We start from the raw sequence: 288,358 nt of genomic DNA, 5'->3' as shown, positions 1-288,358 counted from the left end.
AGCTGTACAACTGGTTAAATAACTGCAAGCAGGCTAACACTGCACAATGCTTGGAAAAAAACATAAGCTAAGTGAATTAAGGAACAATAATAATAATGATAAATATGCTGTTTCAGTTGTGGGTGGCATGGTGGCACTACTGCATCACATTGCCTGGGCTGTGTAGCTCTCCTATGATGAACTGAGTTCAATTCTGGAAGCCCCCCCATTGTTAGGCTTTCGAAGAAGTTCTTTTCCGCAATGATCTACTCCTCAAGGTAACGTCATCTATCAACAGGTGCACGCCCCCTTTTCGTCCCTCACAGTCCCATCTGTGGTTGCACAACTATTTTAGATTTCCCACAACTCCTGTTACCTAAAACTATTTACAGTCAATTTCTATTCCTGCTCCAAAGGAGTGCCCTACAGTAGTGTGGCTTGCTAAAATACATACATATGATATATTATGTGATAAGTGCTTATTTATTAATTCAGCCCTTAATGCAGAAAACAAAACAACAGCAAAGACAAAGGTATGAAAACAATGGAAATGAATTTGCACTCACTGAACAAACTGAGAGGGGGATGCGATGGCGCAGTGGGTTGAACCAGGTCCTGCTCTCTGGTGGGTCTGGGGTTTGAATCCCACTTGGGGTGCCTTGCGACAGACTGGCGCCCTGTCCTGGGTGTATCCCCTCCCCCTCCGGCCTTACGCCCTGTGTTGCTGGGTTAAGCTCTGGCTCCCTGTGACCCCTCTATGGAACAAGCGGTTCAGACGATGTGTGTGTGAACAAAATGACAGTGTCTCACAGCACCTGGGTGACTCAACATTAGTTTGATCTGAACTCAGTCTGTGGGGAATTTGTATATTCTCCCCATGTTTTCTCTTAAAGGCATGTCTTGGGTGTACGTGTGTGTGCACGCAACTGAATGTGTGCGCATTTCCAGTTTCTTCATGTTTTTCTATTTTTTGAATCTGGTGTACATGCACTAAAGTGAAAAATAACAGCACAAAGGCAAGAGTAAGAGAAGAGATGCCACACGTGTACTCATTCACACAATACAAGTAATTTAGCATCATCAATTCATCTGAACTACATGTCTTTCCACTGTGGGAGGAAATCATAGTACCTGGAGGAAACCCACCCAGACACCAGGAGAACATTTAACTACAAATTTGTTATGTAAATAGAAAGATTGCATTAAATAGCTTTATTTATAAATGTACAGCAGCATTTATATATTTTTAACAAAATTCTCTTCACTCTTGTATTTTTTAAAAAAAATGCCCCTGTTGTAGAGTGCATCTAGCCTGCATTTCCTCTTGCCGACATCAGATGCCAGCAAAACGCAGTCAGATCGGAGGGGGGTAGGGACGGAGGGGGGGGGGGAGTTGAGAAGCTACAGAGGAGCATGTTCTCTAGCCTGTTTATCATTTGTTATTGCTATACCAGATACTTTTACAGAAATTACCGAGGGAATAAAAGGATATATGTGTTTGTTTGATGTTGTTGTTGTTTTGATGGTTTTGATAAATGTTAGGTAACTAAATGCATGCAAACATGTTCTTCGTTGAACTTTGGATAAACCTTGATGCAGCAACCAAGGGGGGGGCGCAGTGGTGCGGCGGTGCAGAGGCGCAACGAGTTTGGCTGGGCCTCACTCACTGGTGGGTCTGGAGTCCTGCTTGGGGTACCTTGCAACAGACTGGTGTCCCATCCTGGGTGTGTCACCTCCCCCTCCAGCCTTGTACCCTGTGTTGCCGGGTTAGGCTCCGGTTCGCTGTGACCCCGTTTGGGACAAGCAGACAGTGTGTGTGCAGCAACCTGTGTGATGTAAATGTTTGTGTTTAATAATTCTGTGTTTAGAATTGTAAAATATTAAACTTTTATTCAGCTTCTCATCACTGGTTCATATGGTTCATTCAGTATAAACCTCTATAATCTCATTACATCAACAGTTACTTACTATTTCTTTCTTGTTGAGCATTGTTTCCCTATAATAAGACCTGAGGAGGCCGGCCTGCCATGATACCAGCACCCTATGTTGAAACTGATGACTGCCTTCCATGATGGACAAGACGTACCTTTGTGAACTGGAACATCAAGTTAATATTCAGCTACAATGTTATTATTAGTTAAGGGGGTGCGGTGGTGCAGTGGGTTGGACCAGATACCGCTCTCTGGTGGGTCTGGGGTTCGAGTCCTGCTTGGGGTGCCTTGCGGCGGACTGGCATCCTGTCCTGGGTGTGTCCCCTTACGCCCTGTGTTGCTGGGTTAGGCTCCGGTTCACTGGGACAAGCGGTTCAGAAAATGTGTGTGTTATTATTAGTTGTAAATTGACTTAAAATTCTTTTTTAATCTAGAATGTCCAGGTTGGGATGGGTAGTCACTAGCACTTGGACCCCCAGAGGTTTTTTCCCCTTGCCTTCAGGTTGGGAGTATTTTGTTTCTTTCCTCTGTGGCCAGTAGGCATACGTATAGCTTTAATAACTGCTTGGATACTGTAGTAATTCAACATATAGCCAACAATTTACTTGCCTTATCCATTTGTCTGTTTGTCTTATGGCTTTGTTCAGCGCTCTGTGTCACTGTGTGAGAAGAGCGCACTTTAAAAATAAATTGAATTTAACTGAATATGGTAGAATGTGAAAATAAATCATACTTTAAAATCACATGTGTGCATCCAAGTCTTTTCTTCTGTTGATGTAATGCGCTCTCCTTGTATTTTTCTCTGAGATGTATGTCACTTTGGAGAAAAGCATCTACAAAATGAAGAAATGTAGAGTGGTACTTGAAAATTTGTGAACTCTGTAGAATTTTCTCTATTTCTGAATACATATGACCTAAAATTTACATTTGCATTTACATGTATTCATTTAGCAGACACTTTTGTCCAAAGTGGCATACATCTCAACAAAAGTACAATTTATGCATTACATTTAGAGAAAGAGACATAGCTGCAGCAATGAAAATCTCAAGCAAACCTAATTTGTTCCCTACCACTTGCTGCACCAAGGTTCATCGTTCAAGTAGGTGCATAAAACACAGGATAGACAAATCCTGATGCCCTCCTACCAATTTTTTTTTTTTTTTATAATATTATAAGATACACAAGCAAGCAGAAACAATGCCGGAGTACTGGCTGAATAAAGGCTTTTAAAATGTGAACAGATTTTCATTTTGCAAGTCCTAAAACTAGATAAAGAGGACCAAATCAAACAAATGAGACTAAAAAAATTTTCCTTACTCATTTATTTATTGAGTAAAATGATCCAATGATACATATCGGCATGTGGAAAAAGTATGTGAACCTTAGGATTATCAGTTATTTGAAGGTGAAATCAGAGTCGGGAGTTTCAAACTATGAGATGTGAGAAGGGGAGGCCCTGCCTTATTTAAAGAACTGAAATCTGGGGCTTTGCTGTCAAAGTCTTTTCTTTATAGCACAGGTTCATTATGCAGGACCACATTATGTCAGGAATGAATGTACCCAAGAAGTGATCTTTGTCAACTCATTTCAATTCACTTGTTTCAGTGGAGAATGAATACATTCTTAATAAAAACAAATTTGAGAAGTAATTTAATGAAAAATACTAAAATACTACACACACACATTTTCAGAACCGCTCGTCCCATACGGGGTCACGGGGAACCGGAGTCTACCCGGCAACACAGGGCGTAAGGGGAGGGGACACACCCAGGACGGGACGCCAGTCCGCCGCAAGGCACCCCAAGCGGGATTCGAACCCCAGACCCACTGGAGAGCAGGACTGTGGCCCAACCCACTGCGCCACCGCGCCCCCTACTAAAATACTATATTTTACTAAAATAAAAATATTTTCAGTTCACATTTTCCAGTATAAAATGAGATTGAATGATATTTACATGAATTTAGGAGTGTATTATGTGTCATTCCAAATTATGCACCACTAGAAAATTTTAAGCTAAAAATGCTGAACTAAGAGGGAGTGCAGTGGCACAGTGGTGCAGCAGGCTTGGCCTGGTCCTGCTCTCTAATGGGTCTGGGGTTTGAGTCCTGCTTTGGGTGCCTTGCAATGGACTGGCATCCTGTCCTGGGTGTGTCACCTCCTCCTGCAGCCCTGCGCCCTGTGTTGCCGGGTTAGGCTCCGCTTTGCCGTGACCCTGCTTGGAACAAGCGACTTCAGACTGTGTGTGATACTGAATAAACATGATGTATGGAATTTTTTTTTTAAGTAAACGGAAAGAAATGTGAAAGAAGACTGCAAAGGGAGGGCAGAAACTTGAGGCAATTGTTACTACCAGATTTATGTCTGATGGAATGGATGAGATAAGGGAACCAAGAGGTAAAGATGTCTTGGATGGTAGAAGGACCACCAGGAAGATGGAATGTTTCAGTCTTAAGGTGGTTGTTATACATAGGTAGTGACTGGATATACAAACAAATATATGAGATTCATCTAATATATGCTGTATTAAACAATTAATATGTTTATAATCTTTCACCACAATACATATAGCCCTCAACTTATGAACATAGCTGGAACAAAAGGGCTTTTCGTAATGTGATTTTTTTTTTTATGTAACATGAGCTTTAACTTAAAACTCACTTTTACGATTGCTGTCAATAAAAGCTGTATAATATATGTTTTAACAGTTGAGGCTTTGAAAAACTTCAGACAAAACTTTAACAAATATTTGTCTACTATTTTCTGGCAGTTCCATCCATCCATTATCAATAACTGCTTCTCCAGTGCAAGGTCATGATGTCTGCAAACACTCCCAGAAACAGGGCCTGAGCTAGGGTGAACAGGTGCCAACCCCAACATGGTACCACTATATTGTAGTGTAACACTGTTTGTTTGCTAGAGGCTACTGTCAACTTTATCAATCTACACAATAAATCAAAACATAAAGAGATTTGCTTTGATTTATTTACAAGTAAAAATATTGTAAAAAGCTATATAAAACAGAGAATACTTTTAATTTTAACATTTGTATTCACTTCAAGCTAGATTAAAACTAATTTAAAATGACTGAAAATAAAAATACATACTCACCAGAACCCTCAGTTGAATGTCAGCTGTTGATTTATTAATTCTAAAACACGTGGAATATTTTTCATATTCTGACACTATATGTGTTGTAACAACTAGACTGACAATTAATGACGGGAGGCAGAAACACATGTAATTTGCTCAACCGAAATTTATAAATTAAAATATTGAAGAAAAATGTTGACGAAAATGCAGTTTTAAATAAATAATCCAGGAACTGTTACTATCCTCAGAAATTCTTATCTTAAATGTTTGTAGTATCAGATGCCAGTATATTCAAACACATCCTGGCAAGTCTGTAAGTATGTTGCACTAGAAAGGGTAATTTCTAATAAAGCATTGCTAATCAGTTTATGTTAAGGAGAGAGTGTACTTTATTTCCAGAGTCTGACAGTTATGAGTACTGATGTTTTTTCCACATTCCATAGCATATATCTTGCAGATGGTTTGTTTCAATCCAATGGGGTTTGTTGATCCCAAAAATAATATTTTTTATTATCATTTTCAAAGCCAGAATGTTGACCACAGAATACAAAAAGGTATCTCTTGCAATCTGCTTATAGAAGAATTTGAAATTAAAATAATATACATGTACACACACTGGCTGAAACCACTTGTCCCAAGCGGCATTGCGATGAACCGGAGCCTATCCCAGCAATACAGAGCACAGGGCTGGAGGGGGAGGGGACACACCCAGGAAAGGACACCGGTCCACCGCATGGCACCCCAAGCAGGACTGGAACCCCAGACGAAGCCCAATGGACCACCGTGCCGCCACACCCCCCCCCCATTAAAATAATGTTGTGTCATATTATAGAATTATAATTATGACACTGGACCTTGAGATCTTGTTAACTAAGAAGGTAAACTAGGCAGCACAGTGGTGCAGTGGGTAGTGATGCTGCCTTATAGTGTCTGAATGGCATGAGAAAACACAGGTCCCTGCACAGTCTGTATGGAGTTTGTATGTTCTCTTTGCATCTGTGTGGGTTTTCTTTTGCAGTCGAGGTGAACTGATGACACTAAATTGTTTATAGTATATGTCTGGCTGCCTTGTGGTGGACTGTAATCCTTTTCAGGGTGTACCCCCCCTCAGCCTTGTGCCCAATACATCTGGGCTAGGCTCTGGTGCACCGTGACCCTGCTCAGGACAAAATTGGATAGATGGTAACAAGGCAGAGAGAATTCACCTGATGTGTCATAGAATTATGTCATTCAGTTGTTCTCTAATCAGTTTATGTTTAACTGTAGTTTGAGGTTATAGTTTGTTGTAGGTCTGCAATAGGTGTGTGAATGAAATCTAAAAACAGAAATCATTTTTCGGTTTGCTTGGCAATTGGATGGGGATTTTCTGTGTGTTCCAGGCCAGCTCTCTCATCCTGAATCAATTTGTTTTTCATCTGATCCCAGGGGGCACTGAAAACTGGGCCAGCAGAGTCGGTTGGGTTTCCCTTGCTGTCACTCTGAAATACTGTTTCTCCTCTACCTCCCCCTCTCTCTACTCTACTTTAGTATCTCCTATCTCCACCCACATGTTATCTGCTTTCTCTATGCCCCCCAGACAGGTTTTGGAATTTCATTTCCCTGGTACTCAGGGGAAAAAAGGAAGACATGTGTGGCAATCTTGACAGACATTGTCAGACCATGTCCCTTCCAGTTAGACACCAGTTAGGTTTCTCAGTTATCCAGGCAGCTCTTCTCTTCTCCTAGGTGGCATAATAATGAGATGGATGGTATACTGTGGGAACTCCAACCAAACGTGCTTTTTTTGCCCTTGTCTACAGCTCCATTATGTATTTCCTTCATATTTCCCAACCCCCTTTTGCCCTTTACAGCAGATTGTTTACAAATAAAATGTACATGTCACAGCTATGCTATTTTTTTGAATGAACTTCTGGAATGAACTCAGAGTGCACCTGGAACAGCCTTGGTGGATGAAAGACCCCAGCTGGGTATGGCTGTAGGCAGCATGTGTTAAGAAAGTGAACTCACGTGCCTAGTTGTAAGCCCCCTTTTTTACCAGGAAGCCACAGTGGCCAGTTTGCTCACTCTTACTACCTATTGCCAGTTTGTTCCACAGTGTCTCACACACACTGGGGCAATCCCCCTCAGCTCAATTCAAAACAGCCAGAGCCACCATAAGAGTCTGGATTCAAATATGACAGCCCTCCATGGTCCCTGTGGTTCCCACAAAATGTTTAAATATAATGGGGTTGAGTCTGCACTATGAGAGTGTGACTTGCACACCTCAGACACCCCCGGATCTCATCAAAAAAAGCAAGACCAAGATTTCATGTCTCTTTTGACAATCTGCCTCTGCAGCTGTGGGTGTTGGACCAGGAATTCTTGCTTACCATAACTCAGTTAAAGTACCAACCCACAAAAAGGTCACTGAAGCAGCTTGTTGTAAGAAATCCTGCTAATTTGCTGCTAATATTAGCTATGCCTGGAAGGTATACTGTAAATGCAGTCCTCGAAGATTCTTTGCTTCCTCTTCATTGTAGTTTTAATCCCCCTCATCTCAGCTGACTGGGAAGAACATGACAAACCATACATTGATGTTTGCTGAAAGTAGCTGTATGATTGAAGTACCCTAGTTATCTTATATATTTATGTATTGTGCTCTCTCTGCACAAGGACAAATAACTAACACGGCTATTGCATTAAAGAGGGTTAAATAAAAACCAGATGTTCTGGACATCGTTACATTTTTTTCCAGGACACTGCTAATTTATTCAGATGAATTCATCTACAAGTTAATCATTGTCATGTATCTTACATATGAACATATGAGGGTATACTTTGCATAAGATCCTGTAATAAGAACTTAAATATCAACAGTATACAGGTCAAGTAATGTGCACCAAGAAAGAAAAACTAGATTTCCGTTCCGGTGTATGCCTCACATTGTGTGATGGCCACATGTACTGTCATCTGAGCAAGAAAGATGCCTTTAGCTGAAGGAAACAAATGATACATCACCTGTATACTCCTTGGTGCCTTTATGGTTTATAGCTCAGGTTAGTCAGGCATGTCCTGTCAACATTTTTTATCTTTTTAAGCTCTGCATGCCATCTCCCAGATGTACGCCTGGAGCTTGGCCATGATGCTGGGTTAGTCATGCAGCACACCTCCTCCAGGTAATGTGACAAGGTTAGTTAATGTGACTCAGGCAATCATGTTCAAATAATACACACACACAGACTTTCAGAACCGCTTGTCCCATACGGGGTCACGGGGAACCGGAGCCTACCCGGTAACACAGGGCGTAAGGCCGGAGGGGGAGGGGACACACCCAGGATGGGACGCCAGTCCGTCGCAAGGCACCCGAAGCAGGACTCGAACCCCAGACCCACCGGGGTGCAGGACTGTGGTCCAACCCACTGCACCACCGCACCCCCTATCCAAACATTACCTTCTTCTTAAATTTTCTCATATCTTATATTTTCTCATAAAAAAAGATAGATTTGCATTGTACTTTGAGATGATTTGGAAACGCTGTATAGACATGTGGACAGACAGTACAGTACTGAGCTGCAGAGCACAGTAGGATAGTAAATGGGGTTCAGGAGTCACATTGTTACTCTGTAAATTGTACTACTTACTGTTTTATTATTTCCACATTTTGTTTTTGTGTTCTGTCTTGTTTTGTTCACATATAGCTTTTCCATTGGGTTTTTTTCCCAAAAATTGTTGACTCTAGCATGCATAGAGTGTATTGACATTGTAATTTTTCTGTATGTTTTTCATCAATCATTATTAAAGGCAGTAACAGAAGCTGGGAAAATGTAATATTCAAAGGCAGGCACAAATATCTAATTGGATTGTTGGAATTGGATTTAATAAGTGAGGTCATCATTACTGACACCCCAGAGTTTCAATCTGGTTATATCACATCTTACAGTGTTTGTTGCCAGCTATCACAGAGGAACCTGTTACACAAGTGCCTGCAGATGTCTCTGGAACTTTTTTCTGTGTATCAGTGTAGTTAGCCTGTATATTCCTTACAGGTCTTACATGCTAAGTGCCGCTGTTGTTATGGAATGGTGGTTTCCTTCCCGTGCACCATGTGAGTGCAGAACTGTGTGTACGCACTTGTAAGCACACATAAGCACCCATTTGTGTTTGTGCTTTTGTCTCATCACATATTTTCCCAGATCAGTCTGATGATGTGTGGAGCAGAATGTTGCCACTGTAATTAACGGTTTTCATTTGAATGTCACTACAAATGCTGGTCGTTAATGGTTACCTGTTGTTATGGTTACAGTTCTTTCCTATGATTCGTAACATGTCCTGAGGCAGAGAATGACCGGCATCAGAGAGAGGAGAGAGCAGATATTAGTATTCTCAAACAACAGGGGCCACAGCAAAAATGCGTAGGCAGTCACGCTTAAGCCTTTTCCTGTCAGTGCTTCATGGACATCTCTGGAGCTTGAGTGAGCCAACCCATCGCAGAATTACTGAACAAAGCATCCTGTCATAGCCGAAATGGAGGAAAACTGTGACCCATACATGGAAATGCTATTTTTAAAACAGATGGATGGATGGGTGGATGGATGGATGGGTGGATGAATGGATGGATGGATGGTGGACACAAGAAAATCTATCTAGTTTTGTACATTGTAATGAATAGTTGGTGTTAATCTCTCAGAAGAATGGCTTTAATTTTACTGATCATTGTTTCATCATGTCTATAAATGAGAAATAATGAAATATACATAATATTAATGAGATAAATAGAGTGAACACTCAACACAGGCCCTTATGGAAAAAAATTACAGTTTTTCCAAGTGCCAGTTTTGATGGGTTGTGTGAAATTCTTTGTGTAATTTCTGACAACAGCCTTTTAATCCAGATAAATGGAGATACGGCTTTTATCAGTAAAATGCTTGAGTGATTTTAAAAAAATGAATTTAGTTTTTTTGTCTTTAATCCTGAATGGCAACAAATTTACCTTGCAAAATAGGTTATGTCTGTGCTCTTTTTTGAGAGTTTTCCCCAGCTGCCACTCAAGTTGTAAAAGGGGCTTTTGTCAGCTACACCCTTTTCTATTAATGTCAGACGTTAAGCAATTACATGGCTAATTTGCATATTGCAAGGATTTTTCCATAGTAAGGTAAATGGAAAGTTTACACTTCACAAATTTCATCAGCTGTGTCAGATGAAGCAGTTCATGACTGAGTCATGCTAGGCAACACTAACACCCCGGAGGGCTTTGTCCAATCCATTACAAATCTTCCCAAGATAGACAGCTCACAAACATTGGATGCGTTGCATATGTTTATGGACAGTACACAAAGACACCAGATTTGATCAATCTTGTCTGTGTTTCCTTTGAGCATTATTGCTAAGACAGCACAGTACATAAGTAAATGTTAACATATTCTGTGTATTAAGGATAAGCAACAAAATACTCCATTGTCTAAATGTAATATTTTATTTTAATTTAATTAGAAGTAAAAAAACTGGTGGCCAAGCTGTAGACGACCTCATTGTCACAACCTCAGAGGAAAATAGCACAGGCGACGGCCATGTAGCTAATCACAAATACATGCCACACACCTGCTCCTTATTAAACACCCTTTAAAAGTAGCAGCATTCGTGGAATCTCACTAGGACAACTGTCCACACTGCGCATTTGATTCCTTGAGTTGTGACCTCTAGCTGAACCTTCATCCTCAATTTCAGATTAGCATTACAGATGATGTTTGCACGACCGGGTTTGACCTTCACTTGGCTCTTCGACCTGTAATTTGGATTTGCCCTCACAATGAAACTACCACTTCTACTAAAAACTTCACTTGAGTTCTGATAGAGATCTCGGGAGAACTGATGAGATTGCTTCATGTATCAGTTTTGAGCCAGTTAATGAAGCGCTGCCTCTCCATCATCCTCCACCTTCAAGTGAAAGCAGAACCTCTGAGATTGTGCTATTTCTATAATTATGATTGGGTGAACTTCATGTAATGTGTGCAGTAAGAAAAATGGAATCCAAGGGATACATAAATGAGCACCTTGGTCAGGTAGAGGAGATAAGGTGTGGGCAGGGGTGGGCAGTGCCCACTCTGGTCTGTGTCCTGCCCATCCAATGAAAAAATTTTTGGTATCCATCCATCAATCAATTTTCTTTCCCACTTCTCCCAGTAGGGTCATGGTGGCAACAGGGAGAGCAGAGAGGCACAGCTGCCCCATCCCCCCCAACTTGGAGCAGCACAGTGGCAGAGCAAGTAGCGCTGTTGTATCACAATGCCTGGGTGGTGCGAGAGAATGTGGGTTTGATTCCCTGCTCAGTCTGTGTGGAGTTTGCATGTTCTCCCTGTGTCTGCATGGATTTCCTCTGGGTACTGTGGTTTTCTCCCACAGTCCAAAGACATGCTGTTCAGGTTCCCCCATAGTGTGTGAGTGACACAGAGGGTGTGTGTTTCAGTGATGTATGGATGAGTGACCCAGTGTAAGTAGTGTATCTAGCAGTGTAAGTCACCTTGGTGAATAAGGTGTGTGGGCAAGTAACACTACATAGTATCCATTGTAAGCTGCTTTGGAGAAAAGTGTCTGCTAAGTGAATAAATGTAACTTCCTCCAGCTCAGCATGGGCGATCCCCAGCTGTTCCCAGGTCAACTATGTGTGTATATATTTAGGGGATGCAAAAAGAAAAATGAGAAAAAATAAGGAGAAAACAGAAATTTCTGTGACCTTTTTGCTTCAGTTCTTTGTGCTATTTTTGACTTCCTGAACATAAATGTTGATCAAATTTTCTGTTTAAAGAGATTAAAGCAACTCCTGTTCACATTAGCAGCACGTCCTGTGTTTTATGGTACCTACTATACTTGTGTCCTAAAGGATAAAATACTGTGCTTCTAATCCAATGGTTTTGTATCTGAATCCTACTAAGTGTGGAAATAAAACCTGGAAAGCTAACGCTCCAGATTTTTTATTAGCTATATTTTATTTTTCTTTTATTAGTTATAACAGTTTTTTTTAGTTATATTTTATTATTGTTGGGGGCGTGTGGTGGCGCAGTGGGTTGGACCGGGTCCTGCTCTCTGGTGAGTCTGGGGTTCAAGTCCCCTCCCCCTCCAGCCTTATGTCCTGTGTTGCCGGATTAGGCTCTGGCTCCCCGCGACCCCGAATAGGACAAGCAGTTCAGACAGTGTGTGTGTGTTTATTGTAGTTCAGTTTTTGTATTTGTGTTTCAGTAACGTCTTGTTAGCAACTTCTGTTTCTTGCTGTTAGATGCTGAAACACAAAACTAACAGTCGTTTTCATTTCTTGTAAACTCAGTCATCCAGTTTTGTCTCTGTTTGTTTATTCCAGATCTATATTGGAAACTGAATCAATTTATAATACCAAAAAGATCTATCCATCCATCCATCTTCCTCCGCTTTTATCCGGGGCCGGGTCGCGGGGGCAGCAGTCCGAGCAGAGTACTCCAGCCTTCCCTCTCCCCGCACACCTCCTCCAGCTCCTCTGGGGGAACCCCAAGGCGTTCCCAGGCCAGCCGGGAGACATAGTCTCTCCAACGTGTCCTGGGTCTGCCCCGAGGCCTCCTCCCAGTGGGACAAGCCCGGAGCACCTCCCCAGGGAGGCGTCCAGGAGGCATCCGGAACAGATGCCCGAGCCACCTCAACTGGCTCCTCTCGATGCGAAGGAGCAGCGGCTCTACTCCGAGCTCCTCCCGGGTGACTGAGCTCCTCACCCTATCCCTAAGGGTGCGCCCAGCCACTCTGCGGAGGAAACTCATTTCTGCCGCTTGTATCCGCGATCTCATTCTTTCAGTCATGATCCAGAGTTCATGACCATAGGTGAGGGTAGGAACGTAGATTGACCGGTAAATTGAGAGCTTCGCCTTACGACTCAGCTCCCTCTTCACCACAACAGACCGGTACAATGACCGCATTACTGCGGACGCCGCACCGATCCGCCTGTCAACCTGCCGCTCCATTTTCCCCTCACTCGTGAACAAGACCCCAAGATACTTAAACTCCTCCACTTGAGGGAGCAACTCCCCCCTAACCCGGAGGGAGCAATCCACCTTTTTCCGACTGAGAACCATGGCCTCGGATTTGGAGGTGCTGATTCTCATCCCCGCTGCTTCGCACTCGGCTGCAAACCTCCCCAGTGCACGCTGCAGGTCTTGATTTGATGAAGCCAACAGGACCACATCGTCCGCAAAAAGCAGAGACGAGATCCTGCGGCCACCAAAACAGACACCCTCCGTTCCCTGGCTGTGCCTAGAAATTCTGTCCATGAAGATAATGAACAGAATCGGTGACAAAGGGCGGAGTCCAACATGCGCCGGGAACAGGTCTGACTTAAAGCCAGGAATGCGAACCAAGCTCCTGCTCCGGTCATACAGGGAACGAACAGCTCGTAGCAGCAAGCCCCGAACCCCATAATCCCGAAGTACCTCCCACAGGATGCCACAAGGGACATGGTCGAATGCCTTCTCCAGGTCCACAAAACACATATGGACTGGTTGGGCAAACTCCCACGAACCCTCCAACACCCTAGTGAGGGTATAGAGCTGGTCCAGTGTTCCACGGCCAGGGCGAAAACCGCATTGCTCCTCCTGAATCCGAGGTTCGACTATCGGTCGGATTCTCCTTTCCAGTACCCTGGCATAGACTTTCCCAGGGAGGCTAAGGAGTGTGATCCCCCGGTAGTTGGAACACAATCTCCGGTCCCCCTTCTTAAAAAGAGGGACCACCACCCCGGTCTGCCAGTCCAGAGGCACCGTTCCCGAACTCCACGCGATGCTGCAGAGGCGTGTCAGCCAAGACAGCCCCACAACATCCAGAGACTTGAGAAACTCGGGGCGGATCTCATCCACCCCCGGAGCCTTGCCACCGAGGAGTTTTTTGACTACCTCAGCAACTTCAGCCAGGGTAATGGATGAGTCCCCCTCCGAGTCCCCAGCCTCAGCTTCCTCTACGGAAGGCGTGTCGGAGGGATTGAGGAGATCCTCAAAGTACTCCTTCCACCGCCCGAGAACATCCTCAGCTGAGGTCAGCAGCGCACCACTTCCACTGTAAACAGTGTTCGTGGAACACCGCTTCCCCCCTCTGAGTCGCCGGACGGTTTGCCAGAATCTCTTTGAGGCCGACCGAAAGTCTTCCTCCATGGCCTCACCAAACTCCTCCCAAGCCCGAGTTTTTGCCGCGGTGACTGCCAGAGCTGCGCTCCGTCTGGCCCGTCGGTACCTGTCAGCTGCTTCAGGAGTCCCATGAGCCAGCCAGGCCCGATAGAACTCCTTCTTCAGCTTGACAGCATCCCTTACTTCCGGTGTCCACCACCGTGTTCGGGGATTGCCGCCGCGACAGGCACCGGAAACTTTATGGCCGCAGCTCCGAACCGCCGCCCCAACAATGGAGGCGCGGAACATAGTCCATTCAGACTCGATGTCCCCCACCTCCCTCGGGACCTGGTTGAAGCTCTGTCGGAGGTGGGAGTTGAAGACCTCTCTGACAGGGGCCTCCGCCAAACGTTCCCAACAGACCCTCACTATGCGTTTGGGCCTGCCAGGTCTGTCCAGCTTTTTCCCCCGCCATCGAATCCAACTCACCACCAGGTGGTGATCAGTTGACAGCTCAGCCCCTCTCTTCACCCGAGTGTCCAAGACATATGGCCGAAGGTCAGAAGAAACGACTACAAAGTCGATCATCGACCTCCGACCTAGGGTGTCCTGGTGCCAAGTGCACTAGTGGACACCCTTATGCATGAACATGGTGTTCGTTATGGATAAACCGCGACTAGCACAGAAATCCAATAACAACTCACCGCTCGGGTTCAGATCAGGGAGGCCGTTCCTCCCAATCACGCCCCTCCAGGTATCACTGTCGCTGCCCACGTGGGCGTTAAAGTCCCCCAGTAGAACGACAGAGTCCCCAGTGGGAGCGCTTTCCAGCACGCCCCCCAGGGACTCTAAAAAGGCCGGGTACTCTACACTGCCGCTAGGCGCATAAGCACAAACGACAGTGAGAGACCGTTCCCTGACCCGAAGGCGTAGGGAGATGACCCTCTCATTCACCGGGGTAGACTCCAACACATGGCGGCTGAACTGGGGGGCTATTAATAAGCCCACACCAGCCCGCCGCCTCTCACCTTGGGCAACGCCAGAATAGTGGAGAGTCCACCCTCGATCGAGTAGAGTGGTTCCAGAACCCAAGCTGTGAGTGGAAGTGAGCCCGACTATATCTAGACGGTATCTCTCAACTTCCCGCACCAGCTCAGGCTCCTTCCCCGCCAGTGAGGTGAGATTCCAAGTCCCAAAAACCAGAGTTGGCGCCCGAGGTTTGGGTCGGCCGGGCACTCGGCCCCGACCACCGCCCAAATCACAATGCACCGGCCCCTTACGGTTTCTCCAGCAGGTGGTGAGCCCACCGAAGAGCCAAAAAGATGTACATTACATTTATTCATTGAGCAGATTTTTTTCTCCAAAGAGATGTGGTTCTTGGAAAAGTGCACAAAACCAAATTACACTATCAGTCACGCACACCCAACTAATGTTTTAACATGCATGTCCTGCAAGAGCATTCTTGAACCTTGCCTTGGTCCACCTCTGAGAATGGTTCTTAATTGTGCTTTCTCACTTACACTGTATAGTAAACCCTCCTACCGGAGACCCAAAAGCCAAAAGTACGTGCAAGAGCAACCAGTTAAAAGCCATGTCATGTGACAGGCTGTATGTTTCAGTCTGCTATCTTCTGTTGAATGAGTATTGAGACTTTCTAAAATGGCCCCCAACTTGAGTGCTCCTACTCTGCTTTGTCATGGAGATTGTGACGTAATCATCCCAGACATAGTCTTACTTGTTTTGATTATGTAATGATATGAAAACGGTTACAAAGTGCCTAAATTTCAGCTCTGGGAGGCTTTGGTGTCAGCAGCATAACAAATTGTGAAAAGTGGACTTTCGGAGGTGCTCGATCATCGTTTTGCTTTTGTGGTGCGGCACACAGCAACAGCAGTAACAGCAGCCCCAACTGGTTACCAGGACACCAAAGAGCAGTATGCTGCTTGAGAAAAGGGCCTCAGACACACGGTTTTTTGTGCATACATTGACACTGTGTGGGGGCGATACAGGTTTCTGTGGTTCTCACTCTAGAAAGAGTGAGAGTGTCACCTGAGCAATAAAGACACTGGATAGAAGAACACACTGCCATTGGAGGCCCATCTCTGACTGACCAGATTGTGGCAGTTTTGCATACTGGATGATACATGGACTGGAGAGGAGCCTGGAGGTGGAAAAAAGTAGGCTGTGCAGAGGGTTAAACCAGAGTCTTGTCCCCGGCGGTAAGCCTCAGTGCGCGGTGTAGCTATTTCCTAATGAACACAATCAGGAATGCCTGGCTGCACGACTGACAGTTTGCAGCCCCCGGGGAGGTACCGCTGTCTGCCGCTCTGATTCACCAGTGCCATTAGGCCCACGTGGAGCATGGACATGACCCCCTTTGTGTTTTCCCCTTTCACCTCCAGAACACATAAAACCTTCTCAGAGTTACGCACACACACTGCTGCTACATTTCGCTTGATCTATTTTATTTTTTATATATTATATATTATAATACTATATATGTTTTAATATAATTTTATTCTGGGGTTATTCTGTTATCATTTTTATAATTGTTTTAATTTGACCAGCATATTAGACTCCAGTAACATTCAGTTTCTCACCGAAGACTCATGCCTCATAACACAGCCCTGCCTGTGGGATCTGATATTGTCCACATGATTCAGATTAAACCTGACCCCTCCATGACTCTGTCCCCAGACTAAAACAGAACAGTATTTGTCAGATATGTTTATCCTGAGATCTATGTATGGAGATGAGGTCCATTTGGAGCGGTATACTAAAATGATGTAAATTAATGTAGATCTTAGCAGATTATATTAATATGCCAAAATGCTAAGGCAGTGCTGGGAAAGGTTCTAAAATTTTCTAGTACTAATTCACCTAGGCATGATGTAAATTGTGGAATGCAGCTGTCTCTTTCAAATATTCTGCAATTAAATCATACTCATTTTTTAAAAGGTATATGACGCACCCACCACAAGCACCTCCCCAGAGATGAGCCAAGCACACCTGAACAACAAGTAAGACATAGCGTAAATAGGAGGGATCCACAATGGGGAAAAGGGAGATCATGAAGAATCTCGTAAGAGCTCAGATGGTTTATGTTACGTTTCCTAGATAAAGAAATCCTTCTCACACCCAGGTACCGACCCAGTTTTGTCCTTGACCATGACCTTGTTGTCTAAGCGTGCCTTTGCCTGGCTTCAACCCAGTTCTGTATATGACCACAGTTTATCGGACCCAGTGCTTCCTGTTCCAGCTTTGACCCTGCCTGTCTCATGACCACAACTTTCACCTGATCCCGAAGATCCTGGTTTTGATCCAGCATGTACCCAACCACAATCCCGTCTTCACCTACTACGACTTCACTGGTTCCAACCTCGTTTCCGCCCCACGATCTCAGCCCTGCTCTATTCCTGTAAAAATAAAAACTCAGTGATTGGATTCAATTCAGTTTATTGTTATGCAGCGCTCTTCTCACACAGTAACAAAGAGATGTGAGCAAAGGGAAAAGACAAATAGATAGTTGGTTATATATTAGATGACTACAGTATTCATGGGGGTGCATTGGCACAGCAGGTTTGGCTAGGTCCTGTTCTCTGATGGGTCTGGGGTTCGAGTCCCACTTGGGGTGCCCTGTGACAGACTGGTGTCCCATCCTCGGTGTGTCCCTTCTCCCTCCAGCCTTGTGCCCTGGGCTGCCAAGTTAGGGTCCTGTTCACCGCAACCCAGCTTCTGACGAGCGGCTTCAGCTGGGGTGTGTGTGTGTGTGTGTGTGTGTGTGTGTGTGTGTGTGTGTGTGTGTGTGTGTGTGTGTGTGTGTGTGTGCGCGCGCACGTGTACGGTATTCATGCAGTACGTATTCAAGTTGTACGTATGCCTACTGGGCTTGGAGGAAAGGAACAAAAAACTGCCAACTGAAAGGCAATGGAGAAAAAAAACCTCTGGGGGTCCAAGTGCCAGTGGCTGTCCACCCCTTCATGAGATAATAAAACTGAAATAATAATGGTAATGAAAGCAGTGAATGCTCTAGTGTGTGGTATCATGGGGAAAATAAGCCCAAATTCTGCCATGTGAAATCCCAGTGATCTGATCTATGGGCCGATGTGGCTGGGGTGCTTTGTTCAGCTGGGTCTCTATTAATTCGGAGCCAATGCACTGCTTCACTTCTTAAAGGCTTGGAAAAGGCTTTCTCCTAAAAGCTTTCCTAGAAAACACTAGGACAGAGATTACAGGACGAAACGGGAAAAATTTATTTTGAATATAAATCCTGTGCCTCCTCGCGTGTCATCATTTAGGGGGTTTTTGACACGTGACTGAACACAGACGGTGTTTTTAGTAATAGTAGAATCCCCAGTCATGTTCTTAATAAAAAAAAAGATGAGGTTTATAATTCATGATCGAAAAATATACGCCATAAACCCAGGTAAGCATGATTTTCAGTCTGTTCATTTTTACAGTACTCATGTGTTCCCTGTGCACCTATCCCAGGTCTTCAGTACTCAAAAAACAGATCATAATCCCATCAGGACGATGCTATAATTTATGTGAAACCTATTTTCAAATAAAAAAGAAAATGTAACTCACGACCATTTGCTATTTGAAGATTTACTTCCTAGGAAGAGAATTTCACACAACGGATTAATCTTTATGAAAAGAAAAGGAATTTATCTGGAATAAGAATGATGCATCAGTATCAACGATGTGAAAATCGCTATTAAACGCCGTTATTAAACGCTATTAAAAAAGAACCGTTACGGTTTTATTGTAACGTGCAATATTAAAGACTGTTCTGTGTATCATGTCAGATTAGTGATGATTTCGAGGTTCTGATGATACGCGCTCACTTGTCGGAGCGCTGGCTCAGACCGTGAGGCGTAAAGACGCGTGCACGCGCATGATCAACCCTCGCGCGTGTCTCGTTGGTCGCAGCTCGAGCGGTCTTCCTCTCCTGACTTCTGATAGCCGACTGATTGACAGAAATTCATTTGAACAGGATCCCCCTGCCAACGGTGACCGAACAGCGCTTTTGACGTCAGTATTAATCATTACTTTGTCATCTGGTCTCCGTTCCTTTCTGGCATCATTTACTTTCCCGAGACTGAGAAGTGGAGCGTGCGCTGCCTTGCTTTTATACATACATATTTGTATGATTATAACATGGGGACGGCGCCTCGGATTATGTCCACTTTAATCTGAAGAGGATCTGTTCATCTGTCAGAAATAAACTGCTGACGACCACAAACAGTTGTGGTCCAACTAATTGTGGTGGAAATGAATATTTGATGGACCCGGCATGGAGATAGCCTTGGTGAGTTTCGAGAACGGGGGAGCGAAGGGGAACGGAGGCAGCGCGAGCACAGGCGACGCGTGCCCGAACGCGCTGAACATCCCCGGGTCCGGGCTCGCGCAAACGGCGCAGGGGGAGCGCTTCGGCAAGGAACTCAACGCCCTGGGTGGAACGCGGCGGACCTCCTGGAAGATCAACGATATGAACGACACTTTGAGCAGCAGCGAGAACGCCATGGACGCGCTGCTGCGTGCAGACCACAGCCCTCACCTCTTCGACGGGGACGCACTGGAAGTGGATCTGGATAACGAGAGCAGCGAGCGCGTGCTCATCAACATTGCGGGTCTGAAGTTCGAGACACAGCTGGGGACCCTCAACCAGTTCCCTGACACTTTGCTCGGAGACCCAGACAAAAGGATCAAGTACTTCGACCCGCTTCGGAACGAGTACTTCTTTGACCGCAACCGGCCGAGTTTCGACGGAATCCTGTATTTCTACCAGTCTGGCGGGAAAATCCGGAGACCCGTCAACGTGTCCATTGACGTTTTCGCGGATGAGATCCGGTTCTATCAGCTAGGCGAGGAGGCCATGGACAGGTTCAGAGAAGATGAGGGGTTTATTAAAGAGGAGGAGAAGCCTCTGCCCCAAAATGAGTTTCAGAAGCAGGTCTGGCTCATCTTCGAGTACCCGGAGAGCTCGAGCCCCGCTCGAGGAATCGCCATCGTGTCAGTGATTGTCATTACTATTTCCATCATCACCTTCTGCATGGAAACTTTGCCCGAGTTTCGGGACGAAAGAGAGCTGCCACTCACCGTCCGAGCGGACAATGGCACGCAGCCTCGTCCGTCTGTCACATTCTCCGACCCCTTCTTCATCATAGAGACCACCTGTGTCATTTGGTTCACCTTTGAGCTTTTTGTGAGATTCTTTGCCTGCCCGAGCAAGTCCGAGTTCTCTAAGACCATCATGAACATTATCGACATTATGTCTATCATGCCTTACTTCATCACGGTGGGTACGGAGCTCGCAGAGCAGCAGGGACAGGAGCACAACAACGGACAGCAGGCAATGTCGCTGGCCATCCTCAGGGTCATCCGTCTGGTCAGGGTCTTCAGGATATTCAAGCTGTCCAGACACTCCAAGGGACTCCAGATTCTCGGCCAGACCCTGAAGGCCAGCATGCGCGAGCTGGGTTTACTCATCTTTTTCCTCTTCATCGGAGTTATCCTCTTCTCCAGCGCCGTGTATTTCGCAGAGGCAGATGAGCCTGAGTCTCATTTTTCCAGCATCCCCGACGCGTTCTGGTGGGCTGTGGTAACCATGACGACCGTGGGTTACGGAGACATGAGACCGGTGACAGTAGGGGGGAAAATTGTGGGGTCCTTATGCGCTATCGCTGGGGTGTTGACCATTGCCCTACCGGTTCCCGTGATCGTATCCAACTTTAACTACTTCTACCACAGAGAAACCGACCAGGACCAGTCATCCCTTAAGGAGGATCCAGGCGGAGAGCACGCCAGCCCGGGTGGGGACCTCAAGCAAAGCCGCAGCAAGTCCTCTCTGAAGTCCACGGGGGACGCTGAGAAGAACGAGAATCTGAACACGCCCGAAAAGGCAAATATCAAAGCAAACAGCAGCGTGGACATCAAAAGGTCTCTCTACACACTCTGCTTGGATACCCGGGAGACAGACCTGTGATTAAGGGCGAGTACCACATCAGTTTGGCCAAATTTTTTTTTTATACATACATACAATTCTATAGATTATTGTAGAAAACCTAACGTAGGAGCCTCACTGTTGCTGGTGTGCATTTCCCTTTTGTACAATCCGGATATCAAGCAACAGGTTGTCTGAGCAATCACAAGTGCAAAGAAGTTGCAAAATAAAGATACAACAAAAATAAAACACACATTTGAGAATATCATGGTTATCACAAAAGCCGATATATTACTAAGGGAACATGAATCACACCGTTGGACTACACACGTTTTTCTGTGTTTAAGACTTTAAACCGATGTGATGATTTTGGTGGCAAGATGACAGTGATAATGAACAGCTTGGTGGGGAATGATGTCATTTGGGATCAAACGGGTGCCACAGGGATTAAAAAAACTAAGTACAGGGCTCCTGTCCTGCAGGCCTTAACTGAAACACAGCAAAATCGGCTTCTACACATTTTATATAACATACTTCCTTTTTATCAAAAGCCAAGGTGATATTTTTATCTCTTCTAATTGTCACTGTTTAGCATATTTTGGATTTTATCTGATGCACATCGTTTCCTGAGGAATGAAAGGTTTTATCTGTTCAATAAAGGTGTGCTCCTGCCGAGATGCACTTAATTATGTAAAAAGTGCAGTTTTACGGCATTTCTCCCGTGGTTTTGGTGTTTTGTACTTAGCGCAGTTTCCGATGGCATTTTTGAACTCTTGAAGACATTTTACAAACATTTTGAAACGGAATACATTTCGCGGGAACTTTCAGTTTAACACTTTTCTCAGTTTGTGAAATAACTCAGCGAAAAGGAGGGATACTGCTTTTATTTATTTGTTTCTACAACTTGACTTTACGTCACTACAACGCTGCAGTAGCTGACTTTTTCTGATGAAAGCAAGAAAAGGGAAGGAAGGAAGCCGAAGAATGGAATATCATGAAATGTAAGCGCTAAGGAGACATGATGTTTAAAAGCGGAGACACAGGTCCTCTCAGCGTGCAGGGAACACTGAGGTGTGTTCGGCCAAGGTCAGTGACACCACGGTTACAGTCCGCTTCTCGTCGGTGTGTCTGTGCCTGTTTATGTGGCTTTATGTTCTTCACTGTCTGTCTTTGTAAATGGAAAGAAAAACGCAAGTGAGACCAGTGTGTGCAAAATCATCGATCGTGTATTTCGGTTTCCACAAGTAGGCTCCAGGAGCTGTCCATTCAGAACCACCAGGATTGACATCCCATGTTATTGAAAGGCAATTTTCACTATTTGGCTATCAAAGTCCATAGCAACATCATAAGTGCCTTTATTTTTAACTTTTAAATTATTAACCTTTATTTATCTGACATGTTTGTTCTAGACAACATACGATGTTAGGGAAGCATCTTGATTTTACAGTGATTTAATGGTTTCAATATCAGGGTTCTCTTGCTGGACTAATTTAAGATAAGTGGACCCATCTATCTTATAGCGGGGTCCCGTGGGCTTATAAAATCAGTACAAACGATTTTTGTCTTGTTACACAGTTATTCCACGTCTACAGATTTCGTTTGCGCGATCCTGACAAAGACGCAACATTACAACCACATGTATTGTATAAACACCACATGGGTAATTCCGGACAAAACAACGTAACTCCCAGTCTTGGTTATTGGTTCAGTGCAGTCATCACAACAGCAACAAAGTAAACACGGAATAAACACTCCCTGGAATATTTAAAGAAATTACAAAAGACAATAATTTAACTATGTAAATAAAATTCATTATCATTATGTAGCGCAAAACAACAAGGGAGAACAACGTTCTATCACGTCAACAATCTCAAACAACCACAACTATTAAAAAATGTCTATGTAATTTTTTAGCTGAAACAGCAGCTTTATTATTATTATTATTATTGTCGTGACGATTTATGGCGTTAAGGTACTTATGATAATTTGCCCATTAATACAGCTGGGTAATATTTCTACTTCATCAATTCAGGAAAAGTGCTGTGATTAAGGTCACTGGGGGGGGGGGGGGGGGGGGGGCGTGTCACTTGAGTCCCTATATATATTTTCAGAACCGCTTGTCCCAGACAGGGTCGCGGGGAACCGGAGCCTACCCGGTAACACAGGGCGTAAGGCCAGAGGGGGAGGGGACACACCCAGGACGGGACGCCAGTCCGTCGCAAGGCACCCCAAGCGGGACTCGAACCCCAGACCCACTGGAGAGCAGGACCCGGTCCAACCCACTGCGCCCCCCGAGTCCCTATAGTATAGAAACAAATTTTAAACCTATGACTAATCAATTAACTATTCTGTTCTTTCCGGAGGCAGGGCTGAGGACGGAGTCAAGGTGCGTGTGAAACTTGTGTTTTATTCGTATTACGTAAAGAAATGTTGGGTGTCCAGACGGAAGTCCGACACGGACGCGCGTTGCTGTTACTTTCGAACACGGACGAAAAGTCAAAAGACCCCACGTGCAGAGTGTATTTATAAGTGCACAGCGCAAACTGTAAAGTATCGGGTAGAGGTGAAACAATGAACGTGGGACAAGGAGACACACGGTGTATTCACACAAAGGTGAAAAGTGAAACGTGAATGGAGTAGGACTTGAACACAGAGAGGCATAACGAAATACCAGACTGGAACGCTGGACCAGGACTGGGTAACTAATGATCGCTGAGCGCGCATAACAGAAACACTGCTTAAGAATCTGCAATCTGTCCTATGCCGCTTGCTCCTTTTACCTCAGCAACTACCAGATTGTGAACGGGTACATGGGCCTGGGCTAGCCGGCACTGAGTGGTGCCTTCTCTGGCCCGTATGGGTATTGTCCCTGTGGGTCGTGACAAATGGTGACTAGTTACGGGCAACAGCGTAGGACTAGATACGGGGGCGGGGGGGAGGGGTCTGCAACGTGAGTTCTCTATAACAGGGATGTAGATTAACCGGGTCACGCCCTCCTCCTGTGGAGGAATGTTTAAACAAACACTGATGATGGCTACGTGTGCAACAACAGCTTTAATAACATGAATTACTTGAATAGGTGCATACCACATAAAGGCTTAATCTCACAACCAAATGAAGATTACCTGGCGTCAAGTGTTTGTTTGTAATGCTTCCTAGTGCAGGGGGTGCAGTGGTGCAGCAGGTTTGGCCGGAGCCTGCTCTCTGGTGGGTCTGGGGTATGAGTAACGCTTGGGGTGCCTTGTGACGGTCTGGCATCCCTTCCTGGGTGTGTCCCCTCCCCCTCCAGCTTTGCCCCCTGTGTTGCCAGGTTAGGCTCTTGCTCACCGTGACCCCGCTTGGAACAAGTGGTTTCAGACAGTGTGTGTGTTTAAACTGGTGGTGTAAGTCACTTTGGAAGGCATCAACCAAATGGTAAATGAAAGAGGTAACAATTCAAGGCAGCAGGTAGCATGGTGGTTTGAGCTGCCACCTTGCAGTCAAAAGACAAGAGTTTGAATCCCACTTCCTTCATCAGGATACTCAGCCTGAATTGGCATATTAAGGTTACCATGCTATATCAGTTGGGAAAATCATTGTGTGCAGCATGGTATACAACCCTAACACTGTTAGTTAGTATACAACCCTAACATTGTTGGTTGCCTTGGACAAAAGGGTATGTTAAATCATGGTTATTTATTTATTTTTTATTTTTTTTTATTTTTATAGAGCGCTCTTCTCACGCAGTGACACAGTGGTTAATAATAATACCTTGCAGACTGCAGTAGGTCTAACTGACTATGTTATTTGTACAAGAAATTTAATTTATTGAAAAGTTGAGTTAAAAGAGGCCGAGCAGTGGCACTGCAGCTTTGGCTTGTGCCTGCTCTCTGGTGGGTCAGGGCTTGAAGTCCCGCTTGGGGTGTCTTGTGACGGACTGGCGTCCTGTCCTGTGTCCCCTCCCCCTCCAGCCCTACACCCTGTGTTGTCAAGTTAGGCTCCGGCTTGCCGCAACCCTGCTTGGGTCAAGCGGCTTCAGCCAACGTGTGTGTGTGAGTTGAGTTAAAAGTGTATGTTGTAGCTGTTAACGCTAGTGATTCAAAACATTTAAAAGCTTAATTTGAATCAAAGTAACTTCAGCAATAGAGTTCTTTTTTGGCATGATGTTTTCTTTATTTTTACTCAAGTAAATTTTAGGACAAGCACCTCTACTTCAGTAATTATTTTTAAAAGTAATGTCTGGCTGCTCGAACACCCTCTGAATAATTCACATTAGTTTATTTCTGCATCTGTTTCTTTAACACTATGTGATTTATCACCATCATGAACGATGGATGTGATGTCCAAAGTGACATGTACATTCAGTGTACACAGGACAAGATGTTACACCCCATGCATATATTACAACTGACTTCAAGGATCCAGTCCAACTGACTTCACTGTGAAGTCACAGAGAAAAAAATATCATACATCTCCTTGACTCCCCTAGTCAAAGAATTACTCGTTATGGGATGTCTGTGTGTTGAAAGCACAAAATGTAAGAATTAAGTTAGCCAGTATGAGTGCAACACCAGAGACCAGTGGCTGTAGAATGAAATTATATGGGGAAAATGTTTTTGTCAGTTTGGCTTTGAAAGTATGGTTCCATTCCACTCATGCATTTGTCTACTTCATGTCAGTAATGCAGCAGTGATCCATTCCACTGCATGAGTATTAGTTCTGTTGCTTTAGCTTTGAGTCTAGTGCTCCCTCCCACCTCAGCTGTGACAAGCATCCTTTTACAAAAGTGTGACGTAACCATGTCCCCAAGGACTCTTTCATATTAGTGATGCATGACTCCTGATGCAAGACCAGAGCATATGACCTCGGACTTTTACCCTATTTTTATAAAGATTCATCACAGTAACTCAGAAAGAAATAAAATTCGTAGACTCCTCAAAGGACTTTGCGTACATTATTTTATGGTCTTTTCTATGATCCTCATTATTTGTGTTTACATTGCATGGTTTGAAATAGCTTAATAAGTATTAAAATGTCATCCAAAATATGTTTGGAAGCAACGATATAGGTCACAAACTGAATAGACAATCCTAGCATAGATAAGCTAGGGGCAAGAAGAATGACCAGCACAGTCCAAGGTTTTACAGATGACACATCACTATACCTCAATCAGATAACATGTAAATTAGTTTTACTATAATCATGACATTTATGGATTGACAAATTAATTTAAACAAGTGATCTAAACTATTAATTCTATCTTAATTTGCTATGATGACACTTGAAGCAAGCTCTGTTGGATGCATAAACAGTGGTGGCCTTTGGATCCTAAGGAAACAAGGAACACCTGACGCACATCCCGGGGAGAGGCATAAAAGGAGCAGGCGGCCAACACCAGGCACAGAACCTAGTTCAGCAAACCCTTGCTCTTCAGCTTGCAAACGCTAACTTACCTTCCCTTGTTCTCCCATTCTTGTTCCCTTGCTCTTCCCTTCGCACTCCTTTTGATCTCTGCTGCCTCATCTTCGGTTCTGACCACTGCCTGATCAACGGCCACGGTTTCAGACTGTCCTTCGTACCCTGTTTACGCCTCGATAGACCTGGCTTGAATCACGACTACGGCTTTGGATTTCCCTTGAAAATAAAGACCTGTGCTCTGCATCTTGTGTCCGCCATCTTGTTTCAGGCGAAAGCCATGGCAAAATTGGTGAAAACTGACAGTAGAACAGCTGCGATAGCTTCTATCATAATCTTAATGAAGGTTTTATATTACATAAAAACATAAAAGAAAATCAATACTAGTTACATGACCCTACATTAAAACTTAACCTTTATGAGCAATATGACATGCCTTTATGAATGCACATAAGTATTGCTAAATGCTAAAGTCAGGAAGATACACTGATAAGCCATAACATTAAAACCTCTCATAGGTGAAGTGAATAACATTGATTATTTCATTACAATGGGATGTATTAGGCAGCAAGTGAACAGTGAGTTCTTGAATTTGATGTATTGGAAGCAGGAAAAATGGACAAGAGTAAGGATCTGAGTGACTTTGACAAGGGCCAAATTGTGATGGTTAGACGACTTGGTCAGAGCATCTCCAAAACAGTAGGTCTTGTGAGTCTTCTCAGTATGCAGTGGTTAGTACCTACCAAAAGTCTGGAAGGATAACTGGTGAACCGGCAACAGGGTCATGGATGCCCAAGGCTCACTGATGCCTGTGGGGAGCAAAGGCTAGCCTGTCTACGCTAGGTCCAATCCCACAGAAGAGCTATTGTAGCACAAATTGCTGAAAACCTTAATGCTGGCCATGATAGAAAGGTGTCAGAACACACTGTGCATTACAGCTTGCTGTGCATAGGATTGTGTAGCCACAGACTGGTCAGAGTGCCCATCCTGACCCCTGTCCATGACCAAAAGCATCTACAATGGCCATGTGAGCATCAGAATGGGACCATGGAGCAATGGAAGAAGGTTGTGTGGAAGAAATTTTTCCCTTTCCCATTTCAGCCATAGGAGACACTGAAAGAAACACACTCAGACAAACAAAGACTTTCACACCGACATCAGCCGATGGGAGGGCCCCAGATGGGCGTCTCCCCGATCAGTCTTTATTGCATGGTTTTATTTGCCAAGCTCATACATAATTCATTACAGGGTGTTACAGCAGGTGTGTTCAGTGTTTTCCTGCCTTTTTGCCTAGTAACTTTCTGCTTCTTTTGTTCTCAAAACCCTCACCCTAAAGCCAAACCATCCAATCCCCATCATCCAGCTTACCTTAAACTGACCTCGCGGGACCATCAGCCTTTTATGAAATGCTTTTGGGTGTTCACAGTCTGCTTATATCAGATAACCTCTGACCTGGTGCCTGGTACAGCCTGCTTCTCCCACAATGGTCTTACATTCCACAGCGCAGAACACAGCCTTAAACCCAGTACAAAAATATTACCAGTTACCATGCTTAACAATTTCTATGACTACTAAATTTTGACACCACAGTGGCCTGGTCTGATGAATCACGTTTTCTTTTAGATCATGTGGATGGCCGGGTGCATGTGCATCGTTTACCTGGGGAAGCGATAGCAGCATGATGCACTATGGGATGAAGGCAAACCGGCGGAGGCATTGTGATGCTCTGGGCAATATTCTGCTGGGAAACCTTGGGTCCTGGCATTCATGTGAATGTTACTTTGATGTGTACCACCTACCTAAAGATTGTTGCAGACCATGTACACCCCTTCATGGCAACAGTATTCCCTGATGGCAGTGACCCTGCCAAACTGCAAAAATTGTTCAGGAATGGTTTGAGGAGGGGGGTGTGGTGGCACAGTGGTGGCGCAGTTGGTTGGACCAGGTCCTTTTCTCTGATGGGTCTGGGGTTCAAGTCCCGCTTGGGGTGCCTTGTGATGGACTGGCACTCTGTCCTGGGTGTGTCCCCTCTCCCCTCTGGCATTTTGCCCTGTGTTCCTGGGTTAGGCTCTGGCTCCCTGTGACCCGGTATGGGATGAGTGGTTTCAGATTGTGTGTGTGTGTGGTTTGAGGAACATGACAAAGAGTTCAAGGGGTTGACTTGGCCTTCAATTTCCCCAGATCTCAATCCAGTCAAGCATCTGTGGGATGTGCTGGAAAAACAAGTCTGATCCATGGATTGCCCCACCTCACAACTTAAAGGATCTGCTGCTAACATCTTGATGCCAGATACCACAGGACACCTTCAGAGGTCTTTTGGAGTCCATACCTTGACAGGTCAGAGCTGTTTGAGGCACGAGAGGGACCTACACAATATTAAACAGGTGGTTTTGATGTTTTGGCTGATCAGTGTATAGGATGTCATGTTCCACCGGGGCATTATGGGGCAAAAGCAGTTAGAAGGTAGGTGGTAGAAGTAAAAAGAAAAGAAAAGAAAAGAAAAGAAAAAGGAAGAGAAGAGCTGTAAGAACATTGAGGGTGTTATTGGGTAATTGTAATAAAGTGTTGACTTTGAAGATCCTCTCTATGTCTCTTTTGGACTGAGGACAGAACATGACTGGCACCGAGGATGAATGTGGTGACTATCCCATTTCCTTTCATGCGCCTCTCTTACCCTGGCCATACTGCAGGGCCCATTTGTTGTTTCTGAAGATGTTTGAAAATTAGATAATCACCATTAATGCTATGGGGGATGAGCAATCAGATCCCATATAACATGCTATTCTAGTTAAGTGCCGAGCAACTGAATGTCAGAGAATCTTTGGGGGTCTACACAATATAAGGCAGGTGGTTTTAATGTTTTGGCTGAACAACGGATTTAGATAAACTTACATGAAGGGCCCATCATAGCATGTTTTAAGCAATTGGTACTATCTTCAAAAGTAAGCATAGGCATAATAAAACATAGCTTTGTGAAAGTTTTACCTATTTACCTTAATGTTTACCTTAATATATTTTAGACATTCTACTGCTGGAAAAATGACTCCTGAGAACTCAAGAACCTTATAGCAGAAATGGTGAACTCTGTAGAATTTTGTGATTCCTTTCACTTTGAAATTGGTCCACACCTAGCAACCAGTAAGTTCCAAGTAAAGATTTCACTTACAAACAGATTAGATGAAAACTATCACTCTCTGCTGGCAATAATCACTTCAGTCCTGCCCACCATCTTTTGAGAACTTCTCTTTTCCTGTTAGTAGTTAATGTTAAGACTGCCTCCACCTAGAATTTCCTTTTCTTAAAGCAGGATGACATTACTGTTTGAAGAAAATCACTGAATGTGTTAATGTTAGTTAAGAGTTCAACCAGAACATGGTTTTTGGTCTCTCAGATTGGTTTGATCTTATGTGTTCCTTTTCATTCCTTATATTCCTTGAGACTCTGGAGCTGATTCCATATGTGACCCTTTGCTAGTGAAGCTCATATTACACAATGGTGGAAAATGGTGTAAAAGAAATTCATTTTAATCTCTGTCACACACCTCCAACATTTACCTTCAAACGTTTCTTGTTTCTCCTTTCTGAGAAAAAAGCAAGTCCCTCTGCAGGAATTTGGTCTTTGAGAAATTAACCTGTGAATGCTATGGTTTATTTGGACCCTAGCAACTGGATCTGAAGTAATACATTTTGCTTGTCATCCAGGTTTTATGTCAGTTATGCTGACCGAAAACCTGTGGTTAATGGGCCAAAGCAACACAGACAGCACCCCTTTCCAGTTTCAAAACTTTCAAAACTTTGTTTCTGCAGTATAAAATGCTCAGCAGTAGCCCCCATGTTATAAGGCTTACAAAGTTTAAACCGAATGCCACTGTGTATGAGATTAAGTAAAAATTTTCATTAAAACATTTACTTTTTCAGCTAATGAAGTGCTGTGCTCTCTAATTACATCACCCAGTTATACAAAAATTACTGTGGGAATAGTTCAGTTTAGGGTCCATGCTCTGAAAACCCTTTCTTTGAACTTCAATTTCTAAGGTCTCAGTTCTTAGCACTACAACACTCATTGTCAACATAATATTGTCAGGGACCAAAGTGCAGAAGACCAAAGGTAGGACCCACGTGCAGGATTGTTTTAATACTTTTCCGAAGGGCACAGCAATATTTGTGGTCGGGGGGAGGCGTCAATTAATTGATGTATGAATGTCATAGAACAGGATGATCCGAGGTCGTAATTGAAGGACTGGGCCGTGGTCAAGGTCGGGATATCAGGACTTGGGGTGAAGAGACAGGACTGGGGTAACAAGGCAGGAACACAAGGCAAAGGACGAGAGATGCAGGTTGCGAACGCAGAGGGAGCGGTTGTCTCAGGGAGATTCTGCAACCTGGGAGCAGTATCATGGCTTTTTATATTCAATCCAGCTGATTCCTGCCAGGTGCAGTAGACTGCGATATGATCGGGGGCATGACAGTACCACCCCCGATGGGTGGCCTTCGCCGCCCTGCAATCCCTTGAAGTGGGGGCGCCTTCTGGGACGAGGTGCTGGCTGGTCTGTATGGTCCCTGTGAAATTCTGAAATCAGAGGGGAATCAAGGATAAATAAATTCTAAATAAATTAATGTAAATGTAAGTTAAGGGCATATTTGGCCCACAGAAGGTACCTTGACCACGTGTTCTGCTCTTGCCGGCAATAGTTGCGTAAGAAGCATCCCAGGTCCCGGTTCAGATGCTCCACCTGCCCGTTCACATGTGGGTGATACCCTGAGGTCAGGCTGACTGGCACTGCTAGTCTCTGCCAAAACACATGAACGTGTGAATTGGGGCCCTTGATCAGATGTGATGTCCTCTGGCAGACTATACAGCAAAAATACCTCCTGAGCCTGGTGCTGTACTCCGTGTTCACACATGACTGTGTGACCAGGCACAGCTCCAACACCATCATAAAGTTTGCTATTGTGGGTCTGATCACTAACAATGATGAGAAGACCTATAGAGAGGAAGTGAGGCTCCTTGCAGAGTGGTGCAAGGACAACAACCTGTTTCTCAATGTCAGTAAAACTAAGGAGTTGGTGATTGACTTCAGGAAACAGGATACGGTTCATGCACCCATATACATAAGAGGGGACATTGTAGAGAGGGTCAACAGCTTCAGATTCCTAGGAGTCACCCTCACTGCCAAACTCACACGGACTGAGCACACAGCATCAACCATCAAAAAGGCCCATCAACGCCTCCACTTCCTCAGGCATCTGAAGAAAGCCAGGATGTCCACTACAGTCCTCACCACTTTTTACAAGTGTGCTGTGGAGTCCGTTCTCATGGGGTGTATTACATCCTGGGGTGGCAGCTGCTCCATACAGGACAAGAAAGCCCTACAGAGGGTGGTCAAAACAGCTCAGGGAATCATCAGCACACAGCTACCAGCAGTTCAGGACACCTACACCACATGCTGCCTCAGAAAGACGATGTGCATCATGAAAGATCATTGTCACCCCGCACGGGCACTTTTCTCTTCTCTACCATCTGCAAAGCAGCTCAGGTCTATTCAAACCCACACTGCTAGGTACAGGAACAGCTTTTACCCCAGTGCTGTAAGAGTATACAACACTCACCAATGTGTCACCTTTAGTAAATAGAGTTGGACTGCTCCTTCCAAGCACATTGGGAAATTACACTGTCACCTTAAGCATTCGCATTTTCACTCTCACATTCTGAGTTCTCTGGCTGTCTACTGGTATTATTGTTTTTATTATTACCGTTATTTATTGTCATTGCTATTAGCATTACTCATTGTCATTGTTTTGTTTGTTTGTCATTGTTTTGTTTGTTTCATTTCTATTGTCTCTGTCTTTGTCCATAGTCTGTGGAAAAGCATTCAAGAAGAATTTCATGATACTTGTACACGGTACTTGTACCTATGACAATAAACTTGAAACTTGAACTTGAAATAGCAGTTCAGCAGTGTCAAAGGCCGAGAAAAATTAGCCGATTGGAATGAGCCAACATGCTTTTGTGAACCAATCGATGACAACAAGGATAACGGTGTTACCTTCAGACAGGGGAAGGTCTGTAATGAAATCAAAAACCATGTGGGACCATGGCTGGGAAGGCACTGGCAATGGCTCCAGCAACCGCACCAGAACGTACTGTTCCCTTGGGCTGGTTAACGGGACTTAGTTCCTCCTGTTGGGCTGCTCGGAGCTGCTACTGAAACTGCCATTACATGGGCTTAACAAAACAGCAGTCTGTCAAGATGGGTGGTCGCCTCAGGATCTGTCCTGTAACCTGGATAACATGTCTGCTTTTGTGTTCTTGGACCCGGGCTGATAGGAGACAGTTATAAAACAGGAGACGGATATAAAACAAGGTCCAGGATGCTTGTCGGGGATTCAGGCGACAGGCCTTTTTTTTAGGTACTCTAGGTGCTCAATGAGGACCAGGAAAACATGAGTCGCTGGGATAGTACGGCCTCTACCCTGACAACAGAGGCACCAACCTCCACCACGAAAGGGAGATTTGGGTCTGGATGCTGTAGTATTGGGGCAGTGGTGAACCTTTTCTTTAGCTCTCTGACTACACGGGAGGAAACGTGGCAGACATGGAAGTACCCTCTGCTGTTGTAGCCCCTTCTGCAGAAAATGCAGTATCTCTTGCATGGACTTGGACAGGCACTGAATGATTTGATCCTGCAAGCCCAACAAAATCAGTTGGGTGGTGATGGCATATCAAAGTTTCTCAATCTCCGTTGGGTTCATGTTAGCCCAGATGCTGTCAGGGAACTCAGTGCAGGAAATGGGAGGTAGAACCCAAGTGGGGGATTATTTTATTGCTTTTCTGAAGGGCTCGGCAATATTCATGGTCGGGGACAGACATATGTCAATGAATTGATGCATGAGCGTTGTATGAAGGGATGGTTGTGGTTGAGATTGTGGTCGAAAGACGGAGCCATCGTCAAGGTCAGGACGTCAGGGCTTGGTGTGAGGAGACGAGACTGGGGTAATGAGACAGGAAGACAAGGTGAACGATGAGAATTGCAGGTTGCTAAGGCAGAGGAGACGGTTGTCTCAGGGAGATTCCGTAACCTGGGAGCAGTGTCATGGTGTTTTTATATTCAATCCTGCTGATTCATGCCAGGTGTGGTAGACTGGGGTGTGGTTGGGGGCATGACAAATATCTTCTTCAGCATATTATCTTCTTAGCACAGTTTAAAGCATAGTCCTGCACCAATCATGCAGATATTTTTGACACATATTAGAGCAGCCATCTGCACAAATAATGTATCACAGAAGGTATGTCTGAGCCTCTAAATGTCCCACGTTTCCAATATTTTCCTCTGTGTAGTGAAGCAAACACCTCTGAAGTAGTGTTCAGTTTAAAACAGGTAATTTTTGTGTCATGATGCCCGTGAGGTGCATTTCATATTAAGATAAAGATAAATGACCTACAGTAACTGAAGTGTTCTGGCCCGGGGGGGTGGTGGTCTGATGCTTGGCCATCCAACAGAGAACGGGCTGGTTTTTATGGGCCCTGCTGCCTTTCTGGAGGAAATGTAGAGCCCCTGCCATTTTTTTTTCAGAGACTAGACCATTGCGTGAGAACACTGCTTCTTCACCAATGGCCCGGGTCTCCTCTCATCCCCCAAATGTCCTCCTCTCTCCATACTTGCTCAATTTGACTCCTGACATTTATTAGCCCCCGTGTAGTCGTTCCTTATCTGCAAAACACATAAATTAGGGAGAGAGAGATGAGGGACAAAGACATAGAACAATGGCTCAAATTTACACATTTAGCGCTGAAAAATGGGACTGATGCCCACAGGCAGCTGAGAGGCTATGTTTCTGGGAAGGCTGCCATACCCTAAAGAAGAGCGCATGGCTGAGATCAAGGTCTGTCATGTGTTGTGGATGTTTTTATGGGTTTGGGTGCAAGGTTGACCAGGTCTGCTATCTCTACTGATGTAGTGTGTGTAACTCAGTGGCCCTCCACTTGTCTCATTGTACTTAGGAGTATATTCTCTCTAGCTCTGAAAAAAGTCATTCTCAGGAGGCTACCTGAGAATCACAAGCGTTTTCTCAGAACATAATTTCTCAAAAATGTGGATTCTAAGTATGTGATGCGACACCGGAGGTGACATCAGGTTAACTCTGAATGTGTAATTTGCCCAAAGGCCAATGCATCCCAACATTCTCTGAATGTGGAGGTGTGCTTGCTATGAATGAGAGTACCAGTTTGGTACCTCAATACAAGCACATTTGTTAAGCCTTTTGATAGTAAATGTCATCTGCTGGAACAAATGTTTATTTGTGCTAAAATTTGTTTTCTGTTGTTTGCTGAAATGACCACCTTCACCAGTATTCACTCAGGGATTATCATTTCGCAAAAGTTTATATAAACCTGGGGGGTGCGGTGGTGCAGCAGGTTTGGCCGGAACCTGCTCGCTGGCAGGTCTGGGGCTCGAGTCCTGCTTGGGATGCCCTGCGACGGACTGGCGTCCCGTCCTGGGTGCGTCCCCTCCCCCTCCAGCCTTGCGCCGTAGGATTAGGCTCCAGCTCGCCACGACCCTGCTTGGGACGAGCGGCTATAGACAATGTGTGTGTGTTAGGATGACTTAAAACTAGTAATAATTCTGAAAAATTATATTTATATTTTTCAAGTTGATAATTGTGCGTTTTGTTTTCTCTATTAGAAACAGAACAAATGCCCCTACAGTGGATTTGTTTACTTTTTAATTGTGATTCCCTTCAAAACTAGTTCCTCTGCCTTACTAGTGTACTACAGTAAGGTATACAACGTCAAGTCCATTTCAACTCGTGGAACACATTAACATGTTTTCCAAGGTAAAGGAGGGTACGGAAGTGGTTTAGCACTGTCTTCCTCCACACGTCTTTGTAGTGGGGGAGGAAACCCACATAAAAAAGGGGGCAACATGCTAACTCCACACAGACTGAGCAGGGATCAAACCTCGCATCCAAAACTACAGCCCAGATGCTATCAGGCACTAACCACCATGCTGTTGACATGCCATCTGCATATTAATATCCCCTAGGGCATCCTAGACACTTCTGTTTCTAGTTCATTATCAATGCTCACAATGTATTTATGACTTCAGATATTCAGAAGCTGAATGTACCTGAAACTATATTAAAAATTATTTGTTTTTTCCTGTTCTAGCCTAGTCCTTTGGAAAAGTACTGATGAACCATTAGTGAATTTCAGCTTCGTGCAACTGCTCCACAGTCCACAATCCACTCAGCCTGCTGAATGTTCACACTTGAACAGTGTAGCTTTAGCCCAGGCTTAACCAAAGCTATTAGCAAAGCACTATGCCAGGTCTACAACGTTGTAAACCATGCCCACAAAATCCTCTCCAGAAGTGAGTCACCTCAGATTAAAAAGCATGAGGCAGAAAAAAAGCAGCACATGCTACTTGCAGTAAGACCATCTGTTATAGAAATAATAACAACAGATAGGACTTGTGAACTGTTATATGTTTGATTTTCAAGACTGAACCTTTAAGTGAATAGTATGTCTTACCCTGAGTATTCAGATGAGTATTTTATGTGAATGAGTATTTCAGAGTAGTATTCATATGAGTGTCATCTGGAGGTACCTAATATAACGTGCTCAGATGAGAGCATCCATTTTATCATCCCTGCTTGTCTAGTGCAGCGTGGCATTGGTACACAGCCCATCTCGGAAGCACAGGGAATGAGGCAGTGTTCACCCTGAATGAGACATCAGTCCGTAGTGAGGCAATCACAACAAATTCACTTACACAAAAGTGCAATTCAGAGTCAAAGTCAACTTTATTGTCACTTCTACAATATGTTTAGAACATGCATCAGAGTGAAATAGCATTTCTCCTGGACCACTGTGTGAAATAGAGGACAACATACAGTACACAATATATATCATTAACTCCTACAGTACACACACATTTTCTGAACCACTTGTCCCATACGGGGTCATGGGGAACAGGAGCCTAACCCAGCAACTCAGGGCATAAGGCCAGAGGGGGAGGGGACACACCCAGGACAGGACGCCAGTCCATCGCAAGGCACCCCACACGGGACTCGAACCCCAGACCCACCGGAGAGCAGGACCTAGCCCAACCCACTGCACCACTGCACCACTGCACCACCGCACCCCAATTACTACAGTACAATTCACAATAACCACTAAACTAAAAACACTATGGACTAAAGTGCAGTGTTGTGGTTGGTTCAATAAATACAAATGGAAACAGATTTTAAATTGGTAGTGAAAAAAAGTGAGTTTTTTTGTGCAATGGAAAAGAGGGGTAGTGTGACCTAATGTAGGTCGATGTGGAATGCATTAAAGAAATACAGCAACTACATTTGGGGTGGACACCAATTTAAGTGAGGTTTTAGCAGAGACTGTCAGGGACCTGAGAGGACAATCTCTGCAGACTGTATGAAAGTGGCTGATGTCCTTCTGGATTGTGAGGGGTGGGTGGGTTGGTTCCGCTGGTCAGAATTCAGGATTCTGGTATGTAATGGGTGCTTATAGGTAGTACAGAGAGTTCAGGATGCTGACAGCTTGAGGGAAATAGCTGTTGCACAGTCTGGTGGAGCCGGTTCTTATGCTCCTGTATCTCTTCCCAGACTGCAGGAAGCTGAAGAGGCTGTGGGAGGGGTGTGTGGTGTCGCCCACAATTTTGGAGGCTTTGTGGTCACAGCAAGCATGGTAGATGTCCTGTAGGGAGGGGAGTGGGGTACCAATGATCTTCCCAGCTGTAGTCACTATGTGCTGTATGGTTTTGCGGTCTGAGACATTGCACTTTCCATACCATTCAATGATACAGCTGGTCTGGATGTTCTCAGTAGTGCCCCTGTAAAAGGTGTACATGATGTGTGGTGGCACACTCACCCTCTTCAGCCTCCCAGCTTGGCCAGTGAAGCAGTGAAAAGTGAAGAGGTCATCGGTGATGTGCACCCCTAGGAATTTGGTGCTGATGACTCTTTCTGCGGTAGAACCATTGATGGTCAGTGGAGGATGAAAGATATGAGCTCTCCTGAAGTCAGTGAAAATCTGTTGTTTTCCCCACATTTAGGAGGATATTGTTGTTCCTGCATCACACAGCCAGTTGGTCTACCTCCTATCTGTATGATGTTTCATCATTGTGGCTGACAAGACCCACCACAGTTGTGTCGTCAACAAACTTAATGATGTGGATGGAGCTGGATCTTGCCGTACAAGAGTCATGAGTCAGTAGGATGAAGAGCAGGGGACGGAGCACAGACCCCTGGGGGGCCCCTGTGCTCAGTGTGGTGGTGCTTGAAGTCCTGCTGCCAATCCAAACTGATTCAGGTCTTTCAGTGAGGAAATCCAAAATCCAGTTACAGAGGGAGGTGTTCAGGTTCAGCCGGTGTAGTTGGTCCACGAGTTGCTGAAGGACAATGGTATTGAATTCTGAGCTGACATCAGTGAGCAGGATTCTGACACTGTTGTTCTTGTTGTCCAGGTGTGTCAAGCCAAGGTGGAGGGCAGAGGATACAGAATTATCCGTGGACCGGTTGGCCCCAATATACAAATTTAAGTGGGTCAAGAGTGAAAAGGAGGATTGATTTTATGTGTTGCATGACTAACCTTTCAAAGTTCTTTATGATGATGGAGCTCAAAGCAACAGGGCGGTAGTCATTCAGGTAGGATGCAGATGACTTCTTTGGTACCAGCGTTATGGTGGTTGCTTTGAAACATGTGGGAATAACTACCTGACCCAGTGAAATGTTGAAGATGCTTGTGAAGACATCTTTAAGCTCTTCTGGACAGTCCTTCAGAACACAGTCAGGTATGTTGCCCAGCCCAGCAGCCTTGCTGGGGTTGATCCTAGTTAGGGATCCCTTCACGCTGGCTGTGGACACAGGACCTGGTCATCAGCTGTTGGTGGTGTATTTTCTGCCAGTGTATTATTCAGCATTTCAAAGTGTGAGTAGAATTTGTTGAGTTTATCTGGCAGAGAACTGTTACAGGCCTATGGTGGGGGCTTGTAATCCATAATGATCTGCAGAATGCCAGGGAATCTGCCACAGGCTCCATATCTCTATGTTGTTGCTGAAGTGTCCGTTTATCCTGATCGTGTGCCAGCCCTTGGCCTCCCTGATGCTACGGGACAGGCTGGTCCTGGCTGTTCTTAAAGCTACTTGGTCCCCACTCTGAAAGCAGCACCATTGATTCTCAGCAGTGTGCAGACCTCTCCTGTCAGCCAGGCTTTCTGGTTAGCCCAATATGTGATGGTCTTGGTGACAGTGACAGGAGGTCACTGTCATAGCATACTCTTGAATGTCTGTGTGATGATCATAGGACGTGCTGCTTTTCTAAACATAGTCCAGTTGGTGGCCTCAAAGCAGTCTTGTACATTACATTTATTTATTTATTTAGCAGACGCTTTTCTCCAAAGCAACTTCCAATGAACTCTATGTAGTGTTATCAGCCCACACACCTTATTCACCAAGGTGACTTACACTGCTAGATACACTACTTACACTGGGTCACTCATCCATACATCAGTAGAGCACACTCTCTCTGTGTCACTCACACACTATGGGGAAACCTGAACAGCATGTCTTTGGACTGTGGGAGGAAACCAAAGCACCCAGAGGAAACCCACACAGACACAGGGAGAACATGCAAACTCCACGCAGACTGAGTAGGGATCAAACCCACATCCTCTTGCACCACTAAGGCACTGTAAGACAGCAACACTATTCGGTGTGCCACTGTGCCACCCAATCAGGCCCCACTGATTTGCTTTGAAACTGGTCTGGCAGATTTCACCCAAGGTCTGTATGTAGGCAAGAGCAGAACAAAGATGTGGTCAGAGAAGACCAGGTGGGGGAGGAGGGGTGGCCTTGTATGCGCCATTAACGAAAGTATAAACAGAATCCAGTGAATTGTTCCCTATTGTCAGAAAGTTGACGTGTTGGTTAAGTTTAGGCAGCACTGTCTTTAAGTTTGTGTGATTGAAGCCCCCAGTGAAAAAAAAATCCATCAGGTTGACCGTTTGTTGCTTGCTGGTAGCATCATAAAGTTCACTAAGTGCCTCTCTGGCGTTGGTGCTCGGAGGTACAGGCAGTCCCCGCATTACGAACGTCCAACTTACGTACAACCCATAGTTATGAACCACCCCCTTACTGACCAGAAGTTAATTTTTTTGTCACCCTTAAGTAACAATAAAATGAAAACTTCATAATTTTGCCTATTATATTAAAAATTCAAGGTACTGTACATACAATGGTTTGTAACAACAAACGGGTGCTACTTTGCGAGGCACATCAAAACGATCATAATTGAAACTATAGTGGAAATAATAAAGCGAAAGGTGAAATGCCAACGAACATCGGAAAAGCGAATATTAAAGTTTCTTTAACGTTTTGCGCTCTCTCTCTCTCAGAGAGCACTTCATTATAAAAGACACTTCTCAGCCTCCTCCCACTTGCGGGATCTCACTCGAGGCAACCCCCAACCTTGATTTTGGATGCTCGCCTCTGTTCAGTTCACCGATCGACTGACCATACGCCCATTCCCGAGCACAAGAACACATCTAGTCCTTTGATTCTGAATAAACAATCCTGCACTGGGGCCCAGCCTCCTCCATGTCCTCTGTTCATAATGACCATAGTAACATTTATTATTATCTCTTTCAATGTCTCTCTCTATTATAAATACTGTAGTTACATTTATTATTATCATTTATTATCATTACATTGTATTCTTATTATTATTATTACTGTATTGTTATGTTAAAGATGTTTTAATGTATCCAAGCATGGGGGCATGGTGGTGTGGTGGTGCAGCGGGCTTGGCCAGGTTGTGCTCTCTAGTGGGTGTGGGGTTCGAGTCCTGCTTGGGGTGCCTTGTGACGGACTGGCATCCCGTCCTGGGTCTGTTCCCTCCCTCTCCAGCCTTGCGTTCTGCATTGCTGGCTCCGGTTTGCTGCGACCCCGTTTGGGACAAGTGGTTTCAGACTCTGTGTGTGTAGTGTATCTGAAGTGCTTCTTTTATGTTTTTTATGCATAGACAGGTACATGATATACTGTATGCTAACATTTGACAAACTGACATTAGATACTCAACATACCTGACTGTTTCTTACGCCAAAATCCGACAGACAGACTGAGGACACAGGAGTCAGTCGAAACCCGGGGATTGCCTGTATTTATACAGTCACCAGCACGATGGCCGTGAATTCCCTCGGCAGATACTATGGTTGGCACTTAATAAACATAAACTCCCCCAGTGATGAACAGTGTTTATGAACTACTACAGCATTTTGACACCAAGCTTTGTTGATATAAACACATAAGCCACCCCATGAGTCTTACCTGACAGTGCCATGTCTCTATCTACTCTGTAGGAGGTTAGCTGGTCCAGCTGTATGGAGGAGTCTGGGATGGTTTCGTTTAGCCATGTTTCTGTAAAAATAAAAACACAGCAATCCATCACGCTTCGCTGAGTGGTCCTTTGTAGCTGAATTTTGTCAAGTTTGTTATTGAGACAGCGTACGTTGGCGAGCAGGATGATTAGGATAGCCAGTCTATTGGGGCTAGCTTTTAGCCTAGCCTGGATGCCTCAGTGCTTGCCTCTCTTATGTCCCTTCTCACAGTGCTTATGGCGTTTCCACCCGGGTGTTGTACTGATGACTGTACATACATTTAGGTGTACTTTCCAAGAGTGATGAAAGTACATTTATAAAACCAGAATTAGAAAACACCGTTGTTTCTGGACCGGGAGAGGTCGCTGCATCTGTGCATGCCACCATCTTGGTCAGACACCAGTTAATCTGAAATGCAAGTATTTAGGCATGTGCGGTGTAAATGTTCAAGCGCCATAACTTTATGATCATCCCCAGATAAGCCTTTACACAGCTGCTATTCCTGTATTGTATGTAAATGTTTGTGTACCTTTAAAAAAATTGTAGGAAGGTTATCGGGATTAATCTATCCTGAGTTTATGCACCTACTCGAGTGATGAACATCGGTGCATCAAGTGGAAAGAAAGAAACTAGGTTTACTGAAGAATCACATGTCGGCAACTATGTCTCTTTCTCCTAATGTAATGCACAAACTGTATTTTCGCTAAGATGTACGTCGCTTTGGAGAAAAGCGTCTGCTACATGAATAAATGTAAATGTAAATGTAAGATAAAATATTTGGTACCATAGGGGTTAGAGCTCCATGTCAAGCTGTAGTGCCCTTGTTAAGTACCAGCATTATCCACGGCACAGTCTCATGTACAGGTCTGTTATTTAAAGGTAGGTTGCCTCTCACAAGGGGAATACTTCTCCTTCTCAGACCATGGGGATGGCATGAGTTCTTCTGCTGTAGAGAAAAAGACTAGTTGTTCTCCATAAGTTTTTTATAAGGATGTATTTTACAATGGGGTGGCAAAGAGAGTAGTGCTGCTGTCTCATAGCGCTTCAGTGGTGTGAGAGGACATGGGTTCGATCCCTGCTCAGTTTGTGTGGAGTTTGCATGTTCTTCCCGTGTCTGCGTGGGTTTCCTCCCACAGTCCAAAGACATGCTGTTCAGGTCCCCCATAGTGTGTGAGTGACAGAGAGAGTGTGTGTGTCCCACTGATGTATGGATGAGTGACCCATTGTAAGTGTATCTAGCAGTATAAGTCACCTTGGTGAATAAGGTGTGTGGGCTGATAACACTACATAGAGTTCATTGGAAGTCACTTTGGACAAAAGCATCTGCCAAGTAAATAAACATATGATGTAAGAAATGTTTTTTTTTTAGTTTTCTTTTATTTAAAAATGGTAAAACCTATATACTGTACAATACAGATAAAGAATGCACAATACATGACCTTATTTTGTACAAAAACAATCCCCAACCCTTCCAGCCCCTTCCCTACTAAAAAACAAAGTACACACACACACACACACACATTTTCAGAACCGCTCGTCCCTTACGGGGTCACGGGGAACCGGAGCCTACCCGGTAACACAGGGCGTAAGGCCGGAGGGGGAAGGGGACAAGTAATAAAAAATAAAACTAGCAATTAACAACTGAAAACGGGGGGACATAAATAGAAAAGTACCTAGATAAATGTGTCCACATACATGACGTGTTATCTTAAATTCCATCTCTCATTCAATTAGACTTCCTGTTGTGCCAACATTTATAGATTATATTCACATTAATGGGAACTGTTGACTGCCAGATTTTGATGGAAGCCACTGGTGTTGCAGCAGACAAACTCTGAACGCTGTAAATTTAAATCCCAGCAGGATCCTCAATCTGAACCGCTTCAGTAAATACGAAGTTATACATATGAAGCGATCCCATGCACTAAGATTGTTAGGTTTGCCAGAAATTGACAGCAAATGGCAACTTATTAATGATTAATATGTTGAAATTCATTCTTTATTTACTTTTCTGAAATGTGCAAAAACAGGGAATCTACACAGGATTGTCTCCAGCACTCTGGATAAATCTTACCCTCTTATTAAGCAATGAGCATGATGATAAATTACCTGAATTTTAAATTGAAAAAGGTAAGTGACCAAAGAATTTCTGTGCATTAATCATTAATAACTTGCCATTTATATGGACACCAGCTGCTTAGAACAATATATGCATTCATATGGAGTGTGGGATATATTTATTTCTGAGTTACTAAATTCTCTTTCTGTTGTACTCAAGATAAAGGGACACATTGCACTTACTACAGTGGTCTATCCAACTGAATATGAGAAGCTGTGTCAGTCATATAAATTCTGAAGGTCGAAGGAACATCAGGAATCTTACACACAATGTGCCTAATACCTTGCATCACGACTGACTATGGGGATGGTAAACCTTACTTTGATTTGTGCCATTTTAGGCTGTCATGTAGTATTATGATTCACGCCTACTGTACTTATGAACTAAAGCTTACCAGGTCCCAGATGCTAATCCTGAACCACTCTCAGAAGAATATACTATCAAATAATGTTTTTAAAATTGTTATGAAAGTCACTTTAGAGAAGATCTGTAGAATAAGCATATAGCTCATCCACTATTCATTGTGTTGGGGGTTTTTGTCAGTGTCATAAGGAAGGACATTTCAGTTGCTTAGCCCTATGCAGCAAATTATCCATTGCCTGTGGGGGAGACGCGTGCCTTTGTTTTCCACTGCTGCATAATAGCAAAGAGGTATCGTGGCAAGTGGCGAACAGGCTGTAAAGAGGGGAGCAGCAGGATGCAGGCTGCAATCAGGCCAAACCGGTAATCACAGGCAGGAGGAGGACATAATGAGATCTTGGCGGTGGTATATGTGGGGAACATGATGCTGACCTCTCACGGCTTCGGTGTGTCAAAGTGATAGGAACCGGGGCGGGGGGGTTTCAATGAAGGGCTGCTTATGTAACTGTCCTCAGCTCCTCCTACAGCTGCAACAAGAACAGACACTTAACGTGCAAAAAGCCTGCTCGCCTCCCTCATCTTGTTCCCATTTCTTCCAAGTGTTTGTAGACCTTTTTTCTCTTTTGTTTATACTACTCGCAAAATGATTTGATCATTGCCTGTTGAACAGAAGGATTGAATGTGTCTCAAGGAATGCATCCACTGTCAACAACCTCTTGTCTCAAGTGGGGTCATGGTGGGCTGGAGCCTTACCCAATGACACAGGACACAGCGCCAAGTGAGGAGGTGACACCCCAGGACAGGAAGCCAGTCCTTCACTGGGCACCCCAAGCAGGGCTTGAACTCCAGCGCCACCACACAGCGGGTATTGGCTGAACCCACAACACCACTATGTCCCCCTTCAGGGAATGCAGAGTTTGCATGTTCTTCCTGTGTTTGCAATACAAAGAAATGCATTTAAGGTGAAGATGGTAAACCACTTATGTATTCTTACACTTACATTTATTTATTTATTTAGCAGATACTTTTGTCCAAAGCAGCTTCCAATGAACTCTATGTAGTGTTATCAGCCCACACACCTTATTCACCAGGGTGACTTACACTGCTAGATACACTACTTACAATGGGTCACTCATCCATACATCAGTGGAACACACTCTCTCTGTCACTCACACACTATGGGGATCCTGAACTGCATGTCTTTGGACTGTGAGAGGAAGCCAGAGCACCAGGAAGAAACCCATGCAGACACAGGGAGAACATGCAAACACCACACATACTGAGTGGGGGTTGAACCCACATTCTCTCACACCACCCAGGCACTGTGACACAGCAGCACTACTCACTTGCTGCTATATAGTCTTACCATCACATATTCTTACCAAGAATACCACACAACTGGTCACTGTGAGTCAAATTAGGCTCAACAGCACCTACCCCCACCTCCCCAAAGCTTGTGTTAGAGATATGATTAATAGTGGACAGCTTTGTATTAATTATTATATTTGTTACAGTTCTACGTGATTTTCCCACTGGAAAATGGTTAAGAAGTCATCTGAAGTTTCACGTACATGGTCCATACTGTAAATCCCAACCAATAATACACCTATTATAAATATCCCTTTGGCAAAGGAATGTTTCATCTTGGGGAGAAGGACAGGAGGAGGAGCTCGGGTTCTTGAGGGTGTGCTGAGCCTGCATGTTACCCCATGTGTTCGCATCCCCCAGACATGCCTGGAAGAAGGCACCAGTTAAACCACCTCTGTTCCTCCCTTGCCACAGAAAACCATGTAAGTGGTCACAAAGAGTTGCTTTTGACTGACTGTCACTTCCCCGCACATCCATGATAAATACTCATGAAGTAATAACAGTTTGCTGCAACTAAAGAAGTGTAGGCCATGGGTTCAGCTGGGGGTTCAAATCCAATTTAGTCAGGGCAGAGTTTGCATGTTCTCCCCACAGTCCCAAGACATGCCTTTCAGGTGAAGTGCAGACATTGCTGAAATTGTGTGACTGCTGAATAGATGGGTGAGTGACTGCAAGGAGTTTATCTAAGGAGTGTATCTAGGTGTCTAAGCTGACATTTACGTTTACATGTGTTCATTTAGCAGACGCTTTTCTCCAAGGTGATGTACATCTCATAGAAAATAGAATGTGTACTGTGACATATGAAAGCACTGACTAAATACTAATTAATAATTATTGTACCTTGCTTTGGAAAAATGAATAAATATAAATGTATTAGGGGGTGCGGTGGCGCAGTGGGTTGGACCACAGTCCCACTCTCCGGTGGGTCTGGGGTTCGAGTCCTGCTTGGGGTGCCTTGCGACGGACTGGCGTCCCGTCCTGGGTGTGTCCCCTCCCCCTCCGGCCTTACGCCCTGTGTTGCCGGGTAGGCTCCGGTTCCCCGTGACCCCGTATGGGACAAGCGGTTCTGAAAATGTGTGTGTGTGTGTGTATAAATGTATTTGCAGTGTTAAAAGTTCTGCTTGCCCCAGAGATGTGTGAGCACATGCTTGAATAGGACACAGAAACCTGCTTCGGAGCACCATGGTGTCCTGCTGCAGTCTTGAATGTGCACTCTTACTCACTGTAATTCTTAATATGTATGCTGAGGCCTAAGAGATGAAAGGCCTGTATGTGTGTCCCTGGACTACATGACAACTACATGTGATAGCTGACACCAGTCAGTATGAACAGCATCATATGCCTAATAAATATTGGTGGGCAATACCTTCATTCTGTGTTTCCCCTTTCAAAGGGGGGAATTTTCCCCCTTGATATTTCTATTATAGCTGTTTGCCAAAGAGCTGGCAAAGCAGCACATTATTGCCAGCATTACAACAATAAACTTTAATGAATATTACGAATTTCTCCGTGGGGAAAGAGATTAAAAATACATAAATCATACATGCTAGTCACCTCTTAGTTATCCTCAACCGTCTTTTTTTAACACATGATTAATTTGAATTTTAAATTGGGCATATGTTTACAGTGATCTAGCAAAATCCTCAAAAGGGGGATAAATTTGGCTTATGCAGCAAAAAATATTGGCACATGCTGAATTTACTTCCATCTACATCTCTTTTAAACCACCACTGTCACACTTAGTTATTAATACAAACATTTGTACAGATTTTGTTTCCCCCCAAATATTAATAATAGCTCTTTGGGTTTCTCTTCTGTACAAATGAATTATGGGATTTCAGGCTGAGCCAGGCAGCTGGCTTGAGGACTGTGTCATGTTAATTCAAGATACTCTTGGATGTGCTTACATAACCAAATTGTTTTGCCTTGAAGAAGAAGAGTGGTCTTGGAAATGGCAAATACCATGAGCGCTTAAATTAATCAACTAAATACAAACTCTTCCGAGTGCGTTAATTAATCCTCTCTCAGACTTTTTATCTTCTTCCGTGTATATGCATGTAGATTAGTATTTTGTTTATTGCCCGGTAGTGTTGAGGATTTTTTGAGTGATGTCTTTGTAAGAGAAGGAAGTACAAAATGATATCATCCTCTGCTGCTGACAGTACTGCAACTGGCAATGACTTTAAAAAAAGCCTGCAGACTGTTTTGCACAGATCTTAACTCTTGATTCATCTTAGCACAGAACTGAAACAGTGATTTAATGAAACACGGATGAATTCTTGGGCCAACTTTACATTTACGATAACCACTATAGTGCTCTTGTCTGCTTCTATGTGGTTTACAATATGATGGGTATTGACCTATATGGTAATGACCTACGAGATGGAAAAAAAAACACTTGTTGCCTCCATTACAAATAACTAAAGTGATATAACAAGCATGAAAAATGAGTGTTAGGCTTGGTCAGTTTGAAGAAGAGTTCTCGAATGAATCAGTATTAACCTGTAGGCGTTGACGGACAGCTTGTGATTATAAGCTATTAGTCATAAATCACAGACCTCCAAATGCTGTAAAACTAAGGAATGAAGGAAAAGGGAGTTTAGATAAAGCTCATGTGCTAAGTACACTACATGTAAAAGACTAGTGGTAAGAATTGTATTTCAAACCTCCATTCGAACTGTACTAACACTAACAGCATACATCTTGGTGATGTGTCTGGAGTATATAATAATATTTCATGCAAACAGTATCTAGAAGGCTGTAAATATCTACTGAAATATTAAACAGGTTATGCACTAAAGATAGTGCCATGGATCAAAATGATATGAAAAACCTTGATATTACATATTTTGATTAGAAGCAATCAACTTAAATTACTGATCAAAAATACTGATCCATTGTGATATGTTAAATGATACAACTGAACAGTGTGAAAAGCAAAAAATATTTTTTTCAAGCTGAGAGACTCAGGTTTGAATCCCACTTCTTACTATATTACCCTTGAGCAAGGTGTTCACTCTGAATTGCTCCATTTAACACTTCCCAGTTGTGTAAAAGATTGTAATGATGTTAAAACTGAAAGTTTATTTTAAGGAAAGTGTCAGCTAAATAAATAACTAAGCTAGATTACTAAACAGTAACAGTCATGGGAGAGTTCATTTTCACAGCTATGTCCCTAGCAGCCTGTGCTCTTAGTGGAGGCTTTACATGACAGGCAGTTTCTAGATGGTTCTACAAAAAATGCTGGAGTGAAAAACACTGGAAAAGGCAATGATCCAAAGCTCAAAGTCAAATTTATACCAAAGAAGAGTAATATAATATGTGAAAGTCCATTGAAGGTCAATTAATTGTCTATTCTAATCTGGGAAAAAAAGACTTTTGTATGTAAGTGATAACCTGAGAGAGAGACCTTGGGCAGTGGTGTTATGATAAATATGGTTTGATCATGCTAATAAGCAAACGACTTCTGTTTTGTGTTTTTAATTTTACCTTTAAGTGTAAACCACACAAGTACCAAAAAGTAGAGCAAAAGTAATTTAAAATAATAAAAATACATTAAAAATTGCTAAAATAACTAATAGTAGAAGTCTAATTTGCTGGATTGGTGCCAGAATTCCCTGTGTGTGGGTTTGCACATAATATAGTTTGACACCATTTCTCATACCTCCTTTAACAGTTGTTGTCAATGAGGGTGGAAATGAAGCAGACAAAAGGTGATCAAGCTGTAGAGGACCATATGCCTTCTACATCTACCAGTTCTGAGCCACCTCTGTCACCCTCCACCTCTATGTAATAGCTCTGGCTCCGAGGTGCATCACAGCTGTTGGGTGCCCCTCAAGGTAAACATACAACTTACATTCTTTTTTTTTTTTTTTTAAATTCTAATAATTATGCTCCATCCTACAATAGCACAGTGGCACAAGTAAGTTGCACTGCCACCTCACAGCATCTGGGTGGTGGGAGAGAACATAGGTTCAATGCCTGCTCAGTCTATGTGGAGTTTGCAAGTTGCTCCCCTGTTTGCCTGGGTCTTCTCCTACAGTCCATAGGTATCCAGTTCAGATAAGCTGGTGTCTCTATATTGATCTGAGTGTGTGAATGCTTGTCACTGAGTGTCTGTGTGTGGCTACCCTGCAATGGACTGGCAGACAGTCCAGGCTGTACTGTGAGCTGTTTTGCGCCCAATGCTTTCGGGAGAGGCTCGGAATCCGCATGACCCTTCTCAGGACAAAATGGTTCTCAAAACTGGATGATACAGAGCTATCCAGGCTTACACTTATTTTTTTAGCAGATGTCCAAAGTGACTTGCAACTTAGAGTAAAAAAAAGTGCATTTCACCAACAGATACACAGATGCAGACATGCAATTCTCAAAGTACATTCATTTCATCTAATATTTTTTGTTTTTTTCCAGATTACATTACAAGAATAATCATATAGGACCAATAACAAACCCCTTGTCTGCTTCAGGTCACATTCGACTCATGAGCTGTATGAATAAGAAACCAACTCTTTGTCCAAATTAGTTTGTAAGATGGGGAACAACTGTAACTGAGCTATGCATTTCAATGTATTTATTTATAATTCCATTTTCTTCCTTTATTTTCCAAATTTTCAGAATTTTAAAAAGGTGACTGATGTTTATAGCTTCAGCTGACAGGTGTCAGTACACAGCACCGAGACAGAACTGAAGTGTGCGACTGCCTTAATTCAACTAACTTTCATTGTTTACAGATTGTCAGTAACAATGATGACAGTGTGCAATGTCTACACTATGAACTGGTCAATAATCAGAACTAAGTAACATTTTGTAGAGAAAACATTTTTTGTTTTCTGTCATTTGACACAATCATTTTAATTCTAATTAGAATTAAAATAATTACTGATATCATTTAGTTAACAGCCAGAACTAACTGACCTTTGAATTTGAGGTGGATTGTGTCCTTCTCCAGAATACTTACATCTAGAGAGTGCTCAATACCACACCGATGTGCAAATTCCCTGCCTCTAGCGGGTGTAGTTCATTTACATGCAAAGATGCTCATATAAAAAATTTGTGCTGGTCATGCCAGTCTTGCTGACCAACTGAAATTAAAATTTACTTTCTTTAATATTCGCAAAACACCAGAAACTATGTTGCTGTATGTAACTATTCATCAGCAAGCTACTCATCAATGAAAATGTTCCTGCACTGGAACATACCATACCATACCATCTTCCTCCGCTATCCAGGGCCGGGTCGCGGGGGCAGCAGTCCAAACTGAGTCCTCCAGACTTCCCTCTTCCCGCACACCTCCTCCAGTTCCCCTGAAGAAACCACAAGGCGTTCCCAGGCCAGCCGGGAGACATAGTCTCTCCAACGTGTCCTGGGTCTGCCCCAAGGCCTCCTCCCAGTGGGACATGCCTGGAACACCTCCCCAGGGAGGCGTCAGGAGGCATCCGGAACAGATGCCCGAGCCACCTCAACTGGCTCCTCTCCATGCGGAGGAGCAGCGGCTCTACTCCGAGCTCATCCCGGGTGACTGAGCTCCTCACCCTGTCCCTAAGGGTGCGCCCAGCCACTCTGCGGAGAAAACTGATTTCTGCCGCTTGTATCCGCGATCTCATTCTTTCGGTCATGATCCAGAGCTCATGACCATAGGTGAGGGTAGGAACGTAGATTGACCGGTAAATTGAGAGCTTCGCCTTACGGCTCAGCTCCCTCTTCACCACAACAGACCGGTGCAATGACCGCATTACTGCGGACGCCGCACCGATCCGTCCGTCAACCTGCCGCTCCATTTTTCCCTCACTCGTGAACAAGACCCCGAGATACTTAAACTCCTCCACTTGAGGGAGCAACTCCCCCCTAACCCGGAGGGGGCAATCCACCTTTTTCCGACTGAGAACCATGGCCTCGGATTTGGAGGTGCTGATTCTCATCCCCGCTGCTTCGCACTCGGCTGCAAACCTCCCCAGTGCACGCTGCAGGTCTTGATTTGATGAAGCCAACAGGACCACATCGTCCGCAAAAAGCAGAGACGAGATCCTGCGGCCACCAAAACAGACACCCTCCGTTCCCTGGCTGTGCCTAGAAATTCTGTCCATGAAGATAATGAACAGAATCGGTGACAAAGGGCGGAGTCCAACATGCGCCGGGAACAGGTCTGACTTAAAGCCAGCAATGCGAACCAAGCTCCTGCTCCGGTCATACAGGGAACGAACAGCTCGTAGCAGCGAGCCCCGAACCCCATAATCCCGAAGTACCTCCCACAGGATGCCACAAGGGACATGGTCGAATGCCTTCTCCAGGTCCACAAAACACATATGGACTGGTTGGGCAAACTCCCACGAACCCTCCAGCACCCTAGTGAGGGTATAGAGCTGGTCCAGTGTTCCACGGCCAGGGCGAAAACCGCATTGCTCCTCCTGAATCCGAGGTTCGACTATCGGTCGGATTCTCCTTTCCAGTACCCTGGCATAGACTTTCCCAGGGAGGCTAAGGAGTGTGATCCCTCTATAGTTGGAACACAATCTCCGGTCCCCCTTCTTAAAAAGAGGGACCACCACCCCGGTCTGCCAGTCCAGAGGTACCGTTCCCGAGCTCCACGCAATGCTGCAGAGGCGTGTCAGCCAAGACAGCCCCACAACATCCAGAGACTTGAGAAACTCGGGGTGGATCTCATCCACCCCTGGAGCCTTGCCATCGAGGAGTTTTTTGACTACCTCAGCAACTTCAGCCAGGGTAATGGACAAGTCCCCCTCCAAGTCCCCAGCCTCAGCTTCCTCTACGGAAGGCGAATCGGAGGGATTGAGGAGATCCTCAAAGTCCTCCTTCCACCGCCCGAGGACATCCTCAGCTGAGGTCAGCAATGCACCACTTCCACTGTAAACAGTGTTTGTGGAACACCGCTTTCCCCCTCTGAGTCGCCGGACGGTTTGCCAGAATCTCTTTGAGGCTGACCGAAAGTCTTCCTCCATGGCCTCACAGAACTCCTCCCAAGCCCGAGTTTTTGCCGCGGCGACTGCCAGAGCCGCGTTCCGTTTAGCCTGTCGGTACCCGTCAGCTGCTTCAGGGGTCCCATGAGCCAGCCAGGCCCGATAGAACTCCTTCTTCAGCTTGACGGCATCCCTTACCTCCAGTGTCCACCACCGTGTTCGGGGATTGCCGCCGCGACAGGCGCCGGAGACCTTATGGCCGCAGCTCCGAACCGCCGCCCCGACAATGGAGGCGTGGAACATAGTCCATTCAGACTCAATGTCCCCCATCTCCCTCGGGACCTGGTTGAAGCTCTGTCGGAGGTGGGAGTTGAAGACCTCTCTGACAGGGGCTTCCGCCAAATGTTCCCAAGAGACCCTCACTATGCGTTTGGGCCTGCCAGGTCTGTCCAGCTTTTTCCCCCGCCATCGAATCCAACTCACCACCAGGTGGTGATCAGTTGACAGCTCAGCCCCTCTCTTCACCCGAGTGTCCAAGACATATGGCCGAAGATCAGAAGAAACGACTACAAAGTCGATCATCGACCTCCGACCTAGGGTGTCCTGGTGCCAAGTGCACTGATGGACACCCTTATACATGAACATGGTGTTTGTTATGGATAAACCGTGACTAGCACAGAAATCCAATAACAACTCACCGCTCGGGTTCAGATCAGGGAGGCCGTTCCTCCCAATCACGCCCCTCCAGGTGTCACTGTCACTGCCCACGTGGGCGTTAAAGTCCCCCAATAGAACGACAGAGTCCCCAGTAGGAGCGCTTTCCAGCACACCCTCCAGGGACTCCAAAAAGGCCGGGTACTCTACACTGCCGCTAGGCGCATAAGCACAAACGACAGTGAGAGACCGTTCCCTGACCCGAAGGCGCAGGGAGATGACCCTCTCATTCACCGGGGTAGACTCCAACACATGGCGGCTAAACTGGGGGGCTATTAATAAGCCCACACCTGCCCGCCGCCTCTCACCCTGGGCAACACCAGAGTAGTGGAGAGTCCACCCTTGGTCAAGAAGAGTGGTTCCAGAACCCAAGCTGTGAGTGGAAGTGAGCCCGACTATATCTAGACGGTATCTCTCAACCTCCTGCACCAGCTCAGGCTCCTTCCCCGCCAGTGAGGTGACATTCCAAGTCCCAAAAACCAGAGTTGGCACCCGAGGTTTGGGTCGGCCAGGCACTCGGCCCCGACCACCGCCAAAATCACAATGCACCGGCCCCTTACGGTCTCTCAGGTGGCATAGACCTGGCCACCAGGCGCTCGCATGCAAGCACCCCCCCCCCGAGGCCTGGCTCCAGGGTGGGGCCCCGGTGACCCCATACCAGGCGGGGTAAACGAAAGCCTTGGTGTTAGTTTCTTCATAAGCGGCTTTTGAACCGCACTTTGTCTCGTCTGTCATCCAGGACCTGTTTGCCATGGGAGACCCTACCAGGGGCATATTGCCCCAGGCAACATAGCTCCTGGAGTCATTCAGGCACTCAAACCCCTCCACCACGGTAAGGTGGCGGTTCACGGAGGGGGAAACAAATCATACGTTTACTATTATTAACAGAAATGCAAAGAGATTTCTCACTAGTACAGCATGTAAGCAACTGGAAGCCTGCCCAGTGACATTTTTTGCACACTTTAAGAACCTTGGAAATGGGGAAAAAACAAAACATGCTCCTGTTTCAACTTGAGCTTCTGTGCAGCAGTGCTGAAGCAGTTTGATATAACTCTTGCAGAGCTCGTGGAGCATCCAGCCCCTCCCCCAGATGGACACAGACACCACAAAATTCTTTCTTCAGGCAGCATCACTTCAAAAATGCACCAACCAAAAGTGACAGGGAGGAAGTAGACAAACAAAGGCTGTGCTTATCTAACCAGAGCCGGTGGCAGTGATCCACGTGCCTGCAACCTGGGCTCCTTGGTCCTGGGCCAATTGAGGGCGATGGCCATTGCTATGCTACATCTGTGAATGTCTCCTCTGGGTTAATTTGCCTTGCCGTTCTGCTTATTGGATATCCAATCCAGTGAGACTAACAGAGCTGCCGTATCCAAACTCAAACAAGTGACATATTTGGAAACCTTGAGTGCTCATTTATACACAACATATAAATAGCTCGTTAAATGTTCTGTCATTGCAGTTTAGTATTTTTAGAGTTACAGTGACGATATAACTTTGATATCTGGTACTCATGAATAGTCAGGAACAGTAGAATGGGTCTGAACATCATTCTTATCAGTCAGAGCCTATCCGTAATAAGCAATTGTACAGTTGCGAGAAAATGTTTCTGAACCCTTTTGGAAATATCTGGATTTCAATTCAATTAATTTTTAAAGCGCTCTTCTCGCACAGTGACACAGAGCTCCAAACAAAGGCATACGACAAATACACAGACAGCTGGCTATATATTAAATTACTACAATATTCATGCAGTTAGTAAAGCTGTAGGTATGCCTACCACAGAGGAAAGGCACAAAAAACTTAAGATCCAATCAATAGGGATGGTCCCCCATTTACGAAGGAGATGTTCTGTGAAACCCATCATAAGTCAAAAATATCGTAAGTTGAAAATGCATTTAATACACACCTCTTGTGACAGACTGGGAGGTGCGGATTGCTGCCCCTGCCCAGCATTGCAAGGAAGTATTGCTCCGCATATCACTTGCCCAGGAAAAAATAAAAAATCAGAAGTACGGTTTCTACTGAAAGTCTATCGCCAACTCACCATCATAAAGTTGAAAAAAATCATACGTCGAACCACCGTAAATTGGGAACCACCTGTACATCAATATATAAACATGACATGAGTTACCTCCTCTGAATAAGTTGCTTAGCTGTTCTAAATAATTCAGTAAGTTTTGATAAGCTGTGACATGTAATCGTACATTTGCAGTGAAACCACTGCATTACTCAGGCACATATAAATTTATTCATTTAACAGACGCTTTTCTTCAAAGCGACGTACATCTCATAGAAAATACAATGTGTATGTAACAAGACGCCAGAAACCAGGTGTGTGCTCTTGTGTTCTTTTATTGCTCCCGGGAGACAGACCAACGGTGCACTGAATCACAAGGAAGGAAGGGGAGGAAAGGAGTAACTGGGAACTGGTATGACGGAGGGGGTCTTCGGGTTTGGTTGGGGATGGGCGAGGTTGTCATTGTCTCGTGCTCAATGTACGTGCTCTCAGCCTCCTTCCCGTCTCCTTTCTTCACTGTCAGGCACAGTAGTAGAACTAGGGTTCGTTATTAGGCCCAGGTGTGGCGAATCCTTCCCTCTCCCTCCTCCCCTCTCCCCTCGGCCCGCCACTCCCACGCCCCCAGCTGGTGGGGAAAGTGTGGTCCCCGCACCACACACACACCCCTCTCCCCTCGCCACCATGAGAGAAAGTCGGGGACCACTAGGTCCCGTCCCAGCCGATGGACAATCTGAAAGTGAAAGTGCTACAAGGCCAAGTACCACCGGGTGATGTGTGGATTTGAGTCCTTCATCGACTGCAGCTATTGCAGAGGGGTGTGGTCTGTGCACAGTTGGAACTCCCATCCCAGGAGGTAAAACCAGAGTGAGTGGACGGCCCATTTTATTGCGAGGCACTCTTTCTCTATCGTGCTGTACTCGTGCTCCTGGGGAGCCAATCTGGGGCTAATGTACAGCATACCTGGCAGGGGGCTTGAGGACCTGGTCCATGAGTCTCTGGAAGGTGGCTGGAGCCCCATGCAAACCAAACGGGAATGAAACAAATTGGTATGAACCAAAAGGAGTGGAGAAAGCAGAGATTTCCTTAGACTCTGCAGACAAGGGAATCTGCCAATAGCCCTTAGTAAAATCCAGTATCAAATAAAAACAAGTACAGCCCAGTCAGTCCAGCAACTCATCCACCATGGCCATGGGGTATGCATGAAACTTTGTGACCGCATTGACCTTTCGGTTATCCACACAAAAGCAAACGGAGCCATTCAGCTTCAGTACCAGGACAACCGGACTACTCCATTCACTGTGGGATTCCTCAATGATTACCAATCGCAGCATTTTCTCGAGTTCTTCCTGTATCACCTTGCGTTTGTGCCCCAGAACGCAATATGGCCGTCTACAAACAGGCCTTCCCGTCAGGGGCTGAATGTGGTGCTGTACGAGGGACATCCAGCCCGGCAGTGGAGAGAACACGTCAGCAAACTCCTCCTGCACCTGCATCGCCTCCCTGTGCTGTGCTCCAAGGGGTCCCCGCCTAAGTCAGGGAGTTCCAGGCCTAACTCATCCTGCACAGGGTTTCAGGTGGCTAGTGAGGCGACCGGCGCATTTTGCCAGTGTTTAAGGAGGTTAACACTGGTGTGAGCAGGCTGAACCCCAGGAGTTTTTACAGGTTAGCGAGCACGCGTGACATAAATGTCGTGCCCTGATCCGTGAGGATCTCCTTTGGGACACCCAGCCTTCTGAATATTTTCAACAGCTCCTCTACCACCATGCGAGCCGACATATTCTGCAGGGGAACCCCCTTTGGGTACCATGTGGCATAATCGACAATCATTAACACAAAGCGGAATCCATGCACACTACACTCCAAGGGACCAATGAGGTCTATCCCCACCCAGTCAAACGGGACCTCTATGAGGGGAAGTGGACGCAGCAGTGTGCGAGGGATGGCAGGCAGGTTAAACCGCTGTCATTCTGGACTCGTGGCATGCCATCAGCAGACGTCCCCGGGAATACCCAGCCAATAAAACTGTGTCTGTAACAGCCACAGTGTTTAATCCTGCCCGAGGTGTCCTGTCATAGGGTTTGAATGGGCTATATGGAGTAACAACTCCTGGTGGCCCTGTGGCACTAACAATTGGAGTGTTTCTTCCATAATAGATAGATAGATAGATAGATAGATATACTTTATTGATCCCACAAGGGAAATTATGTTACAGCTGCAGAACACAAGTCAGATAAATACTTGCAATATATCTTAAAAAAAAAAAAAAAAAACATATAAAACAAGTGGAAAAATACAAGATAAAAATACAAGATTAAAAATATAAGTATGTACAATTATATATACAGTTGGAAGAATAAAAGAATAAAAAGTATATTACATAAATAAATTTAAACAGTATGTAGTGCAACAGTAAAGTGCAAGTTGTACAAAACGGTAATATAATCATTATGAAGTAGTGACAAAATGAACTAACAATAGTGCTGAATAGTTCATCTGTCACACAGAGGTGAGCTGTTGTACAAAGTTATTGCAAACGGTAGGAATGATTTCCTGAACCGTTCTTTACGGCAGCGGAGCTGAATGAGTCTTTTAGAAAATGAGCTTTGCTGTCTCTGCAGTGTGCTGTGAAATGGGTGGGAAGGAGTGTCCATGATGGAGAGCAGTTTGTCAATGACCTCCTATTCCTCACCGACTCAAACGTCTCCATGTTCTGTCCAATGATGATTACCGGCCTTACGGATGAGCTTGTTCACCCTGCCTGCATCTCTGGCATTGATGCTGCTCCCCCAGCAGACCACGGCAAAGTAGATGGCGCTCGCAACAACAGACTGGTAGAAGATCTCCAGCATCTTGCTGCACACATTGAAAGATCTGAGCTTTCTCAGAAAATAGAGTCTGCTCATTCCCTTCTTGTACACAGCATCAGTATGGTCCCTCCAGTCCAGACTGCTGTTCAAGTGGGCACCTAAGTACTTGTATTTCTGAACAGTCTCAACCTCCTCCCCCAGAATCTTTATGGGTCTGACTGCAGTTCTTGTCCTTCTAAAGTCAACGACCATCTCCTTGGTCTTCCTGACATTTAGGAGCAGATGATTCCTGCTGCACCACTCCATAAAGTTATCCACCAGGTGCCTATACTCCAACTCCTGTCCATCTCTAATACACCCCACCACTGCAGAGTCATCAGAGAACTTCTGCAAGTGGCATGATTCAGTATCATACTGAAAATCAGAGGTGTACAGAGTGAACAGGAATGGTGAGAGGACAGTTCCCTGTGGCGCTCCTGTGTTGCTAACCAAAACATCAGACAGGAAGCTCCCCAGCCGTACAAACTGAGGCCTGTCTGACAGATAGTCAGAGATCCAGGAGACCGTAGATGCACCGACACCCATCCCCAGCAGCTTCTCACTCAACAAAAGAGGGGTCACAGTGCGCTTTGTAATATCGATCATTCACAACGCAAAAGTCCAGGTTGGTGATTAGCTGGCCAGGTCACGCAGGCACCCCATCAATCTTAGTCACCTGCTCGCGCACATGCTGAAGAGTATCATCTCACTGCTCAAGCGGAAAGTCACTCACCTCCTCGAACCTCATAATGTGAGGCGTGGAATCCGATGCGCCGACATCTGGGCTGCTGATTCCTGCCATTGCCGGGAGACACCGGACCTCCGCTCCTGTGTGGTTCCTTTCTGCAATCAGCCTGCGCGAGACTCCCGTCGAAGCCCTCTCAGTCGGTACCGAAAATTAGCAGAAAGGGAGGCCACGGAGTGACCACGGCCAGCACACTATGTTTCGGACCCCCTATACGGAATGAAATCGTCGCGGTTGGATACCTGTGCACATTCCCATGAACACACTGAACCTTCATTGTGCAGTGTCTAGGCTTTGGTGGATAATCGTTTGCTGGCACCCGGAGTCCAATAAAGCCCAGCAGATACCCACTCGGAACCTTACCGGAACCTGGTATCATGGTGCTGAACCGAGAGCGGTCATGCCAATGGCATCCTCCGCAGGCCCCACAGCCCTGACATACATGATGAAGCACTCCCATTGGAGGTGGCCCTGTTCCCCACATTGCTAACAGCCTGGCCGCTGCACTCTGGCCACCGGGGTGGGGGGGGCACCGTGGGGAAGAGAAGGAAGAAGCTCAAGGGAAAGGGAGGGGACTTCCAGGGCAAAGAGGTAGAGACAGAGGAGGGACAGGCTTGGCAGGTCACGTGCCGGGTCTGGGGCACTGGAGCCAGTTACCGGCCACCATAAACTCCTCCAGGGTCACCTGCTCCACGATCCTCTCCGGGTCTTGGCAATCTGGCAGCAGCCACCTCCAGGCGGAGTCAAGGACCCGCTGAACAAAAAGGAAGGGCCGGGCCATCTACCCCCATCGGAGACTGTGCAGGTGTTGATGGTGCTCCTCTGGCGTAAGCCCCACCCATTCTACGATGGCTTCCCAGAGAGCCCCGTAGTCAGCCGCCGCTGCAGGCAGAATCTGTTGGGCTGCCGTCAGGGCCTCGCTTATAAGGAGAGGGGTGAGCCGCAAAGCCCACTCTTCAGGGGTCCACTGGCAAGCCCAAGCAGTGCGCTTAAAGACTTCGGGAAAGGTCTCCGTGTCGTCATCGTCCTCCAGGGCCATTTTCAGCAAATGGATGGAGGCGGTTGCCAGCGGAGCGGGTTGGTCCACGAGCAACACCAGGGCTTCCACCAGTGTGTGGCACTGTGCCATTTGGGCCGTCATCAGGGAATCTAGCGATTCCTGCTGTCCTGCTGCTAGAGTTGCATGCGCTGCAGGACGCGTTCCAGGTGGTCGCCGTCCATCAGTGCGAGAGTTCCCTGGTTTCGTCACCACTGTAACACAAGATTCCAGAGACCAGGTGCATGCTCTTGTGTTCTTTTATTGGTCCCGTGAGACAGACCAACAGTGCACTGAATCGCAGGGAAGGAAGGGGAGGAAAGAAGGGAACTAGTATGACAAGAGGGGGGTCTTCGTGTTTGGTGGGAGATGGGCAAGGTTGTTGTCTTGTGTTCGGTGTACATGCTCTCGTCCTCCTTCTCCATCTCCTCTCTTCACTGTCGGCCACAGTAGTAGAAGTATGGTTCGTTATTAGGACCAGGTGTGGCGAATCCTCCCCTCCCCTCCATCTGCCCCGGTGTGCCACAGCATACATTACATTAGCAGACAAAGAGACCATGATGCACATGTGTGATTCTTATGTGCAGTTAGATTAAAGCCTCCTTTTGATTCCCTTAGGAAGGACTGAACGACTTCCAGCAATAAAGAGGTTTAGGTGATAAATGAAAACAGAAATGTACTGATGTCTAGTTACAATGAATACAATTTTTCCTTACATTGTCCTTTGTCCTTTTCATAAAACACAATGACAAACTTCCATAGTAATTAGCTTTTCCATTTTCCTGGGCATGGGCCACCCCAAAAACAGGCAGTATTTAAGGTCAGCTATAACTTTACTTTGGTCTTTTTCCAGGTCCAAAACAATAATGTTTGGCAAGTTATGTAGTGATATAAACATAACATGCATAACAGACACCAGGGACAGTTAAGTCTATGTGTTGTGTGTTTTTACAGGTGGAATGTTTGCATACGGTATGATGAATATAACCAACTCGGTGTGTGCACCCACTAAGTTAGTTTAACTGTACAATGAAGGAGTGATTTTTTTTTTTTTTTTCCCTTACCCCAAACTGAGACAGACTTGCTCTGTCACAGTGGTCATACTTTCTAGTTCTTGTAACAATTCTCACAGCAGCATTCTGTACCAAATGTAGCCTGGTTACAGTCTGGTATGGACAGATGGATAATACAGCATTACAATGGTCAAGCCTACTTAAAACAAAAACAATTTCTCAGCATCCTGCCTACATGAAAATCACCTTAATTTAGCTATATTTCACAGCTGAAGGAAGCACAACCCAGTCAATGTAGCAACCTGAGACACAAATGACAGGTTTCCATTCAACAAAACTCCCAAGTCCTTAACACATTCTGTATGCTTGAAGCTTATACCATTAGTGGTAAAGATTGATGTGATTGTGTCAAGAGTTTCAGCACCACCACAAGTATCTCGGCTTTAATGGTATTCAGAGATTAAAAAACTGATTCATAATTTTATATTGCTAAAACAGTTTGCTATAGACACAGCATGTGACGAGTCTTCAGGCTTAAACAAAATGTATATCTGTGTATCATCAGCATTTGAGTGGAAACTTACATTATGCTTGCAAATAACACCACCCAATGGTAACATATAGAGTGAGCACGATAATGTACCCAACACGGAGCCCTGTGGCACACCATATTGAACAAGAGATGAGAATGAAGGGACGCAGTCACACACACACACACTTTCTGAACCACTTGTCCCATACGGGGTCACGGGGAACCGGAGCCTAATCCGGCAACTCAGGGCGCAAGGCTGGAGGGGGAGGGGACACACCCAGGACGGGACGCCAGTCCGTCGCAAGGCACCCCAAGCGGGACTCGAACCCCAGACCCACCGAAGAGCAAGACCGTGGTCCAACCCACTGGGACGCAGTCATCAGATTGCAATACCAACTGCTTACAGTTAGCTAAATGCAAACGGAACCACTTCAGAACAGTGCCCCTTAGTCCAACCAGGGTTTTAAGTTTGAGTAGGGTACTCAGTGTGGTGAACAGTATCAATACAGCACTCAAGTCTAGTAACACAACAACAGAGATATGACCAGCATCAGAGGAGATAAGAATATCATTAACACAGGTGAGGCTGTTTCACTGCTGTGACCAGAGTGGGTCATGCACGAATGGGTCCTAAAATGTGGTCTGATCTTCAACTACACATAAGTTTTTACATACCCTTATCTTTAGTGAACAAATGTTAAACAATCAAGGTAACAGAAAAAATGTGTGATCTTACAACATAAAGACATCCTGAAAGGAGGGTAAGTGGAGTAAAACCTGCCTAATTCTAGTCAGTGAGTGAGGTGTTTATATTCAGGTGGAGGTTTGTTTGAGGAGGAAGGGTTCACAAACATTATTCTCAAAGCTTTCGGCTTGTTGGATGTGGTGCAAACGAGTTGCAGCCTAATCTGTGCCAGAGACAAGGTAAGAGTGACAGAGCAAAATTGAAAACCAAACCTGGTTGAGTACCATGAAAAACTGGTACAGCTTTTGAAAATACATACTGTTTTGTCAACAGGCTAATAATTTAGTAGGAACAGCAGCATATTTACTGCTTACATTTTCATTCCATATACATTTTTTCATGATACTAGCAAAAAGATACAACAGTACAGCCATGGGTGTATACAATCAGCCCCACATTGTTGTGTCCTGACAGCTAAACTCCTGTCCCTATTTATTGGTTCAGTGCAACCATTCAGCACAAAAACAACAAAGTAAATATCTAATAAATACTAAAGGGGAAGCTTTAAGACAATTACATAACACAATCAATTCATTTAACTATGTACAGGAGAACATCCTATGTCACAGAGTCTCAAACAGTCAAACCCCAGCAATTACACACACACACACACATTTTCAGAACTGCTTGTCCCATACAGGGTCACGGGGAACCGGAGCCTACCCGGTAACACAGGGCATAAGGCCAGAGGGGGAGGGGACACACCCAGAACGGGACGCCAGTCCGTCACAAGGCACCCCAAGCAGGACTTGAACCCCAGACCCACCGGAGAGCAGGACCGTGGTCCAACCCACTGCACCACCGCACCCCCTCTACCCAGCAACTAATGTCAATCCAATGCCATAAATGAAACAGCTGATTTAGTACTTTTTATTAATTAGTTTAGCTGACATTTTTCTCCAACATGGATATTAAGTCACTTAGTGCATTTTACCCATCTATACAGCAGGTTAGTTTTTACTGGAGCAGTTGAACTGTACTGCAGCAGGAGGTGAGATCTGAACTTGTGTTAAGTCCTCATAGAAATAAACTCAAAACGTGTCTAATACATGCAGAGATCTTTCAGGGAGCAGGACTGAGGACAGACTCAAGGAGCATATAAAACCTGTACTTTTATGCACTGAATGTACAAAAACAGTGACTGGTGAGGGATGGAAAAACTTGACTGGGTCTGGGAAGAGTCTCTCTGGTAGGAATGTTCTCTGGATTCATTCATTCAGGGTTGTACACCTACCTACTGCTGGAAAATATTTAAATAAATGGTGATAACAACATTGTCCCTCCTCCTTCTGTCTTACCATGGCCACAAGTATGTATGTTACTATCATACTGTATAAATAGCTTTAATAACACAAATACCTTCAGCACTAGTGTAAACAAAGCTTTAATCTCATGACCAAAGGAAGATCATCTAGAGTCAAATAAATGTTTCTAATGCTATACTGCACCTTATCAAATACCTGTCGGGATTTTTACATGACACATTTTTGCCCGGGAACCTTTTTTTCATAATAAATAATGTTAATTAGGTCCTGTCAAAATGGGAATTTGCCTAAGTGATTTCACAAAATGAATTAACCCTGTTAAGTGAAGAACGGGTTTATGTTAAACAGGAATTAAACAACATAATGCATAGCTGTATCAGTGATTAGTAAAGTCTCCAGTGCTTGTTTTGTCCAGGTAGCCTCAGAGTGAGATCAGTCAGCATACCCATAGCATGTTTCTGACACACGTGGAGCTGTGCCAAAGGATGAGAAATCAAATAAGCCTCCAGTAAACTTCAGCACACACACACTGCCATTTCTGCAGTTAGTCATAAAAAGGCCTGCCACCTGCATCCAGAGAATTCTTTTCTCGTAAGGTCACTCTGCAGAGCTTCTCCAGATTCAACCTGCTCAAAAGAGGTCTGCCACCTCTGCCCAATAGAGATGATTTACTGTATTTATAACAACCCAGGGAGAACTGATGAAAAATAAAGACAGTAGCTTCCATTTGAAAACACATGATATGATAAATATTTTACATTTTTGCAGTGGGCTGCTATGCTTGTTTTATAAAGTGGATTGTTTTTCCATTATAAATACCTTCAAATCAAAGACAGTAATCACAAGACATTTGAAGCAGAATTCGAAAAGTAAACATGTACAGTAATTATGACTATGAAAGCATGAATAAACTAGCATGCTTCTTAAAACAGCACATCTGTTGGTGCACCCAATACCTCACACCGAATGCTAAGGCACATCAACAGTCGAGCACAGATCAGTGTTCCTTTTCTTTTTTTTGAAGTGGTCTGGCTGAGCTCTTTCAGAAAATAGGATTGTTGGCCTACTTTCTGTGACGTGGGGTCACTGTGAGGCACCTGGAGTGGAGGTGCTCTTAGGGCTTGAAGGGAAAATCCTGTTTGGAGTTCACGGTTGAACAGGCATCACTGCGTCACAGCCCCCCCCCCCCCCCCCCCCCCCCCCGGCAAACATCCCATGACCAACACATTTGTCTTTGTGTGACACGTTAGTCCTGCATGAGCGGGCTGATTTAATTATGGTGCTGCACGCCTTGGCCTTGCAGTGCTTTATGTAACAGCATGTTTTCATGTGAAAACTCGTGACTCAAGTTGGGAGCAATGGGCATCGCGCAGCACCCATTTGGATGACCTCAGTTCCTGCCTCATGTATAATGTGAGCAAATGAGGCTAAAATTCTTTGGTGTGTTTGGTGGTGCCCTGTGAATTTTGTCAGTTTGTACTAACTGAATTTTCCATCAAAAATTCATGAGGCTTTTTAAACGGTCCTGGCTTCCAGTCAGACCAAATCTAACTGCTTCCTGCTGAAAGCATCATTTTCCTCGATGCACATCCAGGTGGGCTGCACATTCCCCTGCTGTCACCCAATAATGCTGACAGATAGGATGCCAGAACCGTGTAGGAGGGCGGACTGCAGTTTGTAATCCCTAATTGCACATTGACATTGTCCCTGAAAATTGCACATAAATCCCTCCAGTGAATAAAACCATTTGTACAGAAAATGTGATTGAATACAAAACATGTAGAGCCAGTCACAATGACTTAAAGTTTCAACTTAGCAAATAATTACTGTACTGCAGAGTCCACTGATCTGTGGGTCATTTTTCTGGGTCATAGGCTCCAGCAGGGTCACTGTGGTACTCCACATTTTCCTACTTTCTGTATGTTGGACTGTTTGCATAAAACACTTTAAGAGGCTCATCAGTCTGGCAAGGGCTTTTAGTGACGGTATTGTTTTGGGATAAGGCTGAGCTCCACAAAACCCATTTCTGCTTTTGCACTCAGGCTGAATTGGCCCACAGTAGAGTTTGGTGAGACAGCAGCCATCATTTTGAAGACAAATTGCCCAGTTTGATAGGACTTCAAAGTCTCGGTGCCTAGTTCAAGGATTTGTTGGAAAAATCATCTTATTACTCATATTTTTAGATTGAAAAAGCCTTTAGGATGAAATTCACAGCCTTGCCAGTCTGAAGATATTTTCCTTATTAGCTGGGTATGAAAAGGAAAATGTGCTGAAAAGAAAGGACTAAAAACTCTAAAATAAGATGACGAGATCATCATCCTACCAACCGACAAATGACAAATGACTGTGGTCATGGACAAGGCCAATTATATTGAGAAGGCTGAACAATTGCTCAGCAATACAAGTATGTACCAGCCAATCGATAACGGACCCAACTTCCAAACTGATGAATAAAATCAACACCACACTAAAAAGGCTCCAGGTTGTGCAGGAGATAACCCAACAAGAATGCTGGAGAATGAAAGCTGACGACTTGAACATTGCAAAATTTTAAGGATTACTGAAGGTACACAAAGAAGAAGCCTGCTAAGACCAATAGTCTCATTGCCTGGAACACCAACATACAATCTCGCAAAAGATTTATGGAGACAACTCAAACTGCTTATCGCTGGGTCAGAATACTCCATTAACAATGTTCAACAATTTTTGGACAAATTGAAAAATATAAGAATGGAAGACGAAGTCATGGTGTCCTTTGATGTCGCAGCACTCTTCACATCCATCGACCTGGATTTAGTCGAAGAAATATTAAAGGAGCTTCTAGAACAAAACGGACAAATTCAAAGCTTACAATCTAAGAGTGTTTCTAAACTAGTCAGCTTATGTTTCAAAACATATTTCAAATTCAATGGGCAAATCTATGTACATTTGAAAGGAACTCCAATGGGCTCACCCATATCAGGATTCATCGCCGAAGCAGTCATGCAGAAACTGGAGAACATTGCCATACCGCAAATCAAGCTGAAACTGTGGGTACACTATGTCAACGATATATTTGTGATTTTGAAACAATCCAAAATAGAAAAGGCCTACAGCACTATCAAAACACCTTCAGCTATATCAAGTTTACAATGGAGATTGAAAACAACAGTGAATTGATCTTTTTGGATATACTGGTCAACGAACAACCACAGGAATCCTCGAAACATCAGTCTATCGGAAACAGACACACATAGACCAAATCCTCAACTTCAACAGCAATCATTCCAACTGTCACAAGAAGAGCTGTGTACGAACTTTATTTAGAAGGGCACAAACACACTGCAGCACAACAGCCCTCAAAGCAAAGGAAGAAAACTACCTCTTCAGGATGTCTGCACACAATGCAATACCCAAGAAATCTCAGATGCTGTCTAATCCACCAAAACGAGCAAACAAGTGCAAACAAGCAACCAAACCAAAAGGATCATTCTACATTAAGAACATATCAGAAATAACAGCCAGGTTGCTCCAACTATACGGCTTCACAATACCTCACAAGCCAACAGCCACTTTACAAAGAATTACTTCAAGACAGCTGGTAGTGTAGTGGTTAGAGCTACTGCCTTTGGACCTGAAGGTTGTAGGTTTGATTCCCCCCTCTGGCTGTAGTACCCTTGAGCAAGGTATTTACCCTAAAATTACCCAGTGGTATAAATGGGTAAATGATTGTAAGCCTGTAATAATTGTGTAACCTTAACATTGTAAGTTGCTTTGGAGAAAAGTGTCAGCTAAATAAGTAAATGAAAGACCAAAGACTACATTGGCCAAACAGGGTGGAAATTATCAACATGACTTTAACACAAATTGGCCACAGAAAGATACATTTCAATCTCTATGATCTCTGTGTACCAGAAATGCCATACTTTCAACCAAGATAATCCAGAAATCCTGTCCCAAGCAGATACAAAGCAATTGAAAGAGTTCCTTGAGGCCAGGTACTCATCAATAAATAAGCATGTTCATCTGAACCCCATCTATGAGCAGGTGGTATGGGTGTTCTATTGTGGTAGGGGTTGGTCTGGGTGGCAATATCTAAGTTCTTATGCTGGCCTTTTGTGCAGATCAATTCCTTCATTCTTGCCCTACTTTTCTACAACATTTCTGCACTGCTTCTTCTTTTGCTTAACCACCTTCTTTTTTCTCTGTTGCTTCCAAACTACAGGGTAGCCACTGAAAAATGCATCCATGTAGAGCAAAGGAGAATGACATGGGTACTCAACATGCTAATGTAATGCACGGAGAAAAACTGCACTTTGAAGTCATTGTCATCTGTGTGCATCATCACACAAGAGTGGTACAAAAGAGGAAAAGTGAAAACATGTTGTAGCATTAAATGGATGTTATATTACAGGAAAAACATAGTCCCCTAGGAGAGAGCCTGAAAAAAAAGAAAGCCTGTAACCTCTGATTTAATTGTAAAATATACTATTGTTAGCATGAAAGGACATAGGCCAGCCTAGTTAAATGGTAAGCAGTAGGGCCTGGTTCACATCCTTGTTCAATTACAGGCTCTGGCTAGAATACCACAAGGTACTGTATTTCTTTTGGTTAGCCTGCAAATTTGGACATCTTCAACCTGACCTTAGGAATCCAGTCATTTTGAAGTTTGTCAACATCTTGGAGAAGCCTGCAGAGCCTCCATCTGTCTATTATTATTCAACCCAGAGTTTGTGGTTTCAAAACAGTCAGTGCTGAAGAAATCTGCCAGCACACAAAGGCTTATAACCACTGTTTTCACATACAGATGTTCTCATTCTCCATTGCAAGATATTACAGTAAAAAATTACCTTTAATGTTACACCAAATAGGAAGTCTTTTATTAATTTTTTCATTCAGTTGTTACCGACCACTGATTATCAAATCTTACTATTGTATTTATGGCACAACAATCAAGGATTTTCAATGATTCGGAATATCAGTCTGAAACCCAGAAATTTTTCTGCCTGACCAAAATGGCAAGTTTTTTTTTTTATCTCAAAATAAATAAAAACAACAGAGTCCACATATAATAATCACATTTCAAGTTAATACCCCGAAGTCAAAATGTGTAATTATGGTGACTGAAAAAAATGTTGTTTTGCAGTGCCATGATAAACCAAGAAGGAAATAAATCTGAAATAATTTCTGTAGGTATGTTGAATCATATTGAGGACATTCACTATTCTGAGTTTTTGCCAATTCAGATGTTCCTACTGCATGTTACACTCCAATATTTTCTTTTAGTTTCATAATGATTTTACAAGGCAGAAGACAGCACAGTAGTAAACAACAACTGCAAGTATTTGTTCTGTACTTTTGATTAATCTAAACATGCAGTTTACACATACTGTCAAGGTGTTGCTGATCCTGAAAAAAATCAAACCCTAACATGTTCTGGGCCTCTTTTTCTAGCAGATGTCATAGTGGAGCAATACTGCCATCTGATGGAACATTCCTATTGTTTGTATGTTGAGTACAAGGGAAATAGGACCTTCTGTCAGCACTTTAATATGGTATAAACAAAATCATGATGTACAAATACATCACAATGAGCTTTGGTCTGGATGAAAAATAAAGGCAGTATGAGAAGTTTCTCTGCAATATTAAACATAATTGTCCCTTATATGTATTATATTGTTTCCTTGCTATGCTCACATGATCTTCTGTATAATGTGTATCTCAGATGCCTACAGAACTCATTAGACAGGCATGTTTAGAAATGTATTCTCCCTATTATTCTCATAATCTTTTCCCACCATAAAAAAGGCAATTCTTTCCTGAAAAACCCTTTGTGATCAGACAAAATCACCATTAGATTCAATGGTTAAAAAATTCTGAGCACCAAACTGAACAGTTGACACTAAAATATCACCGATCCCCACTAAAATGGATGCAATTGCTTCAGTAATTGACATTAGTTATCATAACACAATATAACAAGGCAGTTTCCCTTCATCCATTACTGTGTAATACAACATAGCAGACTACCTGCACTCATTCAGCTGTTTTGTAGATACTACATACCACAGTTAAACAGAAATTAACCATAAAAGAAATGTAATACAAAATGTTTACATATCAATTCAAACTTCAATGTGGAGAAAACAAGACAGGATGGTGAAGACAAAAGAAATCATTGAAAACTATGCAAATTAATTCACACTCACCAAAACTGACAACTGCATAATCTAAACAAGGGTCATCATTACCAAGATTATAATGGATGAAACAAGCAAAAAAAAGCGAATGGATGTTTACAACAATGCAGCATGAGCAGAACTGTTAAGACCACATGGTGGCACTGGTCAGGGTGGCATAGAGGTGCAGACAGTAGTGTTGGTGTGACACCATGTGCAGGGTCTCAAAGTGTCTGGCCTGTTTTATTGGACCTGGGTTCAAACTGCACTCAGTGGAGTTTGCATGTTCTTCCTGTGTTTTCTCTGTGGGTTTCCTTAGTGTGTTTAAGGTTCGGATAGATTTTATTCCACTATCCAAAGACAAGTGCTTAAGTTTGTGACTGTGAATTACCTGCAGCGTGTACCTACACATCTATTACATTACTCTGGTGTAAGGATGGGTGACTGACTGTAGGCAATTTACCATAGGGTATCCAGAACTGTAAATCACCTTGGATGAATGTGTCAGCTGACTGGTACCAGTAAGTGGGGTCTCTTCCAGAGTACCAAAAAAAAAAACTATTTACTAATTTGATTATATCAGATTTTAAACGGACTATCAGAAAGTATAAGCAAAATTCATCAACAATGCCCTTTTCAAATGCCAAAGGGATTTTCTGCAAGACAATGTGACTATAACTGAAAGTAGAAAAATTAGAAAATACAATACTAAAGCCATGAAGCTGAATGCACTGTGCATCTGTTTCACCCAATATGTGAGCAGGGATTCTTTCTCCTTCAAAATTTCTCTAATGACCTTTCCATCCCTAACAGGGATGCTTCATTCCACTCTGACACCATTGTGGCAGAGGAGAGTGGACCATGTAGAGGAAAAAAGCAGTTCAGTTTCTGTACTTTTTTGGATTGTTTACTATGTCCTGTATAGTATTTTTGAATACTGCCCTTCACAACAGATATTGTCAGAGTGCTAAATTAAAATATTAAAATAGCCCAGTGCAATTCATAATTATATCAAAATGATGGCCAAATTTAATATTAAAAATACATTTAAAAAAAAAAAAATCAGTAGTGACATGTCAAGGTGGTAGAAAGGACTCAGGGAAACTGACACACCTGGGACAACCCTCTACTTGCCCCGGGTAGCAAGCAGCAGATGGAACGTCAACATGGAAACAGCACTGCTCATCAAAGCCAACTAACACATGGTCAGCAAGATTTCAGGTGGGAGAAAAAATGAAGGCAAACATGAATATGATATGGCACTATTGGTATTACTTGCAATATTCTGAGCAGAATGCATAGTTACACATTTAATTACCTGTATCTCAGTCCATGCCAGATTTTTTAATGTCAGCTACATTGTAACATTTGCTTTTTATGAGACACAACACATACAGAACCATGTTGTAGAGCGCAAGCACTGAAAAGTATTCTGTGTCTGCCAATATGAAGAAACTGATTTAAATTCTGCTTGCTAAGTGTATATTCATTGTGCAAGGTTTTCCTTCATACTTCCTAATTTCTGATTTGTAGCATTACCTGGGAGGTTACCGAACATCTTACAACTTCTGCAAGTGTCTTTAAAAGCATAACTTCAGCAAGACTGTTGCAGACATCATTCTGCATACCCATATGAATCTCTGATGTCAGTATACCAAATTGATTAATCACTCCCAATACCAGTAAAAACAATTTACAGTCTTGTGATCATTCAATGTACTTTGTAGAGAGTATTTTCAGCAGTATGGCAAAAAAAACATAAAGCATCATATTTAACAAAAAAAAATACAAAAAATCCATATAAGTATTATGAATACTATAAAAATCTGAACCAGGCTGAAACAATTCAATTCAATTTATTGTTCTAGAGCATGCTTTTCACAGTGACACAGCAGTAAACAAAAAGACAAAGCAGAAACAGGTACAGCAGATAATCGGATGCCTTCATCAGTCATCACCCACATTCATCTAGAATCATTCACGCGTACTGCTGTTAACTTCAGATACAGATGTCGATCTGGGATATACAAAGTTCTCAGGGCCATTGGGTGTGGTTATCCGCTGAGGTGGATCCCTTTAGTCAGCCTCTAACCCTGCTACCCTGATTTAATGGGTCATAATACAGGAAATAATGGATGGGTGGTCTTGGGTGGTTGCATATGTTGAACTGGATTAAGTTGATCGAACATCATTGCCAAAAACACTGCAGCAGTTCAGAACTACCGGACATCCCACTGGTAGCCATCTGCTCCACAGCTTGGATTAATTCCTGGGAAGGTGACAGTGATCTGTGGCCCTGGCATGCCAGGAAAAAATCATACCCATAACCTTTTTACACACAAAAGCCTTTTCTTTAAAACACTCATGATTTACTGGTTAATTTTTCCAATGTTGTTAGAATTCCCATCCCAGTGCCACCTTGTAGCATAGGGCATGCCTCTCTCTGGGAAGCGCTCTCATCTTTGCATGTCACAAGTTGCAGTCTGATGACACATCCTGGGTTCTGAGGCCAGGGATTAAACTTATCATAGGCATCAGTAAGTGTAAATTGCAATGTTTCAGAGACTGTTTAAAAAAAGACACACATTTTCTTCACAAATCCATTGTCTAAAACGGATGTGTTATGGAGCCAAAGCAACTTACTTTCACAATGTTCCCAGCTCAAAGGACACCTTTTTATGTAGCTCACTTGAGTGACTCATTGGTAAAATTGACACTGGGTTTACAAACAAACTGTTGCAAACAGACTTGCATTCAAGGTAGGTTTGTAAAGGGAAGAGAGAGTGTACTTAGAATTCAATTAAACTTAAAGTTTATCTCAGTATAATTATAATATCTACAGTATATTATAGACTGCAATGGACTGGCAAAGCATCCAGGATGTGCTTTGACAAGTATTAAAACCCTTTATGTCTAAGATAGGGCTGTGATGGTTCGGAGCCTAATTTGGACAAGGGGTTACCAAAAGTGTGAGTGAGTCAGTGAGTAACATCTATAATATATTTAAATATTTAAGCAATGATTACCTATATTTTGTAGTTTAGTTGATGTTTTCAGAATATATTCTAAATAAAACATACGGCATTTACAATATATCCTGCCAACATTCTAAACGAAAAAGCCTGAGGTAACTCACTGAGGCAGAGTGAAGAAATACAAGGCTGTTATTCCAAACTGTTTGCAGAAGTTGTTCGATAATCTGTTTAGCAATAAATCTCACATTCTACATCAAACAAATTGCTGTCAAAGTCATGTGCAACTCCAGTCTCCGACAGCTATCATGCAGAAATGCAACTTGCTCCAAAAGGATATGACAACATTGTGCAACCTGGCCATTTACCCAAACAACCAACGTCAATAATCACTTGTCCCAAGCGGGGTCACAGTGAGCCGAAGCCTATCCTGGAAACACAGGGTGCCAGGCTTGGTGGGGGAGGTACACCCTGGAGGGGACGCCAGTCCATCGTAATGGCCATTTATCCAAATTTTGTAAGTCCAGACAAATCAAAGCGTAACAATCAGAGTCTCAATAAACAAAAACTGCAAAGAATACAGATTTTATCAGCATCTGAATTACAAACCAGCATCAGATTTGATAAGATTCCTTGAATATTCTCATTATATTGTGTACTGTAGAAGGTGAAATGCCGAAAATCCAATCTGTCTTTGGGTAACGTTGTTCTCAAAGTGCTGGATTATTCACTGACTCATCTACTGGGAAATTTGCAAGCTTATTGTAATTTCAACTTGTCACATCGACATTAGTCCTAAACTATCCTATCCTAACTTTTTTGGAATGTGTTTCAGGTATCAATTTAAGAACAAACATGTATCTTCAAAGAACAATGCAGTTGTTCAGGTAAAACATGAAATATCTTGTTTTTTATACTGTTTTTGTTTGAATACAAACCAAAGTAAATTTACAAATCACTCCTTTTTGCATTTTCCATACAGTCCCAACTTCTTCGGAATTGGATTTGTAAATATTTAAACTAGAACACTGCTGTAATAATGGTAAAACCCAAACCACTGTAATTACTGAACTCCCTGAAAAGGTGCCAATAGGATGAGGAGGCAAATGCTATAATGGTATATAACATTCCTGAAGAAGACCTACTATTGATTGGGGCAGTGCAGCCCTTTTAAGGCCACTATCTGTGCAGCTCAGCACATCCATCAGTCAGGAAGCAGCACCGAAACTGTTCTGGGAAATTGTTTGTCTGGCATCACCTTTGGTTCCAACTACCCAGCTCTTTCCTCCAAAACCCCATCTAAACTGGGTGACTGACAGGTCTGATCCTGCATGAATTACAGTATACACTGTAAGAATGCTACATATGATCCTCCAGCAATACTTGTTGTTTGGTGTTTAACTGCGGGCAGCACAGTGAGTAGTGCTGCTGTCTCACAAAGCCTGGGTGGTGCAAGAGGATGTGGGTTTGAGCCACACTCAGGCTGTATTGGGTTTGTATGTTCTTGCTATGTTTATGTGGGTTTCCTTTGGGTGCTCCAGTTTCCTTCCTCTGTTCTGACGCTTCAAATAAATAAATAAATAAATAAACAAATCAATCAATCACGTGTACACACACACTGACTGAAACTGCTTGCCTCGAGCAGGGTCGCAGCAAGCCGGAGCCTAACCCGGCAACACAGGGTGCAAGGCTGGAGAGGGAGGGGACACACCCAGGACGGTACGCCAGTCTGTCACAAGGCTCCCCAAGTGGGACTCAAACCCCAGACCCACCAGAGAGCAGGACCCAGCCAAACCTGCTGCACGACCGCACCCCCATTAATCACGTGTAGCATGTGACAATTTTTTTTTTTTTTTTTAATATTTTTTTATAGAGCGCTCTTCTCACGCAGTGACACAGAATGCTTTAACACAGACATAAGGCAAGAAAAACAGATACAAACAAAGAAGCCGGTCAACTAATGGCTACCATAATGAAGAACTTATTATAGAGCTATAAGTATACCTACTGGCCACCGGGGAAAGGAACAAAAACTCCCAATTGAAAGCTGAGGGAGAAAAAACCTCTGGGGGTCCACGGGCCAGTGGTAGCCCACACCTCCTGGGCATTCTAGAAAATAACAATTTGTAAGCCAGTGTTTAACAAGTAATTATAATGTTGGTAAATGGCATCTTGGATCCCCGACTCGGCATGGAACATCTCGATCGTCACGGCAGATGGATATCATCCTCTGTCAGCATGGGATTCGTCTGTCACCACTGGCCAGCCTCCTCAGGTCTTATGTAGCGAGGTAGTGCTCAACGAGAAGATAGGACAGAGTTAGTAATTTGTTACTTCAGTAAATTTAAAATGCATTTTTGTAAAGGTGATAAAATAAATAACCAAGGCAGGTTGAATTACATTATGAGGTGGAATGCCTGAATGAACATGTAAGTCTTAAGTCGGGATTTGAAAACAGAAACAGACGGGGCATTTCTGACAGTAACTGGTAGACTATTCCACAGCTTAGGTGCTCTATAACTGAAGGCGCGACCTCCTACTGAGGTCTTATTGATCACAGGCACTTTAAGGTAACCTGCATCTAATGAACGGAGATATTGTCCTGGGATATAAAGATTAATGATCTCACAAAGGTAAGCCAGAGCAATGCCATGTATTGCCTTATAGGTCAAAAGTAGGATTTTATAATCAACTCTATAAGAGACCGGGAGCCAATGCAAGGATTTAAGTACCGGTGTTATATGGTCGTACTTCCTAGTTCTAGTAACAATTTTCGCAGCAGCATTTTGTACCAACTGTAGCCTGGATACAGTCTGGTACGGACAACCCGACAATAAAGCATTACAGTAATCCAGCCTGCTGGAAATAAAAGCATGAACCAGTTTCTCAGAATCCCGTCTACAAAGGAATCGCCGCATTTTAGCTATGCTTCTTAATTGAAGGAAGGAAGACTTAGTCAAAGCATTTACATGTGATACAAATGACAGCTTTCCATCCAGTAGGACACCCAAATCCTTGACACAATCGGTACGCTTGAAGGTAAAACCATTTGTTGTAAAGATTGACGTGATTGAGTCGAGAGTTTTAGCATCACCACCCACCACAAGTACTTCTGTTTTACTGGCATTTAGAGAAATCATCACTCATCCATAATTTTATACTGGTAAAAAAAGTGTAAAATATAAAATATAAAAGTGTTTCACTGGTATATAGATTAGTGACTCACTGTAAGTAGTGTATCTAGCGCTATAACGCACGGACTTAAAACACTAGTGTTCACTGGAAGTTGCGTTGCAGAAAAGATTCCACTAAAACATAACTGTAGATAGGAGAGTAACAATGGAGTTATGTGAATACAGACAGAAATAGTGTTCTCACTGTAAGTAGTGTATCTAGTGTTGTAAGGCATGGACTTAAACACTAGTGTTCACTGGAAGTTGCATTGCAGAAAAGAGTCTGCTAAATACACATAACTGTAGATAGAGTACCAATGGAGTTATGTGAATGTAAATACAGACAGAAATAGTGTTCTCAGGAACTCGGGTAACATCCAAAGAAAAAACAAAATCAATTTAAGAGAAACACTGGCAAAATTAGCCACAGCTGTTAGTAGTCAGTGGTTAAAAAAACTAATTACTAGTTCAAGAATTTGTGTTACACTTTGCCTGACCAATCTGTTGACCCTCACACGTTTCATGAAATAGTGTGCTTTTTTCTATTAAAACTTCTCATAAGTTTCCCATTATTGTTCTTTCTTTTTTCAGGCATCTCACAAGAAAGCTATTCAGAAACAATCAGCATCAAACCCATGTTTTGCGAAGACATCAGTCAGCGAAAACCAGTTGGAGACCTGTGCCTTTAACAATTTTTAATTTTTTTTACCTTTGTTGTTAATGTTGATTTTCTTTTAAAAATCTGCTAAGTGACTTCTTAGTGGACTTCTTCCTATGTTTAGAGGTCAAACAAATCTGTCCCTTGTGACTCATGAACATTCCAGATTGCTGACAACCTTTCTAAAGAAACTAATGTACTTGTTATTTTGTTCCGCAAGGAATCTATCTCTCTGTGCAATACTGGCCAATATAAATGTTAAGTTATAGTGTGGAGGCAGAAGTTAACTGACTTTACATATTTTTGTAGAATTATTTTCATAATTTCTATTTTTATAAAATAATCAAATTCACAGATGGAAAGAACACAAGCATTTTCACCAAGCACACATGAAGGCCATCTTTTGTTGTTTCCCTGGGGCTTCTTTTCCTGGTCAAATCTGTACCAAGGTTATTAATGAAGCATCCATGGACAGTTCTAGGCTTTGCTCTTGTCACATTTCTGACAAGTCCTTGGAAAACTAGAAGGCCAAGCATACATAATGACAGTTTTATTGTTACTGCAGAAGTTAGAAGAATTTAAATTGTTTTAAGGGGTAGATTTTTTTTAAACTCTGGATGCAGCCTCAAATCAAGACAATTATTTAACTTTTTCTTGCATATCACACACATATATATATTATACACACACACACACACACACACACACAGTATGATTATATATATATATATTATATATATATATAAATTACACACACAGTGTGTGTGTGTGTGTGTGTACACATTCTAGAAGTTCCTCCTAAAGTACTGAGGCAGCAGACTAAAGTTGGATCATCATTATAACAACTTCATATATCATTATGAATATATATCTGTGTAAAAGTTATGTTTATTCCATTAGTTGTACAAATAACAAATGTTTAATTTCATCCCATTTTCTTATTGCTCTGCTTTGCTTGGTGAAAATCATAGTTCATATTATACCAGGTCAGAGTTCTGATTCTTAATTTATTGAATCTTGGATTTGTTAAACTCTGGCTGCAAAAACATAGAAACATTTCAGGACTTCACCTGAACATCTTTATATACATAAACTCTACACAAATTAGATAAATGTTGATTATTTTTCTACTCTTGAATTCCATACTGCTAAATCCTTAAGTCAACTGACTAAAAGTAGCTCAGCTGACTTGCTGTTTGTTTTATCATTGTTGGCAATCAGTGAGTTGAGAAGGAAAGATGTGCAACCAGTGACTTTACTATGAAAGTTGCTGACTGGTGTCCCAGTTCATATGAAATTACCTCTTAAAACAAAACTTTTACACAATACTGTACTTACAACTGATCTCACAATCACAAATAGCTTGACAGTAAAACAAAAATGAGGCATTTGACTTGTGCTGTCCTAGTACTTTTGGAGAAAAGTACTATAGTACTGTTCATTACTAAGTTCTGCTTATGTCCTAATATCCCTGATTGTTATTGTGAAGACATGGTGTTCATGTTCTTTATCTGCTATCTTTGTTCTTTGTGAGGGTCTTCAAGTTTTATTTATGGGTGTTATTGGACCTTTTGAAAAAGCTAGTTGCTGCTTTTTTTTTAAAAAAAATCTGCAAATAACTGAGCCATCAAGGCAGAATTAGAATTCAGGAGACACTGTAGATACGAAGCAGCAGTGTGACCTGCTGAAGATGTCAAGGACTGCAAAAGCCAAAGTTGCAGACCTGAGTCACATGGACACTAGTCTATTGTGCGTGTGTACTTTTGGACTCTACATTGCTTCACTCTGGGAGTTACTGAACATAAAAATGTTAATCTAATTAGGGTAGTCCCTTTGGTGACCTGTCATTAGACAATGTGTGTACAGTGTATGAGAATCATATCTGTAGATGTGTACAAACCATTAGATTCCTTTATTTAAATAATTTCTCAGAAAAAAGTTGCCAAAATAATCAAAAGCCAAAATAATGATGTTCTGTTCCTATAACTGGTTTTTGGTGTTCCACATCTGAAACATAATACCTTTAATGTTACACTGTGCTTTTAAGAAATCTTGTTAATATTCTACTGAATCGTTCAGAAAAAGGCATAAAAATTACAAATAATTAACAACTGACAAAGTACAGAGTTGATTCTTTTTTCCCCAAATGAAAATACAGAACAGATAACTTGCCATGAACCTATTGATAAAGTTTAAAAAACTACTCCACATGCAGAAGAAACAGCAAGATAGGAAAACTTTGACATGTTATGTAAAGGATACCACAAAAGGTCAGGAAAAGCCTACACTCCTGACAAAGGTGGACATGCCATCAAGTCACCCCAGCTTATACTCACATGATTTGCAAGGCAAGAAGGAACAGAACATGCCTTGCCAATGACTTCTTCCATGGCATGTATGTCTGGATGGTAAACGGGAGAAACATGCAAACTTGAATTGAATTGAAGACGTTGTCATTGTACTGCTGTGCAATACAATGAAATAAACTTCATACACCCTGAACAGGAGCCACACCTCACACACTCACCAACTGACCAGGACATTTGGTCCTGAATCGCCTCAGGATGCATTAGTACTGTTAACCGAGGGTTCTTGTAGGGTTCGCCTAGACACTTAGAGCTCCAGAAAATAACAAACGATACCCGTCCAGGTTGGTTTCAAACACCTTCAAAGTTTTCATTGGATGAACACGTGTGAAACTTACAAAGAAGACTGGCTGATGCACTCCAGTGCGCATGTACAAAGTCCCACCTATGGCAAACCCCGAGAGGAGAAAAGACACATATGAACCACCAGCAGTGAATAGTCTCCTAGTGTCACCACATCCAAAGTAAATCTTTTACAGTAGAATACAAGCTGGTCAGACCAGAGTGCCGAAGGTACATAAAATTAAACGTATGAATTTGACTGATTAAAAACAAACAAATAGAAATGCAATTCCTTACATTAAAATGTTGTAAAACCCTTCCACTCACTCAGTTTCTGTCCGCCTCCTCATCATCTCAGGGCAAAATATTGACAGAAAGGAGAGCTGTACTCACCTTTTTTAGTCACACAAGACAAGTCTCGAATACCCGATTTGTTTTGTTTCTTACTAGTCGCCAAGAAAATATTTGTGTTCTGGACTTTTGTTTTTATAAGAAAACAAAACGTATTTTAACACAATCCGATCGAGACAGAAACTCACTGGCACCAAGCAGCTGCTCGCTCATTGGCTGGAGCTCGTATTCGATGATGACGTGTTCTTCAAATTTTGTATGAAGCGCCAAAGTGAAAAAAAAAAAAAAAAAAAAAGTCTTCGTGTTAATTTAGGTCGAGCAAACACTTGGATGAAAAAACCATGTAAGTATTTCTCAGAATATGTTAGTAAAATTCGCACACTAGTAAGCGTTTAACTGCCACTTCTCGTGGCATTAGTTTGAGGAACTTTAATCTGAGGCACACAACGAACTCGGAAACACGGCTGGCCTGAGCACTCCGTGCACCTGAGTTGCTGGAATCAGTGCAAGTGTATACATATTTACGTGGGGCACATGCGTGTGTTTGCAGCAGCGCTGGCCCATGCTTGGTAGACGCGACTTCCCCAGTCGAGCGGAAAAAAAGGTCATCGCAGAGTCCGTGAAGGCGAGGAAGCGCGGGCGATGTCGAAGTCCCGCGCTCAGCCGTCTCTATGACAACCTATGGAGAATGGCGATGCCTTGTGGCACGAGGAGGCCCGCCAAGGTGGCTCGGAACAGCTTCACTGAGCGACATACACAGTCTGGAGTTACCTTACTGCACAGGACCCTGCTGTACTTTGCTCTGTTTATTATTATTGTTGTTATTATTAGTAATAACAGCAGTAATAATAATAATGATGATAACAATAATATAACTGACGTGTACTAGTAATTGCCCAAACATCATGGGCCCATCATGGAGGAAAGCTAGCAAGTCTCATGATTATACCGGTAACTTATTCCCGAAGCATATATTGATTGCAGCAGCAATTTATTTGAATTATTATATTGTGGGAACGGATTTATTATGTAGGAACGGGTTTTTTACTGGTTTTATGTATTTATTATGAATGACAAAGTGTAATTTCAGTTGGGGCTGTCAGGTGAAATTCAAATTGGTAGCTAATGACATGTGCCTACGCAAATAGAACTTTAATGTGTCCCCCAGTATTTGTGTATTACTCCATGAAGTACCATGTTTATTATTTTTCAACCCTTCAGTATGTGATAACGTATTATTATACAACTGCAACACCTTTCAGTTGGTGCTCAGTTTCCCCATCCAGTGATACTGTGGTTTGAGGCAGAGAAGCATGGCATGTAAATAAATGGGTATTGAACTGGACCCTAGCTATGGCTCCTCTCAATAAAGTTCTAGCAACAAAATACAGCATGTTCATTCAGCTGACACTTTTCTGCAAAACAACTTATAGTATTAAGGTAACAATTATTTACCCATTGATTTATACAGCTGGGTAATTTTACAGGAGCAGTTTAGGGTAACTACCTTGCTCAACAGTATTACAGCCAGAGGTGGGGATTAAACCTATGTCCTTTGGGTCTAAGGCTGTAGCTCTAACCACTACACTACAAGCTACTCCCTTTACACTGGATGCATTATAGGAATTCTGACCTGATCTATTACATACTTTAACATATGTTTACTTACCAGTTTTGACTGTTTCACCAGTTTCAGAGAGAATAAAATTTTATATTTGTAGGCAGATATCAAATATTGTGTGTCCAATTTTTCTGATAGTGGGAGATTCTTCAGCAGGCAAAAATCTTTCTGCAACAACAGGAAACTCACCTCAGTAGACTGCTCTTTCTGAAAGGTAAGGATTCATCCCTTGGCTCACTGTTACTTTGCTGAATGTGTATGTATGCGATTCACCTTTGTGGCTGCTGTGTGAATCATTTGGATTTTGGGAAAAAAGGAACGTGTGTTTTTGCGGTGCTTGTATATAACAATGTTTTCTACTGTATTGGCTATTTTAATTTTAGAGACATTTCTTCCAGCTAATTGTGGCCCATATAATTTGGATGAGGTCAAAGAAGAATACAGAATGCAGCATTACTGTAGGTAGGTGCCATATTAATGTAGTGCTGCATTTGCACACCAGAGGGCAGGATGCTTCTGCAAAGCTTTCTACAGACTTGTCATAGTGTGGTGTTCGCTGCCTACAAAACTGGGCCAGAGAGCAAAGGGCTGAAATTCATCTGTCTTTGGGAAAGTCAAATCTCATCTTCACGCTCTTTGGAAAATACTGTATCAGATAACAGGTGTCCCCTAAATTGCTATCAAAATTATGTATTTATAAGAATAAGATATATTCTCAAAAAGAATGTTTACACTACATATTTTGAATTAAAAAAGTTAAACTTTAAGTTATAGTATAGTTCTGTTATAGTCTGAAATGCAAGAAGTGCAAAACAAATGTATCTGTTCTGTTTGGCTGTAAGAAACAACTCTCTATAGAGATAGGGTCAATGTCTAAACAGATTAAAAAAATTGATTCACTGCTTCTTTTAATGACCCAACATCATACTTGATATGAAATAAGTTACTCTTCCAGGTGATGTAATGTATTTCTTATGCTGTGTTCAGAATAGCATCAATATTTTATGATTTTCAATTCCAGTTACAGCAAAATTTTTTGACAGTTTACAAAAAAAAATATGGATAGCCAAAATGTAACAGTCTGTGCATTAATAGAGCTTAATGTTTCAGCTGATGTGGAGTATATCTGACATGAATTGCAAACATTTCAATGCGCTGGTAAATTTCCATTACTACTTATTAACCTCTGTCCCACATCAAACAAGCACAATTATTTCCAGTTCAGGAATGGTTGAGAGCTTTGACAGCAGTAAAGATGAAACTGGGGATGACCTGGACATGTCACAGTCTTGCAGAGACGCCACTGCCATGGAGTTTAAGGGGTGAGAACTGACCGCCTTGCTTGAGAATGGACTATCATGTATTGCTGCTGGACATAACATTTCAGCATTTCAGCTTACCATTTCATTACAAGATATCCTTCAAAGAATATCAGTTACATTATGATTTCCCAACAGTTATTACACAACAAGAGCGGAGATAGTTCCATCTTTCACAGATGAGGCATCATCAGAGGAAGCGATGGACTAGCATCTTCAAGTATCTGGCCTTGTGCAGTCAGAATACCAATTGTAATGAGTTGTGGCAACTAGAAGCCCTGGCCAACATGGTAGTGTTGTTGTCTCATGGAACCAGTGCTGTTTAGGCTTAGGCTGAAATCCAGGTCAGTCTGTGGGGAGTTCTCATGTTCTTACTGTGTCTGAATGAGTTTTCTCCCACAGTCTAAAGACACGCAGTTTAGGATAATTGCACACTCTAAATTGCCCATTATATGTGTGTGTGTGTGGCTACCCTTCAATGGATTGACATTCCATCTAGGGTGTGCCCTTCAGCCTTGCACCCATTTATTTTGGGATAGGCTTCACACTATCATGACCCTGACGAAGACAAGCACTTTAACAAAAGTTAAGTGAACTAGAAGCTCCTTCCCAGACACTCAGACTTAGCCCAACCTCCCGTCTCTCAATTCACAGGGAAAGTATTATCTCCCAAAAACTAGTTCAACTGACTATTCAACTGAATGTTTTCTTTTAGCAGATGTACACCAGTGAAAGCTAGGTGGCAGCATGACCAAGTCCTTGTCAATATTTCTGCATAGATTGTTGGCCACTATGGAGTTTTTTTTTTTACTTTTCATAGCTGATTGTTTCAAAGAACAGTTGCAAAGATGGAGTGTAGATTTTTATGGAGCATTATGGTGAGGTGTCTGGATTTCAGAAACACTGCAGGGTTAGGGTGTCAGGTAATGAACTCCCTACACAGCCTGGAATAGTGTTCTAACAGACATGCTTCTCTTTATAACAAACTATTATATATTGCTTTCACTGCCGTTCCTTTTCAAATAATAGCAAGCTTTACATAATACAGTACATGCTAAATACCTACCTTTGCCTGATGATATGTTGTATTTCTTGTACCACAGCTGTAAAGTTTTTTGCCACCCAAGCAATTTTAAGTGTCTCAGAAAGTAACAAAATGAACAAAAGTACTCTTCATATTATTAGTTTCAGTGACAACTTAAAAGAGTAGAAAAACATTTAAACCTTAGCAATTTTAATGAGTGCCTTTGACTACAACTGCATTTTCAGAATAACTTCATTATATCACTGTCTGTTATGATTTTTTTGAACAAAGCACATCTGCCTCTTGTATAAGAGACTCTGACTTTTTAAATGTTCTCCATTCCTGTTTTCTAATACAACATAGAGTTTGCCAATGTAAGTTAAAATTGCACTCATCCACAGCTTGTAGATTTTTGACCAGCAAATTTATTCACTTATGATGAAATTGGATGGTGATGGTGAGAAGGATAATAGCAAATCTATTAGCACTATTAACCATTTTATTTATGTGAGGGTGACATACTGTATTACAATATAATACAATATAATATACAATTTTTTACAATTTAGAGTACAGACCAGTCTATAACTTACTGTTATTTACATTTTTCATTTAGCAAACACTTTTCTCCAAAGTCACGTACATCTCAGAGAAAAAAATACAAGTGCACTACATCAACAGAAGGAGAGATTTGGATGCAGACACGTAATTCTAAAGAACACATTCTACCCTGTGAACCAGTATGCATCACATGAGTAGCTGCGTAAAGGTTTATCCATTATTCTGCAATTTCTAAAATTATAAACATTTACATCACACAAGTTGCTGCATAAAGGTCTATCCACACTTCAGTTTCTAATCACAAAACAATTTAATAAATCTTTACATGTTATTTAATATTTAGATTGTTCATCCATCTATTTTCTGAACTTGTTTATCCTGGTGAGGGTCATGCTTTTTTTTCTATTTTTTAAAAATTGGGTAAGTTTGAGGATGGGAGATGCATTAAAATTTGCCTCATGGAAATGGAAATTGCATTTTTGGGTAATGGAAAATTTTCAGCAATAAATTGCATCTTTTAACAACTGGAAGTTTTTGGCAATACACTTGCCGATAAATACAAGCATAGTTGAAACTCAACAGTTTACACTTGAATAAAACCATATGTCTCTGCTGAAGTACCATATACTGGATCATTTTATTTACCATATGTGATAGCACCAGTACCATATACTGAGTATGAACTGCAAACAGTTCAGTGCACTGATGCTTTTCCTGCTGCTATGTATTAACCTCCTTCCCATGTGTTGGTCTCCTATAGCACAGGAAATATAAATGAAGAAGGCATGACAGTTTTTACTGAAGAGGCAATTGAGATTCTAAACCATGATGATGAAGAAGTTGTAGATGGACCAGGCAGGTCACAGTCCTCCAAAAACTCCATTGCCAGTATCATTGCGTTTGAGGGGTGAGCACTAATCTCTTTGCCCGAGCATAAAAAGTCTTTTTTTTCTACTAGACATATTTTATTGCAAACCATTGCAAACTGTCTCCTTATTACATAAAGAAGAATGGAGAATTTTAAAAATTAAGACCAGTTTTACATTATGTAAGATTTTAGTTTCTTCACCATTTGATTCACAGTTACAAGTATCATTTGCACCTGGCTTTTTTCAAATGAGAATTAACTGGTCACTTAAAGATTGTTCAGTTCTGAGCAGTACACAGTGTGTAGAGACTGTTAATTTATGGAATACTGCTGCTTGGCGCAAAATATTCAGTAATGTTCATCCACATGATAATGTAAGATGGTGCCACCCACTAAGCTGCTGACTAACTGCAGAGGACATTATGTGGTTTGTCACAAATTATTGACTTTTGTGTTAGAAGACTGAAACAATTTCATGATTAAGTGACCACTTAATTCCAGAGATGTATAAACAAGGTTGGGTTATTTAACCTCTTATTTACATTCTCGGTTCAGTATAGATCATTAATATAGTAAATACAAGAAACATGAGCCACTTTTACTGGATTTAGTATATGCGTTATGGTAGAAAGAAGTAGAAATTGCCTATACAAGGTTAAGTTTGCTTTGAAAAAATGTCACGTCTAGGAGCCTGGAGAAGGATCACTATCTCACGCCCTGTGTTTTCCTGTATAGGCTCCAAATCAGCAGAACCCTGCACTTGAGATACTGCTACAGATATTGGATTTACATATGCATCCTTAATTGGTGGTTATTATGTATTTGGAGATATGTCTTTTTGCAGCAATGGATTTTTTTTCCTCAGTCTTCTTTGCGCACTGGATCCTCAGCTGTTCTCTCACTTGGCTTTCGGTTAGGAGTTTTTTTTTTCCTTTCCTCCGTGGCCAGTTGGCTTACTTACTGCTTTAGAAATTGGGTAGTTATTCTAGTAGTTTTATGTATAGTCAACTTTTTATTTATATTATGCATTTGACCCTTTGTTCAGTGCTCTTTGTCACTGTGTGAAAAGAGTGCTCTATAAAATTCAAGATACACAGAACAAGATGTTATACCCCATGCGTATTTATCAACGGCTGTACACAAAGACCCAGTCCAACAACATGAAACTACAGAGAACATCCAGCGTAGCCAACAGACATCTCCATGACCCGAGACCAAGAATCTTAGCAACTTTCTCCAACAAACCCACCAAATTAACAAATCCAAACCAACAAATCCATCAAACTAATAAATCCAGACCAACACACCAAACTAACACATCCACCAAACCAACACACCCACCAAACTAACAAATCCAAACCACCAAAATAAATTTAATTTAATTTAATTTAATTTAATTGAACTTGTGAACACATATGGGTCCAGAAGTCTGTATGCAACTCTTGATTGTTTGTAAGTCTAAAGTGACTTATTCCACTACTGTTACAATCAGTAAGAGCTTAATGATAGGACAGCTGGCAGCGTAGTGGTTAGCACTGCTGCCTTTGGATCTAAAAGTTGCAGGTTTAATCCCCACCTCCAGCTGTAGTACCTTTGAGCAAAGTATCTGTCCATACACTGTCAATGGGTTAGGCTCCAGTTTGCTGCAACCCCGCTCAGGACAAGTGATTGTAGACATTGTGTGTGTCTCTTTTGAAATGCATGGGCACGTCTGAATGCACGTGAGCTTGCATCTCTCGGATGTCACTGTCTTAAAAACAATCATGCATCTGTAATGGATATCATGACATGGGCTCAGGAATACTTTGGAGAAGTATGACTTCCTTTGTCAGCCAACATCATTTGCTGCTGCATCCACAGATGCAAATTGAGGCTTTACTATGGAAAGCAGAAGCCATACATCAACACTGTCCAGAAGCACCACTCATCTAAGATGGACAATAGCACAGTGGAATTGTGTTTTGTGGTCTGACAAGTCAACATTTCAGACAGTTTTTAGAAAAAAACTGCCATTGTGTTCTCTGGTCCAAAGATGAAAAGGACCATCCAAGCTGTTATCAGCAAAAGGTCCAAAAGCTGACATCTGTCACGACATAGGGGTGTGTTAGTGCCCGTGCCATGGGTAACATGCACTTCTGTGTGGACACCATTAATGCAAAAAGATACGTACAAATTTTAGAGCAACATATGCTGCCATCCAGGTGCTGTCTTTTCAGCAGGATGACGCCAAACCACATTCTACCCGGATTACAAGTGTATGGCTGTGTAAGCAAAGAGTGTGGGTACTAGGTTGGTCGGAATGCAGTCCTGAGCTGTCTCCGACTGAAAATCTGTGGCACGTTATGAAGGGCAAAATACTGCAACTAAGGCCCCGTACAATTGCACAGCTGAAGACCTGTATAATGGATGAATGGTGGAAAATTCCTTTTGCTAAACTTAACCAACTAGTGTTTTCAGTGCCGAAATGCTTAAGTGTTATTAAAACACATGGTGATGTAATACAGTGGTAAACACATGACTGTCACAACTTTTTTGGAACGTGTTGCTGGCATCAATTTCAGAATAAATGCATCTCTTCAAAAAAACAATGTAGTTCATGAGGTAAAACATTAAATGTAAGAAATACTCAAAGTAACTGTACATATCACTCCTTTTTATTAGCTTTTTTTTTTTGTTATTGGGATTGTATTTCAGAACCGCTACTCACAGTGATGTCCCTGACTGGTTTCTTTCTTACAGTTCAGAAGAATTGCCTAATGTAGATGATATATAGGGATTTAGTATGCATTGAACTTCTTGATGATCTCTTCTCAATGTTCAAAGAGATTCTGGTTTACATTTTTCTGGATTCTGTTTTATATTTTCTATACCTTGCTTCTGATCTGTATCATTTTGTAATTTTCTCTCCTTGTTCTGCAACAAATTTGATTTTTAGTCTACATGGTTTTCTTTGGTTCAATTTCATGATCTTATGAGGGAGGATGGTGAAGGGTCACCACACTCTTGTGTTTCTCCCACAGGTACCTGTTCTTCTACAAACAGATGATGGACATGCTATTGTGGAATGGGGTGCTGTTGCCAGAGCAGAGTGGCTTGCAATGTCTGGTGTCAAAGGTAATCTTTAGCTTGTGGCAGAGAATGACCCCTGAGCACTTTGCTGTGCTCCTCACCTTCAGCCAACAGAAGGGATTGTACCCCTTGGCCAGTATGCACCAAGACATCTGTCTCCCAAGCAGTTCTCAGATCAGCAGGCAGGAGGTGCTAGAGACCTCTGAATCGACCATGTATGAGGTAATTATCCACGCCACTGAAAGTGTTTTGATGAATAATGTAAGGGTTTCCAGAATCACTTAAACTCCTCTGCTTTTACCCACTTCAGACTGGCATACATGAAAGAAAGGAAACGTTACTTTCTGGGCTGACAAACCGAGACTTGGAAAACACACACACACACACACATTTTCTGAACCGCTCGTCCCATATGGGGTAGCGGGGAACCGGAGCCTACCCGGCAACACAGGGCGTAGGGCCAGAGGGGGAGGGGACACACCCAGGATGGGACGCCAGTCCGTCGCAAGGCACCCCAAGCGGGACTCAAACCCCAGACCCACTGGAGAGTAGGACCCGGTCCAACCCACTGCGCCACTGCGCCACCGCACCTCCCCCCGACTTGGAAAATAGATAAATGGAATGTAGTGTTTGCACTGGGGGCACAATGGTGCAGCAGGTTTGGCTGGGTTCCGCTGTCTGGTGGGTCTGGGGTTCGAGTCCTGTTTGAGGTGCCTTGTGACGGACTGGCGTCCCATCCTGGGTGTGTCCCCTCCCTCTCCAGTCTTACGCCCTGTGTTGCTGGATTGGGCTCTAGTTTGCCGCGACCTTGCTTGGGACAAGCAGTTTCAGACAGCATGTGTGTAGTGTCTGCACCTATAAATAATTTATTCTGACAAAAGGAATTGATACTATGTACTGTATGACTTTGAGGTATGAACCGCATGTACTGTATTACAGTGATGGGGGAGTCTTATGTATTATATTGCACATTGAGAGAGTGATGTGATCTTTTTCTTTAACAAACCCAAAATTCTGTGGCATCGTTATTCTGGTATTCAGCCTCATGAAAAGAGAAGTGTAAAGCCCAGAATCGTTACAATGGAGGGCTCTGGTTTGCCATTAAGTTTCATTATGGGTTTTCAAAAAATTTTTTTTTTTTTTTTTTTAAATAATCCAAGGTGTGCTGTAGAAATTTTCTAAGTAGAGACACTTGTTCTTACATAATCGCAGATACCTTGAATGGATGCTGATCTTTTAAGATTCAGTATAAACTTACTATTACAGACTGATATTGCAGACTATGAGATGTTTACAAGTGGAAGGCATTACTATCTACAACTGTGGATGCATGTGGTAGTGAAGTCATCAGGGTAAACTGTTCATGTGAGTTCGTGCATGAATTGGTTTGACATACTTGGTGGGTCACAGAGATGCTTGTGTGCCATTTGCTCAAGGCATCTGACGTGAAAACTTTAAATGTGAACACATGACAAAACACATGACTGTTTAAAAACCCAGGAAAATCCCAATTTAATTGGTAATACTGTTTGTTCAATCAGTGAGCTGTGGATGACCTTTTTTGCAGGACATGCTCCAAGATGTTTATGAGGTTCTTGAGAGACATCAGGATTCCATTTTGGAAGACAGGTGACTAAACTTGCTTCTGATCTGTTGATGATACTGAAATCTCTCAGGTAACAATGTATTAATCTCATGAGCGGAAAGCCCATAAGGAAATAATGTAACACTGAAAAGTTCAACTCAACTGTTACATCCATCTTTGTGTATTGTGACAGTCTGGTGCTTTTTGGCTTCTAAAGTGAATATTTTGTATTTCAGTTTTTCATTCAAAGAACAAAAAACATTGATAATAAAGGCTTACAGCAGCAGAACATGATACATTACAGAGTGGTAGGAAGAAAGAACAGAAACAGTTTCAACAGAGTAGACATATCCTTAAACATACATACTCAGTTAGCCCTTCAGTCAGTTTCCTTCTGTTTTTTCTGGTGATGGTCATACTGGTAGCATGATAAAGAGGTAGGCTCAAATCTTTGTTTGCTCAGCAACAGTCTCCTGTTCCTCCTGGGGGATCCGCAGTCATTCCAAGGCCAGCTGAAAGATAGAATATCTTTGTAACCTCTCCAAGTTCCTGTCAAACTGGAGCTTTTGCTTCTGCAAATCCTTTGCTGCTCCCCTTTTGACCTCCCACTCAAATTGAGATCCCCCTGAAAGCATTGCCCAGATGATCTCCATTTTATAAACTTCCCTCACCACTTGTGTCCACCAGCAGACATGTAGGGTTGCTGCCATGCGAGGCATCAACTGCTGTCAGGCTACAGCCTTTATCAGCCTAATCTACAACTGAGGTCTTGAACATGGTCTGTTCTGGCTCAAATGTCCCGGTCTTCACTTGGGGCAAGAGAGGAGGTCTCTTGGAGGTGGGAGTTCTCCAGTCGTTAATAGAAAATGCTCACAGAATGTATAGGTCTCTGAGGTCAGCCCAGCCTACAACCTATACATTGATACCAACTGATTACCAGATAGAGATTTTTTGATAGCACTGCCCCTTTTTATACCCAAGTGTCCAGAGCACATGACTTCAGGCTGGATGGCATGAGCACAAAAAGTAATCATTGATTTTTGGCCCAAGGTGATCTAATACCACGTATACTTATTAGCCTCCTTTTTTTCAAACATGGTACTAGTTATGGACAGTCCATGATTGGCACAGAAGTCCAGTAACTTCACCATTTCAGTTCAGATGTGGCAAGTTTTTTCCTCCCAATCATGCCTCTTCAAGTATTTCCATCTTTCCTAATATTAACTGAAGTACCCAGCAGATCTAGAAACTCAGTTGCTTGTAACTTCTCAAGTACATTTCCAGCCTGGTCTGTGAAAGCTGAATACTCTGACCAGTCAGATTTTCTGTCTGCAATCTCCTGCTACATTGATGGAACCATTTTGTCCATTTGGAAGAACTCCAGCTGCATAACCCTCAGTCAGGGGCTTATGAGTGTCCTCACACCCACCTGGGGACTTTCTCACAGAAGAACTCCAGTGTTCTCCAATGAAGAAGTTTGGTACCAAACTCCACAATATGGGTGGATATGATACCAGCTGTGTTTAGCCACTACTTTTCTACCCTTGCACCAGCTCAGACACTTTCCCCACCAGAGAGATTTCACATTCCTTGAGCCAGTTTCCATTCCAAGGCCTATTTGGTCTAGCTCTATGCTGCTCATGCCTGCTGCTTAGCACTGCACCCAACCCCTACCCTTCATTTTGTCAGAAGTAGGCCCACAAAGTGGCTCCACATAGCCATTTCTAGCTGAGTCCCAACGAGGTTATGTGGGTGGCTCAGTCATGAATACCACTCCCGATCCTGTTACATGGCTGGGTGGCATGGTGGCATGGCGAGTAGCACTGCTGTCTCACAGTGCCTGGGAGAGGACATTGGTTTGATCCCTGCTCAGTCTGTGTGGAGTTTGCATGTTCTTCCTGTGTCTGCGTGGGTTTCCTCTGGGTACTCTGGTTTCTTCCCACAGTCCAAAGACATGCTGGTCAGGTTCACCCATAGTGTGTGAGTGACTGAGAGAGTGTGTTCCACTGATGTATGGATGAGTGACCCATTGTAAGTAGTGTATCTAGCAGTGTAAGTGACCTTGGTGAATAAGGTGTGTGGGTAGATAACACTACATATAGTTCATTGGAGGTTGTTTTGGAGAAAAAGCATCTGCTCAATAAGTAAATGTAAACCGTAATCTGGGCATGGTACGCTTAATTTTTATGTGTGCTCACATGGATCTTTGTGTCCTTTTTTTCATCTTATTCTCTCTCTTTTGACCTGTTCACCAACAGAAACCTTACCTGGACCACGAGGCTTCACATGAAATAGTTTTGAGGTTCATTGAGACATACAAGCCCCAGAACCACATCGAGATGGTGGTCCATCAGTGATGAATATCCATACTGTACATACACAAAAAAACATCTGGGTTGATCATCTGTAGTCCCCTCAGTGAGAATCCACAGAGAGTCTTCACCTTTTCCTTCCTACTGTGCCCTCCTGCTCCTCCTTCTTTCTCTTCCATCCTCTCTCACCGCCAACAATTGTCTTGTTCTTCAGGGACAAAGCCATCTGCATCACGGGCAAGTTCTGGGCATCCACCTACGAAGTCTGGGAAAGTTCTAGGCACCTCCCTACGAAATCATATTCTCAGATTTTTAACCCATCAGAAATTGAAACTCGATCACCTGCTGTCACACAGAGGTATCTCAATCTAATCCTTTTGCCTCTTCTACAGAACATTTTCCCACAACTTATTTCTTTTATTGCCAAGTTCATCAACTTCTTGCTATCCTCTGGTTTCTTCCCATCCACTTTCAAAACTGCCTTCATTTCACCACTGTTAAAGAAATCCTCTCTGGATGCAGACTCAATCCAGAGGTACAGGCTGGTCTCTATCCTCCTTTTTCTGTAAAAAACTCTGTAACAGGCATCTTGTGATTAGTTGCCTGCATTCCTCACCTAGAATGATGTCCTCAATGTTAATGTTATCAGTCTGGATTCAAAGTTGGAAATTCCACTAAAGCAGCTCTTTTTGCAGTATCAAATGCTCTTCAGTCAGCTAGAGTATCCTCGGTCCTTATTTTTTTTTACCTGTCTCCAGCATGTGACTGTAGTCATCGGATTCTATTGTCCTCTCTTGGCATCAAAGGAACTGCACTGAAATGATGCGAGTCCTATCTATCTGGTAGCTCCTACCATGGATTCTCCTACCACTGCTATACCAGTGATACCCTGCTTTTTGTCTCCTTTCCCCTAGGGCTACAGTCATTTCCTTGTGCATCACTACCTGCCTCTCAGGCATCTCTACCTGGAAGTCTAATCACCAGCTTCAATTCAGCCTCTCCAAAACAGAGATCCTTTTCACCTCCCAGCTGGTCCATCCTCCTGTCGAGAACTGGCTCATTTCACCTACCACATTGGCTAAGAGCCTGAAAGTAATGATAAACTCAAGTCTATCCTTCTCTCAGTTTATGAAAGCCACAACCTGGTCCTGCAAATACGTTCTCCGTAACATCTGCAGAATCTTCCCTTGTTCAACAAACTTTATGTAACCCCTGCACCAGGACTACTGCAACTCTCTGCTATCTCGCCTTCCGGTCTCTACTATCAAACCTCTCAAGTTAATACAAAATGCTGCTGCATGAGTCGTGTTTGACCTGCCAAAGAATTCCCATGTATCTCCCCTCCTCATCTTGCTGAACTGGCTTCCTATAGCTGCCTGGATCAAATTCAGCTCTCTTGTTACAGCCTCCGAAACCATCAATGGATCTTCTCCCCGATATCTAGACCTAATCGCTCGCTATACGCCAACCAGACTGCTACACTCCTCCAATTCTGCTCTCTTACTGGTCCCCACATATAAGAGGTCCAAAATGAAAAATACAAACGTTTTCAGTTATGGTTCAGATGTGGTCAAATGACCTCACCCTCTCTTTCAGAACTGCTGAATCTCTCAAATTTAAGAAGGGTCTCAAAACTCACCTCTACTGCTTGTGTATGTATAGGCCTACTGACTTATACTGTAGTATGTGACAAATTTAATCATGTGTTTATGTCCCAGTCTCTCTTTCTGTTGCTGTAATAAATGTTTTTTTATTCTCTTAGATGAGGTAATCACTTTAGAAAAGTGTCTGCTAAATTAATAAATATAAGTGTACATAGTGTTTCAATCATACAGCACGTCTTTTACAGGTGGTGTCAGGAGCCTTGTATAAAAAAATTGATTTGATCTAAAGACAAATTATAAACTCTTCCTGGATCAGGGCCTTGGTGTGGCAGAAGGGCTTGCATGATTTAGGGATCTCCAGAGCTATGTCATCAGGAGCAGTATGCTCCTGGTAGGGTCTCCCAAGGCGAACAGACTAACACGATCCAAAAACCTCCATGGAAAAAGTAAACAAGAGAACGTTTACCCTGCCTGGAATAGTGTCACTGGGACCTACCCCTGGTGGCTGGGCAGCCCACGTAACCCAGCTGGGCTCAGCCGGGTGTGGGGATACCCACAAGCCCTTGGCTGGCTGCCATGCAGCTGGAGTTTATCCCAGTGGACGAGAGGGTCGCATCAATGCGACTTAAGGTCGCAGAGAGGAAAACTTTGACTGTTGTGTGTGCTTATACACCAAACAGCAGTTCAGAGTAGTCAAACCTTCTTGTAGAGGGTGGCTGGAGTTCTGGACAGGGCCCCACCTACAGACTCCATAGTCCTGCTGGGGGACTTCGACGCTCACGTTGGCAATGACTGGGAAATCTGGCAGGGGGTGATTGGGAAGAACGGCTTGCCTGATCCGAACCTGAACGGTGGAATGTTATTGGACTTCTGTGCTAGTCATGGTTTCTCCATAACAAACACCATGTTCGAACACAAGGATGCTCATAAGTGTACTTGATACCAGAGTTCCTTGGGCCAAATGTCAATGATTGACTTTGTAGTCGTTTCATCTGACTTGAGGCCACATGTTCTGGACACTCAGGTGAAGAGAGGTGTTGAGCTATCAACCAATCACCATCTGGTGGTGAGTTGGATCAGATGGTGGGGAAAACTGATGGACAGACCCGTTAGGGCTAAGCGTTTATGAGGGTGTGCTGGGAACGACTGTCGGAGAACCCTGTCCAGAATGATTTTAACCTGTACCTCCGGGAGAGCTTCTCCCATGTCCTGGAGGAGGTAGGGGGCACAGAGGACTGATTAATTTATTGTAAATCTGGCTGTTCTCTTTCAAAATTTCCAAACCATTTATTCTCTGAAAGTCTAGAGTCCAATTTACTGGACCCCATTTCAAATGTAAGATCACCTGAATCTGCCCAACCGCAGGTTCTGAATCACCCCACACAGCATTGTTCTCTGTACTTCAGTTCCTGTTTGGGTCAAGATTAGGTCTGTCACCCTCTACTTGCACTGAGCCTAGATTCTTAGTTTTCACTGTTCTTCTCGATATACAGTGAGGGAGGGACCTTGCTCCAGTAAAACCTCTTGATTCTCTTGTTCTTACCAGTATGAAATTTGTATGGACAGCATTGATTAATACATTTGTTTTGAAGACCCCCTCCCTTCCGTGCCACTGTCATGTGAATGAGGGGTAGATAAGATAATGGTTCATTTGTGTTCCCTTCTCATCCCCTTCCCACAGTCTTGCTTAAAGACCACTTCTGCTTCCTGTCAGTTCACAGTAGAATGGCAGAGCAACCAATGACTTAGTTTGTTCATTGAAATGCCAGTTCAGCTCCACCAAAAATGAATTGCAGAGAAAAAGGATGGATATCATGTTGCTGATACACGACAGATAAGGAACTTAACAGCAAGGCTGTGGGGTATGCGGGGACAATGGTCTGAATGGTCTGACTAAGAAGTCAATGCATCTCTTACACTGTTGTCAGTGCACTGGTTTTCACTCACTTGTCCTCAGACAGAATTGAAGTATAACTAGCATGCCACCCATTCTTGATAATATTAAATGCATTCTCTTCACTCTCCCCTACCCCCCTTTCCAAGACTGAAGATGGAGGTCCTAGGGAGCAGTGATTTTGAGAAGCTCACCAATATCTACAAGAGGATTATGTGCTTCTTGAAAGCAGAAGTCCCAGAGTTCATACAGGTAAGCAAGATAGAAGACATAGGACACTTGGGTATGTAGTGAGGGGCACCATAGTAAGGAAGCCCAGTTCTAACAATTTTATTGTAATGCAAAATAACCATCACCACTTTCTTGGTGGTATGCTTAACTACCTGGCAGACTCTCCATAGGTGCATAAAATATATACACACACACACACACACACACACACACACTTTCAGAACCGCTTGTCCCATACGGGGTCACGGGGAACCGGAGCCTACCCGGTAACACAGGGCATAAGGCCGGAGGGGGAGAGGACACACCCAGGACGGGACGCCAGTCCGTCGCAAGGCACCCCAAGCGGGACTCGAACCCCAGACCCACCGGAGAGTAGGACTGCGGTCCAACCCACTGCGCCACTGCACCGTGCATAAAATAATACTCCCCAATGTTTTATCTCCCTCAGGATTTGTGCTTACCAGAGGATTATGAAGCATTTCTACTGAACTGCACTGAAAAGTTTCAGGAAGATGATGACAATGACTCATAGATACTGCAACCAGCATAGCAAAAGGCAGTCTTAAATGCCAAAGCATTTCATTGATCACTAATAATTTTTTCTCGTTTACTCCCTAGCATGACTGAGTTAACACATTGTTTTAACTGAATAATTATTTTCTAAAACTTGTGATAACCTCTTTCATTGATCAGTTTTGTTATTTGTTGTATTTAATGAGTTGCTTCTGTATTTGTTAACTTCTCACTTTAAAGTTATAGTGAAGAACTGTTATTGACTTGCAGTTGTGGATATTTGACATATACTTATGCACAGATGAGCATCACTCATATGAGTTATTATATTTAATGAATAGACATTTCAGTACAATTTGCATGTGAAGAAACAAATATGACTTCCTCCACTTCAGTCAGTTCTTTGTAAAAAGCAGCTACTGCCTGGTAATTTAGAAATCACTACTGCCCTATACACAGACACATTGAGATCTCTCCTCACTAGCATTTGTCACACAAAACAGATATGCACACATTATCTACTCATAGCTCACTCTGCTTATATCTTTAGAGAGTATCTCAAAGCAGCTGAATGCAGTCTTAATGCTGTCAGGCAGTCAATCTCACAGTGGACTGGTAATGTCTGACAACTGTTCTGGCAAGGGGATGGGCAGAGGAGCAAACCAATGGCTTGCTTTACACAAACAGTCCCCAAATCTTCTACTCAATTGTACGTGTTCATTTTGGCTCCATCTCAGAAAGTGTTTTTAGTATGTCCAGAGTTTAGTTACTTAACATTGGTGGCTTGTGCTTTTTCCATAGTTGTTACCTTGTCTTTGGAATTAAAATTTTGAACATACTGATGTTCAAAATGTTATTGGTGCCTTTCTGTTGTGTTAATTTCCTGCTTTGTATGGCACAGAAATTCTTCTTGAGGTAATAACTGTAGCCTTTAAAGTGCAATGTCATCACTGAATGCATTAGAGCTGTATCACAGGGTCAGGGTGACTTGAAAAGATGAGAACAGTCCAATCTTCCCATCAAATGTTTAAGGTATGATAACTTCAATATCATCCTTTGTGCTTCCAGTGCAAGTTCTGGCTTCATTTCATCCAAGTTTTCTTGGTCATCCATAGCATTAAAAGTGTCCTCCAGTACTAATGTTCAACAGAGTGTATATTTTTCCTGTCCTGCTTTTTCAACAACATGCTTTCAAATCCATAAAATTCAATGCTTGAATACTACTAATTTACTTTTGTATGGATATGTGAGCATACATGAGAATCTTTTCCTGCTCTTTCACTGCATCTCTGCCAGCTGCTTGTTTTCTGTACACCTATTTACCAACAGAGACTTTGCTCTTAACAGCTGATCCCAAGAGGCAAAAATTGTCAACTACTAGAGTTCGTTACTGGGTCAGTTTAGTTTTAAGATTTATTTATAATCCTATTTTATCCTCTCCACTTTAACTTTTCAAATAGGATATTAAGGTCCTCTTCATCCTCCATTCTCCATCCTTATTAGTGTTATATCACTGGCATAGGATTATTGATGCTTTTGCCAGTTGTGAATTAACATTGTTGTTCTAGCCCTCTCATAATTTGTCTGGTGGACAAGTTAAAATGGTAGGCAAAAGTATGCAGGCCTGTCTTACTCATTTGACAGCTGGAAACCATTTTGTTTCTCCATGTTGTCTATGGCATCCTGTCCAGCGTACAAATTCTACATTTACATTTATTCAATTAGCATATGCTTTTTCCAAACTGACTTACATCTCCCCCTCCGTGAACCGCCACCTTACCGTGGTGGAGGGGTTTGAGTGCCTGAATGAGTCCAGGAGCTATGTTGTCTGGGGCTATATGCCCCTGGTAGGGTCTCCCATGGCAGACAGGTCCTGGATGACAGACGAGACAAAGCGCGGTTCAAAAACCCCTTATGATGGAAAAATCAAGGCGTCCGTTTACCCCGCCCGGTATGGGGTCACCGGGGCCCCACCCTGGAGCCAGGCCTGGGGAGGGGGGGGCTCGCATGCGAGCGCCTGGTGGCCAGGTCTATGCCCACGGGGCCTGGCCGGGCTCAGCCCGAAGCCACAACGTGGAGCCGCTCTTCGGTGGGCTCACCACCTGCCGGAGAAACCGTAAGGGGCCGGTGCATTGTGATTTGGGCGGTGGTCGGGGCCGAGTGCCCGGCCGACCCAAACCTCGGGCGCCAACTCTGGTTTTTGGGACTTGGAATGTCACCTCACTGGCGGGGAAGGAGCCTGAGCTGGTGCGGGAAGTTGAGAGATACCGTCTAGATATAGTCGGGCTCACTTCCACTCACAGCTTGGGTTCTGGAACCACTCTTCTCGACCAAGGGTGGACTCTCCACTATTCTGGCGTTGCCCAGGGTGAGAGGCGGCGGGCTGGTGTGGGCTTATTAATAGCCGCCATGTGTTGGAGTCTACCCCGGTGAATGAGAGGGTCGTCTCCCTACGCCTTCGGGTCAGGGAACGGTCTCTCACTGTTGTTTGTGCTTATGCGCCTAGCGGCAGTGCAGAGTACCCGGCCTTTTTAGAGTCCCTGGGGGGCGTGCTGGAAAGCGCTCCCACTGGGGACTGTGTCGTTCTACTGGGGGACTTTAACGCCCACGTGGGCAGCAACAGTGATACCTGGAGGAGCGTGATTGGGAGGAACGGCCTCCCTGATCTGAACCCGAGCGGTGAGTTATTGGATTTCTGTGCTAGTCGCGGTTTATCCATAACAAACACCATGTTCATGCATAAGGGTGTCCATCAGTGCACTTGGCACCAGGACACCGTAGGTCGGAGGTCAATAATCGACTTTGTAGTCGTTTCTTCTGACCTTCTGCCATATGTCTTGGACACTCGGGTGAAGAGAGGGGCTGAGCTGTCAACTGATCACCACCTGGTGGTGAGTTGGATTCGATGGCGGGGGAAAAAGCTGGACAGACCTGGCAGGCCCAAACGCATAGTGAGGGTCTGTTGGGAACGTTTGGCGGAGGCCCCTGTCAGAGAGGTCTTCAACTCCCACCTCCGACAGAGCTTCAACCAGGTCCCGAGGGAGGTGGGGGACATCGAGTCTGAATGGACTATGTTCCGCGCCTCCATTGTCGGGGCGGCAGTTCGGAGCTGCGGCCATAAGGTCTCCGGCGCCTGTCGCGGCGGCAATCCCCGAACACGGTGGTGGACACCGGAAGTAAGGGATGCCGTCAAGCTGAAGAAGGAGTTCTATCGGGCCTGGCTGGCTCATGGGACTCCTGAAGCAGCTGACGGGTACCGACGGGCCAAACGGAGCGCGGCTCTGGCAGTCGCCGCGGCAAAAACTCGGGCTTGGGAGGAGTTCGGTGAGGCCATGGAGGAAGACTTTCGGTCGGCCTCAAAGAGATTCTGGCAAACCGTCCGGCGACTCAGAGGGGGGAAGCGGTGTTCCACGAACACTGTTTACAGTGGAAGTGGTGCGCTGCTGACCTCAGCTGAGGATGTCCTCGGGCAGTGGAAGGAGTACTTTGAGGATCTCTTCAATCCCTCCGACACGCCTTCCGTAGAGGAAGCTGAGGCTGGGGACTCGGAGGGGGACTCGTCCATTACCCTGGCTGAAGTTTCTGAGGTAGTCAAAAAGCTCCTCGGTGGCAAGGCTCCGGCGGTGGATGAGATCCGCCCCGAGTTTCTCAAGTCTCTGGATGTTGTGGGGCTGTCTTGGCTGACACGCCTCTGCAGCATCGCGTGGAGTTCGGGAACGGTGCCTCTGGACTGGCAGACCGGGGTGGTGGTCCCTCTTTTTAAGAAGGGGGACCGGAGATTGTGTTCCAGCTACAGGGGGATCGAACCTCGGATTCAGGAGGAGCAATGTGGTTTTCGCCCTGGCCGTGGAACACTGGACCAGTTCTATACCCTCACTAGGATGCTGGAGGGTTCGTGGGAGTTTGCCCAACCAGTCCATATGTGTTTTGTGGACCTGGAGAAGGCATTCGACCGTGTCCCTCGTGGGATCCTGTGGGGGGGTACTTCGGGATTATGGGGTTCGGGGCTCGTTGCTACGGGCTGTTCGTTCCCTGTGTGACCGGAGCAGGAGCTTGGTTCGCATTGCCGGCAGTAAGTCAGACCTGTTCCCGGTGCATGTTGGACTCCACCAGGGCTGCCCTTTGTCACCGATTCTGTTCATTATCTTCATGGACAGAATTTCTAGGCGCAGCCAGGGAACGGAGGGTGTCTGTCTTGGTGGCCGCGAGATCTCGTCTCTGCTTTTTGCGGACGATGTGGTCCTGTTGGCTTCATCAAGTCAAGACTTGCAGCGTGCACTGGGGAGGTTTGCAGCCGAGTGTGAAGCGGCGGGGATGAGAATCAGCACCTCCAAATCCGAGGAGATGGTTCTCAGTCGGAAAAAGGTGGATTGCCCCCTCCAGGTCAGGGGGGAGTTGCTCCCTCAAGTGGAGGAGTTTAAGTATCTCGGGGTCTTGTTGACGAGTGAGGGAAAAATGGAGCGGCAGGTTGACGGACGGATCGGTGCGGCGTCCGCAGTAATGCGGTCATTGTACCTGTCTGTTGTGGTGAAGAGAGAGCTGAGTCGTAAGGCGAAGCTCTCAATTTACCGGTCGATCTACGTTCCTACCCTCACCTATGGTCATGAACTCTGGATCATGACCGAAAGAATGAGATCGTGGATACAAGCGACAGAAATGAGTTTCCTCCGCAGAGTGGCTGGGCGCACCCTTAGGAATAGGGTGAGGAGCTCAGTCACCCAGGAGGAGCTCGGAGTAGAGCCGCTGCTCCTCCGCATCGAGAGGAGCCAGTTGAGGTGGCTCGGGCATCTGTTCCGGATGCCTCCTGGACGCCTCCCTGGGGAGGTGTTCCGGGCTTGTCCCACTGGGAGGAGGCCTCGGGGCAGACCCAGGACACGTTGGAGAGACTATGTCTTCTGGCTGGCCTGGGAACGCCTTGGGGTTCCCCCAGAAGAACTGGAGGAGGTGTGCGGGGAGAGGGAAGTCTGGAGGACTCTGCTCGGACTGCTGCCCCCGCGACCCGGTCCCAGATAAAAGCAGAGGAAGATGGATGGACTTACATCTCAGAGGAAAAATTCAAAGAGTGTATTACATCAAATGAAGGAGAGATTTAGATACAGACATGTGAATCTGGAGTACAGTCAATTTGTTACATTCCACCATATGAACCAGTTTACATCACATGAATACCTGTATAAAGGTTTATCCATTATTAAAAAAATAAATTAAGACGAAAAATGAATTATTTACATGAAAGAGATGTTTTTAGACCCTTCTTAAATGCAGGGAGAGATTCAGCAATTCTTAGTGAAAGAGGCAGGGCATTCCACCACATGTGAGCCAGATTTGATTTAGGGTTAGGGTGCATTTTTTGGATTTTGGACTTTTTGTGCGTGTGACCAAAAAACACGCAATAGTGGAGGAATGTAATGTTGTGTCTTCAGTAGACAAGGGAAGCAGGAGAATTATTCTTCAAAGATTTTAATAAAAAAACAAACAAGCATGGAACACACCAAGTAAACATCACCACGTGCACACACTCTCTCTACTCTTCTTCTTCTCTACTATCTCTCTAATTGCATCGCAAATCCTCAAACGCCAGCTAGGGGTATGACAATGCAAAAACACCACATATCCCCCTCTTACTTAAAAAATTCTTCCTGTAAATCACAAACAGCACATGAAATAGGAAAAGCAAGCATTACACACACACACTTTCAGAACCACTTGTCCCATACGGAGTCACGGGGAACTGGAGCCTACCTGGTAACACAGGGCGTAAGGGGGGAGGGGACACACCCAGGACAGGACGCCAGTCCGTCGCAAGGCACCCCAAATGGGACTCAAACCCCAGACCCACCGGAGAGCAGGACCGTGGTCCAACCCACTGCGCCACCGCACCCCTTTGCAAGTGTTAAATTTTTTTCTAAATCAACCACTTCACATGTATATGAAAATACACTATACAAGACATTGACCGAATGCCAGTAGTTCTTAACAAAATAGCAATATGAACAGCACTTAAATGTCCATGTTAATTCTGTAACTAGTGTACATAGTCCTTCAGCCAAACAGGCTCATGCCTTTGGAATTTCTCACGCTAACAAGCATTCTAAGGCACCAAATTTTTAGACAATGGCGTGTGAGATGAAAGCAAGTTTCCAGCAGCGGTAGTTTGTCCAGTGTCCGGCGCATTCATTAGTACTGGTGTGAGGCATGAAGCATGCCATTTCCTTCCACCATCCAAGAGGTAGGTTTAAGGGCCAACTTGTTTCCTTACCTCAGCTGGAGGGGTGAATTTAGGATGAACACATGTACTGATTTCTTCATGCGCACTTTATCCCCTTCTCGAAAAGAAGAAAGACCCACGCAAAGTTTGCGATCAAATCGAGCTTTCATGATCTCTTGTGCTGAGACATGCTGGTGCATTTGTGCAGGCTCATGACCAGAAGGTGGAGGCGGCAGAACATTAAGGCAAGTGCGTATTTTCCATCCATGAAGCAATTCAAAGGGTGAGACGCCTGTCATAGCATGTGGTGTAGCGCGGTAAATCTGTAGGGAGTCAGTCACTGTTTCTTGCCATGGTGCTGATTGTATGATGACTGACTGAATCGTACTTTTAAGCCTACGGTGGAAGCGTTCAATAGCTCCATTTGCAGCAGGATAATACACCGATGTACAAACATGCTGAAAGTCTCTGTCTTTCAAGAATGCTGCAAACTCAGGGGAAGTGAACTGAGGCCCGTTATCAATCACTAGTGTCATCAGGTTGCCGTGTCTACTGAAAACAGAGGTAAGAAAAGCAGTCGCTTCATTGCCACAGATGCAGTAGAGGTCACCAATAGAGTTCACGTAGGCGTTGTTTTGTTCACACAAATTGCCTGGTGACTTTCATGCACAATACGAACTAGCATCTCACGCAGTTCTTTAGGTACCACCAGCTGGGAGCCTCTAAATACAAAGTCATCTTGCACATTGAACTCATGCCGTAGTTTGTAGTACGAAAGTAACACAGAATCCAAAGCAGCAGGAGAAGAGAGCTAACTATGCGCAATTTATGTACACAGAGCAGAGAGTTCAGAACAGCGAGCCGAAGCAGCAGCAAAGCCTTCCTGTGAGATGGCGGTCAGAGCAGCGGATAGCAAAGCCACCAACTCAGGTTCCATCTCTTGTTCAGTGGAAGAACAAGGTAGAGGCAGGTGAGACAAACAATCCGAGGTGTGATTTTTGGATCTGGCACGGTACTGAACAATGTAGTCAAAGCAGAGCAACCGAGCAGTACACCTTGTCATGCGCATGCCAACTCTATCAGTCCTTTTTGTAGTCAGCAGCATAGTTAACGCCTGATGGTCAGTCTGCAAGGTAAATCTACAATCCCATAAGTATGTCTTCCACTTTTCAATGGCCCAAATGCTTGCCAGAACCTCTTTCTCAACAGTGGAATACTTCCGTTCAGTTGGGGTGAGTGTTCTGGATGCAAAAGCAGCAGTACATTCATGACCATCAGCGTGTATCTGTGAGAAGACAGAACTCAATCCATAATCATAGGCATCAGTGGAGATGACAGCTGGCAGGTCAGGGTCAAACAGTGCTAGAGCAGGACTGTTCACAAGAAGCTGCGTTCTTTTCTGATGGCGATCTTGCGCTTGAGGGTTTGCTCACCTTGGCTATGAAGCCCTGCCTCTGTGTAGACGGGGTACATTGTCCCACACCATGTAGCAGATTGTCCAGCGTCTTCAGCAAAGTGCTGTTCTCTTCATGCAGGGGGACTCTCCCAAACACCCACGCTCAGAGGTGGGTTCCTGCCTCCTTTTGCTTTTGCCCTGGGCACATGGAGACTCCACTCGATCTGCTCACCCACCTTCGGCGATACCTTGCAACTCATCTCCACCGTCTTCACATGAGCTGTGCTTGGATGGGACAAAGAAGGACAACGTTCATTACGCAGCAGAGTAGAATACCGACACACAACAAGAGGTATAAGCGCAAACACAGGGAAATGTTGCGTTTGGTGCAAGGACCCCTTTTCCTCAAAGATCTGCATCTCAAGCCAGCCTACAAAACACCTCTCAGGCTTTCGTTCCCTTTTTCACTGGCAGACACACTCACCCCCTTCTATTCCTCTTGAGTCCTTACAGCTGTTGAACACAATTCCATTTTTATACACAATTCAACTATTTACAATAAACCCATCTTTCTGTTCAAACATAACATTCCCAAGTAAAGCAAGTGTTACAATATTATAGACGTAAGATTCATTCATCATCATTGGCATCCATCAGTCTAGAAAGACCATGGAATTGCGCCTTGGTTTTGTCCACTTCACGGTGGTTTGCATCGCCGGCCATGACTGTGAAGGCCCAATCGAGAGTGACAATCCTTGCCACAGTTGCAACAGATGTGCTGGGTGCCGTTCATATGTTCCACTTGAAGCCTGACCTTCCTGCGTCTTCGCCTCTCCTCAGCCTGTAGTCGCAGCTTTTGTTCGCCACGTCCCAGACCTTGATGAAGTTCCCACCTCCAGCGGCAACGATCAGTTGCCAGCTCCTCCCAGCCATTCACATTAATGTCAAGCTCTCTCAAATCCTTTTTGCACACATCCTTGAAGCGCAAATGAGGCCGTCCGGTTGGACGTACACCAAAGGCCAGTTCCCCATACAGGATGTCTTTCGGGATCCTTCCATCATCCATCCGACAGATGTGCCCTAGCCACCATAGCCTGCGTTGCCTGAGGATGGTCTGCATGCTTGGCAATCCAGCCTGATTAAGGACGTCACTGTTAGTAACTTTGTCCTTCCACGAGATCTGGAGGATGCGTCTGAGGCAGCGCAGGTGGAATGTGTTTAATCTTTTTTCCTGGTGGGCGTACAAAGTCCACATTTCACTTCCGTAGAGCAGAACTCCAAGAACGCAAGCACAGTAAACTTTGATCTTAGTACGCCTGGAGAGCATGCCATTCATCCACACTCTCCTGCTGAGACTGGACAGAGTCGTGGCGGCTTTTCCTATCTTTTATTGAGCTCAGGCTCCAGTGACATGGTATCTGTGATGGTCGACCCGAGGTAATTGAATGCGTGAACGACCTCAAGAGTGTAGTTGTCGATGGAGATTGATGGAGGTTGAGGGGTACTTTGACCCATAACATTGGTTTTCTCCAAGCTTATTTTGAGACCAAAGGCCTCAACTGTGCGAGAGAAGCAATCCATCAGCCGCTGAACTCTTCCTGTGTGTGTGACACCAGAGCAGCGTCATCAGCAAACAGTGTATCACAGATGAAAACCTTTCGTACCTTCGAAAGCGCTCTGGAAGCTGCGTGTAAAGAAGATATTGTTCAAGTTTGCACGCCTAGTGATCACCAAGTCCAGTTGGTGCCAGTGCTTCGAGCATGGATGTCTCCAGGAAACCGTGTGCTGTGGTATTGCGTTGAAGAAGGTGTTAGTAATGCACAGGTTGTGATATGTGCAGAGTTCCAGAAGGCGCTGTCCGTTTTCATTAATTTTTCCCACACCGAAATAGCCTAAGCATGAGGGCCAAGAATCCCGATTAGCTCCTACCCTTGCATTAAAATCACCCAGAAGGTATACTTGCTCATTTGCAGGTATGCGTTCCAGGACGGCATGGAGATCGTCGTAAAACCGGTCTTTTGTTTCGGGCGAAGCACCGAGGGTTGGTGCATAGGCGCTAACTAGGTGAGCACAGCCGGCACAGGTTTGTAGCTTGATGCAAAGTATCCATTCTGATCCACCCGGACATAGTTCCACCAGTTGCAAGAGACCGTTTCTGATAGCGAAACCCACCCCGTGTTCTCTTGGTTCACCGTCTGATTTTCCTTGCCAGAGAAATGTGTAGTCAGCCTCCATAAGGGATCCTGACGCAGCTAGCCTTGTCTCCTGCAGTGCGGCAACGTCAACACGAACCCTCTTCAGTTCATTGTTGATTACGGCAGTCTTCCGTGCGTCACTCACATTTTGTAGATTATCAGTCAGGCCAGTTAGCATAGACCGTACATTCCAGCAGGCAAGCCTAAAGACCTCCCTGTTTTTCTTGGTTATCTTTTTGCCTGGTGCTTTAATTTCAGTCCACTTGTCGGGTTGAAAGCCTTAAGCCCCACGCACCCAGTGAGGCAGGTGAACTGTGGCGGGACAGCACCTTATTGGCCGGGAGCTGCCCAGCTTGAGACGGGCGGTAGCTGTCCAGTGAGACGCGATGATCTCTCCCACCGTCGGAGACAATCCCTAGCGTTCATTCTCTACGCCAGTCGAGTAAGAACTTATAACCGGTATCTATTGTCTCCCGTGTTGTTTCATTGGAGTGACCTCTCCAAGGCGCAAACCTGAGCAATGATTTCGGGGGTCCTGAGATGCCCAATCAACAGAACCCCCCCCTCGGCCGAGTTGGCATGTTCCAAAGGAGAGCAATGCAATACATTTGATGCCAGTCTGACTGCAGGAGCTGCCGGTAGGGTGTCAAGGACATCCATCCGCCTTCGGGGCTCCACTCCGGATTTTCTGTCTGGGTTTACTCCCATAGCATTACTGAGACCGCCTTCTTGACCGTTGGACCTTTCGTGGGTCTCATCCGCTCAGTCCGCCGAAATCCATCTTCACATGCTTGGGTGAAGATCCCCTAACTCACCGAGGGTTTGAGGCCCATCGGCTACCCTCACCTGGTTTAGCCGGCCCGTCGAAGTCGTTGCCCGGGATGTGGCCGCTGTCGCATGCATACAGCTTACGGGGAGCCACAGGTGAGAGCCGAGCATCAGGTGGGGACCAAAGGTAGACAAACCGCCCTGAAGAGGGTGCGACATGTTCATCCACCAGAGGTGCTACCCCTCCCTGACACCCCATACACCCCAGAAGTAAGATTACAGAAGGTTTTTGAATCATTAAATAGATCACACACACATTCTGAAATCACTTGTCCTGAGCAGGGTCACGGCAAGCCGGAGCCTAACCCGGCAAAACAGGGTGCAAGGCTACAGGGGACACACCCAGGATGAGACACCAGTCCATCGCAAGGCCCCCCAAGCAGGGCTCAAACCCCAGACCCATCTGAGAGCAGGCACAGGCCAAACTTGCTGCTCCACCGCAACCCCTAAATAGATCACATAGTTTCAAGTTTGAAGGTTTATTGTCATAGGTACAAGTACTGTGTACAAGTACCATGAAATTCTTCTTTGAGTGCTTCTCCACAGACTGTGCACAAAAACAACAGATAATACTGCACAAAACAAAACAATAAGTAACGGGAACAATAAGTAACAATAGACAGCCAGAGTACTTAAAACTGAGAATGCTTAAGGTGACAGTGTAATGTGCCAATGTGCTTGGAGGGAACAGTCCAACTCCAGTTACAAAAGGTGACACGTTGGTGGGTGTTGTATGCTCTTACAGCAGTGGGGTAAACGCTGCTCCTGTACCTAGCAGTGCGGGTTGGAATAGACCTATGCCACTTTCCAGACAGCAGAAAAGAGAAAAGTGCCTGTGTGGGGTGACTATGATCTTTCATGATGTGCATCATCTTTCTGAGGCAGAGTGTGGTGTAAGTATTCTAGACTGCTGGTAGCTGTGTGCTGATGATTTCCTGGGCTGTTCTGACCACCCTCTATAGGGCTTTCTTATCCTGTATGGAGCAGCTGCCACACCAGGATGTAATAGACCCTGTGAGGACAGACTCCACAGCACACCTGTAGAAAGTGGTGAGGACTGTAGTGGACATCCTGGCTTTCTTCAGATGCCTGAGGAAGTGGAGATGGGCCTTTTTGATGACTAATGCTGTGTGCTTAGTCCATGTGAGTTTAGTAGTGAGGGTAACCCTCTCTACAATGTTCCCTCCGATGTAGATTAGTGCATAAACTATATCCTGTTTCTTGAAGTCAGCTCCTTAGTTTTATTGACATTGAAAGACAGGTTGTTGTCCTGGCACCACTCTGCCGGGAGCCTCACCTCCTCTCTGTAGGATGTCTCATCGTTATTGGTGATCAGACCCACAATGGTGGTATCGTCAGCAAACTTTAGGATGATGTTGGAACTCCACACAGTCATGTGTGAACAAGGAGTACAGCACTGGGCTCAGAATGCTTCCCTGTGGAGTGCCAGTGTTGAGGATCAGTGGGGAGGAGGCATTTCTGCCAATCCGCACACACTAGGGTATGTTAGTGAGGAAATCCAGTTGCACAATGTGGCACTCAATCCCAGACCTAGTAGTTTGTGGATCAGCTTGGTCGGGATGACCAGCCATTCTCAGGCCAGCTGTGAGATATAATCCCTCCAGTGGGTTCTGGGCCAACCTCGGGGCCTCGTCCCAGTTGGCCGTGCCCGGTATTCCTACAAAGGGAGGCGCCCAGGGGGCATCCTTATCAGATGCCCGAACCACCTCAACTGGCTCCTCTCAATGTGGAGGAGTAGCGGCTCTACTTTGAGTTCCTCCGAACTCCTCACCCTGTCATGGAGAGTGAGTCCCAACACCCTGCGGAGAAGACTCATTTCAGCCGCTTGTATCCGCGATCTTATTCTTTCGGTCATTACCCAAAGTTCATGACCATAGGTGAGGGTAGGGACATAGATCAACCGGTCTTCGCCTGATGGCTCAGGTCCCCCTTCACCACTACAGTCTGGTACAGCGACCGCAATACTGCTGCCGCTGCTCCCAGTCTGCAGCCGATCTCACAGTGGTGTGGTGGCGCAGCAGGCTTGGTGGGGTCCTGCTGTGTGTGAGTCTGGGGTTTGAGTCCTACTTGGGGTGCCTTGTGGTGGACTGGCATCCTGTCTGGGGTGTGCACCCTCCCCCGCCAGCCTTCTGCCCTCTGTTGCTGGGTTAGGCTCTGGTTTGCCTGGACAAGTGGTTTCAGACAGTGTGTGTGTGTACCCTGATTATAACTTCAATAGATATGGAGACAATATACAATCATTTCAGACTCATTTTCCAGTCTTGAACCAATCACTTGTCCCATGATCTGTTGCTTTTTGCTATATATAGATTCCCCAAGAGACAAAGAAGGTGACCCATAATCCCCATTCTACTGTCAACAAGCCAGAGTTTGTTATGGTCTACACAGTAAGATTCTTTAGAGTTGTCAATGAAGCAGAAATGGATGGTTTTCTCATGCCTCTGACTCTTCTGGGGCAAGACTATACATGTGGCAGTTCTTGTTCCATATTTTGCTGAACTCTGGCTTCCAGAGAGTTCACGTAGCCTGACTTGGAATGCCTAAAGATCCAAACAGGCAGAAAATTACATTTCATTTATTTATTTAGTAGATGCTTTTCTCCAAAGCAACCTCCAATAAACCGTATGTAGTGTTATCAGCCCGCACACCTTACTCACCAGGGTGACTTACACTGCTAGATACACTGCTTATAATGGGTCACTGACCCATACATCAGTAGAACACACTCTCTCTGTCACTCACACACTATGGGTGAATCTAAACAGCATGTCTTTAGACTGTGGGAGGAAACTGGAGCACCCGGAGAAAACTCACACAGACATGGGGAGAACATGCAAACTCCACACAGACTGAATGAGTATCAAGCTCACATCCTTTCGCACTACCCAGGTGCTGTGAGACAGCAGCGCTGCTTACTGTGCCACCATGCCGCCCACATAACATGAGCAGGGAAGCTGAGATGTTTCGGTTTTATATTTTATCTAGCTGATAGTGTAGTGAGTGTGCAAGTAATCTATTGGCAATTTGGGGATGTCAAGCTTTATTGTTTACTACAGCCTGATCTTACAGGCACAATCCTGTTTACCCAATATTTTATACATTAACTACAATTACATTTGAACGGGGGTGCGGTGGCGCAGTGGGTTGGACCGCAGTCCTGCTCTCCGGTGAGTCTGGGGTTCGAGTCCCGCTTGGGGTGCCTTGCGGCGGACTGGCGTCCCGTCCTGGGTGCATCCCCTTCCCCCTCCGGCCTTATGCCCTGTGTTGCCGGGTAGGCTCCGGTTCCCCGTGACCCCGTAAGGGACAAGCCGTTCAGAAAATGTGTGTGTGTGTACAATTACATTTATGTGGCACTCCCAGGCTAGGGGAGAGGAGTGATTTAACCCCACCTGTTAGTAATAATCAGCCCTATTTTACCTGTTTTCCCAAACAGTAGGGGAGACTGACTTGGGAGTTACAGACAGATGCCGAGAACTTGAAGAAACACAAACCCCAGACCCTGAAGTCTAAACGCCCAGCACCAAGAGCACAGAACAGCACAAACAGAAGAGAGTAGTTCTACCCTGTGCAAGTTCCCCTTAATGATGTGCCACATGTGTAAATAAAAAGACAAATCTTCATCTACCGAATGCATCCTGCATGCTCATGCCACAACTTACTTTTATTCATTCAGCAGATGATTTTCTCCAAAGCCACGTACATCTCAGAGAAAAATACAATGAGTGCATTACATCAACAAGAGAAGAGACTTGGATGCAAACACGTGATTCTAAAGTACAGTTAATCTCTCACATTCCACCATATGAACCAATATAGCTTAGACAAGTTGCTTCATGTTGGTTTGTCCATAGTTTGACAATTTCTAATGACAAAATTATTAAACAAACATTAACGCATTTATCATGATCTTAGGAGATCAGTGTAGAAGTGAGTCCAAAATGTATGAGTTTTGAGAGCCTTCTAGAATTTAGAAAAGAGTTTTTCCTAGAGAGAGGGAAGGTCATTCCATAACATTGTAGCCAGAACCAGAAACCTTAGTACTTTTGATTTTGAACCTTTTGCATGTGGGACCACCAAGCTGGCAGTAACTAAGATCCATAAAGACTTTCTCAAGGTGTCTAGCTGCCAAGCTGCAATAGTTGCTGGTTGTCAGTCGCCCACAGAGCCCCTTTTTTTGTTTAATGATTTTCACATTGAAGATATTGTAAACAGATTATCACAACCAAATTTTTACCTGGATTATTGTTACTTTATACTGTTTAATCCACAAACACATAATATATTACGGATGTTACTAGTTTATACACAAACATTCCACATAATTCTGGTATAAAAGTATTGGAATACTTTTTGAACAGATGTGTCACAATCGCCACCTACTGGTTTTTTTAGACCTGATGCACCTCATTTTGACAAAGAACTGTTTTTTGTTTGAGAATAAATATTATCTTTGGATTCAGGACATTGCCATGGGATCACCGGTTCCACCTAATTATGCCAACCTTTTCATGAGGAAAAAGATTTTTACTAAATATATTAAGATTTTGTACAGATACATTAATATCTTTATTTGGATGGGGCAGGTTCAGCAACTGCATTTTTTCAACCAGCCTTTGAACTGTAGACTATCCACTATGTCTTTTACACTATCTTGTAACACTGCTAGTATTTCATTCCTTGATGTATTGATTAGGAAAGAGCACTATTTCATACTGAAGTTTTCAGAAAACCAACTGGCAGAAGTACTTCTCTACATTTGAGCGGTTTTCACATCTGGCATTAAAACACAGACGGATCCTGCGACTTTGATGCATTTGCAATACAGACTCTGTCTGAAGCCCAAGCCTATGGCTAAAATTTGTGGCTATAAAGAGTATTAACTTAAACAATATTTATACAAAACCCACACAGCTGATAGAGCTTGCTTATTGCAATCCCTAACAAAACAGTCTTCCCCTACACCTGTCATTTTGGTGATAACCCATCTAGCTTTGTAAAGAACATAATAAACTGGTATTAGCACAGCTTCTGCAGTGATCTTCATATTGCAGCTGTTTTCCAAAAACAACATATTGCGTAGAAGCAATATCCCCATTATCAATAAGATAGCTCCAAACCTTAAGGGCCATCTTATATGACTACACATACAGATGAAATTCATTCAGAAAGTATTCTGACTATTTCACATTTTTCACATTTATTATGTTGCAACCTGATGCTAGAATTGTTTAAATTCATTCTTTCCCTCATCAGTCTACCCGCAATACCCCATAACTGTAAAACAAAAACAGGATATTAGAAATTTTTGCAAATTCATCCATCCATCCATCCATCTTCCTCCGCTTATCCGGGACCGGGTCGCGGGGCAGGAGTCCAAGCAGAGCCCCCCAGACTTCCCTCTCCCCGCACACCTCCTCCAGTTCCTCTGGGGGAACCCCAAGGCGTTCCCAAGCCAGCTGGGAGACATAGTCTCTCCAACGTGTCCTGGGTCTGCCCCGAGGCCTCCTCCCAGTGGGACAAGCCCGGAACACCTCCCCAGGGAGGCGTCCAGGAGGCATCCGGAACAGATGCCCGAGCCACCTCAACTGGCTCCTCTCGATGCGGAGGAGCAGTGGCTCAACTCCGAGCTCCTTCTGGGTGACTGAGCTCCTCATCCTATCCCTAAGGGTGCGCCCAGCCACTCTGCAGAGGAAACTCATTTCTGCCGCTTGTATCCGCGATCTCATTCTTTCGGTCATGATCCAGAGTTCATGACCATAGGTGAGGGTAGGAACATAGATTGACCGGTAAATTGAGAACTTCACCTTCCGACTCAGCTCCTTCTTCACCACAATAGACTAGTACAATGACCGCATTACTGCGGACGCCGCACTGATCCGTCCGTCAACCTGCCGCTCCATTTTTCCCTCACTTGTGAACAAGACCCCGAGATACTTAAACTCCTCCACTTGAGGGAGCAACTCCCCCCTGACCTGGAGGGGGCAATCCATCTTTTTCCGACTGAGAACCATGGCCTCGGATTTGGAGGTGCTGATTCTCATCCCCGCTGCTTCGCACTCGGCTGCAAACCTCTCCAGTGCACGCTGCATGTCTTGACTTGATGAAGCCAACAGGACCACATCGTCCGCAAAAAGCAGAGACGAGATCTCGCGGCCACCAAGACAGACACCCTCCGTTCCCTGGCTGCGCCTAGAAATTCTGTCCATGAAGATAATGAACAGAATTGGTGACAAAGGGCAGCCCTGGCGCAGTCCAACATGCACCAGGAACAGGTCTGACTTACTGCTGGCAATACGATCCAAGCTCCTGCTCCGGTCATACAGGGAACGAACAGCCCGTAGCAACGAGCCCTGCACCCCAGAATCCCGAAGCACCCCCCCACAGGATCCCACGAGGGACACGGTCGAATGCCTTCTCCAGGTCCACAAAACACATATGGACTGGTTGGGCAAACTCCCACGAACCCTCCAGCACCCTAGTGAGGGTATAGAGCTGGTCCAGTGTTCCACGGCCAGGGCGAAAACTGCATTGCTCCTCCTGAATCCGAGGTTCGACTATCGGTCAGATTCTCCTCTCCAATACCCCGGCATAGACTTTCCCAGGGAGGCTGAGGAGTGTGATCCCCCTATAGTTGGAACACAATCTCCTGTCCCCCTTCTTAAAAAGAGGGACCACCACCCTGGTCTGCCAGTCCAGAGGCACCGTTCCCGAACTCCACGCAATGCTGCAGAGGCGTGTTAGCCAAGACAGCCCCACAACATCCAGAGACTTGAGAAACTCAGGGCGGATCTTATCCACCCCTGGAGCCTTGCCACCGAGGAGTTTTTTGACTACCTCAGCAACTTCAGCCAGGGTAATGGACGAGTCCCCCTCCGAGTCCCCCTCCGAGTCCCCGGTCTCAGCTTCCTCTGCGGAAGGTTTATCAGAGGGATTGAGGAAATCCTCAAAGTACTCCTTCCACCGCCCAAGGACATCCTCAGTTGAGGTCAGCAGCGCACCACTTCCACTGTAAACAGTGTTGGTGGAACACTGCTTCCCCCCTCTGAGTCGCCGGACGGTTTGCCAGAATCTCTTTGAGGCCGACCGAAAGTCTTGCTCCCAGGCCCGAGTTCCGTCTGGCCCGCTGGTACCCGTCAGCTGCTTCAGGAGTCCCATGAGCCAGGCACGCCCGATAGAACTCCTTCTTCAGCTTGACGGCATCCCTTACCTCCGGTGTCCACCACCGTGTTCGGGGATTGCCACCGCGACAGGCGCCGGAGACCTTATGGCCGCAGCTCCGAACCGCCGCCCCGACAATGGAGGTGTGGAACATAGTCCATTCAGACTCAGTGTCCCCCACCTCCCTCGGGACCTGGTTGAAGCTCTGTCGGAGGTGGGAGTTGAAAACCTCTCTGACAGGGGCCTCTACCAACCGTTCCCAACAAACCCTCACTATGTGTTTGGGCCTGCCAGGTCTATCCAGCTTTTTCCCCCACCATCAAATCCAACTCACCACCAGGTGGTGATCAGTTGACAGCTCAGCCCCTCTCTTCACCCGAGTGTCCAAGACATATGGCTGAAGATCAGAAGAAACGACTACAAAGTTGATCATTGACCTCCGACCTACGGTGTCCTGGTGCCACGTGCACTGATGGACACCCTTATGCTTGAACATGGTGTTGTTATGGACAAACCGTGACTAGCACAGAAATCCAATAACAACTCACCACTCGGGTTCAGACCAGGGAGGCCGTTCCTCCCAGTCACACCCCTCCAGGTGTCACTGTTGCTGCCCACGTGGGAGTTAAGGTCTCCCAGTAGAACAACAGAGTCTCTAGTGGGAGCGCTTTCCAGCACACCCCCCAGGGACTCTAAAAAGGCCGGGTACTCTGCACTGCCGTTAGGTGCATAAGCACAAATGACAGTGAGAGACCGTTCCCTGACCCGATGGCGCAGGGAGATGACCCTCTCATTCACCGGGGTAGACTCCAACACATGGCGGCTGAACTGGGGGGCTATTAACAAGCCCACACCGGCCAGCCATCTCTCACCCTGGGCAACGCCAGGACAGTGGAGAGTCCACCCCTGGTTGAGAAGAGTGGTTCCAGAACCCAAGCTGTGAGTGGAAGTGAGCCCGACTATATCTAGACGGTATCTCTCAACCTCCTGCACTAGCTCAGGCTCCTTCCCCGCCAGTGAGGTGACATTCCAAGTCCCAAAAACTAGAGTTGGGCCCAAGGTTTGGGTCAGCCAGGCACTCGGCCCCGACCACCGCCCAAATCACAACGCACCGGCCCCTTACGGTCTCTCCGGCAGGTGGTGAGCCCATCGAAGAGCGGCTCAACGTCATGGCTTCGGGCTGAGCCTGGCCAGGCCCCGTGGGCATAGACCTGGCCACCAGGCGCTCGCATGCGAGCCCCCCCCAGGCCAAACTTTTCACAAACTTTTTCTTGTAACTGTATATGCTCTGTAGAAAGATACTCAAGGCCCTGCAAAAGTTGCAGTGTATTAATGATAGTCTGGCAAGCCTTAATAAATACACTGAGAAAGAGCTTGGTAGCCTGAGGAAGGAGGGAAGGCACCAACTGTGGAAAGGGAAAAACACAGAAGTCACATGGGTGCCAGTAGTGGCATGAACAAGTGAAAGTGTTCTAGTAAACGACTTAATATTAAGATACAAGTCCGATCTATTCTTTGTTACCAAAACCTGGCTCGGTGAGTCCAACACGATTCCGCTAATAGAAGCCACTCCGGACGGATATGATTATTTCCATAATCTCGTTCTGTACATCGTGGAGGTGGAGTTGGTGTTCTTTTCAATAATAGATTAAAAATAACACAGAGAAATCATGATAATTTTATCCCATTTAAGTTCTACAGCTAGATTTCAAGTCAAAACCCAATATAATTATATTCCTTATCTACCGTCCACCTGGACTGAACTCCTTTTTTCTTGAGGAATTCAGCAACTGCATAACCGATTTAGTCATTAATCATGACAAACTAATCCTGATGGGTGATTTCAATATTTATATAGATGTGTCGTCTGATACTCTCGCTAATAGTTTTACGTCTCTCTTAATCTCCGTCGGTTTTACCCACGTTGTTACCAGTCCTACTCATTCCCATAACCATACGCTCGATCTCGTCATAACCTACAGCGTAGATGTTCATCATGTTAATATTATTCCTTTGAGGCGATTTCCAATCGTTACTTATTAACCTTTGATCTATACCTGCCGGTGCCGTCTGACAATAATAGTAAGACCAAATCGTGCAGCATATTGATGAAAATACTACAGTTAAAATTGTTGATTATATTAGAAGCTCAGATTTTGGAACGAGCGCAGATATTGATCAAATCGAATGGCTTTAGATTACAATTCGGTGGTAAAATTCGCCCTAGACTGTGGCTCCACCAAAACTAAACTTATTCGAGCTGTAGACCCAATCCCCACTAAATTACTGAAAGCCGCAGTTTCCGTGCTTGCAGACCCTATTGTTAATATTGTTAATAACACGTCATTACTAAATGGCTGTGTTCCAAAAGCTCTTAAAATCACCGTTATTAGACCCCTACTAAAGAAAGTGGACCTGGACTGTACTAACCTATGTAATTATAGACCTATCTCCAATCTACCCTTTTCATCCAAAATTCTAGAAAAGATCATAGTTTCCCAAATTGTAAAAAATTTTAATCATCATAATATATTTGAAAAATTTCAGTCTGGTTTCCGCACTGGTCACAGCACTGAAACAGCGCTCACACTTGTTGCTAATGATATTCCAGTCTCCTCTGATGCTGGTTAGATCTCTATTCTTATGTTACTGGACTTAATTGCTGCATTCGCTACTGTAGACCATAGTGTCCTACTGAGTAGACTTGAAAACCTGGTTGGACTAAGAAGTGCCGTGCTGAAGTGGTTTGACTCATATTTAGCTAACTGTAAACAATTTGTACTGAAATCTGACAACAGCACCCCCTCCATCTCAACTATGGTTCAGTATGGTGTACCACAGGGTTCTGTGTTGGGGCCATTACTGTTCTCACTCTGTATGTTACCACTGGGTGACATAATTCACAAACACAATGTGAATTTCCATTCATATGCCGATGACACACAGCTATATGTATCATTTAAGCCTAATGATCCATCACATGTGGTGTCGAGGATGCTGAGAAACTGGTTCATGCTTTTGTTTCAAGCAGGCTGGACTATTGTAATGCTTTATTATCGGGTTGTTCCAGACTGTATCCAGGCTACAGTTGGTACAAAATGCTGCTGCGAGAATTGTCACTAGATCTAGGAAGTATGACCATATAACACCGGTACTTAAATCGTTACATTGGCTCTCGGTCACATTTAGAGTTGATTGTAAAATCCTTCTTTTGACCTATAAGGCAGTACAATTTCCATTCGTATGCCAATGACACACAGCTTTATGTATCGTTCAAGCCTGATGATCCATCACATGTGGTGTTGTTAGCTAATTGTTTTACCAGGATAAAATTATGGATGAGTAATAATTTTTAATCTCTAAATGCTAGTAAAGCAGAGGTACTTGTGGTGGGTGGTGGGGAAAACTCTCAACATAATCACACCAATCTTTACAACAAATGGTATTACCTTCAAGCGTCCGGATTGTGTCAAGGATTTGGGTGTCCTGCTGGATGGAAAACTGTCATTTGTATCGCATGTAAATGCTTTGACTAAGTTGTGCTTCCTTCACTTAAGAAGCATAGCTAAAATGTGGCAATTCCTTTGTATTTGTATTCCTTTAAATTTACTTAAGTAACAAATTACTAACTCTGTCCTATCTTCTCGTTGAGCACTACCTCGCTACATAAGACCTGAGGAGGCTGGCCAGTGGTGACAGACAAATCCCATGCTGACAGAGGATGGTTATTGCAAACATTTAACCCAAAGGTATTTGCGCCAACGACGATACCACCAGCCACTCCCAACATTTAAACCTTTTAATCTAAACCAACCCAAGTTCAATTAAAAGTGACTAAAACATGCATGCAAGGTATCTAGTCAAACCTGACCCATAACAACTACTCATGTGGTTTTGAAGGCAAGTCAAGGGAGGAACAGAGATGGGTTGTCAGGTCCTTCCTCTGCATGTTGGGCGGGGGTGGAGCAAACGCAGGAATAAACATGGTGCTGCCGTAGTCCGCAAGCAGGACACAAACCCCAGACCTGCCACACAGCGAGGCAACAGTCAAACTCACCACACCACCACACTCTGCAACTTAAAACATATACAATCATTAATATGGTTCTTCTTATCTAATTATTATTCCTGTTTTACTCCCTTATGGGGGGGGGGGGGGGGGGGGGTTTGCAGCAGGTTTGTCCGGGTCCTACTCTCTGGCAGGTCTGGGGTCCGAGTCCTGCTTGGGGTGCCTTGCGATGGACTGGTGTCTCGTCCTGGGTGTGTCCCCTCCCCCTCCAGCCTTATGCCCTGTGTTGCCAGGTTAGGCTCCGGTTCACAGTGACCCTGCTTGGGACAAGCGGTTTCAGATAGTGTGCGTGCATGCATGCGTGCGTGCGTGCATGAGAAGAATGTCCTTACATGACTAGTTGTCCCCTTTTTCAAGTTCTAGAATTTATATCTGTAGTTTCACGTGACTGTGGTGTGTTACTGATACCCTGGAGCAATTTCAGATAAGTACCTTGCTCAAGGGCACCACAGCTGGAGGTAAGATTCAAATCTGCAACCCTTGGGTCCAAAGGTAGATTACACTGTAGTGTCACATGCTACTGATGAGCACCCCTTGGGAACAGAAACAGCGATGGCCCGTGAATACTGGGAAAAATGGCACCAGTAAATAGTTGTGAAACCATAGAGGGGTCTGTGATGGTCTATAAGGAGGTGAACACCAGTTGGAGGAATGGGGGTTGTAAAGATTCTGAGTAATTTCGTTTTGTATTTGCAAATACATCATGTTGAAATCAATGTTTGACAAATTCCACATCCGTTTGCCCCATTCTATAATTTACATTCATTCATTTTGCTGACACTTTTCTCCAAAGTGACTTACAAAGCTAAGATGTGTATAATTACTTACCCATTTTTAGAGCTAAGTTATAAAGCAGAGGTAATGGTTGTGTATGTTTAAGTTAGCTGTACAACTGCTTTTTGACACCAGAGGGCAGAATGCTTCTGCCGAGTTTTCCGCAGACTTGTCACAGAGTGGTGTTCACTGCCCTTAAATTGGGCCAGAAAGCAAGGGACAGAACTTCATAGATCTTTGGGAATGCCAAATGTCATCTTCACCCTCTGCTGATAACACCAGATAACCATTGTCACCTAAATTACTAAAGTAAATGATTGCAATCTGTAAAAATCGGTTGCTTTGTAAGGGAAAGGTTAGCAGCCAGGTATTCTGAATCAAAAAGGTCAAGTTTTAATGTTCTGGGATGATTTAAAATGAAAGAAGAAATTTATCTGCAGGGTTTGGAACATTTGCAAATGAACTGGAGGGTTAGGGACTTCGCAACAAATGAGCAGAGTCTGGGGCAGTGTCAAAACAGACAGTTTCTCTTCATACCAAAAGGTTATTGATTTCTTTCAACTGCCAATATTTATGGATCCACCGCAAGGTTAAATTCAAACAAGCTAAATAACTACCTCTGCCTAATAAGGTAAGACATCCCCTTTCTTCTTTCAGAATCCACTATTAATGATTTTTAAGTAAAATTATAACTAAATACTAAATCAAAAGGAATGAATGATTCTACTGCATATAATTGAGATTTTAAAAAGCATTGAAAATGAATGGAACAGGGATGTCAGTCCTCCACAGCAAGGTCATGGTATTCAAGTGATGAGTGCAGACCTCTTTGCCTGAGAACGAACAGTTACCTGCCTCAACAGGGTATTGCATTTCTGTTTACCCTTACAAATCATATTGATATTATTGCAGTGTTACCCAATGGAGCTACCAGAGGCAGGGTCAGCAGACAGGGTTCTGGAAAAGAGCTCTTGATTAAACACATACATGTCTTTCAATAGTAGCCTTTGCAAAGACACAACAGACACCATGGGACAGTCTGCTGAACACTTAAGAGTTTCCCCAGGTCACTTTGAGGCCCCCTACTTTCCACACTGGTTAGGGGGTCACCCCTTGAACCCCCAGAAATTCTCCATGGCAGACAGAGCATCATTAACATTACAACCAATCAGAACAGAATACTGGATTGTGTACAAGACAGGGCACCAACACCAACTATTGACATGAATTTGCATCAGTCTCCTTTAGTGCTGTTACATTATGATCCTGTGCGGTTGAAAAGAAAGCATCCTCAAACAATCATTCAGGTGGCAAGTGTGTTGCACAAAAACTGTATTTGAAAACACCACATGACATACTTGTGAAATGTAAACTTGTGAAATATATTTTGTAAATAATTTTCCAGTGCAGTCCACTTGTTGAAATAAAGAATAATGAAGAAACTGAAGAGATGTTAAAAGTGTTTTACATTTACACGTTTCCTTTATTGCTTTAAATCTTCCAAACACCATTATACCTAATTTTAGGGCTAGAATTAACTGATCACTTAAAGATTGTGCAACTCTATACAACTGAAGAGACCTTTAATTTATGGAAGACTGCTTCAGAGCACCAAATTTTCAGTAGCACATGAAAATGTAACGACAGTTCCATCCACTCAGTGTGTCTCAGTTATGTATATCCACAGAATTTGGCATGCAGTTTTACTCATACTTTTTGTGAAGATCTGCAATCATTTAATCTAATGTAATAAGCTATAACACAGCCAAATTAACTAATTTATTTATTTATTTATTTATAACCCCAATGTATCTATGTTGTGTTTTGTGCATCCATCATGCCTACAAAACGCCCACCTGTGTCTCTTGCTACTGGTGAGAAGTAGAGGAAGGCAATCACTGTTGAAGAAAAACTAAAGATAATTGCCCAGCAAGCCCATAAAGGCCATTGCATGTGTGGTAGGCTATGATGTTCAGTAGGTTAGGTGTATTAAATGCATTTTGGACTTACAATGACTTAAGATGGGTTTATCGGAACGTAATCCAATTGTAACTTGAGCCGTCTGTACTGTTTAAATAACAACACCATACAGAACATGAATTGCAGGGAGTTCACATTCAGGGCAGTAACATTTAGAAGTGTGATATGCTGTTGAGAAATTGAGCCAGAAATGATGTTGAACCTGTCCTGCATCCTGTTTTTGATAATCAAGAATAAGGATATTAATGTGAATGATGGTATCTCATTTGTTAGAACAAAATGAAGAAAATAAATTTGACCAACCCAGTCTTGCCACGCCCACACCTCCGGGCCAACACGGAACACCTGTGACCCAACGCAGACCGCAGCATAAAAGGCTGCGTCGGACAACCAGCTGATGCGGAACCTTGATCTGCCTCCTCGTTAGCGACCTTCTCCAGCCATTTCCTGTTCCCGAACGCCTTCCCCGAACCGGTCCCTTGTTCCCCCGATCTACTGCCTCCTTCGGATTATCAACCTCTTGCCTGTACACTGACCTCGCCTTTTGGATCCTCCCTGTCGCGACGTTCGCACCTCGAAGACCCTTTGCCCGTCCTCTGACCTCCTCTCTTGGATTTCCCCAAAGACACCACGATTACCGCTCTGCACTTGGGTCCGCCGCTTCCCTCAGACACGACCATGACAAGTCTCTTTTTAGTTTTAAATGCTCTGTTGGGCAAATGCAGGCTTTTTGCAGTTAAGCAATTGCTACTTTTCTTTTTAAGAATGTTAAAACTTTCTTTCTCTTAATTGCATAACTCATGCTCATTCAAAAGTGGTCTCATAATGTCAGCATGGAGGGGGGAGAACCATAAAAATTGGGGGTTTCAGGAGGATAGCCAGAAGTTAAGCAGCAATTTTTCTTTCAGGCCACGTGACCACCCAAAAAGTAGTTATTTCTAAACGTAGAAAATGCCAGCAATACTGTGGGCCATTTTAGGATCTCATGGGAAATAAGGTAAGATTTAGTAAATTATACAGATTTAGTATTCTTTTTACCATTAAAACCAAAGGAATATGTACGATGTTTTAAAATGTCAACAGTTTTCCGGAAGAAATGATGCATTATTTGGAAAATGTGCATGGGGGCTAATATTTTTTGGCCACAGCTTTACATAGTCTTGTTCCATCCTTTCACATTCAGCTCTTTACTTTGTTTCCTCAGCATCTGTACCTTGCACCTTATAAATAAACACTTAGATCCACCTACTGCCAATTGTTGGTGTTGGGATGCTTGCAAACAAAACTGAATACCAATTTGTAAATTTATATCCCAAAAGGAAAACTGACATTCTTTTAGAATATTGTAACCATATTTTGCATCAGCTTGTGTACTTTGGTAGAATTCTTCTCAATATAAATCTTCTTGCACAAGCTGCTAACTTGGTTAAAAAAAAAATCGCATTATTAATCTCCATGTACTCTCATTGTAGTGCAGTCATTTATAGCAATTTTCATTGGTTTTATTTGGGTAGGGTAGATAGTGGCACAAAGGGTACGGTTCACTTTTGTTTCTTGTGTTGGCATGTCTCTCCCCTGGAGAAATGGCTTAATGGTCAATAAAGCAGATGCTTTTGCGTTCTAAACATAGTGGTGCTCTTCCTTCTGGTGGTTGTCAGTTTCCATAACCCTGTGCTGTAGTCCAACCCTAGACTGGACTATAATGTTAATTTAGTAGATACGAAAGTTGTCTGTTTAAGATGCTGACTTAAATATAGCAGTCAGCAGAATTACATACAACTTTCTATGAATAAATACACAAAACTAAATGAGGAAAAAATATTTCCACAAACACTTGGTATCAATCAAAACAGCAGAATATTAAACAAATATCTTAAACTGGAGCAGAATTTTGTTTTACTAAACTTCTGTAAGAACCCATAAACATATGAAAGACACATTTATATTTATTTGTTTAGCAGATTCTTTTCTCCAAAGTGAAGTACATTTCAGAGAACAATACAGAAGTGTATTACACTAACAGATGGAGAGGTGTAGGTATCGATGCAGACACTTCATTTACATTTATTCATTTAGCAGACGCTTTTCTCCAAAGCGACGCACATCTCAGCAAAAGTACAAATTATGCATTACATTAAGAGAAAGAGACATGGCTGCAGACATGTGACTCTCAAGTAAACCTAGTTTGTTACCTTCCACTTGCTGCATGTTCATCAAGTACTTCATCAAGTATGTTTATCAAGTACTTCATACTTGAAGTACAGTCAACTTATCTCACATGACAAACTGCCATACATTAGGTAATCAGAGGAGAAATGAGTATCAAAAAATTGTGATTTGAGACCCATATTGAATGCTGAGGGAGATTCAGCAGTTCCTGGGTGAGAGAGGGAGGTTATTCCATCACATTGGACCCCGAACCGAAAAATTTTCCTGCTTTTAATTATGGATCTCAAAGGGGCAAGAAGAGGAAGAGTGTAGCAGTTCTGCTTCGTGCCTCTTCATGCCTCTGTTTTTTTTCTCCTTCTCTTCTCTCACTCTCCTGGACCCCCCCTCCCCAGAGGATTATGAGCCCATCACCAATTAGTACTGATTGGCTAATCCTTAATTGACACTAGGCTACCCAACAATACAAGAACTACTCAAACAGACAAGAAAAAAAACACATCAACAGCTTACAAAACCATAACTCTCTCCATATTAATATAAACACTATTATACATCAATAATAATTAAACCAACCAAACACACAGCAATGCAACATGTGAACAAATGTAGCAGGGAGCTACACTCTCCTCCCACCAAAAAATCATGTCCTCATGATATACCTACCAACCCACCTCACATTATATTCATTCAACAGGTCGTTATAAACAGGTTATAAATATTCCCTTCGGTCTATCCACTTGTAAAGAGTGTTTGTATATCTCTTAAAAGGAAGTAGAGATAAACTATTTTTCTTGTCACCAACCTTAACTAAGGTAGCCCTATGTGTACTAACTGCTACTGAGGTCGGGCTCCCCAATATGTCGTAGATAAGTCTCAATCTCTGAGGTCATACTGTCTCCTCTGAGCTTGCCGTATGACTGTCTTGTCTCTCAGCTGTTCCCACTACTGTCTGTGTCTCAGTGCCTCTCTCAGCTTCAACAATCCTATCACCAGTCCTATCTGATACTGTATGTTCACCCACATCCATTACTACAGGGTCCGCATCTGTGACCTCCAGTGGTGGTTCTACCTTGTATGGTGCCCTGGGCGAAGCCCTTGATCAGCGCCCTACTCCCCCCAAAAAAACCAACACCATTATGCACACACTTCATGCTTCTTTTATTAAGATATTTTGAACAATACAAATAAATAACAAAATAATATTATAATAAAATAGAAATAAAATAATCTCACTGCAAATAATAAATAATAACACTGATAACAAGAAACAAAATTCTTAGAAAACTAAATTTCACTTTTTAGTGAACACTAAACGTTGACCTTTCTTGCTTTTTTTGATGCAAAGTCATCAATAACATCGTCATAGCATATCTGCATAATATTACAAAAAAAAATCACGTTAAAAATATATTATGCATGTAATTTTGTAATATTACAAAATTACATGCATAATATTATACTTTTAACGTGATGACACAGCCACATACATACCTTTGTTTTTTGCATGTTTTTTCTCCTTTTCTTTAATTTTTTTTTCTGAACTGGGCACTTGATGGCTTAGACCGTTTTTTCTTTTCCATCATTACAATTTGAATTTACTTAGAACTTCTCTTGCTCGCTCCCCCTCCCCTCCTGGCTCGTGTTCTCCTTGCAGATGTTACCTCAGGTGTCGCCATTGGACACCCTGAGGTGATGTCAACTAAGCCCGCCACTCCTGATATTTCTTAGTAAGAGTACAGGTGTGTGTTCGACTTCATAGAGTGCCTGTGCTGCGCAGTCAGAGCCACGGTATGACATCAAAGTACCGCAAGAGCGTTTCGAAAGCATATCGAGGTGCAGCCTGCTCGCGAGACGCTCCCGCAGTACTTTGATATCATACGTCGAACGGGCTGCGCAGACGTGACGTCCAAATAAGCGGTAAAAACCTGATCAAACTATTTTTTTTTTTTTTTTTTTAGCGGGCGCCCCGTGCCACCCCCGGTAAGATGCCGCCCTGGGCAGCTGCCCATGTCGCCCATGCCTAAATCCGCCACTGGCGACCTCCTCCATTCCCAAGTCACTCATGGGGACAGTTAGACCCAAATTCAGACTAGACGGATCAGAGTGTTCATTGTTCTGGTTCCTGTGACTCTCGGGGTGGATAATATTTATACTATACCCTTATTTCATCATCTTCTGAGTCAGATGCAGGCTCCCTTGTGTCATCCCATTCAGAGGGCAGTAAGCAAGAGAGATCATAGTTCTCAGTTTTCTTTGCTTTGAGCTGTTTACTGGCCCTCCTTTTAGTTTCAGGTGTCTCTTTATTCCTTTCAGGCCGCCACTGTACTTCCTGTCCAATAGGGAGAATGTGATTGCTGTGCAGTATTTTTTCAGAGCCATGCTCATTTTCTGGCTTCAATTTAAACACAGGCAAACCAGGTAGTTGACTCTCCACAATGTAAGGAGTCGATTTCCAACGGGCAGCAAGCTTATTCTTCCCTTGTCAATCAAGAGACAAGATCAAGACCCTGTCACCAGGGACTAATTGGCAGTAACGAACCTTCTGATCATAGCATTAGTTGTTTCCTTCATTTTTCTTCTCTGCCATACTCTCAAGCTGGTGGGCAGCTTGTAGCTCACGTTTCATATTTTTAACATACTTCAGATAGAATTTGGTGGTGGTGCCATCACTTGAGACTCCAAATGCCACATCTACTGGCAACCTGGCTTCTCATTTGAACATTAGAAAATATGGCGAATAGCTTGTTGTCTCATTCAGAGTGCAGTTGTACGCATGTACAAGACGGCTGATGTGTTTACTCCATTTCCTTTTGTCTTGTGTATCAAGGGTCCCGAGCATGTCAAGCAGAGTTCTGTTAAACCACTCAGGCTGAAGATTGCCCTGAGGGTGGTAGGGTGTAGTTCTAGGTGTCTTTATGCCAAACATCTCAACAGTTCATAGATGATCTGACTCTCAAATCCCTGCCTTGACCTGAGTGCATTCTCTTTGGTAGACCATAGTGGACAAAGTATTGTTCCCACAGAACCATGCTGTCACGGTTGCGCGTAGCGCGGACAGACTCAAGTGCAGAGTTCTCGGATCGACGTGCACGGAAGCCGAATCAGAATCCATAATCAGAGTCGAGGGGCAGGCGAGGGTCAGGCAATCAGCAAACGTAGTAGAAAGGGCTAGGCAAAGAACGTGGTCAGGAAGAAACAGGCAAAGGGTCGAAGTCGGAATGGGTCTCTCGGTAACACGGTTCGCAGGGAAACAAGGAGGCAAAACAAGGTTCCGCGTCTGGGCTTCCTCAGCTTCCCTCTTTATTGTCGTCCCCATCAGGGAACGGCAGGTGTCGCAGATGTGCCAAATGCGGAGAACGTGACAGTACCCCCCCTCCACGGGCGGCTCTGGACGCCCTGGGTCGGGAAGGAGGACGCCCCCGGGGGCACGGAGCCGGGCACTCGGGATGGTCCCTGTGGAAAGCGGCCACCAGGTCGGGGTCCAGGATGTCCGAAGCAGCTACCCAGGAACGCTCCTCCGGACCGTACCCCTCCCAATCCACCAGATATTGCAGTCGACCTCTCCGTCGGTGGGAGTTTAGCAGGGCTCGGACCGTATAGACATCGTCCCCTGCGAGGGGTAGTGTCGATGGTGGTGTGGTCTCTACTGCTGGCTGATGCAAGGACACCCCAAGGTTTCAGGAGGGAAACATGGAACGTTGGGTGCACTCGGAGGTCAGGAGGTAACTGAAGGCGGTAGGTAACCGGCGTGACACGACGCACTACCTTGAAGGGGCCGATGTAGCGGGACCCGAGTTTCTTGGAGGGGATCTTCAGGTGAAGGTCTCGGGTGGAGAGCCAAACTCTTTGCCCGGGCAAAAACGAAAGGGTGCACCGGTGTCGGTTAGCCTGACGTTTGTGGCGTTCCGCACTGCAGAGCAGGTGGGCCCGGACCGTCCTCCAGACGCGGGTGCTCTCGTTGTGCCATGTCTCCACAGCCTGAACAGGACTTGGAGAGGTCTCGCTAGGGAACAGGACAGGTTGGTAGCCTAACACACACTGAAAGGGCGACATACCTGTGGATGTATGAGGCGCGGAGTTGTGGGCATACTCTGCCCAGGCCAGGTAGCGAGCCCAGTGGTGGGGTTTTTGGGAGCAGTAGGCTCAGAGAAACCTTGCAACATCCTGTTGTAAGCATTGTATGTGACCGTTGGCTTGCGGGTGGTATCCCGATGTAAGGCTGACCGTCACTTTGAGCCGGCTCCAAAAGGCCTTCCATACCCGAGAGGTGAACTGGGGATCTCGATCGGATACAATGTCTTCGGGGAGTCCGTAGAGTTTAAATACTTGTTCGAACAGGATCTCCGATACCTCGAGAGCGGTAGGTAGCTTTGGAAGGGGCACCAGTCTGCAAGCTTTGGAGAAACGATCTATGACGGAGAGGATCACGGTCTTACCCTCTGAGACCGGTAGGTCCACTAGGAAATCCAGCGCCACATGGGTCCAGGGTCGGGTCTGCGTAGGCAAGGGTTGTAGGAGACCCACTGCCTTTTCGGGCACGGTCCTGGTCTGAGCGCAGGTGGCACAGGCCTGGACGAAGTCCCTGACATCATCGGACAGTGAAGGCCACCAGAACCGTCCTTGGACCAGCGATAAAGTACGGCGGATCCCGGGATGCCCAGCCTCCGCAGCCTCATGGGCCCATTTCAGCACCGCTGCGCGGAAGGAACTAGGGACATACACATGGTCGGTTGGCCTCCCGGGCGGTTCTGGCTCGCTGTCCTGGGCTTCTTGGATGTCCTGGAGGAGTTGCCAGTGGACCGGACCCACCACGCATCCCTGGGGTAGGATCTCCTCTGGGTTGGGGGGCAGTGGTCCTGGGTCATGAACCCGCGATAAAGCATCAGCCTTCCCATTCTTGGAACCTGGCCAATAAGAAACAGTAAAGCGGAAACAGGTGAAGAACAGGGCCCATCGGGCCTGGCGGGAGTTCAACCGTTTTGCGGTCTCTAGATTTCGGTGGTCCGTGAGTACCACAAAGGGATGGACCGCACCCTCCAGCCAGTGACGCCACTCCTCAAGCGCGAGCTTGATAGCAAGGAGTTCCCGGTTCCCAATGTCGTAATTCCGTTTGGCAGGGGTCATCTTCCTGGAGAAGAAGGCACAGGGGTACAACTTGGGAGGGTCCCCTTGCCGCTGTGACAGGACTGCACCCACCCCTACCGAGGAGGCGTCGACCTCCACCACAAACGGCAAGGAAGGGTCCGGCTGTTTCAGCACTGGGGCGGAGGTGCACCGTGTCTTTAGCTCCTGGAAAGCCTTCTCCGCCTCCGCCCCCCAAGGGAGTCTTCGGTCCTTGCTTGCCGTTAACACGGTAAGGGGTGCGGCGACTGTGCTAAAATTACGTATGAACCGACGATAGAAATTGGCGAACCCAAGGAAGCGCTGGAGCACCCTTACCGTGGTAGGTCGAGGCCAGGAGGTCACTGCACCCACCTTCCTGGGGTCCATGGAAACTCCCTCCTGGCTCAGGATGTAGCCCAGGAAGGAGATTTGGCGTTGGTGGAATTCACACTTCTCTGCCTTCACATACAATCGATGTTGTAGGAGCCGCCTGAGGACCGCCCGGACCTGTTGGATATGCTGCTCTCGGGTCTTCGAGTAGATCAGCATATCGTCAAGGTAGACGATGACGCAGTGATGAAGGAAATCGCCCAACACATGGTTGAGAAAGGCCTGGAAAACTGAGGGGGCATTAGCTAGGCCAAAAGGCATGACCCTGTACTCATAGTGACCTAGTGAAGTGGAGAAGGCTGTCTTCCGTTCATCCCCCTCACGGATCCGGATGAGGTTATACGCACTGCGGAGGTCTAATTTCGAGAACCAGGTCGATCCATGGATCCCCTCCAGAGCCGAGGTAATCAACGGTAAGGGGTGCGGGTACTTGACAGTTATGGCGTTCAACCCTCGGTAATCTATGCACGGCCTCAGTCCCCCGTCCTTCTTACCGATAAAGAAGAACCCCGCCGCTGCTGGTGACGTTGACGGCCAGATCAGACCAGCTTCGAGGGCCTCCCTGATGTACTTCTGCATGGCCCGTTGTTCCGGTAACGACAGGGGATACACCCGACCCCGAGGTGGTGTGGTACCTGGCAAGAGGTCGATAGCACAATCCCAGGACCGGTGAGGAGGCAGTTCGGCGGCGCGGACCTTTCTGAAGACCTCTCATAGATCCTCATAGTCCGGGGGTATGACCGGCGGTGGAAGGCCCTCTACCCCTTCCACCGACGTGGCCCGGCAAGGAAGCGTGAGGCAGGATGCGTGACAGGCTCCTCCCCAAGAAACCAGCTCCTTGGTACTCCACCTAAAGACGGGGTCATGACATGCCAACCAGGGGTAACCTAAAATGATAGGGGTGTCTAGAGCTCGGATCAGAAAGAAGGTGAGTTTCTCGTGGTGACACGCGCTTGTTTCGAGCACAAGAGGTGCCATCCGGGTATCAACCACCCCATCACCCAAGGGTTGACCATCCAGGGCTTTCACACTCAGGGTGACTTCACATGTTTTAATAGGGACATGGAGCGCTTGGGCAAAGCCTACATCCATGAAACAGCCTGCGGCTCCGGAATCTATGAGGGCGCTCGTCTGCACCCGGCTTGCCCCCCAGGAAAGACTCACCGGCAGACGTAGCTGTCCCTGGTGCTCCCCTGGACTCGCCTTCGTTTCTGTGGAGGTCCCCTGAGGTGGTTGCTTGGGGCACGCAGCACGGAAATGCTCCGGGGACCCACAATAGAGACACAGTCTCCCCACCTGGAGCCGTCTCCTTTCTTCTTTCCTGAGCCGGTCCTACGCTGGGCTGGTCCCCAGGGGTTGTCAACTCCTGCCAAGATTGTCGATGGCGATGGCGGTCTCCACAAACCGGTTGAAGTCCCCCTTCTCACCCCTGTACGTGAGCTCGTCCTGGATCCGGGGATTCAGCCCTTCGAAGAAGCAGGTGAGGAAGGCAGGGGAGTTCCAGCCACTCTTGGCCGCGAGGGGTCTGAACTCAAGAGCGTACTCAGCCACGCTTCTACTTCCCTGGGTAAGACGCATGAGATAATTACCCGCCGCGCGCCCCGCGTGCGGGTGGTCAAAAACCGCTTCGAACTTCTCGCGGAAAATGTCATAAGTAGTGCTTGGGCGAGTGCGCCACCCAGCGGCGGCCCACGCCCGGGCTGGACCGGTTAACAACGACAAGACAAAAGCGATCTTAGCTGCGTCTCTCTGATACATGCGCGGAGAACACTCAAAAACCAACTCCCACTGCATCAGAAAGTCCTGACACTGATCGGGCGAACCGTCATACCTCTCTGGGGTCGAGATCCTTGTGACTGTCCCCGAAGCCTCGGGGGGTGTGGGCGGGACAGGCTCAGCAGGAGTCGCGGGTGCACCCTGGAAGGCGCGGTTGAGAATACCTCCAGTTTGGAGGACCTGGATTAATCCATTGACCTTTTCTTGTATGCGCTGCAATAACTGGGAATGCGTTCCCAAAAACTCGCTTTGCTTGGTGAGCGTTGTACGCAGTTGCGCATACTCTGCTGAGTCCTGGTAGCAGGCGGAACCTTCTGTCACGGTTGCGCGTAGCGCGGACGGACTCAAGTGCAGAGTTCTCGGATCGACGTGCATGGAAGCCGAATCAGAATCCATAATCAGAGTCGAGGGGCAAGCGAGGGTCAGGCAATCAGCAAACATAGTAGAAAGGGCTAGGCAAAGAACGTGGTCAGAAAGAAACAGGCAAAGGGTCGAAGTCGGAATGGGTCTCTCGGTAACACGGTTCGCAGGGAAACAAGGAGGCAAAACAAGGTTCCGCGTCTGGGCTTCCTCAGCTTCCCTCTTTATTGTCGTTCCCATCAGGGAATGGCAGGTGTCGCAGATGTGGCAGATGCGGAGAACGTGACACATGCAACAGCTGATGTCTTTTGATCGTTGGTTAGAAAAGCTTGCACATATCGCGTGTAGTGATCTGTAACTACAAACATGTTGCAGATGTTTCTGGAATCAGGCTCAATCATCAGAAAATCCACACAGATGAGCTCCATCAGCCCATCCCTGTGAAGATGTGATAACTCAGTAGTTCTCTTAGGCAGTGTCTTCCTCTAAATACACCTGAGACAGCTTTTACAGTACCTTTCAAATGGTGCTTTCATGTGAGGCCAATAAAACCTCTCTCATAACAGGCAATAGGTCTTGTCAAACCCAAGATAGCCCTATTAGTCATGTAAGGATTGGAGCACCGTCTCTCTGAACTCTTGTGGAGGCACCAGTTGCTGGCGAGGTGGCTTGTTGTGTGGTTTATTCATTCTGTACAACGGAGAGTCTTCAACCCTTAACTCCTTATATTCTTTTAGCAACAAGGACACATCAGGATGCTTCCCTTTGTTGGCACATTTGGCACTCTTCTAAATAACAACATGCCACAATTCTCCAATGCATGGGTCTTTCTGCCGAGAATATGATATGTCTACTGAAGTCATTTTTGGCAGCTCCTGAATGCTGAGTAAAGACAAATTACAATAGGCTTTGGGTACAGCCTGTTTCGATGAGCCCATGAGGTCAAAGGCTCTGCAGTGGTGATAGCAAGGTGGTCTGACTGATGACATTTGACAGACAGCTTGGACCGTGTTAGCAGAGTGGTGTTAAAATGTAATAGTTATAGAAATTGTTAAGCAGGACCAAGTAAGCCGGGACGGCTGGACCCAAGTGCAGGATCGTTCGTCTGGACTCAAGGGATCAGGCGAGTTCTCACTGGGGGGGATAGGCGAAGGGTCGGTCGATCAGTGGTCAGAGTTAGAGCGAGGTCTTTTCTTTGTCTACAGCACCCAAAGGGATCTGATAATAGCCGCTTCTGAGGTCAAGCACACTGAACCATTGGCTACCACTCAGGCAAGACAGGGTATCTTCCATGTGAGGGACTGTGTACTGGTCAGGAATTGTTCTCCTGTTTAACGTCCTGTATTCACACATGCGTATGGTTCCATTTCTCCTACAAACCACAACTATTAGGGAAGCATAGGGGCTTCTGGATTCTGAAATGATTCCAGCCTGTTTGACATCATTGAGATGTTTTCTCACATCCTCCAAATCACCTGGAGGTAAGCATCTGGAACATTCTCTGAAGGGTGTTTCATCTGTCACTTGAATGCGGTGTTGGGTACTCTTTACACACACAACACCGAACCGCTATAGGAAAAAAAAACACTTTTCTCTCCATCATCTTCTGACACAGTCTCTCCCCCTCCACTCAGGAGGCACAGGAGAAACAAGGGAGACAGTCGAGATGTGCGTGACCTAGTCTTGTCCTTTCCCAGCACTGTATTTATCGCATCCATTGGAAACATGTAAATAGGCATTCTGCATTTCATTGTCACAGGATGACTGGACACATTTCTGAGTGACCGTGATACGATGACAATGGACAGCAGTTGACTTCTCAACAACAGGCATCACCAGAATCCCTTCAAGGAAGCAACCCTCATCTGGATGATCTATAAAAACAACTCGACTATTGAGGCTTCCAGGGAACTTTGGAGTGCCAGCCACTGTGGCAACCCCACCAGGTGCCAGAGTGAAAGGCTTGTCTCTCGTGAACCAGACAATCCCTCTTCTTGCCTCAGCTGTGTTCTTAGGAGTTTCTTGGAACTTTTCATAAGCTTATTTTATTACTTGGTGGACAGAGAGGGTAGCTAGGAAATTTCCCCTCCTTTGGCTTTTGCAGGACTGGAACAGTCTCCTAACTATGGATGTGTTTGTGCCAACCACAATAGAAACCTCACTTTTCATGGCTGGATCTGGACACACAAGCACAAGTGTTTCTATGGTCTCAACTACTCCAACTACATCTCCAGTGAACTCAAGTTTCAAGCACATATAGCCATCATATGGATACTGCTCAACACTGAAGGCCCAAATCTCCAGGCACCCAATAGAGGTCAAGAGCAGGTGCTTCAGATACTTGTCATAAAAGGAGGGATACAACAGAGTAACTTGGGACCTGCTATCAAGTAAAGCTTTGGCGTAAAGCCCCTCAATTTGTACAGAGACAATATAGCTGAGTCCAACTAAACCCTCTGGTAGATTAACCTCCCTTTGTTGTAGCATGTCACACCTTGTGGAACGTGTATTCTCCGGAGTGTCGAGCCGTTCCTCTACTGAGCCCCTGGGAAGTTTCCTGTCGTCCGTTTTTGTTTTCAGGAGATGCTTATTCACTTTTCTTATGTTTTCTGGGTTTGTACACTCTTGCTGGAAGTGATGATCTTCACCACACCTCAACAAAACACATTAACAGGATACTATGGTTTGAGAGCTCTCTCCCTTCCACGTGCATGCCAGTTCCTTGTAGCCTTCTGGCTGTGATTCTGGGCTACATGTTGCACTGCACTTTCTGATGCAGCTGCAGAGGAGGAAGACAGGAGGGTAACCTCCTTCTTAAACCCTCAGAATGCTTCCCCAAGCCTCTCTATTGCAGGATCATTCTCTACCGGAGCAGGTGCTGAAGGTACTGGAGCAGGCTTTACAGTGGAGGCTATAGTACACTCCGCACATCTAACCATAGCTGGGGGAACAACATTCTTTACACTTAATCTTTCCAGAATAATCTCTTCTTCTCTTACATCACGAAGCATCTCAATGAAGCTTGGAGGAGGCTGGAGTTTCTAACTCATTCTTGTGTGTAGGGAGGTGAGGTCATAAGACAGAGTGCCACTTGTTCAACTCGTGCTCGGTTCATGTCAGCCACTTCGATTCCACCTTTACATTTAACTGTGAGCAACAGCTTGTCCAGTCTGAGTAGGTATGCTGACAGTTTCTCACCTTCTTGCTGAAAGGTGTTATTGAACCTCGCCATGAGATCAGGATCAGTTGCACTGTCTGTGGTTCCAAAAGCTGTTTCTAGGGCTTTAAGTTAATCATTGGCAGTGACATAGGGATTGCTCACTCTCAAACACCGGATAATATCTGCTGCTGGCCCTTTAAGGCTCTCAACTATCCTTTGCTTCTTGACAATATCAAAACACTGCCACTCCTCCAGCATGTGGGCGGTTTGTTCAGCCCAGGTGTCATACTCTTCATCTCCAGATGGAGTTGGTTTCATACTGGAGAAAAAGTGAAGTGAAGCCATTTTTCCAACTAGTGAAGAGATGGCATTCACAAGTTCTGTGTTCAAGCCTGGAGCAATTGGTGGAGCTGGAGTGGGGCTAAGCAAGCCTGTGACATCAGCTAAAGTCTTCCCTTCACTTGCTAGGAAAGACAACAGTTTAGCCTGGAAACCGTCTTTTTCACCAGGTACAGGACAACCTTGGGTCTCACTAGCATTAACTACCCAAAATCTCAACTCAGCTCCAGCTGCCAGCTGTTCAGGTATGGTAACCTTAGTCATGTCATTAGTAGTTTCAACTAAAACTAATTGACTTTTACCAGTATGTTCTAAACCAGGGGTCACCAACCTTTTTGAAACTGAGAGCTACTTCTTGGGTACCAATTAATGTGAAGGGCTACCAGTTTGCTTTTTGGGGGTTTTTCACCGGTCTCGTGAAAAAAGACTGCTGTTTGCACAAACCTGCCTTTAACTCGCGGGCTTTTTCCACTCGTAATGCGCTGCCCGGTGGGTAGTTAGCATGGTAGCTTGCGTGACACGTTCTGAAATGTCTCTCAACATTATGCCGCTTTGCCGTCGCCACAGTCGCCCCACAAATGAGACACACGCAGGAATCTTTCACAGTGGTAAAAATGAACTCTTCCTCCCATTCACTGTGAAAATGATATGTTTTCTTTCTTTTTTCTGCCATGTTTTCGGGGGTAAATCATCTCCTCCCCTTCACTGCGCCCGCTAGCTGCTCTCTACGGCAACGGTTGCCGTGGAGACCAGCTAGCTCTAATCTAATATGAAATATTTTTTAAAGTTTTTTTTTAATATTGTCATTTTCAAATTTACACCAATGCAAGTGTGATTTAAAAAGAATAGCAACAAAAAAAATTAGATGCAGCATACTGGTAAGTGGCGCTATGGTGAGCTATTTTTAGAACAGGCCCGCGGGCGACTCATGTGATCCTTGCAGGCGACCTGGTGCCCGCGGGCACCATGTTGGTGACCCCTGTTCTAAACACTGCCGTCTTATTTTACAGTGACCAAATATTTTTATCCCATCCAGTACCTTGTAAATGGGGGGTGCGGTGGCGCAGTGGGTTGGACCACAGTCCTGCTGTCCGGTGGGTCTGGGGTTCGAGTCCCGCTCGGGGTACCTTGCGACGGACTGGCGTCCCGTCCTGGGTGTGTCCCCTCCCCCTCCGGCCTTACGCCCTGTGTTGCCGGGTAGGCTCCGGTTCCCCGTGACCCCGTATGGGACAAGCGGCTCTGAAAATGTGTGTGTGTGTGTGTACCTTGTAAATGGTCATCAGTAACTTCAAGAGAAACCGCAATAAGCATCATTGCTTTTCTTGCATCAATTCCTTTGTCTTCACACCATTGGAATATCTACTCTGACTCCATGTTACGACAGCTTCACAAACATCAAGTGACAAAATGCACCCCGAAAACACACTTCAGTGGCTTTAGAGTCCGTGTATGTTGCATTCATTAGTCTTTTTATTCGAAATTGAAAAACACAATGAGAATTATGATGCCTTCATGGAATATCCTGGCTTCGCTTCGAGTTGTTCATAAGTTAATACGGCTTGTCACATACTGAGCTCTCTTCCTGGATCGAGGCCTTGGGGTGGGGCAAGAGCTTGCATGATCTAGGGATCTCCAGAGCTATGTTGTTGATAGTCTTATGCTCCTGGTAGGGTCACCCAAGGCGAACAGGTCTGGAGTGAAGATCCAGACTAACACAATCCGAAAAACCCCTATGAAAAATGGGAACAGAAGAACATTTACCCTGCCTGGAATAGGGTCACTGGGACCTACTCCTGGAGCCAGGTATGGGAGTAGTGTTCCTAGGCGAGTGCCTGGTGGCCAGGCAGCCGACGTATCCTGGCCAGGCTCAGCCCGAAAAGGCAAAGTAGGGGCGCCATGTGGGCCCACCACCTGCAAGGTCCAACATGGGGGTTGGGTGCAACCAGGCAGCAGGAGGTGGCAGGGTGGTGTATGGCGTCGCAGCCCCTCGCCACAGAAACTGGCTCTTGGTACATGGAATGTTACTCCACTGGGAGGGAAGGAGCCGGAACTGATGCGGGAGGTTGAGAAATACCAACTAGATATAGTTGGGCTCACCTCCACTCACAGTGTTGGCTCTGGAACCAAACTCCTCGATAGGGGGTGGTCTCTCTCCTACTCAGGAGTTGCACAGGGTGAGAGGCGCTGGGCGGGTGTGGGGATACTCACAAGCCCCTGGCTGGCTGCCAGACAGTTGGAGTTTGTCCCGGTGGACGAGAGGGTTGCCTCAATGCGACTTAGGGTCGCAGAGAGGAAAACTTTGACTGTTGAGTGTGCTTATGCACCAAACAGCAGTTCAGATTATTCGGCCTTCTTGGAGAGGGTGGGTGGGGTTCTGGACAGGGCCCCACCTACAGATTCCATAGTCCTGCTGGGGGACTTCAACGCTCACTTTGGCACTGACTGGGAAATCTGGCGGGGGGTGATTGTGAAGAACGGCTTGCCTGATCTGAACCCAAGTGGTGAAATGTTATTGGACTTCTGTGCTAGCTATGGTTTGTCCATAACAAACATCATGTTCAAATAAGTGTACTCGGTACCAAAGCTCCTTGGGCTAGAGGTCAATGATCGACTTTGTAGTAGTTTCTTCTGACTTGAGGCCACATGTTCTGAATACTCGGGTGAAGAGAGGTGCTGAGCTGTCAACCGATCACCATCTGGTTGTGAGCTAGATCAGATGGCGGGGAAAACTGATGGATAGACCCGGTAGGCCCAGATGTTTAACAAGGGTGTGCTGGGAGCGACTGTCGGAGGACCTTGCCTGGAATGATTTTAACTCGCACCTCCGGGAGAGCTTCTCCCATGTCCCAGAGGAGATAAGGGACATGGAGTCTGAATGGACCCTGTTCAAAACCCTGTGCTAGTAACACTACATAGTATCCATTGTAAGTCGCTTTAAACAAAAGCATCTGCTAAGTGAATAAATGTAAATGTAAATGTAATTGATGGGGGGCGCGGTGGTGCAGTGGGTTGAACCATGGTCCTGCTCTCCGGTGGGTCTGGGGTTCAAGTCCCACTTGGGGTGCCTTGCGACGGACTGGCGTCCTGTCCTGGGTGTGTCCCCTCTCCCTCCGGCCTTACGCCCTGTGTTGCCGGGTTAGGCTCCGGTTCCCCGCGACCCCGTATGGGACAAGCGGTTCTGAGAACGTGTGTGTGTAAATGTAATTGTGGCTGTTGGACTCCGCCAAGGTTGTGCCTTGTCTCCACTCCTGTTTGTGGTTTTCATAGACAGATATCAATGCGCAGTTGAGGTCAGGAGGGCATTCTGTGTGGGAGTCGGAAGGTGACATATCCGCTTTTTGCAGATGATGTTGTCTTTTTGGCACATCACATGGTTGCCTCCAACATGCACTGGAGCAGTTTGCAGCCGAGTGTGAAGCGGTTGGGATGAGGATCAGCACCTCAAAGTCTGAGTCCATGGTTCTCTCATGGAAAAGGATGGCATGCCCCCTCCAGGTAAGGGGAGAGAATTTGCTCTAGGTGGAGGAGTTCAAATATCTTGGGGTCTTGTTCACGAGTGAGTGGAGAAGTGAGCATGAGATCGGCCACAGACTGGGAGCAGCGGCAGCAGTAACGCGGTCGGGGTACTGGAGTGTAGTGGTGAAGGGGGACCTGAGCCATAAGGCGAAGCTCTCCATTGACCAGTCGATCTATGTCGCTACCCTCACCTATGGTCATGAACTTTGGGTAATGACCGAAAGAATAAGATTGCGGATACAAGTGGCCGAAATGAGTTTTCTCCGCAGGGTGTTGGGACTCACTCTCCGTGACAGGGTGAGGAGTTCAGACATCCGGGAGGAACTCGGAGTAGAGCCGCTACTCCTCCAAATTGAGAGGAGCCAGTTGAGGTGGTTCGGGCATCTGATAAGGATGCCCCCTGGGTGCCTCCCTTTCAAACATTTTCTGTTTGAACCAGCTTGGGTGCTGGGAAAGGCCTACCGATATCCATGTGTAGCCCTGTAGTGCTACTAGTTTGTGTGTTCAGTTTTGAAGATTTAAATAAAGCTTCTTAAATTTGATATAGTTTGTTTGATGCCATACGAATACACTTTTTGGAACGGGTGCAACCTATACGTTATGCCAGTTTTGCACATATTGTGAATTGATTGGGGTTTGGTTTGGCGCCGAACCAATAAGAGAAGAGAGGGATGGAATGAATGGGAAAAGTTTCTAGACTTTTCTAGAAGGGTGGAGAGGAGAGTGTGAGAAGGAAGTGTTCAAGAGAGCATTCCAGAGTATAAGGAGGTGATATTTTTTTTGGCTGCTGGAAGAACAACCAAAGAGAAAATATCATTTCGTGTGGATTTTGTATAGGCAAGTTAAGTTTCCATGGTGTCCTGGTGATTTCTACGAGATGTTCACTTAAAACGAGGAGTTTTCAGCCCGTCTCGTCAAACTGCTACGCCGGTGACGGAGGAGGACTGAGGAGAACCCGATAGCGCTTCGTGCTACCGGCAAGGCGCGAAGTTTCTCGGGCATCACTGGAGACTTCACCCGCCCCAAACACGAGTGGATGGCGGATACGGTAAACTGCGTTTTTTTTTTTTCCCTTTTGCTCGCAAGAGTGAAGCGACCCATAATTTTGGGTCTCAACGCACACAAGCTTAGGTGAAATGGAGGGTGGCGCTACACGTTTGTCATCATTAGCTATTAACATTTCTTTTATTAAAGTATGCCAAGTACATGTAGTTGGTTGTTAAAAGTAAATACATTCACTGCACACACATTTTCTGAACCGCTTGTCCCATACGGGGTCGCGGGGAACCGGAGCCTACCCGGCAACACAGGGCGTAAGGCTGGAGGGGGAGGGCCAAGGGGACACACCCAGGACAGGACGCCAGTCCGTCGCAAGGCACCCCCAGCAGGACTCAAACCCCAGACCCACTGGAGAGCAGGACCCAGTCCAACCCACTGCGCCACCGCGCCCCCTTACATTCATTGCAGTTTTTAAAAATCATTTCTGAAGTCTCTTTGCTTACCATTCAGCAATTTAACATCTTTGTTGTGCTGGTTAGCCTGTACTGCAAACCAGATGGAGTGAACCACTCTGTGTATTTCTAGGTGGGAGTCCTTGGGCAGAACCAACTTGACATTACTGTGTAATGGGATAAATGTTTTTATATATTGTAAGATTTTGTATATAAAATATTGTATATTTATAAATATTGTATATTTATAACAGACAAATGGTTTGTATGTTTTGTATTTATGTTGGGTGTTATTTTTGGGGAATATGTATTTTGTAATTAGTTGTTGAGGCTGTTATGGTGTAGCCAGAAGGGCGGAGTTACTACTATAAAGCTTGAATTTGGTCACTAATTAGGAGACTCATGTAGACAGGCACTCACACAGAGAATGGGAGAGCTGTGTATTGCTGTTGGTGAAAGGGGTTTAAGCCCATGGCTCATAGGCCTTATTTAACCCAATGTTTATTTTTGTATTTGGCTGGGGTTAAAATGTTTTTTAAGATTTTTTTAAGTAAAGAAAAATAAAGATTTTTGGTCCAGCTACTTCAGTTCTCTTCTACTGTCTCCATCCATTTGTCCATACCCTCACATGGATCACTAGGCGCTTTTCAAAAGCAGCAAGAGAGTGACAGTAAGGGAGGATGACATGTCCACCAGGAAAATCAGCAGGATTTTTGAGGTGATGCTTCTTAAGAATCTTATTACTAATTAAGCACAGGTGTTAAAAGCACCATGAAGTTGTAGGTTAGGTTACTTGTTAGACTGGAAATATTGTGCACTTTAGGGCCTTCATCATATTAGGTATTGTGAGATTTTGAATTCTACACTTTAAACGAAAATAAAAAATTAACAAGTCTTTCGAATGAAAAAATGAATGAACAACGGCCACAGACCCTATAACTACCTCATTTAGCATTAAGTTTCCTTCTTACATTAATATGCTCACAAATACACAGAAACAGTAAACATAGCCCGGACGAGCCCCCACGTGTCGCCCACCTACTCAATTCTGATTGTATTTTGTTTTTCTTAGGATTATTTTGGCACACCTCTGTGCCTCTGAAAACCCCTTCAGATGGGAAGTGAATCGGTGGGCTCCATAGAAATATAAACTTGGGATGCGTCTACCGTAGCTTGCGAATTTTAGGCGTATGACTCTGATTAGGGTGCTGAGAGGCCCAGTTAGCATAGTGTATAGCTAAACTGTTCTTGTGAGTTTAGAACTCCCATGTGTCACACCAAGCAACTAGCCCTTATTTACTTTTTTCTTTCGCAGAGAACAAATTAAAAACACACGTGAAGAACAATAACAGAATATTTCTACATTTACATTTATTTTTTTAGCAGACGCTTTTCTCCGAAGCATCTTCCAGTGAACTCTAGGTAGTGTTATCAGCCCACACACCTTATTCACCAAGGTGACTTACACTGCTATATACACTACTTACAACGAGTCACTCCTCCATGCATCCATGGAACACACTCTCTCTGTCACTCACACATTATGGGGAAACCTGAACAGCATCTCTTTGGACTGTAGGAGGAAACCCATGCAGACACAGGGAGAACATGCAAACCCCACACAGACTGAGCAGGGATCAATTCCATGTCCTCTCGCACCATCCAGGCACTGTGAGACAGCAGCACTACTTGCTGTGCCATCATGTCACCCACAGTGGAACAGTGAGTATCGCTGCTGACTCAAATTTCAACTGGGAAGCGAGGAACAGGCAAGTGCCTTCACCTCCCAGAAGAATGAGGGGTGTGGGAAAAAGTGTAATTATTGAAAAGGGCTTCAGGTGTGGCTGTATTTTCTGGGATGGTCTGTCTGAAGTTTCTGTCAGGGATATCAAGTCCAGTGAGAGGTAGAAGGTGCAGTCCGACATGAAGTAGGCCTTCTTTACAGCAGACTGGAAATTCCAGAGTCTCACAGCTAAGTTGAAACAGAATGGAAGAGCCAACAGAGGTGGATCTCTCAGGTTCGTGTAGCAGAAGCTTCTGGGTCTGTGATGAGGGTGGTAGCACTTGATTAAGTTACTGTCAACCACTTTTATATTAAATATTTTTGGAGTACACTTTGCAAAACATGATATAGACATCCATCCATCTTCCTCCGCTTATCCGGGACCGGGTCGCGGGGGCAGTAGTCCGAGCAGAGCCCCCCAGACTTCCCTCTCCCCGCAAACCTCCTCCAGCTCCTCTGGGGGAACCCCAAGGCGTTCCCAGGCCAGCTGGGAGACGTAGTCTCTCCAACGTGTCCTGGGTCTGCACCGAGGCCTCCTCCCAGTGGGACATGCCCGGAACACCTCCCCAAGGAGGCGTCCAGGAGGCATCCGGAACAGATGCCTGAGCCACCTCAACTGGCTCTTCTCGATGCGGAGGAGCAGCGGCTCAACTCCGAGCTCCTCCCGGGTGACTGAGCTCCTCACCCTAGATATAGACAGACAAACTCAAATAGCAGTGGTGGCTTTCCATACTGGATTCTCATTGGCAGATTCCATTTTGTTTGCACCTTGAATGTTCATGCCACGGGGCTGCCGGTGACTCTTTTGCCATGCATCAGTTGCTGTAACATGAAGCTCAGTAATTTATGTCAGCTGAGAGCTAAAACCGAAACTGTTTTGTGATTATACAATAGGAAAGATGTTCAACCCCTCGTGTCAACATCAAGGGAGATGGACACAAACCAACCATGCCACCATCCCTCCTAAAGCCCCATGTGCCCCTCACCCCACCCCAATACAGCTCCCCCTAAAAATCAGCCCACGTCATGGGACGGCACCACCCTACTCACCGGAAGCCACCACGAGCACTTTGCTGGGGTTGTCAAGTGGGCACCTTCCACTTGATTAGTACATAAACAAAGACAAGATTTGTCCGATAAGATTTTTCTAAACCCTTGAATCACGTGCAGTCTACATTATAGATTTCAAAGCGGACTGGCAAAACAGTAAATAAAAACTCAATTTATGTAGAATGCAAAAAAATAGATCATCTGAACCTTTACATGGAATTATCCTGGAGAAATACATGCTGGGTTATAGGGGTAGAAAGAAGAGAATAAACTTATGCATCATGAAAACTGCAGTGGTAACCCTCCAACATGATGTAATGCACAATATAATAATTAGACTATTACAGCTATATGATGAGGAAAACGAAATTTCAACGACAAAGGTTAATATGAGGCAAAAGCAGAGAATATCTCCATTTACCAAAGGATGTTTCTACGCATAAATGTCACTACCATCTTTCCCCCTCCTAACATCACCTGGCCAACTTGTATTATTTTCATTGATAATGTGGTAAAGGAAGTAAGGAGGAGATTCCACCAGTGCAAAGCTTCACAGGTTGCTGACATTAACCCATGGATGTTGAAAGTCAAAGTCAACTTTATTGTCATTCTGCTTGTGTTCAGTATGGCAGAGCTGGAGGTGTGTCTGCCGATCTAAACTGACTACAGCCTTCTGGTCAGGAAGTCAAGCACCCAGTTGCACAGGAAGGAGTCTTGGCCCAGGTGGTTCAGCTTTCTTATTAGGTGCTGTGGGATGATTGTGTTAAATGCTGACTGAAATCGATGAATAACATTCTCACATAGGAGCCTTTTTCCTCCATACATGACAGGGCTGGGTGGAGGACTGATGTTACTGTGTCCTCGGTGGAGCGATCTATGCGGTATGCAAACTGAAGGGTGTCAAGTGTGGCAGAGAGGTTGGACTTGATGTGGTACATGACTAACCTTTCAAAGCATTTCATGATGATGGGCATGAGTCAGTAGTCCTTGGTTAGTCGTCATTCAGGCAGGACACACGAGACTGCTTCGGCAGCGGGATTATAGTGGTGGTTTTAAAGCATGTAGGGATAAGTGCCTGAGAGATGTTAAAGATGTCTGAGAGGACATCTGCCAGTTGCTCAGCACAGTCTCTGATTGCTCATCCTGGTACCCTGTCAGGACCTGCAGCTTTTCAGACGTTGACTCTGGATAGGGTCTTCCTCACACAGGCTGTTGTCACATGCAGAACCTGTTCATCCAGGTGTGGAGGGGATTGCACACCTGCACACTTTTTGTTCTTTTGACACGTGAGTACAACTTGTTGAGTGCCTCTGGGAAGGAGGCATCAGTGTCACAGGTCTGCGGTGTGGTGGCTTGAAGTCCTTTCCACAAGCGCTGTGTGTCCCTGTTATCCGTGAACTGGTTGTTGATTTTCTGTGCATGTTGGACCTGTGCTTTTCTGATGCCATGGAAAAGGTTGGCTCTAGCTGTCCGTGGGGCTGCCTTCTCCCCAGATCTGAAAGCAGTGTCTCTGGACTTTAGTAGTGAGTAGACCTCTGCAGTTAGCCAGGGATTCTGGTCAGCCCTGGAGGTGATGGTCTTGGTGACTAACATCTTAAATTAATTTACATTTACATTAGTCATTTAGCAAACGCTTTTCTCGAAAGCAACACACATCTCAGAGAAATACAATTTGTGCATTACATTAGGAGAAAGAGATACATAGTTGCAGACGTGTGATTCTTAAGTAAATTTAGTTTATTTCCACTTTATGCACCGATGTTCATCGCACGAGTAGGTGAATAAAACTCAGAATAGATGAATCCTGATCACCTTCCTACATTTTTGTTTAAAGGGTACACAAACATTTACATACAATACAGGAGTAGCAGCTGTGTAAAGGCATATCTGGGAATGATCATAAAGTCATGGTGCATCAACATTTACACCTTACATGAGCTTAAGAGATCAATCTTCATGTAGCACCTGCAATGCATTTGCTGATGTAGGCAGTCACCGATTCTGTATATCCATCCAGATTTTTGTGCTGACCATAGGAGGCTGCTTCTCTGAACACACTCCAGTCTGTGTGCTCAAAGCAGTCCTGTAGAGCTCAGGAAGACCCCTCAGGCCCGACCCTGATCTGTTTCTTCACTGGTTTGGTGAGCTTCAGATGTGGCCTGTGTGCTGGGATTAGCATAACAGAGACGTGGTCTGAGTATCCTAGGTGGGGGCAGGGGACAGCTTTGTATGCATTTTTTTTCCCTGTGTAAACCAGATCTAGAGCGTTCACCCTCTGGTTGCAAAGTTTACATGTTGGTAGAATTTCAGTAGCAGTTTTTAAATTGGCATGATTTGAAAGTGCACGTGGAGGAACTATGCAAAGTTTTCCAGTATGTGTTCAACCTAAGTCTGAGATTGTGAAGGGTTCTGGTGAGGTTGGCAACATTCTGCTTAGTTCTAGTTCCTAAAAAGGGTGACCGTTAGAGTTAAATGTCTATTGGCTGGTTTCCCTGACTTTACACACTATAAAGAAGACCCTAGTAAGGCTGATCTAGATGCACCTCAAACCCCTTGTGAGAACTGCATGGAATAGTTTGCAGTTTGTCTAGCAGGATTACACTGAAGCGAACAATGCTGTCTTGTACCTGTTTAAGAGAGCCAATTTCTACACAGACAAGGCAGGCAGCACTGTGAGGATAAAATTTAACATCTCCAGTGGATTGTGTCATACAGCCTGGCTGTAATTTGTTTGGCTGCCAGGGTGTTTTCCAGACATGACTGCGAGCAGGGGTCCCTCAAGAGACCGGATGGGCTCCCTTCCTCTTCTCCCTGTACACCTTAGAAACAGTGAAACACCGAAGACAGCAGATTAAATAATCAGGCATTTAAGCTCGGCCATGAAGTGTAAAGTTTGCGTGTTCTCCTTATATTTGCTTGGGTTTTCTCTGGGTGCTCTTGTTTCCTCCCACAGTCCAAAGACATGCAGTTCAGGCTAATTGGTGACTAAGTTGTCTGGAGTGTATGTTTGTGGCTACTCCTTGATTGACTGTGTCCTGGTCCAGGATTCAGACCACTGTAAGCCTGACAAAGAGAAGTGGTTAATGTGAGTAAATAGAATTGACTTTGTATATTTATATTTTGCATCCAATTGTATATATAGCCAAACTTACCGGATGGCAGCAGGACAATCACTCAAAACATACTGTTTGCTTAACAAAGGAAATGATTAGATAAAAATTGTGAATAATTTTAAGCTGTCCATCATGAGGAGACTGAAGTCAAAAAGCTTGACCAAAATCAACAACTTAGTGAAGCTACAATTAAAGCCCAGTGAAGTATCTTAAGGGCAGAAACAGAGTACAGTTCTGTTTTAAAACAACTGTGTTGTAGACCCCAAAAAAGTCCTATTAATCCATTAGAAGATTAGTGGAAGATTGTGAGAAAAGGCTCAATAACATATAGCCTGCATTAAGTTTATGGTTAATTCTATATTTATTGTCCCTCTTAGTGCACAGCAAATGATATGACTGCAGTCATGGTGCATAGTTCATGGACTTTAAAGCATGAAATTTTTATATACATCTGTGATCAATACATTTGTTTTGAAGATGCGTGCCTGCCCTTCACTCAATGGAACTATCACGGCACACAGCCTTCTCCTACAATTGTGTGACAATAAGAGATTGATCGGATGAGGAATGGGTCCCAGTTGTGTGCCAGTTCCCCTCAACCCCTCCCCTCAGCTTTGCTCAAAGATGCCTTCATCGCCCTGTTATTCTGCAGCAGCACACTACAGCGAATGGCAGCTTGCCTTGCTAATTTAAACATTACCACAACTCTCCTGAAGGCGAGTTACAGAGAAGACGGAGAGATTTTATGCTGCTGAAACAACACAGATAAGGAAGTAAACAGTGGGGCTGTAGGGTGGCTGGATGGCGGTCTGAATGCGTAATGGTGCCCTTTTTCAAGCAAGTGTTACAGCACAATGGTCTTTACTTGGGGCTACTCAGGCTGGCTGTGGTGTTGTTGCTGTTCTACCCATTGTTTTTAAAACCAATCCATACTTTTTTCTCCATCCCATCTCCCCTTCTCCAACTTAAACTTGAAGCCTTTGGAAAGTATAATTTTCAAGATGCTGAATGAAACTTAAGATCATGTGCTTCATGAAGGGAGAAAACCTGGCACTGACAAGGGTAAAAGGGGTAGGGACCATAAGGAGCACAAGTCAGAGGCATTGGGGTAGGAAGCACATGTGCTACAGATGACTGAGTAGAACACAAAAATGACAGTTATAGAGGAGCTACACACTGTCACAGTAGTCTAAAACATATCCCAGAAACACTGGGTGTGGTGGTGTATAACAGGTTGGTTTAATTAATCTTCCTTCTATATAGTCAGCTATATTTGTTAATGTAGAATTGCTGTAATTGTTTTGTTATTGATTTGCAGTTGTGGATATACAAAATATAAAGTACACACCAATGTTCTCCAATGGTGTTTTGAAAGTGTCTTAGACATTTCAGAACACCTTGAATGCAAAGAAATGAGAAGTTTCCTCAATTTCAGTCAGTTATTTTATTTCAATAGCAGCTTACCTAACATCACTGCCCTAAACACAGACACATCCAGAGCACTCCTCACTAACGGCTGTCACACCAACACAGAAAATACAATGCACACGCACACACGCATATACACACATTCTTGCACAGCTCACTCCCCACACACCTTCAAAAAGCAACCCCAAAACAGCTGAGTGCAGGCTTAGCATTGCCAAGCAATCACAATGGGCCTTGCTATGCCGGCTGTCCGTTGTTCCGGCAAGGGCATGTTCAGAAGAGCAAACCAAGGGCTTGCGTTGACATAGTCCCACAAGTCTTCCACTCAATAAGTCACACCTTTGTCCACGTTCATTTTTCCTCAGTGCTTTTCATATGTCCGATCAGAGTATAGTTCCTCCGCCATTTCTGTGGATAGTGCATTTTGTCTGCTTATTTTCTTGTCTCCAGAAGTTTGTACACATACTGATACAAAATACTTACAAATAAAAACAAGATGTTATTAATGTCCTTCATTGCTTTGAAAGTCACATGAGTCCCCCTGGACACAAAGAGTGCAGCCTTCTACAGTACAGCATCTTCTAGAGACACTGCATACATGAGGGTTGTATCACAGGGCCAAGGATGTGGTTGAGAACACGGGAGCAGTCATGAGCACGCATTTCAGAATTTCTGTTTTGTCCATCATACAGATTGCCTTTGTAAAAATCTGTGTTTTCAGGGGAAATGCATTAAGTAACTTGACCAAATTGCCCAAAGCCCTTTTCAGGTTTTCCTATAAATAAATCTTAAGTGCAAGGATTTAAACGGGCCTTTGGTGCTTCACTATTGCATCTTCATTTGAGAATTTCCTTGCAGCTAACTCAAGAATATCTTTACAATCAGCTTCTTTAAGAAAGTTCAGAGCATATGTCACGGCACTTTTAATACTTGCTATGTCAGGACTCTTATTTCAAGCAAGGGTAGCAATAAAATGTAAAATACAGTATGTTTTGCAGTAGCAGTCTATTTAAAATGCTGATCTTGATCGCAACAAGCAATTTTTGTACATTTATTTTCATTAGTAAACGTGCCACAGATTAATTTTTTTTTTTTTTTTGTACCGAGAGACTTTCTATATTCAGTGAAGGACCCCCACATCTCTTTTAGGACAGTCTTTGCAAACTGAGGATGTAAGTGGTATTTGGATGCCTAGTGCCTTAGCCTCTCCACCACACAGAGTTGACAGCAGAGGGCAAATTGAAGGTTTCCTGTTTGTGTACTTAAAGAAGACTGTCTTCAGGGCACATTCTGCAGAACCTTGCAGTTCTCATTTGTCTTGGCTTTGCTGAGCACTTTGCTATTGGCACAAAAACTAAAACATTGAAATGAAACCAGTAAACACAGCTGGGCAGTTGAATGGAGCATAACTTGCCTTTTAGTCATGGCACAAGGTTCGGGGAGGCTGTTCTGGGGGACTGTCCATCAATTTTCATATCGCAGAATTGGTGCCTTGAGTTGAGTTCATCATTCGCATTTAAACTTGGAAGCTAAATCCCATAGATATGGTAACTTGTAAGGCCAAAACAACCAGACTGCCAACAAATTCACACTCCTCCACAACCCTCTGTTTCACAGATATCCATCTAATTTACATTTTTCCATCACTGTCTCTCACATAAAAGGCATATAAACCCATAAACAAAGACACACAAACCAGAAAAACAGTGACATCCTCACAACCCTGCAGCAAAGTCTGGAGGAACCTACAAATACACGGACAGTGTCCAAAGTTCTGTGTGTTCTGAACAAGTGGTCCCACAGCAGCCCAGAGGTTGAATACTGGACATCCTATGGCACTGAAAGCAAAATTGTTCTTGCCTTCTGAATCAGCTGTCCTGCATGCCATACAAGAGGCCTAGCTGTTGTTTTCAGCTGTCATATATTTGAGGGCTGCAAAGCCGTAGCGCCGCGACATGTTCTGCTGGAACTCTTCCTTGAGGGTCTTCAGGCAGACACGGTACTGCTTATTGGAGCGGAACTTGGTGATGTCAAAGCTGGGAGCATGTGGCATGTGGATCATGTAGGCATTGGGCAACACTACAAACTCATACTCCTGTAGAAGAGAAAAACATTTAAAACAGCAGGGAGTTATTGGAGACTACAAACTTATACTACCAAAGAAGAGAAAAGCTTTAACAGCATGTGGGTGTTAGGGGCAACACACTTGTATTTCTGTTGGAATGGCAGAACACATGGTCACGAAAAAAAAAATCCCTGGTAAAGGACTCAGCTAAAAATCTTCAAACTTTACAGCATTGAATCACAAAATTCAATAGCATATATGCTTCCCAGCTTCTTTTCAGTGTTTACAACTTGTGTCTGGTGTTTATCAGTATCTGTGATCAATAACAAGAAAACAAATGCAACACCTTTGAGACAAATAGGTCCACATTACATTAAATAGAAGTCTGTGGAGGCTATTTTATAATTTAAAATGCTAATGTAATTAATAAAAATGTCAAAATAAAAGAAACAAAGGGATATTTGAGACTTTTACAGAACCGGTCAGCAAATTAGGAATATTGGAGACATTTATGAGATTAAATGGTCTTTTCCTGGAATTGATTAATATGTTCAATAAAGACAGAACCCCCACATTCAAAGTAAACTTATTTGTAATGTTGGTTGAAGTTAATTTAAAAAATTAAAATGATGTATTTATTATAGCTTTATCAAATGTTTTTACCTTAACCCAAACAGCAAAGTAATCAAAGAACAACTTTATAATGAAGCTTTCATTGAATCTGAATTAGTGACCAAAGTAACTCTAGATTTGGTGAGTTACAGACAAACTTCCAGTCTTAAATCTGTTTTTAAGTTGAGGAACCAGCGTAATTTGAAAAAAAAAAAAATATTTGTAATACTAGTAACAAGAGGGTACCTGAGCATCTAACTCCATGACATGGGCCACTTTGTTCCAGCCAAACCCCACAAATCTGCGGTCATACTCAGGGCTGTCACGTCGAACCATGACATAGGGCTCAAAATCTGGCTCCCACTGAACTCGATATGGTGTGGTGGCAGTCCTCCACTTGGCAAAGTTGGTGGGTGCATGGCCTTTTGTCCACACATGATACCTGTGATACACATGGATAGAGTTTGCAGAGCAACTAGCTCAGACTCTTAAACAGAAGTTTGTAACCTTGCTTTTGACATATTAGTAAAGACTTCCTAAACATAAATTCTGATATGTTACATCTGAATTGTTGACAAATACAGTTTGACACAAAGATACAAAAAACTTAAGCTACTGACACTACTTTCTTTCCTGATTTAGTGTTAAATCTTGCTCATTTGTATATCTTATAATATATATATATATATAAAAAAAAAAAACCAATTGGTGGGAGGGTATCAGAATTTGTCTATCCTATGTCTTATGCACCTACTCGAATGATGAACCTCGGTGCAGCAAGTGGTAGGTAAACTAGGTTTGCTTGAGACTTTCATGTCTGCAGCTATGTCTCCTCTTAATGTGATGCATAAATTGTACTTTTGCTGAGATGTACGTCGCTTTGGAGAAAAGCATCTGCTAAACGAATAAATGTAAATGTAAATGTAAATTGGACCTGCTCTGAGACTGTTTGTTGGAGGAGCACTGTAGAAAGCAGTGCTGCCTGCTAGTTTACCGTGATACAGAAGCTGCATGTTGTCACACTGCAGCAAAGGAAACACTTCTCTCTTGGTGAAACACTGAGAAGACCTATTTGCATGTACCTGAAGGTGAAGAGAGTGCCCATGTCAAGCTGAGACAGAAGCTCAGCCTTTGACTTGGGATAGGACAGGCGGTAGCGCAAGGTCTCGAAGGCTGGCACAACGAGGGCCTTCTTGGTGTTGGCCATGTCTAGCTGCAAGACAGATTTCCTAAAGGAGATCCAAACGACAAAATCAGGAAAACTAGATCAGTCCAGGTAAGGAAAAATCACATCTCCATTCCCCCGTCCTACCCAAAATAACAGCAGATATCTACAGTTGCAGGATTTTTCCCAGTGCTTTACAAACTGAAATGTGCCCATAAGCTTTAAAAAGTGAAGGAAAAGTCAGTTAACATGAGTTGCTTCAGTCAAAGTCCAACTGAAAAAGTGGTAAAAGGCATAAATATTTGAAATCCTTAGTGTGTGTTTTTTTTTTGTTACTGGAGAAAACTAAGCAGATTCTATATTAACAGGTTCCAAAAGTTCACAAATTTATCTAAGCTGTAAAAATTTTCCACTGTCCAACTGTCTGCTACAAACTGACTCCAATGAACAGCCGAACTCCCAAAGAAAAACTGCAGTAATTTCAGCTGTGACAGGAAGAGCTTTACCTGAGGTACTCGTAGAGCCCATACATGGGCAGGAAATCGATGTCAGATAAGAACATGTAAGGGGTGTTGACCTGCTTCATGGCCACATTGCGCAGCAGGTTGACTGGGTAGAACTGGCCCTCTTTGTACACAATGTGGTAGCCCACATTGCTGCGGCTCATGAGCACCTCGGAACCCTGGGCATAGCGCAGGAACTGCTGGGCCTCAGCATCAGACAGGTACAGTGCCAAGCTGATGGGTCCCTCCCAGTGCTTACAGATGGCCTCCAGCATCTGCAGCCTGGAAAGCAACAAGAAAGCTCACTCATAAGTACTGACCCTAACCTTCATTGATTTTTACTACTATTTTTTTTTCCTGTTTGTAACTCATTCTGATTGAATTACTGTCTGCATGTGGTAGTTGGCAGTCCAACCTAGGGCAGATGGTGGGGCAACAGGATGGACACCTCCCAAGCACCTGCCACAGCCCTAACTCGATGGTGGCCAACTGCCGGTCCTTAAGGACCAATTTCACAAACTATAACAGTAGCTGGCCAGAGGACTTGGGAATGGTGTTTGACGAAGAAGATGCTGAGAGTGAAGCATGGAGGATAAGCGTTATTTTGGTTGGTAATAAATCCAACTTCTTCAGCTAAAAGTCCTGCTGTCTGTAGCATTAGTCCTACCCTATGGCTGCCGCAGCCTCGCAACTGATTACATCCATTTTCGTTTTACTAGTGAATAATTTGGCACATGCATACATAAAATACCTTTACATTTTATTTTCTATGAGAAGTGATTTAACTTTTCATGGGGACTATGAAACTATAACTACAGAAAACATCATTCTTATCACACTGCCTGCAAAGGCCTTTTCGTGAATTCGTCAGACCATATTTAGCTGTAGGGGAACTTGTTTTACATTTACATTTATTTATTTAGCAGACGCTTTTCTCCAAAGCGACTTCCAAGGAACTCTATGTAGTGTTATCAGCTCACACACCTTATTCACCAAGGTGACTTACATTGCTAGATACACTACTTACAATGGGTCACTCATCCATACCTCAGTGGATGTGGAACACACTCTATCTGTATCACTCACACACTATTAGGGAACCTGAACAGCATGTCTTTGGACTCTGGAAGGAAACCGGAGCACCCAGAGGAAACCCATGCAGACACGAGGAGAATATGCAAATTCCACACAGACCGAGTGGGGATCAAACCCATGTCCTCTCGCACCACCCAGGCGCTATTCGCTGTTCTACTGTGCTGCCCAGAGATGTTTGTTTTAGGATTAATATTATCACAAATACTAACAATAAGCATGATTCATCAAAGACCTTATATTAGTCTGAAAGATGTTTATGCACACTTTCAAGCCAACTGAATATATTTAGAGATTCACAGAGTAGTTAATGTTAATTCATTATCTACATACTAATTAACATTTAATTTAAAGGCCTTCAGTGCGAACGATGAAGCAAAGAAACCAGGCAAACCAAGAGAGGTGGGTGTTCTAAACACAAGGACATTCAGACAAAGGTGAAAGAAAAAACTCATATTCAAAACATGAGCCATTTTTTCAAGAATTCAAATTCAAATAAGGCATTTTTATGACATCAACATTGTAGTAACAATGGTATTGAATCTAAAGATATTTTGAGACGAAAAAAGAAAACCAGACGTTCGTATAATTAATGAACCCCTTAATGGGACTTTGTCACTAGTTATCTTTTCAAAGGTTTCTATCAATTTAGGACTTTTTATAACTTCATCTGACACGTACGTGGCATTAGTACATGAAAAAATTAAATCCAATTTCAATAATCGCTTGCCTTGAGCAGGTTCACAGTCAACTGGAATCAAGTGTATCCTGGAATCACTGGGAACAAGGCTGAAGGGGGTACACCCTAGACAGGGTGCTAGTACATCACAGAATAGCCACATGTGCACACACTCGAACACTACAGACAATTTAGAGTCACCAATGTACCTGAACTGGGTGTCTTTGGATTGTGGGATGAAATCAGAGCAACTGGAGGAATCCCACATAGACACAAGGAGAACATGCAAGCTCCACACAGACTGAGTGGGGATCAAACCCATGTTCTCTTGCATCACCCAGGTGTTGTGAAGCAACAGCACTATGTGCTGCGCCACCCCAAGAAATCAAGTTTTATCTCTAAATCAATTAATATGGTATATCAAATCTTTTTTGATATCAAAGACTGCTTAATTTTCTTGTAGAGTATGCGACAATGTATGCATGTCATAACATTAAAATTAATGAGTTATTGAATTTATCCGTATATACGTATATGTGAGGGTCTATATATGGAGGCACCTATTGGCACAGCAGTTGGAGATGTGGATTTACTGCCGTAGTATCTTTGAGCATGGTAACTGGTCCAGTGAAAAAATTACCCAACTGTAAAAATGGTTATAACATTGTGAAGAGCTTAAGCAGCGCTGTAAGTTGCTTTAGAGAAAAGCATATGTTAAATGAGAAGAGGAAAAGAAAAAAAGAAAAAAATTATTAAATGATTAATATGCTGCATTTGGTTCTGTTTCAGCAGACAAAGCCTACAGTCCTTGGTCTACAGCAACAAAACAAGGGGAAATACGTGTTCTCTCTCTGTGGAGACTGCAAGTACATTGTTGATATCAGGGAAGAAGATTTGGCTGTTCTTTCCTAAAAAGATACAGAAGTCTTGCTTGAAATTCAAGGTCATATACACAGTGATTAACCTTATGCTAAGATAAAAAACATAGGTAAATGTCAACCACCATCCCAGCAACCAAAGTATTCCCACATCAGAGTCCCCACCGATTTGACTGGATGTCACAAAAGTCAGAGATAAATCAAGCAAGAAATCAACACAACTCAGAGGTTTTATCTTGTTTGCTACGTAATCTCATTTTAAAAAGGTCAGGAGGTACATGTAACACTAAAAAATTGAAACACTGCATCCTGAAACTGTTTTATTCCGAGAACTATTTCTTTCAGTATTAAACTAATAACATCTTCAAATGTCTATTGATGTGTATATTTAGAGAGGTTTACATTAAGGTACAATGATGTTTTTGCTGTTTCTAGAGAATGCTGGATATAAGCACTGATGCTATTCTTCCAAACCACCAGGGGGACTAAAGAGCACATACACAAACCCTACCTATCCATTGAAAGCTGGGCAACCAGAGTGACGTCAGTGCTGTCATCAGCCGACTCATACTGGTAATGGAGAAAGTACAGGTGGGTGCGGTGCACGGTGAAGCGCTCCCGTCGGAACTCATAGCATGGGTCGTCCTCGTCCAGCTCCGAAAGGGTCTTCTGGAGCTGTATGGTGACACAAGACCAGTGTGACATTCACATTTCATCCCACTGCTTTCCAGAAGCTAACCTTACTGGCATATTCAGGCCAGTCTAAATGGTCTAAATACAAAGCACTAGCTACTAATGTAACTTGGTTTCTAACTACAGCAATTCAGGTAAACTGCATTAAATTAGGACAAAATAACAACAAAATAAATAAGAAGAAGCAGACAATGTAGTGGTTTGAGCTGTTGCCTTGTAATCAAATGATTTGGGTCTGAATCTCCTCTAATATCCTGGAGTAAGGTACTAACTGTTGTATTGTATTTAATTGCTGTAATAAAACTGCCAGTTGAATAAATAGAAAAATAACTGTAAGTAACTTAGTATACAAACCTAGCATTCTATGTCTCATTGGAGAAAAGCATAAACTATATGAATTAATAATGACTTGGTAAACAATTAATTGGATTTACAAATCCTTTAATATTAAAAAATAAATTAATTCATAGAGCACAGCAATATAGGGCACCGTTAAACATCCCTTAAAAAAGCCACTGCTTATCCTTTGGTCCTTTCAAACCAAAACAGCCCATGATGAGCTGTGCACTTGGAGCAACACTGGGTAGGCCTTGATCAGTTTTAAGCTTGGCTGTATTATGGGGGCGTCAAATAACCATAAAACCCACTGCGCAGTTGCTGCTCATCCTAACCCACATCCCAGGTGACTTAATTAGGCAAATCATGTTCAGTGAGACGCAATTATTTATGAGCCCACAATACTGAGGGCAAAAATATTTCTTAAGCAAAGAGGAGCAACTCTGAACCAAAATTCAAAACCTGTGCTGATTTGGAAATTAATTTGCACAAATAATAAAATCAATGTGATACAACATTTCAAAGATGAGAAGGAAGAAAAAAGAAAGAAAAGAGCCAAAGGCCAGGTCTTCAGGCAGTCTGGTACCATTCCAGCATCACAGATGTCAGTGTTGTCTCAGTAAGCTTGGGAACAATCTCACATGTTCAGAGTTACTATACATTCATGCAACTCACAATTGTTTAAATAATGTTTGTTCTTATAATGTTCACTAATTTTCAGAATGATCACTCTTATTTACTTTTCCTCTTTCGTGAACTGGGGCACAGATATCGGCCCACTATACTGGAATCCATCAACATCATCCAAAAAAGGAGTAAAAGTGATTTGAGAGGCAGGTATGATGCAAGCAACTGTCTCTGCTTTAGGGTTCTGATGGGGACACCTGGTAGAACAGCGGGTAGACCTACTGCTGTTGGATCCAGAAGTTGTAAGTTTGAATCCCACCTATTGCTATAGTACCCTTGAACAAACTACTTTCCTTAAATTGCTCCACTAAAAACGATTCTTCTGTATAAAAAATGTAAATAATTGTAGGTCATTTAACATTGTGTATTACGTTTATTCATTCACCAGACGCTTTTCTCCAAAGTGACTTCCAGTGGACACTATGTAGAGTTATCAGCCCATACACCTTATTAACCCAAGGTGACATCCTGCTAGATACACTACTTACACATCAGTGAAACACTTTTTCTCACTCACACACTATGGGACACTGTCAGACAGCAGCACTACTCACTGTGCCACCGTATAAACATAAATGTAAACTTATTTCGGAGAAAAGTACGAATAAATGTAAATGGTACTGTTCCAAAGATATCCAGCCAACCTGCCTGCTTTTCAGTCAAGCCCAACATCCAGTAGATAGCTGGGAGAGGTGCTTTCTGTCCTGGCTGTCCTTTTTGAAGGTTTTAGGAAGTGTTGGCACTGTTCAGAGTCCCAGACGTATTTGGCTACACAAGCTCCGTCACGCTACCATATAAAGTAAGAACAGCTGTTCAGTCAGCTGAGATGTCAACTTGCAGGAAGAAGACAGAAAGAGACTAGATGTCCTGTACTCATTTCCCAACACCCTCCCCTAGCTCTGGCTGGGATTTTTTACTATGCTTTCTTATTTATAATGAGCCATAAATAGTGCTGCCAGGGGGACTAAAAACGTGCAGGCACGTGCACAAGTAATGACACCACAAAGAGCGAATGTCTGTCAGCCTGGTCTCCATGAGCTGCTTGGTGTGAGAGAGTTTCAGAATGCATTGCTCTGTTCTTGTCTGAAATGAGGAAATATCACGTTGGTGACATTTATGTTACATTTATTCATTTAGCAGATGCTGGAGAAACCATGTACAAATCAGAGTAAACAGAAAGACAGAGAGATACAATTACAGTGATCTCGAAGTACAGTCACTTATTCCAAACCTCAGTTTTTGCCGGAGGTCATTACATGAGTAGCTGCATATAGAATTAGAACAGAACAGAATAACAGAATTGATGACGAGCCTCTGGCCCACTCAATGTCATATTCCATTCATCAACTTATCAAATAATTAACAAACTTTCAGTCTCAAAAAGTTAATATTAAACGTGGGTAGCGACAGTGACACCTGGAGGGGCGTGATTGGGAGGAACGGCCTCCCTGATCTGAACCCGAGCAGTGAGTTGTTATTGGATTTCTGTGCTAGTCACGGTTTGTCCATAACAAACACCATGTTCATGCATAAGGGTGTCCATCAGTGCACTTGGCACCAGGACACCCTAGGTCGGAGGTCGATGATCGACTTTGTAGTCGTTTCTTCTGACCTTCGGCCATATGTCTTGGACACTCGGGTGAAGAGAGGGGCTGAGCTGTCAACTGATCACCACCTGGTGGTGAGTTGGATTCGATGGCGGGGGAAAAAGCTGGACAGACCTGGCAGGCCCAAACGCATAGTGAAGGTCTGTTGAGAACGTTTGGCGGAGGCCCCTGTCAGAGAGGTCTTCAACTCCCACCTCTGACAGAGCTTCAACCAGGTCCCGAGGGAGGTGGGAGACATTGAGTCTGAATGGACTATGTTCCACGCCTCCATTGTCAGGGCGGCGGTTTGGAGCTGCGGCCATAAGGTCTCCGGCGCCTGTCACGGCAGCAATCCCCGAACACGGTGATGGACACCGGAGGTAAGGGATGCCGTCAAGCTGAAGAAGGAGTTCTATCGGGCCTGGCTGGCTCATGGGACTCCTGAAGCAGCTGACGGGTACCGACGGGCCAGACGAAACGCGGCTCTGGCAGTCGCCGCGGCAAAAACTCGGGCTTGGGAGGAGTTTGGTGAGGCCATGGAGGAAGACTTTCGGTCGGCTTCAAAGAGATTCTGGCAAACCGTCCGGCGACTCAGAGGGGGGGAAGCGGTGTTCCACAAACACTGTTTACAGTGGAAGTGGTGCGCTGCTGACCTCAGCTGGGGATGTCCTCGGGCGGTGGAAGGAGTACTTTGAAGATCTCCTTAATCCCTCCGACACGCCTTCCGTAGAGGAAGCTGAGGCCGGGGACTCGGAGGGGGACTCGTCCATTACCCTGGCTGAAGTTGCTGAGGTAGTCAAAAAACTCCTCGGTGGCAAGGCTCCGGGGGTGGATGAGATCCGCCCCGAGTTTCTCAAGTCTCTGGATGTTGTGGGGCTGTCTTGGCTGACACGCCTCTGCAGCATCGCGTGGAGTTCGGGAACGGTGCCTCTGGACTGGCAGACCGGGGTGGTGGTCCCTCTTTTTAAGAAGGGGGACCGGAGATTGTGTTCCAACTACAGGGGGATCACACTCCTTAGCCTCCCTGGGAAAGTCTATGCTAGGGTACTGGAGAGGAGAATCCGACTGATAGTCGAACCTCGGATTCAGGAGGAGCAATGCAGTTTTCGCCCTGGCCGTGGAACACTGGACCAGCTCTATACCCTCACTAGGGTGCTGGAGGGTTCGTGGGAGTTTGCCCAACCAGTTCATATGTGTTTTGTGGACCTGGAGAAGGCATTCGACCGTGTCCCTCGTGGCATCCTGTGGGAGGTGCTTCGGGATTCTGGGGTTCGGGGCTCGCTGTTACGGGCTGTTCGTTCCCTGTATGACCGGAGCAGGAGCTTGGTTCGCATTGCCGGCAGTAAGTCAGACCTGTTCCCGGTGCATGTTGGACTCCTCCAGGGCTGCCCTTTGTCACCGATTCTGTTCATTATCTTCATGGACAGAATTTCTAGGCGCAGCCAGGGAACGGAGGGTGTCTGTTTTGGTGGCCGCGAGATCTCGTCTCTGCTTTTTGCGGACGATGTGGTCCTGTTGGCTTCATCAAATCAAGACTTGCAGCGTGCACTGGGGAGGTTTCCAGCCGAGTGCGAAGCGGCGGGGATGAGAATCAGCACCTCCAAATCCGAGACCATGGTCCTCAGTCGGAAAAAGGTGGATTGCCCCCTCCGGGTTAGGGGGGAGCTCCTCCCTCAAGTGGAGGAGTTTAAGTATCTCGGGGTCTTGTTCACGAGTGAGGGAAAAATGGAGCGGCAGGTTGACGGACGGATCGGTGCGGCGTCCGCAGTAATGCGGTCATTGTACCGGTCTGTTGTGGTGAAGAGGGAGCTGAGTCGTAAGGCGAAGCTCTCAATTTACCGGTCGATCTACGTTCCTACCCTCACCTATGGTCATGAACTCTGGATCATGACCGAAAGAATGAGATCGTGGATACAAGCGGCAGAAATGAGTTTCCTCCGCAGAGTGGCTGGGCGCACCCTTAGGGATAGGGTGAGGAGCTCAGTCACCCGGGATGAGCTCGGAGTAGAGCCGCTGCTCCTCCGCATCGAGAGGAGCCAGTTGAGGTGGCTCGGGCATCTGTTCCGGATGCCTCCTGGACGCCTCCCTGGGGAGGTGTTCCGGGCTTGTCCCACTGGGAGGAGGCCTCGGTGCAGACCCAGGACACGTTGGAGAGACTATGTCTCCCGGCTGGCCTGGGAACGCCTTGGGGTTTCCCCAGAGGAACTGAAGGAGGTTTGCGGGGAGAGGGAAGTCTGGAGGACTCTGCTCGGACTGCTGCCCCCGCGACCCGGCCCCGGATAGCGGAGGAAGATGAATGAATGAATGTATATATTCTGTATTATAGTTTTTAAAATATTATGCATTTTACTGTAAACTACATGTTGTAGTAAGGTCTACAAAGAATGTACCTTTATTACTTGGTAATGTTCCACACTTGCAGGAGTAGGAGACTCAAGGACCTTGAGCAGCTTTTGTTTTGAATGCAAATAGACAAGATCCCTACTAAGATGGTGGTGCACACAGACGCAGCGGCTTTTCCTGGTCCTGAAACAAGTGTTATCTCTGTTTTATTTTGCAAATGTGTCTTTATTAACTTCAGAAACTGCATCTAAGCCTATGTACAGTTGTAAACTCCTGGTAGGTATTGGCAGAACGAGCAATGTAAATCTTACAAGCATCCAAACTGAGGCGCTACGGAGCTTTGAATTGCTACGCGCACCAAGTGGACTAAGCCCCAAAACAGCAACCTTGCCTACTGCAAAAACACTCAGGAGGAAACACCGTAAGCGCTGTAAGAGGGGACTTAAGCAAGGCAAACAAGAAGGTATCCATGTTAGGCTAAAGGCTAGTCCCAACAGATCGCCTATCCAGACCATTCTGCTCGCCAACGTACGCTCTCTTGATAACAAACTGGATGAAATTCGGCTACGAAGGACCACTCAACGTAGCATGAGGGACTGCTGTATTTTTGTTCTTATGGAAACATGGCTAAATGAAACCATCCTGGACTCCACCATTCAGCTGGACTGGCTAACCTCCTACAGAGCAGACAGAAACATGGTGCGGTCTGGTAAGACTCACAGGGGTGGCCTGTGTGTTTATACCAACAAAGCTTGGTGTCGAGATGCTGTAGTGGTTCATAAACACTATTCATTACTGGTGTAATTTATGATTATTAAGTGCCAACCTTACTACCTGCTGACGGAATTCATGGCCATCATACTGGGGACTGTGTATATATCGCCGAGTGCCAACACCAGAGAGGCACTTAGCGAACTTTATATCACCACCAACGAGCAACAAACGGTCCACCCTGATGGACTTCTTATTTTTGCAGAGGACTTTAATTACGCAAACTTAAAAACAGTGCTGCATAAACTGTACCAACATGTTGAAACATTAAGGGTGCACACAAGGCCACCCCCTCTCCTCCACCAGGCTTCTCTGATGACATCCCTGTTCTGCTCTTGCATGCATACAGACCTCGGGTGAAATCGGCCAGACCAGTTTTAAAGCAGATCAGAGTGTGGACTGAGGGAGCCACAGGTGCGCTACAAGACTGCTTTGAGGCCACCAACTGGACTATGTTCAGAGAAGCAGCAACCTGTGATCATCACACAGACATTCAAGAGTATGCAGAGACAGTGACCGGCTCCATTAGGACATTCACTGTTGATGTGACTTTCACCACGATCTTCACTCTGCGGGCTAACCAGAAAGCATAGCTGACAGCGGAGGTCCACACCTGGTTGAGAACCCAGCGTGCTGCTTTCAGATCAGGGGACCAAGTAGCTATAAGAGCAGCCAGGACCAACCTATCCTGTTTCATAAAGGAAGCTAAGTGCCTGTACATTCAAGGGATAAATGGACACGTTAATGAAAACAGAGATCCACAGAGTCTGCGGCAGGGAATCCAGACCATTATGGACTACAAGCCCCCACCACAGGGCTGCAACAGCAACAGCTCTCTGCCAAATGAACTCAACAACTTTTATGTATGCTTTGAAACACTGAACAATATGCCAGCACTGAAGACACCACCAACAGGTGACAACCAGGTCCTGTGTCTGTCTTCAGCCAGCGTGAAGAGATCTCTAACTAGGATCAATGCTGCAGACCCGGACAACATACCTGGCCATGTTCTAAAGGACTGTGTAGAAGACAAAGATGTCTTCACAAACATCTTCAGCACTTCACTGGGTCAGGCAGTTATTCCCACATGCTTCAAAGAGACCACCATAACACCAGTGCCAAAGAAGTCACCTGCATCCTGCCAGAATGACTATTGCCCCATTGCACTGACCTCCATTATCATAACATGCTTTGCTTTCTGTTGTATTTTATTGTTTGTATTTGGTTGTTAACTTGTAATTGCTGATGAATGATTGGCATTGAGTTTAATTGTACAATTTGAAATGCGATTTATAGAACTGCCATTAGATGTCCATACGTTAATTACGTTCCTTGGTTTTTTTGCGTAAATGAAAAGAAGTAGTGAAGAAGAGTGTACTGCCTCAGAGTGTACAAGTGGAGCGACGGATATTTGTTGGTATTTTTAATTAAATGTAACGTTTTGTTAGAAACCCAGGAGTCGGTCTCGTCATTTGCGAACTTGAAAGGCTGCAACGTGGTTCGTGACAACAACATTTTTTGGTGCCGAAACCCGGGAAGAGGCGAACTAAACGGATAGCTCGTTGCACCTAGCCGCGAAGGTGAAAGAGAAAATGTCAGACCGACTACAGAGGCTGAAACATAAACGCGGAGTTTTGCGGGCATCCGCAACGAAACTACTGCGGTCTCTAGAAGAAGAAACATGTAAGGACAACGTGAATTGCGACCGTTTGAGAGAGTTGTTGTCCATGCTCTCCATTAAGGAGGAGAATCTCCGCGAATTGGATAAAGACATAGAAGACGAAATACCAATAGACGAGCTAGATGCAGATGTCGCGAAAACCGCAGACTATCAGGACCACATCAGTCTGTGGAAAACCCGTGCTGCCAGGTTTATTGAACGTCAGACTGAAGCGGCGGAGGGAGTAAGGGCGGCCCGGCTAAGTGATGTGAGTACGCATACAGACATATTAACTAATAGATCATCGGTGAAATTACCGAAGCTGTCTATAAGTAAATTTAACGGAGAGGTATGTCTTTGGCAAGAGTTCTGGGATCAGTTTGAAACTGCTATCCATGAAAACAGAGAATTAAGCAAAACGGAGAAATTTGCTTACTTGAAGTCATACCTCACTGGACCTGCTGCCCGAGCTGTTGCAGGATTAAAGATATCGGACAGCAATTATGACACAGCAGTTGATATGCTGAAGGAAAGATTTGGAAGAAAGGACCTTGTGGTGAGTGCGCACATGTCCAAATTATTGAAATTGACTCCAGTAAAGAAATCTTCCGACGTTGAAGCATTAAGACAACTGTATGACGAATGTGAGGTACAGATCAGAAGTTTAGAATCCTTAGGTGTTGTATCACACACTTATGGAGGATTATTGTGCCCCATACTGCTTCAAATGATACCAGATGATCTTGCCCTTGAGTACACCCGCAAAATGAGTCCAGGTCATGAATGGAAGGTTCTTGAGCTTGTTACTTTTCTGCAATGGGAGGTTGAAAGTAGAGAGCGTGCGATGCACTTGACTAACGCAGGAACCATAACCAAGGATGCACAGGCTTCTCACAAGCAACACTGTAAAGTAGATGTACGGAGCGAGACAAGGGTCAGAAGGGCAAATGTGCCTACAGCCGCAGCTCTCCACACAGGCAGTTCGACCGCGCCTCTTACTTGTATATTCTGTGATAGCACAAGCCACAAATCAGAAGCGTGCACGGATGACACAGTGAACACCCGGAAAGAGAAATTAAAGAAAATGGGGAGGTGCTTTATTTGCCTACGACCACGACACATCGCAAAGGTTTGCAAAACAAAGGGTGTGTCATGCACTGCTTGTGGCAGAAGACACCACGCTACATTGTGTGACAAGGCCAAACAAGCAGAAGCCCCCAATGACACTGAAGGTTCTACAGATGCACTAATTTCATCCGTTATGCCCCGTACTGCAAACACACACACGAAGGGTCAGAACACTGTGCTCTTGCAAACAGTGAGAGCATGGACTGAAGGACCCAGCGGACGGAAGGCGGTGCGCTGTTTAATGGATGGTGGGAGCCAACGAAGTTTCATCCACGAGAAGCAGGTAAAGATTTTGGGTCTACCAGTTCAAAGGAGGGAGACTCTAAAGTTGCATACCTTTGGTTCTGAGAACCCGGTAACGGCTGTGAGAAATGTTGTAAAATTAGTGCTGGAGAATGTCTGGAATAAGGAACAGAAAATAGAGATTGAAGCCATTGAGACACCGCAAGTGTGCACTGCAATTATGAAGGTGCCTGGTGAACACATTCGACACCAGCTAGAGAAGAGAGGCCTACCACTAGCAGATGTCTCAGTCGATAGCAGGGAGGAGCCAGAAATATCCGTACTGATTGGCGCCGATTACTACTGGAAGATATTGTCAGGAAGAGTAGAGCGAATATCAGAAGCCCTAGTAGCTGTAGAAACAATATTTGGCTGGGCAGTACAGGGACCAGTCTCTGCTTCAAATATGGGTGAGGTTGCTTGTATGAACATTGGAATAAGTGAATGCAATGAAGTCTCAAAGCAGCTGCGCATGTTCTGGGAATTGGATTCCCTTGGCATAACACAGGGAGATGGGGACAGCGCAGATGACCGCGAAGCTAGACAGAGCTTTGAGGAGTCAGTCAAATATATTAGAGGGCGATATGAGGTAGGGTTACCGTGGAAGCAAAATGCCCCACACCTCCCAGACAATTTCAGAATTGCCCAGAAAAGACTCGATGGACTGCAAAGGAAACTGAGAACCGATGTAGTATTGTTCAAGAGATACAATGATGTCATTGAGGATTATCTACAGCAGGGGGTGTGTGAAGATGTCCCAGAAGACGACTGTTCACAGGTGACGGAGGACAATGTAATGTATTACTTGCCCCATCATGCTGTTATCAGAGAAGACAAAATGACAACTAAACTGAGAGTGGTCTTTGATGCCTCCTCTCATGAGCATGGCAGTCCATCTCTTAACGATTGTTTACTGACCGGTCCAAACCTTAATCCAGACCTTTTAAGCATTTTAGTGAAATTTAGACTGCATCCAGTTGCATTCACAGCAGACATTACAAGGGCTTTCCTACAGATATCCATTGCAACGAAAGACAGAGATGCCTTAAGATTTTTATGGATAACAGGACCACCTGACACTGAGAACACAAGGCCACGCAAGATGAGGATGGCTCGTGTCATGTTTGGGGTTTCCTCAAGCCCATTCCTGCTAGCAGCCACTATCCGGCATCATCTACAAGGGTACAGAAACAGCCGTCCACATGCTGTTAACATTCTAGAAACCTGCCTTTATGTAGATGATCTGATTGCCAGCGCAGAGGATATTGACGAGGCTTATATGTTGACATCAGGAGCAAAGGAGATCTTGTCCACAGCCAGGATGAACTTGTGTAAGTGGACGACGAATTCTGCAGAACTGAAGGCTAAGTGGCTGAATGGTGGATTTGAATGTATGCCAGAACCTGAAGCACATGGTTGCGTGCTAAAGGTGCTTGGGTTGGTGTGGAGGCCAGATAGTGATGATTTTGTCTTTGACCTTAGACAACTGATGAGCATCTTAAAGGAGCAGGGTAACACGAAAAGAAGCGTCCTAAAATCATCAGCTAGAATATTCGATCCCATAGGTTTCCTGGCGCCATTCACTATACGAGTTAAGTGCCTTTTCCAAGACATGTGGCAAAGGGGCTTAGGATGGGACGAGGAGCTGCCAGAAGACCTCAGTCATGAGTGGCAACAATGGTGCATGGAGCTCCCACAGCTGCATCAGATTGCCATTCCGAGGTGGTACGGAGTAAGCGACTGGCAGAATGCGCAATCTCCACTTCTTCATGTCTTCAGTGATGCCAGTGAAAGGGCATATGGAGCAGTTGCATACCTCCAAGGACGAACTAAGGATGGAAGAACTGTCACCAGGTTTGTTGCATCCAAATCGAGAGTGGCTCCTATAAAGAAACTAACTCTACCACGTTTGGAGTTGATGGGAGCTTTAGTTGGAGCTAGAGTAGGGAGCAACTTGTTAAAGATTCTGAACATGATGCCATCCCAGCTTTGTTTGTGGTCAGATTCCATGATAGTTATTCAGTGGATTCGTGGCTCAGCACAAAAATGGAAGCAGTTCGTTGCGAACAGAGTCACAGAAATACAGTCACTGACAGCACCAGAATCATGGTCACATTGTTGTGGTAAGCTCAACCCAGCGGACCTTATCACAAGAGGACAGACAGCATCCAAGCTGAAAGGAGATGGGTTGTGGTGGTCAGGTCCACCTTTCCTAACATCACCAACACAACCAGAATCAACAGTGGAAGGGTGTTCTGAGGAAGAATTGAAGTCTGAGATGAAGCCATGTCAAGTGACAGTCCAGCTTAGCAACACTGAAGTGACTCAGTCTGAACCACTACTACAACTAGAAGCATTCAGTAAGCTTACCACTGTTTTAAGAGTCACTGCTTGGATCAGACGATTTGTCCATAATTGTCGTGCTCAAGACAAGAAACGAGGAGACCTCACAGCAGAGGAGCTGTCAGAAGCTGAAAGATTGTGGATTCAGGAGGCACAAGGCAAGGTGTTTGCCAGAGAAATAAATGAATTGAAGACAGGGCAGAATATTCACAAGGACTCAAAAATCAGAGACCTTAACCCTTTCCTTGATGAGTACGGAGTAATATGTGTGGGAGGAAGGTTGCAACAGTCAAGATTGAGTGAGAGAGAGCAGCATCCATGGCTGCTACCTACCAACCACCGACTGTCTGACATGCTGGTTATGTGTTGCCACAACAAGGTAATGCATTCAGGGGTCAGGGACACATTGGTCCAGCTGAGAGAAAGATACTGGATCCCAGGTGCCAGACGGAAGGTAAAGAAGATCATATCTGCCTGCATGATCTGCAAAAGGTTCACAGCAACCCCAGCTCAGCAGGTGACTGCACCCCTACCGAGGGACAGGATTGTTGAAGCGCCTCCATTTGAAATTACAGGCATTGACTTTGCTGGCCCTCTTTATGTGAAAACTCGGACCACCGTAGAAAAGGCATACATTGCATTGTTCACCTGTGCTGTGACACGAGCGGTACACTTAGAGTTGGTGTCAGACTTGTCCACAGAAAAATTCCTCCTGGCTCTAAAAAGGTTCGTGTCCAGGCGTGGCCTCTGCAGAGTCATCTACTCAGACAATGCTCAAACCTTCAAAAGGGCTGATCATGATCTCAGAGAACTCTGGGCAGCAATTAAAGAGCCTGAGCTTCTGGAATATTTTTCCTCAAACGGCATCAGGTGGAAGTTCATTGCAGAAAGAGCACCTTGGTGGGGTGGATTCTGGGAACGGTTAATCCGATCAGTGAAAACGAGCCTGAAAAGAGTGATGGGGAGAGCTTCACTGAGTTTTGAAGAATTGTCTTCGTTGTTGACAGAGGTGGAGGCTATATCCAATTCAAGGCCGCTCACATTTGTGTACAGTGAGTTGGAAGAGCCTCAACCGTTGACACCAGCACATTTTCTTGTTGGGAAAAGACTTACTTCTTTACCACCAAAGTCTTTCCACATTGAGAGTCAAGCCACCAACGTTGGCAAAGAGGAACTCACACGAAGATGGAAATATCGTCAGAGGCTTCTGAATGAGTACTGGAAGCGATGGAGAACGGAGTATCTGTTAGACTTGAAGTCTGCACATGCCAATAAGATACCCCCTCCTACTCCGCTAAAGGAAGGAGATCTGGTCTTGGTTGGAGATGACCGAATGCCACGACAGATCTGGAAAACTGGGATAATAAAGGAGCTGATCCCAGGCAGAGATGGACGTGTGAGGTCGTGCACTGTGCATCTTCCAGCTGGGACCGTGCTAAGAAGACCTGTTCAGCGTTTATATCCTTTAGAAATTTGATGGTGTTACGGTCTTCATAGTGGGGGAGGATGTTGTATTTTATTGTTTGTATTTGGTTGTTAACTTGTAATTGCTGATGAATGATTGGCATTGAGTTTAATTGTACAATTTGAAATGCGATTTATAGAACTGCCATTAGATGTCCATACGTTAATTACGTTCCTTGGTTTTTTTGCGTAAATGAAAAGAAGTAGTGAAGAAGAGTGTACTGCCTCAGAGTGTACAAGTGGAGCGACGGATATTTGTTGGTATTTTTAATTAAATGTAACGTTTTGTTAGAAACCCAGGAGTCGGTCTCGTCATTTGCGAACTTGAAAGGCTGCAACGTGGTTCGTGACAACAACACTTTCAAAGGTTAGTCATGCAACACATAAAATGCATCGCCACCCACTCCATTTTGCATATCGGGCTAACCATATGGATCCTGTATCCTCTGCCCTCCTCCTGGTCCTGACACACCTGGACAACAAGAACACCGTCAGAATGTTGTACATTGATTTCAGCTCAGCATTCAATGCCACTGTCCCTTAGCAACTTGTAGGCCAACTACACTGGCTGAACCTGAACACCTCCTTCTGTAACTGGATTTTGGATTCCCTCACTGGAAGACCTCAATCGGTTTGGATTGCCAGACTTCAAGCACCACCACACTGAGCACAAGGGCTTTCCACGGGTGTGTGCACTTCACCCTTACTGAGTTACAAACCATTAAGTTTGCTGATGACACAACTGTCGTGGGTCTCATTAGCAACAAGGATGTGCATTGTGCATTATATTTTGCGTTGGAGGTACGTCGCTGCTGTTCGTGGTGGTTCTGGTAAGTGTAATTGTTTTGCTACCGCTTTTTCCGTCGTGCATTCATGTCGTGTAGCTGTGCAGGTTGATAGATACAATCGGTTGTGTGTTTGTGTAGAGTTGTGTGGCAACTGTAATTATTTTGTTTGTTAAGTAGTATTTAGTGGTTTGTAAAGACAACTGTTCTCTGGATCATTTCCGTGTCCCGTAGCGGGAGTGGGCGTGACTCCGTGAGTTCGATTAATCGCGTCTGGTTGGTTGTTTGTTTTGGTTGCCATTGTTGGTGTAGTTTCGGTTTCGATTAGGAAGTCAGCTGATAGGCAGTAGCCCAGTTTAAACAGCAGCTGGTGACCCGTAGCGGCAGCCTCTTGGTGCGAAGACTTGGGGTGCAAAGACACGGGATTCTACCTGCGGGAGTCCACTGAGGAAGGCCACCGTTACAGTTGTCCTCGAGGGAGCAAGCGTCCAACATGTCGGCCATGAATGTCTTCTATGGTAAGCGAGCCGTGCGATTTCGCCACCGCTGGAGACCTGGGAGCTCTCGCTGCTACAGCAAACTGGTTTATCTTCACCTGTCAAACCTTCCATCTTGCTTTACTTTCTCTGTGGGACTCTGGAACTGCCAGTCTGCTGTGAAAAAAGCTGACTTCATACCAGCCTATGCCTCCCATCTCTCACTGGACCTCTGGCCCTCACTGAAACCTGATCACCCCAGACAACTCAGCCACACCTGCAGCACTCTCTACTAACTACTCCTTATCTCACACCTCTCGTTCTTCTGGCAGAGGTGGAGGCACAGGCCTGCTCATCTCTCCCCAGTGGGAATATTTTGTTCTCTCTCTTCACCTACATGATCTGTCTTCCTTTGCATGCCATGCTGTCTCTATCACTGCCCCAATCACTCTTGTTGTGGTTGTTCTTCATCGCTCTTCTGGCCCTCTTAGCCACTTCCTGGATGACCTTGACATCTTGTTGAGCTCTCTGCCAGGGGACAACTCTCCGCTGCCTCTCCTGGGTGACTTCAACCTGCATGTCAATGACATTCATGCAGGTGGCCTTCTGTTGCTCCTAGAGTACTTTGATCTCTCCCTGTCCCAATCCCCTGCTACTCACAAAGCGGGCAACTGTCTTGACCTTGTATTTTCCCGCAACTGTGGCTGTCCTGTTCTCTCTGTCACTCCGCTGCAGGTCTCTGACTACTTCTTCATTTCCTTTCAACCCTCCTTCAGCACTAACTCTTCATCCCTTCCTGCACCCATTTTCACCTTTCGCCGCAACTTAAAATCTCTCTCACCTTCCTGCTTTACCTCTGCTATTCTGGCCAGCCTCCCTCCTGCTCCACAATTCTTAGATCTATCTACAGACATTGCCACTATCACTTTCCTCTCTGCCGTATCTTCCACCCTTGACTCTCTTTCCTCTGTCTTCTAGACCAGCACGCCCCATTGCTACCCCGTGACTGTCTGATACATAACTTGCTAACAGGACCAAACTGCGGGCTGCAGAGCAAAGATGGTGTAAATTCAAAACTCCATCAGACCTGGATGCTTACTAGTGAATCTTAGCTGCTTTTCAGTCTGCTGTCTCTTCAACTAAAGCCTCCTTCTTCCACAACAAAATACAGTCTGCATCCAAAAAACCACACAGACTCTTTGCCACCTTCTCATCCCTTCTGTGTCCACCGCCACCTCATCTTCCCTCTTCTCTCACTGCTGAAGACTTTGCTTTGTTTTTCAGAGACAAAGTCAAAGCAATCACTGGTAAATTCTCAAAATAAACCTGCCTGGTTCGCACTGGACCTCCCTGCAAAGCTATCCTCTCCAACTTCAAGCCACTCTCTGAATCTGAAGTCGCTGACCTCCTGATATTGCGCAGAGCCACCACCTGCTCGCTTGATCCGATCCTATCATCACTCCTTCAGAACATCTCCCCGCAACTCTCCTCCCTCTTCTCTTATCATCAACTCCTCACTCTCCTCTGGCTGTTTCCCAGCTGCCTTTACAACTGCGCTAATTTCACCTCTGTTAAAAAATTCCTCCCTGGACCCCAATCTGGTTGAAAATTACAGACCAGTCTCTCTCCTCTCCTTCCTGTCCAAAACCCTTGAGGGGACAGCCTGTGATCAACTATCCGACTTCCTCACCCGGAACCATCTCCTCGATGGTTATCAGTCTGGTTTCAAAGTTGGTCACTCCACTGAGACCGCCCTTCTGGCAGTATCTGACGCTCTCCAAGCTGCTAGAGCTGCCTCCCTCTCCTCGGTCCTCATCCTCCTCGATCTGTCTGCAGCATTCGACACTGTAAATCACCAGATTCTACTCTCCTCTCTTAACCAACTTGGGATCAAAGGTGTGGCACTAAGATGGTTTGAGTCCAACCTCTCTGACAGATCCCTATCAAGTGGTCTGGCAGAGCTCTCGTTATTCTCCTCTGCCTCTCTCAACCGGTGTTCCGCAGGGCTCGGTATTGGGTACTCTTCTTTTCTCCATCTACACCTCCTCCCTCGATTCTGTCATAGCCTTCCATGAATTCAAATACCACTGCTATGCCAATGATACCCAGGTCTTCCTCTCCTTTCCACCTGGCGCGTCAGACATCTCCACACGCATTGCTGCCTGCCTGATGAACATCTCTTCATGGATGTATGATCACCACCTCCAACTCATCCTCTCCAAAACAGAGATTCTTTACCTCCCAGCTGGCTTGTCCTCCTGTCACGACCTCTCGATCAAACTGGACAACTCACTCATTTCGCCTAGCTCCTTTGCTAAGAGTCTGGGAGTAACGATTGATGCGAGTCTGTCATTCTCTCAACATACTGAAGCCACAACTCAGTCCTGCAAATACATCCTGCATAATATTCGTAGGATCCGTCCCTACCTCACTACTGACTCCGCCCAACTACTTGTCCAGGCCACGGTGACTTCCTGTTTGGACTACTGCAACTCTCTTCTGTGTAGCCTTCCTGCTAATGCCATCAAACCTCTGCAGCTTATACAGAAGGCTGCTGCATGAGTTGTGTTTGATTTGCCAAAGCGCTCCCATGTATCTCCTCTACTCATCTCTCTGCACTGGCTTCCTATAGCTGCCCGAATCAAATTCAAAACCCTGGTTACTGTGTACAAATGCATCAATAGAACTGCTCCTAGCTATTTACAGGACTTGATCAACCGGTACACCCCAGCCAGGTGTACCCCACCCCTTCGCTCATCTACTTCTGCTTGCTTGGTGGTCCCGCGCACGAAAGGCAAAGCTCAGAGGTTATCGGTTCTGGGTCCGTTGTGGTGGAATGACCTTCCCCTGTCACTCAGAACTGCGGAAACTCTGTCTGTTTTAAAGAAGGGCCTGAAAACCCACCTTTTCCAGATCCACTTCGCCCAAGATCTCTCCAGCTCATCTATGGTGTAACTGTTCATGCATCGTAACTCCAGAAGCATCCCCAGATACAACCTTTATTCAGCCATTACTCTGGTATTGTACTGCTTATTTGTGTATCTTATAATATTTAATAAAAAGAATTTAAAAAAATTGGTGTATCAGGATTTGTCTATCCTGTGTCTTATGCACCTACTTGAACGATGAACCTCGGTGCAGCAAGTGGTAGGGAACAAACTAGGTTTGCCTGAGACTTTCATGCCTGCAGCTATGTCTCCTTCTCTTAATGTAATGCATAAATTGTACTTTTGCTGAGATGTACTTCGCTTAGGACAAAAGCGTCCGCTAAATGAATAAATGTAAATGTAAATGAAATATCATACAGACAGGAGGTAGACTAGCTGGCTGTATGGTGCAGGAACAACAATCTCCTCCTAAATGTGGGGAAAACAAAAGAGATTACCACTGACTTCAGGAGAGCCCAAAACCATCATCCTTCACTGACCATTGACAATTCTGCAGTTAACAGCACCAAATTCCCTGCAGTGCACATCACCGATAACTTCTCCTGGACCATCAACACTGCTTCACTGGCCAAGAAAGCCCATCAGTTCCTCTACTTCCTGTGGAGGCTGAGTGTGCAACCACACATCGTGGGGATGATATGCTACAGGGGCACTACTGAGAACATCTGGACCAGCTATATCAGTGCATGGATGGGATCTGCAATGTCACTGACCGTAAAACCATACAGTGTATAGTGACGACAGCTGGGAAGATCATTGGTACCCCACTCCCCTCCCTACAGGACATCAACTATTCCCGCTGTGCCCGCAAAGCCTCCAAAATTGTGGGTGACCCCACACACCCCTTCCACATCCTCTTCAGCCTCCTGCCATCTGGCAAGAGATACAGGAGCATACAAGCTGGCTCCACCACACCGTGTAACTGTTTTTTTCTCCTCAAACTGTCAGAATCCTGAACTCTCTCAACCATCTTTACCATATCTGACTTTTGTACTCTGACCCCTGGACCCACACCTCCCATCCAGAATGACACCAGCCACTTTAATATGAACTGCACAGAATGTCTTTTTTGTGCCACTGACTGTTTCTGCTGAAACCTCACTTAAATCAGTCTCCATACCAAGTATAGCTGCTTGCTGTATTTTTAATGTATTTCATAAATACATTCTATATCGACCTAAATTAGGTCACACTACTGTTCATTTCCACAAATAATTCTTGCAGAAAACGCCCTTATTTTTTTCACTAGTCACTGTAAAATATGTTTACATTTCTATTTATTGAACGGAACATATCACTGCACTTTATCCCAGATTGTTTTTAGCTGGGGGGTGCGGTGGCGCAGTGGGTTGGACCGCAGTCCTGCTCTCTGGTGGGTCTGGGGTTCGAGTCCTGCTGGGGGTGCCTTGCGACGGACTGGCGTCCCATCCTGGGTGTGTCCCCTTCCCCCTCCGGCCTTATGCCCTGTGTTGCCGGGTAGGCTCTGGTTCCCCGTGACCCAGTAAGGGACAAGCGGTTCTGAAAATGTGTGTGTGTGTGTGTGTGTTTTTAGCTTTTTAGCTTGTTATTGTATGTTTTTAGCTTTTTAGTTTGTTATTGTAAATTTTTGTTGTAGTAATAGTATATGTTGTCCTCTGTGTTCGCACCGTGGTCAAGGAGAAACGCTGTTTGACTCCTATATATGTCCTAAACATATTGTGTGAATGACAATAAAGTAGACTTTGACAAGTAAGTTTGAGTGTTTTAAAAGAAGGAACAGAGACATGCACATGCATGAGACATGATACACAAGGGAACATCAACATCAGAGCTTGTGTATGCCCTTTGCAAGCATGTGCGTCAGTGAAACTGTACACACCAGATTTCTTTTTCTGGTGAAGTTCTGCAGAACAATTATAAAGCATTTTTAATGCTTTACTGCACCTCATCACCAAGTCTCCAAGGAACCAAGAATTGTCTGAAAATGATCAATTCCAACACCTGTTTTTTCCCCATTTAGTATTTGATTCATAGGGATATTTCTATGACGCCCAGTCCAACTAATAATGGAATAATAACCACTGTTTCAGAAAGGGCATCAGATTCCGTTTTTCTGATTTTGGACACACCACTCACATTCTCACTATTGTGGTCAGCTTCGCTGGGACACCCAAAGAGTTCACGCCGGAGCAAGTTGCCATCATACTCCAGGAAGGTCAGGTACAGGTTGCGGAAGAATTCCACGTGTTTGTTCTTCACTCTGAGTTTCTTAGGGGAGTTCCAGTGGATAACCTGTAGGAAGGTCAAATGGAGAGACATGAAGAAAAGCAGCCAGAGGCATTAACATGAACAATTTCAAGAAGTCACAGCAACAATCCACAAATCAAACTTAGGAAGCCAGGTCACAAATGGAGATATGGAGCAAAGGCCACTACACAACATACTTTCCAGTGAGGCAGGGGTAGGGAGGAAACAAAAAGAGCAAGGGCCACAAAGAGGCAAATGGGTCTTCCTGGCAAATTTCCCTGTGAGACTCCCCACTGCGGCTGGGCTAAAAAATACCAAAGTGACCACTAGGAGAAGCTGCTTTAAACATCTGGACAGGGCAGACAATGAGGACAACTCTTGTCTATTGGTTCTGCAGGTTCAAGGACAGCACCCACCTTGAGGTCAGATACGTCCTTGTAACATTTCTCTGAGCGGGTGTGGTCAGACAGCTGTACATTCCAGAAACAGGGTAACTGGTAGACCAGGAAGGGGTTCTGCTTGATGACTGCATTGAAGATGTCCTGTGAAGGCAGTGCGATAGTCTCACATTATTATATAATCTGTGGTGTACACCTAAGACTTTTACCCCACAAAAATTATAATAAATAAATTACATAAACTGCAAGCATTTGTCATGCCTTCATAAGTTTATACAAAAATCATTACGATATATCATCTTTGAAAAGGGTAAGGGTATAGTCTCACCTAAGCATTCTGATATTACTAAAATGACTTATATCAGAGTTTACATCTTACAATACGGCAAGTGTACAGCAGAGGCACCGAGACCAATTTAGCTAAGGACATGCCTTAAACAAAGTATTTCATTGGCGCTGTAACCTTATGTATTCTAGTAAAGATTGTGTTTCCAAAGGCAACATTTCCTTAGTATTCCTTAGTACTTTGGCCCTCCAAGGTACTGAGCTGGACGCGCAGCAAGGAGCCTTCTAAAATATTCTGTTCCGAACCTTTTTTGATAACCACAAAAAACATTCTTTGACACCAAAATCATTTTAATCTGCAGAACCTGCATATCAAATGAGCCTGAGAGATCCAGGCTGACTGTGAGGTGGCCCTTTTCACATAGCGAGCGTGGCGATGAAAAGGGTTTCACTCTGAGCTGCCTGGTTGTAATCCCAACAGCCTTCAGAGGAAGTGAGAGCACACAGCAGGGGACTGTGATACTAGCAATGTGCCTCCAGGAGAGCCTTCAAATTTTAAAAATGCATCTATTACAGCACTCCATTAAAAGAATACTAAAAAAAGCAAACAACCAGCCTTATGCTCCACAATGTAATATTTCAGCATAGTAGTGAAGCACCATTTCTTCTCAACCTGAGTTGTGAAGCCTGACTGGATGCACAAAGGTAATACTACAGAAAGGGTATGGGCACAAGCAGCAGAGCAGCAGCATTGCGGTACTGAAATACAGATCCAGGACATGATTACTGAATAATCAGCAGTTCAGGTTTGATTTTAAATATGGAATTTTTTTTTTTTACCTTTGTAAATGTTTAAGTACTGTATGACTATTGAATCTTTATGAGGGAAAGCCAGGAAAACACATGGCATGAAAATGACCATTGATCTATTTCTGTTTTAATTATTAGTGTCATCATTTGAGTGGGGGTGCAGTGGTGCAGTTGGTTGGACCGGGTCCTGCTCTCCAGTGGGTCTGGGGTTCGAGTCCCGCTTGGGGTGCCCTGCGGCAGACTGGCGTCCCGTCCTGGGTGTGTCCCCTCCCCTTCTGGCCTTATGCCCTGTGTTGTCGGGTAGGCTCTGGTTCCCCGTGACCCCGTATGGGACAAGCGGTTCAGAAAGTGTGTGTGTCATCATTTGTTCCCATATTCCTATTTTGTTTGATACAGTCCAATTCATTTTGCAAATGTGAAATATTACTACTTTTGAGATAATCCATCTATAGGTTAATGTCAACAGAACTACTGTCTCTGGTGGGACAGAGTCTGCATATGGATGAGAGGTGGAACAGCTGGTTCAGTCAGAACAATCTGGAGCCATATACACTGAAAACAGTGGAGAAGACAGTGGATTTCAGGAGGAACCCCCCCAATACTGCCTCCCTCTTCATTTTTAACAATGCTGTATCAGTGGTGAACACCTTTAAGTTCTTAGGATCTACAATTTCTAAAGTAGAAAACCAACACAGTGTCCATCACAAAAAAGGCCCAGCAGAGGATACATTTCCTGTACCATCTGAGGAAGTTCAACCTGCCACAGTAGCTGCTGATCCAGTTCCACACAGCAGTCATTAAGTCTGCTGGGATTGCTGGTAGTGTAGTGGTTAGGGCTTCTGCCTTCGGACCCAAAGGTTCAATCCCCACATCTTGCTGTAGTAACCTTGAGCAAGGTACTTACCCTAAAATGGCTTCAGTAAAATTACCCAGCTGTATAAATGGGTAAATAACTGTAGGTAGATTAACCTTGTAAGTTGCTTTGGAAAAAAGTGCCAGCTAAATGAATAAATGTAGATGTACTCAGCTTCTCCATCACAGTCTGGTTTGGATCAGCAAACAAAAAAGAACAGGACACACCATATAGTCAGGTCTGCTGAAAAGGTCATTGGTTCCAGAGTGCCCTGCCTCTAGGACTTGTACTCCTCCAGAATCAGGAGATGGGCAGGGGAAATTGACAGATCCCTCTCACCTGGGCCACAGGTTTTTTTTTTAACTTTCCCATCTGGCAGGTGCTACAGATCACCGTGCGCCAAAACAACCAGATACAAAAACTGTTTCTTTCCCCACGCTGTTATGTCCATGAACAGCTGATTGTTTGTTAGTCTGTGTAATACTTTCTCCCTATTACTTATTTCCTCTCTCATTATTTATTCCATCCCTCGTTACTTTCTCTTATTCTCTGGCTCTGTCAATGCATCTTTACACTGATTGTATGTATGTATCTATGTATGTGTCTTGTCTACTCTATTGTCTACTCTACACTATGAGCCATTGGGAACCGAAGCCAAACTCCCTGTGTGTGTGTGTGCATACTTGGCCAAATAAATCAGATTCTGATTTAAGTAAGTTGGAGTTAACATAAACCAGAACAGTGACAGCAGAAAAGAAATCCGGTTCAGGTTGGGTGCGGCTATGTCAACCATCAAATTGCTTGCTCAGATATTGAAAGATCAAGCTCTGAGCAACAACATTAAGCTGAGACTATTGAAGACACTGGCGTGGCCTACTGGGATTTATGAATACAAGAACTGGACTCTGAAGAAGAAATCCAAGCGACAGAGGCTTTCGAAATGCAATGCTATTGGAGCCTTTTCAGAGTCAAATGGAAAGATCACATGCCAAGTGAGTCCATCCCACGAGAACTCCAGTTTGAGTTTTTCGGTCATATTACCAGGAATGGAAAGCTGCTGGCACCTACTCTACAGGGGAAGGCACGAGGCAAAACAGCAAAAGGCAGGGCGGAGGTGGATGGATGATATTACTGAATGGACAGGCTCTCACTGGCACAGTGTATCATAATGGCACACAATAGGGAACCATAGAAACAGGGTCTCCACCCCTAAGTCATGATGATGGAAACCATAAATGATAAACAGAGCTGACAGACATTAGAAGTGAAAAGCATCTTTTGGCTATCTCAAAACATAAACCCGTCCAGATACAGGAATATTTACATTTATTTATTTAGCAGACGCTTTTCTCCAAAGTGACTTCCAATGAACTCTATGTATTGATATCAGCTCACACCTGATTCACCAAGGTGACTTGCACTGCTAGTACTGTACACTACTTAAAATGGGTCACTCATTCATACATCAGTGGAACACACTCTTTCTATCACTCACACACTAGGGGTGAACCTGATGGCATGTCTTTGGACTGTGGGAGGAAACTGGAGCACCCAAGGAAACCATCACAGACACAGGGAGAACACGGACCCACGTCCTCTCTCTCACCACCTAGGCACTGTGAGACAACAGTACTATTTGCTGTGCCACCGTGCCACCCATCACTTGTTAAATACCTTAAAAAGTAGTGTAAACAAACTGATCATGTATCACCTAGTTAGTATATAATATTTTGTGTGTCAGAGCAGATCAGAATCTGTAGTAGTAAAATTCAGGACCTGATCTCCAGTGCCTTATTATTGAGGTAACCAAGTGATCAAGAGCTGGCACCTTGAATAACTTCATATTCTGCCACTGAAGTTTCACTACTGTGTCTCACTTCTTCACCACTGCTGCTGTACTGTTCTCAGGCATAATCTCCAGTAACATTGCACAGTCAGCAGGTAAAAATGTCAATACCACCCCTATCATATTCAGGAGACCTTGAGTCTACAGTGGACACAGAACCTCTTGGAGATAGAACTCATTGCCTTAGAAGCCATTTTAGAAGTTGTGAGCAGAAAGCTGGCTGGGCATTATACTTGCTGCCCTAATAACTGTTGAGGTAAGTGAGCACTGTAAGTTCATCACCTGCTGTGGATGGGAGCAGGGTGTAGAATAAATGATGTGGTTGAAGAATTGTTATGTTAGGGTAAAAGCAGTTGGTTGGGAGACTGAGACCTAACAACACACACACACACACACACACACACACACACACACACACACACACACAGGCTGAAACCGCTTGTCCTGAGGTGAACCAGAGCCTAACTTGGCAACACAGGGCACAAGGCTAGAGGGGGAGGGGACACAACCAGGATGAGGCACCAGTCCGTCGCAGGGCACCCCAAGCGGGACACGAACCCCAGAACCACCGGAGAACAGGACCCAGTCAAACCCACTGCACCACCACACTCCCTCTATAATAATACTCTCACACACACACACACACACACACACACACACACACACACACACACACACACTTTCTGAACCGCTTGTCCCATACAGCGTCACGGGGAACCAGAGCCTAACCCGCCAACGCAGGGCGTAAGGCTGGAGGGGGAGGGGACACACCCAGGATGGGATGCCAGTCCGTCGCAAGGCACCCAAAGCAGGACTTGAACCCCAGACCCATTGGAGAGCAGGACCTGGTCCAACCCACTGTGCCACCGCGCCCCCCCCCTTATAATAATACTAATACAAATAATAATTCTAACACAAAACTGTGCACAGCCATAGATCTGTGGTTACTTTTATAAATTAATTAATAGCTGTTGTCCTTTGTTCTCTGTTTGTGTGCCTCTGACTTAAACCATGGTCTTCAAAAATGTAAAATTTAAAAAGGTCTCTAAAATCCAATTTGAGGAGTAAAGCTGTCTCATTATTTGGCATACGAATAGTAAAGATACGATAATACTTCATTGGCTAAGGACGTATGGACATACATGGAACTGGATGTGGTAAATGCTCTTTCAGAAATATTGAACATAACAGAACAACATAAAGTATTAAGTAAAGTGTGAAGAAAATACAATGACTTCAAACAGTATCATTATTCAGAGTCATTTAAGTCAAATAAAGTGAATAAAATGTAAAAGAAATAAAGAAGAAAATGAACACAGTGTTAAAAGAACAGATGGAAAAAATTAAAAGTACAGGCAGTCCTCAAGTTACGAATGTCTGACTTGCGTACAACCCATATTTAGGAACCACCGCACCCTGTAAAGCCTACTACATTAAAAATTTGAGTTACACACAATAATTTGTAATGACGAATGGGCACTACTTTGTGATGCACATCAAAACATTGCGGTTCGTTGGCGAGGGGGCATGGGAGCCTGAGTTAGACAAAGACTTCCTTCTTTTCATTCGGACTGTCATGCCCACAACCTTGCCCTGAAAGTCTTCACCGGCCCGAAATCAGAGCAACGGGGTATAAAGAAGCTGCACCTGCACAGCCTGGTGGTGGAATTTCATTTGATAAACCTGTCTCTCCAGCGCTCTCAAGTGAAGCCACATCAAACACGTTCTCCTCAATCCCTCGTTCCCGCTCCTGATTGTCCATGGCTCCCGACACTTGCATTGCCTCCTCGACTAAGACATCAGATTCTCCCTAAGACCTATGTTTGTGCATCGAGCAACCAACACCTGTCCTCGACTGCAAACCTTGTCTGCTCCCTTGTGTACCGACAATAAAGATCCTGCAATTGGGTCCGTCCACAAACACACACATACACACACGTACACAAACATATATCTACCTCAGTCTCCACGTTGCAGTTTAAAGTGCCATGAGTGTTACTGTATTTGGCTTTAATTGTTTGTTTTACCCTCTTAACAATGGCACAAAAGTGTACACGTGATGCAAGTGATGGTGATGCATCAAAAAAGGGAAAATGATCACGACTGAAACTAAAGTGGAAATAATAAAGCTATCTAAACAAGGTGAAATGCCAACGAACATTGGAAAAGCAAAGTTTCTTCAATGTGTTTTTACACACACACACTCTCTCTCTCCCCTCCGCTCTCTCTCTATTATAAATACTGTAGTAACATTTATTATCTCTTTCTATTTCTCTATTATAAATACTGTACATAGTTACATTTATTATTGTTATGATTATCATTATTATAATTACAGCATTACACTGTATTCTCATTACTACTGTATTGTTATACTGAACCCCTCCGCGAACTGCCACCTTAACGTGGTGGAGGGGTTTGAGTGCCTGAATGATCTCAGGAGCTATGTTGCCTGGGGCTATATGCCCCTGGTAGGGTCTCCCAAGGCAAACAGGTCCTGGGTGACAGACGGGACAAAGCGCAGTTCAAAACCCTCTTATGACTATTAAATCAAGGTTCTCGTTTACCCCGCCCGGTATGGGGTCACTGGGGCCCCACCCTGGAGCCAGGCCTGGGGGGGGGGGGGCTCGCATGCGAGCGCCTGGTGGCCAGGTCTATGCCCACGGGGCCTGGCCGGGCTCAGCCCGAAGCCAAGACGTGGAGCCGCTCTTCGGTGGGCTCACCACCTGCCGGAGAGGCCGTAAGGGGCTGGTGCATTGTGATTTGGGCGGTGGTCGGGGCCGAGTGCCCGGCCGACCCAAACCTCGGGCGCCAACTCTGGTTTTTGGGACTTGGAATGTCACCTCACTGGCGGGGAAGGAGCCTGAGCTAGTGCAGGAGGTTGAGAGATACCGTCTAGATATAGTCGGGCTCACTTCCACTCACAGCTTGGGTTCTGGAACCACTCTTCTCAATCAAGGGTGGACTCTCCACTATTCTGGCATTGCCCAGGGTGAGAGGCGGCGGGCGGGTGCGGGCTTATTAATAGCCCCCCAGTTCAGCCGCCATGTGTTGGAGTCTACCCCGGTGAACGAGGGGGTCGTCTCCCTGCGCCTTCGGGTCAGGGAATGGTCTCTCACTGTCGTTTGTGCTTATGCGCCTAGTGGCAGTGTAGAGTACCCGGCTTTTTGGAGTCCCTGGGGGGGCGTGCTGGAAAGCGCTCCCACTGGGGACTCTGTCGTTCTACTGAGGGACTTTAATGCCCACGTGGGTAGCAACAGTGACACCTGGAGGGGCGTGATTGCGAGGAACAGTCTCCCTGATCTGAACCCGAGTGGTGAGTTGTTACTGGATTTCTGTGCTAGTCACGGTTTGTCCATAACGAACACCATGTTCATGCATAAGGGTGTCCATCAGTGCAATTGGCACCAGGACACCCTAGGTCGGAGATCGATGATCGACTTTGTAGTCGTTTCTTCTGACCTTCGGCCATATGTCTTGGACACTCGGGTGAAGAGAGGGGCTGAGCTGTCAACTGATCACCACCTGGGGGTGAGTTGGATTCGATGGTGGGGGAAAAAGCTGGACAGACCTGGCAGGCCTAAACTCAAAGTGAGGATCTGTTGGGAACGTTTGGCGGAGGCCCCTGTCAGAGAGGTCTTCAACTCCCACCTCCGACAGAGCTTCAACCAGGTCCCGAGGGAGGTGGGGGACACTGAGTCTGAATGGACTATGTTCCACACCTCCATTGTCGGGGCGGCGGTTCGGAGCTGCGGCCATAAGGTCTCCGGCGCCTGTCGCAGCGGCAATCCCCGAACACGGTGGTGGACACCGGAGGTAAGGGATGCCGTCAAGCTGAAGAAGGAGTTCTATCGGGCCTGGCTGGCTCATGGGACTCCTGAAGCAGCTGACAGGTACCAGCGGGCCAGACGGAACGTGGCTCTGGCAGTCGCCGCGGCAAAAACTCGGGCTTGGGAGGAGTTCGGTGAGGCCATGGAGGAAGACTTTCGGTCGGCCTCAAAGAGATTCTGGCAAACCGTCCGGCGACTCAGAGGGGGGAAGCCGTGTTCCACGAACACTGTTTACAGTGGAAGTGGTGCGCTGCTGACCTCAACTGAGGATGTCCTCGGGCGGTGGAAGGAGTACTTTGAGGATGTCCTCAATCCCTCCGACACGCCTTCCGTAGAGGAAGCTGAGGCCGGGGACTTGGATGGGGAGTCGTCCATTACCCTGGCTGAAGTTGCTGAGGTAGTCAAAAAACTCCTCGGTGGCAAGGCTCCGGGGTGGATGAGATCCGCCCCGAGTTTCTCAAGTCTCTGGATGTTGTGGGGCTGTCTTGGCTGACACGCCTCGGCAGCATTGCGTGGAGCTCGGGAATGGTGTCTCTGGACTGGCAGACCGGGGTGGTGGTCCCTCTTTTTAAGAAGGGGGACCGGAGATTGTGTTCCAACCATAGGGGGATCACACTCCTTAGCCTCCCTGGGAAAGTCTATGCCAGGGTACTGGAGAGGAGAATCCGACTGATAGTAGAACCTAGGATTCAGGAGGAGCAATGCGGTTTTCGCCCTGGCCGTGGAACACTGGACCAGCTCTATACCCTCACTAGAGTGTTGGAGGGTTCGTGGGAGTTTGCCCAACCAATCCATATGTGTTTTGTGGACCTGGAGAAGGCATTCGACTGTGTCCCTCGTGGCATCCTGTGGGAGGTACTTCGGGATTCTGGGGTTCAGGGCTCGCTGCTACGAGCTGCTCGTTCTCTGTATGACCGGAGCAGGAGCTTGGTTCGCATTGCCGGCAGTAAGTCAGACCTGTTCCCGGTGCATGTTGGACTCCGCCAGGGCTGCCCTTTGTCACCGATTCTGTTCATTATCTTCATGGACAGAATTTCTAGGCGCAGCCAGGGAACAGAGGGTGTCTGTTTTGGTGGCCACAGGATCTCGTTTCTGCTTTTTGCGGACGATGTGGTCCTGTTGGCTTCATCAAATCAAGACTTGCAACGTGCACTGGAGAGGTTTGCAGCCGAATGCGAAGCGGCAGGGATGAGCATCAGCACCTCCAAATCCCACGCCATGGTTCTCAGTCGGAAAAAGGTGGATTGCCCCCTCCGGGTTAGGGGGGAGTTGCTCCCTCAAGTGGAGGAGTTTAAGTATCTCGGGGTCTTGTTCACGAGTGAGGGAAAAATGGAGCGGCAGGTTGACGGACGGATCGGTGCGGCGTCCGCAGTAATGCGGTCATTGTACCGGTCTGTTGTGATGAAGAAGGAGCTGAGTTGTAAGGCGAAGCTCTCAATTTACCGGTCGATCTACGTTCCTATCCTCACCTATTATGGTCATGAACTCTGGATCATGACCGAAAGAATGAGATCGCAGATGCAAGCGGGAGACCGCAGAGTGGCTGGGCGCACCCTTAGGGATAGGGTGAGGAGCTCAGTCACCCGGGAGGAGCTCGGAGTATAGCCGCTGCTCCTCCGCCTCGAGAGGAGCCAGTTCAGGTGGCTCGGGCATCTGTTCCGGATGCCTCCTGGACGCCTCCCTGGGGAGGTGTTCCGGGCATGTCCCACTGGGAGGAGGCCTTGGAGCAGACCCAGGACACGCTGGAGAGACTACGTCTCCCAGCTGGCCTGGGAACGCCTTGGGGTTCCCCCAGAGGAGCTGGAGGAGGTGTGTGGGGAGAGGGAAATCTGGGGGGCTCTGCTTGGACTACTGCCCCCGCGACCCGGTCCCGGATAAGCGGAGGAAGATGGATGGATGGATGGATGTTATATTGAAGATGTTTTAGTGTATACGGAAGTGTTTCTTTAATGTTTTTATGCATAGAAAGGTACACGATATACTACATATTGAGGAATGTTTGACTAACTGACGTTAGACAGAAACTGTTCCTAACTGTTCCTATTTACGTAGAAATCCGACTTAAAGACAGACTGGGGAACGGAAGTCGTCTGTAATCTGGGGAATGCCTGTAGGTTCTGAAATGTATGCTGCTTTGGAGAAAAATGTCTGCCGAATAAATACATGCACATGGAAACAGTTTCCTGTATTGTTGGCTAAATTAGACATTGACATAGTCAAGAGTGCCTATAGCTATGAATGGCAGGGTTCAAAATCTCTTAAGTAATCCCTCAGAATATGTTTGCTGTCAGAAATGAAATTCGTGTACCTGTCTGGATGCTGGCCTTAGTGTTGGAGCTGAGCAACTGTGACTCACCATGAAGGTGATTCTGAGTCAAGCCCCCCACCTGAGACAGTGAGTGAGTCCCAGCACTATGCATCCCTTTATGCTGTACTGCCTGCAGGTGCAAACCTTGTAAACCCAGTATGTCTTGTCACAGCAGGACGAAACTGTAACACTGTGGGAAGTGCTGGCTAAGCAAATATATGTACACCTAGGCTTCAAATGATAAAGCAGTTTAAAATGATAACGTAAAGTCTTTTAAGTGTAAATGTGAGCATGAACGGATCCCAACAGTGAAGGAGTGATTTGAGGTATTGCAAGCATGTGAGATGTGTGATTTCTAGGTCCTGAATCCAAACAATTTGCAGGTACAGTGAGGCAACTGCCTTTAAATTAGCCTATAGTTAATAACAATTGGTTTGATGTCAATGCGTTCAAACAGGCTACTGCTGATAATTAGGAAGGAGCTTTTAGTTGTCATGACAGATACCCAGAGAAAAACCATTGTTTGTGGTCATCTCAAGGATAATCTTGAGCTGAAATGTGTTCCATTGCTACATTAAATTGAAATATTTGTTGAACTGACTGAAGCAATATTAACCAAGATCACTGTGCTATGCTGCAGCAAATGGAAGCTGGAGAGAGCTTTGACTACACTGCCCTAAATGATCTCACATAGATGGTACACCCTGGTGGCTAATCCAGCCCCTATTCTGTGTATAGTTGGCAAACAGTATCTGTCAATGATATTGCCCATGATTTTTCGTCTAGACCGCTTTCTGAGCGAGTCTATTAGAGGTCTGCATCACTTGCTATTCATCTTCAAAAGAGAGGAGGAGGGGTTAAAAATGCACTGAATATTACAACAAATAATTTACTTGGCATCAAAAGAGAAACATATGGTGGTGCTCAACTGAAGATTAGAGCTTTGACAGAAATTTGGAAACCAACCACAGTCACTAGATTGAGGCAAGTGGTGGAACTGACAACATGTTCTAGATTTTTGGTTATTGACAAGTGAGCTGCAAAATGTGCCTAACTAATTTCAACATCACAAAATCATTATTCACTTTTTGCATTTTTGGTAAAGTTGCAAAAACAGAAAAACATGTCCAAAGAACTTGACAGCAAGCATGCCTCCTAAGCAAAGAACTAAGGTTGAAGCTTTGATCCTGAATTAAGAAGGACAATTGCATGATTGTAAAGAAGGACAGAGGATATAGAAAGTCAGAAGGATATTAAAGGTTAGATGAAACTGTGCTGTGAGAACAGAATCTATGGAAGAAAAATTAGGCCAAAGTGACTGGTTGAGCACTGGTTACTTCTGAAGAAGAAGAAGTGGTTAGCTCTGGTTCTCTGTGAGGGGTGGAGAAGCATCACTAGCAGAAATTGAACTCCCTGAATTATTTGAAGGAGAAAGATAGAATGTTTCCACAAATATTAAATTAGCCAATGAGGTACTTTCTGATTTCTGGTTGCTGTTGAAATTAAGACAATACCTCAAGAGGATGACACCAATAAAACACTGTAAGGAAATCAAAGCTATCAGGGCAGCAACAAAACAGGCCTGGAAGATGTTCAGTTATCCAGGTATCTACATATCAAGGAAAACAACTCGGAAGCACAGGGTAAAAGATGTCCTGTCAGAGCAACTATGCAGGCTGCACTTTCAGAGCCAGTGTCTGGAGCACAAAGGACCATGGCATATAGCCAAGAAAACCTAGAAACTCACCAGAAATGGAAAATAAAAAGTGACTGTTAAAAGTTATGTGACTAGACACTTAGGGAGTATGAAATTCCCACCATTTGACGTATCAGACATTATAGTGCAAAGACAGAAAAAGGAAGCAGAAGACATTTTTTAGAGATGCACTACTTGTGTACAGGTAAGCTAAAGAAGTGGGGTGATGGTCTGACTAGGACACAGCCCTAGGCCTTCATGCCCATTAATGCATTTACTAATGGTTAACATTGGTCTACTATCACTTAGTGGGAGATACTGATATACTGTTGTTGATAGACTACTAGAAACATATGAGAAAAGTTTAGCTATGAAACTTTTGCAACATGAAGAGTTCATCAACAATTTGGATCAAGGAACTCTACGGGAAAATAATTAAGCAATTAGTAGTAAAACAGGATATTCACATGCCATACCACCCGCAAGGCTTTGCTATAGTGGAGAGCATGACTCAAACACTGAAAGCTGAACAGAGAAATTATGGACATCAGAAAAGGGTGGCATGCTGTGCTTAATGCAGTGAGGATTTTTTTTTACAACAAAAATAATTAAACTCAGATAAGTCCATTTGAATTCATGACTGCATTTGCAATGAGTCAGCCTTCCAGTGCCCCACCAACTGGAACAGGAATTACAGCCACTTTTAAAGTCCATGTTGGACATGTTACCCCAATTACCACAAAACCTAAATTCTGCCAGGGCACTATGAACAAGGGTAATGCCTAGTTAATATAACATTTTGCATGTCAGAAAAGAAGAAGACTAGTTCTCAGAATCTTTAGGTCTACTCTCTAATGCATCATTACTGAGGCAACCATGTGATCAGTGGCTGGCAACCTCAATAAGTTCATCTTCCAGGACTACATCTCATTTCTCCCTCACCACAGCAGTTGTGCTGTGCTTAGGCATGGTCCCCAACAGTTTCACGTGCACAGAGCTACGAAGGGCTCATGAAATAACAGATTAGGAGCCTGATTGTCAACATCCACCTTAAACAGTCTGCAGAAATGTCCATCTTAAAACAAGCAGATTTAAATTTTTACATCCTTGTTGAACATCATAGTCATATGGAAAATAAAAACTCTATGGAGGGTTATGATTGTGATGAAGAACTGCAAGGAATGTTGTACTATATGTATATCATCTCCCATCCAAATGATGAATGCAATGACAGAACAAAAACCTGCAGATCCAGCTGTATGACCTGCATGCCCAGGTCAACACTTGTAAGGCCCTGGTTAACAAGTCAAGTGTGAATGGGTGTCTCCTACCTGGTCAGCCAGTGAGGTGGACAGCATGCTCATCAGTTCTCTCTCTGCTGTCAGCCGCCACATCTGCTCCCACTTCAGTTTCCGCAGTCGGTCCAGCAGCAGCAGGATAACCCCTGAGACATATGCACACACAAGAAGCAAAATACTCAGCAGCAGGATGAGCCCAGAGTGACAAACACAGATAGATGAATGAATGAATGAATGAAATGTCCTTGTCTCAATTGCCCATGTGAACAACATCACAGAGCCTCGAAGAACACAACCTTAAGGTGTCTGAAAAACAAGTATCTTACATCTCACAACTGTTACCCTATAAGGGTTTGTCATACATGTCTCTAGAGAGACAAAAATCTGTAGTTCAACAAGGTTGAAATCTCCATAGGCAAAATAGGAGTAATTAGAAAAAGAACAAATCTCAGTGTGCCTGTGACAGAAAGTATTTCACTTGGTCACACTTGGACCATGGAAAACTGAATTTACACATCATGGCCATAGGCAACATTGCTGTGGAGCTCTAGTTTCACAGTCAGAGGCACTCTCCTATCAATATAGTTCATTTCAAAAAGACAGAGGATAAATGTGCTTGTTGTTACTACTTCTGGAAGTAATCTTTCCTCTTGACGAACACTTCCTTATCAATCAAGCACACTAAAGAAGGGATACTGATGAGTCTCGTTCAGGTGTCCTGTGATGCACTGATTTTGCACAGCAATGGCCCTGAGCACATATGACAAAATTGCCATTTGGAGGGGGACAATTGATTGCCCGGCAAATCTGGAGTGACAAGGGGGTGGCTGATGGTCTGAGCCGGAACATCCCATTAGCCTCAATCCGTCATCCGTTACGCAGCCATGTGTGAAGAAGCATGGCTAACTGAATGTGAATCTGTTCTGCTCCTTCTCTGGCACCTGTACACAGTATGCTTGCAGAAGGTATGGGATGTGGCCATCATTTTCTTCTGGCACAGTGTTAAGCAGCTGAAGCAGTCATTTGCGATTCTGACACAGCTCTGATGGCAGAAATGTGTTCAGGTGATGCAAAACCACTTCATATTTTCATACAACTGCTGTCTCACGAATAGTTTTACAGACCATAGTCTCATTCTCTCATGAAGCTGTCTGCTATGATTTTGAATTGGCCACTTCTAGGATTAGGTATGATCACTAGTACAGATTGAGTGTTACAACCAGCAGGACATCTACATCAGAGGTTATGATAATAGACATCACCTGAAAATTTAAGCAAACTAGCTCTGAAGATTATGATTAGGTAGTGTCTCATGTAAATGCCAAAAATTAATATCATGTGTTTTGGCAACATGGGACTCTAAAAAGCTAACTATGATTTATTATCACTGTCAAATAACTTCTGATTAAATATAAAACAAAGATGAAAAAAGTTGTAATAATTAAAAAGGGATCTTTAGTGAAAGAAAACTAAAAATTACACACAGAAAAATGTCAGAAGCTTAGGACAGAAAATCTACCAGAAAATGGATGGAAACTGAAACTTTGTGATGCAATTCAATTTGCACAAAACACAAACGTGGCTAAATGCCTTCATCAGGATGTATATATGTGAAGAGAGACATGTGCAGCAGAAATATTAATGTGTGGGGTTGGAATACTTTTACAAGCACCATTTTGCAGTTTTACATTTATTCAACACTTATTTAGCAACTTACAATATTAATCTACCTACAATTATTTACCCATTTGTACAGCTGGGTAATTTTTACTGGAGCAATTTAGGGCAAGTAGTTTGCTCAAGGGTCCTACAGCCAGCCATGAGATTTGAACCTGTAATCTCTAGGTCCAAAGGCAGTAGCTGTAACAACTATGCTACCAGCTATCCGCTAAGCTTTCCTTAATATCTGCAAACAAACAATTTATTTTGGCTCTGGCAATTTACTGTTATAGCATATTCACAATAAAAATACTGATTGGAATATAATGTGTAAGTATAATTTGTAATCCAGACAATTTTGATAATTTCAAGGGGTTTGAATACTTTTGCAAGGCACTGTGTGTATAAGTATGTATAAAACATATGACAGATTATGATGTACTGTATTTGTTAGAAAAAACAGGTGAAGCCAGTAACTGAATGGTACTCATAAAAGATAGGAAACAAAGATGGTATGAAGAATATAATTACAATGATACCAAGATGTAAAATAATAGAACACTGTAGAGTCAATAACTGAAAAACTGTGAAATGAAAAATAGAAAATAAAAAACAAGAAACCAAAAAAGTATTGATGATGAACTGTAATACAAAAAAAACAGTATAGACACGTCTCCTCATCGAACCCATTCAGTGATAATGAATTTTTCTAATAGACTGTATACAACTGGGATTCCAGCAGTCAAGCTCATTCTTTAATTTTGTCATCAAGCACAATATTTTTTCCATATTTTTGTTCACAGAAGTGAGAAAGCCATAAAGCTTGGAAACAGCATTTTGAGAAAGTATGTATACTTGGTATTTTACCAGGAATTTGAAGAAAAATCACATTCATTTGCATGAGTTTCCAAATGTCATTAAAATGACATTTAATATGAGTCTTTTTTGTGAAGTACATTCTAGGTTCCACAAATCCTCGTAAAATGCAGCACAGGCTGTTTGAGCCACAACATGCACGAGGTTCTCAAACATCAGCGTGTCAAGAATAGTTAAACACCATTTGCTTTGAGTAGGTCAATAAAAAGATCAACTTCATGCTCTACAGCTCAGCTGCTATATCTTACAAGCCCTCGTAAGACTTTTTCTAGAAAGGTGTGGCTGGATTTTGATAAGAGAAAAACTGAGAAGTGTGAGGGCAATGGGCACTGCACTAGAAACAGAGCACGATCAGTCTTTCCTCAGATGGATTCACAAGACCTGTAAAACTGTTGACTTCTATTCTGCCTCTTTACCTTTCTACAGGCCTGTGCTTAGTAAACAAACAACTGGATTTTGAAGAGACTGTTAGATTAAATTTGACACATTTCACATATTAAAAATAATGACAGAAAATAGGAAATGGATGCTGTCAAAACCAACATGCAGCTGGTCTGACAAACTGGACAGGGGACAGACTGGAGGCACCCATGTGGGTTTAAACAAGCATGGCCACCAGAGACATGAGCTGCCACAGTCTCTGCTCTGCATTCATGGACTGGTACTCACCTGTGTTGAAACCTCTGCCAAGGGCTGGCCAGGGGCGATGGTTCTTCCACAGGTTCCCAAGGTACCAGTCACTTTGGTTTTCTACCAGCCCCAACACCTGTTGACCTACAAGAGAGTTAAGACACAGATGATGAGGGTTCCTCAGAGGTACTACTTACTCTAGGGCTGCCCCCTTTCCTAGAAGGAGGGGTGCTGATCAGTCACCTGGTGTGTGTTGATGAGGTTCTTTGGTCAGATGCACCCTAGCCAAGCTTCAATGAAGCCCATGTGTAATTCCAAAACCCTTAGGTCCTTAAGGGTGTTTTTTTACTTTCAACAGAGGCAGCAGAACTGAAGCAGAAACAATGAACTGCAGAATGATATTAAGTCCAAAAAATGAATGTCCCTTGAATAAAATTACCCTCCACTCTAATCTCATGTCCTTGCAATCTGTTAGTCTCCTTTGGTTTGCTACAAGCGAGAATACAATGTGGACTAGGGAAGTATGACAGAAGCCCACAGGGGGGCAAGGAGGTTCAACTGGGAACAAAGACAAGAAGAGAGACTCACAAAACAGTATGTGGGGGGGGGGGTATGGGGGTGAGCATAAGCAGTAGGTTTAATGAGGGATGTAAGGAAGATTAATGAGCGCCAGACAGACAGGTCTTTAAACATTTTAAAAAACAACTGTGCAGCCCCACTCTCAAGGTGGCAGCTGAGTGTGACAATTAAAGACCACCTCCCATCCCAACATCCAATATTCCACCTGACCCTCCCAAAAAGAAAGTAGTCTTTTAATGGAGTGATAAGTGCAAAAAGGTGGTTCCGCCAATTAGCTTCGACTGATGCAGGTAGAGTCCTAAAAACACATCTTCCAGACAGTCAAGCATATTAAATCCTTTCACTAAATGATCACCCTAATGAATAGCCAGAAAAAAACAGTTGCGCGTGCACGCACATATACACACACACACACACACACACACACACATTTTCATAACCGCTTGTCCCATACGGGGTCACGGGGAACCGGAGCCTACCCGGTAACACAGGGCGTAAGGCCGGAGGGGGAGGGGACACACCCAGGACGGGACGCCAGTCCGTCGCAAGGCACCCCAAGCGGGACTCGAACCCCAGACCCACCGGAGAGCAGGACCATGGTCCAACCCACTGTGCCACCGCGCCCCCGCTTATATATATGTATATATATAGATTCAGTCCATTGTGAATTATAGTGAGTATACCAAAATATTTGCAGACAAGAGACCAATGGAAGAAACAGACAAAAAGCAAGGACAGTTGTTTGGTTGCAATCAATAGACATTTGCACTTACACATTCCCATACTGCAATTTCTTTTTTCTTTTTTTTTTTTTTCACTTCACAGTCAATTACCTTTTCTTTATTTTGGTTATTCAGGAGATTGGTTTCTACAATCAGGTGCCCATTTCATCAAGAGTTTCCATGCTTGCAAGGACAAAAGTCAATAACATCTATTTAGTGCTTTGGAAAGTAAATGGAAAACATGAAATACCTAGAAAACTTTTAACCATCACCTTTTCTCTTTCCTTCAAAGACACATTAAAAGCTCCTGTGTCTGAAAATTTTGTGGCTCTTTCTTTGGAAAATAACACGTTAAGGAAGGCAAAGGGGATATTTATCACAGATTAAATTCATTAAACACAGAAGCAAAAAGAGATCCTCATCAGACTGTGCAATCAGAGCTTGCAATAGAGATGACGGATGACTTGAGGGTCAGATGTGATAATGCTACTGAACACGGAATTGCCCTGAAGACAGAAAACCTGCTCCTGAACATCCATCATCTGTGGGCAGAAGGAACTCTGTTGCTCAATGAGTTGGATCTATGAGCAGAAAGTGGCAGGGTCAAGTTCCATGAAAGAATCTTTTGTCAATAAGGTGTATGCTCCGAATGGTTTGTAAAAGTTAACATAGCTAGAATTACCATGACTACATCATGGTATTTTTTCCTGTAATTCAATTTTTTTAAATATCCTTTAATTTTTTAAATGTTCTGTAATTAATTAAAAATGTTTACTTTAGTTTGCGTATAAGAACTACAAAAAAGTATTTTTTTTGCAACAACTCTAGGGTGTTTAAGCATTAAATACAGATACCATTAAAGTCAATAAGCTCTAACTGAATTAAAATGTATGACAGATTATGTATTTGGAATGGGGGGGTTCATGTGGGTTTCCTCTGGGTGCTCTAGTTTCCTCACACAGTTCAAAGACATGCAGGTGGCTAGGATAACTCAACTGCCTATAGTATGTGAATGTGCAAGAAAATTTTTTGTGAGTAGCTACCCTATGCTTCTGGGCTAAGCTCTGGACCACTGTGGCCCTGTATTGGATGAACAGCTTATGGTATGAAGAAGCATTCCCAGGTTGGAGAATGAACAGGTGGGAACCAGTGGTGGATCGATAATCTTACATTTTTTTTCCTGCATGATTAGAAATGAAACCGAATAAAACCAAAATCAACTCTCAGTTGAAGAAAGGGTAAATTGTAGGAAAAATGGTGAATTCAGAAGTTGTGAAACACAAGGATCAACAAATGAAAGATTTAATCTCTCAAACTCAGGAATCACAAACTCACCTAGCCCAGGTGTTATTGCCAGTTTTGGTGTGGGTTGGGCATGGTCAGGTTCTCACCTGCCACACATTTAAAATGAATGAATGAATTAATTAATTATTTGGGCTAGAATGGGGCACTAAGAAGGAAACCTTATGATTCAAGTGGAAGACTCATGAGTCCTTCCAGAAAAACAGCAAGTGTCTGAATTGACCTGGGGACCAACAAACTTAGAAACCATGCTACAAACTCTGTTCAGCTCAGAATATGAACTGGTGAGTCAGTGAGGGGTGGGCAACTCTTAAATATATTTCATGATCTTCTTGAGAGCTCAACTATGCTTCCCTAATTACAGCTAAACACAGCAGTTACAGTATTTAAAGATTTCAGGCCATTCCTCTAAGCCAACAGGATGACAATTTGTAGCAGTTATTTTGTGCTTTTTATGTGGGTGCACAACAGTTACAAGTACCACCACTACTTGCCAGTGGACTTGACAGTCAGGGTTTCTGATGCTATTCCCAAGATTAACTGCTTGAACAGAGATTGGTACAGGAGGACCATGAAAACTATCATGAACCACCTTCCTCCTTAGAGGTCTAAACCTGCATTAGTGGTTAAAAAAGACAAAGTGTACTCATGTCAGGTATCCTCATCAAGGAAGCATACTCCAAAAAGAAAGAGTGACAGGACTTGCATGATATGTCCCATTTCAAGTGTTTCTCAGAGGAAATGGTTTAAACCACTGACTTTTTCAAGATCCAGTTGTGTCCTACATTCAATAACTGGCTGTATTATACAACTGCCAAACGGATACAGTTATCCACAGCAATTTAAACAGCAGACATTTTCAAATTTTGGTGATAATTCAGGTTATATAGTTTACTTAAGGGCACAACTGTGCTTCTAAGGAACATTCCAGTTCTCTAGCTACTGTTACATGAAGGAGGCCAAAAGATTTCATTAATGTGCGCAGTCGTACCATTGACCTGAAACTGAATTTTGCGGGAATGTACAGAAATGGCTACTATATCATCATAGGTTTTGTTTACGTGAGTGTTATAAACTCTTAATAATATGGAAATGGCCTAAATGTCTTAAGATAAAACTGCAATGAATTCCACAATGGCAATAAATAGTATCTTTTAGTGAAAAGCCAAAGTCTTGACCCAGCTGCAAATCCAGTTACAATGTACAGAGAAATGATAAGATGACACTGTGGCCAAGACAGCACCATATAACTCAATGGAAAAATCAACACAAATGAAAATCAATTTTGTATTCAATTTTTCACTTGAAGATTGGTCAGAGGCTTTGATTTGATCTCACCTCACACTGGGAGAAAAGACAATGCACATGCCAGAATTAATCACTGCTGAAAGCTGATTGGGGTTCTACTGTTTTGAGGACATTTGAAGAACTCCTGATACCTCATGGGCTATTTCAGCCATGCTATGCCATTTTAACTTTGTACATGCCCAAAATGCAATGCTGCTTGTTTCCTTTTCTAGCAAAATTATTAAAAGAAAGCAGCAGTAGTGCAATGAACCAACATTTTTAGTTCTTGGTACAGAATACATTTCATCATTCAGCATTTAAACTATACAAATTGCAATCTGTTTGTAATAAGCAATGATAGACAAAGCTAAGGAAATTGGTCTTTGAGAACATATAGGGGAATGGACAAAATTCAAATGACTAAAGGTAGTCAGTGAATGGTCAATGAGGGGTGCAAAATACTTCAAAGATTCAATGTCATACTTTGTACTAATACACCCTCAAGTCAATATCATTTGTAACAGTCCAACTATCCGGAACTAGTCCCCACAATTGAGGATGAGAGTTTATGAGCTGCAAACAAAAGAAAGAATAACTTCAACTTGCTTATGTGCTCAGTACATGTCTCTGCATATGGGTTTCCGACTAAGCAATCCTGATTGGAACAGGATTTTCAAGGATGTTCTCAGCAAGGAGTAGCAAGTGACCATGACTGATCCAGAGTGAGAATGGGGATAAGTCCAGCTTCCATCTGGCAGGGTCATGGGCCCAAAGCCAACCCACCAAGCTGCACAGCAAGCAATGATCATGCAAGCACAGGGAGATGTGTTGTGTTAGACAGAGTTAGAGGCAGTGAAAGGAATCTACAATGACTGAGTATGTGTATATGAGACATTCCACTCATAAAGAAGGAATCTGCCCCTGCACTCTAAGCTACATCTGTCCTTTGCTATGTGTGCTCAGGTGACAATGGTTAAAAGTGCTTCATTTGTATACCTATATTGATTTAGCTATACTTAAGTAGAGAGGGCTTTAAGTAGAGAAGAAAAAGTGGGGATTCATGGGGAAATATTTTGTTTTCCGCCTTGAATCCCCACTTTTTCTTCTGCGTTTCCCCACCTCCTTCCTATTCCCTCAAGGTTGACAATTTTAAAGACAAAGTTTAGCCAATCACCAGCAGGTTCTCAACATCAATCTCCCTCTGCCAGGAGTCCCAGCAAAGTATCATTCTCTGTATTTTTACCAATTTCTGAAAGGAACACCTCTGACCTTTTCTTCTCTTGGACCAAGCCACTGCCTGTCACCTTCATTCCATCCCTAGTACTCTCTTAATGTCAGTTTCCCAACAATGCCTTACTTTTACTTAATCTATTTTTTAATTCCTCACTCTCCTCTGGTTGCTTCTCATTTTCATTTAAAGAATCCCTCTCTAGACTCAAATTCAACCCAGATTTACAGGCCAGTTTCACTACTCCTTTTTTCTAAACAATTTTTGAATATGCATCTTACACTGAGTTATCTTTATTCCTTGCCCAAAATGATTATTACCTTGCATTGAAAAAAACTGCTGTCAGATAGAGTCAACTCTCTCTCCTCAGTCCTCATTCTACTTGACCTCTCTTAAACTTTGATACCATCAACCAGTGGATCCAGTTGTCCCATCTAGTACAGCAAAGGATCACCATAGAAATGGTTTGAGTCTTACCTATTAGGTAGATCTTATAAGGTGGTCTGGCATGGTTTCATGTCTTTCCCTCAATCTTAGCAACTGGTTTAACACAGGTCTTTATACTGGACCCCTTACGCTTCTCCACCTCAGTTGCTTCCCTCAGTCTGCCAGCAATCTGTTGCTTCTCAGCCCCTAGCCACTCTGAAGTAGGTTTGAACCTGTGGTGAGTTTGTTCTCTCCGTGTCTGCTTGGGTTTCCTTTGGATGCTCAGGGTTCCTCCCACAATCCAAACATATTTGGTTCAGGTGAATTATTGATGCTAAATTGCCCATAGTGTGTGAATTTGTGAGGGAGTGTGTTCATGTGCATCTACCCTGTAAAGGGTGTACCCCTCATAGCCTGGTGCCCAGTGATTCCGGGATAGACTGCTGTAACCCTGACAAGGATAAGTGGTTAATGAAACTGAGAGAGTAAGTGCACCTTGAGGGATCATTTCTGGTCTGATTCAACCAAATACAGCATTTTCTTCAGTTTTCTTATTAAATACCTTTAGTGGAAGCAGCAAAAATTAAGACACACAGGCTGTTTACAAGGTGATGAAAGACCTATGTCTTCAAAAAAGACTGACCTGCACTTTGCATGTTGTTCCACTACCACAGAGCTGGAATCCTTTGTCTATAGTCCAACTCAGTGACAAAGAGAAGATAAACTATCACTTTATTCATTAAGCCTGTACACCTTTCCTGGCACACTACTCTGAAATTGCCTTAAAAGAATAACTAGACAAAACCAGTGACACAGAGCAGGAGTTAAAATTAATAAATACCTTCAGAAACCAGTACACTTTCTTTTTCATACAGAACATACTTTTCCATCCATCCATCCTCTAGGCCACTTAGTCCTTCTAGGGTGGCAATAGAGAGAGAAGCTCAGACGTCCCTTGCGACTTCCTCCAGGTCAACCCGGGGGATCCCCAGCCACTCCCAGGCCAACTGAGAGATATAATCTCTCCAGCAGCTCCTGGGCCGATCTCGGGGTCTCGTTCCAGTTGGCCAAGCCTGGAATACCTCTAAAGGGAGGCACCCAGGGAGCATCCTTACCAGATGGCCAAACCACCTCAACTGGCTCCTCACAATGTGGAGGAATAGCGACTCTACTCTGAGTCCCTTCTGGATGACTGAACTCCTCACCTTGTCACAGAGAGTGAGTACCACACAATTTTTTTTTAACACTTTAAACCTTTTTTTAGATTGGGTCTATATGGAAAAAAGAACATTTCCTGACAATACTCTGTCTCTGTTCATTTCAGATTCTCTTATTCAAAGTTTAAAACCAAAAACACAGGGGAAAGCACCAAAAAACAAAAATATGTAAAAACATGCTCTATTGGCACGTTAGTCAGTCTTTGGTGTTAAAAAGCTGTTCCTATACAAAGTGATATACAGAGTCACAATGCCAGCAGTGTTCTTCCATTAAGATCCATACATCACATCCCTGCAGGCCGTCTGCTCACAGTAAAATGCCACTCATCCATGCTGAAAGATTAGCGCAGGACCCCCTTTTATCTCACTTCTGCCTACACTATGCCTTCTGACATCTCACATGTTAGGATGTAAATCTTGACTGGCTAACTGACTGACTGAACGCTTCAAAGCAGGTCGATTCAAACACCTGTTAGAAATTAGACCACTCTGACAAAAAAGTGCCAAATTAGGATACAAGAAAGCTGAAGAGCCTTAGTCAGCAGTCAGCCTTCCAGGTCCATCTGTTACACTGTCCCTATCCACAATCCCTATTTCTAACTGTGGGCACAACAAGCATAAAAAGATTAGAACAGATTGAACTGGGTAAGGAGATAGAATGGATGAAAAGAAAAAACCTTTAAAAAACTAATTCACCTGAACTAAGTCAGTAAAACATCCCTCTCTGCATTAAGCTTATGAAAAAGGAGTCGCACTTTACCTCTTTAGCAGGCATGTCTACATCTCCCATCATCTAAGTCTTGGGGAAATACCTATCCCAAATGGAAGAGGATCTTGCTGCTCAGTAAAAAGTTAGGATTCTTGAAGCCTTTAACTAAAGCCTTACAGTGGATTTGTTCAGCCCTTCCATAAGACACATGAGGGAGAGTTGGAAAAATTCAACTAAAAAACATCTCTGCATAACTGATTTGCTCAGAGGAGGCCTTTTGTCATGACAGGGTTAAACTGCTTCCCAGTGCAAATCACACACCACTGGGTATCAGAGCAGCAGTCCAGGCACTGGACCACAATCAGCTTTAAAGAAATTTCCTGCTATCACATAGATTTATCCACCACTAGTGATGATGGCCTTGTAGACTTACCATTAGCAGACAAATGGATGACCTCTTCAGTCTTTAAAAGTGTTGATTGTGGACACGTTATGTGTTACTTGCAGAGCCATTTCATGAAAATGTCATCAGAAAGATTTGTGCCAGTGATGTGCTGTTGTGTGGGCATGCAAACTACAAAGTTTGTAAATGTTACTCAACGAGTCTGCTGGTCCCATATTCTTGGATCTTCTCCATTAAAAACTGCTCCTGCAATAAACATTGTTCAGTTCGTATTATGAATATGCACCACAAGATTTGGGGGGAGGGTATCTTCTCCACATCTCCTACCTGTAATCATCAGTGCTTCCACATGGTTGCAGTCTTTCCTTTCTCCTAACCAAGACATATGGTCATAATGGAGAGCAGCTCCACAGAGACGGGAACACTTAACGGCATGATGGGGAGAAAATAAGGAGGCCTATTCTACCCTGGTAGAAAACAGCCATGGACAAAATGAACGAACCAATAAACCATTACGAACCCTAACCATAACCTGAGAGACTGAGGTTCTAGGTATTTGTGTGGTGACGTTGAACTTTTCAGAGGTTGAATGCTGCCAGGGTTTAGAGCACTTACGCTCACATAGTTGCCAATTTCAACCTTTGTTACAGTAAAACATTCCCAGCTGAGAAAACCACAGAGGCCAACAATACCAGTGATCAGGAGACAAAACTATGCAAAACACTTTCCCTAACTTACTAGTGTCATACCTGTCCACAACCTAGAATATCACAAATTTGGGATACTGAACATGATCATGTCCCGGAGATGCCTGCAGAAGGAAAGAAAAAAACACTCCATCTATATTCCAGGCTTTGTATTCCACTCCACTTCCACATTTACATTTTAATAGAAAAGCGTGGCACATTCGCATCTTGCCCACTCACAGTCACACACAGGTCAAGCTCCTCTCCCTAAAGACCACCCTGTGGTTGTCTTTCTTGGTGTTCTAATAGATTATGGAAACCTGACCGCTGCAGTGCCTCAGCTTCTTGTCCGCGCTCTGTGCTTTTTGCAGCAGGGTTCTAAGTTCAGCTCCATGCTGAGCTGCACAAGCTGTTTCAGCTCTATCAGGTGAAGTTAGATCAGCAACATGAGTTGACATCCTACACTACACCTTATCACAGATATGAGAACACTGGAAGATAAATTTGAAAAAAAAGGCTGATTAATGAGAGGAAATTTAGTACAAATAGGCACAGTGGTGAATGCTCGTGCCTGACAATGCCTGAGTTCTGCATTTGGGTGCAGGTTCGAGCTGAGCTCAGAGTTTGCATCTTTTCTCTGTGTTTACAGCCCTATGGTTCCTCTTCTGCACCTTCCCTTACAATGAAAACGATGTGAGTAGTTGCCACGAGTTAAATTTGACTCAAGAGAATACGCCTACCCTATGTAAAATTCCACCAACCAATGCTAGGTCCCTTTCAGTTTCATCACTCAATTCATCACACAAGTCATTTAACCTGCTAAAGATCACCAGCTGAATTGGCACAAAGTGTCCAGCGGCACCTGACCACTGTAGAACTTGTGTAAAGTTAGCATGTCCAAAAGGAGTGGCCTTGAACCTCCAGAAGGTTTTCCCTCCAACACCAGCCTTAGCTGTGTAACATTCTAATTCCTCCCCAATACTTTTTAATTTAATATCATTAATTCCTTGTGTAGCCATGGCATTCTGTTAATAATGCCAGCTGTTACAATGTTCTAGATGTTTTCCCTACCAGACAATATTCAAACACTTGCCTTGCAACCAGTGGTCCTACTAGCTCTTGAACCAGAAAACCTTTGTTCTCATCAGGATTTAATGGTGAAAAAATAACTCATGAAACCACAAGGGAAAACTATAAGTAGTTGTGTAGGGATTCTGAGAATACTCTTTTATCATTTGCTATAATCACTTCCAAGCCAGAATTGCATCATCGTAGTAGTTTGAAAGAGGTGTGCTGGGAGACATGCATCAATGCCAGTTTCACACCAACAGCCAGAGAGGCTGCTTCCTGCTGGGAGGCAACCCCACAGCCACTGTATGAGTAGTCAGTGTTGCTATGGCTGTTAAAACCGCAGCTGCAAAGTTCAAAAGCAGATCTCAGCCATTAAAATACCATTTCACATACCTACTCAAATGATAGAACCAGTTTGTTTGGGTGATCTGAGCTCATGCATTGGTTTTATGTGAATAAGACTTATTTTTTCATAAGGTGAACCATATCTAGCAATAACATCTTATCTTGTCCATGCATTGTTTCCATATAAAATATCAAATTTCACATTAAATTTATTGCCAAAGTGATGAAATTTAGCTAAACGTTTACAAGTGGATGAGAGAAGCTCTATGTCTCTGGACTCCAGTCCCATTCCCTCTTCTTGCTACTGCTTGAGTTAGGGGTTCATAAACTTGTGCTGAAGGTTTGAAGGGACCTGCATGCTGTGATTTGTTTCATCATTAATTAAAGGTCAAAAGCATCATAGTCCCCTTGACCTATGGCTCATATCATCAAAACCTCTTGAGTAGTGTCAATGCACCTTTGTATTCACCTAGACAGGCAGTTACAGAAAAGGAAGAGCACCCATCAGAGACTGGAATGTGAATCAATTACAGCAGGACATAAACTAACTGGGTGACTCAAGAGGAGGGCAAGAGTGGTGGAGGTGAAAGGCCTGAGGAGAGGTCTATGATATGGTGCATGATGAGATCCTATCCATTAAAAATTCAGGAGTGATACACAAGGCAAGGTCAATGAGTAGGAGCAAGTTTGTAGAAATTGATACACCATCCAGAGGGGGTCAGAATGAATGAATGTGCAGCCACCTGCAGATGCCTATGATCGATCAAGAGCCCTCCAGGTGGGTGGCAAGTGGCAGAAAAACACTTCGCCTACACCTAATTGGTTTTTAATTGTTCCTCATTTTATGCTTATGCTTTAAGCTAAACTTTTAATGTCTAGTACAAAAGCTTAATTTGAAGCAAATTTCACAAGAACAATGAAGAGAGGACAAAATGGGGGATTTAAAATTAATTTAGAAGGAAAAAAAAAAAATCACATAGCCAGGGATACAATGCTACATGTGTAAAAATGATTGGGAGGGTCAGACCAGGAACTGCATATCAGAGACAGGGGAAAAGTTGACGACGACCCCCACCCCCCAAACTCAGAAAGTCAAATTCAATTAAAATGATTCCTCATCTTGTCATGCTGCAGTGAACTGGTGATGTTTCTATTTTTCTCTGGGCAGTCTACCTTCTGTCATGATATGGATACACTGGTGCTATGACAGGATCCCAGAGCAAGTCAGTGCGCTGCAAGAAGTTAAGAACTAGTCCCAGCTCGTAGGGCCAAAACTCCTTATGGGGTCTGGCAGCCACATGGAAGAAGCACAGCATGCTGAGTAGTTCTGCAGGCTCATCAAAGGAAGGAAGCCAGCTTTAGCTGCAGCCAGGGCTTGAGTTGTGCATCCTTGGGTAAGTGTAAACAAAATGGTCACTAACTATTGTTGATAAAAAAAATCCCACCATCCAGTGATGATGTATAAACACATAGACTAAAAGTGTGAAAGGAAGAACGGTGTGTGCCTTTACGATTTATTATATTCTTCTGAAGAGGCAAATCAAGCAGCATGTGTTCCCTTAGTCATAGTGTTTACTGGTTTTATGGCCCACCTCCTGCTGAGCCAAGTCTGAAATATATGTAAAGGCAGAAGAATTTACATTTCTAGACTATGCTGAGAAGTACACTGTGGCAGTATTATGCTTTTTTGCTCTACTTTCTTTGACCAAAGTTTACAAGCAATGGTGAAAATGCAAAGATCATTAATTTGGTTCACCTACTGCTGCACATTAGGTTCACAGCCTAGACCACACCCTCTTCACCACAGTGCTGGAGTCATCAAGAAAGGTGTTAAGGACCCAGTTGAATCAACTTAAAACTGTCTACATCAAATTAATAGAAAGGAAGCTCTTAAAAGCAATTTAATATGGCAGAAGGATGACTTGAATTAAACTGACATGTCAGACACAGTAGAGAGGATAGAAGACCTCTCCCGGACTATAATCAGGCACAAAATAAAGAAGAGGACTGAACACAGTGATGGAAAATATTCAAAATAGCTTGGGGAAAACGGCTCAACCCATGCAGAGAGTGGAGTACCTTTGAACTTGTGGAAAACAGCCCACAACTCGGCGATGTCAGTGGCAAATGTGATATCCGTGTCTAGGACAATGACACGCTGCAAGTCAGACGGCAGGGTCTTGGTCAGCACCAGCTTCATGAGCCCATAGATTCCAGAGTAGTGCTTGTTGGGGATCCACGACACCTCCGACTGAAACCACACAGGTTACATGTGACTGAAAATACAGTGGATTCCTGCTGCACTGAAATCATAAAACAGCCTCTAACTTATCCACTTATCTTATCTAGTTTGTCATCAGTCGTTGGTTTAAGCAGTAGCAGCACGAACAAGCTATAAATGCCAATTTGTGAACCTAAATACTAACAGCATCTAGCGCATAATTAGGTTTGCTATTAGCTATTCCACTGACATGAGGGTGTGGCCAGCTGGATGATGAGTGAGGCTGACAGCAGTTATGGAATGAGCTGTGCGACTGCACTGACCTTAAGCTCGTCCGCATCGTAAAAGTTCACACGCACAGCAGGCACCATCCAGGTGGTAAAGAGCGAGGCCAGGATCTGCTGGGCAATGGAGTCAGTGATGAAGTGAAAATGGAGCGGATTCCGTCTGCAGGACAGAAACCAACAGAAAGGATGAGAGACCCTTATACTACCATCCACCAACTTCACATGTGCCAGCACAAAATAAAACATTACACAAATAACAAAAATGTCCATATCAATATAATTACGACCTTCTTAACTAAACATTAAATGTCCAGAATGGGAGAGTGTAACTCATAAAAACAATACAGTAGCAGTGAATGGAGGTGTGCTTGATCAGATGTCTGGCTGTTATTGGCCTAAAATCGCCAAGGAACAAAGTGCCTGTACAGTAGTAGGGGCTGGAGACTGATATTCACAGATGTTGGCTATTACACACTGGACTTCAGTGAAGCACAATGAAAAATTCATTGCACTCTCACCGGCCCAGCCTCAAATCTCTGTATCATAAACAGAATGCAATTTTCAAAAATCTGTTGAACAGCTATAACGTTAAGGAAAATTAACAGTTAAGTTCACATTGACTCTGAACATTGATCAATTTTACGTTAAAATGTATTCATTTAGCTGATGCTTCACTCCAAAGCGAGTTACAATGTTAAACTACTTACAATTATGTACCTATTTATATAGCTGGGTTATTTTACTGGAGCAATTCAGTATGAGGACCTTGTTCAAGAGTACTACAGCTGGAGGTGGGATTTGAACCTGTTACCTTTAATCCACTGTGCAAACAGCTGCCCCCACCAGAACCATAAAGGAGTTACTTGCTGGCAGCACACCTGTCTCGAATCCAGAAATTGTGGTACTGAAGTGGCGCTGAGCGAGACATCTGACTGCTGGAGACTGAATAGACTGAATGCAAGTGTCTCTCGCTTGTGTTCGCATTAGTGAAGCAAGACGTGGAGCAGCATAATTGGATACCTGATTACCAAGCACTTTCCCAAAGCTTTTAAATTCCTAAAGAATGATATAAAACTTGTGAAAGTCAACACATAAAAATACATTGCTTTTTATTAAAAGACGTGCCATTTTGAAAATTTTATGCTCCTAACTGATTTTAAGCAATCTCTCTGTTCTCGTTGAGGTTTTTAGATATCAGAAATAAATAAGACTGCTGCTGTACAGTTCCATGGAGATACACGGAGAGCAAGAAGCTCTGCATACTGAATAGCCTACATATAAACATTTATCGAGATCATGAGTTACTAGACAATACAATGATCACATGGGACAGCAGACAGCGTAGCTGGTTAGAAATTTCACTTTCGGGCTCAGAGGTCATGGGTTTGAATCTCACCTCTGGCTGTAGTACCTTGAGCAAGGTACTTACCTTAAACTGCCTCAGTAAAAAATTACCCAGCTGTATAAATGGGTAAATAATTGTACAAGACTGAAAGTCATTTTGGAGAGAAGTTACATGAATTTGAATTTTACTATGTAAAAAGATAACATTTCAGTCCACCTGGGTTTTCATTAAGTTCTGTTCCACAGGCCGTGTACACCTTTAAAATATTAACACAAGCACACTAAACTTAAACCCAACATTTTCTTAAGAAGTTCAGCTATGCAGCTATGCATGCTCAATTTGACCTGCTATTCTCAGATGTCAAACAATTCAATGTTTGGCATCAGGGTGGACGGTGGTCAACCGAATTAAATTCAAGCAAGTTTTGAAATTGGATTTCAATTTCACGCTATAAATTAAATAGAATAATCAATTTCATTTAATCCCCAGAGTAGCAGCACATACTTCATTTCACTGCCTCACAAAAATTCATTGAAATTTCCTGAGCAACTGCTAGACACATGTTGCTGTTATGCAGCAGTTTGGTGGGGAAAGTAACAGATTGATTAATTATCACCAAGTTTAAAATTCACCCATCACTGCTCAGGCTGCCTTGCAGCTTCTCACAAAAGGCTGGGAATTCTCAAAAATGGAAGTTCAAGTTTCAAATGTACCAAAAAGACACATCTTTATAATTAGCAATGAGATTGGGAACTGTGAAAAATTGTGTTGTTGAATGGATGCTGTCATTTAAAGTATCTTTTCACTCCTTTGGGAAGCTGGACAGTTTACTGGGGAAACAAAGGTTAAATGTCTTTCATAAGGGAATTGCAGTATATTATCCTTTGGGACTCCAAACAGAAATCATAGTACTGCAAGACTGTGTCCTTACTCAACTGCAAACTGAACTCATATAAGAATTTTTTTGTGTAATTTAACTTAAATGAAAAGCCACTTTGCAGGAAATTAATTTGTAGATTCTACAACTGATATCGGATATTGTAAGGATTAAACAAATTACTGGGTTCTGCAAATAGAATGTTACTGACTAACGCAAGTACAGTGCTCAAATTTCAGTTAATCAGCAAAAAAAAAAAAAAAAGTTGTGTGTGCTCCCTTATCAGAGAGGGTTGACTGAGACTGAGAAGATCATTAAAAAAGCAGTCCACTTCTGTTTATGGAACACGGAAAAGCTGGAACACTTAGAGCCTTACGTTCTTGTCTGTGTACTATATAGCCCCAGGAGGCTGGGCTGACCCACACAACAGTCACACACACACTCTCTCAGTGTCTGTGTTACAAACTTATAGAGCAGCTTCTGCATCATACTGTCATCTTCTATCTGTTCTGGCTTAAAAAAAGAGAAGACTGTGCACTAATTAGGCCAGGAGTGACAAGGCAGATCCAACTAAAACCCCTTCTTGCCGATAGCATCAAGATGCTTTCAAATGTTTGACCTTTGATATTCATTTGAAAGGACGGCTCTTTCCCCCGATCTGCCCTCACTTCGTCTTTCTTGTTGCCATGGCAACTGACGGTGCACTCACAACAGAAATCAAAAGAGAGTGTCGCTTCTGACAGCCATTTAGATATTATCATTATGATAATTTTGTGTAATTGTTTCGCCAGTTAAATATTTAAAAGCCCAGCTGGAGAAGCTTTTAGAGGTACATATTAAACTGCGTTCAGCCGCCATGCAAAACTGGTGCCACAATGAGGCCCTTTTATGGGCTAAACATCAAAAGAATGTGACATAATTCAATCGGAAGAAAATTACTGGGAGTAAGACTTCTTCAGTTTTTTCCCAAGGAGTTTTCAACAATATACAATCACCGTGATACAGAAAGGAACTTTAATACACTTTCTGTGCATGATTTTTTCCCTTCACTTGCCTGATTTCCCTTAGAAGGGGTGGTTATCCACTAGTTCCCATGTTTTTAGATATTAAGCTACTGCCCACTTGCTTGGCTTGTTAAGTTTTCAATGCCCCCAATGTGATGTTTGCAAACACTTTGTACTTCCAGCAGGGTATCGCTGGAGCAAAAAAGAAAAATGCGCTCTGGCTGGCTGTAATACAGAGATAATAAGCAAAAGCAGGAGGATGTCTTGGGGTAAATTATTAATCACTCTGCAACTTTCTAAGCTGTTGGTAGCTGTTGGAGTTCTTTTTACTGCATGATACCAAGGCAATGACATAATATGCTAGGAATCTTTTACAAAACAAGGAGGAGTACTAAGTCATAACTTTTAGCCTTTACATCATCATTACATCCTAGGTTATTAATAATGGCCTTTAGATCTTGACCCCTTTATGACTATGACTTACACATTAAAATTTCTCAACCAAGGTCATCTGCAGTTAAATATCTTTGTCATTGCCGTGGATGTACTGACCCAACCAAAACACCTTTATGGTGAAGGTAAGAAGCCCTGAATTAGTAACTGTTACTGAGAAAAAGGGTTACAACTCTGAATCATCATCCTGAGGTACAAGGAAAGGAGAAAAGTAGTAGCTTAAGGCCATGGCAGGTTATGATCTTCAGGCCCAGTGAGGTCAACAGCTGCATGCTTATAGGTGGGGCTTCTGCAGAAGGAAGATACAATGGACAATTCAGAAAGAGTTTCCACTGGCAAAATCCTTCATTGTTCATGTACACTGGAGAGCCAAATTTACACTCCAGAAAATAAGAACATAATCTATACTTGTAATTACGGCTGAGCCAAGGATGGCATGGCTACCAAGCCATCCTGTCACTGATCATTTATCTACCATCTGTCAACCTGCCCAAACTTTGTAATTACTCAGTCCTGCCCAAATTCCATTATATTTGGAGCACAGTTTCTCATAAGGAGTGATTTGGGTTCTCATGTCTACATAGGTTGTTGACAGAAGGGAACTGCACCTAAAACCTGCAAACTTCAAGTCTTAATAGAAATGGCAAAAACATTCCTGAAAGATTTGATATTCCTCATATTGCATATTAATTCTCTCCATTCTCTAACCCACTATACATTCTGCATTTGAAAGTACAGCACACAACTGGAAAGCTCAAAAGCCTTGCTATGAAACCACTAGCTGCCTCTTCATGTCCCGCTTCCTTTTTGTCAGAGTAATCTGGGATATCCAGAAAGGGACAATCACGACTATGATTGATATATCAGGCTTACGGCTGGGTGGGGGGTCATCTGCTCTGGGGTCTCTGTCCAAACCATAGTTATGACTACCCATGCATTACTGTCATGGTAGGAGATGAAGAATTCTTCTGCCAATGTACTTGGACTTTCAGCCCAAACCGATTGTCCCCTGGCTTGATGATGCCTTCCATCGAATGTTGGGGGGGGGCCCTACCCAGTGTTCCCAGCAGCAGAAGCACTGCCTAGCAACCAAGCAGAAGGTAGCAGGCATGCAAACAGATCCTGGGCCTGGTGAGGCAGCTCTGCAGCATAGTTAGGCACTCCGCGAAAAGCCTATTAATCAGGGTGCACAGGAAGAAACAGCATGGTCTAGACAGGGCACCTGAACGTACAGAGGTGTGTAATGGAATATGCAGTCTTACCGGTGAAACAGTACAGACTTCACGAGAGTCACCACATCTCGGCTGGCATTGTACCCTGCACACACAATGGCTACATGAATCGTCTGTGGAAAGAGAGAAAAATATTTTTTTTTAGGTTCCTGTAAACAAAAAGTTATCGCTGGGCATTTTGGGAATGATTCCAATTGTTTGCACTCTGCAGACACATGGGCACAATTATTTCCTCATTAAAGTGCTACCAGTTTTTGTGCTCAGCTCTTACATAACAAAAAAATAATTAAAAAAACAACATCTTATGAAAATATGAGGAAGAATCAAAAGTAATCCCAACAGTGTTCATAAAGTGGATATTTTTGACTTACCATCACATGTGGGGTTTTTAATAGAATGAACTTAATATTCACTACAATGGTATTGCCACCTTTATCAGATGTTTTTGGATACAGACATTCAAACTAATAAAATTTTTCTTTCTCTGTGGTGTAAGTATGGCTATTTTCTGGCTAAATCTACACTATTAGCCTCTAAATTACCCTAGAAACAATGACCACTCATGTACAAGGAGGGTTCAAATTGTGATATCTGGGCTGTTCTCTATTAATACATCCATCGAATGGAGACAGATATCCCACCAAAAAGTATATTAACATGGTCACACTTCTTTAGAAACAAAACACACCAGCTTCCTCATGACATCCCTCACATTGAGAGCTTTATCCAATGACAACTGAGCAGATTCAGTACTTTTACTAATTAATTTAAATGACACTTTCCTTCAAAGCAACTTACAATGTGTTGAAAATAAGAAATGAAAAGGAATAATAGTTTGATCCTTTCAAAATGGGAATTTGTCTGAAGGGGTTACTTCACTGAACAAATTAACTGTTCAAGGAGCAAGTGTATATTTGGTAAAGGATACTAAATGGAGAAATAAGTCTGCTGTTAAAGGAAATTTTATCAAGTTGCACATTTATTTCAACACTACATTAGAAAAGATGCTGTAGCCTCCGTGTAGGGATTGCTCCCTTCCTTCGACAGCTGTGCTACACACATCTCTGCCTTTTACATTCCGTGTGCTCCTGTCTCATGAGAGAGTGACCCAGAAGTCCCCTAAAGCCCATAGTGATGAGCTGGAGCATGTGATACAAGGGAACCCCATGAGAAACACCCTAATATGTGTATGTGTGTGTTTGTGTGTGTGTGTGTTTTCTGCCATAAAGTCTGCTTGGGGGGATGGGAATGCTAGGGTCTGGATTCAAATCATGCACAGTTTTACAATCTGCGAGGAAACAGGTTTGGCTCCGGCTGTTGCGACACTACAGCGCAAGGCTGCTGTCACCATATCTGCAAAGAAGCAGAACCCAGAAAGAGCGCAATGTTCTTGCAACGTTGCAGACCAGAAATAAATAAATAATGAAATAAAGGAATAAAACAAAGAGTTCCACGCCAGCCTGGAGGGTGCTGCTGGTGCTGACTGCCAAAATATGTCAACGTGTGGGCGGAAAGTGGAGGTGCCTAAAACAGATGCACTGGAAGGCCAGGAAGATGAAGAGGGTTGCATTCTTTCCAGGTCATCACACAGCGGACTAAGCTCTCCAGTTCCAGTCTCCGTCGGAGAGTGGCAGTGGCCGCTTCTGGGTTCCTCAACAGCCCAACTCTTCAAAAAGGCGCAGTGACCATTGCTATCCTGAGTAAAACTTTTCATTTCAGTTCGTTGGCCAGGTGAATCTAGTACCCAGAGCAGCTTAAAACTTCCAGAGGCCAGAATTTGGCCAGTTTTCATTTGTCTGTCCTTGCAGCTGCTAAAGTAGAATTTACTTGAGCAGACTATTCTGCCCACGCACATTTTAAAACTAGCAATGATTCTTCAGAAAAGTCACTCATAGGAAACTTGCCCTTGTTCCTACACATCAAAGAATAAACACGCAAAAAAGTACCATTGAAACCTTAACAGTTATTTGCTGACTAAACCAATAGGCACTATTTTTTTTAAAACCTGGCTGTGGCCCAACGAAGTGTCAGCACCTTCACAGACTGGTGGGCACTTCTGGAACATCGTATGAACTACCTGGCAGGCCACAGAGGGGCTTTTAAATTGAGATCAGTTTACAGGGGCATCTGTAGTTCTGAGGAATTAAGTTTTCACTTGTGCCTCTGACTCATTGCAGGCAACAGTTTATCCACGTGTTAAGAGCTGCTGCTGAACAATGTTTCAGATGTTTTTCTGGGTTCGAGTGTGTGTGTGTGTGTGTGTGTATATATATATATATATATATATATATATATATGGTATCACCATGTCTGCAGTTAAATAGCAAACATTTACATTTATCCCACTGATGAGGATGAGATTAGTCAGAGGCCCACGTTAGGATATGGGTGTGGGGAAAAGTTTTGCCAATGCCTCCTATCTGAAAATGGAGTGTTCAGTCACCTGGTTTTCAAGTCTTGCTGAGTGTGGTCCAGAAGACAAGCATCCTGATTGCTACTTCAATGTAACTGCCATGTAAGCGAAGGAGGGGTGGCCTTACAGAAAAACACTTACTGAAAACAAGATTTTATGCATCTGTAAGCATCAAACATAGTGCATTATCCTGACCTGAAGTACAAAGTCATCAGAACATCATTGTGTGTCATTCTGTTACCATCGTAATGTTCTTGTAAGACCAGGATTCCCTTTAAAGGAGCCAAAGCCTCAAGCAGAGTTACTTCCAGTTTCTGCATTTTGCTAAGGGGACTGTATGTCGGTCAAGCTACCACAGCTCCAAATGATCAAGGCCATGGATTGGAGTACTGCTGCAGCACTATGCCTTACTACGTACACTAAATCTGATTTATAGATATGCCATTACTTTATATAACTTTTCTTAAGTAATTAAGTCCCTTTATGAAAAGTGTAACAGCAGGGTCTCCCTTGTGACTTAAACTCGATACACATCCTCATCTCAGGGGTTAACTGGGAAATAAAATGTAGGGAAACTTCGTAAAACATAAAGTGATTTATCATAAGTAACAGAGGGAATCTATGGACAGAAAATAAATTACAGAAATACTATATATTATATATATATAATTTGCCCCATTTCAAATGAAATGACATACTGATTGACACCATAACTTCCAGAAAACACTGATTTTTTCCTATTACTATTAGAACATCAGCTGACTTCAGTTCCATTTTCTGACACCCTCATTTTACAGTGTCATACAATGGAAAATAGTTAAATCAGATACTTACTGGGACACATACACACTTTATTTTATGCCCTAACATTAAGGAATGCTACTTTTTCCCCTTTGCATAATCCTTTTTAGATAACTGCACTTAAAAACAGGCCCTAAAGGGGCAGAGCATGAAGTCCAATCCAGAGTTTAAATCTCCACTACTAGTATAGTAGCCCTGAGCAAAGCACTTACCCTAAATTAATATACAGACTATACTTTAGAACCACACAAGGTCAATTCTAATTACAAACAATCCTGCCCCCTGTTTGAAATCACATTCTTCTGATATATTACTCAAAACATCATTCAATAGCCTATGGAACAACAAAATACATTACATAACTAACCATATGTTAGACATACATATGTTATATGTATTATTCTCCATTATTATTTGTTCAGCATACTGTTATCTGGGTGTTCATCATTTATGAATTGCTGATGTAATTTCTACTGTCACCTCCATCATCTGAGCTTAAGAGATCGGGGAGAAGTGAGTCCAAAAGAGCTTATTTTGAGACCATTCTTGATTGCTGAAAGATTTAGTTGTTCTAAGCAGAAGGGGAAGGTTATTCCATCACATAGGAGTCAGAAATAAAAAAACCTTTGTAATTTTGATTTTGGAGCTCTTGTGAATGGGACCACCAAGTGGCAGAGGGGGAAAAGCTCAGCAGTGTAGCAAAAGGAGGAAGAGGAATACATGGGAGCATTTGGGTAAGTCAAACACAAGTCGTAGCAGAATTCTGTATCAACTGGAGAGATTTGGTGGCAGAGGCTGGAATCAGACAGAAGAGCTGCAGTAGTATAGGAGGTAAATCACCACAGCCTGGACCAGAAGTTGCATAAAGTTTTTAGTAAGTTAAGGGTGGATTCTCTGGACATTCAACCACAACACCAGGCTACTTGGTAAGATCTACCCAAGAGGCAGGACTCAAAATATTTCAGTGTTGTTCCTTTCATGCCAACCTGTTCAAGAGAGGAGAATCTGGTGTTTGACAGTCAAATTCTGCAGAGAGAACAAAGAGGATGTGAACTGAGGAAAAGGAGGGCACTCTAACCAACTGGAAAGCATCTGATACTGCAAAGAGGGCAGTTGTGGTAGAATGTCAGACCTTCAATTCAGGCTGATAACCATCAAGGAGCTCATTCTGGGCAAGGAACAGCGATAGCTGGGTACAGGTTACCCATTCCCAAGTTTTTGCCAGAGAAGACAGAAGAGAGACAGGCCTGTAGTTCTGGATTATGTCTGGATGCAGAATGGGTTTCTTTAACAGCAGTGAGATGAAAGCAGTTTTGAAAGCTGATGGGAAACAACCAGAAGAGAGAGAAGAGTGGATGATTTTGGAGATAAGAAATAAGCTGTGGCAATATGGCCTGTAGAAGAGGTGAAGGAATGGGCTTGAGACATGGAACGTCACAGAGGGTGCAGGGGGTTAGGGGAAAGAAGTTACGGGTGGTGATTCAAGGCTGAAAGGAGAGGAAGAAATGGTAAGAGACATGCAGAGGGGTGGTGGACCAGACAGGATAGCCATAGTTTCTATAGAAGACAAGGTTGGAGTGATTGCCAACCTACTGAGTAGCAGAGGACTGGGACATAGAGAGGTCAAAGGACTGCAGAAGTGACAGAAGGCAGCTTCCATGTAAGTCTCTAATATGCAGGTTGAAATCATCCAGGAAAATCAATGGAACATTGTCCTCTGGAAGAGAGCTCAACAAGATTTCGAGATTATCCAGGAGAGATGCGGTTAAGGTGAATGCATTTAATCCAGTTAAGGTGAACTGGTTATCTTAAATTGCCAGCAGTGTGTGAATGGGTGAGTGGGTGTGTGTATGGCTACCATGCAATGAACGGGCAGTCCATCCAGGGTGTACACCGCAGACTTGAACCCAGTGATTCCAGGACAGGCTCCAGGCTGCCTGACCAGCAGTTAGCGAATTTGTGAGTAACTGCTACACATGATCAGTTTTCTTGTGTTTCTTGAAGATATGAAGCATTTAGTTAGTTAATGCAAATTATTTAATACAACACTGGGTAGACAATAGCCAGTATCTGAAACTACCCTTACTCAATACTCTAAAAACTTTTTTTACATTTATTTAGTAGACTCTTTTCTCCAAAGCAATTTCCAGTGAACTCTATGTAATGTTATCAGCCTACACACCTTATTCACCAAGGTGACTTACACTGCGAGATACACTACAATGGGTCACTCATCCATACATCAGTGAAAAACACTCTCTCTGTGTCACTCACAGACTACATGTACATTTATTGATTTAGCAGATGCTTTTGTCCGAAGCGACGTACATCTCAGCAAAAATACAATTTATGCATTACATTGAGAGAAGGAGACATAGCTGCAGACATGAAAGTCTCAAGCAAACCTAGTTTGTTCCCTACCACTTGCTGCACTCACACTACGGGTGAGTCTGACCAGCATGTCTTTGGACCATGGGAGGAAACCGGAGCAACCAAAGAAAATCCACACAGACATGGGAGAACATGCAAACTCCACACAGACTGAGCTGGGATCAAACCCACGTCCTCTCACACCACCGATGTGCTGTGAGACAACAATGCTACTCGCTATGCCACCGTGATTAAATCAATACATCAATACATAAACTTAAAGAAATGAGTTACCTCCTCTAAACATGTTGCTTAGCTTCAGATGTTTAGATGTTTCAGTGTTGATGATGTCACCTCGACTGGTGATGAAGCGTTTGCAGTCCAAATGCAAAGCTCGGTGAACACCTGAACATCTGAATCAACAACCTGAGCTACGAACACCATCAATCTTCTCTACCATTTCTAAGTTGCTCAGCTGTTCAAAATAATTCAATCAATCTTACATTTGCAATGAAACCACTGCCTTACTCAGGTACATTTACACTTATTCATTTAGCAGATGCTTTTCTCTAAAGCGATATACATCTCATAGAAAATACAATGGGTGCATTAGCAGAAAGAGAGACTTAGAAGCAGACATGTCATTCTTAAGTACAGTTAGTTTACTTTCCACCATATGAATCAATGTACATCACACGAGCAGCTGCAAAAAACTATCCAAATATCGAGAATTCCTAATCACGTTTGTAATGTTTTTTTAATAAACGTTTACATTACATGAGTAGCTGCATGAAGGTTCATCCATTGTTTAACAGATATGATCTTAAAGTTACAGTGAATCAACATAAAAACTTCTAATATAACCTTTTGATGCAGTAGAAGAAGAAACCTGATACACAGTAAGAGAATACTGAATTGGATTTGCAGTGTCAATTGTGAAACTGAATTTCAAAGATTCAGGGCAGGAATTCAGTTCTTCCGGAGCCAAACAACACTGCTACAACACCTGCTGGATTAACAGCAGGTAAGTTGTATAAAAATTACAATGTTTTATAATTAAGCGCAAATCGTGCTACCTTCTCACCTCACACTTGTCCACTGGTGGTTGGGGCACACATTCTGAGTTGTTTCCAAGAGCCCCAGCAACACGTTGCCCCTCGCTGTCTCCCGTACCCTCCTCAGTGGAGTAGGTGCGTGACTGATTGCCGTGGCGCCCATGACGGGAGGCTGCCCGGGGGGGTTGGCTGAGTTCCCGCCGCAGAACTCGGTTCTCCTCCTCCACCTCCCGAACACGCATCTCCAGAGCCAGCCGGTCCCTTGGGCCACCAGGTAGCGTGGCCGTCTGGGACTCCAGTGGTGACAGGGGGAGGGACTTCACTGCCATGGTAAGGGGCAGAGAGAGGACATAAAATAATCTATCAGTCAAATCAACAATCACAGAACCATTGGTAAAAGAGTTCCAAAAAAAAAAAAGTAATGCCTCTTCTGGTTTCTGAGATAAAAGCAAAACAAGGCACAAAACCAATAAAGACGACCAAGGGTTATGAGTCTTGATTGTGTCTTTGGGTTTAATCGGAACACAGGGAGCACCAGTATGACAGCGAAAGCACAGAATTCAGGTTTGTATGACCATTTATTGGCATGGACATGTTTCAGGGTTTGGAGCACAGCTGCAAGCTAGCGAAACACCAACAAGAGCACTGTGCTCTATACTGAGCAGAGGCAACTCCCTACTGAGCTTCAGGTTCTCCCTGCGATGAGGAATAACACTGCCTTCTGTGTGTGTGGCGTGCATGTGGACATATTCAGTGGTGTGATGAAAGAACAAAAAAGAGCTGGATGTGATTATTTAACACAACCATTTTTCTTGGGTCGGTCAACAAAAGAGCCTCATGAGAACCACTTCTGGAATGCAGACACCCTAAAGCACATATCGACTACGTGGTGAAGGATGAATGAGCTCCTCTATGATCTCCTTGCTCATCTTCCCAGAGAGGGGCAGGGTGGCAGCCTCTCCTTTAACCTGGAGTCTGACAAGAAGAATCATGCAGCTTGTGTCAGTAATGAAGAGCCGGAGGTATTTCTACAGAGTGAGGCAAAAGACCCAAGCCAGATACATTTAGAGACATTTCCCCATGGAGCTAGTGGCACTGGGTAGCTGGACAGAGATATCAGGGGCTATTAATCATAGCATCTGACAGAAAAAACAGGGAATACCTCCCCATCTTGTTCTCCAAGACAAAATTTCCAGATAAGGTAAAAGCAAGTGTGTGCTGATGTCTTGCATACATCACTAACACAGACAGTCTGAGACAAAAATGCTCAATACGTAATTAACAAGCAGTCATCAGGCCTGGAGTATATCTGTTCATTCTGGATTTAACCTTTTTAACATTGCAGCAGTTTGCATGGAATTAATCCTCAGAGCACCTACACCATCTTGAACCTGAAATCAAGTAGGGTTGTACTTGAGGTGATCGCTGTCAGCATCTTTCTGGATGGGATACAACCTTATTCATTCTTTCCGTAAGAAATGCAAATATTTTATTACAAAACAGAACTGGGGCATTTAACATTTCAGTACTTCTGTGCTGAAGAAAAAAAAAAAAAAAAACACTTATTTCAAGAAAATTTTAACCACTACAATTTGTAAAAAAATCTGTCAACAGGCCCAGGGACAGCTTGGTCTTTTAAGTTATACTGCAAAATGAAAGCTAAATTTAGCCACTGCCACTCCAAAACTTGGAAACCTTTTCTGATTACCCCATTATGCATTAAAACTGTTGTGTATGTATAAACATACTGCAGCGCCAAGGCATCGGCGCATGTGCATTGTGCTTGTGTGTGCTGAGTGTCGCGTTCTGTTCCACTGAACCTCGTGCGGACCTGGTTGCTTCACGGATTGCGGACATAACAAAAACATACTTGTTTTCTAAACAGAATTAAGAGAATTACTGTAGACAGACACTTTATTGATCTCGGGGGGGGATCTGCGTGTGTGTATATATATACACACACACACACACACACACACACACACACACACACACACACACAGTATGTACATACAAAAATAGAGTCTAAATGAATTTTCATATTAAATTTTGGAGAGGGATGTACTGACGTTGCCAAGGCAGTCAACCAAACACAGCTTAAAAGGTTAAGCAGTAGCAAAAAAAAAAAAAAAAAAAAAAATTAAGAATTTAAAAAAGCCCAGTGCTGTCAGCTATTCACAACAGTGCTGTTCCACACCATAAATCTTCTGTTGATGGTGTCCTAACAGGGGTCAACAACCTCGTCCAACTGGTCAGGTGCAAGCCCAAGATAAGGAACCAGTGACTGCACCAAGTGCTATCCAAACAGAGTGCCAAAGAAACAGAACCTCACCTCAACTAAACTAAAAAGCAATATGTCTCTCTCACACACACACACACACACACACACACAGACACACACACACACACACACACACACACACGTAGTAAGCCTGGAGAGTGCTGCAATTTTGCATGACCAGAGTCTGTCTTCTGTACTTTTTAAAGTAAACTAAATAGCAAACCTAGGTAAAACTACAGGTATGGTAGTAAATTATGGCAAACTCCTAAAATTGCACCATCTTTCATTTAGATATACTAATGTTCAGTTCTTTCAACCTCCTGTTGTAGCGCTACCATTTCTCATTAATTCAGTCTACGAGTACCATGACAAGAGATTTTTTTTTTCAGTTAATTTGCCAAGGACTAATGATGCATAAATAAGATGATTTTAGTACTGGGAATCATAAATGATTAAAAACATAATCCAGCAGAGCAGATCCAAGACACCTTTTGTCTTCACAGACGAGTGAACTGAAAACACTCAACAGTAAACAGTCACATGCCTGAGAAGTGTCAGACTTTCTGCCATCTGATACTGTGCACATTTTTTCAAAAGCAGCAAACATGGTGACAGTAAAGAAACAGGTTCCTGTCCACAGAAGAGAACTGGTTTCATGTAAGGCAGATAATTTGATCTGGCCTCCACCCTTTCTCACCCACCTGTGGATTTACAATTCTGCTCATTTGTACATGTGCAGGCAATTAAACTAGATACATAAGCGATAAACAAACATTTATTTTGGCCACCAAGTTGCTGCATCAGAGTAAGCCAGTCGTAGCATTCAGTACCTTAATACTATATACAGGCATCTCTCGATTTACCAGCTGTCATTATTCAGAATTTTGGTATAATGGTTCTAGATAACCGATTTTCAATTTAGGGAAGAAAAAATGAGTAACAGCATGTACAAAAAAGTTTAAATTCTCGCATCACATGAGTGAACCAGAAGAGCAGTAATGTACTGTAGCTGGAGTGACTGCAAAATGAATAGGAGTGACTGTCAACCATATTGTGTTATTAAACTGAATGATTACAGAGATGACAGAGTAATTAACGGAAAAAATATAGCTGATGGTTTTTCGGGTATGTATGCACATTTTATCCGAAGTACACAGTTTTAGGGGGTGCGGTGGCGCAGTGGGTTGGACCACGGTCCTGCTTTCCGGTGGGTCTGGGGTTTGAGTCCCGCTTGGGGTGCCTTGCGACGGACTGGCGTCCCGTCCTGGGTGTGTTCCCTCCCCCTCCGGCCTTACGCCCTGTGTTACCGGGTAGGCTCCGGTTCCCTGTGACTCCGTATGGGACAAGGGGTTCTGAAAATGTGTGTGTGTGTGTGTTGGTTTATGCTCATCCTGTGGAGAACTGATCAATTAAAAAGAAAAGGTGGTAATTACTGTAGAGCAGTAAGTGTGTAAATGTGATTTATAATGTGCTGAATCCATGGGTTCATAGTTATATTGGTGTTTTACAGAATGATAGTGACATTTGGGAAAATTTGTTTGGGTTTTCAGATGGGCTGAGAACACATTATTATTTTTACCATTTAAAATAATGATGAATAGGCTTTGGGTATCCACACACACACACACACACACACACATTTTCTGAACCGCTTGTCCCGTACGGAGTTGCGGGGAACCGGAGCCTACCCGGCAACACAAGGCGTAAGGCCGGAGGGGGAGGGGACACACCCAGGACGGGATGCCAGACCGTTGCAAGGCACCCCAAGCGGGACTCGAACCCCAGACCCACTGGAGAGCAGGACTCGGTCCAACCCACTGCGCCACCACACCCCCCTTGGGTATCCAAAATTTTTAAATATGAGCAGTTTAGGGATGGATTAATTTCATAAATTGCCTGTATACCATCTGAGTGGTATGTTCATTTCATATAAAGTTTTCACATTTATTTAAACCCATATTGTGTTTATTGAATTATTCTATCACTGAACAGCTTAGCTGAGATGTTTGGTTTTCCCTTGCAAGCGCCATCCTACCCATTCATTTCCGTATGTCATAATGTAATCCATTCACTGTGCACTTCATTTAACTCAGGGACGTCTGCACTTCAGCTACGGAACACCGAACATGTCTGCTCAACGGAGTGAGTAATATGAAATAAGGCTTGCTTCTTATGTGCTTCAGCAGGTGTTTTCCAAAATGCATCTGGGGTTTTCTTTAAAAGATTCCAGGCAACCTTAGCTAACACCCAAACCCAGAGACAAGCAGATCAGAGACATCTCTCTGTCACAAGCTGAGTAGTCGAAGACGGACACATGACCTGTCCCAGAATGCATCAGGGTCATCTGAGCCATGTGACAAGAAGGGCTCTACACAGTGAAGCCTCTGACAAGTTCCCCAAGAGGTTTCAGTAAGCCAAACTTACTCCTTCTTCTACCCATTGTGTTTTCTCTCCACAGAGATGGTGGACTCTGGGAGCATCCTGATAGAAGATAACAGCCTGACAGGGAGAAGTCAGCAGGTGAGCTTAACTGCCACGATAGGAAGAGGTATCAGCTGGCTTCCAGCAAGGAGAAGTCTCTGTGTGACACTGCTCTATATGCAGAGACATCTGGAGCCACTGTATTCTAAACTGGAAACTTAAACCTCCAGTTGGAGGCAACAGAACCTTGATGACAAGAATCTACTTAAATCTGCAGTATTTATGCCACATTAGATGATATAGCTGCATAATTCCTGTGTACGGGAAAATTCAAGATTCACTAGCAACTGCCCGAATCAAGGGGGTGACCAGAACCTCACCCTTAAGAAATGATGGCTGGAAGAACAAAATTTGAGTGCATAGATTTGTGGTTCAAACAGTGTTGCAGTCCTTGCTTACAACACCCTGAACAAAACAACATACAGTAGAGCCTTATGGGACATGGCTATTAAGGGCCTGGATATCTGAACACAATGCTCCTACAGTCAACAAAGGGGTTGCTGAGAACAGGGCTCAATGTAAAATGTTTTCACATATATATTAGATTAAGATACAAGGTGTTAAGAAGAATGGTAGCTATGGAAGATACGGAATATATAATAGCACAACTGAATACAAGCACCTACCAGCTATAGGATCATACATATTCAGGTCATGAGCTCATCTCATTTATGAATGGGCACTAAACCGCAATCAGGTCTGTTTTTAGTCTTGGCCCCTTAACGGCTGAACAATCTTCCCTCAAGGCAGCTTTTCTGATTTCCTACAACTCTTGAGGAAAACTCTTAAAACTCACCACTTGAGCCACCTAGCATGGGTGTATGCCACTGCCATACATCAGAATAACCACTTCTAGTTTGGGTCTTATGATATATCCCTTTGGGTGTATACCAGGTACGGCCAACTGAGACAAGACCCCGAGGTTGGCCAAGGACCTGCTGGAGAGATTATATGTCCCAGTTGGTCTGGGAGCAACTGGGGATCCCCTTTGTTGAGCTGGAGGAAGTTGTAGGGGACAGGGACGTCTGGGCTGCTCTGCTCTCCCTATGCCACTGCAACCCTAGTACAACAAGAGAGTAAGAAAATGGATGGATGGACGGACGGATATGCCATACTAAATGATACTTATCACTATAAACTACCTTATCCACGACTTCATTGGAATTGTAATGTGTCAACATGAGAGAAGGAAATATGGATTCCTGTTAAGCTACCGCATCGCTTTATTTGATGCCCCATGTAAACTGAAGCAGCAGTTGATCAATAATACTTGTTGCACATGTGTCTGTGTTTATCACTATATTATTCTAATGTACATGTTATATCCAGGGCAGCTGGTAGCGCAGTGGTTAGAGTTGCTGACTTTGGAACCAAAGCACCCTTGAGTAAGGTACTTGCTCTAAATTGCTCCAGTAAAATTGCCCAAATGTATAAATGAGCTCTCCAGCGGGTCTGGGGTTCGAGTCCCGCTTGGGGTGCCTTGCGACGGACTGGCGTCCCGTCCTGGGTGTGTCCCCTCGCCCTCCGGCCTTACGTCCTGTGTTGCCGGGTAGGCTCCGGTTCCCCGCAACCCGTTTGGGACAAGCGGTTCAGAAAATGTGTGTGTGTGTGTGTGTGTGTGTGTGTGTGTATGTATATGTATGTATAAATGAGTAAATAATTGTAGGCAGCTTAATACTGTAAGTTACTTTGGAAAACACATGTCAGATATATGTAAATTCTTGCTTTTAACCTGCACAGGGCCCTTGAGAAATGCTAAACTTCTGAGTTTGAATGTGTAATGTATAATGATGCCATATGAATCCCCTGTACTCAAGGGTTTGAGTCAGTTCTAGAGGTGATAGGTACATTAGGCACCCCATTGAAGTCACAAAGCAGCAGATACACAGCCTTGGGCCAGTTCCTCTCCATCTGCCAGAGGACACAACCTTGCTCTATTTTGGGGGGGTGTGTGTGTGTGTGAATAGGAAGAACGAACAACTGAAAGAACAAGGAGGGTAGAATAAACTAAAGTCTATGCAGGGAGTTTTTTTTGTTATGCATTGGTTTTTAATAATAATAAAAAAAATTAATTATTATTAAAAACCAATACATAACAAAAAAAAATTTAAGAATAATTTTTAAAAAAATTAAATTCTGTGGGAGGTGCTTTGGGAGTATGGGGTACCGGGGCCATTACTGCAGGCCATTCAGTCCTTGTACATACGGAGCAAAAGCTGTGTCCGCATACTTGGCATTAAGTGAAGCCTGTTCAATGTGGATATTGGACTCCGCCAAGGTTGTGCCTTGTCTCCACTCCTGTTTGTGGTTTTCATGGACAGGATATCAAGGCACAGTCGAGGTCAAGAGGGCATTCGGTGTGGGAGTCGGAAGGTGATGTCTCTTTTTGCATATGATGTTGTCCTTTTGGCACCGTCACATGGCTGCCTCCAGCACGCACTGGAACGGTTTGCAGCCGAGTGTGAAGCGGTGGGGATGAGGATCAGCACCTCAAAGTCTGAGTCCATGGTTCTCTCACGGAAAAGAATGGTATGCCCCCTCCAGGTAAGGGAGAGTTTTTGCCCCAGGTGGAGGAGTTCAAGTATCTTGGGGTCTTGTTCATGAGTGAGGGAAGAAGGGAGCGTGAGATCAGCCACAGACTGGGAGCAGCGGCAGCAGTAATGTGGTCGCTGTACCGGACTGTAGTGGTGAAGGGGGAGCTGAGCCATAAGGTCTCCATTTACCAGTCGATCTACATCCCTACCCTCATTTATGGTCATCAACTCTGGGTGATGACCGAAAGAATAAGATTGCAGATACAAGTGGCCGAAATGAGTTTTCTCCGCAGGGTGACTCACTCTCCGTTACAGGGTGAGGAGTTCGGACATCCGGGAGGAGCTCAGAGTAGAGCCGCTACTCCTCCACATTGAGAGGAGCCAGTTGAGGTGGTTCAGGCATCTGATAAGGATGCCCCCTGGGCACCTCCCTTTGGAGGTATACCAAGCATGGCCAACTGGGACGAGGCCCCGAGGTCGGCCCAGGACACGCTGGAGGGATTATATCTCACAGTTGGCCTAGGAGCGGCTGGGGATCCCCCAGGTTGAGCTGGAGGAAGTTGTGGGGGACAGGGGCAGCTGGGCCTCTCTGCTCTCCCTGCTGCCACCGCGACCCTTTTAGGACAAGCGGGACAGAAGATGGATGGTAGACGGATGGAAAAAAAAAAATTAAAAAAAATAACAGCACCCTGAGCTCCTCCATAGGTCTGTATGATGGTTCTTCAACAATGGACAAACACTTCAGGTATAACTGCAGTTCAGTGAGTGACTGGAATCTCAAGCATTTTAAGCATAATTAACTGGCTGTTCAGAGACATAATAACATGTACTTGCTTAATGAAGTGTAGGGTTACAAAGTTCATACATGAACACGCCATTGAAGTGCTAAGGTGTTCAGTTCTGTTTTGAATCAGACAAATATGGTATATGTCTGTGAAGGAACAAGGGGCTACTGACTCTCCCACCCAACTCAAGGGTGCTAAGGTTGCTCCCCAAAATGGTGATGCCTGAGTTTTGACCCAGTCTTGATGTGTAAATCATCGTAGTGGTAACTGGGCTACAGTGGTATTTTGATTCAGACAGCGCCCAACTCTGACACATCAGACGGACGTCCAGTCTCTCTTTGAGGTATGACCTTGCAAAATGACCTCACTCTACAGTAACACTGAGTGGAGCAATCAAATGCAATACATCTGCTATGAAAGTTCCAAAACCTGGTACCTTTGCAAATCAGCCATTAAATAACCTGAGAACCAAAGTTATGTACGCACCAAACCCCACATTTACTCATTTAGCTGACAATTTCCTCCAAAGCAACTCATTTGTACAGCAGGGTAATTTTGCTGGAGTAATTCAAGGTAAGTACTTTGCTCAAGAATACTACAGCTGGAGATGATTCAAAATACATACCTGCGTTAATCGCAACAAACTGAATCTGCAAAGTTTATAGAATGTATGTTACTGCTTTAGTCTTGCTTGCTTTCACTGTGTTAACTAAACTAGTAACTCTTCATTGTTATGAAGGCAAGTAGCCCTTCACCATCCAGTGAACTGTAGCCTCATAGTTGGTAGGCGGGTGGCAGGTTTTCCAGAACATTTCAGGGTTACACAACAGCCTCCCGGTTTGTTGTGGCACAGCAGGGCTCTGCACCACACACAGACATCACACTAAACCTGCACACTGCGCCTCACATCTCAGCAGCCTGGAGATGCATCACCACACGAAGAGGAGGAGGAAAACAAATCAGCCGCCCACACTGCTGACACTGTCTCTGCCATATTCCACCTTCACACACAACAAACACCCTTCTCCTGCCTTATCCCTCAGTTTCGCACAAATTTTCCCTGTGCTCTACACCTCTCATTCACTCACACACACGGGTACAGACACACGCACTTTCCCAAGCAGACTATTCTGAATAAGGTTAAAAAGCAAGAATAACCTGGAGAGGCAGGCAGTAGGTAGTGCGGTGGTTAACGCTCTCACAGGCTGTGGTTTTGTGGTGCCAGGTTTGAATGCTGCCCTAGTATCTCGGAGCAAGGTAATTACCATGATTTGCTCAAGTAAAAACAAGTAATATAAAGTGGCTGTGACTGACTGGCGTTCTAAATGGTGTGTTCCCTGCTCGGACTAATGCCCTTTACTTGCAGGATAAGCGCCACTATTGATAACGAGTGTATAAATAAGTAAATCATTTGGATAAGCATCCATACCTAACATTGTATTAAAAATGTACGAGTCCAGCTACCAGCTTGGCCCAGATGTGCCTTATTTATGGGGTTCATCGGGCATCATGGCCAGTGTCAGAAGAACATAAATCCATATTCCAGAGACATGCTTTCTCAACATATCTGGGGTAGGACAATGGCCAGTGTATCAGAGCAGAACCCATCCATTCAGTGATCACGTGGAACATAAACTTGGCAAAGATGGGGCTTCAGGGTCCACCACAGAGCTTGCTACAAAGATTCCGAATTTTCTTTATCTCTATCCAGGCAAAAGTGCTAAATCTGCTAAACTCTCTGCAGATAAACTGACCTTGGCCACAGTACAAAGACTGGATGAGAGACTGTGAGATTAGCGCTCCCTGACCACAATGGAGAGAAAAGTACAAAAAGGTAATGGCATGACCATGGCTAAAGATGTTGGTGCAGAAGACAAAGAATATTAAGCAAGTGCGGTCTTCACCACTTTCTACAGGTGTGCTGTGGAGTCTGTCCTCACAGGGTGTATTACATCCTGGGTTGGGAGCTGCTCCATACAGGACAAGAAAGCCCTACAGAGGGTGGTCAAAACAGCTCAGGGAATCATCAGCACACAGCTACCAGCAGTTCAGGACACCTACACCACATGCTGCCTCAAAAAGACTATGCGCATCATGAAAGATCATTGTGACCCCGCACGTGCACTTTTCTCTTCTCTGCCGTCTGCAAAGCGGCTCAGGTCTATTCAAACTCACACTGCTAGGTGCAGGAAGAGCTTTTACCCCACTGCTGTAAGAGTATACAACACTAACCAATGTGCCACCTTTAGTAAATAGAGTTGGACTGCTCCTTCCAAGCACATTGGTAAATTACACTGTCACCTTAAGCATTCACATTCTCGCTCTCACATTCTGAGTTCTCTGGCTGTCTATTGGCATTATTGTTATTACTGTTACTGTTATTTATCGTTATTGCTATTGCATTAATCACTGCCATTGTCATTGTGTTGTTTTGTGCAGTATTTGTATTGTCTCTGTCTTGTCGATAGTCTGTGGAGAAGCATTCAAGAAGAATTTCATGATACTTGTACATGGTACTTGTATCTATGATAATAAATGTGAAACTTGAACTTGAAGCTTGAAGTGAAATCATCATCACAACCTTACAGACTCAAAGGCTAATGGTATGTTGTCATTCAGACATTTAATTCACTAATAACAGAAATCATTATGCAACACCTTCCAGTGTCAGCTTCTGCTGATAAAAAAAGTGGGGCATTAAACTGCCGCCAATATACCCTAGAAGAGATCAAGGCAGCATTAATTCAAAGATCCACAATCTCCACACATTTTGTCAGGGGCGGGGGGGACTGCAAACCGCATCAAGTGTTTGACAGTTATACTTGTGACTGAAGTAATTAGTACTGGTTGCATCAGCACTGTTACAAGTCATCACCAATAGTGCTCACCATATTAAATCACAGGAAGTCATTTACAACCTCACATCCTTAAATGTTACTTCCACTTTCGATGCCTTTGACATCAGAAGAATTGGCTGCTCTGGAAATGCCCTACATTACGAAAACTTTGTTTGTGTACGTAAAGTGTGCCGCACTGTATTATTTTGATAAGTTGAACAACTAATTAAAAGTTAAGGCAGGCTAATTAAAACAAACAAAACAGAACTACTGTCTCCTCCTTAAGGCTTATGAATTATTCAAGCTCATTTATTAGTTGTCTCCCTTAATAGGAGGAAACATTTGAATTATTAAACACCTGCTGTCAGTAGATGACACACATTTCAGCACAGCGCTGCGGGGAACAGAAAATAAGCGTATGACATCAGACAGAGTTACAGTGTGAAACATGAAGCTCAGTTAAAGCGAGCTGAATATAGAGCCCTCTTATCAAAAACATATTTAGGTAGGCACCTGGTATGGATTACAAACACATGCATGACATATGACATAAACAGGTAGTCCCAGACTACAAATATATCAAATGACACCTTGAGTACGGGAGACATCAAGCTACTCAGCTGGTCAGAAAATGTCCACCTCTACTTTCATTTACTTACCTGCTATCTCTCAGTGTCCCCAACCCCAGTGACTTATGTTTGTTCACCTATTCTTGTATATGCAACACACTGTTCACACTCAAGCTATAAATGACTCCTTACCAAGTTGAACGTTGACAAAAATTACAAATTTGTTTTTTTTTTCTTAAATACATTAAAAAAGGCATTTTACTTCAAGGGGAAACCCCCACAAGGTTTACTTTTCTGAGTTAACCATCACTGTGGTTAAAGATTCCTTATAAGAATCTACTTGGAAGCCTATCTGAAGCCAATGCCTTTATAAACAGAGTCGAGGCAATGTGTGCCGACAGGCAGCTCAATGCCCATCACTCTGTCAAACCAACACAGGGAATCCTTGCTTGGATTAATTTTCTATGTTACAGCAGAAAACAAACCACAGTCAGCCACACATCCATTTTCCTTAATCCTGCTTTAATACTAATAATCTCCAATTAGTGGCACATTCAGATGCCTGTGTAGTTTCATTATCTCATTTGCTGCCAACAGAACACTGCAACATCCAAAGAGAGACAAAAGCCATTCTATGCATGCCTTCCGGCCATGTCCTGACTCCAAGATGGGGTGTACTTATAGTGACTAAGCAAGGCCGACCCCTTTCTCTGGAGTTTCAAATTTCAAGCAGTGCCGCAGTCCTCTGTTGACAGGAACGGCTGCTTAATGACAGCCGCATAACCAGGAACGAGCATTCAGGAAGGCTGCAATTTGCACGGACCTTGGGGGATACAGCTTCCCAAAAATGTCTGAGGAGACCTGACCCATTGCTAACAGCACAGCAGGAAGCAAAAAACGAAAAATAAATAAATAAAAAAATAAAGCCAGGTGAACCATGCTGACTCTGTGTTTGTTTAACAGTCAACTGCGGCCTGTGAACAAATAATCTGCGGCAAGCAACGGGTAAGAGGGCTGTATAGGGGGACCTGCGGGAGGGGCACAGCCATACAATAAAGGATGCCAAGGCACTTAGCAGGAGATGTGTGCTGGCTCTGGCAGCGCCCTGTTGAACACTCCTTCAACCAAACAAGAAAGCAACATTCAGTGGGATAAATTTCCATATGCAGCAAGTGAAGGATGAGGCAAATATAGTCGACTTCTGAGCACTTCTCCAAGGGAAAATCATTGCCCTGCATTAACTTCTCATTAATATGTAATTTTTGCACTTTGTCTTCCAGTACTCCATTTAAGAGAAGAAACAGCCTCATTACATAATTTGAAAGGACAAAAATGATATCTGGGGGAAAAAACAATTAAGAAAAATGAATAGTTACTTCAAATGGCAAACTAACGTTTTCCAAAGCATTGTTTCTTCCAAGGTCAGTACTTGATCAGAATTCACTGTAATTAAGTTTTTCAACATAAACAATGAACAACACTTATGTAGATGTCAAGTGCTACTGTTCATGAATGGGTCTTTACTGTACAGTATTTTGTTCACACAAGCAAGAGCAAATTAAATGAAATCCACAGTTACTGCTCGGCATTTCAGGTTTCAAGTGGCTTCTTTAAGTGCTTCTTTTCTGCTCTCGGCATGTTTCTCCAGTCTTTCTGATAACACTATGCTGCAAACCAGGGCTAAAAATATCCAGTTGAAATTCAGGATACTTGTAGTCAGGACACTAAAACTGTGTAGAAGTCGAGGCAAGAGGCACAAACTGGAAGCAGTGCATTAGCACTCTCGTACATTAATGAACTTCACTGGGGGCATTTGCTGGCTGTCCTTGTGCTCAATCTCTGGGATGTGATCCAGGAAGACCTCCTTTGTTGTTTTTTTTTTTTTAAAGTTAATTCCTTTAGCCCCAAACTCAGTTCTGCACACTGTGACATTTTACCCAGCAGAGTCCCAGTGTCATGGTGCCAATGAAGGAGTAAGCAGCAGAAGTCTCCTTTTCTCTCATACTCCAAGCCCACTGACCACTCCCAGCAAAGCCAGAGAGCCATCAAGCAAGTTATACTAATTTACCCCCATCTCAAAGAACTTTCCAGCCTATATGAAAAGGCAAACCTTTTTCACACCTAATAACACCCTCCATAGTCAGAAAGTTCCTGACAAGAATTTCATTTTCTTCCAAAATGACGCAAGTTAGTGAGTCAAATAATTGCTTTGCTTTTTATGCATGTGTGTGTAGTAATGGCATTGGGGGGGCTTTTTATGGAGTCTATTTAAATGCACCGTTTCCGTGGTGACCATGACCTCCAAGCTAAAATTCCACCCCTAATCATAATTAACATTGTAATAGCTGCAGGATTTCAATCTTTGGCACACAGTCATTAAAACTGCATTGAAAACGAAGACTAAGTCATCTTGTGGCTATAATCAAGTTCAGGCCAGCTACAGTAACTCATTAATACATTACGACAAAAAAAGAGGACAGAAAACTGAAAATGACTTGAACAACGAGTTCTGAACAGTAATTTGTGAAATTTTAAGTCTCGATGATTCCTATTCACTTCTCTTTAACAGCAGCTAAACAGTACTCCTAGTATATGTAACAAAGACTGCAGCAAAAAACAAAAATGATTATTAGCAGACAGTTACTGTTAATATTAAATCTTTTCAATTATTGTTAACCACTGATCTATCTCAGGGAGAGTCAACAGAAATGGACTGATACATGAGGGGAGAGGTGTCACAAGAACATACCTTTTGCCTGTAACAGGAGTTAAGCCGTGACACAACCACAGCACCGGATCACAAGAAGAAACAGCACGCCTTTCTATTTAAGATGAAATGATGCATACAGCATACCTGATGAACATAACCAAATGATCGTGTAATTAAATTACATTTTATCGACCACTGCTGCCACCGCAATGATGGATACGGAAGGTCGAAAAGTGTTTAGCGCTTCCACTTACTGACTGAAACAACCAGCTGCTGTGTGCCATTCTGGCTACCTTAGATTCTAGTAAAGAATAATTCAATGGAAAAAAATCTGAAAAACTGAAGACAACAGAAACGAATAATAAAAGAAAGTCAGATGTCCCCGTTTTATTGTTTTAACCCATACTTTTATAGAAAGTAAATAGCACAGTCATGCAACTTTCAGGCTGGTATGAGGACAGCTCAATATAAAATGTTAAGCAGTAAAATGCAGGTTAAAAAAAAAAAAAAAACAAAACAAAACATTTTCTTTCAGTGCTTCCATGTGTTTCCTCATGTGAGTTTTCAGAGCGATGGATGATGTAATAGTGCCCTCGAGTTCAAAAAACTCTGTTTAAAACAAATAAAAGGGAAAATTTCAACCGGATACTATATAAACAATGCTTCACACCTGCTGCAGAAGACAATCTCTTCTGTATAAATCCGTTTTTTAGTTCAAGAAAACGAAACCAGAACACTCACGGGAGAAAAACAAGTTGTCCAGGAATAGGTTAATAGAACTGCTTTCTTAAAAAGCATAGTAAGATGTAAATAAGACAGACAGCAAAAGAGTAGGACACACTGCTTTCCTATGTAAGTACAGGGTTTCTCCAATGATGAAAAGCTCCATAGTTTTTTCTCTAACCAGCATTTAAACCATGTTTGAGATATCATTAAAAATCCATAAGCCAGATAATCGGTGCTTTGGTCAAACGGTTACTGATAATGAACAAATGAACATATTACATTACAAGACAATCTAGGAAATTTCTGTTACAAAAATTATAAAAACACATTGGTGTTGTCCCTATTGCCCTTCTCCTGATTGCTACTGCGACCCTAGGAGGAAAAAGTGGCCAAAAAAATGGAAGGATGGATGGACATCGGAGTTGTCATTGTCAAATTTAAAAGTACATTTTACTTTGGCATTATAATTAATGTTAGGTGTTTTCTTCTGGGACCAGATTTTTTTCCCTAAGAAATAATTGATTTTATTCCCACACAAAGGGCATTCATGAAGGAAGTTTCAGTGAACAAACTAAGCCCAGAGAGGAATGGCTGTAGCTTAGTATGCAAACCTAAAATGTAACTTGCCCTGGACAAATTCATTAGCCAAAGAAATAAGTAGGTCAGATGTACCTTGGAAGTTTCCAGCTGACAGGTACAGCCAGGTGAGAGCCGGGATGAAGAGGACAGCGAAGGAGGCCACGAAAAACTTCCTGCGTCCACGACACATTCCTAGCATCCTTTGCGCCAGAGCAGATGGCGGTCTCAGGGGGCAAGGCAGCGTTTAAGTGGGCAGCAACCGGAGACCGGGAGGCCACATGGCATGTTCTACAGAAAAAGGAAGAGAGTGGGGAGAGTCAGTTGCACCAACCAAAGGCAAGTCAATCCATCCAAAAAAAGACCAAACAGGCCTTTATATTGACAAGTGCAAGGGAATATTCAAATCAGACTCAATCAAAATAAAAAAACCAATCAAAAGAACGCACGTGCACAGTGGCTAAAGATGCTTGTCCCGAACAGGGTTGCGGCAAGTCAGAGCCTACCCGGCAACACAGGGTGCACGGCTGGAGGGGGAGGGGACACACCCAGGACAGGACGTCAGCCCGTTTCAAGGCATCCCAAGCGGGACTCGAACCCCAGACCCACTGGAGAGCAGGACCCAGTCAAACCCGCTGTGCCACTGCGCCCCCCTTCAAGCAAAAGAACCTTAAGGTAAATAAACACACACACACACACACACACACACACACACACACACACACATTTTCAGAACCGCTTGTCCCATACGGGGTTACGGGGAACCGGAGCCCACCCGATAACACAGGGCGTAAGGCCAGAGGGGGGAGGGGACACACCCAGGACGGGACGCCAGTCCATCGCAAGGCATCCCAAGCGGGACTCAAACCCCAGACCCACCAGACAGCAGAACCGTGGTCCAACCCACTGTGCCACCGCACCCCCTCAGGTAAATAAACATTTTAAGGAAATTTCTGAAACTGTAAGCTGGTTTAAACTGCTCCCCTATCAAAACTATGATTTTCCTCTCACTATCTGCCTTTCATGTTATAAAGAAACAGTACTTTGTTTCTAAATGGCCTAAAAGGGAAGTGGAATGCTGCAGCAGAAAATCTATAAGAAAAACTGAACTAGCTACACAGAAAAGCATGGGCTTTCATTGTTACAAATAAATTTCCAAAGCCTTTCAACTTGATAAAACTATATAATCAATCTAAAGTTTAAGTCAGTAAAAGTTAACAAATAAATAAAATAAAAGGAGATTACAAAAAAAAAGTCATGTTTGCCAGCATTACTTAATGTCACTAACAGAGGACTTTTCTCCAAAAGAATTTTAAGATATTTATCAGAAAATTTCACCCATACAAATATATTCTCTTTATTCTGCAATGGAACAGATGACTGAATAAATTCACAAGATCCATCAGCACTATAAAGATTAAAGCATAAGACCTTTATCATACAGGGATATTAAATCTCCTTTTATTACAACCGCTTTTGTTCAATTAGCCATTTGGCCCATCATTTTAAACCTAATATTAGAATGGAACCAATATAACATCTCATGTCACTCATTATCCTTAACCAGTTGTGTAAATCAGGGTCATGACAGTCTAGACCCCATCCTGGAAGGATGGGGCACAAAGCTAGGTAGGGTACTTCCCAGATGAGAATGCCAGTACATTGTAGGGTAGCCACACACGGTACAGGCAATGTACAGTCACCAATTAGCTCAAAACACATGTCGTTGGGCTGTGGCAAGAAAATAAAGCACCCAGCAGAAAGCAATACAGACAGGAAGAGAACATGCAAATACCACACAGACCGAGCAGGTTTGAACCTACATATTAACAGTCAAGTCGCTTTGAGTTGGCAGTATTACCAACTGTGTCATCATGTCACACTAAGGTAACACCTCTGGATTATAAAAAGATGAATACATTTGCAGAAGTGTAGGTCAACATGGCAATAATGATAGCCAAACCTGATACAAATTTGACTCCAAATTGTTTCAAAGGCCAAGCAAAAAGCTGTACATGTACTGTCTGGACAAATGTGTACACATCAGTATAGAAGTTCAGATATCAAGAGGAATGACAGTAAACATACCTTCATGTATCAACAGCCCCTTGAATTAGTCCTTCACCAAACAGCAGTTTTAGTCCTATGTAACAATGCATTTTGAAAAAGCACATTCAGAGTTGTCAGAAAACAGATGAGGAAGAATGCGAAGAACAACAATAGGATACCGAATAGTGTTGCCAGTCTTTAGAAGGAAAAAAAAAAATTAAATATCTCACAAAATGTCAATACATTTCTTTCAGTTTGTTTTGAATAGCAATTCAATTTATAAGCCCACTTAGGAAGACAGAAGAATGAGAGGTTTGGCAAGGTTAAACAAACCCATCAAGGACTGGACACTTTGCTGAATAATAACTGTTTCGAAGGCTGTGAATAATCTGGAAATTCTTTAACCTTTTGACTCAGAAGCCAAACTGCTGCATTTGCCGTCAGATTAGCAGCGCCATCTCCATTACTATTGTGACACCACAGAATCCATTAGTCTCCATACTAGAGGCAGAAGGGCAGTAACACTGTCTGGTGGACCTGACCCTGAAGCCAGTCAAGGAGGGTGGATTTGGGTCTGGTTTGCATAACATATGAAGGAACAACATGAAGGACTAGGTCTGAGAGAGGAAATGTGACAGCAGTAATTTAATATACATCCATCCCTAGGGTTTCATGCATCACGGGCATAAGCAGCATTGTCAGTGTTTTACATAATCGTATAATCTAATTTTTCACTGATTTTTAAAATTTTATTCACAATGACACATTTTAAAAAATTTGAATATTAAATTTTTTAAAAAAAAAGCACTAGTAACATTGTTACCATGTTGCTAAAGTCTCACATGTGCCATTCTCATGCCAACATATGGCTTTTCCCCTGGGGAAACCAAAACAAAACAAAACCAGATTTAAGATACATTTTATTCATAGCAGTGACATATAATATATGGCATGAACAAAAAACATATTGTTTCTCAAAGATGGCTCTAATTTAAAATTTAAAAAAAAAAAAAAAAAAAAGCACATTTAGGTTGACAATGGATGCTGTAACAACATGTCACTGGTAACAGAACAGTTGAAGTAGTAATTTCATTTTTTACCAGCTGGGTGGCCCAGTGGCACAGAGAGTAGCGCTGCCACATCACAGCAAGAGATCGTGGGTTGGATCCCCTTTCAGTCTGTGTGGCATTTGCATGTTGTTCCTGGGTCAGCACAGGTTTCTTATAGTTGCTCTGATTTCCTTCCACAGTCCAAAGACATACAGTTAGGGAGGACTGGTCACAGTAAATTGCCTGTCGTGTGTGAATGGATAAATGACTGTGTGAGGGGCTAGCCTGCAATGGCTTGGCGTCCCAAGCAGGATGCCCGTCCCTCCGTGCCCCCAGCATTGTGCCCAGTGGTTCTGGGCTAGGGACTGCTTCCCTGTAACCTTGACTAGGTCAAGTGGTTATTGAAAGTGGAACAGTTCACATGACCATTTTAAAACTATTCAACAACTTGAAATATACTGAAGGCACCTTAGATTAATTTTTAACTGTAAGTACAGTCCTGTTTTTGTTTGCAGCTGTTTTAAAATCCAATAATTTTTACTAATTTTTTACTCATGCGCTTTATACAGTCTAATTCTCTGTGCACCTCTGGCAAAGGTTATGACACCTTAAAGCACATAAATGGACACTATAGTCCTTGTACACTCAACTACAACTGGAACATATTCCAATGTTTACGGTCAGTTACAAAAAGCAGAAGATTATTTATTGATCAACGGCATACAGAGCAGCTGTTTCACCACCACATGGGTCACATCTGACTTGAGGTACTTCTGTGCACAGAGAATTCCTCAGGCTTATCTGATTTTTCAAGTTCTTTAAAAAAATGTTTTGTGCAATTCATTCACCCTCTTTTGTGTGACATTTTACCCCTTGTCCTTTCAGCTACCTTGGTACCCAGTGATGTGCTTCCTGCAACCAGATTCGTAACAGATTTCTCAGTGTAAAAGTGACAGCCATTCAAACACACACCCTTCTTGCACTCAAGGTTTTGTAATGAGTCCTTAGTATTTGCTTGTCATTCCAATGCAGTAAGTAACGGCATGTCTTTTAGCCAGCAGAATTCATCAGGCTTTCTTTTGGCACACAGTACTCTTTCCAGCCCAAAATATGACACTACATTGGAAACCAAGATACTGATCAACATTTAAACACATAAAAAAAAAAAAAAAAAAAAAAACACATACACACTTGATAAAACACAGATTCATATCTATATGTACAACCCAGAGACTAAATCATGATGGAAGTGCTAAAGCAAAAAAACAAATATTAAGAAGTAAAGAATACATGTGCAGCATGAGGGATGAGCTGTTAAGCTTCCTTTAATCTAGCCCATGACCTGCTGCTTCCTGAATACTAATACAATATCAATATGGCCCTCACACATGCTCACGTTCACCACTGCACCAGCTGCAGAGATGTTAACAGCAGGTATTCCTTAACCCCCTTTTTTTAATATCTGTGCCAGTATATATCCCATTGTCAACACAATGAGTGGTCATAACAGTATCCACAGTATTTGACTTCAAAGAGCCCAAAATACCAAGCAGATCTACAGTTAACTCAGTCTGGTTTCCCAAAGATCTACTGTGATCAACAGATAGGACCATAGAAAGCTCTGGATAAAGATTTATTTCATCTGGATTCTGTTCCAGCCCATTCAAGAATTCACATTATATATAAAACATGCTGACAGTCACAACTTAGCTTAACACTGTAAGATGCTTTGGGGAAAAGTGTCAGCTAAAAGAATAAATGCAAATGCAATGCAACTTGCAATACAATACAATTTAAAATGTATACAACAGACTCTGCGCAACTACTTGTCCAGGCCATGGTGACATCCCATCTGCACTACTGCAACTCTCTCCTGTCCAGCCTACCTGCTACTGCCATCAAACCTCTACAGCTGATGCAGAATGCTGCTGCCCGAGTTGTTTTTGACTTGCCGAAGCGTTCGCATGTATCTCTTGTACTCGTTTCTCTGCACTGCCTTCCAACAGCTGCCCGGATCAAATTTAAGACCCTGGTTATGGCCTACAAAAGCATCAATAGAACTGCCCACAGATATCTACAAGACCTGATCATCTGCTACACCCCAACCAGACCGCTACGCTTTTCTACATCTGCCCGCTTGGTGGTCCCATGCGCAAAAGGTAAAGCAAGGAGGTTCTCGGTTCTGGCTCCATTGTGGTGGAACAAACTCCCCCTCTCACTCAGAACTGCTAAATTTTTGTCCACATTTAAAATGGGTCTTAAAACTCACCTTTTCCAGACTCACTTCACCCATGATCTCTGAAATCCATATAAGGTATAAATGTTCATGCACTATAACATTAATATCATGCCCGGATCAATCCTTTACGCAGCTACTCCTGTATTGTAAAGTAAATGCTTATATGTACCTCAAAATAAAAATACAACAGGAAGGTGATCAAGAATCATCGATATTTTGATAAAGTTTAACACAGCTTCTCGTGTGATGAACGTTGGTTCATATGGTGAAAGGAACAAACTAAGTGTACACTACCGGTCAAAAGTTTCAGAACATCCCTATTTTTCCAGTTTTTATTGAAATTTAAGCAGTTCAAGTCCAGTGAATAACCTGAAATGGTACAAAGGTAAGGAGTAAACTGCCAGAGGTTTAAAAAAAAACGTTTAGGTTACCAAAAACTGAAAAATAATGTACATTTCAGAGTTATACAAAAAGGTCTTTTTCAGGGAAGAAGTAATGGGTTACCAAGTTACAGCTGTTCTGCAGCAATGGAAGTAAATTAAGCCTTGAAAGTTGATGCCAACAATTCCTACAGGTGTTCTAACTTTTGTTGATTACTTAACAGGAGTGTTGGAACAGACTGTGTCACTACACCCTTTTAAGCATTATTTGGACAGTATTGTACTGCAGGAAGTAGTATATTGTGCTCATAATGGTAAGAAAAAGGCAATTAACAAAGGAAGACAGACCATTATAATCCTTAAAAGCGTAAGTCTTTCCTTTAGAGAAATTGCAAAGAAAACCAAGGTGTCAGTGAGTACAGTTTCCTACACCATCAAAAGGCACTTGGAAACTGGAGGAAACAGGTAGGAAGAGGTCTGGCAGACCCAAAGCCACAACAGAATCAGAAGACAAGTTTCTGAGAATCAACAGCTTGCGTGATAGGCAGCTCACAGGACAACAGCGTCAAGCACAGCTTAACATTGGTCGAAGTAAGCAAGTCTCAGTTTCAACTGTGAAGAGAAGACTTCGAGCTGCAGGTTTGACAGTGGCAGTAAGAAAGCCATTGCTAAGATGGCAAAATGAGAAAAAGAAGCTTGCCCGGGCCATGAAGCACCGCCAGTGGACTACTGAAGACTGGAAGAAGGTCTTATGGACCGATGAATCAAAATTTGAAGTCTTCAGTTCAACACGCAGGGTTTTTGTACACCGTCAAGTAGGCGAAAGGATGAAACTTTCTGAACAATATTTGATTTCCGTTGTAGAAAGAATGCCACGAGTGTGTTCGGACATTATATCTGCAAAAGGTGGCTACTTTGATGAGTCAAAAATCTAGATTAAATTTTGTTAAACAAAACGATTCCATTTCTTTTTTATGTCCACTTGTTTATTTGTTCTTGCTTTAATTTCAGAGTACATTGAGACAAACAAACAAAAACTGCGTAAATTTCAATAAAAACTGGAAAAATGGAGGTGTTCTAAAACTTTTGACCAGTAGTGTATGTAAGAATCACACATCTGCAGCTATGTCTCTCTCTCCTAATGTAATGCACAAATTGTATTTTCTATGAGATGTACGTCGCTCTGGAGAAAAGATTCTGCTAAATGAATAAATGTAAACGTAAATACCATGAAAAGCTTTCTTTGTCTATACATCAAGAGGACCAAAGGATTGTCCATCAAGATGAGGCAAGAAAAGCAGAAAAAACCCAACAAGTGATAGCCCCATTGTGACCAAGGCTCACAAAGACCTGGCAAGTTGTTGTTTAGGGAGAAAACCTCCATTGCCAGGTTAGAGGTCTCTAGTCACTAGATACTGAAAAGCTGCAGCTGAGTGAGAGGCAACCAGGCTTCCTTCTGCAGCAGCTGACACCCTCTTGCTTCTCAGCTGGATCCTCGGCATAGTTTCGACAGGTGAAGTGCTTTTTGTGCTGGTGCCAAAAGAGTACAAGTAGCAGCAGTAATGTTTTGTCAAAAGAGAATATCAAAAGCTGTCAAGAAAATCTCTTCTTACTGGGGCCAAAGGAAGTGATTCTGTACAATTTCATCCCATGTCACCATCTGTGAGCAAGTCACTTGTAATGAACTCTTGATATTCTCACATCTATGAATTTGATGCAGAAGATTGCAATGCTAATGACCTCTCACCCTCTGAGTTACACATACATGCATGCGCTACAGACTGCATTATGCTAAAACTTAAGGCACATCTGGAGCAACGTTAAGCCAAAATCCATTCTATGTGCTCCTGAGTCCTTGCAGACAATACCACAAGAGTCCCTCGTACCACTGGCAAACAGCGGTGTGCGTCCATCCAGTGAAGTCTTATCAAGCACACAGTTCCCTAGAAGAGTGCCATTATCTCAGTCTGCCTAGTGCTGATAATCCTCCACTACCTTCACATCTGCCTGCCTCGGCCTGAATCTCTTATTTATTTCCCAAAGAGCCTCATGCTAAGCAGCTTCATTCTCTCCGAGCCGTATGTTGATTCTTAAATACAGTCTGAAGTACAGGTAAACAGGGACCAAACTCCTTCCAAGAGACAGCAAGTAATTACCCCTAGACAACCCTGTCCTTTTAATAACCATACTAACAAAACAGTTGCCACTGCACACAATTCCCCGGTAGTCCAAGTTCACTTTCAAAAAGCACTTTTTTATGGTCTTTTTTTTTCATCTGCACATTTTATTAAAAAGACAAGACACTGTGTCACTTGTTTCCTTCCTGCAGTAGAATATGGACAATGTTTTGGCTTTGAAAGCACTTTGGGAAGCTGCAGGGCTAGTAAATCACATGTTATAGACATTCCCCTAATGGGAAGATCAGAGACACGGACAAAAAAAAATAGAGCGGCTGTGTGAATCACGTCATGTGCCTGGGACTAAGGGTGACAAGAACGTGCCATCCCTGGGGAGGGCAAGCTGACACTCTTCACTGGGAAGAATGCCCTACCAATGCAAGCCAATCCTCTGCACCCCTGGCTGCTCCCATCAAAGGCTTCTCTCAGACCCAGAAAGACAGTGGCAGACAGGGGAATAAACCAGGCCATCCAAAATCCCCTCCACTGCCGCCCACAGCATCTTGGAGGGCCTGTCATGAACATAGTGGTGCCATGACAACCTTTTTCTGCTACGTTAAAGCCCAGCCTTTCCCATTTAAAGAAAGCAGAAATATTACTTTTTCACAGGTAATCAACTGTCCAAGGGCAGCACCTCATCTTCTAGTTAACAGTAAGCTGCAGATGTGTGATTAAAAAATTACAATGTCCACACGACTTAAGAGTTACTTAGCAACAAAATACTCGGTTTGAGATCTATGAGAGACATTGACAAACCATCAAAACAGCGAGCAACACAAACAGCGAAATGCTACTGTTGTTTCCAGTGACTTTCCTGTCTTTATGCACATCTTCGCTTCCCCAGTGGAAACCAGCAACAAAAACACTTCCATGTCACATACTTAAAAAGGCCAAAGCTCTGCATTAACATCTCTCTTCCAACGAGCTGTGGCAGGTAATTCCTTTAAAAATTATATCTGATTTATTTTACTTGTCCAATTGAGATGAAGAGAACAGCAGATTATTCTCCCCTGCTAAAACCTTTCAAGGCAGCAGGGGGCATAGTGGTTAGAGCTACTGCCCTCCACTTGAACCCCCAAGGCTGGATCCCACCTCCTGCCACTGCACCTTTAATCACTTCCTCTGAATTGCTCCAATAAGAAGAAAATGCATTGCTCTATAGATAAATCATTGTAAATTGTATTGGAGAAAAGCAGCTAAACAAATCAATGTAAATGTACGGCACTCCAGCTATGGTGCTACAAGCAGATCTCAAATTACAGCATATACAACTTATGACAGTGGTCCCATTAACCTTATTATATCATTTTCAAACCTCAAAATTTGGTCATAACATCTAAGAATGACCACTCCATCAAATGGCCGCACTGCAAACAGTGGAACAGCAAGTAGCGCTGTTGTCTCACAGCGCCCGGATGGTGAGAGAGGACAAAGGTTTGATTCCCCCGTCTGTGTGGAGTTTGCATGTTCTCCCTATGTCTCCGTGGGTTTCCTCTGGGCGCTCTGGTTTCCTCCCACAGTCCAAAGAGATGCTGTTCAGGTTCAACCACAGTGTGTGAGTGACAGAGAGTGGTTCCACTGATGCATGGATGAGCTGTAAGTAGTGTATCTAGCAGTGTAAGTCACCTTGGTGAATAAGGTGTGTGGGCTGATAACACCACATAGAGTTCATTGGAAATCACTTTGGAGAAAAGTGTTTGCTAAATGAATAAATGTAAATGCATCAAGGGGGTGCAGTGGTGCAGTGGGTTGGACCACAGTCCTGCTCTCTGGTGGGTCTGGGGTTTGAATCCCGCTTGGGGTGCCTTGCGACGGACTGGCGTCCCGTCCTGGGTGTGTCCCCCCCCCCCTCCGGCCTTACGCCCTGTGTTACCGGGTAGGCTCCGGTTCCCCCCGACCCTGTATGGGACAAGCGGTTCTGAAAATGTGTGTGTGTGTGTGTGTGTGTAAATGCATCTGTTATTGTTTCTGTCTCAGTCACTGTTGAGCAGTGATTGTCTTTTGTTTACCAAACATTTAATCTGTGAGTCCCTTCAAGTTACTTTTCATTTAAAATGGCTTGCAAGCAAAAAAGTGAGTGTTCATGATCCATTAAGGAATACCGTACAGTATGTACTCATAATTTTCTATGCTGTATTTCATTTTCAACTATTGTACCGCACTCTTCTCCAAAGTGGCGTACATTTCAGAGAAAAACACAATGAGTAATACTACTAATATTATTATTATTATTCAGTATATTAGTATTTTAACATGAACAATGGATGAAATTAGTGGAAATATATCAGAATCAGAATCAGAACGAGCTTTATTGCCAAGTATGTTCACACATACAAGGAATTCGTCTTGGTGACAGGAACTACCACAGCACAGACAGAATGACAGTGACAAGACAGGTGAGAAGATAGAGTATGTGAGCAAGGGATAAAAAATATTTAAAAATATAAAGTACCCAATATACAAAAATAGTCACTAGATACAAATGCAAGGGAGTGTGAGTAAGAGATATGTGATAAATAGTTATAAATATAAATATAAATAGCATTATGTATTGCACGGTTTACTCTCTAGGGGAGAGATTTAGGTGTTCATGAGGTAGATGGCCTGAGGAATATAAAAGCCCTTTATACAACGTAGCATTCATACATATCAATTGTTTATATATCCTTATGGTCCATTAAATATAGCTTAAGGTAATAAAGTTAACTTACAACAGGGTCTTCGGAACTGAACCCTGTTGCAAATTTGCTATACGCCAACCAGACTGCTACGCTCTTCAGCATCTGCCTGCCTTGGTGGTCCCACATAAGAAAGATGAAGCACAGTGATTCTCAGTTCTGGCTCCGTTGTGGTAGAACGACCTCCTCCTCTCGCTCAGAACTGCTGAATCTTTGTCCACATTTAAAAAGGGTCTTAAAACTCATCTCTTCCAGATTCACTTCTCCTATTTCATGCACTATAAATTTAAAATCATGCTTAGATTAATCCTTCACAGAGCCTCTCCTGCAATGTAACATAAATGTTTATATGTATCTCAAAAAAAAAAAAAAAAAAAAAAAACTTCTACTAGGAAGGTGATTAGAAATTGGCTATATTCTGGTAAAGTTGTATGTAGCTACTTATGTGATGAATGTTGGCGCATATGGCGAAGGAAGCTAACTGTACTTAAGAATCACACATCTGCAGCTATGTCTCTTTCTCCTAATGTAATGCACAAATTGTGTTTTCTATGAGATGCACATTGCTTCGGAGAAAAGCGTCTGCTAAATGAATACATGTAAAGGTAAATGGAGGACCTCATGTACCGGTATGTGGTTGCAGCCACTGACCAAGGGAAACAGCCTCTTCTGCGCAACACTCTTTCCAGAGAATTACTAAAACTATCAGAAGTCCAGACAACACAATGAGCTTGCTGGAGACTTCACACAAAGAAATAAATAAATTAAAAAAATAGTTGTTTTCAAAACAATTTGCTCCGGACTAGAGAAAAACCCCTCAGCAATGACGGATGCTGCTGGCTATTAATGTGAAAAATTTTGTCTGAGCTCTGACAGACCTGTGTGTCATGACTAATGTGGAGGTTGCCTTCCCTTATTCCTAGGAAAGAGATCCAAGAGAAATTTAAGGAGGCTTATGTGATGAAACACACACTGCAAAGGAAAATAAGAGCCAGCCTGACTGTTGATTTCAGGCTTTACTGCAGCAATAAACGGGTTTAACAGAAGGTGAGCAAGAACATAACACTCATCCATCTTCGGAATAATGGTTCTTGGTCTTAGAAGCTGCCCGAGAGTGAAGTCGTAAATAAAGCAAAAGAAGCAAGCTGCGTGTGTCAATGATGACTCTATACATCGTAAGAGGCAACAGGTCAGAGTTCTTATCCATTCTAGATTGAACGGGGCTGTCTCTTAGAATCTCGTAAGACATAAAATGACAAATGACAAAGAGGGGCCTGGGAGAGAGGGATTCAGTCTACATAACAGAGAGAACAGAACAATACTGAACAAATGATCCATTGCAGAATCCATGATAGGAGGCCAAAAATCACATAAACACCCTGAAACTCTCTTTTATGAGTGGGGCTGTGAAGGTCAAATAGGTCTAAATAAAGGTATAGCAAAGCACTTTTGGAATTCTCAGCTTTAGGTAAAATGAGCACATCAACATGTCTGTTTACAGTGTTATTCTTTAGTCTGGACTTCTGCCAAACTTCAGATAACAGGGGACCAATCAGAGCACTAAGGAGACAAGTAAGAGGTGAGCTAGTTAAGTAAGCCAATTTAAATTGTTTCTGGCTACTTTGGAACAAGCACAGAACCATCACTGCATCTGATGGTCTTCAGGCTGCATCCCTACAAAACAATGTTCCATTGAAAACAAACAAAGCAAACAAGTGCAAATAAGGGGCTGCAAAGTGCCTTATAAAAACAGCCCTCACAGCTAATGAGAAGGCTATAACAGTAAGCAAGTTTTTTTTTGATTTTGTGTCTGCAAAATTCACAGAGAAGAAAGAAATAACTATCAATATCCAGCTATTCCGGTGATCCTTCTAAACATTTTTTGGAAATTCAACCACATCAAAATGCACAATCTCACAATTGTGAAATGTAAATGTTTATATGCATCTCCAAAAAAAAAAAAAAAAAATTTACCACGAAGGTGATCAGGAGTCGTGGATATTCTGATAAAGTTTAATGCAGCTACTCATGTGATGAACATTGGTTCATATGGTGGAAAGAAACAAACTAACTGTACTTAAGAATCACAGGTCTGCATTTATGTCTCCATTCCTGCTAATGTAATGTATTTTCCATGAGATGTACGTCGCTTTCGAGAAAAGCATCTGCTAAATGAATAAATGTAAATGTTTTCCTTAAAGAAGGGGGTGCGGTGGCGCAGTGGGTTGGACCGCAGTCCTACTCTCCGGTGGGTCTGGGGTTCGCGTCCCGCTTGGGGTGCCTTGTGACGGACTGGCGTCCCGTCCTGGGTGTGTCCCCTTCCCCCTCCGGCCTTACGCCCTGTGTTGCCGGGTAGGCTCTGGTTCCCCGTGACCCCGTAAGGGACAAGCGGTTCTGAAATGTTTTCCTTAACACTACATTTTGTAACATGTACTGTATGACTTCAAAAATGTATAAGAAATACAAATGGATTCCAAAAAAAAACTGTCAATCCATCTGACACCACAAAAGACATAAGATACTTGGGACTTCAAAACTGTGGGCTTAGTCTCCGCAGATGGTGCCTCCAAGACTGTCAGCTAAATTCCAACTGGCACCCTTGGAAATTCACTTTGACAACTGTGAGTGCAAGGGACAGTGGTTTGAGCCCCATGACATCTTCAATAATGCATGAGATGTGGTGGAATGAAGTAGCGGCAGCCTGTAAGTGAGGGAAAACCGGAACCCCTGACTCTACAGGGCTATCTCCCACATCCCGTGAACAAGTCCTTTAACAGCACACTGTACCTGTCACTTCTGCTTTGGACCTGAGGTGCTTCCAGGCTTCTGCAGTTTGAATGGCCCATTAAAAGGCCCTGGAAGTGGCAGCACAGAGGGCCCATAACGACTCTTGCATCAGCCCCTGTGACACAGGAAAAGGGCGCGGCAACAGAAAGAAACTCGGCCCACTTTGGCGTGTCAATTTGGTCCTCTAAGAATCTCTTACAGAAAAGCATACAGATCATTCAGCTAAAAATAAAATAATAGAATTACTCAATGTGCTTGGAACTCAAAATGAAGATTAAGCATTTCTTGCTTCTGCAGCTTCACCATCCCCCTCCCCCAGCTTGTTAATCTAGAGCCATGGAGAACTGGACTAGCTGTGGTTGAGACTAAGCAAGACACTAAACAAGAGCCATCTACTACTTTACCAGGTAATTATAGCATTTTATAACTTCTTAACCATCACCTACCACAGTGCACCTAGCTCTTAGTCCAGGATATGTTTGTGCTGAGGTGACATATGAATATAGCATGGACCAAGAACTAGGTAAAGTTTGGTAGGCAGTGGCAAAAGAGGAAAAATAATTTTCCAGCCTCCAATATCAAACCTCTACAACTGATCCAGAATTCCTCCCAGTGGTTTTTTTGACCTGCCAGAATGCCCACATGTGTCTCTCCTCCTCTCCATTGGCTTCCTGTACTTGCCCAGATCAAGTTCAAGACTCTAGTTACAGTCTACAAGACAGTTCAATGATCAGCTCCCCTATACCTACAGGGCACTAATCACTATCTATACCTCACTGAGAGCACTGTGCTCCTCCACCTATCACCACTTGGTAGACTCACTACCAAGAGGTTCAGCATCAAAAGCCCGTCGGTTCTTGGTTCAGGGCCTGACATGGTGGAATAAACGTTCCCTGTTCATCAGAACTGCTGAATCCTTACTTGCATTCAAGAAGAATCTCAAATTCCATTTCCTTCAGACACATTTCTCTCCCGATTTCCTAATTGCAACATAAATGAGTCCAGCACTATCTGATATGATTATCTGTTACCTGAACATCTTTTTACATTTATTCATTTAGTTGATACTTTTCTCCAAAGCAATTTACAATGTTAAGGTTACAATTATAATATTCTTACTATTATTTACCCAATTATACAGCTGGGTAATTTTACTGGAACAATTTTAGGGTAAGTACCTTGCTCAAGGGTACTACAGCTAGAGGTGGCATTCAAACCTGCAACCTTTGGGTCCAAAGGCAGCAGCCCCTGCTCCTTTTTGTTATTTAAGTAATCTGTACCAGCAAAACAGTGGTATCAGACAAGATAGCTGTGTTCTGATAGTCTAGTTTCTGTGTGTTAATATGTTTTTCAATAAAGTTTTTTGATCAGAGTTGTACATCATCATAAAGCAAAGCATGTGCTGAAGGAATACTTTACTCAAATGTAAACTTTAATCCACTTCACCCAGAACTTGGCTCTGAATGTGAGTACAGAGACAGAAGGAACATGTGGGAGTAACAGCGGCACTGGCACTAGCACTGGCACTGGCACCAGGGTGAGGGTGTAGGTGAATCTGGAGCTATTCTGGGGAGCGCTCATCCCACACCAGTCAAATTATGATCCAATATCTTAACTGACATTTCCATTGGAGTATAAAATAACATTAGCATCTTTGCATGGAGGGATGTGGCACCACTGTAGACTTGCAGTGTGTATGCTCTGCACTGTAAAACTATGTAAGCATCTGGTTCATAAAGTCATAATAAGCATTTACATTTACATTTATTTATTTAGCAGATAGAGGGGTGTGGTGGCGCAGTGGGTTGGACCACAGTCCTGCTTTCCGGTGGGTTTGGGGTTCGAGTCCCGCTTGGGGTGCCTTGTGGTGGACTGGCGTCCCGTCCTGGGTGTGTCCCCTCCCCCTCTGGCCTTACGCCCTGTGTTGCCGGGTTAGGCTCCGGTTCCCCGCGACCCCCTTTGAGACAAGCGGTTCAGAAAATGTATGTGTATTTAGCAGATGCGTTTCTCCAAAGCGACTTCCAATGAATTTTATGTAGTGTAAGCATCCTAAAATATGCACAAACCACCAGGGGTCATAACTTGCTGTGCATTCCATTTTCTTTCTCCAGTGTGTAGAAAATTGATATGTATATAATTTCTCATCCTGAGTGTCGCTGAAACAACTGAATCCGAGAAGACACGATACAAGCCTGACAGGAGAAACAGAGTACGACTTCCAGTCACCATGGAGATGCAATCTCCATCTATGGCTCGTACTTTTCAAAGATTTCCGTAACAGTCTCTGAATGAGAATGGAGACTGCCTGTGCAATAACCGTATTCTGTCAACCACTGTTTAGCCTCATAAACCCTAAGAGCTTCCCTTGCAGTCCAGCCCAATTTCATCTTGGAAAATTTCTTTACTCACCCAAAACTACCCACGCAAAGAAACAACTCCCAATTCTGACAGGCCATTTCACATGGGGACCAAAGAACTCAACACCTCATCAACACTGCAAGTTATGTGGAACGCTGATTTCAGATTCATGTGTCTTGCCCTCTGTTTAAAAAAAGCATTAAGATAAACTGCTGCTTAATGTCCAGAGGGGGTTTGAACCTTAACTGTGGCTGAAAGGCCTATTAATCACAACAGGAAGCAAAAGTGGAGGACAGAGGAAGAAAAAAAACATCACCCTGATAGAATATTTTTCATTTAACCCCTGTTCAGTGAGTCTCACTTAATCACTGAAGAGTGCTTTGCTCTGGCCAAGACAGTAATGTGATTCCCCATCACGGAAAGGACTTGGACCAACTTCTGCACTCTTTTCCTGATCTGGAACGCCATCCCATACGACTCAAAGCTGGAGACCCATCCCCTGCTACCGAGTAGGGAACTGGTGCCATATCTAATTTAAATTTATAAAACTTCAAAAGAAGCAGGAAATGTTTATTTATGAATTCATGGAGGAGAATCCCTTGAGTGAAAATTCATTTTGAAAGGCGCATCATCCAAAACCACACCAGCACAAATTAGACTTTTAAATGATGACCCGTCACTGGACGGAGCTGGCATATCGTGCTCACCTGGACCAGAGATGGTCACTTCTAGGCCCTTCAGCTTCTACCCAAGGGTGCAAAGGAAATAACCACCATGGCTGTATCCATATCGAGGTTCCCTGCTACATTTCACTTACTACTTCTATAAAGCGCAAAATCAACGCCCACATTAACGTTTCTATTAATTTCCAAGACACAAGACTTCCGATTAGTGCTGAACTCCAGGTGAAGCCCTGCTGCTCAGGTCAGTTTGAGAAAGGAAATACCACACAGGGCAGCTACCAACCAAACAAGACCAAGGTCATGAAAAGTGCTGGGCATTCTGACAGAATTAGACACAGTACATGTTGATGGCCTTCAAAGCCCAGCTCTCTTCTGCAATTCTCAAAGCCCCATGCACACTTACCATATTGTGCTGCAGTCCATCTAATTCATGTAGACAGTCAAGAGTTTGCCTCATTTACATTCTAAATATTTTTTGCATTTAATGCACTAGAATTTAAATCCAATTATCCAATGCCAAACTTAATAAGAATACGGATACTTGGAGAGCTTTCTTGGACTGCACGGATTCTGTGCGCTTCAATGATAATACGCATACGTACAATGGCGCAAGGCAATGAAAGCACTGGCAAATTCAAGCAGACAACAGTGTTCTGCTTTTAAGGTCATTAACCATCTCATTAGCTATCACAGCAGGGATGCATGGCCAGGACTGAGCTCTTCACACAGATTTCCTGTGAGAAGATCTAATTTCTTTTTATAAGCCAAGCCAACAAATGGGTCGGTTTGGAACTAATGGCAATTAACACGAGCGTTACTAGTGGTATGGGTCACATTATGCCGTGACATAGCTCACGCTCTCCATAACTAAAAAACCAGACCCTTTGGAGCATCGCAAATGGACCAGTTCTGCGTTGCAAACCCAGAGACCCAATTATTGTCACTCGACCCAAATGGTTCACAATGTTGCTGGCCATTACATTATGCATTCTCTTAGTAGTTCGCCTGGGCTGGGATGATCTTCAAAGCTTTAAATGTGTTCATTTTTAAAGGAATCTGCTTGAATGAAGGATGTCAGAACAATTCTCAAAGGTTCAACAGCATAGCCCTCTCAGTCCTCTAAATGAAGAGCCTTTCAGGGACAAGGCTGTGTTGCTTGGTCAGCTCCTCTGCAGGTCCTCCATAGTGACTGACCAAAATCATGCAGCACCCTTCTGAATTTGCAAATGATTATTCTAACTGGAACAGCTGGGTTAGTGGTTATAGCCATCACCTATGAACTCAAAGGACCTATGTATGTTACTCACCTCCTGCTCCTACCCTTGAGCAAGGTACTTACCCTGCATTGTTCCAGTAAAATTCACACAGCAACATGAACAGGTAAGTAATTTTAAGTATCTTAATACAAACACCAATCAATTTGTTAACCAGTTAATGGAAATGATGCGGATATCAAAATTTCAGATACCAAAAGCCTACTTCCCATTAGTTAACGTGGGAGGAAAAAATAATATGCTCCCAGCACATTCGAAAACCCCAAAACCAATTTTCTCAAATATCACTACAACACTGCAAAGCACCCACATAACTATCAACCCATGGTTTCAGCAAAATATAAAATAAACACACACACACAGACTGAAACCGCTCATCTCTATAAAATACATTTTCTTTTAAATTTACTAATTTAGCAGATGCTTTTCTCTAACGTGACATACATCTCAAAAAGCAATACAAATGTGCACACATTCCCAAAAAACCAAAAACTAACCTTTCCCGCTAATTGCTCTACTGTCTCCTCAATTATTTAATTACATGATGCACCTAATATGGTCGACAGACACTCCTGTGGAATTTGGTGCAGTTCCCACTCTCTGAAAGCAAAACTCCTACCTAACATACCAACAGGGAGAGAGATCAGGATGCAGATATGCCAACTACATTACATTACTGCTTCACTCGCACAGCATATGATTTTTATTTATTTTGGACACACTTTAAATAAACTGTTGTGCTGATTTTTTGTTCTGTAAATCAAAAATTGCATAATAAAAAAGAGGTGATGTAACAAAATTTTCAATAAAGAGTGTGTAAATCAAGAGATGCCTGTATTGCAAATTGCTTTGAAAAAAAGCTGTAAATCAGTTTACATTTATTTATTTAGCAGAAGCTTTTCTCCAAAGCAACAGAAATTTCATAAAAAATAATTTGTGCATAGGGGGTGTGGTGGCGCAGTGGGTTGGACCACAGTCCTGCTCTCTGGTGGGTCTGGGGTTCAAGTCCTGCTTGGGGTGCCTTGCGACGGACTGGCGTCCCGTCCTGGGTGTGTCCCCTCCCCCTCCGGCCTTACGCCCTGTGTTGCCGGGTAGGCTCCGGTTCCCCGTGACCCTGTATGGGACAAGCGGTTCTGAAAATGTGTGTGTGTGTGTGTGTGTGTGTGTGTGTGTGTGTGTGTGTGTGTGTGTGTGTGTAATTTGTGCATTACCTTAGTAGAAAGAGACATAGCTGCAGATGTGTCATCTTAAGTACAGTTAGTTTGTTTCCTTCACAACATGCACTGACATTCATCACACAAGTAGCTGCATAAAACATTACTAGAATATCGCCGATTCCTACACCTTCCTAGTAGTTTTTAATTTTTTTTTTTTTTTGAGATACATCTTAACATTTATGTTACATTGCACGAGTGGCTCTGTGAAGGACTGATCCGAGCATGATCATGAACATATATACCTTACGGGCCTGAACATTTATACCTTACATGAACTTGAGAGATCATGGGCGAAGTGAGTCTGGAAGAGATGAGTTAAAACCCTTTTTAAATGTGGACAAAGATTCAGCAGTTCTGAGCGAGAAGGGTACGTCGTTCCACCACAATGGAGCCAGAACCGAGAACCTCTGTACTTTGTCTTTCGTGCATGGGACTATCAAGCAGGCAGATGTGGAAGAGCGTAGCAGTCTGTCTGGCGTGTAGCAAATGATCAAGTCCTGTAGAAAGTGCAGTTCCATTGATGAATTCGTAGGCCATAACCAGGGTCTTACATTTAATCTGGGCAGCTGTGGGAAGCCAGTATAGAGAAACGAGTAGATGAGATACATGCAGACACTTCAGCAGGTCAAACACAACTTGGGCAGTAGCATTCTGTATCAGCTATAGGTGTGTGTTGGCAGTATTAGGAAGGCCAGACAGTGAGTTGCAGTAGTCCAGACAGGATATCACCATGGCTTGGGCAAGTAGTTTTGCAGAGTCGGTTGTGAGGTAACGACGGATCCTGCGGATGTTATGCAGGATGTATCTGCAGGTCCAGGTTGTGGCTTCGATGTGCTGAGAGAAAGAGAGACTTGAGTCAATCATCACTCCCAGACTTTTAACCCAGTAGGTAAGCAAAATGAGTGAGTTGTCCAGTTTGATCAAGACAGGAAGACAGGCCAGCTGGGAGGTATAGGACCCGTTTTGTACAGGTTGAGTTGTTGGTGGTGATCAGACATCCATGCAGAGATGTCTGAAACGCAGGCAGTGATGTGCGCGGAAATGTCTGATGCTCCAGGTGGAAAGAATAGGAAAAGCTGGGTATCATCAGCATAGCAGTAGTATTTGAAACCATGGGAGGCAACGACAAGGCCAAGGGAGGAGGTGTAAATCGAGAAATGCAGAGGACGCAGTACCGAGCTCTATGGGACACCAGTTGAGAAGAACAGGAGCCCTGCCAGACTATTTGATAGGATCTGTCAGGTAGGTAGGACTCAACCATCTTAGTGCTGTTCCTTTGATCCCAAGCTGACAGAGAGGAGAGTCAAATCTGGTGACTGACAGTGTCAAATGCAGGTCAAGGAGGATAAAGACCAAGGAGAGGGAGGCCACTCTGGCCGACTGGAGAACATCAGACACTGCCAGGAATGCCGTCTCCATGGAATGACCAACTTTGAATCCATATAGATATCCATCATGGAGATGGTTCCGGGTGAGGAATTCAGAAAGTTGATCACAGGCCGCTCGTTCTAAATTTTTAGACAGAAAAGAGAGGAGGGAGACTGGCCTATAGTTTTGAAGGTTTCATTAGCAGAGGTGAAATGAGAGCAGTTCTGAAGACAGATGAGAAGCAGCCAGAGGAGAGTGAGGAGTTGATTATCTTAGCGATGAAGGTGGAGAGTTGTGGTGAGATGGTCTGTAGGAGTGAGGGTGGGATCGGATCTAGGAAGCAGGCGGTGGATCTGTGTGATATCAAGAAGTTGGAGGCTTCAGACTCAGAGTGGCTTGAATTCGGAGAGAATGTCTTTGCAAGGAAGTCCAGCACAAACAGGGCAGGGTGATGCTGAGAAGTTGAATTCAAGAACTCAGATGTGGCTTCAGTCAAAACTAAAACCAAATAAAAACTAATTTCTCTCCCCTTCAACTGCAGACATACAGTAAATACATTCATCTTTCAAAAATGGCCCAGTCCCAGTTCTCTTTCGCCACAACAAAAAAAAAAAAAAAAAAGAAAAAGCCAGGCTGAGTGGCAGATCTCTCAGCTGTTGATCAACATCACCCATGGATTGGTAGTGCTGTCTGTATCCATTCTGACAAAGGAAGAACTGAAAAATGGGAATTGTCAGAAGAACAGCTGACAGACTCATATATATCCTCCACTTCCCGAGGTTCTGTAGAAAAGAGATTTCCTTCGCTGATGAAAATGCTCTTTTTTGTTGCCATTTTCTGGGTGCACACCGTAATGTATGTCAGCCTCTTTTTGTTAGTATGCCAGTCATTTTAAGAGGTAGGCTGCTAATGCCATCCACACACTTAGCCTTTACAGTATAGCTCAGTTGCTAGTCAACAGTCAGATCATGCGAAAGCCACATCACAGTGTCAGCGCAGGACACACTGAAAGCGGCAAAACCTTCCGAGTGCTTCCCATCTTTGAAGCCCTGCGGAACTTCGAGGACAATGGGGAAGGAAAGAAAATATGGGTTAAGAAAGCAGAGAGACAGTGATATTGCAGGGAAGGCCCAAATCACAGGAAACAAAATAAGAATAATGGATAGCAGCTGATTCACAAGACAAGTCCTGCAGTGATTAACATATTGGCCTGAGGAATCCCCACTAGAGTGCATTGGATTTACTTTACCTGCACACATAGAAACGACACACACGTTGCCAAAGGCATAATAGAGTAGTCTGCTGGTTAACTACCCACTGTCACCCTGCTAAAGTCATAAATCCCTGTAAAGTTAAGACGGGCACAAACAGGGAAGGGAGGAAAGGCTTCTCTTAACCTGTGTAATGGTACAGGACATCATCCCTAAAAGTGGCCATTTGAGGCAGACTGGCAGTGAAGGAAATGACAGCTGGACAGCATCCACGAGTCTGTATTTGTGGCTAGTGGAGGAGCAGACACCTGGTGCACCCTCTACAGGGTGACATGTTCTCTCCTGGACAAATGGCATGGTCTCACTTACCCATCAACGCCTTCCTCCCCCCCCAGCTAAGGCTAACCCTCATCCTGCGTCTGTGTCCAGTGCAGCTGGTTCCCCCAGAGCTGCTCCTGGCAGAAAACTTTACTCGTTTGCAGGCAGGCACACAGACAGCACAGTAGGGAGAGAAGCGGGAATGCTAAACAGCCGCTTAGCGTGTCCTTGAGGATGTGTCACTGTCCTTAGTCAGCCCCAGTGATCGGAGGGAGACAGAGCCTGAGGCTCACGAAGCAAACAGAACACATGATGCTAAGAGCGATCCCACGGTTTTATTTCGTAAGGAGTGCAGGGGAGGTCTGGATTCATTTGAGAAGTCACCAAAGATGGCAGAAATTCATTGCAAGTTTAATCACTCCACATCCTTTTTGTTTTAAGAAGTCAATTAAAAATGTAAGCACCCCCTTCAATCTGCCTGCAACGCCACCCTACAGGTTTGTAAAAACTATATAGGAGGAATAGAGGAAAAACTGTCAAAAACCAAGGGGGTGGGGGATGAGACTGAATACTAAACAGGATTTGTGTTCAATCTAGCAGACTTCAACCTCGATACTTTACGTGTGGGAGTCATACTTTGTTACCCTGAAACAGTGAAAAGTCCTTCATTGTGGAGTTAGCAATGGTCTTCTGAACATAATTTACTTTCAGCCAAGAATTCCCTTTGTATCCTCTATTTGTTTACACTGAAATTGAAGGCTTCTGCAGTGAAACACAGTTTGAGGAAGGGCATACATTGCTACGGTTATATATTTGTGAAAATGTGGCTCTTCCTCCACAAAAACCAGACTGTGGAACACATGAAAGCGAATGGAATCAACGATTTCAGTTATTTGGGAAACACTGCTACCTGGAGACGTGCTTTTCAGGGTTATGCACTGCAGATCTTAGTGTGTGTTTCCCCAGACTGGCCCTTATCAGTCAGAGTGACTTCTGGACCTTATGTTTCAACTGCAATTCTACTGTCCCAGTTCATACTACAAACGTACATTCAGTTATCATCTGCTTCATGCAGCCATAAACTCGTAACCATGATTTTAAACAATGGGACCATTTGCAGCTACTAGTGATTTTATGCATGTGTCAAAAATTTCAGAACAAAGTACTGTACTTAAAAACATTAACTTTGTTTAAAATTCAGCACATTAACAATTCTTTATGTCTGTCTCAATGTAGACTTAGTTATCCCTCCAAATTTACTTTGCTTCAAACTTTGAGAAGGGCATTTATTCCTCTCATCTAGGAACAATTACAGTGTTGTCTGAGTCCAGACTAGACATCTGAACATTAAAAAAAAAAAAAAAAAAAAAAGAAAACCGAGTACCATGGCTATCACTAACAAATTCTTGAGAAGCTGCACCATGTGTGATTGACTGCAGCTATATTTGGGTACACATAAATTATATCTGAAGAAAATCTGCAGTCACATGACTTATTTATATACATACTCAACATACATACCATACTTGATTGTATGCACCTATTTTGAGTGTGTATGTAAATATGTCATGTGACTGCAGATTTTCTTCAGATATTCCCCATATTACACTGCGCTCAAAAAGTATTGGGATACTAGTTAAAATTAGCTCATTATATCTGTATGCTCAGGAAATCTAACTTCAAATCCAAGACGAATATCAGAGAAAAGCAAAGAATATCCTCTTTTCTTATGGGCATTTTATGCATAAAAATTTTTTACCATTATGCAACAACAGCACTTTTGTTCTGGGACATACACATTTAGCGGTGTTTCTAATCACCCAGACAATTCACACTGCATACAATTTACACACATAAAAAGCTGTGAAGGTCTTGGCATGTTTGTGAATTTTGAAACTGTGTCTGGAGTCTTTCATTTGAATTAGTCAGCAAAAGTCAACATGAAGACCAGAGAACAGACTCTGACAGAAAAAGGCAATTTGAAAATAAGAAAAAAAAATGACAAGAGAAATGGCTAAGACTCATGGCACTGCAAATTCAACAATGTGGAGTGCTGTTAAGAAAAGCAGAACAAGTGGAGGAGTTAAAAAAAAAGGTTAAAGACAGGGCATTAAAAAGACAAATGTAGCACATGACAGAAACATTTCTATGTGTAAAGAAAAACCCTAAAATTACTATTGGACAAGTCAAAAATAATGTGGGGTGTGGAGGTGCAGATCTCTAGAAAAAAAAATCTAGAGGCCTTCAGTAAGAAAAATTTGGAAGCTATATGAAAGGTGTGAGGCCCTTATCATTGATGGAATTGAGGAGATAAAAAGAAACAGGCAATGGCCATAAGGACATCACTTCTAATGTGTCTTCTACAGCAAAGCATGGGCATGTATGCCTGTTTTGATAACTTTATGAAGATGGAAGCAGACACACATAAACAGACAAAACTCAGATGAATGCAAACAGAAGTTGTCTGCAAATATAAGAAACAATGAGTTGCCATCCAATAAGTGTGGTGGTATTATGTAGGAATACAGAGATATAGTGTGTGCTAAGCACAGGAGTTCATCTAGAAAGTGAAACTTTTTAAAGAAGTCTTTAAAGCTAAGCATTCATTTAATGAGTGGAGGCAGAAAACCCAACCGAGAGGCAACAAGTGGGGAGGGGGAAAAAAAAAAAAAAAAAAAGTCTTTGCGATATTCATGGGACAATGGACTGATCACGCAAGGGAACTACAACAAAATAATGACTTTTCCATTATCTTTAGTTTGCTGTCTCAGTACTTAGGATCAACTGAATGTGGGGGGAGGAATGAATGTTTCTTTGCAAAATGATTAATTGTACTTGCAAATATGCAAAATTAAATGTGACTCTGTTAACTCTGATTTACAATAATTTTTTCATGGATATTTCAATCTCTTCTGTATACAACAAGAAATGTCCGAACAATCTTTGTTTATTTTAGTTTTGCTGTATTTCAGGTAGGGGGCGTGGTGGCGCAGTGGGTTGGACTGGGTCGCACCGGGTCCTGCTCTCTGGTGGGTCTGGGGTTCAAGTCCTGCTTGGGGTGCCTTGCGATGGACTGGTTTCCTGTCCTGGGTGTGTCCCCTCCCCATCCAGCCTTATGCCCTGAGTTGCTGGGTTAGGCTCCAGTTCCCTGTGACCCTGTATGGGACAAGTGGTTCAGAAAGTGTGTGTGTGTATTTTAGGTACTGGCATGTATTAAAACTATTTTACATAACATATTCTTGCAGGATTCCTTCCATTTATTTACTGTATATAGATCTTTTGTTACTTTTCAAATTATGTTGTATCAAAACTTAAGCATACTTTCCACACTATTTGGTATCGTCCTAACTTTGTATATACTCTATGTGTCAGTGTTAAGCCAATTATTTACATCTTACAATATAAGTTTCCCATTCCCAAAAATTGAAAAACTTGTGTCTGACAGAATGCAGTTGTGTATTCAGTTATGACAGTTATGCACTGTAAAATGGTGAAGTAACCAATTTCTAATGTTCAACTGTCACAAATGACTGCACTGCAGCTTCTGTAGCCTGCATCTGGAATTCCATGGTTCTGCAGTATAGACCCTTCCATACAACTGCAAAGGCGCTGTGCAAACAGACTGCCATTGAATTCCTACTGTCAAGGTCTGACACCTACATAGACCTTTGAATCAAGCATCTCCACTCCAACAGGAGCAATGGTAAATTTCCTAACTAAGCCATCAGCTTCAGCATCTAATTCCATCAAAGGATACTTTTTTTTTTAAATAAACAAATAACTGGTCTGGACCTGGTATGTAAGCATGCCTATTTCAGCAGTTTCAGTGTCAGGTCCTAGCAGATGCAAGGGTATGATTGTTTCTTTAACCTTTAATTTCACTGAATGGCTAACTGAACAAGTGACAAGATACAAACCACGTTAAAACACTAATCCATAATTCACTACATCATTAATCAAAGTAATCATCTCACTAAACAAATCTTAAATTTGAGATCAGTAATAATTTATTCTGTTTTAAATTTCACATGACCCAATAAAAATTGATGGTATTTTATCAGCAAAAGCATGGTTGTAGTTTTTCTAATATTCATAACTACAGTTTCTCCTCAATAATATAATTAATGTAACTCAATTTAAGATTGCTAACCTAATCCATCACCCACTATGAGCTCAACTGTGCCATTTATCTGACAAACAGCAACAAATCAGCAGTTCTGTGATTGTAGAAACCATCCAGCACCAAGAATGCAAACCACTGGGTAATGACATCCTCTACAGTTAAACCCTGTAAATGAAAAAAATAGCTCTAAGGGTTAGATAATTATTTTTATTTGTTAGTTGCAGCTTAGCCCAGAGCACCTTAATCTAACAGCGCTCTTGTGTATGTGAGTAAAAATTGAGGAACATTCCCTGGACTCAACAGAAGGACCTTCAGGATACATGTCCATGTCTGTAAGCATAGCAGTACCTGTTGCCCGAGCTCTTGGGAAATCCAACTCTAATTGAATTCAAGTAGAAATTATGATGACTATTCATTTCTTCATGAAATAACCATAACTGAATTAGGGGGAGAACAACAAATGGAAAATAAATTAATGAACAAAAAAGTTTGAGCATGTGCTGTGAAAGACTGTTGATGCTGGGGAAAAGAATGGTAGGAATATAGTTTTTTTCCAGGTATGTCCTCCATTCCCATGCGCATCCATGTGGCAGTTTATAGGCTCCTGAAACTGCTGGAGCTGCAGATTGTACCATGAACCAGCAGCAACTGCTGGAGGAGAAGGAAACATGCGTGAGCACCTCCGATATGGAGCATGTCCTCTCATTAATTAACCTGGGTAAAGGAGTGCATCCACAGAGGGGAATAAAGGGAGCGTATCGACAATATCCAGAAGTGGCAACATCATCTCATGCCCGGGGGAGATGTCTGAGGACCAGCCTTTCACATACAGGTTTTCCAAGTTTGTGCACCTGTGTGCATGACCATACTGCTACGCATATGCACTTGGTTGTCTGAGTCAACAGGTCTGTTTGTGGAGCACCCTAGACCTCTAAGTCCAGGATTTCATGGCTGAACCTTAAAAAAAAGGACTAAAAACATAAAATCAAGGAAATTTTCCCAAGAATGGGCTCAGATAATAGGAACTCCATATTTAATGTTTGTTACTCTTTATCTTGTTATGCTTCTTATTAATCCACCATCCACTAAGCAATACATAAAATACCAAACACAAAGGAGAGGCACATCATACTACATCAAAGACAGTGGTTTTTATCTTACACTTCCCTCACCTTTATAATAGCATTTGCCAAAGGAAAGTACCAAAGTATTTATACACACACACACACACACACACACACACACACACACACACACGTCTACAACCGCTTGTCCCGAACGAGATTGCGGCAAACTGAAGCCTAACAAGGCAACGCAGGGCACAGGGAGGGGACACACCCTGGATGGGACGCCAGTCCATCGCAGGGTACCCCAAGCACAACTTGAACCCTACACCCATCCCACAGCAGCACCCCCCAATACAGAAAAGGCTCAATTTTCACAAACGTGTATATTTAGAGGACATTTCACAAGGCAATAACTGCTTTAACAGCCCTCCTTTAAGAACAAAAGTGTTAAATTGTGTGGAAATTACATAAGTAACTACTCGAGATTTAAAAAGTCTATAGATGTGACCCCCAAAGACATTTCAACATTCAAAAAAAAGGCCATGTACAAAAATTTTCAGCCCTAAAAACTAAGTCTGAATGAGTGGGAGGATACAGGACCAACTTTAATATTAAGATACCTAACCGATACTCAGATACTTAGATGAATCAGTGAAGAAAGACTTCAAGGTCATTCACTTGTAAACATTTTTTTCATTATAAAACAGATTTTTTCTTTACATCTAAAAGACAAAGCTAAAAGAACAAAGGCAACTGGACTTCCATGAATTTTCTTGAATACGTTTCATCACTCATCCAAGTGGCTTCTTCAGTTCTAAAAGACTGGTGGGGAGTTCTGGTTTTAAACTTCGAACATCTATGGGTGGAGCCCATTTGAGACTCACATGACTGGGGTCTGTTAATGACCCAATAATCACCTGCCAATTGGAAGATGTTATTGAAATTAACCTGGGTGATATCCTGTTTTTCTACAATTAGCAGTACTTAACAACCCATTAATGGCCAGAGCCACCAGACCCAAGGTGTAAATGGGTGGGAAGCTTTTTTCTTTATATCATTTTACTTTAACCGAGACTAATGTGTAACGTGTGCTTAGAAAACTATAGGATTAAAATATGTACATAACTGAAAACAAGCATATCAGTGACAAAGTGTCAGGGTCTGCAATTTTAAATAAGATTTATACAATTTAATAAGCTTTTCTTATTTAAATTTGATTTTTTTTTTTTTAATTTTGAGCATTCTTGGTAAGTAAATGTATATTTTAACAGCAATGTTACCAAAATATTTTTCTTATTCCTGAAGATGTTAAAATTGTTTAAAGTTGTTACATTCTGTTAATGTCACTGATGCATTATCCATGGCTGCTGTCAATCAGCTTATTTCGGACATTACGTCTCCTGTGGACGTAGAGTCCGTCTTTAGCATATATAAGCTTGTCCAGCCTAAATTTAGGAACAGGATTAGCACAGGAAACATGACAAAAGTTGTGCTTCTCTTCAAAGCCCTAAACAAGAACTTTGAGCTGGGTGAGCCATAAGTAACCCATACTTACATTTACATGTGTTCATTTAGCAAACACTTTTCTCCAAAGCGACTTCCAATAAATTCTATGTAGTGTTATCAGCCCACATACCTTATTCACCAAGGTGACTTACACTGCCATATATACTACTTACAAAGGGTGACTCCTCCAAATATCAGTGGAACACACACTCTCGATCACTCACACACTATGGGGGAAATTAAACAGCATGTCTTTGGATTGTGGGAGGAAACCAGAGCACCTGGAGGAACCCCCACGCAGACATGGGGAGAACATGCAAACACTACAGTTCATTCACAGACTAAAACTGCTGGTGTTCGCAAATAAAAGACTATAATATCAGTATTATCCAAAAGTTGTGGTGTAATTTAATTTTTGACATGTTTTTTGATGTGTTACAAGCTGTTTAAAGCTGACTTGCAGATGAAACACTGATTTAATTATCCCGGAGTCCTTGTCGTTATTCATATAATTCATTGATTTTATTCATTCATGTCCTTTGTGCTGACAGTTTCCCGTAATTTAAAGCTATTTTTAAGTGCTTCTAGATCCGTTACCAAACAAACCTTCTAAGATTTGATGAAAAACAAATATACTGAAAAATCATTAAATTTAAATAAAGGATTTCATTTTTTTAAATCTTTGATTTAAATCAATTATTTCAATAAGCATGATTGACATTGGCCAACACTGGAAAGTGAGAACACCACAAAGTTACTCAATGCCTTAGTTAAAGTGCACAGAAGAAAAAAAAATACAACCTTTTTCACTCTGTGCTGTATACAGCCTAAACAACTGAAGTAAAAAACCAGAACGATACACGAAAATAATATCTATAATAAAAAAAATATTAGAGCAGTTTCTGTTCAAACAATTCACAAAAGCCAACCTGTGTTTTCTGACTCCGTGTGTGTGCGCGCTGGAACGCTTGCCAGTATGAAAACAACACTGTGTGTAAAAAATAAAAGTACTAATCAAACTGACAATCAGTGTCAATATGTTAAAGACCTGAAGACTACTTTACGCAATATTCATACACTAGCCAGCTGCATGAATTAACGTTTCTATATTCGCATCAATAACCAAGGGGGCAGTTTTAACTATTAACTACTGAGCGGGCAGTGCTGTTCATAAAAAAAAATCATAAAATGCGACACAACAAGATGATGGTAAATACCAAAAACACAGGTCAGGATAAATGTATAATTGTTGAAGCTCACAAAGGGTTTGTGCAAAATATTATAATATTGAATATTGCAATGTGCAGCTGCATCGTATATGACTTCACACACAGTTCACACAGAAGCAGGACAGTGTATCGATAACCACACGTTTCACTGTCACATGATGACTTCAGTTCATTACAAGCAGCCTACCTTAAGCGCAGTGGCTGGTGTCCCCAGTGTCTGCCAGTGTCCTCGGAGGGACCGGTCGTGCACAGCGATGCGATGGCTGTGTCGGACACGCGCCACTTTTCCGGAAACGTCTGTGAAATTGTCAGTGAGTCTGTCTCGCTCGGACTGATTGACAAACTGTCTTTCAACTTGTCCTTCGCCTCACTCACTCTCTGATGGACTGACTTAAAATGTCAAACCGTCTGTCAGTGCGTCTCACCGACAGACTGACAACCTTGTACGTCAAACTGTCCGTCAGCCTCTCTCTGTCAGACCCGCTGACAGTCTAATATACTGTCTCTCGCTGTCGGACTCGCAGTCTGCCTGTCCTGTCCTGTCCTATCGTGTGTGTAAAGCCTTCAGTCCCAGAGGCTCACACAGACAGTCCTCTTTAGCGGCCCGCTCAAAAATAGCAGGTGCAGCCATTCGCAGGGGACTTTCTTCATCCTTAGCTGAGCCCCGATTGTCTCACAACTTCTAAAAGTGCCTTGGCAACGCGCACACACTGGAAAGTGTGGCGAGAATTCACCCCGAGCCAGTCCCTTGTCTCAGCTGCGAGTCTCCAGACCAGAGCCACTGAGTTCTGCTGCTCAGTTTCAGTGCTCCACTTGTGGTGTCAGTGCTGCCGAGTCAGTTGGGAACAATGTGTAGCAATATTCTGCCAAACATCGAGCACTTCACCACTCAGGTCTAACTGTGTGAACGCAACACAAAGTGAAAGGGAGCGAAGTGGGAGTGTTAAGCACAGTCGCTGTGTTTTGGGACATATCTGACAGTCAGCTGACAGCACATCCACGGCGCGCGGCTCCCACTCACAACAAAACAAGCGGCTCTTTGTCCATATTCTTCTTCCCGCACACCACCGGCCACCGGCTAACAGGCGGCACATTCAGCACCAGGTGACATTCCCGTCTCTGAAGAGCGAGACACAATAAAGAAAAAAAAATTAAAAATGAACCTGTGCGCACCGAGGAGAGACAACAGGCTCGTTTTCCCTCACGGTTTACCGCGCTGAGCTAGACACGCAGCTCACGCGCCTGCTACTGCTGCTAAACGAACGAGAGGACTCTTCGCAGGCGATTTAACAGCACGATTTCCCACTCTGAGGCGCTCCGCGGTCGTGGTGGGACAGCTCCTCGGACCCCCCGCTGGACGCAGCCTACACACCGGCGTCCAGCCCCTATCGCCGGCTCCCGTGGGCACGGACAGGCCTGGTGCCGAAAGAGCACAGGAGCAGCTTATCTCCGAGGGGATGCTGCATTTAGATTCCTCCCTCGTTCGGCGCTGCTGGTCGTCACAAGTCCGCTCCTTCAGCCTGGAGAAGTCCCACCCCCCGTCCGCCGCACACACAACCGCTGTAAATCAGGTGTCCACAACTTCGCGAAAAACCAAGGGAGAAGGCCTCCTGTTGAGTATGACGGTCCCCTCGGCCTCTTTATTGCGCAGATGAACACAGGCGGCTCGCGCAAGCAGCGACACCTCGCCTGTGGGCTGCAGTGATTGTGTGTTCCACATTGAAGGCGGCCTCTCGTTCCCTTCCCAGTTCCCCCAGCCTCCGCTGGTCCTGACAGGGCGCAACCGCCCAATCCGCGGCTGCTAAGCATCGTAGGTCCCACCCACTCATTGGTAAGTCGGGAAAACGCGGCTTGGAGTTTTAGGAGTGGATTCGGAGAACGCAGAAAATGACACCATTGACACGCAACTCGCATTACTTTGTTCCGTACATGCCGTACGTTACACCAGTACTTTGGGTTTTGGTAAATTTAAATTCCCAAATTATTTTAGTCCTCACTCAGGACAAAACAATCTCCATGGGTTATTTTAATATTCATATATGTCATCGGATACTTTTGCTAATAGTTTTATGTTTCTTTTAAATTCCGGCGGTTAAGTTTTTTTTTTTTTCTTCTCTCTTTCTCTCCCCTTTTTCCAGGGGAGAGTGCGAAGCACCACCAGGCACTATGCTGTCGACAGTCCCGCACCTGGGGGAACCCGCAGGGGTCCGCACAGCAGGAGAGTGCAGTGAACGGCTGAGCCTCGCCAAGGGCGAACCACTCTCTCGATCACGCTCGCATCTCTCCTGCCAGGTAAGTATTTTTACTCAACTGAAGTTGCTACCTCTCCCACGGACCATGTATTCCCTAACCGTACGCCCGATCTCGTCACATTTATTTACATGATTTACATGTATTCATTTAGCAGACGCATTTCTCCAAAGCAATCAATGTACATCATCTCCTAGAAATAATGTGTTCAGAAGCGACACTTAGATGCAGACGCGTGATTCTTTAAGGACATTTAGTGTACTTTCCACCATATTATGAACCAATGCCACATGCGTAGCTGCATAAAGTTAATCTCCTACACAATTCCTAACAACATTTTTTTTTTCTTTTAATTAAACATTTACATATATGTGTGGGAGGGGCGCTGTGGCGCAGCGGGTTTGGCCGGGTCCTGGTCTCCGGTGGGTCTCGGGTTTGAGTCCTGCTGAGGTGCCTTGCGACGGACTGGCGTCCCGTCCTGGTTGTGTCCCCTCCTCCACCAGCCTTACGCCCTGTGTTGCCGGGTAGGCTCCGGTTCCCCCGCGACCCCATATGGGATAAGCGGTTCTGAAAATATGTGTGTGTGTGTGTGCGTGTGTGTGTGCGTGTGTGTGTGTGTGTGTGCGTGCGTGCGTGCGTGCGTGTGTGAGTGAGAGGGAGAGTTAGTAGCTGTGCGAAAGTTTATCCGTTATTCAGCAGTTATGATCTCAAAGTTATAGAGTATGAACATTTACACATTACATGAACTTAGATCATGGCAGAAGTGGTGTCATAACTTGCAGATATTCATAATGTAAATGTCATTTAAAGGAATGACATTTACATTATGAATATCTGCAATCTACATTTACATTTATTAATTTAGCTGATGCTTTTCTCCAAAGCGACGTACATCTCATGGAAAATAGAATCTGTGCATTACCTTAGGAGAAAGAGACATAGCTGCAGATGTGTGATTCTTAAGTACAGTTAGTTTGTTTCCTTCATCATGTCAGACAGATGGACTGGAGACAGGAGGTAAGGTAATGGACCCAAGTGCGAGTCGGCTTTATTTCAGGAGGGGAACGCTGGGGAAGATGAAAACAATGGTCAGGGAAAGGCGAAAGTCATTCGAGGCACAGAGGTCGATACACGGGCGAAGCAAGCCGGTAGAACACGCGAGGGTCAGGAGCCAGGAGATCAGAACACGAAGCAGGACTAAGGGGCAAGAAGTGCGCGATGAATCCGCAAAACAACTAAGGGAGGTGTTTGCAAGAATCCGCACTCCTGTGCGGTTACGGAGCTCCCTTTATACCTCGCCAGGTTGACAAGCCGCAGGTGCGGTTGCTCGGCTTGATCCCAGGGGCATGACACACCATACATCATACACCGACGTTCATTACACAAGTAGCTGCATGAAACTTTAGTAGAATATCACTGATTCCTAATCACCTTCCTAGTAGTTTTTTTTTTGGAGATACATATAAAAATTTACATTACATTGCAGGAGTGGCTTTGTAAAGGATTGATCCGAGCATTATCATGAACGATTATACCTTACCTGAGTTTAAGAGATCATGGGCAAAGTGAGTCCAGAAAAGATGAGTTTTTAAGACCCTTTTTAAATGTGGACAAAGATTCAGCAGGTCTGAGCAAGAAGGGTAGGTAGTTGCACCACAATGGAGCCAGAACTGAGAACCTCCGTGCTTTACCTTTCATGCATGGGACCACCAAGTGGGAATGAAGACTAAATGAGACTATTTTCAACCATTACAGACAGTCCCCAAGTTACGAACATCCAACTAACGTACAACTCTTACTTACAAACCACCCCCTTACTAACCGGAAGCTAATTTTTTTTTTTGTCACCCTTAAGTAACAATCAAATTAAAACTTCATAATTAAGCATGTTATATTAAAAATTCAAGTTACTGTATATACAATGTTTTGTAATAATAAACGGGCGCTAGTTTGCAAAGCGCATCAAAACATTATGCGTCTACAGCGGTTTTGTCACACCCTCCTTCTCGGCAACCTGGAACACCTCCGGCTGATCAGGGTCCAGGCACATAAAAGGACAGCCCGGAGCACAGGAAGATGCAGAACCTTGTTCAGCCTTACTCTTCGCTCACGCTTCTCGGATTGATTTGCTTACCTCTTCCCTGACCATCTTGCCCTTGTTCCTGTTTCCTTGTCCCTCCATCCATCCATCCATCCATCCATCTTCCTCCGCTTTTATCCGGGGCCGGGTCGCGGGGGCAGCAGTCCGAGCAGAGTACTCCAGACTTCCCTCTCCCCGCACACCTCCTCCAGTTCCTCTGGGGGAACCCCAAGGCGTTCCCAGGCCAGCCGGGAGACATAGTCTCTCCAACGTGTCCTGGGTCTGCCCCGAGGCCTCCTCCCAGTGGGACAAGCCCGGAGCACCTCCCCAGGGAGGCGTCCAGGAGGCATCCGGAACAGATGCCCGAGCCACCTCAACTGGCTCCTCTCGATGCGGAGGAGCAGCGGCTCTACTCCGAGCTCCTCCCGGGTGACTGAGCTCCTCACCCTATCCCTAAGGGTGCGCCCAGCCACTCTGCGGAGGAAACTCATTTCTGCCGCTTGTATCCGCGATCTCATTCTTTCGGTCATGATCCAGAGTTCATGACCATAGGTGAGGGTAGGAACGTAGATCGACCGGTAAATTGAGAGCTTCGCCTTATGACTCAGCTCCCTCTTCACCACAACAGACCGGTACAATGACCGCATTACTGCGGACGCCGCACCGATCCGCCTGTCAACCTGCCGCTCCATTTTTCCCTCACTCATGAACAAGACCCCAAGATACTTAAACTCCTCCACTTGAGGGAGCAACTCCCCCCTAACCCGGAGGGGGCAATCCACCTTTTTCCGACTGAGAACCATGGCCTCGGATTTGGAGGTGCTGATTCTCATCCCCGCCGCTTCGCACTCGGCTGCAAACCTCCCCAGTGCACGCTGCAAGTCTTGACTTGATGAAGCCAACAGGACCACATCGTCCGCAAAAAGCAGAGACGAGATCTCGCGGCCACCAAAACAGACACCCTCCGTTCCCTGACTGCGCCTAGAAATTCTGTCCATAAAGATAATGAACAGAATCGGTGACAAAGGGCAGCCCTGGCGGAGTCCAACATGCACCGGGAACAGGTCTGACTTACTGCCGGCAATGCGAACCAAGCTCCTGCTCCGGTCATACAGGGAACGAACAGCCCGTAGCAACGAGCCCCGAACCCCAGAATCCCGAAGCACCCCCCACAGGATGCCACGAGGGACACGGTCGAATGCCTTCTCCAGGTCCACAAAACACATATGGACTGGTTGGGCAAACTCCCACGAACCCTCCAACACCCTAGTGAGGGTATAGAGCTGGTCCGGTGTTCCACGGCCAGGGCGAAAACCGCATTGCTCCTCCTGAATCCGAGGTTCGACTATCGGTCGGATTCTCCTTTCCAGTACCCTGGCATAGACTTTCCCAGGGAGGCTAAGGAGTGTGATCCCCCTGTAGTTGGAACACAATCTCCGGTCCCCCTTCTTAAAAAGAGGGACCACCACCCCGGTCTGCCAGTCCAGAGGCACCGTTCCCGAACTCCACGCGATGCTGCAGAGGCGTGTCAGCCAAGACAGCCCCACAACATCCAGAGACTTGAGAAACTCGGGTCGGATCTCATCCACCCCCGGAGCCTTGCCACCGAGGAGTTTTTTGACTACCTCAGCAACTTCAGCCAGGGTAATGGACGAGTCCCCCTCCGAGTCCCCAGCCTCAGCTTCCTCTACGGAAGGCGTGTCGGAGGGATTGAGGACATCCTCAAAGTACTCCTTCCACCGCCCGAGAACATCCTCAGCTGAGGTCAGCAGCGCACCACTTCCACTGTAAACAGTGTTCGTGGAACACCGCTTCCCCCCTCTGAGTCGCCGGACGGTTTGCCAGAATCTCTTCGAGGCCGACCGAAAGTCTTCCTCCATGGCCTCACCGAACTCCTCCCAAGCCCGAGTTTTTGCCGCGGCGACTGCCAGAGCTGCGCTCCGTTTGGCCCGTCGGTACCTGTCAGCTGCTTCAGGAGTCCCATGAGCCAGCCAGGCCCGATAGAACTCCTTCTTCAGCTTGACGGCATCCCTTACTTCTGGTGTCCACCACCGTGTTCGGGGATTGCCGCCGCGACAGGCACCGGAGACCTTATGGCCGCAGCTCCGAACCGCCGCACCGACAATGGAGGAGCGGAACATAGTCCATTCAGACTCAATGTCCCCCACCTCCCTCGGGACCTGGTTGAAGCTCTGTCGGAGGTGGGAGTTGAAGACCTCTCTGACAGGGGCCTCCGCCAAACGTTCCCAACAGACCCTCACTATGCGTTTGGGCCTGCCAGGTCTGTCCAGCTTTTTCCCCCGCCATCGAATCCAACTCACCACCAGGTGGTGATCAGTTGACAGCTCAGCCCCTCTCTTCACCCGAGTGTCCAAGACATATGGCCGAAGATCAGAAGAAACGACTACAAAGTCGATCATCGACCTCCGACCTAGGGTGTCCTGGTGCCAAGTGCACTGATGGACACCCTTATGCATGAACATGGTGTTCGTTATGGATAAACCGCGACTAGCACAGAAATCCAATAACAACTCACCGCTCGGGTTCAGATCAGGGAGGCCGTTCCTCCCAATCACGCCCCTCCAGGTATCACTGTCGCTGCCCACGTGGGCGTTAAAGTCCCCCAGTAGAACGACAGAGTCCCCAGTGGGAGCGCTTTCCAGCACGCCCCCCAGGGACTCTAAAAAGGCCAGGTACTCTACACTGCCGCCAGGCGCATAAGCACAAACGACAGTGAGAGACCGTTCCCTGACCCGAAGGCGTAGGGAGATGACCCTCTCATTCACCGGGGTAGACTCCAACACATGGCGGCTGAACTGGGGGGCTATTAATAAAACCACACCAGCCCGCCGCCTCCCACCTTGGGCAACGCCAGAATAGTGGAGAGTCCACCCTCGATCGAGTAGAGTGGTTCCAGAACCCAAGCTGTGAGTGGAAGTGAGCCCGACTATATCTAGACGGTATCTCTCAACTTCCCGCACCAGCTCAGGCTCCTTCCCCGCCAGTGAGGTGACATTCCAAGTCCCAAAAACCAGAGTTGGCGCCCGAGGTTTGGGTCGGCCGGGCACTCGGCCCCGACCACCGCCCAAATCACAATGCACCGGCCCCTTACGGTTTCTCCGGCAGGTGGTGAGCCCACCGAAGAGCGGCTCCACGTTGTGGCTTCGGGCTGAGCCCGGCCAGGCCCCGTGGGCATAGACCTGGCCACCAGGCGCTCGCATGCGAGCCCCCCCCTCCCCAGGCCTGGCTCCAGGGTGGGGCCCCGGTGACCCCATACCGGGCGGGGTAAACGGACGCCTTGATTTTTCCATCATAAGGGGTTTTTGAACCGCGCTTTGTCTCGTCTGTCATCCAGGACCTGTCTGCCATGGGAGACCCTACCAGGGGCATGTAGCCCCAGACAACATAGCTCCTGGACTCATTCAGGCACTCAAACCCCTCCACCACGATAAGGTGGCGGTTCACGGAGGAGTCCTTGTCCCTCCTTCTCCTGAAATCTCCTCATCCCCTTCGTCTCCCTCGACAGCTCTTCAACTCACGGTTTTCGGATTCTCCTCATAACGAGGTCTGATGACCCTCTTCCCGGACGGAAACATGACAGGTTTGTGGGCGGGGCACATGAGCCCGAGGTAGGACAGACTTCCTTCTTTTCCCATTAACAGCATCTCATGTTACTGTATTTGGCTTTAATTTTTTAGTTTTACCTAACCTAACCATGGCATCAAATGTGATGCAAGTGATGGTGATGCGCGCGCGCGCACACACACACACACACACACACACACACACACACACACACACACACTTTCTGAACCGCTTGTCCCATACAGGGTCGCAGGGAACCGGAGCCTACCCGGCAACTCGGCGTAAGGCCGGAGGGGGAGGGGACACACCCAGGACGGGACGCCAGTCCATCGTAAGGCACCCCAAGCGGGACTCGAACCCCAGACCCACTGGAGAGCAGGACCCGGTCCAACCCACTGTGCCACCGCACCCCCGCATGTGATGGTGATGCATTCAAGAAAAATGAAACAATCACGATTGAAACTAAAGAGTAATAAAGCAAAAGGTGAAATGCCAATGAACAATGGAAAAGTGAACATTAAAGTTTCTTTAATGTTTTGCACACGCTCTCTTTCTGTCTCTCTCTTGCTCTCAGAAAGCACTCTGCTACAAAAGTCACTTCTTCCCAGTTGCGGATTCTCACTCCGGACAACTGCCCGCCTCCCCGACCCTCCCTACTAGAACATGTCTAGTCCTTTGATTCTGAATAAACGATTCTGCACTTGGGTCCAGCCTCTTCAGTGTCCTCTGTTCATCATGACAGTAGTGACATTTATTATTATCTCTTTCTATTTCTCTCTCTATTATAAATACTGTAGTTATATATATTATCATTACATTGTATTATTGTTGTTACTGTATTATTACATTAAAGATGTTTTAGTGTATCCAAAGTGTTTCTTTAATGTTTTTTATGAATAGAAAGGTAGACAATATACAATATACTAAGTCAAACATTTAACAAACTCACATTAGATACCCACTATACCTAACTGTTCCGACTTACATCAAAATCCAACTTAAGACAGACTGTCTGACAAAAGAAAAACCAAAATTGTTTGACGTATTGATGAAAACTGTATCGCTAAATTTATCGATTACATGAGCAAATCTAATTTTTAAATGAACACAAATATAGATCAAGTGGCTCTTGAATATAGGCTTAATTCTGCTGTAAAAGTCACCTTAGATTTTGTGGCTCCACCAAAAACTAAACTTATTCAAACCGCAAGAATCTTGCAGTGATTCAACAAATGAAGTTACAAAGTTAGAATGTCGTAAATTAGAATGTAAATGGTGTTCAACTAAACTGTATGCTTATTATATATCCTGGTCCGATTCTCTAAAAAATGTCGAAAAGCACTCAGAATATTACAAGAACTTAACTGAGGAATAGCGGAATAGTCCTTGTTTTTAATACCAACTTTACTGCTAAAGACATAGATAAACAATGTAATTCTGCTTTTTTTGCTAATGACAAATTTATCTCATTTTAAGCAATAAATTAAATAATAAATTAAATTAAATAAATCAGTTGTACTCTCTTCTTCGGTCCTAGTCAGTGGAAGGGGTCCTGGCTTGGAAAATATTATGTGCTGTGCACACCGTTTCAGTAGCTTTGACTTAATCACTACAGAGGAAATTAACATGATAATTTGCTCAATGAAATGTACTACCTGTGCTTTAGACCCTAACCCCACTAAATTACTTAAAGCTGCAGTTTCTGTTCTTGAGGACTCTATTATCAAAATCATCAATACCTTACTTAATGGCTGTGTTCTGAACGCTTAAGCCGTCATCATTAGACCCCCACTAAAGAAATCAAATCTTGACTGCAGTAACTCAAGCAATTATAGACCTACCCCTCTCATCTACTGTTTTTATCCAAAATTTTAGACAAGATCGTAGCTTCCCAAATTGTAAATATCTTAATCATCTTAATATATTTGTGTATTGTCCTCTACACAGCGTTACTGGTCTGACAGTCAGCTAAACTTCTAGCCTTCACACAACTCTAAAGACAAGCGTTTCTTTTGCCCACAGCAGGTTTAGGCAAGGGTGAAACTAGAGACAAAGAAATGAACACACAATATATCAATAAGCCATATCCAAGTGAATATACAACCATAAAACATGGCAATTAGTCTGCTGTACAAAAGTAAATACACACACACATTTTCTGAACCGCTTGTCCCACACGGGGTCGCGGGGAACCGGAACCAACCCGGCAACGCAGGGCGTAAGGCCGGAGGGGGAGGGGACACACCCAGGACGGGACGCCACTCCGCCGCCAGTCACCCCAAGCGGGACTCGAACCCCAGACCCACCAGAGAGCAGGACCCGGTCCAACCCACTGCACCCCCATACAAAAGTAAATATGCATGCTCAAATTAATGATCCTTACAGATTCGCTCTGATTTATGAAACATTCTCAGAGAATTTCTATACAGCTATTGCCAGAAGTAACACCATCAAGAAGTTATTAACATAACTACCCAAATTATAACATCTCGCGACAAAAAGACTCTAACATTAATAAAGTAAAACTGAATTGAAACATACAGGCGATGCTGTTGCAGGGCTGAAGATGGAAAAGATTCAGAGAGATTAGGAGAAGAGTTCACCACGTGCACTGATGAAAATAACAGAACTACTTCCTGCTTCGTGAAAGTCTCAGTATTACGTAAAATATACAAGAACCCGCCAGTAGATGGCACCAACTCACATTTCGACTATTAAGAACTAAAAAACAACTTACGTTCAACGCTTGCTCAAACTTCAAGCCCCCCAAAAAAACTATAATCAATTAACTAATAACTCACTGTGACAGCACAATCTGAAAAATTTCAGGCTGGTTTCTGCACTGGTCACAGGACTGAAAAGGCGCTCACTCGTATTGTTAATGATCAGGTTAAAAGGTCAGGTTGGGAGCAGTGGCAGCAGGAATGCAGTCACAGTACCAGACTGTAGTGGTGAAGGGGGAGCTGAGCCATTAAGCAAAGCTCTCTATTTACCAGTTGGTCTACATCCCTACCCTCACCTATGGTCATGAACTCTGAGTAATGACCAAAAGAATAACGTTGCGGATTCAAGCAGGTAAAATGAGTTTTCTCCGCAGGGTGGTGGGACTCACTCTCCATGACAGGAGGAGGAGTTCGGACATCTGTGAAGAACTCAGAGTAGAGCCACTACTTCTCCACATTGAGAGAAGCCAGTTGAGGTGGTTCGAGTATCTGGTAAGGATGCCTCCTGGTTGCCTCCCTTTGGAGGTATACCAGGCACGGTCAACTGGGACAAGGCCCCAGGGTCAGCCCAGGACCCGCTGGAGGGATTATATTTCTCAGTTGGCCTGGGAGCAGCTGGGGATCCCCATGTTAAGCTGGAGGAAATTGCGAGGGGCAGGGACGTCTAGGCTTCTCTGCTCTCCCTATTGCCACTGCAACCCTAGAAGGACAAGCAGGCAAGAAAATGGATGGATGGATGGACCCATCACATATTGTGTATTTAGCAAAATTGTAATGTAATGCCAGTAGCGTAACAATAAATTGTACTTTTGCTGAGATGTAAGTCGCTTTGAACAAAAGTGTCTGTATAAATGTAAATGTAATGCAAATGTAAAATGTTTTACCAAAAAAATATATAAAATTTTGGATGAGTAGTAATTTTTTCTCTCTGAATGTAAAACAGAGGTTCTTGTGGTGGATTGGGGGGGTGGTGCTGAAATTCTTGACACAATCATGTCAGTCTTTACCACCAAACCTGTTATTTGTGTCTTGTGTTGCTACATTGACTAGGTTGTGCTTCCTGCAGCTGAGAAATATAGCTAAATTAAGACGATTCTTATGTAGTCAAGATGCTAAGAAGTTGGTTAATGCTTGTGTTTCAAGTAAGTTGGACCATTGTCATGCTCTATTGTCGGGCTATCCGTACCAGACTGTATCCAGGGTACAGTTGGTATGGAATGCTTCTGCAAGAATTGTTACTGGCGACTAGGGAGAACAATAAGATAACAGCAATATTTAAATCGCTGCATTGGCTTCTGGTTAGAGTTGATTATAAAATCTTTCTTCTGACTTATAAGGCAGTAAATGACATTGCTTCATGTTACCTTTGTAAGATTATTGATTCTGATATTCCAAGATGGTGTCTTTGTTCATTGGATGTGGGCTACCTTAAAGTACCTGTGATAAATTATATCTTAGTAGGAGTGCCCAAACTTTGAAATAGTCTGGTCAGGAATGCCCCGACTGTCACAACCTTTAAATCCAGGTCCAAGACTTACTTGTTCGCTCTGGCATACAACTAGTGTTATTCCCGTTTTCCTTTTGAATAAAGCTTTATAATCTTGTTAAGTCACCAATTACTAACCATTTATTTCTTGCTGAGCACTGTTTCCCTATGATAAGACCTGAGGAGACTGGCAGGATGTGATACCAGCACCCCAAGTTGATTGAATCTGGTGATTGGCTGCCATCATTGACGAGACATGCGTATGTGAACTGGGACATGAAGTTAACACTCTGCAACAGTGTTACAGTTGTAAATTGTCTTAAAATTCTATTTTTAATCTAGAATGCCCAAGATGAGTGGGCAGCCACTGAGACTTGGACCTACAGAGGTTTTCTCTCTTGCTTTTCGGGTGTTTTTTTTTTTGTTCTTTTCCTCCATACCCAGTAGGCCTACTTACAGCTTTGATAACTACATGGATACTGAAGTCATTTAATATATAGCCAACCATCCATTTATTTGTCTTATGCCTTTGTTCAGTGCTCTGTGTCATGTGGCACGCTGAGGCGGACAGGAGGGGAACGGAGAGAGGGACGGGGTCGTCGCAGCTGGGGCAAATTAAGCACCCTATTTCTCCCTCTGTGTCTGCCAGTGAAAGGGAGAAACGTAGGAGGAGAAAGAGAGCATGAGCATAGGGTAGCAGAAAACGACCCCCACACCCATTCCCGAATGACCCCGGGGAATCCCAGCCATACCTGTTCCCTGTTTCCCCTTTTCCTCCCCTTCCTTTTCTGTGATAGAGGGTAGTGTCAATCTCTTGTGAAACTCCAATAAAAAAGTCACAAGAGCAACGCACCTGTGGTCTCTGGCGTCGTCTGTTTACAGTTTTGCCGAAACCCAGGATCCTCTCGCATCATGGACGGAGACCATCTGGAGCACGTCCTCCAGTGTATGCAGTTCCAACGGCAGGAGTTGCTCAACGTGCTGATGACAGCCCAGCTGGCAGAGTGCCATGCTCTGGTCGAAGCCCGCCCTGCCGGCGACCGCCCCTGCCCACCTGCCAAAAACAGGCCTGGAGGTTGATCCAGAGACCTTCCTCGACGTCTTCGAACATACCGCCCGCACCTTCCGGTGAGCCCCAGAGGAGTGGGCCCTGCGGCTCACCCTGTCCTTATGGGCGAGGCCCTGACAGTGGCCCGGCAAGTCCCTGCGGTGGCAGTGGCTGATTACGGAGCCCTCCGGGAGGCTGTCATGGAACGGGTTGGTCTGACGCCTAAGGGACACGGTCAATGCCTGCGTGGCCTGCGATGGGGGGGAGTTGGCCCGGCACTTTCTGGTCATGCAACGGGTCCTGGATTCCGCCCGGAGTTGGTTGTAGCCAGTCTGCCAGGACCCGGAACGGATTGTGGAACAGATGGCCCTGGAGCAGTTTTTTTTGGCCATGCTAGCTGCCACCGCGGACTGGCTCCAGTGCCACCGGCCGGAGACCCTTGTGGAGGCTTAGTGGAAAATCACCTAGCCGCAACCCACAAGGCCCCATCACCATCGTCCATCGCGGCCTCTCCTCGCAACCCGGAGTGCTGGCGGTGTGGGGAACAGGGCCACCTCCAACGGAAATGTCCCGTCATGGATGTCGGTGTGGTGGAGCCTGTCGATGATGCTATCAGCACGGCTGCTCCCCGTCCAGCTTCTTAATACCGAGCCCCGGTAAGGTTCCGAGGAGGTATCTGCTGGGTGTTGTTGGACTCCGAGTGCCAGCAAATGATGGTCCATCAAAGCCTAGTTTCGCCGGGGGCATGGCGTACACACTGCACGGTGAAGGTTCGGTGTGTTCACAGGGATATGCACCATTATCCCACCGTGAGGATTATGTCCCAGGTGGGGGGCCGACCACATAGCGTGTGGGCCTCAGTCGCACCGTGACCGTCCTTCCACTAATACTGGGGTGTGACTTTGCACTAATAGTAATTTTTGTAAATTTGTGATTTACACCTTGTGTTTTTCTTTCCTTATGTCCTTACAATTTATGTCATAGGCTGCTGAGAGGATTCACAGAGTAAGAATCTCATTGTATGGTATAACAAACTGTTTACTGTACACATGACAAACTCTTGAATCTTGAATCTTTTCGTGGTCTTACTTATTGTGGAGTTATGCACGTTGACTTGAGCTCAGGCAAGATGCCTGCTATTCCCTGTATGTTTCTGAGTAGTTTAAAATGGCAATGTACACAATTGGCTGAAATCAGGCCTGATAGAATCAGCAGTTTGAGTACAAATGACCCCCTTAATCAGAATAATTAAAGTTATCAGGCAATATGTTTTTCACTCCAATGACTGCACATTTTATTATCTTCCACACCAAATGAAATAAACACAATACTGCTGTGTTTTTTTTCTCTCGTCTCCATTAATTTACTATCAAAAGCAACAGAAGGATCTGATCAAATTTAATATAAGAAGCTACAAAAATAGAGAAAACTGGAAGGTGGGGCATTACATTGTCACAAAATTGTAAATTGGCAGTGTCTATGTGGGATATGCTCAAAGTTCAATGTCATTGCTATCTGCAATGTACATGACAACAAGGCAAAGTCATTCATTCCCCTGGCAATGGTTCTCATGAATTTGCCAAGAGCCGCACACCCAGACATTTTTAACAATTTTTTATGGCTTCTGAAATGGCTAATGTCTTCCTCTCATTATAGTATTCACACCCATTTCCATGCTGCTGCAAAGAAGGGCAGCAGGTAAAGAGATGTCTTTACCTGCTGCCCTTCATTGAAGCAGCATGATTTGCGAACAGCTAATAGCACTGTAATTAACATTAATTTCCTCACTAGAAAAGCCATTTTTGATTTCCTTCAGAATTATTCGAAAATGCTGGCATCTTTCTTTTTTCTCCTCCTTCATCAGCTGTGTTTAGAATATTGTTACATAACTATTCAGATTCGGAGAGGTTTCGACAAGACACTTGCACGAATGCTGAGAAAGTGCTTTGTACTTTTATATATGTTTTGCTCATTGAACTGAGGAAGATCAGATTCCAGTGAGTTCCAGGGTACCTAGAAAGGGTCACCAGTTCCAGTGAAGATGATCTCAAGAAACTTATCTCAAGAAAAATCATACAATAGTTTTGTGGAACGTATGGGATCATGAATGATATGTTTTTTCTGTCTAGCATACACTTCTCTGGGCCCTGAATGTTTCAGCTGCTGGCTAACTGTTATTTTGAGATAACTGAATAGCACTTCCCCGTCCTGGGTGTGTCCTCTCCCCTTCCGGCCTTACGCCCTGTGTTGCCGGGTAGGCTCCGGTTCCCCGCGACCCCGTATGGGACAAGCGGTTCTGAAAATGTCTGTCTGTCTGTCTGAATAGCACTTCTGACATTATATGTTCCAGGGCCTAATGACGTGAAGGGAATACATTACATTATCACACAGTGTGACTAGTGTAATAATGAGGGCTATTGCAATGATGCCACATAGTGAAGGTTAGCCTGACCTGTAACAACACAAAATAGTTATATGCCCTCTGGTATCCTTTGCAGTATTATCACTACTTGGACATGAGTGTTTACTTTTAATTAACTAGCATACTGTATGTTCTTATTTTGTATTTATGAACCAGATGCAATTAACACAATTGAAGATTTTGAATTTATACTGCAAAGTCTCAGGTAAAACATTTTACATTTCCACATACAATAATACACAGGGAAAGATGTTCAACCCCTCGTGCCAAAAACCAAGGGGGCTAGACAAACCAACCATGCCACAATATACCATCCCTCCCAAAACCAACCAATTCCCTTCACAAAAAAAAAAAAAACATATCATGGGCAAACACCATCCTCCTTGCCGGGAGCCATCGCGTGCACTTCGTTGGGGTTGTCAAGTGGGCACCTTCCTTCATTGATGTTTCATTGAATTGAGCCCACTACACCTCCAGAAGGCTCAACGGCGAGATCTGGCGTCCCAGACCCACCCCCCTCCATGTCCACAGTGCCATCCCAGCGACTCCACCCACAACAAACCCACCCCAACCACCAACAACCAACCAATACACCATACCAGCATATGGAGGTGACAACAAAACTCAAACCATTGATGTTCACCTAGGTGAGTACTCCCCACTCAAGTGTGCTTCCCCCAAACACCCTGGTGCCTTCTCATCCACAACCACTGACTAGACAATTAATTGACCTGATGTTGTGTTTGAAAGTCTATGTCATGCGCATCTCACCCGCACCTCACAGGATAAAACGACCCACTGACAGACCCGCCAGAGCCCATCCTACCGGAGAGGTTCGTGGTAGCCCCCATATGATGGCAGTTCCTCCAGGACCTCCAGGCGGCACAAGAGACCAAACCTGGGCCAGCGGACAAACCAGAGGGTAAGGAGTACATGCTGCCACAATGGCCCCACAAGTCCCTGGCCGCAAGGCACTCTGGCTCCCGCCGGACTCTCACCCTTCTACAAGGCCACTTCTGGTAGCCTTCACTGCCGTCCGACATACAGGAGAACGTGGAGGCCTGTGAAGTGTGTTCCCAGACATGGACCCTGAACCAGAAGCCCCCAGGCCTGCTGGAACCCCTGCCTATACCAACTCGGCCCTGGTCCCACGTGGCGGTGGATTTCTTGGTGGAACTGCTATCGTACGGGGGCTACCATGCACCTCTCCGAGAGGATGGGCTCTGGCAGGTCTGTCTACGGGTCCTTTTAACCTGTGCCGGCTTGATGAGAGGCAGGTGTGGGTGAGGTGCGTGCGACAGTCTAAGCATTTGTTTTATTTTGTTTTACATTTACATTTATTAATTTAGCAGACGCTTTTTTCAAAGCGACGTACATCTCACAGAAAATAAAATTTGTGCATTACATTGGGAGAAATAGAGACATAGCTGCAGACATGTAATTCTTAAGTAAAATTCTTAGTTTGTTTCTTTCCACTTTATGCACCGATGTTCATCGCACGAGTAGGTGCATAAACCTTAGAATAAATGAATCCTGATCACACATTTTCAGAACCGCTTGTCCCATACAGGGTCACGGGGAACCAGAGCCTAACCCGGCAACACAGGGCGTAAGGCCGGAGGGGGAGGGGACACACCCAGGACAGGACGCCAGTCTGCCACAAGGCACCCCAAGCGGGACTCGAACCCCAGACCCACCGGAGAGCAGGACTGCAGTCCAACCCACTGCGCCACTGGGCCACCGCACCCCCTGAATCCTGATCACCTTCCTACAAATTATTACTATTATTATTCTTATTATTATTTTTGAAAGGTACTCAAGATGTTGTTTTGTTTTCTAAATTTCACACTGCTGAGCAGTTATATTTAAGGCTCACTCTAGGATTAACTGTTTCATGGATCTTAACCTGGGTTAAAGGATCTTCTGTGATATTGAAACAATCTAACAAATCAAGGGATGTTGTAAAACACACACACACACACACACACACACACACACACACACACACACACACACACACACACACGGGGTCACAGAGCCTACTCGGTAACACAGGGCGTAAGGCTGGAGGGGGAGTGGACACACCCAGGACGGGACGGGACGGGACGCCAGTCCGTCGCAAGGCACCCCAAACAGGACTCGAACCCCAGACCCACTGGAAAGTAGGACCATGGTCCAACTCACCACGCCACTGTGCCACCGCACTGTTGTAAAACATTCAATTACAAATAAAAGCATTACCGCACTGATTATTAGTGAAATTTCCTTCTGTTCAAGAATAAACCTTGATTTGTATTTCTGTCAGAAATGAATAGCTAAATAACTTATTTTAAAACCTCTGCATATACTGACAGGTGTGAATAATGTCCTCACTTTTATTTGTGAAGTCTTCTAACAAAGCAGTGAGAGACATTCTTATCCATAATTTTAATGAGTTGTTAAAAAATATGAGTTTTAGAAAATGTCTACCCCAGAATGATCTTAAAATTAATCAATCAATCCATCAAAATAAATACACACACACACACACACACACACACACACACACACACACACACACACACACACACACACACACACACACACAGGTTATAACCGCTTGTCCCAAGTGGGGCTGCGACAAACCGGAGCCTAACTCAGCAATACAGAACGCAAGGCTGGAGGGGAAGGGGATACACACCAGATCGTAGGGCACCCTAAACAGGACTTGAACCCCAGACCCACCACCTATAGTGACTTGGAGTTCTAAGAATACAAGTACATTGTTATCTCACAACCCTTCTCATAATCCCTTGGCGCATAGTGTGCATTTTCTGTTTTAATTATTGTTTTAATAAACATTTGTTTTATTGTGTTATTGGTTATTGAGTCATAGTGGTGGTTTATTTTGGATCAGAATTTGTAATTATTGGTTGCCCATAGCCAGTATGTCTTCTGAGGATTCATGTGTCTTTTTTGGAGGTTAGGAGAGTAAGTGTGGAGCATGAGTCACAGAGGATTAAAGTGTAAACCTTGAGTCCCTGAGTTGTCTGTTATCAGTATATTATACTTTAATGTTCAATAAGAAACCACACACACACACACACACACACACACACACACAGAGTCTGAAACCACTTGTCCCTAGGGGGGGTCACAGCAAGCTAGAGCCTAACCCAGCCACACAGGCAGACAGGCAGACAGGCAGAAGGCTAGAGGGGGAGGGGACACACCTAGTACAGGACACCAGTCCACTGCAAGGCACCCCAAGCAGGACTCAAACCCCAGACCCCCCAGAGAGAAGGCCCCAGCCAAACCCGCTGCACCATAACACCCCAGTAAGGATCCAGCAAATCTTTACTAATGCAATGTAATTTTTCAGTGATTCCACACATAATTTTGATTACTGTAAAGGTGAGGAAAGTCAAATTTTACAATTATTAATTAGTTGGTGAGTTGGTCCAACATATTAATCAGCCAATCAATTAATTTTCCTTAAAAACTTGCTGTCCTTTGGTGAACACTCCCTTCACTTGTTTAAAGCCTGAAACAAATAGTTTGAGGCCTGTAGACGTTAGCACATATGGTATACTGAATGGAACATATTGGTCACTAGCAAAATGCTACTTCATACATTATTTCAGGATGGCCATTTGACCTTAGTGTCAGACTTTGAAATTCAGAACATACATCAGTGTATCTTGGTAGCACAGAGATAATGTTTGGCAGAAGGTGTAGTCTTATTGTCATGGTCGCGTCTGAGGGAAGCGGCGGACCCAAGTGCAGAGCGGTAATCGTGGTGGTGTCTTCGGGGAAATCCAAGAGAGGAGGTCAGAGGACGGGCAAAGGGTCTTCGAGGTGCGAACGTCGTAACAGGGAGGATCCAAAAGGCGAGGTCAGTACACAGGCAAGAGGTCGATGATCAGAAAGAGGCAGGAGATCGGGGGAACAAGGGACGGGTTCGGGGAAGGCGTTCGGGAACAGGAAATGGCTGGAGAAGGTCGCTAATGAGGAGGCAGATCAAGGTTCCGCATCAGCTGGTTGTCTGACGCAGCCTTTTATGCTGCAGTCTGCGTTGCGTCCCAGGTGTTCCGTGTTGGCCCGGAGGTGTGGGCGTGGTACTTATTAGAACCTTTATTTCAAGTATTGTGCTTATGGTAAAGAGCACAATAAAACTAGTTTAAAGTCTTGTTCATATTCAAAATGGGTTCTGTCTTGGGATATTAATGAACACTTCTTTCAGTGTTGCTTTCTCAAAAAATATAATGAATATAGGGTATGCTGTATAACATGGGAGGGGGGTGCAGTGGATTTGGCCAGGTCCTGCTCTTTGGCAGGTCTTGGGTTCAAGTCATGCTTGGGGTACCTTGTGACAGACTGGCATCCTGTCCTGGGTGTGTCCCCTCCCCCTCTAGCCTTGTGCCCTGTGTTGTTGGGTTAGGCTCCAGTTCACCACAACCCCACTTGGGACAAGTGGTTCAGAAAGTGTGTGTGTATATATAACATGGCAGCATGAATACACACACACACATTTTCAGAACTGCTTGTCCCATATGGGGTCACAGGGAACCAGAGCCTAACCTGGCAACACAGGGCATAAGGCCAGAGGGGGAGGGGACACACCCAGGACAGGATGCCAGTCCATCACAAGGCACCCCAAGCAGGACTTGAACCCCAGACCCACCAGAGAGCAGGAATCTGGTCCAACCCACTGCGCCACTGCACCACCACACCCCCTGCATGGCAGTATGAATACTTATACAGAAATACAGAAAAAAACACAAACATAATGAAAAAGAAAATGACCATTAGAAGATGGGTCAGTTGGCCCTCAGGCCATGGCAACCAGACAAAAAACTAGTTATTCAGTGACTGAGGTTCAGTGGATTGTAAGGTGAAGTTATACCGTCATTTAAATCATCATCCAAGGAGAAATCATCTGAGACATTGTGAACAGTAATGGAGGTTGGTGATCACATTGCCTACTGCTGTCTCTCTACAATGGCTTGCATAAATACAGGCAAAAACCTTTAATTCATTTCTTGGAAGCTACAGACTCATGTGACTGAAGAATGGGGGAGCCTGAGTGAATCCGTATAAATTAGAAGTTACAAACAGCAAATTGCAGTGTTGTGTGCTGAGGGGGTGAGTGGTGAGGAGGGACAGAAGACCATCGTGGATGAAACCAGACAGATTCAGCAGGAGACGACTTTAGAAGGAGACTCGTGCTGGCTTACTACAGGACACTGCAAGGGTAAAATCTCATTATCCCCAGGATCTGGCATTCAGCTGTACACAAACATTATCCCCACAAACTCTCCTCATGCATATGAAGGCTTGCAATTTCTCCTGTGCGGAAGCACATCATTAAAGATCTAAGAATCATGCGCAGCTATGCTCCAGATATGATAATGGTTTCAATCTACATGGTGTCAAACCAATCACACACACACACACACACACACACACACACACACACACACACACACACACACACACATTTTCTGAACCACTTGTCCCATACGGAGTACTGTATATTGCTTGTTTAAGGACAGTACCTTGTGCCAAGATAAATTTACTGTTGACCTATCATCATGCTGGATATGAAATCTAATTTCAAATTAACAAATCAGTCGGAACACTTGAATCAAGATGAGTGACAACAGGAGAGGTCCAGACATTGTTATGACTTTACTAGCTAGTTGCCATCATATCTAATTCATCATTCCATATCAGAGGTCTGTCTCATGTGAACATGTTAAAGAGGACAATCAGCATGATTATTGTACACACTGGCTCCTTATGGTATTGTAACGACCCACGTTACTGGTTTTGTGTAAATAGTTGCATTCTGGGAAATCTGTAAATAATGTCTGTAACCACCGGGGGCACTTCGGGGGGAAATGGTGGGTTGACTGCTGGCCGCTGAGGCTGGGTGGTCAGGGGATGAGGATGGCTGTCTTGATCCCTGAGTGTGCTGTTGTAGGGGGTTCCCTCTCCCTCTCCCTCTCCCTCTCCCTCTCCCTCTCCCTCTCCCTCTCCCTCTCCCTCTCCCTCTCCCTCTCCCTCTCCCTCTCCCTCTCCCCAAATAAATTGTTTGTTATGAAGACTGCCTCTGCATCCTCCTTTACCTTATCCAAACCTAGGGTACTGTGTGCTACAGTATGACTAATTTATGAATTTTTAAAGAAATCAATAGTTTTTTAGACTATTGATTTTTAATTACACCCTCTCACATATCTGTCTAAAATTTCTCTTGTGTGAACACAATCTGTGCTTTGTCTGAAATCCAGTCCACTAACAAATTGTGGTAGTCTGTATAATTACAATTTTAGTGGTGGTGGCATTACAAAAAGGTCCCAATTGTGTTTATAAGTTGAGGACCCACTGTATAGTTCAGGGTAGGGTTAGGGTGCCAAAGGGGAGCCTCAGCATAGCAGATATTAAAATATACCTGTTCTTAGATAACTGATAATTTTGTGGTAATAGGTCTAAGTCCTTCAAAGCTGTAGTATGTGCTCTTTTATTTAGGAAGAAGTACAACATGAAGTACTATGTCCATAGCCAGAGTCACCTCACACTACACTTTGATCCATCATTTCATGAACAAGCCCAACACTGCTGACTGTTGAACATCAGTGGAGAAAAAATCAGATGCTTGTCTACTGTTTATTTCCTTTAATCCACTCCATCCACAGATAGGCACTGTAGGCAGTGGTTGTCATAGACCTCCTTTTACCAAAGCAAGGTAAATGTGAACAGCTATATGTCCCAAAGAACTACACACTCTACAGCTCAACGAAGCTCAGCTCATCGCAGCAGCAATGCTGTCAATAAACAGAAATCAACATTGTCTAATGAAAGCAATCATTATTCTTAATTCAGTTTTATATAAAAAAGAAAATTGATGTAGACTGAGTGTTTTCAGAGTGTGCGTAAAAAGTACCTGTTCTACGTTATCTTAAATGTTGCTTAAATTTACCCACTAGTTGTTGATACTGAAACATGAAGCAAAATTAGAGACAAGGTATCTGACAATGATTTTCTATATTGATTGTATACAAACATCATTCTGTTGCCATGTACTACTATACATAATCTTTTAGGAACTCATAAAGAGCCTAACACCAACTGATCATTTCCTCATTTTTAGACATCATCTTTATTTAGTTCACCAGCATGGGAAAAGGTGCCTGTTATTTATCACCCCTCAAACAGTGCAGACAGTTCCACAGTCATAGTGCAGCTTGCCACAGATTCAGAGAGGTGATGACTCATGTCACCTTGACACCTACAATTGACATTTCACTTTCGAGGGGTGAAAGAGGAGCTTCCTAGGCATCAGTTGGAGAAAGCAACAGACAGATGAGTTAGAAGAACCTCTACTTCTCCAGCCCCTTCTATACTTCCTTTCACAAGGAGAAGACAGCACTTGGTATCATGAACAGAACTGTACAATAATAACTACAAGAAAAATACATTATGTGCAGAAGTCGCATGTCTTCATTTCTTACTTATGAGGTGGTTTGAGAGGATGTGGGTTTCAACCCTACTCAGTCTGTGGGGAGTCTGCATGTTCTCCTGGTGTTTGCGTGTTTCCTCCTGATGCTTTGACTTCCTGCCACAGTGCAAATACATGTGTTTCAAGTGAATTGATGACTCTAAATTGCCTACAGTGTGTGTGTGTGTGTGTGTGTGTGTGTGTGTGTGTGTGTGCACCTGCAACTTGGATCATGTCAGATTCTTTAATTTCTTTAATACCTTTTGTTCATGTAAAGAAATATGAAATATATTCATGTATTTTGTTAGGCTATAATACAGTTCAATTTTACACCAATCTATTTTGTTTTTGCTTTTTTTAATCTGTTTACATGTCATTAAGGTTATTGAGTTTGAACTGGCAGTGTGCTATAGACTCTTGAAAGTGTTTTAGCCTCAGGTTGTGACCCATTTCTGTGACATAAATCTGTAGACCACGTGAGTCACAGATAGGCTGGCACTAGATCAAAATGCCATCATGGTTTTTTCAAGAGTAGCGGGCAGAAACACTGCTGGTATTATGATCACTGACACAATGCAAGAAAGCAGCACAGCCACTCCCAGCTGAGCAGGAATGTGTTGAGCTGGTTTCTGCCATCCATCAGCATGTGATTACAAACATTGCAACCATGTCTGTGCCTCATGAAAACAATGTCAAAGGGATCCTTTCTCTAGAATTAGACAACTTGTGTGGTCCTCTGTGTTAATTAACTGCAATGATCCAGGGATGGTTGTCTAATTAGGGCATTTGGACAACATTTATGGGGATTATTGGATGGCATAATAGCAGAAAAACCAACATAGCTTTTGCTCCAACTTGGTAGCTGCATGGGAAATATTTCAACTAATGAATGCAAAGTATTGAATTTCATGCATCTCAAAATTGGGGAATTGGAGATGATTTTCAGTCATAAGGGAAAAGCTTTCAAAAACACAAAAGTGTTATGCTAGCAAGGCTGGCTTGACCCCACACTGAGCTACACGGGGCATAAGTAGAAAGGCTATGTTCTGGTAAGTAGTTATATTCTACTATTTTGCTAGGTATATTGTATCAGTTACACTGTACCAACTGTATTGTACTGAAAAGTTGCATTGTACTGACTTGCTAGGCTGCACCATCACATTAAAGATGCATATCCTTAACCCTAGGTTTAAAATCCCACCTGCATGGTCATGGAGTTTAGGAATGACTAGGGGAGAGATGGGGTACTGTGCTTTAGGCCATCGCTTTCAGTGAGAAGTGGGAGTTTGACGATCAAGCACTTAAGTTGCTTGAGGTACTGGAGTCATTGACATTCATTTGTATATCCCTAGCAGGGGAATCAAAGAACTAATAGCCCCCTTGAACCAATGTTCTGAGGCTTAGGAACTTTAAAGAAGGTGGACAGATGAGGGGCATCTTGAGGCCCACATATAGGTTCCTTTGATCACAGGTATTACTCAAAAGGCAGCAGAGGAGAGATGTAGTGTCATTGCACTGGGGTTGTGATGTGGGGGTCCATGTAAACAATTCCTGGAGAGAATCAGGATGACTTCTCCACAAAGCAGAGTAGTACACTGTTTCAGAGAAAAAAAATCAAGAGGAGTCAAACTACAGAAAAGATGTGGAGGAGGTTGTTGTCATGTGAACATGTGCTTCATAATGGGAAGCTAAACAAGTATCCACAGGAAAGTAAAACCTACATCATATCGCTATAAACCAAGGTCTGTGGGGAACCTCAGCAGAAACAGCCGTGTCTCATCAGGACTCCCTGTATCTATTTACTTTGACAATGTCTCTTCAAACACCACTCCAGTACCTGCAAGGTCGGTTACACCTCTCATTGCCTTAGGGTGAAGATTAGGGTTCAAAAACCATAACTAGTTTGAGGTCAATGTTTAATAACCTATCAGTCAATATCAGCTAAGGTAATTGAGGATCCATAAACTGGCATCAGACTTATTTATCTTTGCAAGCTTATGTGACCTTTCCTCTTGCAATTTCCTGTTCTCAATCCACATTCTCAATTCCATTAGGAATTAGCTCAGAGATATCACCTCACATTAACCTGCTGTCAAAAAAAGAAGGGTAGTGTATTCTCACATATAAATTCCAGGATGCTAATCCGTGTTAATCCACCTATTCCATGTCAACAGAAAATAGAGAGAGGTGAATCTTGGAAAGATTCTTGTGGGCTGTGACAGAGTCCTCATGTCCCTGTTTGCCAGGACCTCAGCAGTTAACTGCAATGAGTTCTCCGGCCAGAGTAACCAGTGGGAGCAAGCCAGGCACCGCTCCCGTCACTACCAATGAAATCACTACAATCATTGCTTTCAGGAATGGTTTGCTAGCAAAACAGGCCACATCTGGCTGGCGGTCTCCCAGGGGCCCAGTCTGCGCACTGCACGCAAGCCAGCAGACAAGAATAGAATATGTTCTACCACACCCCTTCAGAAACACCACCATCTCCTCCTCTCCTTCATTCTGGTCAGATTGCTAATCCTAAAATAAGATATAGTATTAGGGGACTATATAGTCCCTCTGGGATCAATTATAGACATGTCCCTGCCTTGTTGTGTGAGGCTGCTGCACAGGCACCCAGCCTCATCTCCCCCCAGGTGCAAAAATGGATGGAAGTAGCCACATTCATGTCAGCCTAGCTCAAGAGCGCTCTTACTGAGGGCTTGTTGGGGTGATTGCGTTAGTTCTCACAAACCATGGGGAGATTCATCATGAGAGTAACTATCATGCCAAGACTCCAAGGCTAAGACCCAACTGGATGGCTATAAAGTATTAATTAACTGCCTTTTACAGACTTCTAAGGTACATACTGCAAATGCAGCACCTACACAAAGTGATGAGGCAATGTAGAAGTGGTACCACAAAACTGAAAGAATACATGAGTGATGGGACTACCATGTGTGCCATAAGGAGCTGGAGGGTGGGGGGCAAAACAAGAGTGTGCAGTCATACCGGAGAAAAAAAGATCATGAAGACTTTGACACCTTGAAAAACTAACTTACCCAGAGTTGTCACAGCAATATGTCCATCTGTGTAAAAATAGTCATTTGGGATAAATGTGATGGCTCAGCTATGAAATAATAACACTATGTTTTTGTTCTGCCAAAGATTTAGTGGGGGGTGTAGTGGCGTGGCGGGTTTGACCGGTGCCTCGCTGTGTGGGGGGTCTGGTTTGAGTCCTGCTTAGGAAGCACAGCGGCTCCATGTTTCTCCCTGTGTTTTCCTCCCCCAACATGCAGAGGAAGGACCTGGCAACTCATCTCTTTTCCTCCCTTGACTTACCTTGGAAACCACGAGACTGGGCACCTTACACGTATGCAGAGATTTAGGATATGCATGCTTCCAGAGTTCATGTATTGATCTCTGTCTGCTGTAGAAAGACATTCTTTAGGTGGAAAAGTCCACCTGTTGCCCTGTAGAGGATACTGATGGACTGACAACTACATCTGTATGCAACAGTGACCTCACAAGACTCGCAAAGATGTTTGTCGCTTTGGAGAAAAGCGTCTGCTAAATGAATAAATGTAAATGTAGTGACTATGTAAATCAGGCCTCACCCATGGGACAAAGTATGGGTATTTAAAAATTTAATTTGGCATTTAAGAGGGTGTACAAACCACATCCAATTCAAGCTTTTGTACAGTTGCCCTACATTTCTTTAAATCTGTGTGCTAATGAATTTTGCATTTGACCTCAGTATGCCTAAACCAATTCCAAATGCTCTGGTGTAATGACTTGCTTTGACCAATCAGTTATTTTTTTTTTTTTTACCTCTTAGCACATTGTAAACATGCCTAACTAATTAAGCAATTAGATTAATCAAGACTGTGGGGAAAAAGACACATGGAAAGCCACTTTGTTGTGAGGTTCAGGGAATTCTCAGTAAACAGTCCTACAACATTGATTATTCAAAGTATGCAATGCTCCCTACTCAATTTAGAGTATCATAGTGTAACGTTACACATCTGACACTGTAAATGACATTGCAATGTCAAACATGCAAGTAGAAATAAATTCCTATTACTTTTGTAATGAATAACAGCTGCACCATAACTTGATGCATTGCAAAGAATATTGGCAATTTCCAGCATAATAGGCAATATAAGAAGGATGAAGCACAGGGGCTCATTGGAATATCTGGGTAAGGCATGCTTTCTGACAGAGATAAAATATTTGTATAATCTAATTCTTTAAGGAATGCAATCACACTTTGTGAGCCATCACTTACCAGGATTAGGAGATGGATTAGTGATAATGCAAAAATAAAACATAATACAAGAAGCCAAAACATAACGTAATTTTTTGCACATGGAAAAATCAGATGGAAAATCCAGCTCCACAATCTGTGCCAACTAGGACAGATCCTCTGTTGGTGCAGGAGTTGGACACTTTTCTATACAATGGCAGAATATTTTCAGCTATCTGGAGACTGGAGGTAATGCTGGTGCATGCTGGGTAACAAGGATAACTAACCCTTTTTTTCTACTGACCAACTTATCCAAATGTTCCATGAAATACATGGTATGAAAAAACAGTGATTTCGTTTAACAGGTTATTTAGTCCATGATCCTCTGGACATTATGTAAAGTGGGTGCCACAGTGGTGCAACAGGTGTCTCACAGCAGCTGGGTTTGGACATGGGTTCAGTCCCCACTCAGTCTGTGTGGAGTTTGTATGTTATTGCCATGTTTATGTGGGTTTTCTCCCATGATCTGAAGACATGCAATTCAGATGAACTTGTGACTCTAAAAGGCCCCATAGTGTGCATGTATGTGTGGTACATTGCTATGCTTTATAGATGGGTGAATGGCTGTAGGGAGTTTAGTGATGCGTGTCCAGCATTGTAAGTCACCTCGAGTAGTAGTATCAGTTACGACATACAAACAGTAATGATAATACTATTAGTAATAGTAATCACTGGGTGTTCATTTCAAGATAAATGACAAGGTAGATACTTTAGTCACCACAATAACAGTAAATTCTACTAATTTTAAAATGTCACCAGCTCATTTCATATATGTTATGCTCCTTCAATTAAAATCATTTGTCATAATATTACACTTTAATAAGGTGAGAAACTTTCAAGTAGTGTTATCGTCTAAGGATTATGCACCGTTGTCCAGTGCTAATTAAGCTGTTTAATTTCCAGAAACCCTAAAACTACCAAAATGCAAGGAAAGGTGCATCTAAGGAGCATTTGTAGCAGTTTTTTTATCTAAGCCTCCTTCAATTTACACCAAAAAAGATCAATTCTCATTAACAACATTAAGACGTAAGGGCAGTTAGATAAGCCTGCATCCGAGTTCTTCTCGAGGCATTTAAGTCAGCCATTTTGGTTCCCCCTGTGACCTCATAAGATAAGTTAAGCAATGACATCAATTAACTCGTGTGACAACCTGGAACTTTGATCTTTTGGCTGAAGGACATCAGAGATAACTGATGCTTCTCTGAGATGTCTTGAGCAAACCTTTCAAAACAAGTCTAACGCATTATTGCCATAGCACAGAGGTCCAAACTCTACTTCTGGCTGAAAGTGTGAACTTTATTCAATTCTATTCCATTCTATTTCATTCAAGGTGGAAAGTATCTTGAATTTCAGTTGGAAATTAAAAACTCTTTACTTGTGACCAAGTCTTGGGAGAGCAGCAGATGTCACGCCCTCCTTGGCGCAACAAAAATCACCTGCGGCGGATCAGGGGATGGTCGGTCCAGAACTCATTCACACGTGGAACCTTGTTCAGCCTTGATCTTCGCTCGTGTGCATGTCCTGATTGCATATCTTGCCTGTTCCTATCATCCTCAGCCCTGTTCTCCCTTCTTCGCCCCTTCCTTTTCTCAACTCCACGGTTTCCACGATCTCCTGCTTGTCTCACAATTTCCGGCTTTCGGATTGTCCCTCTGGTTACGTTTGTACATCAGAAACCTTTGGATTGTTTTGTGACCACAGTTTTTGGATTCCCCTTCTGAACCCCGATGCTCCGCACTTGGGTCCGACGGCTTCCTTCCAGTGTGCCAGCATGACAGCAGCTTCTCATGGTCTTTGAGTCCTGACATTATCTCCATGGCCCAGCATCCACTTTAATTTCAAATGGTTTCAAGTCAGGGAGAAAAATAAACATTGAAATAGTTTTGTGCCTCCAGGCCTTTTTTTTAAGATCTTGCTTAGCACAGGTGGTGTATATTGTGTTTTGGTGAATTCTTTGGTAATCCATGAGTAATGGCAGGCCTTCTTCTTAATAGGAACTCATAAAGGCTCTTATGTAGCCCCTGTCTACTTCTAACCAAAATGGATCCCCTTCACCACCAGCACACCACTGAGTATTGAGGTTAAGTGGGAGAGGAGCCTCTGCATCCTAAATTAGTACTAAAGTGTGCCCTAATGTGCGTGAGGTAGTTTAGCTCCCGAGGGGTGATCTGGGTCTTTGAGACTGAGAGTCAAGGCTCTGATCACATATTGATGTGTGTCAGTAAAAACTACAGCTTGAGAACTGACACATATAGCAAGCATGAATACCTGCAAAATACTGTTTGCCTGTGCGTCTTTCCAAATATGATTTGATTGTATACAGTAAGACCTTGAGTATTTCTCCAGATGTAATAAGACAAAGAGACAAAGTTATTGAAGTTATCAAAATATACATCATATACTAAGCAGTGCTGCATTTTATCTGTTGGTACTTTGAAATAAGTAATACAAAATGCATTAATCATATATATTCATGGTCACGTTGCCTCACAGCTAGTGGATGCCTTTATGTACTCATTTTGTTGTCTACTCAGCGTTTCCTGTGTGTGTCTCAGCAGGGGGCGTGTGGTGTTTCTGTCCTGTGACAGAATGAAAAATTGACTCTTGGTCTGGGAGTGAGAAGCAGATTCTCCCTGTTTAGCGCAAACACTTCAGACCTTCTGATTAATAGCCCTGGTGTGTAATTGCATACAGAGTTAATGTACAGCTTCCATCTCCTGTGTGAACACTAAGGGAATGTGACAGTCAGCTTTTGCTTCTGAAGGAGTGCTTAGGGATAGAGCACTACTTCTTTTACACAATGAGAGCAGCTTGCTCTAATTAATTTGTAACACACATTTTCTCCTTGCTTCAAAAAAAAGAAAATGAGAGGAAACAAGAGGAGTTACATAGCATTTTGAAAGTGCTGGCATCCAAGTTGATCAGGACAGGAAGGCGTGGTGGTGTATTTGCCAGCTTAAACTCTCAAGTATTTAATGACTGAACTGTTCACCTGACAGACTTTTTCCTTTTGTGATAACTAAACCGACAGTCATTTAATAGGGCTCTGTTAAAGAAATAATTGGCCCGTGGGAGATCCCAGTGGCAAAGGCCTCCTGGCTCCACCGATCAACATAATTAGTGTCAAAGTGGTCATTAGTATTCATCATGATGCTATTGGTCAATCTTTGTGTCTAATGCTATGTGGCAGAAACTATACATGCCCACTAAGG

At 44.0% G+C, this 288,358-nt stretch overlaps 3 protein-coding genes across 5 annotated transcripts; 2 read left to right on the top strand and 1 right to left on the bottom strand.

The window, feature by feature from the left end:
• Positions 1-19,187: 19,187 nt before the first annotated feature.
• LOC108936333 (potassium voltage-gated channel subfamily A member 5) lies at positions 19,188-21,083 on the top strand. Its single transcript, XM_018755657.1, has one exon. The coding sequence runs from the start codon at positions 19,388-19,390 to the stop codon at positions 21,077-21,079; it is 1,692 nt and encodes a 563-aa protein (XP_018611173.1). The 5' UTR covers positions 19,188-19,387; the 3' UTR covers positions 21,080-21,083.
• A 57,607-nt stretch (positions 21,084-78,690) lies between these two features.
• On the top strand, positions 78,691-95,163 carry LOC108936448 (uncharacterized). Of its 3 annotated transcripts, none has more exons than XM_018755808.2 (10): positions 78,691-78,806; positions 79,014-79,187; positions 80,223-80,298; positions 80,468-80,546; positions 81,305-81,406; positions 83,749-83,895; positions 86,877-87,147; positions 88,493-88,554; positions 94,470-94,572; positions 95,000-95,163. In XM_018755808.2, exons 2-10 carry the CDS (start codon positions 79,026-79,028, stop codon positions 95,081-95,083), a joined length of 1,086 nt encoding a protein of 361 aa, XP_018611324.1. In that variant the 5' UTR covers positions 78,691-78,806; positions 79,014-79,025; the 3' UTR covers positions 95,084-95,163. The 3 variants fall into 3 exon arrangements, with proteins under 3 accessions (XP_018611324.1, XP_018611323.1, XP_018611321.1); XM_018755807.2 differs by lacking the exons at positions 94,470-94,572; positions 95,000-95,163 and adding exons at positions 91,037-91,180; positions 91,737-92,330 and having other exon boundaries at positions 80,483-80,546; XM_018755805.2 differs by lacking the exons at positions 94,470-94,572; positions 95,000-95,163 and adding exons at positions 91,037-91,180; positions 91,737-92,330.
• A 50,184-nt stretch (positions 95,164-145,347) lies between these two features.
• Positions 145,348-259,520, bottom strand: large1 (LARGE xylosyl- and glucuronyltransferase 1). The gene is made up of 15 exons (XM_018756092.2): positions 257,975-259,520; positions 228,171-228,365; positions 212,605-212,897; positions 205,967-206,049; positions 201,062-201,185; positions 200,597-200,768; positions 188,582-188,686; positions 185,411-185,523; positions 172,470-172,595; positions 171,943-172,098; positions 152,837-153,000; positions 149,680-149,958; positions 149,091-149,237; positions 148,255-148,450; positions 145,348-147,426 (listed from the first exon to the last, which is right to left on the bottom strand). The coding sequence occupies exons 2-15, from the start codon at positions 228,274-228,276 to the stop codon at positions 147,229-147,231; spliced, it is 2,262 nt and encodes a 753-aa protein (XP_018611608.1). The 5' UTR covers positions 228,277-228,365; positions 257,975-259,520; the 3' UTR covers positions 145,348-147,228.
• Positions 259,521-288,358: the final 28,838 nt, after the last annotated feature.

The sequence above is a fragment of the Scleropages formosus genome, chromosome 24 (genome assembly GCF_900964775.1).
Source record: "Scleropages formosus chromosome 24, fSclFor1.1, whole genome shotgun sequence".
Classification (NCBI taxonomy): Eukaryota; Metazoa; Chordata; class Actinopteri; order Osteoglossiformes; family Osteoglossidae; genus Scleropages; species Scleropages formosus.
This window is presented reverse-complemented; position numbering and strand designations above follow the sequence as displayed.

What these genes read in the sequence shown, in the direction of transcription:
- LOC108936448 (XM_018755805.2), top strand. Translation starts at nt 79,026, where the DNA reads ATGCTTGGTAGACGCGACTTCCCCAGTCGAGCGGAAAAAAAGGTCATC. An exon ending in TAGACTGCTCTTTCTGAAAG is followed by an intron (nt 80,299 to 80,467) that starts GTAAGGATTCAT and finishes TTTTAATTTTAG; the next exon opens with AGACATTTCTTCCAGCTAAT. An exon ending in ACTGCCATGGAGTTTAAGGG is followed by an intron (nt 81,407 to 83,748) that starts GTGAGAACTGAC and finishes GGTCTCCTATAG; the next exon opens with CACAGGAAATATAAATGAAG.
- LOC108936333 (XM_018755657.1), top strand. Translation starts at nt 19,388, where the DNA reads ATGGAGATAGCCTTGGTGAGTTTCGAGAACGGGGGAGCGAAGGGGAAC.
- large1 (XM_018756092.2), bottom strand. Translation starts at nt 228,276, where the DNA reads ATGCTAGGAATGTGTCGTGGACGCAGGAAGTTTTTCGTGGCCTCCTTC. An exon ending in CCACCTCACTGGCTGACCAG is followed by an intron (nt 172,596 to 185,410) that starts GTAGGAGACACC and finishes CTGCCTTCACAG; the next exon opens with GACATCTTCAATGCAGTCAT. An exon ending in GCCCAGCTTTCAATGGATAG is followed by an intron (nt 149,959 to 152,836) that starts GTAGGGTTTGTG and finishes GTTGCTTTCCAG; the next exon opens with GCTGCAGATGCTGGAGGCCA.